Here is a 288,358-nt window from a genome sequence, read left to right as displayed (position 1 = left end):
ATTTTATTAGAAGTCATGCTGAGGTTGAGGATTTAATCTATCTTTGTGCACTGGAAAAGAAGTGAGAAGGCAAGCCTTCTCACAAAGATGGAGACCTGAACTTGAGCATATGGGCATTAGACGGAGTTCTTGGTGTCTGCCTATTCACATCTGTCCTTTTAGAAAGAGCGAGTGGTAAACCAGGAGGCTTGTATCTTCTGCAGCCCATTGGACTAAGGATAACCTCTAACCCAGAGGCGCCCCATCCATAAACTAGTCAGTGACCTAGCATTGTGTATCCTGGCTTGAAAAGATGAGTTGGGTAAATCAGATTCTCTCTCAGAATTTGAACTGAGATATAGAACAAGAAGGTGTCAATTGCAGGGGGCATGCTAAAGGTAAAACCTTTTATAGGGATATGGCTGCCGTGTACTAGATGAGACAGCTTTCCATCAGAAAAAAAAGGAGTACAGCAACCAGGTAGGGGATGCTATGTGTGAGAGAGAGAGAGAGAGAGAGAGAGAGAGAGACAGAGAGAGAAGGTGTTCTTGGGAGCATCCCTAACTCTGGCCCCTAGAAGCACAGTTGTGCGGTTTTGCTAGAGCCCCATGAAACCTCTCTGAAAATGCAGGTCTCCTCCTTTGTTTGAAACTTGTTTGAATGAACTTCTATTTCTTGGATTCAAAAAACAGAATAAGATGTATTTCATGTTGTGGACAAGTCAGAGCTAACCTCTCAAGTTTGGGGATACTGTGCCATTTGTTTCATGCCTGACTGATGTGCTTCTTTGAAGATCAGTGCATACTGGAGTGTGGTTTTGGTGCATGTGTTTGTACCTCTTGTCCTCTAATAGGAGAGACAAATTGTTCAGGCACAAACAATAGAAAAATGCCTGGCAAAATGAATAAGATGTGCTGAAACAGGCTACGGATTATACTAATAACCTAAAAAACTAATTGGCAGCACCAAATATCCTACTGATAGAAGTACCTGATGTATTTTGGGGACATGAGTATGACACAGCCAAAAGGAACAAGCATTTTGGGTGGATTCTAGAAAGAGAAACCTTTGTTCTTTTAGGCAAAAATCATAGAGTGGAGCCAACAAAATCTAGGTTTGAATTTTGACTCTGCCATGTCCTGGCTGTGTGACCTTAAATAAGTTACTTGATGTCTCTGAGTCTTAATTGTATTTGTAAAATTGCATTGATTATAACTTTGCTTATAGAGTAATGAGGATTAAATAAAATGATGTATGCAAAAAAGGGCGTTGAATAAATAATGGTTTTTGTTTTTGTCTGACACTTAAGGAGAGGGCTTAGTGTCTTTATCATGGCAGCTTATTTTTCTGTCAAGAATCTATCGAGAAGCTGATCACATGTGCTATTTAAATAGTGTTTTTTTGTTTTTGTTTTTGTTTTTTTAATGCAGGGAAACTCAAGGAATTTAGTAAGAATTCTCTCTGGCTCGTTTCTGAAAGTTAGTTTGGTGGCAAATGTTAATGCATCCATTTTACTGATGAGGAAGCAGTTTCTCGAGATAAATGAAACCCAAAACCAGATAGCGATGGCATACTTGAAAATGAAACTATAGAAAATTTGGGAGAAATATGCCAGACTTTCTCGAGCTTACTCGGGGGACCTGTGATTGTTGTAAATCAGAACCACTGATAGACTATTTAATGGTGTGACTGTGGGTCCTGATAAAGTATTTGTTGTTCTTGTCTTAGGCAGTAAGTTCAAATGTTTAAGCAACAAACTTCCTATGAGGATATCCATAAATGGTCTTTGTTATGCGATTTCAAAACTGCATTTGTGCTTCTCCACTTTAAAAAGACATTAGGCTATGATCATTAATAATACTTTAAGCTTATCACAACCATTTCTGATATTAATCTATGTATGTGCTAATTCCTCATCTGCCACTCTTAGGAGTTGAATCCCCTGTTAAATCCTCACCCACTTCATTTGCGAAGACAGGTGGGAGATAATTGCTGAATGCGTATTTCTTTGTCCTCTCTCTCCTAAATTTCATTGTCATGCTTAAAGATGCCAATTGCCCTTGACATTTGTCTCTGTGCACATGAGAACATTTTTATTAGTGGCTGAAATAATATATATGAGGAAACGCTCACTATTTACTGTTCCTTCTGCCTTTCTAACTTGCTGCACCCTCTTTCTATAATCTGACTAATTTTTCCTGGGACAAAAAGTCATGGTGCATTAGTAAGAGCAAAATTCAAAGAAATACATAGTAAAGAAGGACATAAAGGAGGGCACCCAGCGAGAATGCACTTACTGTTGCCATATGGGTTTGGATTTGTGGCAGTTACGTGGAAAACCTTAAGAACATTTCCCCAAAACATGAAGACAATGTGACGTTGTAAAGCATCAGCATATAACGAATGTGATCAGCTGTGCATGGAGATAATCCACCCTACAAAATAATCGGAAAATAACTGGAGGACAAAGAATCAAGTTTAGTCAGAGGGACGTATGTTAATCTCAAGATGGCCAGATTAGAATGTGATTGAATAAAGAAAGGTGGAATGAGATCCGCTGAACGTTACTGGTCTGAAGAAAAGAATGTGTGGGTCAAAGGAAGATAGCTCATCTGCATGTAGGGAAGAGAGAAGAACCCAGAGCTGGAGGTCCTGTAGCATGCTTTCAGCATGGCACCCTGGCCAAAGAGTGCTTTGAGTGGAATCCCTTTGTAAATTCATTCAGCAAAAGTTATTGAACTTTACTCTGGACCATGCACTGTGCTAGGTCCAGAGCAAGTATGGAAGAAGAGGGATGAGCTCCCTGCTTAGTCTAGTTCCTTGGTTTATACAAGCAAAATCTTTTTCTCCTGGTCATCTGACATTATCTAACATATCATTCAGTTTATATTAATATATTCTTTCTGTATTTTCTGTTCTCCCCTGCAACGAATTGCAAGTGTCATGAAGGTAGAGATTTTTATCAGTGTTATCAGTTTATTGCTGTATCTCAAGTGTCTAGATCAGTATCTGGGACATGGTAGGTGCTCAGTAAACTTGGTGAATAAAAAAACCAGAAGTAAACATACAAGTAAGGAACTAAACCTACATAATAAAGAAAGCTACAAAGAAGAGAAAGAAAACACCCAGAGAAGCCCTTCCCTTTGCCCATATAAGCCACTTATGACTATTCTCATTTTAGTGTGTATCTTTCCACCCACAAAAATTTATAAATGTGCTATCCAATGCCTTCTATTTCAGAAGCAGCTTTTTCTTTTTACTTAACAATATATTGCATATCTATTCTAAAATATAGCTTTATTTTGGTTGCATAGTATTCTATTGTTTGGCTTATGCCATAAATTATTTAAGCAATTCTCTATTGATAAACTTTTAAGTTGTTTGCATTGTTTTCTATTACAGACAGTGCTATGTGGAGCCTCTGTATACAAGTATCTTAACACACTTATCTGATCTTATCCTGACAATTAATTCCTAAAGGTAAATTCACTATGTTAAAGAGTATGTACATTTATATTTTGATACATAATATTAAATAAGCTCCAAGAATATATAGTGTGTATTCCTAACACCAGAGAAAGAAAAATATCCATTTCTCTCCACACCTTCCACCTCTTAGTATTATTATTTTTTTATGTTATGTTTGCCAATACAATAAGCAAAATTTGCCCTTCATCATTGTCTTTTTTTTTTTTTTATTTCATCTTGTTATGGGGGATACAGAATTGCAGGTTACATACGTTGCTCCTGTACCGCCTTTCCCCCCAAGTCAGAGCTCCAGGCGTCTCTATTCCCCAGGTCGTGCGCATTGCACCCATCATGTAGGTATATATCCCTCCCTTCCCCACCCCCCCTTCCCGAGTCAGCACCTTCAAGTGTTACCACTCCCCAAACGGTGCGCAATGCACTCATTGTGTAGGCATACCCCCATCCCCTCCCTCACCCCCCACCTCAGTCTGATATCCAATTGGTGTCGTTCCCAGATGTGTATTTAGGTGATGATCAGGGAAACCAATTTTCTGGTGAGTACATGTGATGCTTGTTTTTCCATTCTTGGGATACTTCACTTAATATAATGGGTTCCAACTCTCTCCAGGAGAACCATAGAGATGTCGTATCTTCATCATTCCTTATAGCTGAGTAATATTCCATGGTATACATATACCACAGCTTACTAATCCAATCATGTATTGATGGGCATTTGGGTTGTTTCCACATCTTTGCTATTGTGAATTGTGCTGCTATAAACATTCGGGTACATGTGTCTTTGTTAAAGAATGACCTTTTTTCCTTTGGGTATATGCCCAGTAATGGGATTGCTGGGTCAAATGGCAGGTCTACTTGAATCTGTTTAAGATACCTCCATAATGCTTTCCACAGGGGTTGCACTAGTTTGCAGTCCCACCAGCAGTGTATGAGTGTTCCTGTCTCTCCACACCCATGCCAACATGTGTTGTTTTGGGTTTTTTTGATAAAGGCCATTCTCATTGGAGTTAAGTGATATCTCATTGTGGTTTTGATTTGCATTTCTCTGATGATTAGGGATGTTGAGCATTTTTTCATATGTTTGTTAGCCATTCTTATATCTTCTTTCAAGAAGTTTCTATTCATGTCATTTGCCCACTTTTTGATAGGGTTGCTTGATTTTTTCTTGCTGATTTTCCTGAGTTCTAAATAGATTCTTGTTATCAGTCCTTTATCTGATGTGTAGTATGCAAAAATTTTTTCCCATTCTGTAGGTGGTCTGTTTATTCTCGTGACTGTTTCTCTGGCTGTGCCGAAGCTTTTTAATTTAATCCTGTCCCATTCATTTATTTTTGTTGCTGCTGTGATTGCCTTGGGGGTCTTCTTCATAAATTCTTTGCCTAGGCCAATGTCTCTAAGAGTCTTTCCTACATTTTCTTCTAGAATTCTGATTGTATCACGCCTAAGGTTTAAGTCTGTTATCCACCGTGATTTGATTTTTGTGAGAGGTGAAAGCTGTGGGTCCTGTTTCAGTCTTCTACAAGTGGCTAACCAATTTTCCCAGCACCATTTATTGAATAGGGATTCTTGTCCCCAGAGTATATTCTTTCCCGCTTTGTCACAAATTAGGTGACTATATGAGGATGGTTCTATATTTGGATTTTCTGTTGTGTTCCACTGGTCTGCGTCCCTGTACTTGTGCCAGTACCAGGCTGTTTTAAGAACCACGGCCTTGTAGTATAGTTTGAGGTCTGGCAAATTAATACCTCCCATTTTGTTTTTGTTGCTTAAAATTGCTTTTGCTATACAGGGTCTTCTCTGGTTCCATACAAAGTGTATAATTATTTTCTCTACATCTGTGAAGAATGATGTTGGTAATTTAATAGGGATTGCATTGAATCTGTAGATCACTTTGGGTAGTATAGACATTTTAACAATGTCTTCATCATTGTCTTGATACACATTTCTTTGATGTCTATGAAAGTTAAACATCACTGTGTATATTATAATACCTGTCAGCCATTTGCACTTTGTGTGTGTGTGCATTGCTTGTTCTTGTCTTTTGCTCATTTTCCTACTGTAAGTGGAACAATATTTCTAAACATTTGTTATGAAATCTACAGTTTTTGCATATTGGTCCATATTGAAAAATTCAATATAGAAGACCTAAAAATGTAAGGTACTCATTTCCAGAAGAAACAAAAAGTACACATTTATGCAGTAAAGCAGCATGACATTAGTGATTTGATAGTAGCAATATATTTCCTAAGAATTATTGTATTCTGACTTCAAATACCTACTTCAATTCAGCCTTTTATGTTTGGCACAATATCCACTATTGTAAGCCTTGATGGCAGGCTCATAGCGACACTGAAATAGCAGGGAGATGACCCCAGTGCTGTCTGGAGTAAGATTAAAGAATACTTCATGTAAATGGGAGCAGCTGGGATACCATTTCTCCAATGCTGTACTCACGACACTGAGCATCATAGTGCCCAAGCGTTCCGGACACACTTGGGAGTTTGTGCGTTGCCAGATATGCCTATCAACTGCCAGGGCAGAAAGGCCCAATTTCTCTCAAACTGAGCTTTTTGCCAACTTGGGAGCAGTGGCAGGGAAACTCATTTATGCTAGTCCCACGTGGGTCTGTGTCTGGTATAGATTGTTCAAATCTCTCGGTCCCACCAGAAAACCTATAAGCCTGATGCTAAGTTGTCTCCTGTGTGTCATTTTGGCTCATATGGCTTTGCTCAGCCTGTCATCCTTTCTTTTCTGTCCTTAGAGAAACATGAAAAGGCCCTCCTGAAGGACAAACACAATCCCTAAATATCCCAGGAACATCAAAATCCTGCCATAAAAACCACTGTCCTATATCCATGCACCTCCTCTCCAGCTAAAGAGCTACGCAAAAAACCATGCCTGGAAGCTCACAAGTTTCTATTTTGTCAAAACCATAGGAGAAGAAAACTTTGGAGTTGAAATCATCCCCTTTTATTCTCCTACTACTGTGTTTCTTCCCTTCCATGTGTGTTTCATCCATCTTAGGCTCGGAGTCCTGTCACTAAGTGGGCACTTGCCTCTCATCTGTGCCACTAACATCCCCTGGGATGTGGGCCAAAGAGTCACATCCCACACAATTCCATGCCAGAATTTAAAATGCAAAAGAATGTTTGTACATTTTTTCATATATGCATTAAAAGTTCAAACATTCTTGATGAACATTATAAATGTGACCAATTTTTTCCAAAATAATACACATAGATTATACACAAAATATATATAAGAAATCCATATATTGGAATAAAAAGTAGACACACATGTGCTTATTTAATGTTAAAGAACTAACAAATTCTTCTTCTTTAAGGTTCATCCTCCCCAATTTGACTCTATTCCCTGAGACAGAAAAGCTTTTCAGGGTTTCACTTGTCATCATTTCAAGACCATACAGGCATCTGTTCCAAAGTTATTATTAAAATTGCTGAAGATGTCGTCTAGCATCCTCTCGCAGATTCAGAGACTCACTTCCCTTTCTGTAGACTCTGTTCCTTATTTGGAAGCACTCAACAGTAAAGCAGGAAGCGGCAAACACTGGCCCCTCTGAAATGGCTGAGCAGTATTCCATCTGGTGGCAGCAAAATAAATACAATTATGCTGGCGATGAAACATCATTTACATGGACACTCAGGAAGCAGAGAAAGGCCATCCACTCTGGGACTTTTATAACAAGGCACATATTAACGTTTCTTTCTGTCTCAAATGAAGGGTTAACTCCACTTAACAAGCAGCCGCACGATAGGGTGGCAGGTCTGAAGAGCTTCATTTGCGGTTCCAACAGGAAGGTCGGATGCCTTCCAGGTGGCTGAGGCAGTGGGGCGAGGCCCAGAAGATTCTTCCTGAGACCGACAGCCAGTGTCTATGTGCCTTGCACGTGGGTCTCATCCACCTTAGGCCAGAAGTCCTGTCACCAAATTGGCACTTTCTTCTTGACATTCCCTGAGATATGGCAGGAGAGGTTATTCTCACCTTCTAGAAATGACACTCATACTTGCCTTCAAAATGCACATTTCCAGACATGACTAGATTCGTCTGTAGATTTTCCAAATAGAAACTCACTTAAGTGCACTGAAAGTTTTAAAATACCACTGACAGCAGATGACTAATAGCATTTTTTTTAATGCCCTCTTCTCATCTCTGCCACTGGGTGTGAACTCACTCTCTCCCCTTCCCAAAACGTCCTCTTGTTTTCTCTTTGACATTTCTGGCCCAGTTTAAGTCCTACCTCCTTCAGAGAGTCCCCCTTGAAAGAGTATGGGATTTAGAGTCAGAGGGAATGCCATTTCTTCTGCCAGGGACTAGCTCTGTGGCCATCAGCAAGTAACCTAAAGTCCTTGAACCTGTACAACAAGGCAAAAATAGTACCTGCATCTCAGGGTTGTTTTTACAGATGATAAGGTAATATTGAATGGTAATTGTTACAGATGAATAATGAGTAATGAAGATCCTTGTACTAGTCTCTCTGCTTTTGTGTATGTTTGAGCATTTCTACAATAAAAATCTTTTCATGAAAGATATTGTATATAAAGCACCTAGCACATAGTAACAATTCCTACTTCCCCTTGCCTTCCCAGGGTTTGAATCTTCACTCTCTTCCTCTTTCTCAGAGCTTTCATGGTACTCATTTATACCCATCAGCGACCTGTGTATCTCAGGTAGCGAATATTCTAAGGACAGCTGGGAGCCCAGGGCCCCTGCCTCCATCCTCAGCTGCTCTGTGCTTCTCGGTGGGGATGTCAAGGAACATCTAGCAAGGTGGATGCCATCAGGCAAAGGAGGCCTTGTCGTGCCCTGCAGCTCTGCATCCAAACCCCAGTACAGGCACCGTGTGAGCCCAGCCCCACTACGTCAGCAAAAAGGAGCAAAAGAGGGAACTCTTCATGGGATTTATCCCTCCTTTCCTCATTCCTCCTCACTGTGGCCTGGGGAATGTTCTCTTTCTTGATACCCTTTTCCTGAGAAGAGGCAGAATGTAAAGTGGGGATGGGAGCAGAAGGAGCCTTGCATTTTTCCCAGAAGAAACCAAAGCTTGGGTTAAACCACTTACGTGCTTTCTGTCAGAAACCAGGGAGAAAACATATTGGGTAGATAAAAGACCAGTGAGATAGGAAATGTGGTATTGTAGTAAGGAGTGTGACTCCATGTTTTGATGTTTGAGGGCTACGCACGGTTAAGCCTCACCCCTCTCTCTGCCCCTTCTGCCCCACCCGCTCCCTCCTCCAGCAACAATGGCAGATTCAAACCGCAGAAGCCCTGCCCTCCTGCAGGAATCCTCACTGGACCCCACCCCTAACCTCATGACAGCCCCAGGGTCTCCCCTCCCTGCTCTCTCAAGCATTTTCAGGTCAGTTTGGAAGGCTTTTCCTGCTCTTCCAAGAGAAAACTCGACTATGTAAGCACTAATTTTATATTCTGTTGGTGTGTGTGTAGCATCACAATTCTCAGCATCTGAACCAAATTTTGGGTGAGGGTCCCATTTCTAAAGAGTGGCTTCCATAGGAACAAAAGGGAGGAATGGATAATATCAGCATTAGTGATTTCTGAGCAATGAGGTTATGAGAGATTCATCTTTCTTTTTACTTATCAGTTTAGTCTAATGCAGATGTCAGCAAACTTTTTCTGTAGAGGGCCACATAGTAAATATTTTAGGTTTTCTAGGCCATATGGTTATAACTATTCAACTCTACTCAACACTCAACTTGTAGCTTGAAAACAGCCGTAGACAACACATAAACAAATGGGCTTATTCTGATAACATTTTGTTTACAAAAATAGGCAGCGGGCCAGATTTGGCTTGCAGGTAATAGTTCTCCAACTCTGGCTCTAATGTTTATATACTTACAGTATACTACTTGCATGATTAAGAAATATAAACATTTATAAAAGTTAAAAATTGGGACATATTGTAATCTTAGTTAAGACTTAACGGTTGGCTCTTCGGGGGAAGATGAAAGGAGATGATTAGAGCTAGAGCTGTCCTTGTCCTTTGCTCTGGTTTCTGACCCATGGCTGGCTTACTTCTAGAGGGAAGTGGATAGAGTCCTAGATTGTCCTGCCCTTCCACCATGAGAGCTGCCACCTTGGCTCTCCGATCCTGCCAAAACTAATAAGTGCTGCAGTATTATAATCTATAATCCAGAATTCAATTGATTCTAAAAGAAATCAACTGATCCCAGCTCTCTAGTAGCCATAGAATAACTCAGAATATCTTGGAGAAATATCTTCTGATAAATTCAATATGGTATTGAATGACCAGGACTTGGTTTTCCTTTTCTCTGGATTTAGGCTTTCCTGATTTGCTTCTGCTGACAGGGCTGGGACCTTTCAGGACAATGAGATGGGGCTGAGCAGCTCCAGAAGAGTCTACCCTTTGCCCAGCCACTCTGGGGAATTCCCGCCACCGTTCATATTTCATCAGGGGAAAATGCCGACCAGCCTTCCAAAATGCTGCTTTGGCCCTGGCCACATTCACAGGCCTCAATCGTCTCTTCTAAAGTGTATTTCTCTAATCAGCAGGTTTGCTGTGAAGAAAACACCAAGAGTGGCAGAAATTGTCTTCCTACAGGGAGTACAGTGGTAGAGCAGGTGCTTGAATGTGGGAATGTCAGGGCTTAGAGTGAAGGCAATTATTCTCCCCCATGTAGCTCAGCAGGGAAGAGAAATTAGCAAGGAAAAGGCAGGCAGCTGCTCTTCCCCGGGTGTCACAGCAGCTGCGATGAGAGGGCACCAAACACACCTGGGCACAGGCAGCCTGTGCTGGCCCTGGCAGGCTTTGTGGACCAGTGCCCAGGATTCTGAGATGTGCTGCAGAGCCCTGTGCCAGGAAGGAGCTGGAGAAAGACTGATCCCTTCTGGACTCTGTGCAGGAGTTGTAGGCGAAACCAGGAAGGAGATGCTTAGGCATCTTCCCCAGTAGCGACATTTTTCAAAATAAATGCAGAAGCATTAGATCCCCTCCTCCTCTAGATGCTCATCCATCCAGGCTCAATTTTTATCCAAATCAAGTGACAAAACAAATGGTGCTCTCTTCCACTTCCTATTATATAAGCCAAGAGATAGGAACCCCAAACTGCTTATCTAGTGGGAATGGGAGGCATTTCAACAGGATGGCCTCCACGCGGGTTTCTCTCAGTGAGGGCAATCAGTTCAGGGTTCTCGGAAGCACACACTGTCAATCCCAGCAGCAGCCTGGTGGTCAGGAAGGTTCAAGTTGCTCTTAGAGCTTTCCTGTGTGAGGACACCTGGTCCTCCCTGCCCTCTGTGCTGTGCAGCATGGGAGGGGTTAAAAGATTTTCACAGGGGCCTGAGAGAAGGGGAACTGTATTGGCCCAGAGGAAATGGGAATTCCTAATGTGGGCACCTGCCATTTCTTTGTGGCTAGGCAATCCTGTGCTGGATTTTAAGTTTCCAGAACCCTTTTGTTTCTAAGTCAAAAATGAGAACTCCATTGGTTCCTGCAAGGATTCAGTTCCTAAGTACATCGGTGATTGCATTAGCTCAGTGTTGTGACACACAAACCTCCAAGTGTCAGTGACATAGTACAGTATAATTTTTTTCTCATCCATGTGAAAATCCAATGCAGATGTTCCTGGCTGGTGGGTGACTTCCCTCCACATGGTCACGCAGGGATCCTGTCTCCTGCTACTCTGTGCTTCCTGCCTCATCTGGGGTCTCAGAGTCCCCTGCAGTCACTGACAGACAGGGAACAAAGTAAGGAGAAGGGACATCCGCTTATTATCCACTCACACCTGGAAGGGACACAGATCACTTCTGGTGGTGTCCCATTCATGAAAATTAGTCTGTATGGCCACACCTAGATTCCAGTGACAGTGACATGCAATCCCTGGCTAGGCAACCGCTTCCCAGTAACAAAATGCCACTATAAGGAGGGAGCATGGAGCCGGAGGGTCAGGGGCTGTCAGCACACTCCCAAATGTGGGTAAAATGACTTTGTAATCTCTTTTGTGGAGAGGGGGGTGTGTGTGTTTTAATTGGATTAGGGATAGCTGCATCATGTCAGGTGTAAACAAGATCTTACTTTGGTCTTTATTTGGAAGTTAGGTATGGTTAAAAGAAGTGCATATGAAAGCCAAATTGACAAGGGGTGGACTGCGTCGGCTTTGTATTTTGTCACCTTTGCTGAGCTGGAACTATGTTTCCTACAATTTCCTTTCCTGTATAATTCTGGATTAAGTTTGGCCCCAAGAGATATTTATGTAAGACTGGGGAAATGGACATTAAGCAGCAGCCTTTTCGTGTTCTGAAGGTGGCCGCAGGGCACTGTGGCAGCAGGTGCATTTTGTTGCTGATCTGCCGACTTACCTTGCTGGTGCAGGGCAGCACCCAGGCCTGGGGTTCCTCTAGCTCCCACTGAATCTTCTTCACCTGCCTGGGCCAGGCATGAGTGCAGTCCCGTGGATACAGGTGTCAGCTTCTACTTGTCACCCATATCATGAAGATAACAATAATCGAGAGACAGGATTCTAATGTCCCTTGGTCTCTCTCACTTTGTGTCCAGTCTTCTTTTGCAACGGCTATCACAGCTGACCCAGAGTGACTTCAGCCCAATGCCAGGTTCAGCAGCCTTGTAGGGACTTCTGCATTACTTCCCACAAGTCTAGTCTCTATTAATAATTCCTTGTTCTATACCAATAAGAGTGGTTCTGCTTCTCTGACCAAAATCTGACTAATGCACCATGATTTTGCTTTTGGTTTAAAATCACATTCCAATTAATAGCATGATGGGAACTATGCTTTTCACAAGCTTTGGAGCTGGAAGAGACTTGAGACAATACCCACTTCAATGGGTTTCAAACTTTGCTCAGGTTCCTCGGAGACTCTTCTGGGCTCAGAGATGGGGCCGCAGGTCTCAGCAGGTGAGGCTCCTTCACTCTGTTCAATCAGAGAAACTTCGTGTTTACCTGTTTCATGTTGGGTTTCTGTTTAGCTTTCTTTGCTGTCAAAGAAGAACCTTGTCTAACCCACTTATTTCCCAGTTAAGGAACGTCAGGGACAAGGAGTCCCAAAGTTAACTAGCTACTGAGTGAGATGCTGTGAGATCTCAGGACTCCAGACTTCTATCCAAGAGTTCAGCCCACACATCCACTGCGTTAAGAGGTTCTGCTAAGAGAACTCAGGTTCTACAAGACCAGTGGGATGTGGGAAGACCAGCTTCATACACAACCCTGAAGGGGCTTCCTAGGATGCTGCTCGTTCCCTCCCAGATATGCAGGGGACTCTTAAAACCCTCATTAGTCCTTCCAGGTTTCTGTAGCGGAACCTGAATGAAAAAGAAATAGAGAAACATTCAGAAGTTATTTATTTCCCTATTTAACCAAGGTAGTTTATTTTCTTTCTTGAAGAAGAGGCATCTTGTTCCCTTTAAATCCACTTAGACGAAAACTAGATGTTATTGACAGAAGGCTTGTGATATGCATCTCAGGTTTTATGTGGGGATTTTCATTTTGTCACATCCAGTTTAAGCCACCAGCCTAATTTAATTACAATTAATGAATCACCATTTACCCAGAGGCAAAACCAGGTTTTCTTGCTGAAGAGGTCTTCAGTGCACAGCATTCAAATTCATGACCTAGACCTCAAATTAACGGGCTGTCCATTAAGAATGGATGAGTGGCTTTGAAGACTGCGTTTATCGGTCGTCAACAGTGGTCTCTTGCAGTCCCCAGTGGTCCCTTTGGAAGAGACTGTGAGAATGGGAAGATACAGCAAAGGAAATGTCTGGGGCCACCTAGTGCCAAATGGGGTTTCATTAAAAACAGCTTTGCCCTTGTGGGGGTGGATTGTATGAAGTGGCATTTAGTTTTGCCTGTCCTGGTTATAAGAGGAGGCTCTGTCTCAGCTGCAGGATTTTCTGTACCCAGAAAGAAATCAGCCTGCTGAGAAATTGGATCCTTCCCACAGCAGGGGGCACTTCCATCCTGCATCCAACCTCTAGGGTCTTATTGTTGGAAAAAAGCTAGCGGGATGTGAGACAGAGTGCAATGGACGACAAGGTCACCTTTTGTGATCAATGGAACCCTGGGAAACTGAACTGCTGGTCACAAAGACGTCCCTGGCTTTTAAATCAAGACAAAAGGGTAACTCCTTTACTCTCAATTTATTCAATAAGGATTTGGTGAGCACCTACTTTGTGCCTGAACCTCAAGATATTTAGAAAACAATGCCAAGGAGTGTAGTATTAAGTGTAAACATGAGGGCTATAGACACGCCTGGGGTGGGGTGGGAAGGAGGTTCTTCCTGGAGAGTTGTTAGTTGTGCTGCTGACTTTTCACCTGGTCTAATTGGCTGGGGTGGTGGCTCTTTCTTCCTTCAATTGCTCCATTGGCCAAAGAGGGCCCTATTCCATGAAAGAAAAGGGGCGTTCTTAGGTAGAGGCTGTGGGAGCTGTGCTTCCCTGCTGGAACTCTGACAGAGCAGGACTCAGATCCCTGAGACGGGCTGGCTTGGCACGTGGGGAGGAAGTATAAGCCTGACCCTGAAAGATGACAAGATAGGCATTCCTGGTACTGACTCCAGAAAGCACAAAGGTGGCCTGCAGCTGAGCCCGCAGAGAAGCAGGGCACTGCTCTGCCTGGAGAGATGAGATCCTGCGGGCAGTGGGCAGGGAGGATTGCTGGGCAAGTCTCCCATCTGCAGTGTTTGATGAGTGCATGGGTGGCCGTGGTTGCTTTCAGTGGAGCATCGCTCTCCCACAATCCATCTTGACTTGGCTGCAGCTTGTTTTCCGCTTTCATCCTTGTTCAGTGTGGCGATGACTCCCCACAGCCTGTGCCCATAAGTCCCCAGTCACAGGCTCTACACTGCCCGGCCCCAGACCCCTGATAATCTCATCGTTCCTGGATCTCTGGCCCATCCCCGTGTCTCCCACAAAGCTCAAAATGGACTTGCAACATGTCCATGTTCCCTTCCAGTATCTACCTCTGCCATGTTCCTGCAGTCACTCCCTGATGTGAACAACGTCCCTCTTCTGGTTGACAAATTACCCTGCTGCCTTTTTTCAAATTCTCTGTAGAAGTCCAAGCTGGCACATGAGGGTGAGAGTGGGAATGATGTTCTGTATAGCCGGGGGAGATGCGCTCAGTCTAAGAAACAGAATTCGGGAAGATTTAGCTCAGCCTCCTCCCCGAAAGCCTCCTTGAATACCTCTGACCAGCATCTCTCTCTTCTCTTTCTAGCATCCCATGGCACATCAGGAGCCAAGTCTGAATGTCATATTTTAACATCTGATACATACTCATTCATTTCACAGGACAGAGCAGGGCCTGCAGGGTCATACAAACGTAAATAACCTGGTTCTTACCTTCAAAGAGCTTATGGTCTTATTAAGGAGACATCATTGTCATCACCAACAATGGTACTACCATACGCATGCACACAATTAAGCAGTGACACAATGATGCAAGAGTTGTTATGGGACCATATAGAACAGATGCCAAATGAGTGCTCTAAGCCGTAAATGTGGTATGAACTAGGTGGAGTCAGAGGTTCTCCCGGCTGGATGGGCAGGACACACTTTACAAGAGTGATTTTAGCTTGTTTTAAAAAGACAGTGAGAATTAGACAAGCAAGATTCAACTTTGCCATGGTACAATAACACCACATTCTGCTTATTGGAGGTTGTCTCCTCAGCTAGACTGCAAACTTTTGAATGGAGGAGACTTGACCCACGTTCTTTCTGGATCTTTCTCTCCTACATCAGCTTCACAATGAAGAATATCACGTCTTCTTGAGGTATAGGCCAGAGACACGCACTGAACTGATTTGAGGTGAATCAAATTAAGTCACATCCTGAGGCATTTGTGCTGGGTTTGTCCACACACAGGAGACAACTTGAGGTCTGAGGTCAGCTTTAGTAAAATGGGCTCTTCAGGCAGGGAAAGTCAGGCAGCCTCTCACAGGAAATGCAAACGCTCCTTGCTCAGAGCAACGCTGGTGAAATTCTCCCTTCTAGCCCCCACCTTTCTAGCAAGACCCAAAGGGTCTGTGCTAATAACTCTAACAATAATAATTGAGTGTCACTTTCCCTAAGGTAGAATTGCCATGAAGCTTAAGATTCATGAACTCTCACTTGTACAGACACCTTCTAAGACCTTGTGCCTAATAACTTTAAAGTCTTTTTCTTAAATAGGGCCCTCCAAATTGTATCGGCTTCAGTCCCAAGGATATTTGAATCTTCCCCTGCAATTTATCATTCATTTACTAAATGTTTTTTTTATGGAAGCATCACAATAGCATCATGAGGTAAATTCTATATAATCTGGACTTTACCCAGGGAGTTCCAGAGAGGTTAGCTGACTTGGTCAAGGTCCCACAGCAAGTTAATAAAGATACAACTTCTATAAATGAGTTTCAGAGCAGAGATGAGATATTCTTATAAATTATCCAAGATTGTACACTGGGGACTTTTCATTTCCTCTCCCAGACAGTGAAAATGAGAACACAGCTCTGAGTAGCATCATGTCCTTTCAAAGCTACCTTTTTGCCTGTAAGGTGAGAAGCCTGGGGTTGCGGTCCTAAGTTAGCAGGGATGGGAGTAGCAGGGCAGATATCGCATGGAATCATGTGATGATTTATTCTGTTGGTGCTTAAAATCTACCACATTCTCCACATTATACTGCAGCAGCAAAGTGTTGGAGAAACTGACTTAATTCAAAGACATGTCTGGGGCATCCAAACTTATCGTTTCTGAGTTTCCTTTTGTTTTCTGTCTTTTTTGTTCTAGGGAAGTCAATCATGTCTCATGGGAGACATGTTTTGAACAGGAAAGCAGTATGTCAGCATGTAGTCACTTGTGAATAATTATCCACCCACTCATCAAACATTTAGTGAACATCTACGGTGAGATCCACCCCATGCTAAAGTCTGACACGCAGAGCCTCCGGCTATTTAGGCAACTATACCTCTTTCTGCAAACCCTCAGGCATTAGATCCCTTTAACTGAGACCCCATCAGAGGGCCAGGGCTGGGGGTGCAAGGACTGCACGTGGAGGAGGCCATGTGGCCAAGGCCCTCAAATGTAGAGTTCTGACCTTATCGTAAAATAAGATTTTAGAGCTATCATCATAGTAAAGATGAGCAAAGACAATCATAATACATCTTGAAACATGCATCCCAATACCAGATCATGCCACCTATAGTGCACAATGCATTAATCACTTTTTAAAAATAAATCTTTCTGTTATTTTGTAAATAACACCTTTATATATAATTGAAATTTTTGGCAACTGAAGTGTTAATTTGTTAAGTGTAAATATGTGCACCTTAGCATGTCTTATAGCACTATTCTGACATTTCATCATTGTTAAATGTCCTAGGAGCCCAGGCCTCTATAGGTCTCTGAGAACTCCTGCCCTTAGAGGCCATTTGTCAGAAATCCCTGCCCATCTTCTTCCATATCACACTCCCCTGTGCTCGCCACATTCCCACTCTGGTCTCTGCAATTCTAACACAGCTCATCCCTTCCAGCCCCAGCTTTAGTCCATGCTACTCCTGCTGCCTGGTAGGCTTCTGTGGAGCTGGCTCTGTCTCATCCTTCACATCATAATTTAAGTGTCACCTTCTCAGAAGTTTTCCTTCACTGCTTGCTATTTTAGGTGCTCCATTATGCCCCTGTCAGCTCTCTGTTCTCCTCTTTGGTAACACTGATCACCATTGTATTTAAATAATTACTGGCATGGAACCCATTTATGTGGTTTAGATCCATTTTACCTTGGGAAGACCTGGTTAAACTTGGCCCAACCACTAACAGCACACTTCTTCCACTGTCTCCATGTTCCCATGCTGGGGTGTGCAGCCAGGATTCTATGTCCTATTCCCCAGCATCTCATAACCTAGACGTAGAGATGTAAACCACTTCTTCACTGGTTTCCATCAAAAGAAAATTCACTTACCCTCAAATAGTTCCTATGTTTAGAACCTGATTCAAGATTTGGAACGTCTTAGGGAAGGATCGTGGAGTATGCAACCGATCAATGACTAATGACTCTCTGGTGCCATCCTATCATCTCTCTTTCTCCCTCCTCACCACTCGAGTTTAGAGTTAATGTCTTTCCTTTTGAGGGGCAAAAGAGATTGCAAATGGTTCTACCAACATTCAGATCCATTTATATATACTCTCTGCCTCTAGCAAGTAGGCATGTTATTGACTCTTGAAAAATCAGAGCATTGTCTTAAAGGGCTTTGTGATAGGCAGTTACTGCCATCTATTTCATGGTGAGCTAATGCCTGTCTCCCCTACTTTCAGGTGAGCTCCAGAAGAGCGGGCACTGGGGCTGTTTTGTTCACTGCTAAACCCCTAGTGCTTGTCTGACATAATTCATAATCGCTCATGAAAGTATCTGTCAAATGAATGAATGAATGAAATTTAATCCCTAAGGGTGAATAACATGCAGCATGATGACCATGCACCATGTAGTACATTAAATGCTGTATTAATTATATCTATTACTTTATTTCTTAACAACTCTATGATTTAGATGGATAGGTCTATTGTTATCCTCATTTTACAGAAGAGAAAATTGAGGCTTAGTGATTGTTTCAATATTGCATTGTCTGTCTGTGCTGGAAACAGCATGCGGATCCATGACTGTTGACCCTCTAGCCTGGGATTTAACCACTTTACTCTTTTGCTTTATTATCTCTACATAGATAACAATAACAATGATAGTAAAAATAATGGCTATTCTTATTGAATCCTCTACTCATTACTGTAATAAGCACTTGTTAAAATTACCTTATTTCTACCGAAAACCTGTGAAATGGGTATTATTGTTTCTGTTTTACCGATGGGGAAACTGAGGCTTGGAGGGCCTCAACTAACCATTCATGAGCTATTTAGATAACATTGAATATAAACCAATAAACAATTACACAAAATCCATGTATTAAGAACTTAATTTTCCTTTGTCAGATTTAAATTATAAAGAACAACAGATTTTTCTAATACCATTCAGAAAAGCAATTTCATACCAGAAGCTCTCTCAGAGGCTAGTCTCACAAATGACAGCCCCTCTGTTTCTGGAGGCTTTTGTGTTATTTTCAACAATTATTTTTCATTTTCCTCTGCTGAGCAAGCCAATAATTGGTGACTTCTCATCTGGTCACTTCCCTGGATGACAAATCACGTTACTCTGAATTCCCCCATAGCTTTCTAACTCTCTCCAAGGTCGTTGGTCGAAAGCAACAAATAAAACTTTGATCACCTGTGTTCATGACAGGGCGACTGGGCTGCCAGGGCCTCTGGTTGCTTGGTGACAAGGCCCTATGGCCTCTGGAGGCTTTAGTTCCTTGGAGCTGCTGTGGGGACTTAGATCAGGCAGGAACTATATTGGGGCTGTATTAGTTTTTCTGTGGCTGTCGTAACAAATTGCCACAAATTCAGTGGCTGAAAGCAATAGAAGTTTATTCTTTATACCTGGCACATGGTCATTCATGTTGGCATGTTATTCACCCTTAGGGATTGAGTTTCATTCGTTTATTCATTCAACAAATATTTTAATGAGTGCTTATGCTTTATGTCAGTTCTGGAGGCTAGAAGTCCGAAATCAAGGTGTCAGCCGGGCTGCCCTGCCTGGGGAGGCTCTAGGGGAGAACCTTCCTTGCCTCTTCCGACTTTTGGCAGCTCCATGTCTTCCTTGGTTTGTGACTGCATAACTCCAATCTCTGCCTCTGTCTTCACAAGGACTTTTCCTCTTCTGTCTTTTATAAGAACAGTTGGCATTGGATTTAGAGCCCACCCAGTTAATCCTGGATGATCTTATCTTGCGATTCTTAATTACACTCACAAAGATTCTTTTGCCAAATAAGATTACATTCATAGGTTCTTGGATAAGGACTTGGACGTATCTTTTGGGGGCACTACCATTTGGACCACTGCAGTGTGTATGTGAAGTTCTCTCTGCTGATTCCCATTTTTTAGCATGGGGATGGCAAGAGATTAAGGGGTATCATTAAAGTTGCACAGAGGCTCCTGTGGTCTAAATGTTTGTATTTCCCTAAAATCTGCATGTTAAAATCTAAGCCCCAAGGTGATGGTATTAGGAGGGGCTTTGGGAGGTGATTAGGCCATGAGGGCAGAGCTCCCATGATTGGGATTAGACCCTTTATAAAAGAGGCTCCGCAAGCTAGCTCACCTCGGCCATCATGTGAGAACACAATGAGACAGCACCCTCTTTGAACCAGGAAGCAGGTCCTCTTCACCAGACACTGAATCCCTGGGGCCTTGATCTTGGACTTCTCAGTCTCTAGAACTGTGAGAAATAAATTTCTGTCGTTTATAAGCAGCCTAGTTTATGGTGCTGTGGTATAGCAGCCAAATGGGCTAAGACAGATACTCAGCTTTGAAATAACTCAGCCATTGCTTCCCCGACAATTCTTGAGCACCTACTGTGGTAGGCACAGGTAGTTCAGACCTTCCCTGCGCTCTATATTCTCAGAGTTTAATCAGACAGACTGACAAGGGCACAAGTCCTTACGATGCAATGTGGCACGTTCTCTAAAAGAGGTGTGTGCAGAGGCCGTGTAATGTGCACAGTGAACATGTGAAGAAGGCAGGGCTGGCAGTGTAGATTCTCTTTACTGTGGAGGAAGCTGAGGGCCAGAGAGCCTGAGTGGTCCAAGACCCCACAGCTTAGACTTTACAGAACTAATGCTGGAACCCAGAATTTCTGACTATTATTCAGAGGCCTCATGCTTCTCTCAGCTGAAAACAAACAAACAAACAAACAAACAAACAAAAATCCCAAAACAAAGAGTCTGGGTCCTCTAAGAAGGTAGATCCTGATGTTCTTAGTGACTTTCTTTTGAATTCTAGAAATTTTTATTACATTTTAGGGTAACTGGTGGACAAGGTCATACAGACTGGTAGTTAACCTAACATTCTTGCTTTGTGTCCCCTCAGTCTTCTTCTTTTTCGTTCCTTCTTCTTTTTCTTTTTTGCATTAGGAGATGCTGAATATAAAAACCCAAGATATAATATCTTTTGACAAGATATTTTCAAACAGAAATGAGACAGGAAAACAAGGTCTTGGGCCAAGAAATACTTTAAGTTGTAAATTTACTATAAATATGCTACAAATTGACATCTTCTCAACTTTAAAGGCAGAGGAAGTCTTTGAGGGGAGCATAGCTCCAGTCTGCCCCCCCAACCTCTCCCACATAGGCTACTCCCTCACTCAGACCCTCCATCTGGGCAGTGGGCCAGGGCCAGACGCACGAGAATTGCCTGGGCTCACAGAGTTCCTCAGGATTGGGCTCACCCCGGATAGCTCCATTCATTCAACAGGCATTTACTGGGCACCTACCAAGAGTCAGTAATTGTGCTTGTCACTAGGCTGCAGAGACAACCAAGATACAGGCTCTGGCTTTAAGGAGTTCTGTGTCTAATGGACTCACAGGTAGAGCACTGGTGGCTGAGCAGAAGGAACAAATACTTTGGAGGAAAACCCTGGCCAAGGTCATTACCAGTAGGCCTAAGGGCAGGGGTGGGTCAGTCATCGCAGAGAGGAGGCTGGAGATGGGTCACACTTGCAGTGAGCCATGGAGCCTGGGGGAGAGCACATTTTTATATTTCTCATAGAATAATGGGTCAGAGTGGACCTGCACGTGGAGAGGAAGGAGCGGTAGCAAAACAGTTCCTGGTTTACGCATTCTTTACCAATCGAGAAAGTATAGGCCAATTTTTCTGCCTCAGAGAATTTTGACATTGAAAATAATCACTCACACTTCCTTTAATAGAAGAGTGTTATAAAAATAAAAAAAGATAGTAAACTATTACTAACACATGTTATACTGCCAATTAAACTGGAAGTGTTTTCTAGTCCAGGCCTTACTGCTGGGCTCTCTCAGCCCTGAGACACATGGCAAAGTGATCCTGTCATGTAGTTTCTCTAGTCCCCAGTTGGCTTTTGGGGGTGCAAATTTGATTGCTGGGGAACTCTGCTTGAAAAAATGCACTCATTTGTTTAGCAATTCCACAAGAAGCTATTGTTGAGGCCAGTTTCTGTAAGTTCTGAGCTGCAGCTTCTTCTTTGTCAAAAGCTATTGTGGCATTTTTTTAGAGCCCATAGAGAAGGTCACAGATAGAAGAGCATTTGCTTTTTGTTGTTCCCACACTTTCATTGTTCCAAAGAGAGCAGTAAAATGGGAGAATGTGTTACAGAAGGGAGAAGGGTTAGATGCACGTGTCGCCGTTAGATAGGAATTGTTTAAAGCCCGTTGAAGACACAACAGGAGCTCAGCATGGCACAGCCCACTTACAGCTGTAGGCCCTGACAGAAATGATTACATCTTCCTTGCATCATGGGCTTCCCCGAACCCATTCTAATTTCTGGTATAGTCCAGAATAATTTCTTAAATACAGGGTGACTTTTTTGTTCAGTGGTGATGAAGGTCATTGGCCTTTCAACAGACAGCCACGGAAGAGACGGCATGTTTACCCTGGGATGAGTAATTGTTCTGAAGTCTCCTTATGCACTTCGGGTCCTCTTAGCCTCACCTGTCTCTTATGCCAGCCACCGCTGCAGTGACCAGTTGTGTGCCAGCTCCCACCGGCTTTGCATAGGTGCGACCTGGAGCCTCATGCCCAAGCTTGGCACTGTGTGTCTTGTCTCTTGCCCTGGGTCTGCTGCCTTGTGGGTCACCACAGGAAGCTGTTCCATTGACTTCCCATGTGCAACCTGGAAGTGGGGGGCGTTAACACCCCCTGAGTGAAACTTTGGTCAATAGGAGATAATTGCTGATAAATAAACACTTCCCCCTTTCTTCCCTATGGAGGCACTTCTAAGATGCATTTCTTGTGACTTTTCAGAGGGTCTTTTGGGATGGAGCAGCCTGTAGGGGGTGGCCATGCCATCCTACAACCTTGTGTGGGAGCCTGCTCCCTCCCTGCTTCCCTTTTCATCTGTCTCTCCTGCTCTCTGGGCTCACATGCCCAATAACAAGCTCTCCAGAAACATTTTTAGAGAACACAGGTAAGACCTTAGTCATAACAGAAATGCTCTTTTTGGACAGTCTCTAGATCTGCATGAAAATAAGCAGTAGTCTATTATTGCCACCTTGGGACCCTCAGGATCTGTGGATTTAATGTTCTCATTTTCATGAGAGGGGACTCCCAAGGACACTGACGTGTGGTCATTTGTAAATGATGCTGAGAAGTCCTGGGAGTCTCATCCTGGCAGGGTCATTTGGTCAGTGAGAGTGACCCCCCAGCTAAATATCTTCTTGTAAATGCTATTCTCAAGTTTGGGAGTTTAGGAAAGTGACAAGATTTATCTCAGTCAAATGACAGGATGTTCTGCACAGATGCTAAAGACACTGCACCCCATCTCGCTATTTTTCTGCATTGCTGCTTCTTCCTCTTGCCCCTGTTATTTGCTGACCACAGCCGAGAGCCAATGGTGTAGGCCGAAGATGGCAATGTGATTTCTTTGCAGCTTGTGGCAAGTGGACCCTGGGCAGCATTTCCCACTACATCCCCTTTTCTACAGCATTACTGACGCAGGGGTAACCTGTGCCCACTTAGGTAGGAATCCTTGAGTGAATCTCTGAAGAGAGTTGGCATCTACATGTCCAATCTAGTTTAGAGAAAATTTAGCTGAACTCAATCCAAATAAGTTAAACTTCAATTTAAAAAATTACTAAAAATTGAAAATGGCTGTTTGTTTCTATCTTTAAAAAAGTTTTCTGTTAACATCTGAAATCTGTCCCACTGGTTTGTGCAGCCGCTCATGTGTAACATGGCAAGTCCAGATTTCGTCTCTGACTGTGTAGGTGCTGTCCCCACAGCATTATTTTAATACCATGAAATCAGGTGTTGAGGCCGCTCTAAGCCTACTATCATTTATCCCAGCCCTTCACGTGCTTCACGGCCAGGGATTTTGGCCACACAGTCCTTCAACGCTGTGTTTTCAATGCTTGCTCCTCAGCCGGGTTTGGCTCTAACACTTCTGTGAAAATCTCTAACAGGTGTCTCCTGATCTGGGAATCAGTTTTGTTGGGAAACTGAGGAATGTTCTCAGTTTGGTCTAGGTGGGGCTCTTTTCGTATTTGCATGAATTTTATCAGGGCTTGCCCTTGACAAAGTTGCGAAATATTGGTGAAGTCTTTCATTCATTCATACATTTATTCATTTGTTCCTCCCTTTGTGCGGTCCTCAAAATAGTGCTGAATGTGCCAAGCACTGTGCTGGGTTCGGAAACTGCACAAATTAATCGTTTAGAGACTTTGGCCTCATGGAGAATTTGATCTAGAGCACTGTTTCCTAAATTGTGCTCTTCACAACCTCGTCTCATATAGGTTTCTTTAGAAAATATGCTGGGAAGTGAAGTGCTACATATTAATTGTTCCTCTTAAAGATTCTCACTGTGCATTAGTCATAAAGGTTCCCAAAAGTCTGGCCTATAGAAATATTTAACTTTGTTTAACTCAGTGTTTCTGAAACGTATTCAGTCAAGAAACGGCCGCCCCCCCAGCCCCCTTTTGTAGCTCCTATTAAAATCCTTTAGACTGAAGTTCTGGGGAAAAATTAAGAATACTGATATGATGAGTGATTTTCCTTTGAAGCCCTTTCTGGCGGGACCCCCAGGGATTCGTGATCTCTGGGCACTTTCTCCCTATTCAACCATGGATCCCACCACTGGCCCAGACAGAGCTTCATTTCCTGTCCTTATTCCAATAATAAAAGTGATCGTTAAAAAATGACATGATGACCACCCGTCTAGGCCTTTTCATGCGGCAGGCAGTGTGGCAAGTGCCTTACATACATCATCTCCTTTGACCTTCAGTCAATCTTCTGGGATAGATTTGAGCATTCCCATTTTACAGGTGAGAAAAACCAGGGATTGCAACTGTTAAGTCACTTTCTAAATATACTCGACTAATAAATTGCAGAGATGAATATTAAACTCAGTCCTGTCTGATTCCGAAGCCCAAGCTTCATTGCCAATAAACCAGTGTTTTCCCAAGTGAGTTACTTAGGCTGCCTTTAATAGAATAATGAATAATTTTAGATATATATTCATTATAATAAATATTAGAAAAATGCAACTAGTACAGTAAACTTGTAATATGATATTTTCTTTTGAAACTAATTTTTTCCATAATAAAAAATAAGTAGATTTAAAGAAATATAATATATTAATAATAATCATGATATGTTGATACGGCAAAAACTGTGAAGCTCACAGAAGTTTGGGAAGCACTGAACAAAGTCTGTTTTCTTCCTGTTGTTCTTATTATTTCTGATATAGCCCTGGGAGTCGACAGACTCAGTCCCTCTGCTGACTTCTTTTCTGGGTAGTTCTCCTTGAACTGAGGGTAAAGTTCCCCTGGAGTCCATGTACACGATTCCTCTCACACTGGGGTACGTATGGTCCCTTGGGGGTCCACAGATGAGGTCCCTCAGGGTCAGGCAGTTTTTCTCATACTGTAAGGTAAGGCCCACCGGGAGTCATGGACACAATCCAGGATTTCCATAAAATTTTCTTAATCTTGTATATTTATTTTCAATACAATATTTAAAAGTATTATCTATTACAAATAAAAATCTGTCTTTTGCAGTGAAAATCAGCATTTGAAAGATTTTTTTAAAAAATTGCTTTCATTTTTAAAGTTAGTTTCTCTTAAATGGAGTCTCTCCTTATTAAATTTTTTAAATGGAGATAACATAATGTACTATAAATAGATAACCATGTTATTATGAATTATTATTCGTTAAATTATAAAGATGGCATCTATCCCTCCAAGGATAGAGATTCATGAAAGAATAACTATAATGCAAGTTCCATTTAGGTGAGGACTTCAAGAGATGCAAAATGGTATGTAAGTAAAGAGGGGGGAGAGAAAACTCAAATAAGAGGCATTTGAGAAGGCTCTGTGGAGTAGGCACACTCCAACTTCTATTCGTTCCCTAAAATGCAGTGTGAGGGAATTCCCTAGTGTGATCAACTCCAGTGGAGAGTGGAGAGGAGCCCTGAGATGGGAATCAGCCTAGGTGCCCAAAAGGTCAATTGGTCCCCTTGACCCATGGGAGCTCACAGAAGCTCATGGAGGTGGCCCAACCTGCCTTCCTGTCTTGTAAACAGAGACCACAGGGGTGAAGGTGGAGATGGAGGTGTTGAGAGGATACACACCCAGGAATGAAGACAGAACTCATCACTGAGTTCCAGACTTGACTATCTCACTGTCAAACTGATGACTCTGTTTGGATATTTAATAAGCACCTTTGTAGGATCAACAGCACAAAGGCAAAAAACACCCATAAAGCGGAGGCACAGTGAGTAGATCAGTGTAATTCTAGCCACAATAAAATAAGAAAGAGTTGATCATTTGTAAGACAAGCTATAGTGGAAGCAAGAAACAAACCTGGATAAAATGAGAGCCAGAGACCAAATGAATATGCTTAACGTGGAAATTTACAGCAGGGGGGAAACTCAAACTCCAAGGTAGGCAGGAAAGCAGTTATTTAAGTATTCAAACAGCACAGCCCCCTTTTCATTAGCTCTCCTGTTGCTCTGGCCATTTTCTCCTAGTCAGGAAGCCTTGAGGACAACTTTCACCTTCAGTACCTGTTGAGGAACAACAGAAAGAGATGCACAGCTAAAGCACAGGCCAGCTCCCCTTTTTTAACATCACTTACTAGCTAAAGAGCAAAGCAATAATTTAATAAAAAGACTGGACTCTAGCTAGAGCTTTGACATGATTTAATCTGGGAATTCAGGTGGAGGCATGTTTGTGAACTTCTGACACCTTCCTACAGGTCAAATCATACTATTAAAATATTCTATTGCAATTAATGCATGGGGAACAAAACTATATTTACAAGGCAAAACAAGGTTACAAATACTTGCTTTTGTATTTTTTTTCCTTGTTAAATCCTACCTTCTCCTAAAAGGATTTATGGAAGCTTTCTTCTCCAAAGCTTGGCCCTCTGTCATCTTCTCTATCTACAAAGATATACAAATGACTAGCAGGTATATGAAAAATGTTCAACATCACTAACCAAATGCAAATTAAAACCACAATGAGATATCATCTTATACCAGTCAGAATGGCTATTACTAAAAAGACAAAAAACAACAGGTGTTGGCGAGGATATGGAGAAAAGGGAACTTTTCTACATTGTTGATGGGAATGCAAACTAGTACAACTTCTATGGAAAACAGTATGGAGATTTCTCAAAGAACTAAAAATAGAATGGCCTTTCCTCATTGCTCTAAATACCATCTATATGCCAATGACCCGTACATTTATATCCCCAGCCCAGACAATCCCATTAAGCTCTAGACTTGTATATTGGATAGCCTAATTGATTTCTCCACTTGGATATTCAACAAACATTTCCAATCTTAAAATTGCCAAATAGAAGTCTCAACTTTCCCTCCCAAGCCTGCTCTGCTGTTCTTCCTGGAATCTTCCCATCTCCATTCACGGTACCACCATACACCCACCTTTTCAGGTCAAAAACCTTCATTCATCTTTTCTCCTCACTCACTACATCTAATTTATCAGCAAATCCAATCCACCTGCAAACTATATCTCAAGTCTGTCCCAATTTCTTCATTTTCACTGACACTACCCTTGTCCAAGACCTTGCCATCTCTCACCCGGGTGACCGCAATGGCCTCTGAACTCTGGTCTCTCTGGTTCCCCGTCTTGTTCTCCTTCAATGCTTTCTCCATACAGCAGCCAGAGGGATCTTTTAAAACTGTAAATCAGGTCGTGTCACACTTAAAATCTTCCAGTGGTTCCCCATTGCACATAAGCCAGTCTGAAAAGGCTACACTCTATATGTTTCCACATCTATGACATTCTGGAAAAGGCAAAACTATAGAGACAGTAGAAAGATTGGTGGTTTCCAGGGGCTGGGGGAAGGGAAGGAGAGATGAACATGTAGAGCACGGAGAATTTTTTCTGGACAGTGAAACTATTCTGTATGATACTATAATGGTGGATACATGTCATTATATATTTGTCAAAACCCACAGAATGTACAACACACAGAGTGAACCCTCGTGTAAACTATCAACTTTAGTTGATAATAATGTATCAATATTGGTTCATCAATTGTAAAAAATGTATCACACTAATGCAAGCTGTTAATAACAGGGGGAAAAAGTATTTTGTTTATTTATGTTTGCTTCATTCCTGGAATAAATTCTGGCATATCGTAGGTCCTCAATACACATTTGCTGAACTTGTGGCACTGGATATAAAACAAAATTTTAGATAAGATTTCCCCTAGGTAAACATTCAGAAAATGGCCCAGGTGCATGTTATATTTATGTCTATATCCTTGTCACATGAAACGACTCTGACCTGTAATATCGCTTGAGGCCAGAGACCACATTGGTGTCATTTCATTCACAATATATTCCCAGGCTCCAGCATTATGCTTGGTGCATTGTAAGTGCTCAGTAATTATCTGATGAAAGAGTGAATACATGAAAAAAATGAATGAATGAAAAGCATACAAAAAAATAATATCTGTGCTCACCGATGATTTCAATGAAGTCAGTTTTTTAATGCCAAATTTCAAAAAAGGTGAAGGCAACTCAGTTGTATTTTTCAACGTTTATTTGATTCAATAGAGGCACACTCAAAAATGTTCTAATTAATAGCATAGACACTTTTCTCTCCGTCGTACTCTCAGTGCAGTCATTGGCAGAGTCTGGCGGTTTCTGCCCCTTCATATCCCTGCACACCACTCTCTACCTCCTAAATCTCTGCCTCAGCGCAGACGTTACTTCTTGTTGGGCTGACTGGCCTCTCCGCTCCCCCTCTTGCGGCTCTCTGATCCTTCCCCTGCTGGCTGCGAAGTCACTGTTCCTATCACAGATTGATCTGTCTCTCTTCTGATGAAAAAGCTCCGGTGACTCCCCTTCACTTCTAGGATGAGCTCCAACTGCTTGATCTCCTTTAGCCGGGCTTCTGCCACACCTCCAGGCACGGCAGAGGACATGCAGCTACCCCACAGCACACGAGTTCATGCCTCTGTGAAACACTGCTACAGTTTCTTCAGTGGAGAATTCCTTTCTTCTCCTGTGCAGTCTTCAAAATTCTCAGTTCAAACCTCCCTTCCTCCCAGAAGTCCTCCCTACTGTTCCCTGGTCCCCTAGCCTTACTGAGACCCTCACTTCTGTTATGCATACTGCCTTGCACATAGCAATTTACTAATTCAGTGACCTGGGGCAACGTACTTAATCTTACTCTGCCGCAGTTCCCTTACGGGTAAAATGGGGATAATAAAAGAGTTATTGTGAATTAGACTTGGGACATTTTAAAAAATACCTGGGACATGTACAAGTAGCAATTTTCCTATTGTATGTAATCATACATTCCCTTCTGTGGAGTCACTCTTTTTATCCTCTGCCTACCCAGCTTCGAGTGGCTCTGTCTTGAAGGTGAGGGTCTTTTCTCGGCTCCGGTTAGGGTCTTCTCTTTCCAAGTACAGATTTGCTTTGGAAAGTCGTAGTTTATAGGGGAAATAAAGCTGTAGTTTTCAGGGGAGGTAGACAACGTCTCTAAGAGTGGGAAGAAGACAGGGGACATGACATATTTCTATAAAGTGGGGGTAGGGCTGTCCTCATTCCCACCCTCAACACAGAGGGGACTGAACTGGGCGTGGTGCCTGGCTGGCTGCTATAAGGTGGCAGCCACAGTGAAAGAGCCTCCAGCCTACTATTGCTGCTGTGCTGTTGCCATGGCTAAGTGACAGGACCCAAGACCAGGGGCCCTTCTCCCATAGTCCCACCACGATATGGCTCCCCTTCCCAGATTCTCACACAAACAGAGGAAGATGAGAAGGTCTCCCAATATATGACTCTCAACTGAAATTTGAGATTAAAACATCACAACTCTGGGTGTAGAAGCTCAGAGCCATATATGACTTCATTTGGAGCATATGTATATGTTGAATTTAAAGTTATTTTTTCTCTCTGAATTGTGTGAAACAAACATACACCTATTCCATTCATGTGTTTGTGTAACTGTGTGTGTGCATGTGTGTATTTGTTAATTTGTATGTGAGAGCATGTGTGATATGAGAAGAAAGGGCAGGTATTATTAGAGTTATCAGACTGAGTAAATAAAAATACAGGAGGCCCAGTTGTATTTAAATTTCAGATGAACAATGCATAATTTTTAGGATAAGAATGACCCACATAATATTTGGGACTTATACAAAAAGTTATTCATTGTTTATCTGAATTAAAATTGAGCTGGGCTTCTGTATTTTACCTGGTAATCCTAGCAGGTATGCATGTCTATACACGTGTGCACGTGTGTGTGTGTGTGTGTGTGCACATTCAGGCATGGGGGTAGGGGGTCTGCTTGCATTACAAGATCAAAACTTTAATTTACTTTTTCTCTTACTTAACATGGCCAAAAATTTCAGGGAGTCCTGGAATGAGGATAAAGAGATACATTCTAAAAGTCTGCTGGGTTTTCAAAATTCAGAGACCTCAGCCCAATAGCCGGAAAGACAAAACTGAAGTTCTTACCTTCAATGAAACGGACCAGCATCCAGCTATGCTTCCACAGTGAAGAAAGGCCTGGAGGTGTAGGGAATCTATCAATCTGTTTTAGTGAGGTATGGTGGAAACCACGTGAGCCAGAACCAAGCCTTATATTTGCTGTGTGAGCCTAAATGAGTTGCTCAGCCTCACTGAGCTTTAATTTCATTATATGTGAAATGAAACTTATGATATAAGACCTTGTGGAAATATACATGGGGAATAGTACCAGGCATATTATCATAATGATGGATTTCAATTTCCTAAGGCATCTTAAGACATACTGAGCCAGAGTCAAGTATATAGAAGCATATTTAGCCAGCTTCCGGGTTCCATCTCCTGCCTACATTTCCCTTCTTCTCAGTGGGCTCAACCTTACTTTGATTCATGATTTCCAGAGGACAGCAGCACATGGCCATGATGTCTATTGTTTGTATTACCAAGAATACCATTTGGTAATAATGAGGCTTATACTGGGGCAATAGGTGCAAGCTAAAACTGCTCTGTGTAAACTAGAATGTTCCAGCCTACCAGGACTTCAGTTTTAAGACCTTCCTTGGGGTCTGCTTATATTCCTGAACTTTGCAGGTTGAATCTCCTAGTCCCTCTCATGTCCCATGGACACCTTTGATAGACACGAAGGTGCACTGGCAGGAAAAGGGTAGCCTGCTTCCTTGCATAACTATGATGCTCATGGCTTCTGTATAAAGAAGACCATTCCTCCAATCTAGGCCTAGGATGTGGGTGGCCTTGCACACATCCAAATGCCTCCTCCTCCGGAGCAATCTGACAGCATTCTAGGGATGGCAGCTTGTGTGCCCGACCTGTTCCAGTTTAAATATTTCAATCTGTATCTCTGGCCCTGCTTTTGTGGTAGGACAAGGCTCGCACCTTGGCATTTAGCAAAATTTCTTCCACTGACTTGGGTTGATAATTGCTTTGTTAACATGCTACATTCCTGCAGGGGAATGAAAGACCATTCTCTCTCTTGACTACCATGCCACCAGAAGATTATTAAATGCCCACAAATTTAATTAGTTCATTCCTAGTAACCCAATCATTGAATGCTTTTGAGTGTGTATTTGCAAAAGCTAGAGCTCTCTTTTGCTTGAATCTCTGTGCTCAGGCCTCTTCTTGTGTCCATAATCCCTCTAGGCCAGTTGCTGCTTCAAAGGGCCAATCATCTTGGATGATTCCACAGCAAAGACTTAAAGTTTGTCTACAAGGCCAAACTGAAAGAGCTCTTTTCCAGCTGACTTGGTTTTATCAGCCACAATAACAGTCAGTCAATGAGCTATCTATGGACGCATGCATGGTTGATCCAATTCAGTTGTTAAGGTGCCTGAAATAACATCAATCCCATTGATTGCTTTTCCATTAATGGCAATCAGCCCTTATGATGACTGACCAAAAAAAACCTATTTGATAGGGAAATTATCAATGGAGTCATAATCGTGCTTTGTAGATATGGCCTGGGTAGGTCTCAGGGGACTTTTACTTTCTTTAACTCCAAAAGCTGAGTCTTCCTGATTGGAATTATAATCAGAAAATGGCACATGTGTGAAGGGGAAGTGGAGGCAGAAGGTGCTGCAACTTTAGGACCAACGATCTTTTTGTCAATGAGCACACGTGAGGCTCCTCCTTTGATCATAGCCAAGAGGCCATCTCTAGTTTTAATCCTAGTAATTGCTGAAAAATACTAGAGTCACCTCATTCCTTGCAGAAACCCATTTGTTCTCTGAAATCCAGAGATGTCGGCAATGGCATCTGGGCTATTCCGTAATTTTAACAACTACATTGAATTGGTGGTCATATATGAGCTGAGTTAATGCAAAGTGATTGCCTACAGTCTTCTTTTTGTTTTTTTCATTTTTCTTCAAGTGGGAATTTTGTTTCTATTAATATCTGTCTAAACATTCATCTATCCACATATATGCATATATATACATACACGTCTTCAAAATACATATATGTGTGTGTGTGTATATATATATTCTTTGTATTTATCAGATTGTGTTCATTTATTTCTTGTTTGAACAAAAATGAGCAAACCTGGTCCACTACCCATTCAGAGGGGAAAAAAGTATTTTACAGCAAAAGTTCAAAGTACTCTTCATATTATTTTTGGAAATAAATGGGAATTAAATTATACATTTTTTAAGAATAAAAAAGTTCCAAAGTCTGAAATTACATTGAAACATTAAATTTATAGAAAATATAGGAGAAATATCATAAAAGCCATTTTGTATGAAAAAAGAAAATTTTTATGAAAAAATAATGCAGAATAAATACAGAAAGCATGAAAATGGAAACATGCAAAGTAAAAACATTTAAAAGCATTGAAGTGCAAATGCATAAATAATTTCTCCATCTGGAAAACAGAAACTAATTTGTTATATCAGTAATATACATATTTTCAGATAAAAACATACTTTTCCAATTTGGGCTTTTGAGTTGTATAGAAGTTTAATCAGATTATACAGGGTGGAGAAACAGAAGCAAAGGAACCAAGGTAATCTGTAGTTAGTCTTTCTCATTAGAGGACATGTCACTGGTAAATCCAGGTTCAGAGCATAGCTTTTCCCATCCCTGGTGGCCTCTGTGCATTTCTCGTGACCCTCTGCAAGGAAAATTCTTTTCTGTTAGGAGGGTTTTGATTTTTTCTTAACTAGCAGTGGTACAGGACTTCATTCCATTGATAGCTGTTCAAATGTGCTTCATCTTTTGCCTAGGTCTGGGAAAGGTTTGTTTTTTGTTGTTGTTTTTTTTTTTTTTAATTCTGTACTATTGTATTTTCTAGGACTAGATCATACAGTATCAAATAGACTCAACAAAACAGAGCAACAACTGTGATTTCATCATGCACATGATCTGATAAAACTTTATGATTGAAATTACATGGCCAAATTACCTTCCACTTCTAATGAACCTATTGAGTTAAACTTGGCAACAGAAGTCAGATTCAGATACTTGATGAAATGCTAAATATCTTATGTCACCATGGAGGTGACAGATGCCAGTGTTGTCATCAGATAATAATTCTCTAGGGGAAAAAAATAACTGTTTTGCTTGATTAGATAACAAATTTTCTTTTGAAAATTCAAATTATATTTAAGTGGCAACTGATATTTACAGTCTTTAGAGTATAGAATATTTGTTAAATAGAAGAAGGGCTCTTTTGTGCTCTGTGATTTTGCATAACAACAGGCTCTGGGACAGTTTATCCTGTTCAGGGAATGCTTGGGCTTCTAGTAACTAATCCTTATGCAGAACAAGCAGTGACTCAAAGAGGCAGAATTCAAGATGGCCATGCTGTTGTTCTAGTAGCTATGCTAAAACCAACATCCCAACTCTTCTATTTCTTCCTTTCTTTCTGTTGAGTCCTAACTTTTTTACTCACTGTCTCTATGATCCTTCAGGGAGCCATTTACTTCCTCTGGGACTCAGTTTTCCCAATTGGATAATGAGAATTTGAGACTCACTCAGTGGTTCACATCATCATTCTGGTGGCGTACCCTTAATGGTTGCCAATCATGCAAGCACTTCCTTGATGTACCCAGATTTAACAAAGCTCAGAGGACTATAACAACTTATCAATTATTCTCTGACGGTGAATCAATGACAGTCATGCATTGTTGGCTGTGGGAAAGGTAAGGAACCAGCTAGAAAGCCCACTATTTTCCCATTCAATAAAACTGTCACTGTGCAAATGACTGAGAATGAAGTTCTTTTAGGTACAACTTTGAATGATCTCTAATTTAAATACATTTTTAAAGTAAATAATACCCAATGTTGGTACTTTATTTTAATTAATGAATTCTTACATTCCTTATAACTGTTTAAGAAGTGTTTTGTGGGTCTACAATAAGGAAATGCAGTATCTCGACAATGAGAATTAATAACTGCTGTTACAACATGTAATGCATTTTATAAACATAGTACTGCAAAAAAGAAACCAGGTGCAAAAGAACAAATATGGCATGATTCCATTTACATAAAGTTGAAAACATTAACAGACCGTGACAGAAATTTGACTAGCGGTTACATTTGTTGGGGTGATTTTAAATTGGATGTGCAAGAGAAGGGTTTCTGGAGTTCTGGTAAAGTTCTGTTTCTTTATCTGGGTGGGGGCCATGTGGTTGTGCTCGCCTTGTGAAAATTTATCACACTGTACACCTATGATTTGACCACCTTCCTGTACGGATGAGTTTACTTGAAGTAAATACATAAATAAAAGTAGGCAGGGCTAGATGCTGTGCCAAGGGAAGGCAGCACAGATTAACAACAACATTGTCTGTTGAGTGTTTACCTTGTGCCAGGCTCTGGTGAAAGGCTTGTGGATACATTATCTCATTTAATTCTCACAACACGATTAGAATACGATTATTATCCCCAGTTTATGGACGAGAAAAGTGCAGGGCAGAGAGATAAATTAACTTGTCCAAGGGCCATGCAAGTAGTAAGTGATAAAGACAGGTCACAAAATGCAGACTTCTGAGTGCAGAGCACGTGCTCTGAAGCCCGGAGCTATAGGAAGCAGGTGCTCTGTCTGGACCCGTGTATGGGGGGGTGAGTCCTTCACCGTCCTGGAGCCTCAGTTTCCTCCCTGTCTCTTTTAGTGCTCACATTCTAGTTCAATCTGAAGCAGCTAATGGATTCACGGAGTATCTTTCCACTTGTCCCTGTCCTCCTCGCCTCAAAATAATCTGGTACAGCCCAATGAGATATTAGCATACAAATCAAACTTTAGTCTGAAGGACAGTTACAGAACTTTTTTTTCCTTTTCAGGTAGGTGGAGTGCTATTTACGCAAGGACTGTCTGAATCTCTTCCAGGGGATGTTGCTGTTGCTATTGTTTAATACAGTTCTACCAACCTTGAAATCCTCACTGCTGCAGGCCCCGCCCATACAGGGGCTGGTTTCCCCTAGCAGGGCCCTGCTATGCCGCAGTCCTATTCATTCGAATGGGATTTTACCTGGATGATGCAAAAGGCATTTTGAGAAATGCATCCCAGCATTTGAGGCAACTCCCAGCAGAACAACCTGCCATTTGTGATGCCTCCTTCAGGTTAAACATTTTAGATTAATCGATAAGTAAATGGCAAATAAATGGCATGAGCCCCATGTCCAATATAAATGAGATCAACTGGAGAAGCAGAAAAGGGCATTTTTGGCACTGTCCAACACGCCTTACGAAGTGCTGCCTTCCGCTCTGTCTACCTGGGGTGAAATATGTAAGATGAAAAGCATACAGTGGAGTGCACCATCCAGATGTTCTAGGACATCAGGATGTCTCGTGTCTTTTGCCTTAACACACGAACTTCATTGTGAGGTGCCAAAGGTGCTATTGTTCCAAATCTCTGTCACCCAGAAAGAAAGGTCATGACTCTGGTGAGACGTTCTCACTCCTACCATATAAATCTAACAAACCAGGCCCAGAATACAGTGGGCTAAAAATGCCGAGGCCAGAGCAGAAGTATCACACCGGCTTTGAGAATTTGCCAAACTCTACCCCAAATGGCCTTCTCATAAGGAATTCCATTCATTCCTCCCAATTCTTTCTGCTAATTTACTTCACTTCCACTTTTCAGATGTGTAATATCTCATTTTTGAGGAAAAATATGTTGCAGCCAAAAGAGCTGACCTTCGTGCGTTTTCAGACTCTCTGCTGTGCACCTGACAAATGAGGCGCCCAGGCCCTTCCATATTCTATTTGGGGGTCTATTGGCTGAGGAATCCTTGGTCATCCCACCTGCCTGGCGTCTAGGATCATGATGAATTGTCTCCAACTCTAGCCTCAGATTGTTTTTTAACATTTAATTTAGTTTCTTCCTGTGCTTGGATGAACATGGCCATGTTATGGATTTCTGCTCTAATGTACACCAGCAGGCTGGAAGAACAAGCCTCAGCAAGCTGTGGAAATTAGAGAGACTGGATCAATAGGCAAGGTCATGACCCCCTGGCTCCGATTCTGTACACTGTCCTGAAATTCTCTCCCCTGAAAATCTTCCTGCTGCTTCTAATGTGAATCCATGTGTATTCCCAGGGAGGAATTCATGTAAACAAGCCTTCCCCAACCCCTCTCATCTCGGAGAGGGACACTCATAATCACAAACACTAAAAAATTTGTGTAAACAGCAACCTAGGAATATAAGCATCCAGGCGTTTGCTTTATGTGCATTTTGTTAACTCCATTGTCCAAAGACCCTTCCTTTCAGAGGGAGGACAAATAGATGTGGACAAAGAGATAGACGACCTGCCAATTCCGCAGCACACCTCTAAGAAATGATTCTGTATCATACACATATCTCAAACAAAGGGATAGAATCTTCTGTGTCTATGCCTTAAAATTTTTATGAGACACAGAATTGTAAAAATCAACCTGATTTAAACTCTCAGAGGTATCTCTGGGCTCCATAAGATGGTCAAAGAGAAAACACATAGACATATTTTTAAAGTCAGCAGGTGCTGTCTTTCCAAACACAAAACAATATTCTTAACAAACCAGTTTTCCATCTGGAGATTTAGAAGTTGATGTTGTTCAGAGTTATAATTTTCCTGGGTGGAAATAACTAATGCATCAAAACTTCAAACTGGCAAAAGCAAATCCACTACTGGTAATTTATCATATTCACTAATCACTGGTTCTAAAATGACCTGACATAAAAATGATCAATTTTGGAAAAAAAAAATCTTAAAGATTTGTCTTTTGGGGAGAAGGTTAAGGGTGTGCAAAAAATGGAAGAAAATGAAAAGAGGTTTGGGTCAGGAGAAGGGGGAGGAAACATTAAGAGCCCCTTTTCATCTGGAATTTGGGTGCCATGTTCACTTCGTAAATCTGAAACCACAAAGCCCAAGGAAGCAGGACTGCTTTTACTTGGAGACTAAGTTCAGTATGTGTGATAAGGCACGTCTTTATCTAAATCCCTTATTTCAGGAAAAACAGTGGGAGCACTTTCTACAGCCTAGTATTTCTACAGTGTTTGATGGTTTTGCTTCGTAATTTAGATAATTAGATTATATTCAGGGATGTGGGGGTGTGACCCTCTGTTTCATTTTTGACAAACCACTTAGCCTATCTCCTGTCTTTCTGTTACTGTATATCAGGGATTTTAAGTGAAACAACATCGCACTTCAAATCTCCAGATGGAAAATTAGTTTGTTGAGAATATTGCTTTGTGCTTTGTGCTGGGAAATGTAGGTCTTGGCTGGCAAAGGATATTATTTGCAAGAACTCTGGAAAATTAGGATGTTTTCTTTGTCAGCCAAGGGACCAATTGCAAAAAGAAGAGTAGATCTTGCGCTTTGCCAGTACTTTATTTTGACAGAAAGATACTCTCACGATCCCCTATTTTTTTGTAGGTACTGAAAGAATCACAATTGCTCTTATCCTACAGAAATAGCCTCAGCGAATGATCTACTTATGAGCAGGGTGTGGGTGAAGATTGGTGAGGGAGTAGTTTAGAAGACACAGAAAGCCAAGTGATTAGGATTTTTCTCCGACTCATGGAGGCTTTCTGTTTGGAAATATACCCCACTTTTGATCAGAATGGCAAGTCACAGTGAGTACTTGGATGAATTAAATGGCAATTTAGAATCATAAAGTCCAGAGTAGGATCTAACCTAATCTCCAGACTGCCTTTAGATGAATATAGTTATGACCTCAGTGTTTCAGGGGAAGCACCCAAGATCCTGAGCCATTTAGACAGTTTGGTCAAGGTCTACCAGCTGGGGGTACACCACCGACTGGAACTCTGCACTTCTGTCTCCTGATAAAGGGCTTCACCTTTGTGTAGGGCTACATGCCCATTACAGGGCTCTGACCTGATACAGGCTTCCACCTGCTAATGCAGGGCTCCATCCCAACACAGGGCTCTATTCCTAACGTAGGGCTCTGCTCCCCTATACAGTAATTTACTTCTGTTCTGGTGATTTAGTGCTGCATAATGAGTTACCCTCCAAATTAGTGGCTCAAAACAGTAGCAGCATGTATTTGTTCATAGATCTACAATTTGGACTAAGCTTGAGGTAGACAGCTCAGCACTGCTCCATGTGGCATCAGCAGGGATTGAATCAAAGGTCTGGTGGCTGATGCAGAACATTGGCTGGGGCCTCAGTTCCTCTCCAAGGGGTCTCTCCACACATTCTCTCCACCTGGTAATTCAATTCAGTTTCCTCACAGCATGACATCGGGCTTTCTCGGAGTGGAGATTTAGCCTTGGAAGTCACATAATATCCCTTCTGCCTTATTCTGGCAGTTGAAGCAATCATAAACCTCTGCCCAGATTCAAGGGGAGAGAACATAGACCTCACCTCTCAGTGGGAAGACCTTCTCTATATCACATTTTAAGAGGAGCAAATAGAAAAGGAGATCTTGTTGTATTTAGGAAAATACAATCTTTTATAATCTGCCTTCTGGCCACAGCAAGTTAAATCCCTCGCACATGCTAACTATGCTCATGCACTCCCTCCAAGACCTTAAGTCTCATCCAGTGAGGCATCAGCTTGAAGTCCAGGATCTCATCATCTAAATCAGGTCCGGATGAGAAGGAGGCTTCTCTAGTGCAGATCTTCAGTTTCAGCTCTGGGAGCACTAGTCTTCTTGATATGAAGCCCTGTGAACTAAAGAGACAGGGGTTCACGTGGATAGCTCATCTCTGCTCCACTTGGCCTCAGATAGAATGGCTCCAAGGCTGGGGGCTGGAAGCATCTGAAGTGTCATTCACTCACACGTCTGAAAGCTGATGCAGAATCTTGGCTAGAAGCCCCAGTTTCTAAGTAGACCTTTCCATGTGGTCTCTTTGTATGGTGAGTTTGGGCTTCCTGGCAACATGATGGATGGATGGCTTTCCTAGAACAAACATTCTAAAGAGCAAGTCAGGCGGAAGCTATAGTCTTTTTGCGAACTGGCCTCTGAAGTCACATAGCATCACTCTGATGGACTCCATTGGTTGGAGCCATCCCAAGCTCTTTCCAAATTCAAGTGGAGGAGCCCTAGCCTTTATTCTCAGTGGGAAAAGGCTCAAAGAGCAGGTGGCATGGGAAATATTGTTGTGGTTATTTAGAAAAATGCAATCTGCTTAAATGGGCTGCCTTGCAAAACAGTGAACTCCTTTTCACTGCAGTCATTCACACTGAGGTTGAATGACCAGCAGTCCGCAGTGCTGTAGAGAGGATTCCAACTATGGATAGAGATTTTGACTAAGCGACCTCTGAGTTCTGTTCCAACTCTCAGATTCCATGAAGCTATAAAAGGGTCAATTAAACCCAGGTAATCTGAAGATTTCAGGGAGATGAATTGTATAGCTCTGTGGCATATAAGAAAGTGGGCAGGGAAAAAGGGATACATGGGTAAATTGAAAGTGCTAAGGATGCAGCACTAGGATAGCCTGTGTCCAAATGCTATGACCCTGTCTGCTAACAAGAGCCGAGGGCCATGACCTCAGCCAGAGTACAGAGGTACACTCTCCAGGCTCGTGAGAAAGGTGGTAGATCATATAGGGGTTTATATTGACTTAAAACTAGAGTGAACCTGCAGCACAAGAAGGATATAGGGTTGTTTCCTCTGCTGGCCCAGAATGTCGACACATACAAAAAGGTATGAACTTTTGGACCAATAAGAGGGAAATATGATTGTGTGTGCATGTTAAGGGCTTTATAAATTGCAAAGTGATATGTCAATGTTGTTTATTGTGTTGAAACTTCCATTCATGCAGCAGAGACTTTTTTTTTTTGTTTAAACAAATCTGTACCCTGTCTTGTGCTCTAGCCCATAAATGGATTGCTTACATTTGGTCAAATCATCTTTCCGTGAAGTGGTTTGTCTGTGTGCATTTCCTGTGAGACCCTTTCTTAACATTCTTCATCAGTAAATCAGTTTGGTTACAATACTGGCTCTTGACCAGTGGCAGGGCTGTGTTAGTGGACACAGCCTCAGAGTGTACTGCTTGGAGCCTGCTGCCTGTCTCTTATTGTGTCCTCTTCTTATCCGTTTTTCAAAACCAGACACTTTTTCTGCTGCCCTCCACTGGGCTGGCTTCCAACAGTACCTTGTTCTGGGGCAGAATTGTACTGGCAAATGCATAATTCAGTGGTTTGTACTTTGCATCTATTAACCATGGCACCAAATGCAGGAATGACACAATGGTGAGCCTTTTGCTTAGATAGTGTTTTTCCTGAGCGAAGCTTAACATTCAAACCAATTTATAGTTCCTTTGCATAGTAGATAAGTATCCTAATAGTCTTTTAATAGATGACTCGACGGAAACACATACATTATAAGGTCAATGTCACTGAAAATTATTACAAGAGGTACAATTCAAGGGTCCTAACTCTCCATATCTAACATTTACTACGAGATTATGCATAGTACATAGTAGGTATTTAAAAATATCCATTGAACTTTATTATATTATCAATAGTCAATTAAATAAAATGCAACTTCGAGGTTTTCGTTTTTTTTTTTTTTTTTTTATCCAAGACTGACTTCAGACAGGCATATTCAACTGGTTTGAAAATCCCTGGTACGGCAATAGCCATTTTGCTTTTACCAGGTAAATGATGGCAGCCAGATAAGGTCTCAACTAACTAAATAGCATATTTTACTTGCCTTTCTGCTAGTTTGGAAAGTGAAAATAGAGCTGTGGGGGTACATTTTAATTTCTTTTCTGTATTTTACACTTATATGTCCTTTACAAAGTGAAAATATTCATAATTCTATTCATTCACAGAATAAGCCTAGGGGAATCTGTCGGTATAGATGTTTATGGTTCCTAGTTTAAAGATAGGATTCAAAAGGTTAGAAGTGATTCATTTGGAAGTAGGGCTTAGTAGGCCCACCCATTATCTCATTCAACTTTCTTTCTATTGCATTTTGATATTGGCTAATAAAATAATAATTACTATCATTTATTAAGTATTGTATTTCAGGCCCTATACTTAATACCTACATTATCTCATTTAACCTTCACAATAACTCTTGAAGTAGATACTATTAATATTATTAGTGCCATCTGATAGATCAGTGAACTCAGGCTCAGAGAATTTGAGTAACTTGTGTCAATGTTATAAAGCTAAATAGTAAAAATGGTGGATTTTGAAACTGTGCAAAACGTTTAACCACAGTGCTGTATTTCTTATGCCAGATACCATGGAGAAAACTGAAGATGATGTGAAAGAGAGTGGGCAAAAGAAAGGAGGATGTAGGGATTCTTTTTTTTTTTTTCTGAAATAACAATTTACGTTTCTAAAATTAGGATTCAGCCATTGTGTGAAGGAAACCCTTGCTCCTGTAAAATTAAAGCTTCTCCCTCCTCCCCATTTCATTGTTACAGACCAATGGATGTTCAAGTAGGAAGGAATGTGCCCTGGAGTGAATTTATATTTTATGAGATGGAATAAGCCATTTTCATGCCCTATTCACTCAGTCCTGTTCTCTCTCTGTATCCTGGTAACACCTGAGTGTTTGTCCATTCAAGGATATCATCCCACTTGGCCAGGCCGGCCTGTGTACACCACACTTTGATACATTATAATGTATCAAAATCCTTTCTGAGAACTTCTGTGCATCTTTCCACCCAGTAAGCCACAATTTTTCATATTCGATATCTTGAATATCTTTCTAGACAGCTAGAAATCAGGCTCCTCTGTTACTGTGAGCGTTTTCCTATTAGTCCTTCAAGGCCTTCACTGCAGGCGTCGTATCAGCCCCTCTCACTGATGCCAAAGGCAGGGATGGGGACTTTTGATTCAGAAAATTTCCTTAAGAGTTTCTTCCTCTTTATCTTCTTTAATAGGCAAAAAAAAAAAAAAAAAAAAAAAAATTGGGAAACATCAAATGAGTCCAGGAACTGAACTCCGTCTGATCCTTACATGTTGAGTTAGATGTAAGATTTCTTGATCCAGGTGTTAAATTGAGCAGAGCAAAACCGGGTTTCTGAGTTCCGTCATTATGAGACTCTGCCCACCTTGACATCCTGTCACAGTGTTGGGGATCACGTGATGACTGATTTCCTAAGCAGAGGCTAAATATTATGTTGGGATCAGCATTGCTGCTGGTTTGCATGACAAACCTATGGCCAAAATATCCTTCTGCTTTTCCTCTCTGAACCTAAAACCATAAGCGGGGTCCAGATGCTTACATTCATTTTCTTCTCTTTTTATTGTTAAAATATATCCTCTCTTCAAGTCATCAGTCTTTCTGACCAATGGGAAGATAGGTTGAAAATTCCCCTTAATGGCTTCTTACCTAAATCGACGGTCTTATGGCTCCCAGCCACTTGCTATTCCATGTCATGTGTAATCATGTCACGCAAATAACTTCAACAGTATGGACTGTGGTAGACTAATATCATTGTCTTCAAGGAAACTAAAGTTTTATGTTGCCTGTGATCCTTAATTATCTAACATAGTAATTTTCTTCAAGGTTTCTCAAGACTTCCTGGTCATTAGAAAGTCCAGGGATGTCATAGCCTGTAGTCTGTCTCCTTTCGTTGTGGCTCTAGCTCTGGTGAGCATTCATTGGAATCTTTTGATGGAACTTTCCCCAACAAATCATGTCCCCATCCTTCTACCTCCTGCTTGTCTCATATTTCTCTAATTCTTTTTCCCTGTATAGAGACCTCAGTCCTTGACCACCAGTTCTCATTTCTCCAAAATCTCCCCTGAAGAGTGTTTACTCCACCTTGGGTTTCAGTACTATCACTGCGTGGATGACTTTCAAATCTGCCTCTCTGGCTCAGCCCTGTATCCCTTATTCTGCCATTATTTTTTAGGATCAGTGTATACCAAACCTAACACATCATTTCTCCCCAAAATATTTTTGTCTTGATTTTTTAAGATATACGGTTTAGGTGGATGTGGACTAAAGTAGAAGCAGGCAAAATAAGAAGAAAGGAACGTACTTGCAAGAACTTTCCGAGGAATAAATATAGAATTTAATGGCTGGTGAGATGTAAGAGATGATTCAAAGATAAGCTGTTATTAGCCTAAGCATCTCTTCAGTGTCTCTGCGACAGGCTCCAGGTCACTTCCAACTCCGTTCTTTGTTCAAGCGCTGCCCTCTTTCCCCAAGTAGCCAAAGTATTTTATTCAACCACTCTCATTTTCACCCTCTACCAAGGCCTCCATAGCTATAGGCTAAACACTCATTCTTTTTATTAAAGGGGTAAATAAGTGCAGTGAATGAACCCCATTTTTACCCTTTCCTAAGGAGACTGCTGTGACCTCTCAGTGGCTGCCAGCAGCTTTGCATCCTCATCCTCTCAATTCAGGCCTCTCCTGACACTGTTGGAGGCCATCATTGTTTCTAATGGGTGGTGAGAATATAAAAATCCACATTCCTCTGTCATCTGACTGCGTCATAACTCTAGGAAGCACGATCATTTCAGGACTTGGTCAGTCCTGCTGAGAGACCTGCGCCTTTCCTGCCACTTCCAGCTCTACTCTCTTCCCCTCTACAAGGACATTTTGTGACCCCTGTGGTAGACAGATACATGGCCCCCCAATGATACCCCTGTCCTCATCCTGTAACCTGTGAATGTGTTAGGTTACGTGGCAAAAGGACTTTGTAGATATAAGTTAAAAGTGTTGAGATGGGAGAATACCCTGGGTTGACTGGGTGGACCCAATGTAAGCACAGGTATCTTTATGAGGGAAAGAGGGAGGCAAGAAGGTCAGAGGAGGAAATGTGATGATGGAAACAGAGGTCGGAGTGATCCATTGTGGGAAGAGGCTATGCAAACCCAGAAATGAGGGCAGGCAGCCTCTAGAATCTGGGAAAAGCAAGGAACAGACTCTCCCCTAAGCTTCCAGGAAAAAATACAGCCCTGTCGACACACTGATTATAGCCTCGTAAGTCCCGGTTTTGGACTTCTGACCTCTAGAACTGAACGATAATAAATTTGTGTTGTTTTAAGCCTGTAAGTTTGTGTTAAATTTGTTATAGCAGGCATAAGAATCCTTTAAACCAACTATTTCTCACCACCCTATTATCCCTGGTATCACCTAAGGCTCATTTTCCATTCATCTGTCTTTCCCCAGCCTTTCATCCTCTACTGCTCTGTGGCTCCTCTGATGAGCAAGCTGAACTCCTACTGAACCTCTCCTCTCCAAAATTTTCCACTGAGTTCTCTAGGCATTAAGTTGCACAAACTCCCCTCTGTTCTCAGACTCCACCAAACGCTTCCCCTAACTGCCAGCTTTAACTATAAAATAAATGCTCTTTCCTGAGGACACCAATGTCTTTGGAAGTCCCTCAAGAAGATGCCTTTATTTTTCTTACATACCAAGTATTTCACTCACAAAAACATACTGCTTCCAAAACATTGCATAACTACACCTGTGTAAAAGCCCTTGGCCCTCACAGACTACTCATGATACTTGGCCATATCACTCTTGACTTCTTGTCACTCTCATCTTACAGCCTCATGGCAACCTATTTATTGAGGATTTTAAACCTGGATCACTTCATTGGATCTCTGCACCAAGCCCTGCTGTTATTTTGGGAGAATGTTATTTGAGAACTCTTGAGAACACGCTCTTCTAGCCAATGTGCTTCTTGATTTCTTCTACTTCAATGCCCTTGACCTACACTCCACTTCAGCCATTAGTGCCCAAGGGCATACTCTGGGCCTTGTTGCCACTAAAACTTTCTCTGCCTCTGAGATCCTATATTCAAATATCCTATAAATGATTGGACTAAAACATTAAAGACAAAAAAATTAAAGACAAAAGTATCCAGAAGGTATGATGTAACCTCACCACAGCCCATCCCAAAGAAGGCACCTGCTCTTCCTCTCATGATATCTAGCTCAGTAAATGGCGGCTCAGTAAATGGCAGTACTATCCACACATGTGCCCAAGGCAGAGACCTGGGCACTGTCTTTAACTCTTACCTCTGCCTCCTAATGTCCACATCCAGCCAATTGCTATGTCCTCTTGAGTTTACTTTCTAACTTTCTTTGAAACCTGCCCATTTCTGCCCATCCCTACCACCACTACACTAAACAATCTTTCCTCTGAATTACTACTGACCTCTAATTGTTCTCTTTCCAACTGGTTCCCTCATACCCACCAAACCCAGTTCTCGTCAGGTTCAGGTTGATCATTTGAAAATACATTATGATCATGTTACTTCTCTGCTTAAAATCCTTCCAGAGTTTCCCATTGCCATTGCACCAAAGTTAATGTTGACATTTCCTTAATGACTGGCTGGTGCTTACCCAGGTAGCTTCACCGGGTATACCTGCCATACACTGTCCCTTCCCCCTGCACCACTCAAAATATCCACATCCTAAAGTTGTCTTGAACTACTTTTCATTTTCCAGATTAAATTTGCTCTGTGTCATTCACTTCCATTCACTTTTTCTACTCTGTCTCACACGTTTTTTACATATCTGATGATACCACATATCCTTCAGATCTTAGCTAACCTATTACTTCTTCTGCAAAGCCTTGCTTTATTTCCAACCCTGCCACCTCATCTCATCATTGAGAAAGGCTCCTCTTCCATGGGGCGACCTGTACTTACATCTATTCTAGCACTTGCCACACTCTACTGCAAATGTCTCTTTAGTTATCTGTTTCTCCAACCCATTTGTAAACTGCTGGAGGAAGAACTGTGTCTATTTTACTCTTGAAACCACACTGCATGACACCATCAGTAATTTTTACTGAAGCAACAAATTCACGAGGTATAGATTTGTATTCCTAAGTATACTCTCTCCCTTTTCATCATCTTTCCTAACTTGGGGCATGGAATTGCAATAATTGTGATATTTCCCAGGCTTGAGAATTGCCTGCAATTTGAGAACAATTTAGATACAAAACCATTAAGACCATTCCATCTAACATTTTCTGACTCCATCAGTTTAGATAACTCGGACTCACTAGTTGGATGGAAGCATCTTACTCCCTGATTGCCTAAAGGCTTAATTCAGCATTTCCTAAGTTTTGTACCATGGAAATCTAGTTGTTGATTGAAAGAAGTGTTTCTGGTAAAATAATTTTGGGCAATGCACATAACAGATCCACTCTTAGAGATGCTTCATGAGTATAACCATATCAAAGGCTCTGAGAAATAGTACAGTAGTTTGTTTGATATTATTTAACTGAGCATTTCCCAAGCTTATTTGTCTATGGAGCAGATTTTTTTCCCCATGGAACACCTGTTAACCTATTATGAGCACTGATTTGAGGAAACACAGGTCAATTTGTTAACACTTTGCTAGTGAGTGAAGTGCTATCAGCCAAAGGAACAGGAGATCCAGGAGCACCACCTCCCACTGGCTATTGCAGGCACTATGTATTCATCCTCAAAGGGGAACTAAGATTGAGTAGACGTGCATGATAGTCTGAACAATTTTGATCTGGAGATGTGGCCACCCATGCAAATCACATTCTCACTGAACCAAATTCAGGACACTATAGTAATCCTGAAAACTCCATTTGGCCTCCCAAATTATAGTTTAGTTGTAAATCTTTCGGTCTTAGAGACATAACCATGCTGTGTAATTTTTCAGATGCGGACCCTTGAGATTTGCAATTCACACAAGCAGCCTGATCCAACACCCGCAGAGTAGCACTGCTATTCTAAGGATGGGTTTTTTCAGTGTGGCAGGATGCGTTTCCTGGACAAACACCTGCATCCTCCTTGGTATTCCAGCATGCACTAACGCACTGCATTTGCCAGAATAAATGCAAAGGGACTCAGTTACGTTCCTGGTTCAGCATAGACATGCTCAGTATCCAAGGCAGGCTAGAGATGAAATGAGGAAACTCTTCTGGGTGTAGCCGTAGGTCAACAAATTGGCAAAAGCCACAATTCACCCTTGGGAAGGATTAAATACTCTGACATCCTCCAAATTGATTTACCTAGATCAGACCACATGTTAATGAGGCAGGCAAGTTACTCTAATTCATCCTTACTATTCTAAACGCAGGGACCATTTCACATTAAAGAGGCAGGACCATGGATTCAAATCAAGCCGCTTACTTATGGCTTGTCACTCACCCTGCTTAGTCCAGTGTCCTCAGAACTATTTATGATTGCTATCACCTAAACTGCACCAAAAAGAACTATACATTCAAAGAGCACAGCTCCCAAGAAATGAAGTGAGTTTTCTTTCCCTATTACCTGCACCTCTGAATAGATGCACATAAATGCTCTTAGCCGGCAAAATGTAAGCACTTAGATTTCTTGTGGGTGCAGACATTTTTCTAAGTGCTTCAAGAATTTCTATTATTTGAAGGGTCTCCTTGAAAATGTTTCACTCACTTTTCGAGACTTACTCCTCAGTGATGCTGAAACATTATTTGTACCACAGGTGTAAGATCTGCAGATCTTAACTTTGTTCAAATTGTGAGTTGGAAAGGAAAGATATGATGGCTTCACACCTATCAAACTTTGTCTGTCACAGAAGGAAAATTTACAAAAGTGAAATTTATGAGTATGTTTATATGATAACTCATACACACCCAGTGATTTGGAATAATCAGCCAGTAAGCTTTTCCTATAGGTTAAGGACCAGATTGTAAATACTTTAGGCTTTGTGAGCCACGGGGTGTGTTGCCACTACTCAATTTTGCCATTATTGTGTGTAGGCAGCCATGGACAATATGTAAATGAACGTGCAACTGTATTCCAGTCAATTTTTATTTATCGATTACACTGAAATTTGATATTCATATAGTTTTTACATGTCACAAAATGTTATTCTTCTTTTAATATTTTTGAACAATTAAAAAATGTAAAAACCATTCTTTGCTGTCAGGGCCATACTGAAACAGGTGGCGAGCTGGATTTGGCCCACAGCCCATAATTTACTGACCTCTGCTTTAACCCATAGTTTTAAAAATAAGACATATAACCTCTTTGCTTACATTTCATTTTCAAGTACTTTATTGACATGAACTCATTCCACCTGATTTGAAAACATATAATAACAACCATTGTAGTGTGTAAATATGAGTAATTTCAGATTTTACTTTTGCAGAGTTAGAAGAAGAATATTCAAGAAGAAAAAAATCAAGCGACATCAAGACTATTTTCTTTACAATATGTACTTTGAGAAAGATTGCTGTGTTTTTTCTTATACTTTTATTACTCATTGAGTTAAATTTTTCCCAGGATCAAGTACTTCCAGATTTCCAATGGATTGTGAATTTTGTTCTCTAACAAATGAATATTCATTCATATTCATTAAAAAAACCCTAATAAAATTACTTTTTCTGATTATAAAAGTTGTATTTGTTTATTTTAGACTGCATGAAAAATGCATAAGATCACAGATTACTTTTAGTTCAGGAAAGATTACCACTTAAAACCAAAAGATCTTTTTATCTTCTCTCATGTGTCTCTAGTTGCAACTATAGCCATTATATAAAAATTTTTCTGTTGGCAAATCAAATTTTGGATAAAATTCTTGGCTATTTGGCTAGAAAGTTTACAGTTTAACCGTGCATGTAGATTTGGGGTGAAGCAAAGTTCTCTAATTCTAAATATTTGTTGGTAAATGTTGCTCCATCAACTGCTTGGAAATCAGTTTCCATCAGATTGGGTAAGGGTTGCTAACTAAACAACGCAGCAATTAGGATTCCAGTTGGAAAACAGCCTCTGTTCTTGTTCCTGGCCTCCATCCCCCTACCCTCCTCCTTCTTTGGTATAAAACGTCTTTGGCTTGCAAAGCAACATCTGTGAGTTTATCAATACATTTTGTGGCAGGCTTGCCATCAACTGAGGGTCGGCACAGGTGTTCATTCTTTGAGAAGCCCAGATCTATGTTATGTGACTGTGGTTCCTTTTAGTCCTCTTGCTTGTTAGCAGGTGAGCTCAAAGCAGCACCCCTGTAGCTTCCTTTTTATGTGAATATGAACACTCAGAGCGAAGCTGCTTTCTTCAAACAAATTCAGCTCTTTAAAGAAAAATAACAACAATTCTTTGCCTTCAAACCTCTCTCCCCTGCCCCCAACCCACACCCTCAAATCAGACAGGCCAGATGTTTGTAAAAACTGCCGTTTCCGCAATCAAAAGTACAACGTTTACCATAGTTTTTATCAAAGATTTCAATTCCCCTCATCTTAAGGAAAATGACCCTTTTATTTTGTTGTGGACATAAAATTATGGCCCTGGGAAAATTGGAAGCATTTCTGTTGAGGGAAATCAATTTTCTCACTGCTATATATGATCAACATGTCACAGCCATCACCCAGATAATAATAGTAAAGCACAAGTAAAATGGCTGGTAATACTGGCTTTAAAGGTAGAAAAAGATAGAAGCAAGATAACATCCCCCCCCCCCATCAAAGCATGTTTGCAAAAAGAAAAAAAAAAAGAAAGAAAAAGAAAAAACTCTAAGGGTTATTTTTGTTCTTTAATTTTCTTCCTTCCCACCCTACTTTCTCCCCTTTGCTAGTGCTTTCTAGAGTGTGAGTATTTTATTTTTTGTGTGTACTACTCGGCCCAAGCATTAATGAAACTGTAGAGATATGTGTTCTTCCTGGAAAAGAGTAAGCACTTTATGTGTAAACCACTCTGGCTCCTTTTCAATCATCCTGTTAATGGGTGGCTAATTGTCAAAAGATGTGACCAGACTGAGATGACCCAAGAGTGTGTTTAGGTGGGAGGCAACAGGGAAAGTACAGAAGCAGCTTCTTAATTTGGATCCTGCAAACAAAAGGAAACATCAAATCTGACCTCTCTGCTGGAGTGTTAATGGCTTTCTCCCCATCTCCCCCTGCCACTTAGCATCTTTTGTGCCCCACCCTGGGAAGCTTCCCGGCAGAAGTGTGCATTAGCAGAACTCTACAGTTACAAAATGCTGCTTGCTACAGACAAGGGAAAAAAAAAAAACCTTCAGAGTGATTAAATGTTTTTTGGACAAACACATCCATAGCCATAAAAGTGCCATTTTTATTTCAGGCAGGCCTCTCAGTGATGTCCTTGCTGTGACCACCAGCACAAAGGAGTGTTGTACCTAGAATGTCACGGAAGCCCTTCAAAGAAGAGCTAAACACTATCTTTCTCCTTATAGGAACATTGGCCCCACACATGAATGTGGGAAACTAAAACTGCATTCATTTAGGCCAAGGTCATAACTGAGCAGAGAGCAGACAGGATTTTGGCAAACCGTCAAATATTTTAAATAATTCAACCATTTGAAAAAAAAGATGGTGCTTATTTTGGAATAAAAATGAGAAGGGGAAGTGGGAATGAGAGGAGAAGCTAACCAAAGAAATCTTGGCTAAGTGACTCCCATAGGGATGATAAATGTGTCATGCACAAAGATGTCCATAGAAGTATTATTTAGAATTAGAACTCATCTAAGTAGCAATAAAGGATTTAAAAAGATAAACTATGGTGCATACATTGAATAACATTATGTAGCTATTAAAAATAATAGTTTTGGAAAAAAGGAGTAACGCTAAAGAAATAAAATATATATTGTAAATTTAAGTAAAATAATAATAACAATAAAGTTATAGCTATGGAAAAACACATGCTCAGGAAAATATACCAAAAGGCAATACACCAGAATGTTATGGTGTGTTAGGACAGCAGTATGTTGGGTGAAATATGTTTTCTCTTTTATTCCAATTGGTAGGGAACTAGATATCGTATTGATTTATAAACAAAGTAGGCAGAAATAAACCCTGAGAAGCCCTTTTTTCGTGGGTGAGAATATGCTTCAAAGAGAAGGGTGTTTTTTTCCCCTAGATTTTTATTTGAATTTAATAACACATTTCTCCAATGTTTAGGTAGTACATTGGGAATAAAAAGACCCAGTGGGCTCCTCCTAGCCCGGAGGAGGTGATTTCACTCTGCTCCTAAAAGCAATGCCCCTGAGCCTCCCCTCAACCGGCCTTCAAAACATTATGTGTCTCTGTGTGGCGATTTCCATGGCGAAAGTGACGTGGAATTTGGAGCTCCTAGACATTGCCTGATGCTCAATGACATCTAAGCAGATGACATCTGGACTCAAAAGGACAAAAAAGCTGATTTTCCCCATTTCTTTTGTAACCTTTTTTCCCCAAACCTGTTCTTCCTCGTACACTGGATGTGTGCACAATTCATCTGCAGGTTTATTTCTAGCTAAATCTCTCTTTTTATAAAAGATCAACGGTTGTCTGAAGTATCCATATCTCATCCCATAGTCCCAAAATGAGGGGTCATAGCAGTCAGGGCACAAGCTCCGCACCAGGAAAAGGCTGCATTTGGATGAGGGAGACCTGGGTGGTGGCGGTCGCCCCACTTAGCCCCATGGCTGGCGAGGCTCCCAGCTCTTCAGACAGCAGCGTTGACCATGTGTTGGAAATTATAAAACTCAGTGGCTTATTGGAGTGGAATGGTTGGGAGAGAGGTGTTCAAAGAACACTTCCTGTCAGTTAGTAAAAGCACATCAATAAAAATAAATCAATGCCCACTTGTTTTCTAGGAATCTGCTTCATATTCAGCAAAGGATCCCATTATGCTGCATTTCTGATAGACCAGCCTAGAAAAGATGTGGTTTCAGCTAGAGTAAAATGTCTTGAAGAAAAACATTAATTCTGAAATGTTGAATCTTCCACTATGGACCAAAATGTCAAGCACAGATAAACTCAGGCATAAAATTAAAAAAAAATGAAAATAAAAAGTAAAAAATACCACATATCACAGACATTTGCAAAACAAATGAAGAGTGATACATAGGTATGGGGGCTATCTTGGAATAAAATGAAATAATTTGAACTGAAAAGCTTAGTTAACATGTGGGTTTTGAAGGAAGAGAAAGGTGTTCCTTAATAAATGCCATACATAAAAATATTCTGCAACTTATTGAGAAGTTGATTGTGAACAAATTGCATTGGATTGGAGAATCTGAGTTTGATTTTTGACTTATTCATTGACCTTCTGTGTGGGTTTAAGTTTTCCACTGTTAGAGCTTTAGCTTCAGCAATCGTAAAATCAAAGGGTTGAACTAGATCAGAGCTCATACCTGGCACGCCTCCCACCTCTCAGCTATGCCGCTCTTGTAACAGACATTGCTAATCAATGGTGGCCCTTACCTGCTAAGCCTGGCTGAGACCTCAGAACCCTGCATTTGACAGTGCTCCTGGCAGCCATTATTAATTGATAAGTTTAGATGTAATGGAAAAAACTTTCCTATTACAGGCCAGAATAAGTTCCTAAGTTTCTGATCCTCCATGACCCTATAAGCTCTTTCCTAACCCTCGACAGAACAGAATTGAGATGTTTTCTATTAGGTATGTGAATACCCAACTCCACTGACACTGTATGCTCCAAATTTACATCCACATAATTCTGTATTTCAAGAATTACTGTGCTGAAAGCATCAGCTTATCTAAGCACTGCTTCCCTTTTTAGTAGCCAACTGATACAAATAGCAGGTAGTAAATGTTTCTTTGGCTGGCACGAGTGACCTGGCAATATGCACCACAACCATCTATACATTATAGTAAGAGGGCATGCACTATCAATTCTTCACTGATTTCATTAATTCATAATTTTAGTAGTTGACATACAATTATATACATAATTTTATCTTTTCCCCAAACCCATAATAAAATAGAGCATGATCTACAGACCCAGCTGGCATGTGTTCCAGAATCCCATCTAACTGCTGAGTTCTATGCTCAAACTATGAAAACACAGTGGACGTCCCTTCTCCAAAACCTCCACTGTCTCAGCAGCTCCAGACTCCTTGCTTTGTGCTTCCTAGCCCACTATTCATTGGATTTGTCACTGTGCCTCATGTCTCATTACTTACCTTCACATTGTGACTCCATTCAGAGACCTGCTTGCTGTCTTTGTCCCTGGTCTGGGGTGAGGGTGGGCCAAGTGCGGAGATGAGGGTCCAGATCTAATGAGGCATACTCTCAGGGTCATGTGCAGGGGCTCCTTAAACTTTGCGCCCTAAGCAATCACTTGGCCTTGCCTTGTACCATCAAATAAATGTAACCATTTATATTTCTTTTTTGCTTTTCAGCTCTTCAAAGCCAATAAATATGTATGATCTAATTTTATCCTCTCAGCCCTCCGAAAGGCCAATGTTATTATTTTTCCCATTCTACAGAATGAGAAAAGCTGAGTTTCATAAAAATTAAAGTTAGGGGCATCAGAGTTAGAACTTGATATCAGGGCTTCTGAATCTGAGCAGAATTTCCAGTACAATGAGTCTATAACCCCCTTTCATGTACTCTGTGACAAGGCATGCCTTTCCCTTCCTTTAAAATCCACATTTTAACTAATCTTTTCAGTTCTAATCATTTCATTCATTCCCAGATTTTCCCTATACCCATATATTACTTCTCATCTGTTTTGCAGATGTCTATCATGTGTTACTATCGCTTACCGTTTCTTTTTGTGGTCCAGTTTCCTTAACAGATTGGATACTCTTTGAGATGAGATATAAATTAAATACAATTTTATATTTTCATGGAGCCTGAACTTGTCAGTGGACTTTGTGAAAGATAGGGAGGTTTGCATTGTAGCCAAGTTTTATAGATGAGGAAATTGAGTGACAAGGAATAATCATGACAGCTGCATTTACTGAGGACTTAATGTTGCAAGCATTGTGCTAAGCAGTTAACATGCAACATCTCCATGAATTTCATAACAACCTAATCAGGTAGCTGTTGTTATTCACATATTAAAGATAAGAAAACTGAAGCTTTAGGAAATACGGCAAACCGCATAAGGTCACAGCACTTGTGAACATAAGCGCCAGAATTCAAACCCAGGTCTGACCCCAAAACCCATGGCTTTGAGTGATCAGTCCAGAGCTGCAGAACCAGTTGAGGGGTCGAGTTGGAACCTGAGCCTGATAGTCCCGACTCCAATCTAGTTCCTATTCATTATAGTGTGCTTCCCATTTCCAGAAAATGGTGTAGGCACTTAATAAATGTTTTTATTCTAAGTGAACTGATTAAGGATAAATTTAGTCCATGTTTGATTTAGTGATTTAAATGTCTCCTTACTTAAAATTAAAGCCTAAGTAGAAATACTACGAACCTCCGTACCAGCTACTTGGTGACAGAATGGATATGTCTTTGGAGCAGGCAACTACTAAGATGACTTAGTAGAGTGTGGTCTTCATGTCTGAGCCTTGCCTGTTGGCAAGCACAAGACTTGTGAGAATTCAGTCCTGGGGATGCACAGGAGTAGAGGGAAGTGGGTTTCAGGATGAGCACAGCACAGAGTTGGCAAATAAGCCATATGGCTAATCTGTCCCAGCTTTCTTTCCTGTGGGGCTCTGGAGTGGCTCACAGGCCACTCCAGCACAGAACTCCAGATGGTCACTGCCCGTTGACCAGGGCTGGCTCTAGAGAAGAGAGCTGTTTGGCATCCTCAGTAGAGTGAGACGTGCATAGGTTAGAAAGCAGAAGGGACGTTAGCTCCCATCCTGGGAGGTGCTGCTTATTAGCTGAGGAGCCTTAGGCAAGTTACTTAACCTTATAGATCTTCAGTTCAGTTGCATTATTGTCATCCAGGAAAAAAAAAATATATAGAAGTTTCCCATATCTCTCCCCCCAACTTTCTCTTTTAGAGTTCTGAACTTAGTCAGAATAATTCTGAGTTTTCATAGATTTTGTTTTTCTTTTGAAATATGTGATGCCCTCAGTTCCTGGAATTTGGAATCAGCCAGACAGATGTAGGTTTGAGCTGCAATTCTGTCATCTACTTGGTGACCAAGAAGAAATTGCTTAACTTCTCAAGCTTCAGTCTCCTCATCTATAAAAAGAGAATAATATTGCCTCTATCACAGAGGTATTGTGAGATTAAAACAAAACAAAGCAAAACAAAGCATATGCAAAGCACATAAACCATAAATATCCCTTGTAATCCTTCTTGCAAGGCAGGTCTCTAAGGAGCACCTATGTCCAATCCAGTGGAAGGAGACGTTTGGCCATGACACTGCACTTTGAGCTTGTCCTATTTAGCATAGCCATTGTGCTAGCTGCTGTTTACCTAACTGGGATGAAGTTGCTCAGTTCTTGTCCTTGGCTACTGCCTGGCCCTTGTGCAATAGCTCCTGATTTGAGGCTGGATCCCTGCAGATCATGTAACCTGGTCACAGCAGAAGTGGTTATGCTCTACCCCCATTTTGTACTCAGTGTTACGAACTATCAAGTAGAAAGAAACTGAAGGGATCGAGGGGTCAGAGTTGGGGAATATCGGGAATACTGCACTACCTGATCTTTTGCATGTGATTCAATAATTATTGATTGCCTGCCATATGCCAGGCTCCTAGGGCATAAACATGACGTGACCCCTGCCATAGGGAGCTCGGGGCCTGGTGCTGCAGTGAGAGCAAGGTCTCACTTATATGAACTGTTACACCAAAACTAAGGTGGATATAATAAGAAATTCCCTCAAGAAATGTGTGGAAGTGTTCACATGTTAACTTCAAGGAAAATATAAGTATGTTCACTCAAAAGATCCCTTTGAACTTGAAAGAAAGAAAATATATATATATTTAAAGGAGAGTGGGACTAAACAAAGACATTTGCAGATTAATATGTGTGTATAACCCCTATTAAATATATATGAAAATTGAAAATGAAACTTTTTGTCAAGTATATAGATGTATACACACACATATAAACATATCATAACTGTAGAGTTCAATGACCCTTCACAAACTGCACACACTTATGTAATCAGTACACGGACTGAGAAACAGACCATTACAAACACCCCCAAAATCCCTCCACCTTGTCCCTTTTAGCCACCGCCTCTCAGGATAACAAATATCTTACATTTTAATAGCATGAAATAAATATTTTTTGCCTTTGCATCTTATATAAATGGAAAAATAGAGTATAGTGTGTGGATTTAAAAACATTTCTCCCATCAAATTTCAATGTATTATTTGATGCTTTATTCATTAAACTAAACCATCAAAAGTTATTTCACTGTGAAGCACGAACTTGGAATGAAGTACTCTCGGGCTTGCGTAAAAATCGCTGACTCTTTCTGCACAGGATAGTGCCTTTGTACCTGTATGTCCTGATCTTGGTGGGTGCACCTCGGAATGTGAACTCATTCATTAGAAAATGCTTTATTTGATTGAAGGCCAGGTCCTTGCTTCCCAGCAACACAGCTTAAGTAAATGCCCAACTCAGACAGTCAACATTACTGTCTCAAAAATCTTTCATTCTGACATATTATCACACATTTGTCATCAGGGACCTGCATACTCACATATGTCCATAAATATTTGGTCTTGGTAGACCCAGGTTGACCTGCTTGAGAAACAGCAGGAAAAAAAATTATCTTATCTCTGTCCTTGGAAAATGTACAATTAAATGAAGGGAAAGTTTGAATGTGACCACTGAGGGACTTTGTTTCCCTGAAAACAAAATCATTTTGCTCTCGTCAATCAATAACTCTACATGGTAAATGTGAATACTAGGCTCAGAAAGAGGTTATCAGCCATAACGTTTCTTAACACTTTCATAATGTTATCAGGAATTAAAAAGTAACATTTATCAAATATTTACAAGTTGCGTGAGACACAGCACAGTGTAAACATATGAATCTGATAATATCCAAGCTGCATTTTAACACGGACCCAAAAAAATCTCAAAAATGTTTGCTTTTCAATGATGCATTCTCCATCATGTAAAAATTTAACTATTGAGATGCTCTAGTGACACGTGGGATGGGTCACACAAGGAGGAATGTATCTCGGGTGAAAGGTCAATATCAACACAGATGAAAGAGATTGCATTAGGCAGGTTATGCCACTCAGGAAGGACACACATTTTCTAAATGAGCATAGGAAAAAAAACTATTATATAATGGAAAATGTGAGACAAATGTTATTTACTTCAGTTGATTACATATGAAGGGTGTGTGCTAAAACACACATAAAACCATCTTCTTGCAGTCAACTCCATTGTCTTCCTGTTGTCAGTGGTGGCATTTCTCCAGGTTCTATGTGGGCAGAGACTCATTTGTCTTTCTCTCTCCGCAGTCTTCTGGGCATTTTGCCTCTGTATAGGGCTTGTCCCATCAAGAGCCTCCATAGCCACCTTCTCATAGTGGATCCTCTATTTTGTTAATTACAGATGGTCCACAAGACGGAGGAGGAGGGGGAGGAAAAGTGGGAGGAGGGAGAGAGGAGGAGGAAGAGGAGAAGGGGGTAAGAAGGGGGGGGAGAGGAAAGAGGAGAAGGGGGAGGAAGAAGTGGAGAAGGCGGAGGAGGGAAACATAAAGTGAGAGACTACAACCTTAAAGAAGAAAAAAAGAAAGCCACTAGCTGGAACAGGGGAATCACACAGCCCTAACACCCCAATCCCCACACTCCTCCTCTGTCTGGTGAATTTAACAGCCCAGGAGACTGCTGCTAAGTTCTAGCTTGCATCCTGCATGCTGCTGTCTCCCCAGTCCTTCCCTTCTGGGCCAGGTGCAAGGGTCAGGGCTTAGGCAGAACTGGGGTGGGTTTAGCCAGAGAGTAAGGTGTAGCCAGAGTGGTCTGAAGGGTTTCGAACAATGAAATAGCACTTTCCAAAAGAGAAAATGCTTGAAAATAGCTTTTGTTGATAGAGCATTTATTTCTTTGTTTCCAGAGTAGAAAGTGTTTACACTGCTAATTTGTTAGCTCTTAAATCTGAGAACTGTATTTATTTAATAATTCTACAGTGATGCTGGACGGCAGCTGGAAATTCAAGGTTGCAAGGGTAATTGGAAATAAGGCCCAGATGGCCTTACAGAAATAGAACCCAAAAAAACTTCTTCCTAAAATATAATATGTGAAGATTTTTATCATGTATGAGAAGAAGAATGGAGCGGTAAAGTGAACTAGAATTTGAATATCATAAAACTTCGGGCTTCTCTAGAACAGGTGTATGTACACGCTTAAACATTTTTAGCATTCTGTTGTGTTAAACACTGCAAGTTGTAAAATGTAATTTTTTAAAATTTACATGCATGACAAATTAATGAAATACAGACCATCATAAGCTTTTAAAATTAGGCAATAAAATATAAGTCAGTTACCACTTCATTAAATTGGAGCTTTAATGGCTACTCACCCTGTAGAAATATGGGTGAGAAAAAGGAGAGCCGTATAACTAATTGACTTCCTGCCTCAGGCACCCAAACATCTCTCTGCAACTCTGGATTTGTCCCTCCAGGATACTACTGCCAAAATGATCAACGCGAGCTCCCAAAATAACAATTTATTCTGCCCAAAGGACATCGTGCCCTCAGTCTCCTGGCCAGATGAATTGGCACAATTACATCCTTCTCTCTTGCCGTCCCCCTCAGGATATCCTGGGTGTCAGGGCTTTACATGTTGTGATGATTCAGAGCAAAAAATCCGCGAAGAGAGAAGAGAGCGCTACAAGCGTCTTCTTAGATTCTTAGGTCCAAACTGATGGAGCGAAACACAAATCCTCCATTGGTTTGTCTCCTTCGAAACTTCGCTGCCCCTCAGGCACATCCAGAGATCAAGTGAAGGGCTAAATCCTTCCCTGACTCCTGACACAAACATATCAGCGTTAACCAACAATGACCTCAAATTAGCCAATTTCGAGTCTTCTTTTCCACCTGCCCCGCTTTCCCTCACCAAGAATCAGTGACTTCAAGACCCTGGCGCAAATGCCAGCTTAATCTGCTGAGCTGCGTTTCTGTCCCTGAAGCGCGGACACAGAGGGAAGCAGACATTCATTTCTGCTTCAGGAAATAAACCTGTTCAACGTGGTTTTTTGAGGATTATTTCTTATTTGTTTTGCCTCTTTTGTCTTAAAACCTTCTTCTCTCAATACTTGTCTTTTCACAGAGCTGGTTTTAAGAGAAGTTCTTTCGACTCATTTTTCTCTCTGAGTCAGGCACGCTGAGCTCTGTGTGAACAAACCCTTTCATCAGGAAGCCCCGCAGCTCACCCCGGGGATGTGCGGGAACAGGTGTGCATCTGCTTCCAAAGCTGTGCTCAGTGTAAATCAGCTCAAGGTGGGGCTCTTGGCAAAGGGCTGGGAAGGTGAAAGAGGAAGTGGCCATTTCCTGAGACAGAGGCTCAGCATCCTGTCCCCTGTGAGGGACAGCACCCATGTGTTAAGATGAGTGACTCCCGCCCACACACCGTAAGCACTTCATGAGGGCTTCTAACCATCGTGAGCTCCCTGCTAGGGAATTACTCACCACTGCACTGAACTGCCATTTAAAAAAGACAGTGCTACTATTTAGTGGGGGAGGGGTGGGGAGGAGGGAAGAGCAGAGAAGATCATTCCCAATGAAAAGGAAAAGAAGTATTTACATAAGAACTCCTCAATAGTTCTTTAAGATTGAAATTTCCCCCACAAAATTTTGCAACAAAATACATGTTAAATAAAATTTATGAAAGGCCATTGATTTAGACTGAGCTCCTGCACTGGGCCCCAACAGACCAACCCAAAATGGAGTCACTCATGCTAAGTTTCCATATCACCAAACTGAAACTTAAGCTGTTCACTTGTAAGCTCTGACCTTCTGAAAAATAAGGGGAATAGCCAAATCCCCCAACAGGCCAGTTTTCCAAAAAGCTGTTGATTCACAACACTCAATCAAAAGGTGCCCAGTCAACCTGAGCTGGTGTGATAAGGAAGTTCCTGTTACTCTGACCCATACGAAGAAAGTAACCTGAGGCTAATCAATTTGTTTTCTGCACTATGCTGTTTCCTTGTTCCCGCTCAAACTGCCTCACAAAAACCTACTGTTTTGCCATGTGTGGTGCAGCTCCTGTCTATTTTGTAGACTGGATGATGCCCTGTTCATAAATTGCCAATAAAAGCCAATTAGATCTTTAAAACTCAATTTGTTAAAATTTTGTTCTTTGACACATAGAAACGGGTCACATCCACTCACTGCTCATTTCTTCTTTGGGACACTTGCCAAGAGGGACATAGCTTTCCACCGAACTTTAAATATTAATGAGGATTAATTAGTTTGCAGAATCACCTTCATTTTCCATTTGCTCATTTGTTCATTCAGTCGATACTAATTATTGAGTGCCAACCATACTCCAGGTGTGGTGATAGGTATTGGGGATACAATAGTGTGTTGAACCAGGCACCTCTATCTCTCTGGGTAGATGATGAAAGAGACATTAATCAACCAACCATACAAATAAACATAAAATTACTAAGCCCTCCAGGCAGAGAGGCATGGGACTATGCAAATAACATGGTTGTTCTGCCTAGTCAGGAAGATCAGAGATCAGGGAACACTTACCTGAAGAAGTATTGATTGAGTTTGGGGGCAAAGGAGGAGAAGCAAGAACATTCAAGCAGTGGGAACACAGTGGACAATGGCCCTGCAGGTAGGTGTGACACACTCAAGGAACTGAAGGTATGGCTGGATTGGAGAGAGTGAGAATGACTGGGAGATAAGATAAGGCAGAATCAGATCTTTAGGGACCAGGTCATGGAAACCCTCATTAAGAATCATGCAAAGCCTTGGACTTTGTCTAAGACCAATGGAAAGCCCTTGAAGAATTTTACTTAGGAGGATAATAAGATATGATATGATATGATATATGATATGCCAGGATCAGGTTGGATTTCTCTGGCTGCAGTGTGCTGCTGATGGCAAGAACAGAAGTATAGGGAAGCTATCAAGAGACTGAAAGAGACCAGGTTATACCATTCAGGAGTTATTGTACATTAATTAAACAAGCCTGATATTGATGAGATAAATCAGATCCTGGGTTTTGTCGGACACAACACATGACTCTTCCTAGTGGGGCCTCTCTACTTACCTTCTCCCACTCCCCTTCTAATAGCCCCTTCCCTCCATTTATTCAACAGAGGATTTGGTTCTGTCACTTACAAGGCAAAATTATTTAGCCAACCTGAGAATCTTTATTTGTAAAATGGCTAATTATAATCTTCCAGCTCTCCATGTGGGGTTCGTTATTATGAGTATAATCTGAAGTAATAGATGTGAAAGTGCCTTGTACACTAGAATGCATGAGATCAATGTAGTTTGCTGTTATCGCAATGTTTCTAATTATGCTCGATGTTCACCTTCTCTGGGAATTAACAGAGTACTGATAGGAATATTTTCGTAGGGATAAAAGTTCAGATGCTTTAATTAGGATACTCATCAAATTGCTAGCCAAGACAATTATCAGTGCAGAAATAGCAGGGCAAACAGAGGCAGGGCTGGAGAGGGATTTGGGGTGGCTTTTTAGCCATAGACTCAGCTCTCTGATGCCATGAGGCTGCACTCCAACCCCCTGGCTGTGATAAAAAGGCGGGTATAACACTCACAGATGATGAGGGTGCTTCTGAAAACTTCCTTCTTTCCAGCAGTAGCAGGTGGGATTCATGCCCACAAAGTGAATCCACTTGTGGTTGTGTGGAGCTAGAAAGACTCCAGGAGCTGGGAGATGGCACCTTGGCTCTCCTCCTTGGGGAATACTAGCAGGGAAGAACTTCTTTCTAGTCTCTCCAGAAAAAATGAACACAGCAGCACTTACCCTCCAACTCATTTGTGCAAGTACATTCAGGATTTGATCAAACAAACCTACTTTTATAGGGAGGGGCCCACTTTAGGAATAGAGGGTAGACAGCAGAAGAGAAAGTAAGGAGAGAGGAGCAAATGGAACTACATGAAACTAGTAAACTGTCTTTCTATCCAAATTCTGTGGGAGACTAAGTTACTGCAGGGATCCGAGCCTCTCACATATCTGTTCTCTGACCTCTTACCCCTTCCTCACCAAGTTTTGATATTGTCTCTGATGACTTCAGGGATAGAAAAGTTCTACTTATTTTCCAGGGAGGGGGAAGGCAGCTGTGAACTTGTTTGCACAGAGGAGCGTGGAGAAAAGAAAGAAGTTTTCAGGAACACCCTCGTCACCTGTGAGCGTTACCTCCAATGCGCTGAGAATCAGTCCTGACTTGACAACACTCCAGCAGATGTCTCCTCTGGTCATTTCAAAGGGTATTGGAAAAGTTCTCCCCAAACTGAAGTAGAGTAAATCCCAACTGAGGCACACAGAGGTTAAGCATATTGCTAAATGTCACGCATTTAGTTGTCTAGAGTTGCTCTTAACCACTGCATTCCACTAGTGGCAAGAGCTGAAGTAGGAGAATTTCAAGGTGTGTGTTTTTGGTAAAGGGAGTTGGTGAGGAGTAATTTCAAGATCAGGTGTCCTAGTCAACTCGAGCTGCCATGACAGAATGCCATAGACTGGGTGCCTTAAACAACAGACATTTATTTCTCATAGCTCTGGAGCCTGAAAGTATGGGGTCAGAGTGTGAGCATGGTCTGGTTCTGGTGAGGACTCTCTTCCTGGCTTGCTGCTGGTCACCTTGCTGTGTGCTCTCATGGCCTTTCTTGCATATTTCCTTTTCTTATAAGGCCACTATTCCTATCTGATTAGGACCCTATCCTATGACCTCATTTAACCTTAATTACCTTCTAAATGCTCTATCTCCATATACAGTCACATTGGGGGTTAGGGTTTCAACATATGAATTTTGGGGAGAAACAATTCAGCCCATAGCACCAGTCAATATATTTTAAAGTTCTCTAGCAATTGTCTAAGCTTGCTACCTACATGTGTTTTCTCATTTAATCCTGTCTGTAGCCTTAGGAGGCAGGCAATATTCTCCCCATTTTACAGACTGTGGAAAAGGGAGCTGCAAGAATTTAAAGAAGTTTTTAAAGTACTCCTACATATGTTGGTGACCCCAAAACTAAAGCCCCAGGTCCACCTTCTCTGTCCTGCACTGTACTGCCCCACTGCTGTTGGCGCCTCACCTTTGGTGGCTGACGAACGCCTGAAGGCTCTGCGACCCTTGTGGGGCCAGGGGCAGTCTCAGCCTGCAGAGGGCTTGGCAGAGCTTCTTGGGTTCTGGGAAACAACCCCTGCCCCAGGGAACCCAGTCTGAAGAAGAGATGTGGAGAAGGAAGGTTGGGGTGGAGAATTTATCTAAGTCAGTTTAAGAAAGATAATTTTTTAAAGTTTTTTTAAAAGTCTTTTTTTAAAAAAGTGGTAGTCAACTTCCCAGGATAGAATTACTTAGTTATTTAGGAAAATTGAAGTGTATTGTCTACCTGGGGAAATCTGAACCTCCTCTCTTCACAGCTACCTTTCCTAGACTCAATGCCTTTCCTCTCTCATTCATTTCTTCATGGTGTGCTATGATCATGGCTCTGTGTAGACACAGCGAGTGCTGAGGAAAATGTGTTTGAATTGCTGTGACAGGCTTCTGGAAAGTGTCATGAAAAAGGAGACTGGTTAACATTATGAGAATGCATCGGTTGAATGGTTCATTAATTTAAGTACACTTTCGTTTTTCCACCCCATTGATCTGGTCTTTTAGATGGAGCCACACAGAGTTTGAATGCTTAGAAACTAACTTGCCCCTCAGGTGACAAGAGGAAGTGAACATTAGCAGCATTCTGTCACTTGGATCTTGTGTACCAACAGCTGGGTGGGAAACGTAAATTAAAGTGGGAGCTAAGTTCAACAGCTTATATTTGAACTAGTTAACGTGTGTTATCTTAAACTTATACTAAGTAACATGGAAACATGGGTTTGATACTGTAGATGTCCACTGGGGAGCTAATATTTATCTGGCAACACTCTAATAGCTCATCTTTGCTTCCAAGAACTCTCAGAGCCTACATGTGAGTATTCCTTTGCACTTGGAGAATCACATACATTATACAATTTGATCTTCATAATGACCTCCGAAGGTATGGTCATTTCCATGTTACAGAGGAGGAAACTGATGCTCAGAGAAATGAATGATGAGTGAGTTCTACCTCCTATAAATTTATTGGGGTCTATGTCTACATATGTTCATCATATCCCCAGCACTCAGTGAAATACCAATTATTATACTACAGATGCACAGTGTTATTTGTGAATTTACTGAAAAGTAACAGAGTCAGATCTCAAACTCAGATTTTTGTCTTTTTGGCTATACTTTTCTTAGCACATCAGGATGACTTCTCATTCAGTAATCCTAACCTCAGTGGAAAGAACAAGTTTAGGTGATTTGATACCAACCAGCAGTGTACCCTTTCTCTGCCTCAGTTAATTCACCATAAACGTGGAGGGGCTCACACCGCTGGTGACTAGGGTTCCTTCCAGTCTAAGAATGCTGTCTCAGTCTAAGAAGTTAAAAAAGGCAACACACATGAGAGAGAGAAACTCACCTGCCAGTTTCCACCAGGACTGAGGAGAATTGGAGGTGAGGCCTGGGTATAGTTAGGTGTATAAACAACCCCCACTCCCATCGCTAACTGCCTTATGAACTCAAAACCAGAGGGTGAGTTTCAGGTCACTCATGATGAGACCCAGAGCTGTAACAGTCATCCTATCTTCCAGGTCCTGGCTGGTGACCTATCTCCAAGAACAGACCATTTAGTTTTCCAAGTTCTCTTTTCTCCTGCAACCTAGGAGTTAGACATGCTACATTATAAATCACTTGATCAAAATACGTTCTTGTTTCTCTGACTTCATTTGATAGAAATGATAACTAAAAGGTCAATTTGATTGGTAAGAGATATTAAGGAAAAAGCTGCCTACTCCAGTAAAATCCATTAAGTACTGTAAAATAGTAATCTACCCCTTTTTTGTTTTTCTCTCAACTCTTACCTCTCTGTGGCTCCCTAAAGACCCTGTGACAACATGCTTAGGCTAAATGTGTCCCCTGCCCCTCTTTCCTAGTAGCCATGGGTGGATAGCTCTTCGGGGTGGGGGGTAGTTCTTTTATCACCATCACCTTCACTCCCCAAAAGCCTTCATTTGTTAGCTATTATTTTACTATTATTTTAAAGAGCTGTGGCTTGATTTTTGTTAGAGAGGTGGGGGAAGACTGCCAAATTGAGAGGAGAGAGAAAAGAGTAACATAATATTACCTGCTGTAGAAAAATGTGTTTTGGGTGTCAGGAAGTGACAGGGGAAAAACACACAGACATTCATGGCAAAAGACTTGATGGAAGCTTAGGGGACTAATCCTGATGCTTACTTTATTTTCTTTTTAATGGGATGTCAGTTCTGAAGAATAAACAGTCTTTCCTGAATCCAGAGTTATAAGCACTTATTTGTCTAGATAAAGTACAGAAAAGAAATATTGTGTGCTGCGGTCCATAAGTCATCTTCATGGCCTTTCAGGTAAACTACCAAGGATTTTTACTGTTCAACTCAGTGGAACACAAATTGGTAAACTGAGAGCTAACTGATCATGGCCATTGAAGCAATCCAAAGCTGACACCCCAAATTTCATCTTAATCTGAAATGCCAGCATCAATTACCCACAACAGGGGATGCCCACAGAAAGGGCAGCACACACCAGATGCTTCAAGGAAAGCAGCATTTCAGGGAATTGGTCTAAATCATTCAAAGAGTTTTCCTCTTTAAAAATTGTACCTGCCATTAAAATTGAAAGCAGAGATTAAGGTGGCTTCGAGTTCTAGTCCAAACAGAAAATCTGAAGAATGATGGTCAGAACCAAGCATATGAATGGCTATGAGCATATATTTTTCAGCTATTTCATCAGCATCATCTGGAAAGGAGAACCATACCTTGGCTAGACTCTTAAATGTTTCTGGGCTCTATCTGATCCAATTGATTTCTTTATGAATTTTGTTTTTCTTTTTTAGTGACTAGCATGTGCCAAGCATCCTGTCCAAGGGCTAAGGCCACAGAGATGATGCAGACAATCTTTCCCTGCCTGGAGCCCACAGTCTAGTGGGAAGATAACACATGTATAACTGTAACACAATAGACTAAGGGACATGTGAGTAATTTGGTTACAATCTCCATTTCATTGGAGTCCTGAGAGGTAGGTCATTAATTCTGCATATGGAGAGATGGGGAAGGTTCTTGGACTTTGTGACATCACCCAAATCTTCTACCTTCTCAAACATTTTCTCACCCCACATGCCCTGACAACAGTAGAAATAGAGGCCCATGTAGCATACTCTATATATTTGAAAATTATAAATCAAGCTAAGAGGCTGATAAATAAATTATGTTTTATCTCCATGCATTGACAAATAGAACTTCATCACTACCTGGAAGGCCAAGTTTGAATTTAAACTTTTAGAAGTTCGTGTGGTATTATGGGGTGAGCAGGCCCAAGATCCTGGCTCCTGGCTTAAAGCCAATGCATCTTCCAGTCCTGCCCTGGCTCCAGCCTGCATTATTAGGGGTCTCTGTGTTCCCTTGCAACCTGGCAGATTGTTCAGTCCTTAGGAGGGTGGACCAGGGAAGAGTACACACAGGCCCAGAGATCTGGCTCAGGAATGTTTGGGCAGGAAGTTCTGGGGTCCTGGTGCCCAAAACATGGTCTAGAAGGGGTACACCACCTCCAAGTGGGTACAACTCCATGGTCCCACACACCCATCACTCCATGTGCAGGGGCGCAGGTCCTCTGCTGTGTGGCCTGCGACAGGAGCCTTACTTGGACAGGATGAGAGCAATGCCCTCTCTTCCCTTCCTGATCTTGCTTTAACTAAAACCTAGCTCTTCCTTGAGGAAGTTGCTGCTCTGAAGCCCTCTCTAGAGGTGCTTGTTTTCTATCCAGCTCATCTTGAAGATGGGCTGAGTGTCCTGCTCCTCATTGCCACTTTTAGACCATTCTCCCACCCTCTGCCATCTTCTAAGATTAAGGCCTGGGTCTCCATTCTGTGCTGCCTCTCTTTGTGACTCTTATCTACAAACCTACAGTTCACTTGCCCTCATTTCTTAAGGACTTGTTAGCATCTGCATCACTGCCACTCTCTCCAACATAGTCTGTGTGAAATTTTTGGTGATTTCAATTTCCACCTCGGTGATCCCACTCCATTCCTTAACCTTATCTTTCAACAAGCTTGTCCTTCACCTTACCTCAGTCAATCATTCTCATGGTTACACTCGGGTCTTGTCATTTTCAATAACTGCACCCCTTCCATAATGGCAATTTCAAGCAGTTCCCCTACTTTTTCAAGTAATTCTCTCTAATACTCTTATTCCCACAAATCTTCAACCACATCAGGACTTCCAATCCATTGATCATATCACTTCTACTTTCACTCTGTCCTGTACCCATCTCAGCCCCTCACTTCTATCCTTACCCAACTTAAATTCCATGGCCAATCCTTAATGCTATCTCTTACCATCACCCCAATCTCCCTTGTTCAACTCTCCCTTTCTCACAGCCCTTAGAAATGCCTAGCTCTGGTTAACTCCAATCCTTTTACTCTGTGGCAGTATGCATAAAATTGAAAGTTTTGGGAAACACAGATTCAAACTGCTTGATTTCCCTTTAAAGTCATGGCCTCTAACTTTATGTAGACCCTTAGGGCTCCCCAGCAATCTTTCTCTGCTTTCCTCATACATTCTTTCTTTCCTACATAACTGCTTCATACCTTTTCCTTTTTCCTAAAGCTTCAGGCATCTCCCCCTCTGCACTCTCTGCTGATAACCTGGCTTCCTGTTCTGACTGAGGAGGCAGAAACAATCAGAATGGAACATCCGCATATTACCACTCCACATCTACTCACCTGCTTGCCTTTGAATCCATATTCTCCACGTTCTTGCCTGTTACTCCATTTGAACTATCTTTGCTCCTTGCTGGGGCAAAATCCTCCACTTGTGCATGGCACTTCATCTTCTCCTGTCTACATACAGAGCTCATTCCAAGAATTATTCCCTATTCTGCTATATCACCAATATTTTCCAACCTATTGAATTATTCCCATGAGCATATAAATGCTATTTCTCTCATCTTTTTAAAAAAGAAGAAAAAAAAAGAAACTCTCTTGTCACAAACTCTCTCTACTATTACATAGTTTCTCCACTGCCCTTACTTAATGTTTTGATCTTTTTCCTCTCATGATTTCTTGAACACACTCCATTCAAGCTTTTGACTAAACTACTTGACTAAAAATACTGTAGACAGGATCACTTAGAACCTCCATGTGGCTAAATCCAGTGGTCAGTTCTGCACCATATTAACTTGATCTATCGGTAGCTCTCATAGATTTTTCGGCAAAGATGGCCACCAACAATTCTTCCCAACCCAGAACACTTATGCCACTCCTCCCATCGAAAGGTGAAGACTATTTCCCTGGTGGAGCCTGTGACTTGCTTTGACCAATGGAATGCACAGGAAGCGATGCCGTGCCAATTCCAAGCCTAGGACTGTGCTATCTCAATCTCTCTCTATATAGATACATAGATACAGATAATATAGATTAGATAGGTAGATAGACAATTTTTGAAATGCCTAGTGCCTTGCACTTAATACATTACAGTGTATGCTCAATAAGTAACAGCTAATAAATCACAGATTGTAGAATTTTGAGAGGGCCTTGAAAAACAAATAAGAATTCAGGGGGAACGAAGAAGGGATGAAAAGCAAAGGCAGAGAGGCATTAAAATTCATGGAATGTTTGAGATGCCAAGTGGCCCTTTGTGTCTCAAATATTAGGATAGGAAGAAAGCAATGATGAAGGTTGAGCCAGATTATGAACAGTCATGAATTCCATGTTATCCATTCAAGTTTGGATTTTATCCTCTGTAGATTAAACAGCTTATATGAGCATATAGCTTCCAGATGGAACTTTTTAAGTGCAGATCTTATGTCACATTATTGCACCAGGACCTACAGTGCTTCGTCCTTATTTTCCACCCCTTTTAGTCCTGATCTTCCCTTTCTGACTTTCTACATTTTACTTCCCAACTTTCAGCTTGTCATCTAGCTGGGTGGTACTGTTCATTGGACTGTGAACATACTGCGTTCCTGCTAGGCACTCTTTATTGGTTCTGTTCTTCCATTCTTACTACTTTCGCCCTCTTACACATTCCATTTATTCTTCAAGATCTTGCATTGCTCCCAGAGGCTCCAAGAATCCTTTCCAATCATTTTAACCCACAGAATTTTCTCCATTCTCTGAACCACTCTTTTAATTCTCGTTAATACACCATGGTATAGCACCCGATCATCCTCTGTACATGTTATATATGTTTACTCTTAAAAATCCAAGTGTGGAATAAACCTCTTGTAGTAAAGATCTACATCTTATGATACATTTCGGTATTCTTTGCAGTTTTCATGTAATTGGGAGGACAGTGGTTGTGAGCTAGTTATGTAGGACAAACATAAACTATCTGCTGTCAGAGATTTGGGTGGGGATGGGTGTTAGAGGAGAATCCTGGTGGTGTCAATGGTGCCCATGACTTATACACAAGGAAGTATTTATTTTATTCTTATACCTCTTCTAACTGTCCCCTATCAAAGCAGAGTATGGTCTTCCCCCACCCCCTGGCCAACATAGGGTGGCAAATATACAGAAATGTAGGTCACAAAGTGCAAAGAAGGAAAATGGGATTGTAGCACTGGAAAAACAGAGAAAAAAGGTTACTGAAGTGGGCATTTTAAAAAGCCTTTGCTTCTCTTCTGATATCATGTATTGTGGAAATAGAAACACCAGCAGTCAGAGCTGTGGAAGAGCTAAAAATCAATTTAAAATCTGAACCATGCACAATTGCGGGAGGAAAAGCTGTGAATTCTTTGCAATTGGTATGAAAAAACAGTGATAAGAGGAAGGTGTGAGTATAGTGCAGAATGGCATGAAACTAAATCAAAGAACACCGAACAAGCACACAATGTAAAACTTAATGACAAAAGAATATTTTAAATTGTTCTACCAATTTCTTGGTAGGGAAAGTTAGAAAGCTAATACTAGAACCAAACTATCCATCATAACATTATAATAAATATAATTCCAATGAAAGTTCTTTTCCTGCAAAATGATTCAGATATTGCTCAAGTTTGAATAACACTGGTGTGATATTTCCAAAGTCAGGGAACTTGGCTTCAGACCTATCTATGTCTACTGCTATCTGCTCATTTCTTCATTTATGCACAACAAAAATATTTGAAAACTTATGTATGTTCCAGTTTATCGGTGAGCTTTAGCAAATGTCTTATACTTCTGGAACTCAGATTACTCAACTGTAAAATGGGGATAACAATTCCTATACTGACAATCATATAAGGTCTAGGAAGAATCCGATGAGACTGTGTGAAAAGGAATTAAACTACAAATATAACTTACATAAGTTTGTTTAATTTATTTAAACCTGCTCTAAGTAATGTGGTAATTATCTTGGCGCTACAACTGCAGAAACCATCTTTTGATCTTCTACGCCACTGAAACCATGATGAGCGCTCAATCATCCATTCCAAGTGCTTTCAGCACTCCATATGTGGGTCAATTTTACTTGAAAACTGTCAAATAGCAATTGGGATTAGTCTGATTCCATTGATCTTTTCACTCAGTTAAATGGAAAATATTAGATTCAGAATTTATCACATGAAAAAAGAAAGAAGAAAAAGCCTCTGTTGCTCATAAACAGATCCAGATGAGAGGAGAGAAGACTGCAGGGAACTGCTCGTTTGCATAGACACCACCTCTTGTCTTCTGAAAGCCCTGCCTCCTCAGTTAGCATCCAGGTGGATTCAGAGCGCACCCTTCCCAGACGCCAACGTTCAACATGCTTTATAAAGATGGTTCCCTGTTCCTTCCCTTCATGCACAGGAGCCTGTCTTTAAGAAAACTGCTGAGTCATTGTACACTCAATTGTTAGCATAGCCAGAATATTAACATATGCATCTTTCTAGCTCAGGGATGGAAGAGGTGGGTTCTCTTGCTTTCCTATTTGGTGGTTTCTCAAAGAATGAAAGAATGGAAGATGTATAACCACTTTTTCTGGCTTAGCTTCTCACCCTAACCAAGCTCCTTCTTGCACAAAAATGGACCATTTTAGAGGCAGGAAAAGAAATCCCATAATTATGTGGAATAATTTTTAACTCCATTACAGTAAGTCCTCATTTAACGTCATAGATAGGTTCTTGGAAACTGTGACTTTAAGTGGAACGATGTATAATGAAAACAATTTTTTTTGTTTTGTTCAATGTTATTAATGAACTACATTATTCAAGGACCTGCTGTATGCCCTTTCACTTAAAGTCCAAGTTTCCAAGAACCTAGGGACAAGTGAGGACTTGCTGTAGTAGGGTTTAGTATATACATAAAGTCAGAGGAAAACACACAGCTCTCAGGACCTGGTCGAGGGAATGGCCAGTAACATCACCCAATAAATAAAGAACTTCTCCCCTGACCCAGTGCCTGTAAAAGCTCTGCTGCAGTTGTCCCTGCTCTCCCCTCACATGTGACACACTTGTGTGTATTGAGGTTTAGGCTTTACCAAGCATTGTCCCTGGCACTCCCTCGTTTCATAATCACGCAACTCCATGAGGTTGTGATTTGTAGAGGATAATTCCAAAGGATGAATTGATCCTCAGGGACTCAGTCAGCTCGACTGGAATTCAGGTCTTCTGACTCTCAGGATTTTGCTGGGGACTTTCTGAACCATCTCGTATGTAGCAAGGGGGACCTAGCACTGGGCATAGGCAAATTGTCACAGCACCTTGGTGCTCTATGTGAGTCACTTTACCACCAATGTCATTTGTGGAAATTCACAAAGAAAGCCCAAAACTTCACAACTTATTTATTCCTGTCCTTATCATTTAAGCACTTTGTTTACCTCGACAGGGTGCACTACATGGCTTGATATATCATGAAAATTCATCTAAGTTCCCTTAACCCATTATATTAAAAACCATGGCTTCCCATGTGTGGGCATTGAACAGTGTTACAGGGCTGTTCAATGACGAATGCACTCTGAGGTCGCATTGCTGATAATGCGGTGTTTGGAATGCAGAGGAGGATACTGCCACTCCATGCTGGTGAGATCACACCTCAAACACAACTTTCAGTTCAGGACATTGATAAAATAAAATATCATCTGTGTTCAGAGGATTGTGCCTCCACCACCAGGACCTAGGGATTTGGGTTTAGGAGTGAAAAAATGGAGGGAAAACACGATTGCTGTCTTCACATTAGGAAAGGCTGTCAGTGGGAAGACAGATTAGAGTCACTCTATGCTGCCCTCCAGAACCAAAGTAGGGTCAGCGGGTGGAAGTCACAGGGAGGTGGATTGGGGCTCCATGGAAGGAAGAGCTTTCTAAATTATGAGATCGGTTCACATTGGAGAGAGTTGCCCCTGGAGGCAGGGAGCTCCCAGGTAGCAGAAATGTGCAAGCAAAGAGCCGTGCTTTGCCAGAGCTGTCACTGCAAGTGTTCAGGCACTAGAAGGAAATTTAAGGGAATAACGTCCCAGATCTCTTTTATTCCAGATATTCTCGAGTCCTAGGATCCATGGCCAAACATCCTGCTCTGAGGCTTCTCTCTTATTTTCAGATCCTCTAAACCAGCTTTCTAGAACACCACCACCCACAGGCAAGCAGGAATTTATTGTTTTTGGATATCTCTTTGAGTTTGTACTCTCTCACTCCTTCTTTTTTTTCCCTCTCATTTAGGCAGAATGAATTTATTCCACAGTGGAAATATAGCCATCCTTGAATTTTTTATAAACTGTCCTGGAATTTAAGGTAAATTTTCAGTTTTCCTTTTTATAGAACACATTGTATCACCCTCGTGGGAGATACTGATAATGGAAAAGGCCATGAATGTGTAGGCGGAGGAGCTATATGGGGAATCCCTGTATCTTTTTTTCAATTTTGCTGTGAACCTAAAAACTTCTCTAAAAATATAAAATCTATGACAGAAACAAACATAGTTTGTGCAAAAGGACCCTGACCCTGCCACATTTCTGAGAAAGGCATAGTGCGGCTCTTTCACGAGCTCTTCGGTATTTTTACTGGCAGGAGAGAAATGGCACATGAAACTTCAGGATTGAGCTGAGTGTAATATAGGGAGTGTTTTCAAAGATATGCACAGGGTTTAGGAAAGTGCATTGTGCAGAACCCAGGGTCCAATGGTAGTAGATGAAGTTATCACCCTATTCCTGAAAAGCAAAAGGAATAGTTTCCCAAACCCACTGGGTATCCCTGCATGGAAAGAGGGATTGTGTGGGCCTGGGCCTTTGGTGGAGGGCCCCAGCCAGCCCACAACCTGGTGGGGATGGAGCCGAGGAAAACCTTCCTTATCTTCACTTTCCTCCCAGGCTCTGTCACCTACTCTTGCTTCCTACGGGCAGAACCAGCTGGAAGCCAGTGGGCAAGGGCAGCTGTGGATGCTGTCCACGTGCCATGATGCTCACAGAGCCCAGGACAGGGTGGAGAGTAGACGTGGAGAGGCAAGTGGAAAGTGTCCAGCACTGTCCTTTCCCAGATCAGCAATCTAGGTGGCCATGTACCATCTGCTGTCCTTGTAGCCCGGAAAGTGCCTTTCTGCAGAGCCTGCATAATTGACTAAGACTTGTAACTGGCCCTAAAACAGGATTAAAAGTGGTCATTGTTTTAAAAGTAGTTCTATTTTCTGACTATGGCAACTAAAAAATTTTTCAACAATAAATATTTTGGTGGCAGTCATATTTGGGTCCACTTAAGAAAGAAAGGATTTTATAATGGGGAATTTTCTGAATCTCCTGTTTTCCAAAAAGTCCAGAATTGAATGGCTCCTTCTCTCAAAGATGCCACAAGAGTCTTCTTGTCCCTTTCTCCCCCAGCCATGTTGTACTCTCTTCGTGGTGTGAAATCTCTGAAATACTTTCTAATTTCATTCCACATGCTTCTTAATAAAACATTGCATCATCTTTCTTAGATAATGAAGATATTTCATTTTATTAGATGGAGTTAAATGTAAGGAAAATAGTTTTCATATTTGTTGCCAATAGAAAACGTGTACTCTGTTTACGGGACATGAAATCCCATGATGTTGGGGGAATCAATGTGGTTATGACTGGAGATGGGGGATGGGCTGGATGGCTATCCCAGATTCTGTGTACCTATTTCCTCCTCCTCACCCAGGGGAATTATCAGAAAACTAGTGAGTCTGATATTTAAACATAAATTCTCCCGTAATTTGGTGCTCTTCAATGGAGGTTTTCAGAGCTCAATTTCAGTTTCATCTCAAAGTGGAATTTCAGAGTTACTTGACAATAACAGGTTTGCTCTTGAAAAATGAAAGTGGAAAGTGAAGTCTGGATCCCCCACCCGACCCCACTTACCCTGCTGTAGACTTTCAGTCTCTTGCAGAGTAAAGAGCAAGCTCACTGTTGACGGAAACACAGTGAGCTACCTTGTGGGAACTACTTTGGTGCAGTTAAATGTTTACTGTAACAGAAATGTCCAAAGCTCCCTGAGAAATTCATAGCACTAAAAGCGAAAACCTTACATAGCCTTGTGTATTCATGTATTTAACCTCCTGTAAGGTTTAACATGCATTTGAACTCAAATGTGATATATACAGATAGGCCCTGATGGTGTCCTGTGTGGGTTTCTCTAGTATTGCATATAGGAAGGTTTTCTTTGTCATTCATCCGACTAGAGGACCTAGATAAGATAATCAGGAAAAAAGATGTGTTGTGATGTTTCAAAAAACAGATTCAGACAGTCTCTCAAAAAGAAATGCCCTGCAAACAATTACCATAAGACCCCTAGTTTGGGAGCCAGGTTGGAAGAAATTGGTAGAGTTGGGACTGTTTAGATTCTGATAAGGAAGGTAATGGTATTACAGGTATCTAAGATATAAAATCTGTTTGTAGCTAATAAAATCTAAAGATCAAATCTTCTGTTGCATACTTTGAAATTAAATTCTATTTAAATGTGATAGGAAATGAAACTATTAGTAGGATTCTTAAAAAATGTAGGGTAAAAGTTGGACAGGAAAAAATATAATTCATTGCCAGGAATTAGATATACAGGTGGTAGAATATTTGTTGTCTCGTTGTCTTAGTTTAAAGAAGTGGTTTTTTAGATAGCACTTCCCAATTACTCTATACTAGTTACATTTCAAGGATAGAAAGGAACTCAGTTTAGGTTTTGATATATGACTCTCTTGGGATTTACTTTTTTGATAAATATTGCTTAGTGGAAAGATTTTTTTCAGATTCAACATATTTCTTTTCCCAGAAAATAGTCAAAGCAAATGTCTTTAGTACGTAAAGCTAAACCTTGTGCAAATTCATCAAAAGGACTTTTTCAGTTCAAATAATGAAAAGCTACCCATCAGTCAAATAATGGGGGGTTGGGCAGAGGAAGAATCCAGAATATATTGCTTGTTATACCAGTCCTTGTGCAAATATATCTTGGGAGACAGCCTACTTGGTTCTTTTGCAATACAGTCGGTTTGGAAAGCGACATAAAACCTTCACTATACCATGTGCATTTTGTACACTTTACAGTGTTTTGGTAATAAAAATATGGAAAGGGTTTGTCAGAGTGTGAAAATGACAAATGATTACATATAATTTTTTATGTTTCAGGTGGGAATGGAAGGCACAAAATGGTGTACAATGGTCATATTTTCACTTAAATTCTTGTCACCATTTAACAAATAAGATCAGAAATTGCCTTGTTTAGTCCCTTTTTCCAAAGTTATCGCTCAGTGGAAGAAAAATAAAAACAATAATATATTTAGCAATTTGCAAGGAACAGGAAGTGGTTTCTGTATTTAGGCCAATGGTAAAATGTAGCATTTCCTTTCAGAACCCTGCAGAAGTACACAGGGCTGGGATTGGACAATCAACGGGCATTCCTAGTTCCCAAGGTCATATTTATCACATGGGTGACCTTGGACAAAACACAAAAATTTCATTATGTGTCATGACACTAACTGCTTTAAAATTCTTCAACAGTTCCCCGTCTTTTGAAGATGACGTTCTCATCACTCTGAGTGGCATGCAAGATATTATATTTCACAACCTGGCCCTTACCTACCTCTTTAGTCTTGTATCCCGATACCCACACATCCACCCATCACCACAGTTGTAGCACAATTAATTATTGTAGCGCCTAAGTGAATTGTGTCCCCAAGCCCCCCTGCCTTTCTTTAACTCATTCATTACATATTTCTTGGGTACCTACTATGTGCTAGATAAGAATAAATGACGCATAAGTCAACATGATCCAAAGTCTTCCACAATTTATGGTCCAGTGGGGAGAACAAAGAAAAATAACAACCCCCACTTCTGCCAAAAAATTAAATAAACATAAATATAATGAAATTACAAATTGTGATTGGTTTGGGGAAGGAAAAAAACCTAAGTGTTGATATAAAGACTAAAAAGGGCCAAGGGGGCAGTGGTGACATTTAGAATATGCCAAGTGAAGACCCAGGGCAAAGGCTACCAGACAGAGGAAATAGCATATGCAAGTTCGAAAGTAGGAAAGACTTTCTCAGGTTCAAGAAATTGAATAAGGCCAGTGCAGCTGGAGTGTGGTAAGTGTGGGGGACACAGTGCAAGGCGAAGATGAAGGGGGAGCCAGGTGTCAGATCACACAGGTCCTTATAGCTCATGGCAAGGGGTTTTATTCCAAGTGCAATTAGAAGCCATCAATTGGGTTTAAGCAAAGGGGTAATGTGATTCAATTTGTGTTTTTAAAAGATTGCTCTAGCATGTACGTGGTGAACAAATTAAGCGAAAAACAAGAGAGAAAGTGGGTGGGCCATTACTTAGGAGGTTATTCTGGAAGACAAGAAAACAGATGATAGTGAATGGATTCAAGACATATATAGAGGTAGAATTAACAATGCAGTTGAGGTTTTGTCTTTCTGACTAATTCTTACTGCCTTAAGGGCTTGGCCTAACCACTACCTCCCCTACAAAACTACTTTGAAGGCCCCTCAATCCCCACAGGGTTAGAGACCCCTCCTGTTCTCCAAGTAGCCTATATATATCCTGCCTCCACCAAATGACATACCATGATATTGTCTTGCTTGTCTGCCTTCTATAAGACTGTGACCTCTTTAGGACAGAGGCTGTATCTCACCCATGTCTATATCCTCAGCCCGAGCACAGAGCCCAGTGCATAAGAGGTACCCAAACGATGGCAGCTGTGTGGATGAATTGTGCCCTCTGGACTGTTAGAGAGCTCTTCACACGACATGAGCCCCTGAGTAGGAGCCAGACCCAGGGGTTCGGTATTGATTCTGATATTGAAAGAGCTGTGGAAGAGCTACTGCATACCAAGGACACCTACCGCCGTTAGAAGTGACCAAGAAATCTCAGACAGGAAGCCAAATTGATTTTTCCAAGGCCATTTCAGAGGAAGGAGTTCTTGACTGAGGTGGACTCTCTCAAAAGTACTTGGAAGTTCCATTTCTAAACCCTGCTGCGACAATTACAGTTCAGAAACACTTGCTGGCAACATATAGCTTAGTAGACACTGTCATTTTTGACAAGGGGTTTGCATTTGTCAGTTGTGTGTCTGGGAACTGTTGGACAGAAATCATAACCAAGCTGTCACCACAGCCTCCCATTACCTTCAAGCAGATTCATTTTAATTCACCTCCATAAAGATTTAAGCACATAACATGCTCCAGGTGTTGTACCTGCCTATTAGGGTAGGGATGGACGTCAGGATATTTCTAAAGGGTCTCTGTTTCTGAGGAACTCACAGTACTGTAGGGGAAACAACTAAATAAGCAGTGACAATTGAGGATGTCTATATGTATGTATGTATGTACCATCGTGTACCACATAATGACATTTCCGTCAATGAAGGACTGCACATACCACAGTGGTCACGTAAGATATACTGGAGCTGAAAATTTTTTATCACCTAGTGACATGATAGCTGTTGCAATGTTGTAGCTCAACACATTACCTTTCCTATGTGTAGATATGTTTATATACACAAATACTTACCATTGTGTTGCAATTGCTACAGTATTCAGCACAGCAACACGTACTGTACAGGTTTGTGGCCTAGGAGCAATCACTACATCACGTAGCCTAGGTTGGTAGTAGGCTATAGCATCTGGGTTTGTGTAAGTACACTCTACGGTGTTCTCACAAAGATGAAATCGCCTAATGACACGTTTTTCAGAGCCTATACCCCTCATTAAGCAATGTGTGACTGTGTGTGTATCTATATGCCCACACGTACCCACATATGTATGTATGTATGTATGTATAAGATTATATGTCTATACCTGGTGGGAGAAAATGTAATAAGATAATTTATATTCCATTCAAAAGAAAAGAGTGTGTATTTGGTCAGAAAGAAGCTTAGCTTGAGCTAGAGTGGTAGGAGTTTGTTATCAGTCTCTGTCTATCAACCTCCCAGAGGCAATGAAGCCTAAGGTTTAAGGTCATCGGCTCCACAGCTAGACTGTCAGGTTCAAATCAATTACTTTACGACCCGTGCAGCCTCTGCCAAGTTATTTAACAACTCTTCACTTCAGTGTACTCGACTGTAAAATGGGATAATAATAGTACACGCCCTGCAGTGCTGCTGTGAGAATTAAATGAGTTCGTACAGACGAATATGGAAGCGTTCTTCCAGCCAGCCGGAGCAGCGCGAGCAAAGGGGATGGATGTGCACGGAAGGTCAAAGAAGAGCAAACCTCTGATGTGGACAGAGTACAGGGTGTGTTTGGAGAAGGAGCTTGGAGGGGAGATTAGAAACACAATCTGTGGCCTAGAACCTGAAGAGTTTTGTAAGCCATGTAAGAAATTTGCATTCTATGCTATAAGCAATAAGAACTATTAATGACTTCAAATTAGAGAGGGGTGTGATCAGGTCTAAGTCTTAGAAAAATTCTTCTAGCAAAAATAAAGAGGTTGGATGAGAGGAAGAAAGAAATGAGAGGCAGAGAAGTCCAAGCAGGTAGCTACAACCGAAATCCATGAGATATGATTTAAAACCTGGAATAGGATTGCAGCAGTGGGGAAAGCTAACCTGCTAAATTTAAGGTTTCCCAAACATTTTGATCATGGGAATCTTCTTTCCTTATATAATGTTCCAAGAATTCTTCAGGACTCACTTTGGGAACCTACTCATTTTTTGGATGTTTTGTCTCCTTACATCCTTCTGTATCTTAGATTATCTATTCCTATAACCCACTAGGAAATCATGATCATAAACAGAGGTACTTGTAAATTATCCGATGATGGACTGTTTAGCAGATCAATAAATGAGCAAGTGCTCCATAGAAACCGAGTTTATGCTGAGCTCTCTGCACAGCAGCCAGTCCCCTGCCGTGATGCTCTCTCCTCTTGGCTGCCAGAGATGCTTCGTGGAGAGAGCAGTGTGATAAAAGTTGTATTTGGAGAATACTAATCTGTTGTTGTTACATATTTTAGATTGGAGAGAGGAAAAATGGTGCTCTGGAGGCTTAGCATTTCCTTCCAGTGCATTTGGCCCAGTTCTCTCTGAAGACAAAATAACAACAAATCCTTAGACTGTGCCAGGCATAATTCTAAGTGCTTCTCTCTCTCACACACACACAAACACACACACACACACACACACACACACACACGCACACACACACACTTTAATCTTAGCACTAATGCTATAAGGCAGACACTATTTCTATCCCTACTTTGTGGATAAGCAAACTTTTTCTGTCACAGAAAAAGCCAAAGTCACATAGCTAGTAAAGAATAAAATCCGGAGAGTCAATGGCAATAGCTGGTGTTTAGTAAATGCTGGATGAATGTGTGAGTATAAGAGTAAGGGAGGGAACAGAATGAATGAACAAGAGATTGCAGTAAGAGCTTAAAAAGTAAGAGGAGACTACATGTTCAGGTTAAAGACAGCATTGGGAGCCAAAATGGGAGACGAGACCCCTCGTTAACCTGGATAGTATCCAAAGAAATTACTCTCCAAATGGAAAGTCTGAAGTAGAGCTAGTAAAGCAAGAGTGAAATTTACCCAAGATTACAGAAAATATGGCACATTGGGAACGTTAACACATTTCTCTGCTGTCAAGATCAAGCCCTTGTAGTATTATTGGCTTTCATAAGTGGCATTTGAAACAGATACCATTTCAGCTGCAAAGAGTTTGCTGAGTGAGGTCCAAGAAATGTTTTCAATTTGCTGTATTTCGTGACCTTGAGAATAGGAATGACATCTGTATATCTAGAAAAAGGTGCAGAATGTGTCTGGCAAAAGACTTCGTGACAGTTCTAAACAAGACATAAGACCTTATCTGAGCCTAGGTTCTGACTTAGCTACTAGGTACCTAGCCCTCTGTGTTAGGTGTTAATGCACCAATACCATCAAGCAATAAACAGTCCTGGAGTATATACCAGAGCTAAATATTAGGAACCCAAAATGGATAAGATATAATCCCTAATCTCAAAGAGCTCCTAACCAACTTGGAGGAAGATAATACAAACTTAACTTATACCGAGCAAGGTATAGTATGATAATACTGTATGTGAATTCTATAATAAAAAGCAACATACATTTTTTGTAAAAATGTACAACAAAAATTTCAGTGAGAATAGCTCAGCAGGAATTTAGGACTGGAGAAGGAATTTTAGGTGGGTCTAGATTATTAAAGCAGTGCATGAGGAGCACGAGAGCATTTCAAAAACAGAGGGAAGCAACAATATCAAATGCTGACACAAGATGAAAGACACTATGAAATGGGGGAAAAAGCCTTTGGGCTTCCCCATTAAAAAATTTTACTGACCTTGAATTATGAAACTGATTATTCAGAGTATAATGCTAATTACAAACCTATTTCTTCTGAAAGCAGAGTCTACTCTTAGATCTTCATGATTAACTCCTCTAGCCTTTATACTCTGGGATTCTTTTGTCTTCAGAGCCTAAGAAATGTTCTTAGGTTTCTAATTCTGTCATTCCCAAGGTTGGCTTTAAGAGGTGTCCTGGGTCATTTGTTCACACAACATAGAAACTCTGCCTCCTTACTAGTTTAGAAGACTGTCCTTCTCTGACCTGTTCATGACCCTAAATGAGGCACAGGTGACTGTCTATCCAATTAGGCTCATCCCTATGCTAAAGAGGTAGGCCCAGGCCATTGTGTCTTCTTTGTGCTGTATGCTTGTATAAGCGCATAGCCCTTGTATCACAGCAAGCACCCTGGTGCTGACATAGAGCAAGCCCTGATTGCCATCAATCTGCTCCCAGAACCATCTACCCCATCATCACAAGATATCACTGTGGGGATGACATCTTCGGGGCAAGAATGACATTCTGATCAAAATGCATGATGGATAGGGCCTAACCACCATCCCATCACTCATGAGCAAGGAGGCAAAAATTGTCAAGGTAGGAGTGTCAGTTGTGGGGAAGGTAATTTCTGACAGGTGATTAATGCCAAGGAGCCAGCAATCATCCAGGCACTGCCAAGAGAAATGGGCAGTTAGATACATTTTTTCAGTGACAGTGCCTCCCTTCCCCCACTCTGGACCTCTGGTTTTGCAGTATGTTATAGAAAGGCCTCACAGATGATTATTTCTTTCCCACATTCTTAATATTTATGTCCCTCAAAATCTAGACCTCTACATTCTATACACACACACACACACACACACACACGGACACAAAATGTAATTCTAGTAAGACCCCATCGCCCCATCATTTTTTGCAAACTATTCTGCAGTCACTATTACACTGATGGTCCTTACGGAAGCAATAGGTCAATCTGGCTGGGGTCAAATCTAGGCTTTATCCATGATCCTGAGCAAATGATCATACCTCTCTCTCTGTGTCTAAGTTTCCTCATCTATAAAATGAGATTGTTCTGAGGATTAAAAGAGGATCTCACTTTCGTGGTTTATGGTCAATGCTTAATAAGTGCTAGGTAATATTATTATCGTACTTCTGCTATGCTTGTTAAACATGAGAGAAAATTTTCAAAACTGCACAGATTTTGTGGAACAAAGGGTACTTGAAGGAGGCAGGTACAATGGACTAGAGCAAAGGGTACTTTGAACACCTGCATTATAGCAAAAAGGGCCTGGGTCCTTTGAGATGGGACGGGGAGCAAAACAGCAGAAAGCAGGAAGCCAAAGCCATACTTAAAACTACAGAAAGCTGGTCCTCCCTTCCAGCTAGGCCCACACAGAAAGACCCTGTCAGCTTGTTCAAGACATGGAGGACTTAGCAAAAGTAGCACAGAAACCCGAGGGATGATCCCAGAGCTGAGTTGTGTAGCCAACAGTTAGCAGAAATGCAGTCCTAGGTGTGGGCTCCCAGTGGGCGCAGGTGTGGATATGCTCAGGGCGGGGCACACAGTGGCACATCTCAAGCTCCAGGCAAGAGACAGAGCCACACTGGTTATTTTAAAAGAGAGAATTTAGTACAAAGAATTGTTAACCAGGCTTTGAAGAATTGAAAAGGCAAAAAAGACTTCTAAGGTACTACAGAGGCAGCAACTACCAGAAACAACTTTAAGCCCATGGTTGAGGGAATAAAGGGAAGAGGTTACAAGGATTCCAGTTTGGGAACTTGGAGGAAAAGCCCCTTGGAACGGAAAGTCAGGCCTTTGGGGAGGGCACTGCTCAACTGGTGCTCAAATGTTGGAAAAACTGACTGAGAACAAGATTGAGTTGCTGCTGCTGGAACACTTGAACACTCGCTGGGGTGGAGAAATGAGGTGGGGGTGCCACTGGCAAGCGGAAATCCACAGGAAGGAAGGGGCAAGTCCCTTCTCCCTCCCCGGGAGGCTTGCAGTCTCTCTCTGGAGCTTCCTAGGAAGGAACCCCTCTGGACACACCTAGGGAGGAGCCAGAGGAGCCGCTGGCAAAGCAGAAATGTAGTTTGCACAGTCTCAGCCCCCAGGTCACACCAGGCAGGGTGTAGAGGGGAGTGTGGAGCTGAAGGCAGTAGCAGAGTAACAGTCACACTGTCTCATCCACCCGCTCGCCTGCCCAACAAACACCAGCTACCTACTGTGTGCCAGGCATTGAGGGCTAAGATGCATTACATTGGGCTCCAGGGACTCAGGCAAGGGGAAGGAGAGAAAAAGAAACAGAAACATGGGCTGTGACAGAAATGTCGGACCTAAAGCAGAGCGCCTCATCCAGCATGCAGGAGGGAGGAGAGATGGGAGAGAAACCACCCCAAGCCGAACATTAAAAATGAGTAGGGATCCGCTTGAAGGAGAGGAGGAAAGTACTGATATACAGAAGAATAAATCAGGAAGGGCCTTATATGCAATATATGGAGTTGAGATTTATTCTCCTGAAGGCAATGAGAAAATACCAAGAATTTTAATCTGACATAATCAGATTGATGGTTTGAGAAAGACATTTTGAAAGTGGTTAGAATGGCATCAGAATGGCCATCAGGAAAACATTGCGACAGTCTAGAATTTTAAAATTTAGTTTGCGTAATTAACCCATGTACAAAATAAAGATGATAAGAAAAGGTGGACAATGAGAAATCTCACTCTCTCCTGCCTCCTATGGATAATAAACCTTATTTTGTTCATGCTTTCATTGTTGCTTTATTTAAACACAAGTAAATGTGAACATTTGTTTTTATTTATTTATTTATTTTTTTGCAGTCTTTTCTTACCTAAAACAACACTAGAGTGAATAGGCTCCAAAGTGGGATTTCTGGGTCAGTGGATAAAGGCTTCAGCACTCTTGGTGGGCGTTGCCAGATGTGGCGGCTGTTTTCCCTTTCTAGATGTCGAGCTATTTTATGCTCACACCAGCATTACAGGTCAGTGCCTCCGTCTGGCCAACAAAGTGCACTGGAAAAACTTTGGGAATTTTTACCACTTGATTGTTGAGGAAAATGGAATGTCAATGTAGTCTTTAATTTGGAGTGAAATTGTGCTTTTATTTCAGACGTTTAAGGGCCATTTGTATTTCTTTTTCTGTGGTCTATTAATGTCTTTTAACCATTTTTCTATTGGGCTGTTACTCATTTTTTTTTTCTAATTTCTAAGAGTTATAAACATTTTTTTCCCCAATTTGTCATTTCTTTTTAAAGTTTGCTTTTGCTTTTTGTTTTGTTTGCCATAAGAGTCATAGTTTATTACACTCAGGTTGTTAAAGAATTCACTCATGCTTTCTATACATTTATGATTTCATTTTTACATTTAAAACGGATGCATTTGGAGTTGGCACTGGCATGCAATGGGAGGCACAGATTCAGTGTGACCCTTGCTGGATGGCCACCCAGTGGTCTGAACATCCTTTATTAAAATGCCCATTTTTACCTCACTGATTTGTGGTAGCATTATTATCATATTTTAAATTTACCTATATACTTTGATGTCCTTTAGGAAATGTGTTCATTCTATTAATCTGTTCATCTATTCCTGAGGCAATATCACAATCTTTTAATTATTGATGATTTAAAATATACTTTAATATCAAATATTAATTGTACTACTAATTGTTCTTTTTTTTTTTTTTTTTCAGAATTTCAGGTATGACTTGTTCTCAATGAGCCAATTTCTTCTGTAGGCTCTGGCCTTGTAAATGTCAAAATGCCTCTTTTGCTTATTTTTCTAAAATATATAACACCCTAGTTTTTTAATAGAAATTACCAGATAACATTTAAGCCTTCCTTAATGACTCGGGATCTTTATTCTGAACATTAATGAATTCACAATTCATGAAATAAAATAAGACCTTTAGGCATAAAGTTCTATTCGCCTCTATATTAAGTTGCCCCAGATTGCAAATATTGCAGAAGCTGTGTACAGCTTGTCCCTTCCCTTGCTCCTGGTTGCTAGCAGCAGGCCAGCCAGGAGCCTCTCTGCCCTCCTCTAACCAGGCGTTAATGGATGGCTGAAGGATTCTCAGATGCAGAAAGTTCACGGTTCAGTTCGTTCATACTCTGTTGGGGTTCTAGCTCCGTAGCAACACTCAACAAACCCTGCCCTGACGTTATCTTCTCTTTAGGTAGATTGAATCAGGATAATTGACAAAATTGTCCAGGCTTAGATACCTTTATGCTATACTGATACTATTTCTTTTTTCTGAATTTTCTTTTTCCCAGGTTCCAGTTTGTGAATTCAGGCTCCATTCATGTTCTACTCCTAACTTGTTAAAATGCTTAGACTAAGCTATTACCAAAAATAGATTTGCTTGAGAATATTATATAGGAGGATAAAGGATTAGTTCAAATGTTACCTCCTCTGTGAAATTTTCACAATTCCCTTAATCATATTTAACTTTTCTTCTTCCTTTGGACTCAGAGCATCTTACTTGTATTTAAAATATTTATTTTATTGTAACTTGTAATTTAATAGGATTCTTCCCTATCTCTCCCTTTGCCATACTTGATGCCTCCCCAACACTTTCGCCCACCCCACTGCACCCCTGACTCCAATCTCCCTAAATGCTGAGAGCTGTGTCAGCTCACAGCAGAGGCTCAATAGTTGCTACATTTGAGCATTTTTATGAAATGTACATATGAAAACTAATTATAATCAAACCTGCTAATTCTGACTACCAATTATTCCAAAAGCACAGAGAGCGGGTAAAAAGTCTCCACACTCGAATGTTTTGAAAAATGTCTTAGTCCTGCTGTCTCAGACAATTAGCATGATCCTTCCTCTTCTGTGTGGATTGTAACTGCACTTAGGAGTTCTCTCGACATGTCTTCAGTGCCCACGTATTATATTACTAGGGTTCTGGGCCCGGGCTACAAAGGGCCTTCTAAGATAATCACTTTCCCTTCTGCCAGCACTTCTTACCTTAGCTGATTCCTTTTCTCTTCTGCAACTTTCTTTGCTGCAGATAAATAAAACAGAGTCCACTGATGCTGTCCCCTCCCCGCGCAGTCACTCCTTTCCAGCCTAGACTCCACCAGGCTCGCGCTGGCTCCCGGCTGCTTCCCTGGGGCTGCCTGCCCTCCTAAGACCAGACACTTGCCTACCAGCCTGCTCACCGCCTCTGTACCCACCATCTGCCCCGTGGGAGACTGATCGTATTGTAACATCTTTCTCTTTCTCACTTTCTATATCATAAGAGAGTTATTTACTTGAACAGAAGGCCCATTCCCCCAGGAGAAAGACCAGAAATTCTTTCTAAGGTACTTCAAGTTTTCTCATTTTTCCTCTAGTAAAGCAGCGGTATCCTGAGGCTGGATTTTAAACATGTTACTCTCCAGATGAGTTTCATTGGCCTCAGTGGCCTCTGTGTTGACTGCTTTCCTTTTTTTTTTTTTCTTTAGTTCTTTCTTCAGTGACAGAGTAGCAAGTATCACTAAATTGTTGTACTTTCCAAAAGCCATGGCCTGGTTTCTATGTTTAATGCCTTAATAATAATGGACTTCAATTTTTGATCAGCAATAGTACCAAGATTTTTTCTCATCTTCTAGGTTTCACACCTGCTCTGAACTTCCCTCTAGAGACATAGTTTGCTTTTTTAATTCTCAACCAAGCTAACTGCAATTAAATCAAAACAAATTTTGGTTGATAGATGGATGGATGGATGTTAGATAGATAGACCAACAGATAGACACTTTTCTCTAACTGCAGGGGTTCTCAACCTTAGGTCTATTGAGATTTTGAACTGGAAAATTCTTTGTTGTGGGAGGCTGTCCTGCTTGTCGTAGGATGTTTAACAGTGTCCCTGACCTTTTTCTATCCACTAGTAGCATTCCTCCCAAGTTTGGCAGCCAAATACATCTTCAGGTATCATTAAATGTTCCTGGATAGTAAGATTGCCCCCAGTTGAGAATCACTGCTTTAAATCCACTATAATCCCAATTATTAGTAAACAGTCATGGCAAAAATACGAATATTTTTAAAGCTAATATAATTGAGTGAGTACTGTAGGCCAGGCTCTTGAAAGTACTTTCACACATAAACTTATTCTATGCTTAAAACAACTCTACTAAGTATGAGGAAACAAAGAATTTAGAGAAAGTCACACAGTTAGTAAATGATGGAGCAGTTTTCTTTAAACAATTAGCCAGTTCCAAAGCTTATGCTTTTTACAGTTATGCCCCATATTTTACATCTATTCTTCTATGACTTGGCTTTATCTATCTATATGCACCTTTAGCTTGGAAGATGAAGTTTTCATCTTTCTAGCTCATGAGTACTGAGACTGAGCATGGTGCTTTGCCTATACTAGTCGTCAAGGAATGCTTGTTGAACTGAATATCTTTTAATTAGATCTGAGAATGAAATATTCCTATTGCCATGTTTTGCACATAGTAGGTTCCTAATAACTATTTGCTAAATGAATATACTATAATCCAGAAAAACCAGGTGGCTTACCCTGTATTTTCTTTTTACATCCTATGAGCTTTTATTACAAGGGGTAGGGGAGTAACGGGGGTCACTTTCAGATAGCATTTGTGTCTAAATGCTTCTGTGCACTTTAATATGTCCTTTCTGAATCTTTTCATTTTATTCATTATTTTCTTTCTAATCCGGCTTTAGTCAAGGATCATAACCAGAGTAATGTTACATTATCTTTACACAGCACCATTTTCTGAGGAAGTAGAGCCATATTATAAATGCTACTTAATTTATCCTCTAAGTCTTTATGAGGAGAGTAGGAGATATTATTTTTTCCTTTTAGTAGACAGGGTTAATTGGAGGCATCAAATAACTGATACACCCAAAGATTATTAAATCAAATCCCTGACTCCTAATCCATAGCATTACCATTACTGAAGTAAACTTCTCTTTTAAGGAATAATAGAACCCCACTCTTAACCCTCTCCCCCCAATTTAATCAATGAACACAGACTATTACCTACAGACATACCCCGTGGAAGTGAAGGAAAACACATTTCTTTTGTGCCTATACGACGCTGACTGCTCTGCTAGTCACATCAAGTTTATAAGCTAACTTGGGAGTAGGTATTAGTATCTCCATTTTAAAAGACGAGGCTAAAGAAATTAAGAAATCTGCCTCAAATGTACAGCTAGAAAGTAGCAGAACCAGGTATCAAAAATGGTCTGGCTTCAAAGGCATTTCTACTATTGTTATTTTTAAATTTAACTCTCACAAACTCCTCTAAGTAAGGGGCAGTCAGGATAAATTAGTGCTTAAATAAGGTTTCTCAAGTCCCCACTGTTGTTCAAGAATCAGCCCTCCCACTGAAGCAGAAAGGGAAGAAGTAAAAGAGCTTATCTTTGGGGTCCACAGGTTGTATAGCTGAAAGTAGAGCATAAACCAGGTAGGCTTTGAAGGGCTGGGAGAGAGGCACCTAGTTCCTCTTGCTTTCTCTCCAAGGATACCAAGAATTGTGGATGATTACCTGTATGGAAGGGCGCCACTTTGCACTCCAGAGGCCGTTTTATTTCTTCAGTAGATGAAGTGATCCCAGGATACTACACATGGCACTTTGGGATTCTTACAGATGAAAAGTGATATATACATGTCAGATATTATTATACAGCACTTATAAAAAATGTTTCCACTTATTGGTGTGGACTCACTGTTGAACAGTTTAGAGATGATAGTTATTGCTGGTAATAGCCGTCAGAATAGCAGTGTAAATGGCCGTTTTTGCTATACTTTTCTCCATTTTACTGTTTATTTTTTGCTCTACAATCCAGGGTGGCCTAGAACAAGAGGGAAAAATATTTGCTGACAGGGCTTAAATATAGAAAAGTGACTATTTTTCTTTTTGTGGTCAAGGTCAACAGCAAGAAAGATATTTGCATGAGTATATCGTAAGCCAACTTAGGCCACAAGAAGTTTTTAAAAATTACTAAATGTGACATTTTTGCTTTTAAAATTCATATTATAATGTAAATGTTCTTCTGACAGTGCAACCTTTGTAGTTGGAAATGTGCACATTTTATAGGTAGAAAATGAAATAATAGAATGCCTTTGTGTTTTCAGTATAACTTTGAAATCTTTTAGGACAATCATCTGCTCCTTAAATTATTTGGCTTGGCCAGTTGTGCTACCCACCTGTGTCTACTTGCTTCCTATCTATTCTTCAAGCTTTTGGAAGAAGCCCATGAGAGACACAGCTATCACCTTACCTCATGTCATTGAACTCTTCACAATCAGCTACTGCTCAGCAAACCAAATAATAGTACCTTGGGAAGCAAAATATCCCTGTTCTTCTTATTCCATTTGGCTACAACTTGGATTTTTGCTCTAGTGTTAGGCACACCACAATATGGCAGAAAAATGAGATTTTCCTCTTTTCTCTGAGACTCAACAAAAATTATTCTTTCTACTTATATGCACTGGCTAACACTTTTCAATTATAAGCCACTGTCACCTACATAAGCTTATATAAGTCTCAAATTTTCTTGAACTAGGCATGATTCCTACTTTCCAGAGAAGCAAATTGAATTCAGAGAAGTTAAATAACATGCTCAAGAGTATACAACTATTAAATCAAGTCAGAACTCAATTTTAAAGTCAGGCCTCTTTATTTCAAATTCTAGGAGGTTTCTTTTATATGAGGGATTGGAATTCTTTCTGTAAAGGGCTAGATGGTAAATATTTTCAGCTTTGTGAGCCATAGGGTTTCTGTTACAACTACTCAACTCTGCCCTTGTAAAGAAAGAGCAGCCATAAACAATATATAAACAAATGGCTGTGTTCCAATAAAAACTTATTTACAAACCAGGCAGTGGCTGGGCTATAGTTTGGCAACTTCTGCTTCACACTATGCTTTCTCTGTAATTCTACTCCATTTGGGATTCTGCTTAAACTTTTACAAAGTTTATTTATAAAGATTAGAAGAAAAAGTAACTGTGCACTGCTTTTTAAGCTACTAGGCTAACAACATTTTCTAGTATAATGGTCGATTTATGGAGTAGAAATAGCACTGGACTTAAGAGTCAAAAATTAGGATTTGAAATTGGGATCTAAATAACCTCAGAGCTGTGTGAGTTTGAGGAAATCATTAGATTTCTCAGATTCTCTGAGACCCAGACTACATGGAAATGATTTTAATAGTTATTTCATAGGTGGTTCTAAGGATCAAATGTGGTCTATATGGCAGGACTGAAGCAGTACCGGCTATAGAGTAGGCCCTTGTTTTAGTCAGTTAAGGTTGCTATAACAAAAATACCACTAACTGGGTAGCTTATAAACAACAAAAATTTATTTCTCACAGTTCTGGAGGCTGGGAAGTCCAAGATCAAGGCATCCACAAGATCAGTGTCTGATAAGGGTGCTTTTCCTGGTTTATAGATGGCTGTCTTCTCTCGGAGTCGCCACATAGCAGAATGGGCATATGATCTCTTTGGGGTCTCTTTTGTAAAAGTACTAATCTCATGAGTGAGGTCTCTGCCCTCATAAACTAATCACCTCACAAAGGCCCTACTTACAAGTACTCTCACACTGGGGATTAGGTTTCAACATATGAATTTTTGGGGGGACAAAAACATTTAGTCTATAGCAGCCCTTGATAAAAGACTGAGCTTTCTGTCTTATGATTTTGGGGTTCAGGTCAAGAAATATGAGCGTGATATCAGCGAGGTCATTTCACGCATGTTTGTCGAGTCATTAGTTTATTAAATGCAAAGGGAGTGTGGGGCTAATAAAATACAGCAGTTTATAGACTTCTGGGCTTATGGATATCACTATCTTTCCACTACAAATGGTTTTTCAGCTATTGATTTTACTCAGAGGTGTGGTAGCCTTTGTGGTTGGTTCCCCCAACATCCATTCTACTCTCAAGTGATTAACCTAAAAGAATCCCTGTAATCCCATTTGTCTTGCTGGTGATTGGTTTAAGGATAAGCAGGACTCCCAGTTCTGGTTATTAATATGAGAGAAGGATTTTGCTGTTGGGATTTCAGGGAAAAATTTCCCCCTCCTAAGAAGGAGGCATGAACAGAGACTGCTCAAAAAAAAAAAAAAAAAATAGAGAAAGAAAAGAAAAGAGAGTGCTCCTTTCTTGCCCTGTACATCATTCTTCTTGCTGGAGGTTTTGTCTGGAACAGAAACAGCCGCCTTGCAACCATGAGGAGGGCAACTGAGGGCAAACCTGGCACATAGGAGATGGCAGAGCAGAAGTATGGAAAGAACTGGGACTTTTGGTGATCCTGATAAGCCTCTGAAACAACCAACCTAGGAATCTTATGTTAGTTAACAAGATCATCTAAGGTGTTGTTTAAACTCATTTGACTGGATGTTTGATTCCTTGCAATCCTGATACTCTAGTTTGGCCTAATAAATTGCTCTTTGTAATTTTTTTCTGACTTTATTTAATGGCTAAGGCTGAAAATAAGAAATGTTGCCTTGTTGTCTTGATTCTGCCACTGTGATTAACTGAATGATTTTCAGGGACTCATCTAAATTTTCTGGACTTTACTGTTTCTATTCATATAATGAAGGAGTCAGATAGAAGGATTAAACCTCAAATATATTTCCCTGCTTTGATAATCTATAGATTTATGATAATGCACAGAAATGTCTCTTTACTTCTTTCTCATAACACATTTTAATCTAGATCTGTGCTGTCCAGTGACTTGGGCCATTAGTCACACATAGCTAGTCCAGAGTGAGATGTGCTATAAGAGTAAAATACGCATAGGGTTCTGAAGAATTAGAATGAATGAAAGTAACTTAAAACATTTCATGAATTATTTTTATATTGCTCACCTATTGAAATGATAATATCTTGGTTACATAAGGTTAAGTAAAATATATTATTTAGTTAATTTCAGTCATTTCTTTTAACTTTTTTAATGTGACTATTAGAAGACTTATAATTACATGTGGGTTCACATTACTATATTTCAGTTGGGCAGTGCTGGTCTAGACTGTATGCTGTGTACTACAGCTCAGCCAAAGCACATATTACAGAGGTAAAACTGGAATAAATCCTAGCAAAGAATTTATTCATACAAAGGCTTATGGAATTTGCTCCTGCACCTCACTTCAAGAATGAGAGCTATCCCTTTTTGTTTTATTGCAGCTAATTTTCTCATTCTAACAAAAGAGATTTCTGAGTTCTCAACCTAGAAGCAGGTTGAATATGGTCTCTGGCATGAATAGAACAGAAACTTGAAAGAAAATTCTCTTAAATGTTGAAATATCAAGAAAAGAGCAGGTAGGTATAAGGTTGTTTTGTCTTCTCATCAATGGAAGATATGCAGGTCCTAATGATAAGGAAGCTCTCTCAATACAAAGAAACAAATGGCAGAAAAGCAGTTTTCATGGCATGTCCAACAGTAAGCTATGGTCAGGCCAAGCACTCTTAGCTTTGCATCCTGGTCCCACCATACTCTTGAATGAACTACTTGAATTGAATAACTACTTTATTGACCATATTTATTTAAAAAATTACTTCATGCTATCAACTGAACACTCAGTCTAGCTTTGACTGCATTTTGCAAGTTTTTATATGTAGTATTCTTATTGCTTTCTAAATATGCTATATTGCAGCTCTTTTTTTGACCCAAGAGTTATTTATGAGTGTTTTAATATTGCCAAAAAAATATTTATTATTTGCAAACCTGTTTTATCACATGCACAGTGGTGACAGCTGACTATTGTGTATTTGTTTCTGATTTCAATGGGAGGCCATAAGTGTCTATGGTTAAGATGAAATTTGCCATATGTTTCTAAGTTTTATTTATCATATTGAGAAATTATCCTTCTTTCTAATTAGAAAATATTTAGTTTATTATTATTTTTTGTTATAGTTTTTAAATTTTGAATCAGAAGTGGATGTTGTATTTTATTAGGTGCCTTTCTGTCATCTCTAATAGGAGCAATCACTTGGATTCTGTTTTTTAAACTATTAGTAAGGTAAATAATTTCCCTGCTTTATTAATGTCATGAAATTCTCATTACATGTCTTTAGAGTAAGGAAGAATCTAGGCCCTTTTATATCACAGTGTTGGGGGGAAATTCCTTCTTTGAGAAATCTCCCTCTTTGCTCTCAAGGCCTTTAAATGACTGGATGACGTTTACCCACATTATGGAGAGTAATCAATTTTACCCAAAGTCTACTGATTTAAATGTTAATCACATCTAAAAATAGCTTCACAGCAACCTCTAGACTGGTTTTGGGCACCATAGCCTAGCCAAGTTGGCATACAAAATTAACCATTGCTATTCACATACTCATTCTTTCTACTCTAGCATACGTTGCCTTCAGTACATGAAAAAATTTAATATGTTGTTATGCTTACCAAGGATTTGGCTTGTACTACTCTGTGTAGTTTCCTATACCTTTTAATTCTCCTCCTTAGTGTCATAGCATTCATTGCCTTGAGAGAACAAGATATACAAGCAACGAAACACCTTTGAATTTCTGTAAGAGTTTTTTTTTTTTTCATTTTAAAACCTATAATACTTGGGTATAATGTTTATGTCACAAATAACATATCTGAGAGAAAAGAAAAGGCAGGCTATCTCACTACAAAAGAGGTGAAGATTACATGGGGAAGGCAAAGGGAAGAAGACAAATAACTTAGATGTGAGTAGATTTCTGAACAGCAATCCTGTGTCTCAGCCAAAGTCTATTTCCTAGTTAGGTGTGGGGTATGGAATAGAAACCGGGAAGAGAGTTCAGAATCTAAATGCAGTGACAAACTCTATTTGGACTTTTGGGGAGAGGTTAAGAGGATTGCAAGCCCCACGGAATGTCCCTGCGTCTAGTATGACACAAAAATGGTTCCGTAGAGATTCCTGAGATGCCATGTTCCACCTCAGTAAAGTGCAGCAGATTCAAATTTTTTCTGTCCACTTCGATGGGGCTTGGAGGGGCTGGACAGCAAGCCAGACCAGAGATGCCTATTGCTGGAGGTGAGGGATGAAGCCCCTGAGACATATATGGACTGATGTCCAAAGACCAGATAAGAATGAGTCAGAACATATTATCGGTCCATCTAGAACAGACAGACTGATGACTAAATATCCTCAGAGACCAACACCCTTGTACTACTGGATTGATATATGTCTCTATTTTTCTGGGATAGTCCTGATTTATGTCAGTTGCCTCATGCCTAATTGTTAAACAGCAATCCCTCTCACTTCAGAAAGTGCCCTAGTTTGCACTAAAAACTATATGGTAACCTACCTAAGCCCTCAGAAATTAGATGCAACAAAAGGGGAAAGTGAGAAGCAAGAACCACTTGAGATTAAGTGTTTTCTACTTCAACAAATGAGGAGGGAAATCTAAGATTTAAATTAAATTCACTAATGGGGAAAGTAAGGTTGAGTTTTTGGCATACCAGCGAATGTGTACTGAGACTTTACATCTTTCCTCGATTAAAAAGCACCTAAACCACAGGAGTTTACATGTTCGAGTCTATATGCTGAAACCATTACTTGAATATAATGAAATATATAAAGTTTTAATATTTTATGTACTTAATTTCTACACCAAATTTTTATAGTGCTTTTATTCTTGCAGCAAACATAATCCTTACTAGTTTATTATTATAGTATGATACAAAGCAGGGTACTACCCCCTCTGCTAAGGGGGTTTGGACTGCATTCAAGGGAGTGGAACAGTGGGTTTGTGTTGTAGAGAGTGAGTCTGAGCAGCAGAGGGGAGGACGACTGGAGGTGGTCAGGAGGCTCCTGTGGAAACTGGATGGGAAATAAGAGTGAACTGAGCAAATGATCATGGGGCTGCCACGAAGACAGATTTGAGGACCATTTAGCAAATCAAATAAAAAATATTTGGCTAACAATTTCACGCTGGGAGTGAGGAAAGAAGAGATTTGTTGGGGCAGAGAATGAGTTCAGCGTGGGACACAGGGTTGCGGCTCCTGCAGGATGCTCAGGAGGAGATGAGAGTTATACAGGTGAGTATGTACTTTTGCAGCGTGACATGAAGATGTGCATGAGGGTCCTGTGTTTTGGAGGCACCAGATTATGAATTAAAGAAAGTAGTAAGCATTTAATAAAAAAGAGGAAAAAATATAGTGATTATTGTACTTTTTCTTCATTTTTCAGCAAATGTAAATATAGCCTGAATAAGCTTTACGTTGAAGTCGGGCTACAGGGTGTTATTCTGGAATAAATAAAACTCTATATAACACTTTATGAACTTTTGCTTGCAAATTTCTGTTGGAGGAATTTTACCTTAGATCAATGTTTCTCAACACTTTTGTCCCCCAGGGGACATTTGACAATGTCTGGAGACATTTTGGTTGTCCTAGCTGCAGGGGATCACCGGGGACTGTTACTGGCATCTAGTGGTGGAGGCCAGGGATGCTCTGAATATCCTGCAACTCAGGACGGCCCCCGCCAAACAAAGAATTATCCAGCCCAAGATGTCAATAGTGCCGAGGTCGAGAAACCCCTGCCTTAGACAAGTGAGCTAATAATTTTGTTGAAAGAGCTCAAATCATCTTTAAATTATTTTTCTGATCAAGAAACAGAACAGAAGGACTTTCATGTAATGCACAAAAGAACCTTGATATTCTGGCTGGGCAATCCATTCCAGTTTGCTTTTCAACTCAAAAGGCCACTTGCCTGGTTAAAAGCCCTTGCATGCACAGGAGCACTCCGGGAGCACACAACTTTGAGGAATCCAAGAAAGTATGGCATTTTTACCATACTTTCCCATACCCCATACCATACCCCGGGGTAGGTTAGCAGTCAATGTAAAGATATTAATAACAAGTTCAATACCATGGGAAAAGATGGGAAAGCATGGACCACCAAGGACATCTAAAACATGAAGGCTTGAAAATGATCATTAAATCTGGCTAGTGCCTTGTGAAATATGAGGACAGAAGGTGTAGGTGGTCAGGCATATAACATAGTGGGAAGAGCACAGCTTGCTGAGTCCAGCTGAGCTTGGAAGACTCCTGATCTTATGACTCAATGGCTGGTGACCTTCAGCAAATTACTTATCCTCTCATGTGCTCCACGTTTTTCATCTGTAAAACTACCCTATAATATTTAAATCCCTTTTCACTGCTTACTAGCTGTGTGGTCTTCGGCAAATTACTTAGCCTGTCTGTGTTTCTGTTTCCTTATCTGTATCATGAGGATAGAATCTACCTCATAAAATGGCTATGAAGATTAACTAAGAGACTCTATGTAACGTACTAGGCACAGCACACCCAGAAGATGTTTAGTAAATGATAGCTACAGAATTTTATATATTTATCAAATACAAACTCATTATGCATGCAAAATTTAAATGAATTTTTAAAGATAAACTACAAGATGACAGAGAAATTTCACATTTTCAGTGTGTTAGTTTGGGGCTACTTTTGTGTACTACTTTGCTTTTTGCCTGAGAACACTTTGGTATAATTGTTTGAGAAGCACAGAAGTAGGTGGCCTCTTAGCCCACTGGACAGCTGTGCAGGCATAGAACATTTTTGACCAATACTCTAAGCTGTTATTCAAAAAAGACCTCATAAAGAGCCAGATACTCAATATCAAATTCAGCTCTTTAAAGTTCCACCATCTCATACTCATTAATCACACATAACACTCATTAATCATGTTACAAAGGAGGATCATTAACAACCATGGCCAGATGTGCAGGAAAATCCCCTGCCTGGAAACCACGCCTGTAGGATTATTCCACAGACTGGGTGATGGCCAACTGGGGTAGCAACAGCATCAAATGGGTGACATCTTTGTGGAGTTCAGAGGAACCACAAGACCTGGGTGGTTTCTTGCTATGGTCCTAAATAGCCAGAGAAACGCAAAGATGGGAGCATATACAGGGCAAGTAGAGGTGAGACACTAAAAGATTCCAGGTAGCTCTTTTTGTAAATAAATTCAATACACCAACACTTGCTGTAACAAAATTCGTAAAGTGGGAATTTACCCACTATTTCAGATTAATTGAAGTTCTCAATGTTTCTTTAACTGTTTCTTGCCCTATTTTATCTCCATTTTTCTAAATAGCATGTATATGCTGAAATTGCTTGATTTTTTATATATATTATTGACTTACAGAGAATGAGGATTTAACTTTCCTTTTCCCCATTTTCCGTTCCCTTTGTCCAATTTCCTCATCCTCTTTATAGTTTTATTATGTTTTTGTTACAGTAATAATTACTTGGTAATAATTATTATTAGTATTATTACAGTTGGACCATGTAATACACTATGAGTACATGTCTTCTGTCTCTTTTTCATTTGTTTAGTTTTCTGTCATAGATAATATCTGTCACTAATTCATCACCAAGCCCATTGATGGAACTCTAAAATCACTCTCAGTACAGTCAGACTTAGTGAGACATCCATCAGTTTTGTTGTTCCAAAGGCATCCCTGTTGGAATCCTCTACTTTCTGCTACAGTCAGGCCCAGTTGCTTTCTAGGCCTGTGCTTAGCAGCAGACGTGCAATCTACCTTTACTGTCTTCTGAAAAACTTTCTTCATTCTTATGTTGTATGTTCTGCTTTATTTGGTTTACTCCTTTTCGTAGGTGGATGATATCCTCCTTTCATGAGAAAGGGCATGGAATAAAGAGATTGGCTATGTACAGAATTTAAGGATGGAAATATTTTTATCAGGCCATTTAAATCATTGCCCCATTTTCTTCTGGCTCCAGAATTACAATTAGGAAGTCTAATGTCATTCTGATTCCTTCTCACTCATATTGGACAAAAGTTTTCTTCCCTTTTCTAAAGTTAAGAACATTTCTTTGTCTCTAATATTCTGAACTTTTACTAGAGTGTGCCTTGATATAGGTCTTTTCTATTAATTTTCTTGAGCACACAATGAGTTCTTTAAATCTGGAGTTTGGTTTCATCATTTTGGGAAATTTTGCTTGATTTTATTTTGTATAATTTCTTCCCTCTGACTATCCTCTTTAGGAGCTCTCATTAACATTATTTTTTAACATTGGACTTTCTTTAATTGAAGTAATCTTCAAACTTTCTTACTGTCTCTCCTAATTTTTCTATTTTCTGAGATAGCATCAATTATATCTTCTAAACTATTTTTTGGAGAAAGTATTGCTAGCCTTTGAATGTGTTTGTTTTGTTTACTGCTGTATTCTCAGTGGCTAGAATAGTGCCTGGCATGAAGTAGAAACTAAAAAGAAAAATTGTTGAACTGAATGCTATCATATATTTTTACCTTTCTTAATGTCTTCTTCCATCCAGCAAAACTGAAACTCAATAGCCATTAAATAATGACTCTCCACTCTTCCCTTTTTGCTGCCCCTGGCCAGCTGCATTCTATGCTCTCTCTATATAAATTTGACTACTTTAGGGTCCTCATACAAGTGGGATCATATAGTATTTGTCTTTTTGTAACTGGCTTATTTCACTTAGCACAATGTCCTCAAAGTTTATTCATATTGTAGGAAGTGTCAGAATTTCTTTCCTCATTAAGGCTGAATAACATTCCATTATATGTGCATACCATATTTTGTTTATCTATTCATCCACCAATGGGCGCTGGGGTTGTTTTCACCTTTTGGCTATTATGAATAATGCTGCTGTGAACATCAACATATGATATCTATTTGAGACCTTGCTTACAATTCTTTTGGATTTATACCCAGAAATGGAATTGCTGAATCATATGGTAATTCTATTTTTCATTTTTTTGAGGAACCTCTATACTATTTTCCATAGCAGCTCCATTACACCATTTTACATTCCCACCAACCAGTACACAATGGTTCCAATTTCCACATCCTCATCAACACTTGTTATTTTCTATTTGTTTGATAACAGCTATCCTAATGTGTGTGGGATGGTATCTCATTGTGGTTTTGATTTGCATTTCCCTGATGATTAGTGATGTGGAGCATCTTTTCATGTGCTTTTCATGTGCTTGTTGGCCTCAGGCTGGTTGTTTTATCAGAAAAAAATCACCTGGTGTTTTCACCAGGGTTAACATAACAGTTATCAGCATTTTTAGAGCAAAGCAGAGGAAGCTCAGGTAGGGGTGGAGCCATGAGTGTGCACTTTTCCACCCATCTTTCCTCCTTCTCGATGATGCCCCTGCCCTCGGCTAGTCATGTCCCTAAGTCCAGAATCCCTCCTGTTCAACCTGTCCAGAGAGGGAATCTCCAGGTATCAGCTGGGGGAGGGGAAGAGGATGAGGAAGAACAATTGCTTGCATTTCTATGAGTGGGGATCATAGAAATTATTCGTGTTTCTTTCAATTTTCCTGTTTCAGCCACACCTGTGGCTGAGCCTTTATGGAATTCTGCAACACGATCCAACTCATTTCTTGGCATTGTCCTCTATGGCACTTATCTGCTTTCCGGTGTTTAAAATTTTGCTGTTGTTATTCCTTTTCCTATTCTTTATTTTTCTTCTAGGCTTCTGTCTTTTGCCCTAGTATTTCAATGTGGCTTCATGAAAGCGTGGAGATGAATGTGTGTCTTTAATTTACCATTTTAATTGAAAATTCCCATAGTCATTTTATTATTATTATTACTAACCAATAAGTTTATTTTCACTTAAAGGGAGGGGGAAAGAAGAGGACAAAAGCAGGCAGAGTTCTGATGAGACATTTCCTCAAGATTCATTAAGGTAGAAATAAGGATGATCTTCCCTCTCCAGGCACTTTCTGGTGGTATTTGATGTCCTGGACAGCAGAGTCAGGTCTTCATTTTAACTTTTTGTTGACTCATGTTTTTTGCTCAGTTAGAATTTGATATACACTCTTTTGCTTTACATGAAATCTTTCAGGAACTCACTGACTTTCTAATTTTGGGATACCGCTTTAGAAGTATTTATGTGTTTTGGTTTGGTCTCTTTCATCACCCTCATCATAGAGAGCTACAGAAACATTCTTTTTCATGTCATTTGATTATATGCATTCTGACAGACGTCAAGAGGAAGGCTGCTTGCCATTTTGTACAACCTTAGATGGACGATGGCCTGTCCTACTCTGACATAAAACATCCCCAGAAGATTATCTTTCAGGACTCAGAAGAATAACTATTTGCTAGTTATTATTACCCGCTGTGCTGAGGAAATCCTTGACCTTTAAATAAATTATTAAAAGCTTTGAAAACAGCCCTTGATTTCTGGGCTACTCAGTTAACATGAAATGTTTTAAAAGAAGAAACTTTTATTAAAATAACCTATTTAGCTTGTTTATTCCACACTGCTCTCTCCAGTCTGAGTGAATGGCTTGCTCAAGCACTGGAGTGCCATCATGGTTGGCCATAATTAAGATTCTAACCAGGTATTTTTGGTGCATATTTCAGAACTTGTAATACTATATTTAATAATAATAGTACATGTATATGGTGCTTGAGAAATTGGAGTTATCAGTTCCACTGTATAGATGAGGAAATTTAGGTTCAGAATAGTATATGAAACTACTTTTCTAATAGCAAACAGCTAGTATGAAAGTGAAAGAACTGGGACATGATGTCAGTACTCTTGACTCCACATTGAGTGCCTGCTACAATGCATGGATTTATTTCTCAAAATGTGCATTAAGCTAGCCAGATGTGGGAAGGGAGATCAAGTATGTGGGAAGACAAAAGAAGTGAGGAGGGATATTAACTAGATTGAAAGATAGTAGATACAGAATCTTCTTCTCAACTTCCCAAAACCATTCAATGGGCTCTTCATAGCCTGAGTATTTGATTGCTATCTGTGTGTGTCACCCAGGCCTGGAATTGTGTATGTTTTCTTGGAGTTTCAGACACGTTGGATTGACCCTATGTAACAAGAACACTCTGATGATGTTTTCAGAAAGGCTGCCTATGTTGGCTATAACAAGTCATAGCTCTAGCAAAATGTCAGGAACTGGAGAAAAGCCTACTGCTCATCAGTTTCTAATACTAAGGAAGAGCAAACTTATTTCTGTAAAGGTGGGCATCCTGGTTTCATTTTAATGTGGGTATAAGAGTAAATAGCTTTCTTAGCCCACGTGTCCTGTGTTGAGGAGAACCCTGCTTGGATGCGGTCTTCATTTGCTTTGCACACAGAAGGAACTAAGTTAAATGCAGTCACCTTTAGTTAGGACAATCAGAGAACATGGCTTAATCTTGAAGACTAAGGGAAATCTCTCCACATGTACTCAATCCCCTGATTCTTAGATATTTACAAAGAAAAAAGGAACAGCCTTGTACTGTTTCCCACAAAAAGGTGGTAGTGGACTAAAGCAGTTTTTTTTTTTTTTTTTTTTTTTCCCTTCAAAGAAAGGATTTAGCCTGAGAGAAGGTGAACAAGTAAGCTCCTAGTAAGTAAAGAAACAGAAACCAGCTGCTACTAACATGTGTGGGAGCAGACTATGACTTCTGTATTAAGGGAAATGATGAATGTTTTCACATTATGGGAACCGTTTTAAACACAACCTTAAAATAGTGCTTTAGAGATAGGTGAGGACATAGAAAAATCTGTCTCTACATTTTAAATCTTTTCTCTTCCACAAGGATTTTTTTAGTAAGAATGTATTTTGGACTAGAGCTAAGACAATGTGAAAGAAAATTTCTAGCCTTGAGTGTTGCTGCCACCTACATGGCATGAAGACTGAAAACAAAACTCAACACCTTCTCAGACAGGCATCGGCTGCAGTATACATTCTATGAAAAGTTGATGACTTCCCAGCTAATTGCAATTAAAATGATTGCTAAGTGAATAAATGATGGGTTTTGGAAGCATGTGCCAACTAATTACTGCTATTTCATAGTGTTAAGAATATTAGTGTTTTGCTGGCATTTGGCACTTTGCAGATTTACACACAGAGTTTTACTAAACATGAACTACTTATCTTTGGTGTTAAAACCTTGTATCTCCGGCCGGGCGTGGTGGCTCACGCCTGTAATCCTAGCACTCTGGGAGGCCGAGGCGGGTGGATCGCTCGAGGTCAGGAGTTCGAGACCAGCCTGAGCAAAAGCGAGACCCCGTCTCTACTAAAAATAGAAATTATATGGACAACTAAAATATATATACACAAAAAATTAGCCGGGCATGGTGGCGCATGCCTGTAGTCCCAGCTACTCGGGAGGCTGAGGCAGTAGGATCGCTTAAGCCCAGGAGTTTGAGGTTGCTGTGAGCTAGGCTGAAGCCACGGCACTCACTCTAGCCCGGGCAACAGAGTGAGACTCTGTCTCAAAAAAAAAAAAAAACAAAAAACCTTGTATCTCCAAATTAAAATCATCACTACTTTTCCTATTAGAAGGCTGTTGAAGACAGAAAAGGATCCCTAAAATTAAAAGTATATATTAGAGATCTCCAAATTTGTTTCTTTACTTGACTATCCCAATGATATGATAGTATCTTCACCTCATTTTCTATCTTGAATTCTTGTATACATTGGACTAAATAGTTTTGCTTGGACTGGTGAGAATATACTGATTATTTGAATTAAAAGCTCATCCAAGGAATTCTTCCTTACCATAAAAACAATCCCAAGTTCAACTTGATCCCCATGGCTACGTCTCAGGGAAAGAATGAAGGTTCTTAATCTCACTGTGCTACAGGTTTTTTTTTTTTTTTTTTTTCCTTAGCAGGCTCTACAATACAAAAGGGAAAATGAAATGAAACAATGTTTCTTCAATTGATTATACAGTAACTATAAATTCATGCAAATGGAAATAACATAGATGTCAGAATTATTTGGATACAGATCAGAGAGGTTATTTCTAATAGAAAATATAGTTGACACTGCAGAATTAACAGGAATCTCCTTTAAAAGTCTACAGGAAACTTGTGATATGTCAAAAACACATCATAGACTGTCTTTTTATCTTAGAAGGCTTCATCTGAGGCCACGATGCTCAGTTACAGAGGCTGTGTGAAAACACCTTCTCCCTAGAAAATACATACGCAATATCGAAAACCCAGTTGATGACTTTACAGATAATTGCAATTAAAATGATTGCTAAGTGAATAAACGATGGGTTTTGGAAGCATGTGCCAACTAATTACTGCTATTACATAATGTTGTGAATATTGGCATTTTGCTGGCATTTGGCACTTTGCAAATTTACGCACAGAGTTTTACTAAACATGGATGTTTAGTATCTTTGATGTTAAAAACCTGTGTCACTGAATTAAAATCCCCATCACTACTTTTCCTATTAGAAGGCTGTTGAAGACAAAAAAGGATCCCTAAAATTGATGTTAGGAAAATACGCTCTGTGCAATGAAAAAAAGGCATTTGGAGAAACAATGTCAAAGGAAGAACCATATATACTCAACATTTCCCCAGGTACACCACTAGGAGTAAGCCATTTCAAACATTTGCAATGGTCTTACCATTTGTATCATTATAATCATTCTCGTAACAATGCAATTTGTCACAGTCCATTTATCCGCAATATGCTTTCTGGGGTAAAGGTGAATTTATCTTAGACTTAATAAACAGGGTCCAAGTCTTAAGTCTAAGACTAGGGGGTGACAAAAAATTCAGTAATCAAGATAAATATATTTTAATATAATATTTATAAATATCAAATTACTGCAAGAAATCCATGATGTCAAAATTTTAGATAAAGATAGGACCTGAGAAAGTTGGGATGAGGGTGAAAAGAATGGAGTTGGGCCTGGGCAGGTCTCACCTTGGTCCCTGCTCCCACTAATAAGATGAAATGACACATGCTTTCTTCCATGGGGCCCCGTGGTGGATGGGGGTTTCCAGTGACACGCTTATACTGAGAGACCTTTTAATTTCCAGTTTACACTTTCCTACATGCCATCTGTAGGATCCTTGTTGACCAAATTACATTGCAAAGTGATCCGGGGACCACTGTACAAGAAGCCACGTAACTTGATCCAAAAGACACCTATTCAAGAAAGTTTTAACTTTGCAACTCTTTTGGTTGCAGCTAATTTTTAAAATTCTTAAAAAACACTAAGTATTATGTAAATGTTTACAAAGCAGTGACTTTCTTATGAAATTAAATACAACTTAGGACATTTCACATATAAGACAACATTTTGTTGAGAATAAGAGTTTATAACACTGCTTTTAAGTAACTGAATAGTCAAAATGTATGCCATATAAAATTTTAAAAATTACTTGAATGAGTCCATTTTGTAAAAGTAAGACTTTAAAATCAATTCGAATTAATGGAACCTGAGCCTTCATTTTAAACACATGGCATGAGACTTAATTTTTAAAAACTCAATTATTATAATGTGCCCTCTAAAGATTGAAGAGAACCAAGATCTTTTCTAAAGTATTCATTTGAATAATTATAAAAGGATTTTTAAGATACAGAACACTGGAGGAAAATATATAAGGAAAGAAAGAAAAATCAACCCAAATGCTCCCATCTAAAGATAGACTATTAATATTTAACAAACAGTTTTCCTATCATTTTTCTAATACTGACATGTTCAAAGTAGTCTTAACCTAGTTTCTAAAATAGTAACAGATTGTTTGAGACCTGAGGCCCCCACTCTAATTGTGTGTTTATAGTACTATCCATTTTACCTTATATTTGAAGGGTTTTACCGTGTTTAGATTGCTCTTCTAATGCCCTTGGGGGAGCCCTGTGAGGAAGCTCTCCGACACAGATGAGAAAATGAAGCTCTGAGCAGCACAGCAAGCCCGTGCCTCTGCTCTTAACCCTAGATGTTTAGATGTTTCCAGATTCTTTCCTCTGCAAAATACAATATAGACAATTTGTGACTCTACAATAAATAAATGAATCCAGGCTTGCAAATTTGAAAATATGATATTCCTCTGGGGTGTGTGTATATGTGTGTGTGTGTATGTGTGTATGTATATTCATAAATATCACCAAGATGATTACCAAAAAGAAACAAAAGATAAATTTTTAAATGAATTATTTATTATAATAACAGGAAGAGTCTGGATACAAACATGTTTGCTAATAAAATCACTCTACTGGTTACCTAAGACTAGACATACAAAAGAACAACCACCTAATCAAAAGAAAGTCAGTTTTGAGTTTCTAGCTATGGTACCAAGTAGTTAGGCTCAACACATGGTCCAACACATGGTCCAGCACATGGTCTGATTAATTGCGTGGCCACTTGCTATTTAAAGTCTCCCTCATAACAGAAATTACTGAAACATGTCGAATATAAGTCAATATAAAAAAATCATTTTTAAACAGACCAGTAGATCTGCGTCATAAACACACTTGCACATGGATACTAGAGTAGCATTATTTAAACATATATCTCTAAAATTCTCATTTTTAAAGAATTAAAAGTTCTGATGGTGATGTTGGCCTCCAGAATTCATACTGATAAAAGCAACTTTTAATTAGTCATTTAACATGAATTTTTAAATGTTAGTGACTCTAACATGTGATGCCGAAAATTCTTAAAACTCCCATTTATTACTGTAATATCATGGTTGTGCCACTTCTAATTTCCTATAGCTAGTGACATCATAAAATATTTATCAGGGATTCTATATTAGTTTCTAGAGACCTGAAAAATACTAAGTATGGCAACTGTTAAAACCTATTATTATTTTTCTTTGAAAAATATAATAATACGACGTAGCTATAAAGATAATGAAGCTTATTTTAAATAAACACATCATAACTTGAACATCCACATAAGTTTTAACTATTGAAATTGTCCCTTTGAGAGGGCATATACTTATTTGATATTGTCATGATTCAAAATGGTTTTGGGAGTCCTTCTTGTAATGACCTTAAGAGCCAATACACAACATGCAAGGAAATATATTCCATTGCCTTGCTATCTTCCTTTATTTGACACTTGTTCCAAGTGGCTTTTGGCTATTTCCAAAGGGGGATGGAGAGTACATGTATCAGTTTTCAAAGGATAATAATTTTCTAAGATTATTTGTATTAATAATATGTTACAGTTTCTGAAGTACAACTCAAAAGCAATTTCAAGCAGTGGCATTATATTTTAGGAAACAAGCAACACATACTCTAAACTGATTACAAGGAGCCATACTCATTTGATGTCTATATTCTGGTATATTCATTCAGGCCAATCATTAATTACAAGCTCCTTAAGGGTAGAAGTGCTGCCATTTCAATTTTATACATCTATTCTCTAATAATCTCCCTCTCCCCTGCCTACTGCATCCTAGGATAGAACCTGAAGCTGGTGCTCAAAAATATGTTTGTTGAATTGCGGTGACTTGAACTTCCCTATTAGATAGCTAGATATAGCTATATATCATATATTTAATATTAATACTTTATTTCCATTTTTCATGGATTAGGAAATATTTGTATTCATAATATATGCACATTAATAATCTTTTTGATGATTCTCTATAAATCAAGGAATTGTACAATATATATCATAGCAAATAAGTCAGATAACTAAAGGCCTTAATAGCTGAGCATTTTATGTATGTTCTTATTTATATTGTTTTGCAAATTTTAGTTTCGGAATTCCTGCTAGTCAAGCTTCTTTCTGGGAAAAGAACTACGAGAGTTTATACTTCAGAAGAATCAATTGTGAAATTCTGTAAGTGGATTCCCTTTCCCTATTTCACAGCTAAATGGCCAAAAAGATCGACCTTTAGCCAAAGACATTAGCCTCAATGTCATTAGAAGTCCAAATTAACCGAACAGAACAAGATTGGTCACTGTTGTACTGTGTATCACTTATTGGGGCTAATTGATGACAAAGGGAAGTGGTTATTTGTTGACAACATTTCATGCTTAGGGATGAGATTTGCAGCAGTAATTGATGTGAATTAAAGCATCCACTAAAACAAGATGCCCTAACCTAACAAATCAAATATGGTAAAGTTTTAGATTAAGCATATTGAAGTAACGTTAAATTTAAAAGTATTACATGTTACATTGGTTTTAATGTTGTTTATTATATAATTCAGGGACTAAAAAGATGGAAGAAAATCCAAAGCATATTAAATTTGTATCTGTGGGCTGGCATTCCTTGTTGGAAATACTAACTTAAAAGTAAGAAGTAGGAATATAGAATTATTTAGACAATGATTTTCTAAAATTAGGTGAATTGGGGTATTTTTAATCAGTATTACACTTTCAATACACTCTGGCTAAAGTATTAACAAATCCATTACAGCCCGATAATTTGACCAATAATATGATTGCTTTTATATAATACTAAACAAAGGCAGTTTGGGGTTTTGTAATTTGTCCAAATCCAATTCTTACAGATGAGATTCCAGTTAGCACACCTTGCAGGGGCACACCTTTGCTAGCCATAAACGATGTCTTGGCTCACCTAGAAAGAAAACAAATTTTTTAGGTTATATCATGAAATACAGAAAGAGGAAAATAGAAAGAGAAGGTGGAAGGGAGGAAGACGGGAAAAGAGGAAAAGAAGTAAGGAGGAAGGAGGGAGGGAATGAAGAAGGAAATAAAGAGAGGAATACAAGTGTTGCCTGGAATTTCTACATGTCTTTTCTACCCTGAAATAAAATATGTTAATATAATAAAAAATTCTTGTAACCAGGTAAATACATTTTAGTTGCACACATTAATAGGTTGTTTTTTTTAATTGCCAAGGAATGAATGTTTTCAACCAGATGAATCTGGTTTGAAATTAGTAAATTCCCATACATTTCAAGCAGCTTACTTGTGCTTAAGAGAAACCCACAACTATAGGTTTAGGGTCAAACTTTATAAAAATTTGTTGAAATATTTTTTGAGTTATAGAATCAAAACAGCATTTATTTCTCAGACTACTGGGATAATTATCTTTGTAGGCTAAAAAAATATTACTTGATTTAAATCAATTTGACTATCAAACGAATTGGAGCATTCCACCTTAATTAACTATTTTTAAACACATTTCTATTAATGACATAACCGTGAATAGTAACTCTCATTCCTACTGGCAAAAAGCAAAAAGCTGATTCTTTGGTTTAGTTAAACCAGTGTTGTATGCTAAATGTTTGTGTGTGTGTGTGTGTGTGTATTAGCCTACGATTTTATATTCTTTTAAAAATTATTATGCTGATGTTTAAATTTTCCCTTTGGATAAATTTTTTAAAATGTTGATATTGTTAACCACAACTAGAAGGAAGCTTATATCTTCCTACTGAAATTGTTTGTATTTTTTCTAGAACTTTTTTTAGCACTAACCACAGAAGTGTGTTCTGGATGGCTGTGACTGATGGGCTGCTCACACACGCCACATTTTTCCTGCTCCATGTATCATCATCAGCCATCTCCAGCACTCCAGCCCTGAATCTGTCCTACTTTCTGCTACCTGATTTTTGCTGGTGATTCATGAGTCAGAGTAGTAAAAGAAAAAAAAAAATCCACCTTGGCTTTTTACAATGTAGTATCCCCTGAAAACTGTGTGGGAAATCTAGTTTTGGTCATCAGATTCATGCAAATGTAATATTGATCGACAATGATGTATATAGATCTACGTGCATAACACGCTAGAGAAAAACCACTAAGATGTTCTATTAATGGTAGAATGATTATAAACTACTTCGAAATGATATGAAAACACTATGTAAATGCATTTTGTTAGACTTCTAAGCGCTCTCTTGTCACTATTGCTTTCAGCTGAAGCTACTTTTAAACACTGTCCCTAGTGCACTAAAAAATAAAATTTTTAATTTTCCAGGCCAATAAGGTGATAAAGGCTCAAGGTCTCTTATTAACACTTTCAAAAAAAATTGTGAATGTCCCATTATATTTTCTATCACCATGAGCATAAAGATGAAGGGCAAGAAATCCTTTCTCTTATTATTCTAGAGAATAGAGATTGAGCTTTACTCATAGTATAAGAAAGAGTTAACAAGAAGTTCACCAGCAAAAGGCTCAACTGAACTGTTTTTGTGATAATGTCTTTCAGATTCAGAAGCAACCAGGCCTTAAAGAACCAAAGAAAGAAAGCCTAATGGCCCTAAAATCTCAAAAAAAAAAAAAAAAAAAAAAAAAGGGGGCTGCAAGTTCACGATGTTGTCTCAGTGCTTCTATTACTAGACATCAAAGTTATTCCCACGGGTTTCAGGAACGTATAAATGCCAGTGAAGGAGCAAGTAGACTTTACAGGGTCTAAGCCAGAAACTTCAATCTGGGATTCACCTGTGAGTCAAAACTCTTTGCTAATGAATTATTCCAAAAAAAAAAGATACTGCTGAGAGATACTTTCCCCTATCAGACAAGACGTCCAGGTTCACTAGCAGGGTCAAAGTAACAGGAACGCTCTGGTCTAAAGGTGCTTTGCCTACCTTAATGGACTCCAGGTACTCACCTGGGTATACAGCTTGAACCAACAAAGAGATCACAATGGCATGATGAATAAGGTAAAGCACTCCAGAGACCAGGTGAACAACCACTCCACAAGGCATATAAATTATGACCTATATGCAGACTGCAGCCCATTTACAAATGGGTCATCCTAGTCAATCCAGTGCTTGAGAAGGAGTGATGTCAATGTAAAAATAAACAATCTACGTACTGAGTTCAAACCCATTGTATTCAAAGATGATTCACAAAGTCAATTTTACTCTTTTATGTAAATTCTAACAATTTGATTTTACTAATGATATTTTAAAACTCTCTACCGACATTTAAAATATCAACTTCACTTTTTTTTTCCCCAAAATTTAGTTTTTCTGTGCTTTGATGTCCCTCTTGCATTCTGCATATGAAAATGAGTTGGTATTAGCAATATGAAAGCGTAAGAGCTAAAGTGATGTTCAGAGGATTTGCAAAGAGGAGGCTTTATCTGAAAAGAACAATATGCGAAGCAATATTTTTGAACTGTGCTTGGATGGAAAAATGATTTTTTGTTTTCCATATGCTTTTCAAACAATTGTTCTATTCATTTAAAATGATGGAATAAATATATTAGTCATTTAGCATCACACAGGAAAAACTATGTAAGGTCAATATTCATTAAAGTTAGAAGACTGATCACATTCAACTTTGTAACTGGGGAATTTTGCATGTGCATAAAAATGTTAAAAGGAATTTTAAGTGGTGATAATATTCAGCTGGAAAATGGGTAAGAATGCGCATTCAGATTTAAATGCTCTCCTTTCCATACAACAAATAATATACTAATGCGATTAAAAGCTTAGTTACTGAAGCAACTCTACTGTTGATTTGAAGACATCTTCCCCAACTTCACCATTTAAAAATCCCAAATTTTGTTTCTTCTTCTAACGAATGTGGTTAATATTTTCCAGAGAAACACCACTCAGCATGGTAAATAGAGCTAACTAAACCACCAGAGTGATGCTTATAGTTTTGGAGCCATTACATTTTGAATGATTTGATATTTTGAAGTTAATTTTTGGACTTCAAAAAGTGGACAGTCATATTTTTTATAGTTCAAGTCTGTCCCTCTCTGCCACCAATTTCACACAAGAAATACACAACTTATTTTCCTCCATGTTCGGTTTTAAGAATTTTGCCTACTGGATGCTCATATTTCAAGGAAATACACTCTCTCATCAAAATCTTTCCTACTAAACAAGCACCTCTGTCAGAAGTGTCTTAATTTCTTATCACAGAATTTTATCCACACAAGGAGCAATAAATAATTCATGTCACTGCCTCTTTGTTGTGTGTCCCTGAACTGCGCAGAGCTGGAAGGCTGACAGCTGTGTCAGGACAAGCACCAAAGATCTGACATGACAAGTGACTAACAAGTTTCTTTCAGTTCATAGTGAAAGAAGACAATGGCCCAAAGTGCAGAAAGAAATCCTGAAACAAAATAAAACTGCTTCTTTCTTTTTACCTAAGTGTTTGCTATGAGCTTATTTCCAACCCACAAGCCCTGGTCATTTTATAGGACTGCCCAGCCCCCTTTATTCCTCACGCTCGCTTGGCCATTTACTCCTGGCCACGGATCAATATGAGCAATTCTTGGAGAAATACGATGTCTCCATGACAACCAAGCCACAAATTCTCAGTGGAAGGCAGTGAGACCAGTAGTGAACTCTCCAGAGGTTTCTAGGACTATAAGGCAAGATGTCTTAAAATGCAGGATGGACAGAGGAAAAAGCCAGAGCAATTCATTCTTTATTACCAACATAATCATGTCCAATGTATGGAACAGTACTCACTTTTTAAGTTGAGATTCTTTATCAGCGCCTGTGTTTTTAAATGATCTTTCTTTCTTGATATATCCTTTTGTTTATATCAACCAGAGAGAGTATGTTATATTTGAATCTCACCACAATTCTACTCATATTTAAGGGATGACAGAAATTTATTCTACTTTTAAAATGGTATAAAGCTGATCTATTCTTATCAGAAACAATGAGCACTTAGATAAAAACTTGATTCATGGATTTAACTGCCTGACAAGATGATTGATAGAAAACTGTTTATGAAGACGCTTTAAAAACCTAGTCGAAATTTGGCAGAATTAGTCAAAATTAAAAGTAATTTATAAATAATTTTTATTATGGAAATTTAACATTGACCATTACCCTCTCTCCCTTTTAGAGTGAGACTAGTCTATACTTTTCTTTTAGATACTACGGCAGAGGGTGGGGTTAATTTGCACATTAAGAATTTCTGTCATTGCTAAAGATGCCACTTCTCAGCTCCCTGGGATGCTAAAGCAGAAGTGTGGCTGGGGATGGGCACATAGCAGTAGTTCCTGTTTTGAGGAATCTTGGAGGAGTGGAGAGGACTGATATACAATGCCATCGCCACTGGGTCTATTGGGGTTCTGAGATGACTTAGGGGACCTGACATAGATTGCAGGCTGCACCTTTCACTGAAAATTAAATCTCAGTAGCTCTCCTCAGGGAAGGATCAGGGGACTGTTTGCAGCTGCCCCTTGTCAGCAAAGGCTACAAGATTTGGAAATCTCTTAACTAAGCTGACAGGCCACAGAGAGGATGAATCAAAAATATGATACATGGATCAGCACACAAAGATGTGAGAGGGGAGAGGGTACACAGTAGCCAGATAAAACAGGAAAGAAAAATATTAAGTGTGGGGAGAGATTTAACTCTTTCATTCATGATGATAAGATACTTTCTAGCACCTTATAGCTTTGTAGTTATCCAGGAACGTCATTCAACTTATACAAGGTTTTTTGTTTTGTTTTTTTTCTTTTAATTAATTAGTTGTTAAGACTAGGCATGCCTCAAAACAAAACAAAACAAAAACAGAAACAGAAATCCATGCTTAAGTGTTTCTGGCTATATCCTTCCAGTACATTTCTATTTTTTTTCTACAAAGAAAGTATAAAAATAAGTAACTTTGACATAGAGTACATTTCATTGCATGAGGAAGGGTTACCATTTTCTTTTCTTTTGTTCTAAACAGTTGACAATACCCATTACTGTCATGCTAAAATCCTCTGGTCCCATTAGAATCCTGTTTGTTTTTGGAAAGGTAGACAGAATTGTAATGATGACAATTAGCTTCTCTTTTCACTCCACCTCTCCACTTCCATTTGGCTCCTGTTAGATCCCATTATTTGAAATATTTAAAATGTTGGCATTTCTCTAGTTTCCAATCTCTGTTTCTATTAACCAGTTTAGCCTAAAATTGATGATAATGAACTAATAGTGTCAGCTTCCCTTCTCAGTCATAAAGCCTTTGTACTTCCTCCAACTGAATTCTTGATGAAAGAGGAAAAGATAACAGCTCCACACTGTGACCCCTGGAGGTGACCATTAATTTGACAGTGCAGCTGCTAAGAGAAAACAGCATTACAATGTCCTCTCCCCCCAGCCCCTTCCAAGGACCCCAAAGCTGTGTCAAATTTATCATTTTATACTTGACTATTTTTAAATGGCTTTCACCTGGACTCTCAGACTCTTCCAAGACACATCTGTCAGGCATGTCCTCAGCATCTTGGAAGTTTGCCGAGTTTGAGTTGCTGTCATGGTTGACCGGACTGACTGGAGCTATTAAGAAACAGAAAGAGAGAGAGAGAGAGAGAGAGAGAGAGAGAGAAAAGAAAGGGAGAGCGATGAAAAGTAGTAGCAAGCACCATTAAAACATTTCCTTTTAGTTCCACAGATATTTCCAGGGACACACTATGTAAACACAAATAATAAATTGAAATAAAATGTATCCTCTAAGTATTTATTGGCAGACATGTAATTAGTTGAAAAATCTATAGATGTGACTTTATCTTAGAAGAAAAATAAGTTCATGGCATCAAGCTTAAAAGCTACAAAGTAACAAAGTGATCTCTTCGAAGTAGAAATCGTATTTTTAATGCATAAATCTAAAACAATATAGTCAATTAACGGCAACAGGACACAGAGAGAGAACATCAGGCTAGTCAATTAGAAAGACCAGCTCTATACTGGTGGCAATGGTTCCTTTTGTCCCACAAATCACAGCTAATGAACACCATGTACGCATCTTCATTCTTTCATTAAATTAAAAACTATGATACCAAACACCAAAAAATTACTCCTATAAAAAGTAAATTTAAAAATATCAAATGAATGCACTGAAACTGATAATAAGAAGGGCTGGTGTTTTGAAGGGAAGGTCTCAAGACAACTTATCATGAGACATTGTTTCAGAAACCGAAGCTAGCAGAGGAGTCTAAAATTTCCTATAAATACATTATATCCACTAATTCTGTTAGAGAAAGAGACTCAAGTTTCCACATTCTTCCACAAGTTATAATACTTGGTCTAAATTATCTCCATAAGTAACACATTTCCATAGTACATTTGTTCTAGGAATCATTTGTCAGAAAAAGTAGACCCTGTCTTCATGAAAAAACTCAGTGAAAAAACAAAATAAGACTTCAGTAACATCAATTATATCACACTTAAGCCAAATGCTATAAATATATATACACAGACACACACACACACAACTGAGTACAATGGAATTTTATCTATCATAAGTTGCTGTATACACTACCATTGTGTCTTCAGATCTTGATAACACACACAACATATTTACAGGCCATAAATGCAATAAACAAAATACATATTTATAAATCATACATGAGATATGTTTCTTGGCACAGGGGAGTTGTCCTGGCCGTTGTGTCTACACCCCCATTAGGAGAATAGACAGCGATGCAGAGGCTAGAGACTGTGTTATCTCACACATTTGATAAGTAACCCAAAGGTGTCCCACCCCAGATCCCAGCAGCACTAGCAGTGTTCATACCTGCCACACTCCTCCACTTATTTTAATGGAATGTGCATAGCATTGGTGATCATAACCTGAGGACCACATAGACACACTTCAAAGGAGACTAGGAACATAATTCTGGTTCAAATATTCCCTCCATACAGTTTCACTAACCCTGTCAGGACATAGCTAGAATTTCTTTGTCCTGTGGAAGTATGAGCATAGTTAGAATTCACTTCTTCTCCAAAACCTTTTGTTTGGGAACGAAATATGGGAAAAGTATAAAATTATTATTTTAAATAAATAAACACAATTTTTTCATTTTGTGCATTTGAAATTTTTGGAAAAAATATAGAAATAGGGACCTGTCTAGTTCATTTACACATTTCTGTGTGCCACATATATAACAGTGTCTGAGCCATAGAAAGTACTCTTAATGGATTTGTGAACTAATGCATGAATGAATGAAGCAAAGGTACAAGCTAGGTGTCCTCCTGGTCCAAGAGGATATGTGCTTTCAATTATCTTCCCAATAGATCTGCTCAGTTTCTTGTTGAGGCCTACTTAAGATCAAGGATGCATGTTTGCAACATGGTGATGTGGGTTAGTGTGACTTGAAACGAGAGGATATATGGCTTAAGTGGTTATTGATGTAGCTATGTTTAATTTAATTTTCTTCAGTTTAAGTCATACTTACAGATTATTTTTGAATCCATAGATTTTTATGAAATGTTTAAGTGGGATAGTTAAATGCATCAAAGTTTCAGAATACTATTATATTGGCCTGTTTTAATGATTTTTTATCTCTATATATCTTAATTGCTAATTTTCTGAAATATTTACATTGGTATTTATAATAGGGAATAAATCATATATCTAAATCTATTACTAAAAGCCAATGAGGTAGCACCTCTATTGATTTGGGCAAATGCATTGCACTTGTCTTCCAATACATTGTTCTTTCATAATTTAAAACTTTCTTCCATTCATTCATTTATTCATTCCTCCAACAAATAATTATCAATCGCCAAATATTTAGAAGGTGTTGTTCTATATCAGGACCTCAAAAAGGAAGAGGACATGGTATTTGATCAAAAAAGTACATGCCTGCAAGCATTTTTAGTGCCGTGAAGTGGTCCCAGGATGAACTGACATCTCAAATCACTCAAGAAAGCCAGAAATTAGGTGTAGTTTTAGTTGCATGATTATCGCTAAACTCCTACTGGTAGGTAACATGCAACTATTTTGCTTCCAAATCTGATTTTGGAGGGTGTGGCTTGTGTGGTGGTAAGGGAGTAGAGAGAGTTATTCTTCAGATATTTTGCTTAGTTACACATTAGTCTCCAAATTTGAAATTGTACAAGATGTGTTGTTTTTACTAGGTAGTTCCTACAGCATCCAATTAAACCTACTGTAGAAGAAATACCTACATTCTCCCAGTTGGGAACAGCAGACATCAGAGGTTAATTACTGCCATTCTACCTTTTGTTTGTTTGTTTGATAGGCTAATCCTTGCAATTGTTCTTTTGGGTGTTTCCTGTGATGTTTCATCATTAAACTCTGACATGATGTGTGACCAAGTCTTCTCTAATGAATCATTTCAACAAGGATAAAATCAACCAATATTGATCTAGTGCTTATTATGGGTAGAGCTCCATGCTAGACTGTGAGGGGTAAAGAAATGGAGGCACTTTTAATATGCCCTCATACAACTTGTGATCTAGTTGAAGTATGATAAAAAGTAACTAGTCGGAGCATTAAAGACCACATTCTAAGGACGACGTGGTTTCTAGTAGTGCAGAGAATTCCTCTACAATAGGGTAGTCTGGAGGTAAAATTTAAATTAGAACTCTTTGAGTGGGAATGTGGGAATTCCAAAGGGACATAATTCAAAGCAAAAGAAAAAGATCTAAAACTAGGCATGACCAAAAAAATACATTAGCCCAGTCCCACAAATGTATCTGTTATTGTTGCTGCCTACTTTGGTATGTATTTTTAATGAATTCTCCTTACACGTCTCTTTGAGGTTTTCCTGAATTGCTGTTGTTAGCTAATTCTTCTCACCTGTAGAAGTTAGCTATAGACAGGTTTTTCCTTGCCCTAGATAGTCAATAATTTGATCTTTACTGATGGTGGGCCCATTTATCACAGTAAGTTGTCCTTTCACTATACATATTGACTTTTATTTATCAATACCAAAGTCCATTTGTAGCTCATCACTAAAGTTCTTGGATATTTTCAGTAGTTTTTGAAGGTGCATTTTAGAGCTTGGCAGAGAGATACTTTTGACATCAATATACTGCAAATGATTGCTAGGCTCATCTTTAGCTGAAAATCAGCTGTTTATTTCCTCTGTAATGGATTCTGAAATAGTCCACATTTGGGTGGTAAGGGACAAGAAAGACAGACTCTCCTTGACAGTTCTACCACTGAAAGATGTAAGGCTGCTCTACTCACTCATCATACACCTTGAAATATCGACAGCTAAAAGGCCAGTGTTCTAAATATCTTTGTAATATCTTTGGTAGCTAGATAGAGGGAGGAGTCCATGTATTTCGTGCAGATGTGTTTTGACTAGGGGGCATTTGACTATGAGTATAATTCTTCTAGATCCTAAAGGAAATGAATGGTTCGGCCAAAGACAACACAAAATCAGTAGCTTTTAAACCACGTTCCAGAACACCTTGAGAGGAAACCCAAAAGATTGTATGAGGATGACTCTATAGAAGAATTTATTGTTAAAAATTAAAAATGTGGTGGCAGGGTCATCAGTGGTAATGCTCCTCCACCTCCTCTGTTCTCTATTTTGGTTTCAGTTATCCTCTAAAAATTCCATGCTTCCTTTTCTCATCATTTTCTGAAAGATGACATTGGCTGTTAAAGTTGCCTAGGCCTAGGCAGCAAACAACTTCAAGAAACATCTTCCCATCCCCAGCAAGAGAGGGGCCACTGGAAAAAAGTCACCATCTAGTTCCACAAACAGCAGCTGGTTCTTCCAAGCTAGGCCACCACGGTCATACAAATAGAGTCCTTGTTAAAAATCCATATCATTTACAGTGCGAATAAAATCTGCAGCTCCAAATAACATTTTCAATACAATGACTTATGAATGATTTAAAAATAGATCCCATTCATCATACATATAGGCTTCTTGAAAGTAATGGGGATATTTATAGGAAAATCATTAATAAAAAGATAGAACAGTTTGAAATGTTGGGCAACTGAATAGAATAAACCACTGTAGTACCCGAGAAAACCCAAACAAAAATCTGAATCACATATTAATCAAGGGCATGAAAATAATGTACAGATTGCAGAGGTCAGAAAAGACTAAATGACAGCTCAGATCTGTGGAATAAGCAGTGGAAAAGAAGTCGGAGAGCTGAGTTCAAATCTACTAGCTCAATATGGTAGCCAAGAGTTGATTACTTCCCTGCTTGATAATTTGGGTTTCTTCCCAATCTTAAGAAGTCACTATGAAATAAACTAAAAAAAAAAAAAAAAGAAAGAAAGAAAGAAAGAAAGAAATGCTACTAATAAAGAAAAATTACACCACATTCAGGAAAAAGAAAATGCTAATGCAATGCAATACTAGCAGATCACAAAGACTGTAATATATTTTAAATTAGAGGGAGGCATAATCCATGAAAAGGCTTTAAATGATGACACGAAATTTGTAAACAAAGAGGATGTCATTGGAACAGACCTTCTGCTTACAAAGTGGCTTCTCTCTGGACAGATGTCTTATCAGGAAAACACATCTAGCTAAAGAGCTGTGTACATATTAGCCCTACTTTACGAGTATCTATTGAGATAATCAAGTGATAGGGCCTCTTGATTATATTTGAATAGTAACAGCTACGTCCTGCATCAGCCTTCAAGCTTACTTTGTCATCAGTGTGGACTGGAAACCAGGGGAAAAATACAGAAATGTCCCCAATTAAATTAGGTATCTAATACTTCTTTATAACTAAGTAATGTTTTATGGACAAGTTTAACAAGATAACATTAGACTTATATGTTTTTGCCATCTTCCTGCAATCGTAATCTGACACAGAATAATATTTGGTGGGTGGCATTTACTCAAATGAATTGCTTTAAGGATGACTTATTTTTCAACTGGTAGGGAAACAAATTTTCCAAAATGCTGTGAAGAGTAACTATTAATTTTTTATCCTCACCTGGATGTATAGAATTTATTATTTTATTTAAATACACCATCACACATGCACACACACACACACACACACACAGGATCAAATTTTTGACTGCTTAGGCTAAGGGAAAAAGAACTTGTCTATAGCTAACTTCCACAGGTGAGAAATGTGGCTAGACCACCCAACTAATATGGGGAAGACAAATATGAATAAGAAAGAGGTACCAATTGCTTACTGAATCTTTTTAATCATTGCCATATTCCTATCAACTACAGCAATTCCTCTGTTACCCAGGATGTCTGAGCAATGGGCTGCTCTGGTAAAGCTGATAGGCAAGCACATGCTACACCTCTAGCCTAATGCAGGGCACAGGCAGGTACTCAGGAGCGCTAACCAAATGACTAAGTGAAACTACTAACAAGGATCCTTAAGAATTAAAAAAAAAAAAATCAATGATTAATTTCACTTGCAGTTTAAGGGGAAAATCTTAAGGTCTAGCTAGGGTTTATAGCTCAAACTTACTCAAAAATTCCCAAAATCTATTATTAATGCCAACGTGTTTCTGCATAAAGAAAGAGACACTATCTGACTTATTTTGGAACGGAAAATAAAATTCCTAGAAAGCACGCTGTAGTTGAGAAGTATAGGAGCAACAGCCTGCCTCAAATCTTTACCTCCCCGACCTACAGATTTCTGTATGCCTTGAGCCCTGCCTGGAATGCACTGTAGAAGCAAGAAAAGAAGCATCCTGGTTCCCCTGGCTGCTGTCTGGGCATTGCTGTCTGGGCACACTTACCTGCAGACTTGTCGAATGGCAGCCACACATCTGTATGATATATTTGCTCTGCCTGTGCCCAGGAGAGGATCACAGAGGTATAAACTTCCCCTCTGGGTTGCAGAACTCAGTAACCTTTGGGGACGTGGCCATGGACTTCACCAAGGAGGAGGGGACATTGCTGAGCCCTTCTCAGAGAAAACCGTACACAGATGTGATGCTGAAGAACTATGGAAATTTGGATTCATTGGGATATCAACTCAGCAAGCTCACCCTGATCCCCCAGATGGAGCAAGAACATGAACTGAAGACAGTAGAGACAAGAATTCACGAAGATCCCTGCTCAGATGGGATGATCCTCCTTAAAACCACATAATCACAACATAAGCAAGATAGTTTGGAGAAAGAAAGAACCAAGGGCAAAAAGAAGAGACAGGGTCTCTCTGTGTTGCCCAGTCTGGTCTCAAACTCCTGGCCTCAAGTGATCTTCTCACCTTGGGCTCCCAGAGCGCTGGGATTATAGGCATGTACCTGGCCCACATACAGCTTATTAAAACTGATAAACTCAAACAAGTCATAAACTACATATTCACTAAGAAAATGTTAAGTAAACTCTAACCTAATAAAGTACTTCTTTGATGTATCAGAGAAAAAAAAAAGTCCCCACTGCTTAGCACCCAAATGTATACATTAATTGAAAGAGAAAAGAATATAAACAATTTCATTATGGAGGTGAACTCATGAATTCCTGGGGACGGAATGTGTTGTATTGTAAAAATGTTCAAATACAGGACCCAGAAGATTTGGTTTTCAATCTTACCTCTGCTCCTAATAGTGTAGTCTTGGGCATGTCATCTCACTTTCCCAAACTCAGGTTCTTTTCTTTCTCAAATGAGGGAGCTGGACTAGACAGCCTCTTTGATCCCCTCCAGCTCTGAGACTCATGTATTCTGCCAAGACCAACAAATTACTCAGGATATCACTGGACAGGATACCTAGAGGGTCAGTGGCCACTACACCGGCCTTGGAAATAATGAGGACTTCTGAGCCCCTTTCCTAATTACGCCCGTGACAGGGTGGGCTCCTTCTTGGTTTCATTTCCCCAGGCACGAAGAGCCCTCAGGGATTGCTTGTCACATGAATGGACAATGTTATGAAGAGCTGGCGTTTCTGTGGAATTGTACTTGCCTCAATTCAAATCTCTTCCAGAGAGAATCAGGAGAGCCCCCACCCGTTCTATTCCTTTTATACGTAATGATGGGGCCCATGAAATCATTTTGTCTTAGTCAAGCTGGGCACCAATACCAATTCTAATCAAATTATCTCAACTCCCAGACTGAACCAGACCATGGGGATATGGGATGAAGAGAGCACGAAGAAGAGAAAATGAGGAAGCTGGGAAGTAGGCAAGGAGAATAACAGGAAACGCTGCAACTGCCCCCCTGCTTCCTGCCACATTTCCGGCTCCCAGCCAGGCCAATCCTCAGAGCTCCCGGTGGGAGGTTTGCCTGGATTTCTTCATATGCTCCTTCAGAGTACTGTCTTCTTGGCAAGCAGTGTTCCGGGGAGAGAGGTGGCGAGGAGATAAGCATTTTTTTTTTTTTTGACATAAAATCAAAATAATTTCCATGACTTTGGTCTCTGAACATTACTGAGTAAATTCAGAGTGGAAAGAAGTCAGGTAAATATTACCTCTTAATATTTTTATATTTATCTACGGTTTGATAAAGAAGAGAATTTCTAGATGCAAGAAGTTAACTTGTCAAATCTGCAAGCTCAATCCCAGCTTTCCATACCACACAAATAATTAAGAAAAAAAAAAGATTCAGGAATATCTTATCTGACAGGACCTGTTCATCTTTAAAAGGAAGTATAAGTGATGAATGAGTTCTAAGGATGTATCGAAATTAACTCTTGCACTTTTAATGCAATTTAGGTTCTATAAAAGTCATTTGACTGTTCTCAGAAGGACCAAATCCTCGGGTAAATATAGAAATGCATTCATTTTACTTACTGTTCAGAAGTTCAAGAAAATACTAAGTTGAAAGCTAGAATAAATTCCCAAGAAGAAGACAAATAGGTCTCCACATATTGATAAATTAAAGAACAGTCTGTAAAGGGAGACCTCTAAGAAGAATTTATAGTAAACTTCCCAGCTTGTATTTGAAAATTTAGAAGGTCAGGAAAACAAAAGAGACCCTTCAATCAAAAGAGCACTGAGCTAGCATTTGAGACTAGAGATAAACATGATTTATATATAAACTTAAGATAAGGATTCACATCAGAGGGCAATTTAAACCACAGCAATGTCTACAGTTATCCATAAGGAAAAGTACCAAAAAAACGTTCTCTTGAATCAGTGGGAGAAGAAACTGTCAAATGGCACTAGCACTGGAATTCGTAAGAGCAACAACCTTCCCAGAGGCCAAACCTAAGACAACACCATCAGTGTGGGGAGAAGGGTTGGCAGGCAGTCTCAAATTCCCAGCTGATAGCCATCTCTGTCTCAGGGGAAAACGTTTGTCTCAGACGGTTAGTCAAGTGTCAGAGCTCTTTCATCTCCCAGATAGGAAATGGAAAATAAGGAAATCAAATTATCTAGACTATGCCTTCATTTTCTAGTTCTTTGTTAACATTAAGAAAGATGCATGGAAGAACATGTCTAAGTTACCATATTTTGTATCATTAGGCTTAGTTACTTTGAATGTGATTTATTTTTATTTGAGTGGCATCAAAATGGTATGTTAGTGTACTCGAGAATGTACTGAAATCGAACGGACGATATGCTTGGATGCTAATAATGTGCTTTACCACTATATTATAATGTCATCAGTAGCAAGCATCACTTTCGCACACTGCACACAAACACATGCATTCGCTCAAGACATGCAAAGCACGGGTGGTCGACCGGCATCAATTCCTTCTTATGGTCGCACATACCAAGCGTAGTCACTCATTTAGAAATATTAATTTTGTTGTGAGATAAACAATAGAAAGATGCCTTCTCAAATCCTCAATCTGTGTCACTGCATAATATTCAGTATTTGGACTAATATCTCTAAGAGATGGTTGTCAAAAACATAGAAATGACCTTGATAGGAAGTAGAGAGTCTCATTTTGATATTAGACAAATCAGTGACATCTATAAATAAAAGTTAAGAGAAACACTCCTAAAGAAAGCAAAGTTTTAAAGAGCAAACATGTGGCCGGGCGCGGTGGCTCACGCCTGTAATCCTAGCACTCTGGGAGGCCGAGGCAGGTGGATCGCTCGAGGTCAGGAGTTCGAGACCAGCCTGAGCAAGAGTGAGACCCCGTCTCTACTAAAAATAGAAAGAAATTATATGGACAACTAAAATATATATATACAAAAAATTAGCCGGGCATGGTGGCGCATGCCTGTAGTCCCAGCTACTCGGGAGGCTGAGGCAGTAGGATCGCTTAAGCCCAGGAGTTTGAGGTTGCTGTGAGCTAGGCTGACGCCACAGCACTCACTCTAGCCCGGGCAACAGAGTGAGACTCTGTCTCAAAAAAAAAACAAAAAAAAAAAACAAAACAAAACAGAGCAAACATGCATGCGAATAAAGGGAAATGGTAACTATAATGATACTTAGAGAAAGCGAGGTTCAATACAAAAGAGATGTTATCATAATTGGAGATCTAAGAAATAGGAAAAAAAGTAAAAGACTAATAAATATTTCTAGATAAGACAGTTTCCCAGATTAGTGTAAAATACTCTCTTACTATATTCTTATGAATTGTTTGGCAGAATGTATGGTAAAATCTCCAGAACACTAAGGGTCGCTGGGCTGTAAAATGTTAGACTGATTACATAAGCTATAGAAAACAATTGTAAGGCAGAATCCTTTGGAATCAATGTTGTGCACGCATTTCAGTATAGTTAAGTTTCAGGAAGCATTTAAAGAAAACACGATCCAAAGCAAGAACACGGCATTGACCTATCATCTGTTATTAATCAGGGACACTGTGACAATATAAAATAGGCAAACAACTAACAGAAGGGTGGTGCTTTAGGAAGGGGAAGAACAACACAATAAACCAACCACAAGAGAACCAAGCCCACAAGGCCTCTGCACTTGGAACACTGCTTGTGTCTCCAGTCACTGTAGCCCATACAGAGTACAATGAATTTAAGAGGCCAACCAAAGTTCTTGGAGAAAGCAAAGGGGAGGAGAGTTCATTCATATAAGACTATCTGAAGACAAAATTAGGAAGATCAAGACTTCAGTCTAAAGTAAATCTGAAGAAGAGTGCGACTGATGTTTGTAAAATTGCTAAGAAGTTCTATCCACCTGTGACTGTCATTTGCTTCCCTTCATTCCTCCAACCCCTCAAGAGGATTATACTCTCCCCTACATTCCATTACCAGAGTCACTCTTCTGTTCTAATAGCCTGATAATAGGTGTCTCTCCCTCCGGCCAGTCTTTAAACAGAGACAAGTCACATCCCTAAAACCAAGGTCTGCTCCCATAGCTCCCGTGTAGAAAAACCCACATGGGTCTCTATTGAGTCAGCAATGGGGAGTTCTGGAGCCATGGATTTCGAGGCCTTGGACAATGCAGCCTCAATTTCCATTCAGTGGCTTCTGACGGATGCTCCCCCCATCCCCACCCTTCCCATTTCATTTATAAAAACTCACTTCCCTACTCTTCATATAACTTTATAAAATAAGAGTCACACATTGCAAAAGATTACACCTGCTCCCTACAACAGAAGGGAAAAATTCACTGATTTTCACTCTCTTTTCCGTATCCTCATAAATCATAAAGTTAAATTTACCCTAGGGATTTCATTTCTCTGAACTCAATGTACAGGCATAAAACAAATTTTGTCCTCACAGGACATCCCATTTTTGTTTCATTAGTTCAAGGAAAGGGTCACTCAATTTTTAAAGCATTTGGTTTGATCTTGCTATGATTCATGCTACCTAACATCCACAGACATACTTTATATACTGAAATGTATCTTATACATAAAGTGTGTCTCCATGGACCCCATAATGGTGGTACTTTCACATAAAGTACTCAAAAGCTACATTATAGATACACAGGTCTAGGCAAGGTGACGAGGAATAGAAAATAAACTTATTTTGTTGAATATTTAAACAATTTTGTTTTGTCCAAGTTGCTATTGCAAGATTGATTTCTTTTTCCTCCTATGAAAGACAAAATATTTCCCTGGGGCTAGGTGAGAAAATGCTTTTAAACATTTTTTCCCAAATATAAGGCCTAAATTTATACTCATTCTATTTTACACATTTTTATTCTATGTTCAACGATTTCATTGATATTTCATTCTACAAAGAGGGAGGTGATAAAAATTTTTATTAATGTAATAAAGGAAAAAAGAAATAAAGATGATTTGTCATAATTTTGCCAGATAAAAAGAATTCTTGTGATCTTAATGTAAGAACAGACTATGATCTCTAAAGGAATACTGAATTATGGAAACATGATTTTTACATAATAGAGCCATTTATACTTACCATTTAATCATATTAAATAATAATTCTTATAGCTCTATTGGCTCATATGCTTTTTTTGTCTCTAAATTCTTTCCAGGACACAGTTAAGTTATTTTAAAAGGTCTTCTCGTTCTATTGCTACCGAGGGGATTCCCCTCCCCCTCCATGGCCAAAATTCTATTTTCCACGCTGGGTATCTATGGGAACCACATCAACCTTTGCATAGAACCTCCTTCTCTTCATGAATTAAAGATCACACAGATTTATTCCTCAAAAACAAATAGGGAGAGGAGATTTAGATTAATCTTGGTTTGCCAAATTATGGTCATTATTTTGTTTTAAAACCCTAGAGATCTTAGATAGGAAGGTCAAATCGAGCACAGCACCATTGGAGCCTGCAAAGTGGCAGCTCAGCCAAGGAGGAAGCAGTGATTTCCAGGCATTTCTCTCCTATTTCCCACATTAAAGAAGTTGTCCAATTATAGAGCCACTCAGTATAGAGTAAGGAGGTAAACAAAAATACTTTAGAATTCTATTTCATTGACAAATCTAAAACACAGATGAAATCGGCCTCCCTCCAAGACTAAACAGCCCCCCAAATCCCCTCATCCTGTAGAACAGAATCTCAGAGCTTCCCACCCACCTATGGCACAAGACCCAGGCCTCCGGTCAGCCAGCTAGTTATCCATGGCGGTGGCTCAAGGCTGACACTCAGATTGACTGGTTCACACTAATTTACTTCACACAGATTCCATTTATCTCCTGGAAGATCCCCTGGCAGCAGCTTATAATGGCATATCCTAGGATGCCTGCCTGCACGTGTTTTTAAAGCAGCAGCGCTTGATGAATCTGAGTCTAGAAACAGTTCCCGGATTGGGGAGTAGGTGCAATCAGAAAACATCAAGAGGCAGAGCTGAGACTTGGTAGCTTGCTTGACTGGTCAGAGCAGCTGAGCATTAAGTGTGCTTGCTCTTCTGCGGGCTGCTCACCATCACTGGGACAAATCAGAGAGCCACCCCTCTTTCCTTTACCACTCGCCCTCCACAGGGAAAGAGAAAAGAAAGTGCGTCACCATTCAAGTAGTACGTGCAGCTGGAGAGAAAGCTAATCTGACCCTTCAACCTTTCCTCTTACTATGATATTGCCGAACTCGGTAAAGCTACGGCTGATAGTTCAAAGGTTGAGATGCTGGATGGCCAGACTAGGCAAAATGTAGACAGAAAAAAAAAGTAAAAGAAAAGCCATATTTATTTTATTTACTTTCAACAATGAGGTCCAAAGAGCTGGCTGGGATGCTATGACTATGGGGCTCGTCGGCGGAAGGGAGTCGAGATCTTCTAATGGTACTGAAGCTAAAGGCATTAAACAGTAACATTCAGTGGCAAATCTACCAAAGCAGTGACAAAGCACATTTAGTACTTACAAGGTTAAACACAGGGCTGCAGTAGCTGGTTTATGGAAAAAAGTAGGATTAAGGATTTTTCATGAGCCTTGACATGATCGTGTTGTCTGCCTGCTGCCTTAAGCTTTGAAAAACAGCTGGGATCATCTTCTTATAAGCTCCAACTCAAAGATGTTTAAGCAGTCCCTGATCCAATTAAACAGAGGTAAATGGAAGGAAGAATTTTACTGAGCACCATCATCACATTTTTTTCTTAATTAAAAACAGCATAATTGCAGGTTACATAGCTCCTTAATCTCGCATTAAATCTAACAGATTGCTGACTTATACTGAGCATGACAGTCCCAGCTTTCTATATCGGTGTGCTTAATTTTAGGTCATTATCCTTTATTATGTGTCTTGTAATCCTTAAAGCCCATGATTGTGTCTGGATATTTGGCAAGGATTGTACTTGGTAATGCAGGGATTCTGCTTCTAAGAGTGATGGTTTAATTGAATGACATGGTATGATTATTAGAAGTTCAAAGAATTACATATATTGCTTTCCTTTTTTAATTGGCTAGTTTCTTGTAAGTGTTTCCTTCAACAAACACCATTTAAGATCACTGTTCAGTTTTAGGGATTCTTCTGAAAAGGATAGTTTTCACCAACGAAAAACAAGTAGCTTATTGTTATGGAAATTTATCTATATGCTATTAAAATGCCCAATTCAAATAAAATCCTGGCTCATCTACAAACTGGGTGATCATGGTCAACTTACTTAATCGTTCTGTGTCTCAGTCTCTCTCTCGACAAAATAGCAATAATGATAGTGTCCATCAGATACAAAGAATTGTTGTCACAATTAAATGAGTTAAAACATATAATGGCTTGAACATAGAAGGTCTAAATAAATCCTATATTAATACTGTTTCTATATATGTCTTTGTCTAGAAATGTGTGTAAATCGCAATAGGATGTCCAGCCTTCATGTCAAGGTACTTTATTTTACGAGCAATATAGTAACATCTAAAATTTCTCTGACCTACTAACATAATACATATTTTAAATAGTTCTATTACCTTGATCTTCACTGAAGATTGTAGAAAGGTACAAGCTATTGCTAGTGGCCACCTTTTGTTTTAGCAGTTTAAAAAGGCATGTGGACTTGTATCCATTTAATGATACCAAATAAATCCTGCCCAAAGTCACCTGTAATTCTTTTTCTTATCAAGAGTGCTGAATATGGAAAGAAGTAATAATGATTTCTGACAATGCTGACCAGATAACATAGTACGTCACTGGAAAGTTATTCTAAATAGCTTTTTTTTTTTTGGCTGATAAATGGAAATTAAATTGAATGGAAATAACATATTGATCTCCTTTAGGAATATTTATATAACCCTTATAGAGAAACTGATTTGGGTTTGGATATTTAAATTATTGTATGTGCACAATAGAATTTCAGATTATAAATACAATTAGAGCATAACCTTTTAAATGAGCAGCTATTATCTTTTATATTTAAAAGTAAGAACAGATCTTGCACCATCACTTATGTATGGTCTTTGATAACTGACCTTTTTACTGATTTCTATTCACATGTTAGGTTTTTAAACAATACTAGTATTGAAGCTGAAAGTCTTATCCAACTCAGCTCCATCAAAGGCAAAAGCATTACTGGAGGGTGGTCATTTGGTGGAGTATGCAACTAACACAGAAATAATGGCTTACTTGTTACTGATATCCTTCTTTTACATTTCTAGGTAGAAAGCATCATAAAACATCATATCAAATTATAACATCAAAAAATTCTTTTTCTTAAACACCAGGTTAAACCTTGGAGTGGGAGAAAGCATGCTTATATCCATTAAAAAAAATGTTTACTTTGGTGCATTATTGTGAAAAGTTTTTGGTTGTAAAGGAGAGATGGGAAGAGTTAAAATTATTTTTATATCCACCTCTGGCCATAGTTAAGCACGTCTTGTTTGATCCAGACATTTCTATTGCTGCCCCCCTCTCCCCTATTCACACAGCAGATCAAAAATTGATCAGATCACTGCATGGTTCTGATCCTCTATAAAGGAAGCTGAAATAACTAGATCAGAGACTTGGTAATTGGCAAGGTCTTAGCAAGTACATTTAGATATTAAGTAGTGCCTCGCTTTTGGCCTTTACAACACAAACTCTATAAAAACCAATTACTATGAACTTGCTGACAATAGCAATATTATATATTCAAACAAATTTCAAAATAGTAATAGAATAAGAAGTGGGTCAAGTTACTCACAAGGGAAAGAAAAGTGTCATAAGATTCTGATGACAACACTTGACCCCAGAAAAATGAAGGAATAGCATACTTAAAAAAATTCAGGGAAAGAAAAGTTTGAGCTAAGAAAAATTGACCTTTAGCTATAAGGGCTGCAAGCTGATATAAGCATGCAATGACTTAGGGAATATTATTTGAATAAGCCTTTTCTGAGTGATCTACTAGAAAATGAGCTTTGGACGAAAATAATTGAAAAGACACCAAGATGAGGAGAGGAGGTAAGCACTCAAAATACATATACCTATAGGACTAAGACTAAATGGTTATAGAAATATGGCTATTACAAGAAAAAGAAAATAAGATTGGCTAACAAAGTAAAATCTAACACTGTGTTGTATGAAAAGAAGAGCTATATCAAAAACAAAGAGTTAAGAAAGATCAAAAATAAAAGGATAGATAGGATTTAAATAAATTTTTAAAAAGCAGCAGTCACAATATTATTGAACATGGTGGAATGAAAACCAAAGAGCATTAAATACAGACACAGAGAAGAGTATTTTATGACACTAAATAAAGGCTATCCCTCACAATGAAGGCATTTCAATGACTAATATATGTGTACATTATAGCACAGTTATTTAATAAAGCAGAGACTACAAGACATACATGCTAACAGCAGATACCTTTAGCGCATATCTCTGTATATAAGACAGATGGTGGATACAAAATATTGATAAGCATATAGAAAATCTCCACAACTAAATCAATGCAATAGATCTAATAATCAAACTCTGACTGCCAATAATAGACAGCACACCTTGTTTTTAAGAGCACATGAAACATTTGCCAAGATTGGCCACCCCTCCAAGATTCTGGGAATAGAACTAGCACAGACAACATTCTCTGATCACAATGTAGTACAATTAGAAATTAATAAGAATATTAAAAAACAAAAAGATTTTTTTCACCTGGAAATTTCAAACACATACTAAATAACTCTTGGCTCAAAGGGGAAATTCAATGCAAAATTACAGAACTTTTTAAAAATTACAATCATGAAAATATAACAGAACCCATAAAATACAATTAATCCAGTTATGAAAGATAATCTTATAGCATTAAAAGCCTAATTAGTAAAAGTGCAAATGAATTAAATAGCCAACTCAAATAGGTAGATAAAGAACAATCAAGTAAACAAACAAAAAAAAGAGGAAAGAATTAATAAAGACAATGATTTAGAAAACAGTAAAACAGAAGAACCAAGAAAGAAATACTACAAAAGGTCCTTTTAGCAAAATAATCAATAAAACCAACAAACCACTAACAAATCTAATCAAGAAGTAAAGGGAAAGTTCACAAATATACAAAATCAAAGACGAAAGGGAGAGGGGAATAACTACCAACAGAAAAATTTAAAAAGTCATAAGATATTATAGTGCTTGTCTCTATACAAATTAATTTAAAAATCTAGATTAAATAATTTTCTGAAAAAATTGAAAGTGATCAAAGGGTAAATGTTCAATTACCAGAGTAGAACTAGGGAAAGAAAAGTCCTTTGACAAAATTCAACACTCATTTATGTAAAAATACTTAAGAAAATAAGATTGCTAAATATTTCTTTGATATGATAAAATATATATACCTCAGCTCCAAAGCCAATGTCCTACTCCATTTAGAAACACCAGTGACTTTCCCAACAAAATAAACAAAACAAGGACGCCCATTATTTCCAACTACAATTTAGCATTGAGTTGGGAGTATTCACCAACGCAATGAAGCCAAATGAAAACAATTAGAGTCAATGTAACTAAAAAGAAAGAAATAAAGTGTTTTTTAATTGGAAAATATAATTATATACCCAGAGAATCTGAAAGATCAATGGAAAAACCACTGTAAGCAAAAAGATAATTTAGTGAAGTAGCATGGTATGTAAATCAATAGTATTCAAAAATATAAACAAAAAACAGTTAAAATATATAATGACAAAGAAGCCTCTATTTATAATATTTTTTTAAAAAATAAGAAATGTCCAAAATCTATATAAACAAAACTCTAAAGCACTCTTAAAAGACACAAAAGCACATTGAACAAATGGCAAGATGTACCTTATTCTTGTAAAAAACAACTCTGAGTAAGTAATTGAATTATTTAACTCTCTGAATCTACTGCTATGGCATAATGACATTAAATAAACAAACTAATGAACAAAAACCAAGTTCAGAGATGTTAAGTCATGGAGATTCTGTTTTGGAGAAAGAGCATGGCCTTAGACCCGAACTCATGATTTAGTGTTCAACAGACTACACTCAGTTTCCCAAGAATTATAACAATCACATGAGAAAATAGATAACACTAAAAAAAGCATGTGTGTGTATATATATAGACACATGTTACACGTGTACATATGTAAAGTTTTTAAACATAAAGTTTAAACAAGTCAAATGGGTATTTTCATCAAGAATTCTAGAAATGATTTCTATTGGAAATGAGTTACATGAATATTTCATGCCTTAATGTTGCAGAATAACCGAAGTGTTAGTATTATAATATTATTTATTTCATAAACAATGAGTGCTACTGGGTGACAGGCCCTGTTCATAGTGCTGGGTATTTAGTGGTGATCAATAATCTTTGTATTCATCAGTTTCAGTGGTTTAAAGAACTAAAGAACTAGTTCTTAAAGAACTAAACATTGACCATTTACACAAAGGATGGACACCACAGGGTGACAAGGACAGGGAATCTCTAAAATTTCTTTGTAGCAAGAACTGCACCAGCGTCTTTTGGTTGACGCACCTGGAATAAGTGAATTTCATACATTTGTTCTGCCCTTGCTTCACTCAGTTTTAAGTTCTGGGCCTCAGCAGAGACTAATTGATTGGTTGAGCTAACGGTACCTGGCCACCCGTTGGCCATAGCCTGGTAATGATAGAGGAATTGATCTGGTGGTAGGTGCCTCAGGCATGCTTATGGCATCTGAAGGCGGAGGACAAATTAATGTATTGTTTCTGTGGGAATTTGCAAAAGAAAACTGGGGTGCTCTCATGGCAGCAGTGGATGTTGGGCAGCAAAAAAAAAAGTCTCTGATTTCCAAAGGTTGATATGATAAGCTGTATGACTTCTTTGTAATGGACCACTTGGATTTGTTTGCTGTGCAAGTCTATACTGTATGTGAGACCACCTTATCCAATAAAAAATAACAAGTATAAAATTGATCTTAGAGTGGTCATCAACTCTGCTTACTCCCTTTAATAATTTAGATCTATGCTCTGATCATCTTCTACTGAAATCTTTTCTTTCAAAAAAGTAGTGTATGGTAGCATTGAATCACATTACTGTTTTCCTTCTACATGCACCTGTAATACTAAGGTATTTTTCATAGGGAAGACTTTCTAAATAGGAGAGAAATCGCCAGTGCCCCCTTCTCCTATGGAATAAGCAGGGCAGGCTGGACAGGAGGACTTGCGCTCTAAGATGTGCATGGTTAGTTCTCGTGACACGCCGGCATTGGAATTCCTGTTGTGCCTCTGGACCACGTACAGAATTTCAGCTGACTTCAAAGAAAGTAATTTTGAGAAGAGAGAGTTAGCTGCCAAAAGGAGAAAGCAACGCATTAATCTTTAATAGGCTCCATTTACTAATTTATAAAGGCAACAGGAATTGGGGTGAGTTTAAAAGTAAAACAGAGGGCACTATCTGGAGCGCATGCTAATGATTTTCTGACCATGTCATGCACTGCGCTTTTTTGGGGGAAAAAACCCTATAACTTGATTATAAAACATTACATATTGTTTGGTAGTTTGTAAGTGATTATAAGATTTTAAAAACTAGTTCTGGCCACTTAGAAATGGAAGAGCCATTTGCTAGAAGGGACTGGGAAGTCCTAAGTAGTTACAGGAGAAGACATGTTTAGAATTCAGAGTTGACAGAGATTAGCACAGACATTATGCAAACAGCGCTTACATTTTTTTGTTCATCTTCTTGATACCAACACAGAGGAGATTGGGAATGAGAGGCAGGAAGCTCAGAGAATTGGGGAAATTTAGAGAAGAAAGAGAACCAACATCTGTGCCCCGAGTATAGAAAACACAAACATCTACGAAGGAACCATTTGAAGCAGTGAAGTATGGACAATGTTTATTTATTCTTAGGGACTTTTATTTCTTTTAATGTTTTATTCCTTCAACAATATGCACATTTTGGGGACCCAGTACTTCGGGTACTATCCAAGATGCTGGGAGAGGAAACAACTATAAAAGGCATAGTTGATGCCTTCACAGATCTTATGGTCTAACAGACAAGAGATACTGCACAAGTAATTACAATCACGTGTGATGCCTGTCAAGCTAGGTTGGTACAGAGTGATTTTGGAAAATGCAGCTAGGTGATATTAGAATATTTTGTTTCTGCCTAGAACTAGGATGTAGCCTATAGACTCTGTTTAAAAACTGGTTAGTAAATTTTCACGTTTGGTTGCTAACATGTATATGCTTTACATATATTACATCCTTTAATTCTTAAACAATTCTGCCAAGTAGTTGTGTGTTTTGCCATTTATTGATGAGGAAATTTAAACTCAAAGTAGTTAAAGTAACACACCCTCCTCATACACATAATAAACGTTGAGGCCGTAAAAAGGGGCTAGCTTCAAAAACAAGCTGATTTGATGAATTTTTTCAGAATATGAAGAACATAGACTGACAGAGGGAGGTAATTTTTAGTAGAAGCATATCAATGGTGAATTAAACCAATATAAAGATGAAGTCTTACACCTAAGGTAAATTAGGCTTTGATAGATCAAAGGTGATCTACCAACCAGACTTTTGCCTTATTTTGTGCCCAACTCTCTAGTATATATCCAAATTCAAGTGCCTAAACCCTAGGTCCCAAGGCTGCCAGAGTTATCTTGCCTATCTGTGGTTATTTGCTTTCCTTTTCATTCATGCAGATACTTTCCTGGGTGAACTGCTTGTAACCTCTTTAGTAATATGAGTTCGACAAATCAGAAGTTCATCTAAACCAGAAAAATCTAAGTTTAATTGAATGCAATCATGGTTTATTGAACCCTGCTTGGTGGCAAGCCCTGTGATAAGTGCTGAGGAAACAGGCATGATGAGACATGATCTGTGCCCTATGTTTGCTTCCCCCTCTCATTGGTCTTAACCAGGTATTGACAAACCTTTTCTGAAAGGTCCAGAGAGAGAGTATTTTAGATTTGTAGGCCATAAGGTCTCTGCAGTTGGGCCACGAAAGCAACCACAAAAAGTACACGAATGGATGGGTGTGGTTGTGTTCTAACAAAACTTTATTTACAAAAGCAGACAGCAGTCTGTGTTTTGCCTGTAGGCTGTGGCTTGCAGACCCTTGCTCTTACCATTTCTGGGTGGTGCATCAAGGCACAAGCTGGACCCCAGTTTGCACAACACAGTGATGGTCATGATGTTAACTGAGAGTCCATCAGCACCCGTGAGCCTGAGACTATAACGTAGAAATCTCTCCATCCTTTTAGTCAGTAAGCACTAAATTAAACATACAATTTTCTTTACTTTCCCCTTCAAAGCCCCATTCAACCAACCACCCTGCTCCAGCAGAGAAAAGGATGTGTGTTTTGGCTTCCTCCCTAGGGAATCGTTAGGAAAATAGAGACTTTCTGTATAGCACTGTCTTCTCAGATAAACAAGACTCCATTTTAGAAGTGCCATAAATGAAGGGGAAAAAGAGAATGACAGCACCATTAATTTGAAAAATTAATTGAGCACCTGCTATGTGACAGGTCCTGGAAGATAGGTCTTAAGGAAGCAGCGGCAAACAAAACACAGGATCTGCATCACTTATAAAGCTTAGAATATCACTAGGAGATGTACAATCAGTAGATGAACATAAAAAGCATAAATGATTACTAATTATATGTGGAAATTAATAATCTGAAAGAAAATCACAGGATGTTATGAGAATAAATAATTGGATGAACCTTATGAAGCTGGGGGTCAAGGAGGCCTCTTTAAGGAAGAGACCTTTAAAGTAAGAACTGAAAGATGGGTAGAAATTAGGTGAGGAGTAGGTGATGGGAAAGACCACAGGTTGGAGGGGCATCACTTGCCAAGGTGTGTGAAAGTTCTGAGGCAAGGAGCTTGGCTTGGTCTGGGGATTGGAGGAAGGCCAATGAGACTGCAGCATAGAATATGAGGAGGTGACTAAAAAAAATGAAGCTGGAGAATTGTAAGGATCAGACCACAAGCCTAATATAACTCCTTCAGTGTTCTGTGTTGTATCCCAAATGCAATGAGAATACATTGAAATAATTTACGGAGGGAGTGGCATGTTTACATTGACATTCTTAAAAGATCATTCTGAGTATTCTATAAAATGTGACTTCAAAGGGAAATTTGATTAAACCCATTCTTCACCTTCCTCCTTCCAGCACCTTCTCTGGGCAAAGTACCTTTAGCAACTGCATCCAGAGCAAGGTGATAGATAAAGGGAGAAAGTCCCATCTCCCTTCCTGTGGTTTACTAGGTGTCCATACACAAACTGGGATACATTTATCACTGTAAATTGGCTTCCCTGTGCAAAAACACAATACTAGTGCTATGTACAAATTAAATACAAAAATCAGAGTACCATTAATGAATCATAGAATCACTACATGAAACAATTACTTTAAGATTCAAAGATAAGATGGTCTAGATCAGGGAACCAGAGGTGGAAACTCCCTTGAAGAGGATCCTACTAACCCAATGAAATGCATCAGTGAAGAGGGTGGTAAAAAGAGAGGTAGGGTAACAATTCAGATATGGAAGACGACTTAGAACACATGCACATGCACGCACACACACAAATACAGGCATGCACACACAATCTTCTGGGCAAAAAGCTTCTCATCCTATCTGCAATAGGTCTCCATTTAGTATAACCGTCCTGCAAGATCAGGGTGGGAAAAGGAGGAAATTGACAAAACCATTCGGCATCTGCTGCTGAGCATATCCAGAGAAAGGACAGAGTGTGGTTGTTTGGAATGCCTTGCAAGTGTCACCTGACACTTTTAGACTATCCCCAAATGAATCGTTCTACATCTACCTCTCTGCACTCACGCACGCATGTGTGTGTGCGTGTGTGTATTAGTATGTATAAATACACAAAGACACACAGTCAATATCAGGTAATTTCATAGTGGTGACAGAGCCATATATCCAGGTTTAGAGCTGTAGCTTCAGCTATATAGTGCATGAATGCCTCATTGGGCTCATGAATGCCACATACTCTCCACTATTTATTTACCAGCTTGTCAGAGTTATTCATCATATGCAGTGTCACAAAGCACATGGCCACATCTCATATGTCTGCTTCAAGGGCAGGACCAGTGTGACCTTTGACTTTTTGTTTTACAAAGGATAAAATCATTCTTTAGGAACATTGTCTATTTGCCCAGCTACCCAATCTGCTATTGAAAGAGTCTCAATTTTCTGCAATATTGCTTGTTAAATGTTTATAGCTAATTTTACAGTACAGGGCTAGGTGTCTGAATATTTTCAAATCCATTCTCTATTGGAACAGGTTTTAAACTGCTTCTCTTCTCATTATGTTTTATGAGATGAGACACAGAAAATAATGAAGTGGCTTAGAAAATTCTTTTTCTTGGCTGATTAAAAACTCCTGTAATACAGAAGAATAGAAAAATGGTCCCAAACATCCTCTGAGTTGGAAGACATGTTACACATTTGTCTGTCATTTATTTCTCTTCCTGAAGCAAATATTAACCAGTAAAAATTGAATGCCATTTGACTTCACTCCCTTTTGCTTTGGAAACCTATGGCCAACCGCATTCAAGGGGAGTCAGCATGGAGAGTTTCCGTGTAGTACACAAGCTCTAAAGGAAGTGGTGGAATCCCAAATGTGGGTTGAAAGGTTCAAATCATAGCCAAGAAAATAACTTCACCCACTGTCAATAGTCAATATCATTTAAATCTCTAGAAATCTCATGAAAAAAATAAAAATTAAAAATAATGGCTTTCTTTAGAGGTCTTATCCACAGTCCTTTCTGCAGCCAATGATACAGAATACTACATTTGTAGATAAGGAAGGAGAAAATCATAATGCCCAGTAGAAGGGAGAAGTAATTTTATTATGTGGCAAGATAGTGGCTTCATCATTAAAAAATTCAACCAACTAGAATACAACGTCCTTTGACCTAGCAGATAAAAGGTCAGACAGCAATTTTGAATAATAAATGAGACCTGTTGACCTCATGACCCAAATCTGGCAGGGTGAGTGTTTCCTCTTTCAGCAGATGCTGATGGCAGACACACACACACAGACAGCTCAGCTAATGAGCTGCAGCAACCCAGGTTGTAGGTGCTGCAGCATTTTAGTGTTATGTAGCACACGAGAGATAGGTTTCTAAAGATGTTGTGTCATGGAAAGTAATATTTATAGAAATATTGCTATTGTTGCTTTTAAGGAGACTCCTTTGCAGGTTCCTCATATTTTAATTTAGCTGTTAAGTTTAGTAGAAATCTAAGCATTGGTCAAAGCTTTTCTTCTATGATTTCCTTTATTATTTTAGCACCGGCAAAAACTAAAAGTTCCTGTTACTACATGTATTTTGCTTATATTATCAGCAAGGTGATTTTATGAGAATTTTCTGACCATAGCAATGAACCTACTTATCTTTTAAAGATGTGACTCTTGCCCTTCATTATACAGCAAATAAATAAGGAATTTAGATGTACATTAAATTATATGCATATGTATGATATAGTAATTAGTTTAAATGTTTAGGTTGATTTGTATAACAGTGATATAATCCGGAACTTTTGAAATTTTCAACAAAAAATGAAAACAATAATATGCCTTTAAACTAATCTATCCTTTTAATTTTAATCTTTATAATTTTCATTACTGCTTTTAGGAAAAATCAGCCGTTACAAAGTGAACTTGGTAAATGTTTACATTCTTTTAATAAATATCCTATAATATATCTAATTTTGATAGCTTTGATTAATGACTTGTATAGTGCATTTAGTTTGTGTTTACTTGGTGTTGTTTTAAATTAAAAATATAAGGAACCCGGCCAAATTCTAGTTTAGCTAATTACATTTATCTTGCTAGGTCTCCTTCCCAATTTCAACTGAATATGATATTCTTCTTCACTCTTCATATTAAACTCTTGCCAATTTCTGAATTGCAGAAGCGATATTTAGTAAAATAATATTATATACATCTCCACTTGCAATAATATAATACAGATGAGTAGGGAATATTTGGACAAATTTTCTGTTGTTTATCATAAACTGGAAAAAAAAAGGCTGGGCATGGTACCTCACATCTGTCATCCTAGAACTTTGGGAGGCCAAGGCAGGAGATCACTTGAGGCAGGAGTTTGAGACCAACCTGAGCAACATAACCAGACTCTATCTCTACGAAAAAATAGAAAAGTTAGACGGGCATGGTGGTGAACACCTGTAGCCCCAGCTACTCTGGAGGCTGAGGCAAGAGGATCACCTGAGCCCAGGAGTTTGAGGTTGCAGTGAGCTATGATGACAACACTGGACTCTAGCCCAGGCAACAGAGCAAGACCCAGTCTTAAAAAAAAGAAAGAAAGAAAGAAAGAAAGAAAGAAAGAAAGAAAGAAAGAAAAGAAAAGAAAAATCTTAACAATGGAGGATTTGGAGAAACCCTCCGCACATGTTCATCACAATTCCCCATACCTTTCAAAACTAGAAAGACAAAATGGCAGCCAAAGCTGGTAGTTATTCTATTGCCTTTAAGCTTATTCAACTTGGTTTAACTGAATAAATGTACATAGAACACTTTTGGTGTGCAGGGTCCTGATAAGCACTGTTGTGTTATATGAAAACATTTTGCTTTCTGTATATTGAACTTTTCCACGAAGTCACGACTTTTCCAAAGTAAAAGCATTTGACCTAGATTTATGGTGAAGTCACACATTAATTAGTAATATGGAATACCACTGCTACATATACATACACCGCTGCACTGTGATACAGGAGAAGAAAGGAACTGAGTTTGCAGGGAGTGAGGAGAATGAAATGACACATTACGGGTATTGTGGAGCACTGTTTTCCCATGAAAGTGCTTCACATTTCTTTTCATTTTAGCCTCCTAACGCACATGGAATATATGCAATTTTGTGCTGGTAAATGTTTAACAATTTTCTCTTAGAAAAATACAAATCTGAAAAAGCATACAAACAAAAACCCTAATTTGTACCATTTGCCGATTTTTATGATGTGAATACTCCCACTAGAACCAATTTCAAGCTCCCAAAGTGATGTCACTAAACACGGAGCCGGGAAGAGATGCCCACATTTGGCTCTCGTGAGCTGGTGCTGGCTGGCTCCACCGCACCAGTGGGTACAGAGCGGGCATCAGTGTCCTCGTTTTGGAGTTGAGGTCACCGATGTGGAGATATTAAGGGTTCTCGTCTGAGATGGAGAGGTGAAGAATAGCAGGGCTGGTACTAGACACCTTTTGTTACCAGGTTCTGAGTTTTTCTCCTCTTTCTACACTGTGAAGCCATTTAGGACAACAAGGACAGAAGAGTGAGTGCCGGAAGAGTAAAGACACTGTGCACCCACTCAGGAAAGCACATAAGCCTTCCACAGAGGACAGAGGCAGCGCATGCCTGGACCTCAGGGTAGAGGCAGACACAAAGGACAGGAATATCGGGAAACAAAGATGCAGACAGAGAGGAAAGAGGAATACAGGGAGCTGGGAAGGAATGGGAAATGTGTAGAGGATCGGAGGAGAGAGAGAGAGGAGAGAGACAAAAGAGAGAGTGAAAGAGAGAACACCTGTAAGTCCTACAAGAACAAAACCTGCTACTTCAGATTCCACTTGTCCCAAATCCCTTTGACTAGATTTTCCTCCTTTTCCTGAGTAAGGACAGTTTTGCCCTTATCTAATTTAAGCAAGTAATCATAAGAATGAATATACTGAATGCACACAGGTGTCTCTCTGACCTTGTGAAGTAGTTTTACATTCCTGGCCATGCAGTAGTATATGACTGCCAGTAACAGGTACATCCTTGAATAACGTCTGTCTTCCCTGGAGTCCTTCTTTCTCCTATGATGCTCATTGGAGGTTGTAAACCAAATGAACCAGTTTTTGAGGCGTGGAGGTGGGAAGGCAAATGGTCCAATATACTTATTCAAAAATAAAACTAAACAAAACCAGTTTAACAAGACAATAATTAAAATTGTTTGCATCTGGCAGAACTAGAAGACAAATCTGGTCAAATGGCTGAATATCGTATAAACACAGTTTCCTTTAGTAGATTTTGAAAACCAGTTGAAAAATTCCACATTAAATGTCTAGAGCAAGCATGAAGGATCTCTCACCTTTGACTTAATTTCATCTAGGCAATAAGGCAGACTAAAGATAATATCCTGATTTATTCCTATATTTAGTAGAAGGCAATGTGTAGCAATGATATATCAATATGTCATAAATTGGGGTAATAATTCTATAACTTTCTCTCTCTTTTTTTTTGGATGTACAGGTCGAGGATACTTAATCCAAAAATCTGAACTCTGAAAGGCTCCAGGTTCTGAAACTTTTGAGTGCCCACATGACACTACAAGTTACTCTGAACACATTATTTTTTCACTATATTAATGGTATGTCATATTTTTTACTGTTAAGTAATACCAAACAACCACAGATTATTCACAGGGGAGGCTGAGACAGTGACAACTTTGCTTTCTAATGATTCAATGTACACAAACTTTGTTTCATGTGTAAAATCAATAAAAATATTATATAAAATTACCTTCAGGCTATGTGTATAAGGTACATATGAAACATACATAAAATTCATGCTTAGATTAGGGTTCCATTCCCAAGATATTTCATTAGGTATATGAAAATATTCCAAATTCCAAAAAAAAAAAAAAAAAAAAATCCAAAATCTGAAACACTTCTAGTCCCAAACATTTTGGACAAGGGATACTTAACCTGTGTATCAGTTTTCTCTTTTTGGATCGTTTTCCTCTTTCCCACTCTTACCCCTCCTCCTTCATGTTGTAATAAATGTATTTCTTATTTGTGGTATTCTTTGTAGCTTCCTGATCCCTGTTAATATAAAAAATCTATCCTATGGTTTATGTTTTTCTCAACTCTTCTACTCTTCCACTCTATCACCCACAATGCAATTAAACTAAAATGAAATATGATTTATTTGTTTTACATTCAGACCACTCACTTAATTATTTTGCTAGGTCTATAGTTCACAATTTTTTAAAAAAATGTTTCCCAGCCCTTCAATGTAGTACTTTGCAAAGAAGACAAAGGTTTTCATACTCATTACCTAAAAAGTCCTATAGTATTCCTTCAGAAGAAGGGGCTATTATTTTCATTTTACAAAATAAACAAAAGGAATGAGGTGATTTTTAAAATAAATAGCAAAATGAACTGAGGCTTGAATCTATATTTCTATATTATTATTCTATGCTATGTAGCTATACTACACTGTTTCAAAATCAAAATGTACACCATAAATTTTAAACACATTTTCTTTGAAGATAAATATTTGGGTGAGAATGTATTTCATCATTTCTCTATGAAGAAAACAAATAATAATGCTCTATTTTCCAATGTAAATGTTTCATTGAGGTACAATGAAGAGGAAAATATATAAATGAGGCACATACAATATCTATTCCTTGGAGAAAACATTTTACCAGCAGTCAGATAATGAGATTTAGTAACTGAGTATCAGGATATGGATTATAATGATGAAAATCATTAGCATAAGAAAAAAACATAAGTGGGAGTATTGTTTTTACAACTAGAGACTCATGTTCCCTTCCTCATTTTAGATTTCATTATGTTGCAAAGAAATCACTTTTTCCCCCAATCTGTTACTTCACAGAATTCAAGTAAGTGTTTCTAGAAGATTGCCTATAGTTGGGTCAGGAAATCAGCAGGGTGACATTCAGCAGTGTTCGTGTACATGGATGGATGGAACTGACTTATCAACTGTCACCATATCACCCAAATCATCCATGTGAAGAAGGCTGACTTGGCACCAAGCTGGCAATTATCTGGTGAACCCAGCCTAGTCAACTGCCTAGACTGATAAAAGTTCAAAGAATAAATATAATTGCATTGGAAAATCACAGAGAATCCTGTGTGATGATTCAAAATGTAATATCTTAATGGATTCAATCCACAATAGCAGGCTCATCAAGTCATCTGAGACAAAAAATACACACTGCTATTACAGGCATTCTTTAACTTGGTTCAGAACATAGCATAAATCTGGCTTTTAAAAAAATGTGAATTATTGGTATAAAGCATGCCGAGTACATGTAGAAAAGTTACACCCTCACTAATGTCACACAATACGCATTACACATACAGTACACGTACATATACGTACATTACACACACACATACAATAACCTGAATAAAGAATTCAGGTTATTAGAGCAACAACGAAAAGGAATTTCACTCTGAATAGATAAAAAAGAAAAGAGAAATAAAAGGTTTATTGACAGTAGGAATTTGACTTCAGCAATTAAACAGTGAATGTTGCCAAGGTTGACTTGGCCAGAATAAGAAACTGCACTTTAAAAGGTAATTTACTTTATTAGTTCTTAGTCTATCAGGCTTTCCAGAGGGCTCAGACGCCAAGAGGCAGTGCCACAGCAGTCAGAGCAAAATGAACAATTACAATGTCATTACCCTTAGCTTTCTAAGGTTAGGAAGTTCGTGCCTGTTTTCTACGCGGAAGGAGCAGCGTTGTGTTCAGCATTTATTATATTTTCCTGAACTTTCAGATTATCTTAGAGAAACAAGTGGATTGCTGCTTTTAGTATGATAATAAAAATATCTAAAGTAGGGAGCACTATACGTTGACTTATTTTGCGTGAGCTGAAGGGTCCCTCAGACATTAAGATGGCTAAGAGTTCCGTCTCACGCGCCACATCCAAAATGATTATAGTGACTGCACGGAAGGGACATGGTCCCTAGTTCTAAAAACAATACTCCAACTTATGTTTTTTTCTTATGCTGATGGTTTTCATCATTATAACCCATATCCTGATACTCAGTCACTAAATCCTGTTATTTGACTGCTGGTAAATGTTTTTTTTTTTTTTTCCCAAAGGATGGATATTCTATGTCCAGAAGATTCTAATGTTGTATCTGGATGCAGCAAGAAACAATGCCTTGATTTATGAGCCATGTCTGCCAAAAGCTAGGACTGGAGAAGCAGCAGCTCACATGGCACCTTTTGTGTTCTTGTGTAATGAGATCTGGGCCGAGGTCAAGAGAGATGAGCCCTACGAACCTGGGGAAGTGACCATCAACCGTCCTGAGGCTCGGTTAAATGAAGGGGGTGTTACTAGATAATCTCCAAGGCTCTCATTAGCCCAGAGATAATTTAATAGCACCTAATGTTTTCATAGAGATATTAAAGTTCAAAAATGATTTTTATATGTTAATTTCTTATATCATTATTACTCAGTTTTAGATAAAGAAACCAACACTTAAAGTGGCTCACCACACTGCCTTATACAATTGTACATTTCTGCAGACATGCCAAATACATTCCTTACATTAGTGCCTACCAAGTTGTCAGGTGCCAGTCCCCTGCATCTTCCCCCGGGGCCCCCCACCTCTTGCCCCATGGCAGGGATCACTAATGTATCACAGTAGCCTTTCTTGCTGAGCCCAGACATCCTGTGAGATTTTGCAACACATCATTGGTGGAGGGGTTACCAGCTGATGGAACACTCACTCGGGAGAAACCAGTCTCCTGGACTTACAAATGAAAAAGGCCCCCACCCAGAGCCAAAGCTTGAAGCCCAGAAGAGAGTAAACAAGCAGATGCTCTTCCTCCTTTAGACCTTGCTGTCCTGTTTTGTGAGTTATGAAAACAAATGAGCCAAGCCACAATGTTGTCAACTGAAAGCATTCAAGGAACAGTTTATTGCCTTTGCTGTGACTGGCTTGAACAAAATAGACAACCCTAGCATATGAAGCTGAAGAAAAAGAATGGTTCCAGTATCTTCAGTGTTATATTTGGATTGTAGTGAATAGTGGGTCGAAATGACTTCTTCATTTTTGTTGAAACAGTGGCAAGGGTGGAACCATGGGGAAAGCAGGAGAGAGCTCAGAGCAAGGGCCCAATCCACTATCTTTCCGCAGAACACTGACACCACTTCTCTACTGTAAATGTGTCCTAGAATCTACTGTTCATTCTATAATGAAAATTCATGGATTCCAATATTAGTTTTAATGTTTTATCCAATCTACATGGCAAACCGTTATCCTATATCTTTAATTGTCCACATTTAAAACATTTCCCATGACATATTTAATTCCAGACTGTCTTTTCCTATCACCTAGCAGTTTGGGGGGATTGATCCAGCAGACCCCAACTGCTCAAGCCAAACAAAATCAGAAGTATAGCATAAGGTCGCCCTGATATTTTAAAGCAAAAACAAATTCTGAAAAATGTGCTCTAAAGTAAATACCATGTATCAAATTTCATTAGATAATGGAAACTTCATTAAATATTATTCCATAGATACTACCCCCTATCTTTGATCTTTAGGGAAATGGCTTAGAGGTGCAGTGAAGGAGGAGCAAGATTATTTGATTATGTTTCAAAATGATGATTTAGCAATTCACCATTCCATTAAAGTATGTTTAATGCAATGTTGAATTGATTTCCTAATTTAAAATTTCAAAAAGTTAAAGTCCACTCACTAGGTTGCTATACAAGACAGGACCCTGTAATGTATTCCAAAACCTCATGTAGATGATTTCTTGATTTTATGTGCAACTTTTTCCTTCCAATAGAACCAAGGACTGAAGCTGGCTTATTCTGACTCACAGCAGTAAATGACAGCTGCCTTTTGATTTCATTTGTTTGACAGGATTTTTAGTGAAGCCAGAAATGGCTTCAGAATAAAAGTCTCTTAGTGAAAGTTTATTTTTTCTGAACTTTAAAAAAATGAGATTCTGTTTCTTGACTCACTCCATTTGCATACTTAAAATGTGTATGATTTTTACTAAAATCCACATTTTTGGTGAGTTGAATAATCTCAGGCATGCAGACAAGCAGTAATCTCTACAGTCATCAATGTATGAATCAAACCTAAGCATTTAGTCCATAGAAATATAACCAAAAGGCAGTATCAACCTTAAATGGTTATTTACTTATAACTTGCTAATGTACTTTTCTCCTTGAGTGTTAGCACTTTCTTTAGGATGGAAAAACATGGATTTTGCTATTTCCATAGTATTCCCTTTTCCTTTTAGCCATGGGCTAGAAAGAAGAGTCTTCCTTCCCAATATGAACAATCTTTAATGATGATAAATGCATGGATTTTTTTTTTCAAAAGTACAATGAAAGTTTAAGAAAAAACATGCAGGTTTTCATTTTTTTAAAAATATGTTGTTAACGATTAGGTAAAGACCAGCCTCCCCACTAGACTCTTGTTTTTCCTTACAGTATCTGTAGGCAAAGCTCATTTGCAGACAGCTGCAATATGAGCTTCCTTTCCTCGCCCTGTCATTGACCTCCAACCTGATCTGAAAGAGCCACCTTCTTTCAAAGTGAGAAGTTATTCATTTACCATAATAGCTCTATTCTAGGCCTCCTTAGCAGAAACTAGCAATTGTGCCCAAATAAGAAGGTTTTGTGATCCTGACTACTGTTCTTACACAAGAAGACAAAACCACTAGGAAATTTCCGTTCCGATGGCCACAGTAGGCAGCCGTAAAGTTGGTGTTTAAAACTATGGCTCTGTGTGGTGATCACAAAAAGAGAAAGGAAAATCATTAGGAGTTTGCACTTGCTCTGGTTATGTACTAGGGTTTGCCAGTTATGCTCTCTTAACTCGACAGCTTGTTCATTGAGCAAGAGCTGCTACATTAGAAGTCAGCTGACAGTCTGCTGTGTGCGACTTTAAAATAAACCACTTTATGAAAGAAGTGAGAAATAGAAATGATAAGCCTATTGGATAATCATTAGAAATAAATAAAAAGCCTTTGATACACGCAATTAGTCACAAGCATTACAAGTTGAAATGCAGTCCAGTGTTAAAGAGACAGTTTAGAAGCACATGGCACATTTATCACAGCTCCACAGACAAGTTATTGAGCTGTCTGTGAAAAAACAGAGCCAAACAGGAAAGCTTTCAGCAGTGAGCAGCGGTTGAGGTCCTTGATTGATAGAGCTAGATGATGCAAAGCTGTCCGATGGCTTTCTGCAAAATAAAGTGAAGGTAACTCAAGGTCTTTCACGGCGCTCTCTGACCACAGATGAACAGCTACTTTATTATGGTCCAGATTGAGGTTGTGCCTTATTCCATATTCTGCTACTTTCTGATGCACACGGTTGAGTTAACCAGCCAGCCACTGTGTTTAACATAAGGGTCTGCCACCTTCATATTGAAAAACAACGACACAACAAAACAGGCTCACTAAGGACCGGCTACTGCAGTGGTTAAAAGCTCAGATTCTTCACTTGTCCTTACCAGTAACTCTCTCAACTGCGGGGCCGCAAAGGAAGAGCACTATCCTAGGCTTTCCACGCTGACCCACTGCTTTCTTCATGTGTGTGTTCTGATTTCAAAGACTCACAAGCCAGGATGTTCAGTGCCATGACCCCAATATACACGGCAAATTTTTTTCAAGAATCAAGATGCTGTACTTATGCTTATTTTCATTTTGTGCTCTAAAACAGGGATGAGTTTTAAATAGGCTACCACTACCTTTAGTAGTCTTGTTTAAGCTCTTTGGTTGCTTCTAGTAGGTTTCAGTGAATGACAGTTGTTTTGCTAAGGAGTGTAACAGAAAACAGTATAATATTTGACCTTCTTTTTAGTTTAATTCTTGTCAACTAAATTTAACCTCAAAATAACCACTCTGCATTCTTCTAGAATTATGTCCTCCAAAAAGAGGGAGAGAGAGAGGGAATGAAAGAGGACAAAGAAGTCTTACTCTAGAATCATTTTAAAAGATTATATTCTTCTACTCTCTCTCTTTATACATCATTCCCAGAGTTCACTCTCTCTAAAGATATTAGATATTACCTTAGTCTTCTGAGATAAGAATACCATAAATCTTCAAGTTATAGTCCTTTATTGGCATTTTAGAGTTGTATTATTTGATTTTGAGTATCATAAACTGCATTATTCAGAACACTTGGAATTTTACCTTTAATAAATAAAGCAATTGGTATAGCACATTCAACAAAAAAGACTTCATCTGAAATTAATTCTGTTGAAGATATATTTATTTGTTAAACATAAATGTGCCACCAGGATCTAACATTAGATCTTCTTCCCCTCCAAAAAATAAGAAATTACACTCTATTTTTAAATTTCCTAAGAAAGAAAACAAAGTTATTGAAAGCTTTTATTCTGTCCAGAACCCAAATCCATATCCCAAATATAACAATGTAAAACAAATTAATTATTAAAAAATTAAAACATAACATAGTTTTACTTTGCTTAAAGCTACCAACAATGAAGATACTCCTCTACATATAACAAGTACATGCTTTGCTGAATTCTGGTTCTATTTCCTCTTACAACTAAATAAGGGGAAAGGATTCATTTCTCCCTAGAAACTCACATATTTCCCAAACTTGAATTCCTTGTTATCCAAAGTACCTGCCGCCTGGGAAATTCTTAGATTATCTCAGACCTCACCCTGCAAGAGTACGAGCTGGCATTTTAACAAGTTCCCTGGGTGATTTGTCTGCACATTCAAGTTCTAAAAGCCCTACTTCAATGCAGTACTTCTAAACCCTGTCTGCATTTTAGGTTCACCTGAGGACCTCTTAAAATATACAGATGCCAGCACCCCACTATAGACCAATTAAATCAGAATTTCTGACAGTAGGGCTCAAACACTTGCATTTTTAAAAGCTCCCCAGGTAATTCATGTGTGCTTCCAAGAATGGGGACTACCACTTTAATCAAAGCTACGTAACCTGTTTTGTTTACCTTTTTACAGTAGCCACTAGGAAGCTCAAGTAGTTAACATGAATCTTTTTAGGTAAATTATAATATTAATTATTTTATATTAAGAACAACAAAGTTAAAATGAATACATACATATCTCATGCTAGTCACTGCATGAAACTCTTTCTTACAAATTTTCTCATTGAATGCTCAAAACAATGTTATTCTTCCCATTTTACATATGGGCAAACTGAAACTAGGAGGGGCTAAATAAATTGAGCAAGGTCAGATAGTTCATTAGTAGCAGAGTATCCAGGGATTAAAGCCAGCTGTGTTGGACTACAGTGCTTACACCCTTAAATCTTTGTTACACTTTGTGTATTCAATTTTGCAGCTTTTCCAACCTATAGATTAGTTTTCTCTTAATTACCTCCCCTCCCCAATTATTTCTTAGTTCCTAGCTTTGGTTTGGACTCTGGAATGATCAGTGGGTCTCCACCTTTGGTGTGAATTAGAATCAACTGGAGAGTTTGTTTAAACACAGGTTGCTGATTTAGTAGGCCTTGGATGCAGACTCAAGAATTTGTCTTTCTAAAAAGTTCCCAGGTGATGCTGATGTTGCTGGTCAGAGACCAAAACCAAGCTTTAAGAATTGGTGGGCTAGATTAATGGTAATGGATTTATTATGTTACCTGTCTCAGTCATAAGTTTCCTCAAGTCGTTTATGTAAACAGAAAAGTTATGTATAAATAAAAGCAGGAAAGAGGAGAAAGAGGGATGATGATATATAAACTATGTTAATTAGAATTGATAACAAAACTTCAAGTAAGAAGTGATTTCCTATTCCTCTGCTACAAGCCTTTCCCAAGAGATAAATGGACTTCAGCATTCTTTTCTCCAAAAAGCTATAATTAGACGTGGTGTGTGATGGCAGGCAATGCAAGTATTCTAAAAGTCAAAGAAACTTACATTATGACATTGTTTAGAAAATAAATGAGCAATGATGAACAATTTTAAGGTCTTCTATGCTTTGTGTTTCCTAAGTTACTTAAATCATATCAAGATATATTTAATTATTCCATGAAATGTTTTGCTTGAAGTTATAAATTACAATGTCTAAAACAATAAAAGCAAGGGAATTTCATTAAATTTATCTCAGTGATTTATGCTCTTAGTGCAAAATTGACAATTTAAGATATACACTTGGTTTTTCCTCATGACTTTTGTAAAAAAAAAAAAAAATTCCCATATAACAAAATAATAGCTAGGAAGATGGCCCTAATTGTGCTGGATATTGGTCAGCTGTGATTCAGAGAGTAATATTTATATGACTCAGTTTCAGCAAAGATAGATCTTTGGAACTTTATGATTTTTAAGTTAACAAGCAGACTAATTTCTTAAATTAAACATTAGGCACAAAATGTGCAATTACTTTAACAATCTCTCTTCCTGCCTGAGCAAAATTTAAAAGAAACAAATTTCATCTTTCACTTATAACTTCAATGACATATACTTTATTTGAGCTGCTAAAATAAAGAAAAACAAGATGTGCCTGTTATAAGAAAGGTATTTTAAAAATGTTCATTAAAACTCCCCCATCTAAGTTTGAAGTGAAGCTGTTTGCTGAATGATTAATCTCATAATAGGAATGTCAGCGCGAACACAATTCTTAAGATTTTTTTTTTTTTTAAACCTGTGAAATACTGTTCTTGCAGAAAGTTGGTTGGATGACATAAAGAACATGGGCTTGCCTATCACCCTGATTACTTGATGTAATAGTAAGCAAGCTTAAGTGAACTGTGTGTCTTCAATCTTTCCAATCACTTAGGGACGGGCATCAGAGCTCCCCATCCATCATCCCTGGCCTGAAACATACGGTGCATCAGCAATCTTGGGCTGACCTAAATGATAGTAAAAGCCGCTATGCTGTTCACAATAAGAAATTGTTGTCCACTGAATTACAGGTTTGTGATTAGATTGCTAACATGGCCAACTTGATGTATAAGTGAAGTGACCAGGGAAGATATTCTTTAGGATCTTCTGAAGATTAATTTATACCCTTGAAACGTAGACCAATCACACAGTCAAAAAATATGTCAAGGTATTTTTCTTACAACCAAGAAAGCCCAGCTGTTATAACAGACATTAATTTATTTCTGGCATCTTTATCTGCAACAGAATTTAATAAACAAGAGATCTAATGCCTATCATCTCGGCATGACTAAAATTGCCCAATATGATGATTAATTTTTTGGAGCAAAATTCATATGAGCAATAGTTATATACTGTTAGGAATATAAACCTTAAATGTCAACTGTCTCTCATAACTTAAATTTTTACATTTAAAAAAATTTAAATCTGCCAACATGTCTTATCGAAAATTTCCAGTTGTGTATTATGCTCTCTTAGAACAGTGTCTAAAAATATCATGCAAATTAGCTGATGAACATGCCATGTATTATTTCTTTTGTTTCCTTTCCTGAGATTAAAAGAACTTGACTTTAAAATTCAAATTTGAAGAAACTATCTCCAGGTCAACTACATAGCCCTGAAAGAACATTGGCACAGGGAACTAGGACACTTGCTTTCGACTCCAGGTTCTGTGTCTAAATTTGTTGTACGGCCTTAGGCCACTTGGCTGCTCTAACTATTAGTATCCACATTTGGTATCATAGGCATGATATTTGCTAGTCTATCTAAAGTCTTATTCAGGAGGATGACATTCATTCCTTTCATTCCTTCAACACTTACTGAACACCCCTATTTTCCAGTAATATTGGTAAGTGTGTAAAATGATGAAGACACTAGTTCTGATGACGGCCTAGTGGAAGGAGGCAGACAGAAAAGTGCAATAGTAAGCTCAGTGTGCAGAAAAACTACCCCAAAATGAAAATTCTGGGGGCTGCAAGTGCAAATTCTGAGTCAACAGATCTAGCACTAGGCTTAGATAAATACCCATCTAACGGATAATTCAGATGATCCTACTGCAGGTATGGTCTAAAAGAGAACTTCCTAAGTGCGAGGAATTGGTGCTGGGTGCTTTGGGGTATATAGGAAAAACATTTGACTCGATTCTAAAACCCTGGAAAAAATTTTGGGAAAAGGTGCAAAAAAAAAAAAAAACCTTCAGGAGCATATTCTGGGCACAAAGGTGGGAAGATTGGGGAAAGTGTTCCCAGCAACGGAAATGCATGGAGAAAGAGAGCTCTGGAGGACCTCAGGCAGCTTAGTTTAGAAAGCTCAAGAGGCAGAGACAAAAAATGCATTTTAAGAAGTTGGAAGGAACCTATCAAAAAGGACACTTGTTTCTCTTTTCCGTAAATTATTTTTGAACACATGTGCATGGTAAACAATGTGTAAAGAGGATACACAATGAAAAGTTCTCCTTCCGTCCTTTCCCCAGCTTCCCATTTCTCTTTTGGAAGGAAAACACCATTAACAGTTTCTTGTGCGTCTTTCCATAGATATTAAATGCACATATAAGAATGTACTAATATCTATTCTAAACACCTCTGTTCCAATAAATAAAAGACTAAGGTACAATATGCAGAGTCCTGTACCTTGATTTTTTGATTTAATATATTTTGGATATTGAGCACATCTTCTAATTCTTTGTAAACACTGTATGGTACTTGATTATATACACACACTATGGTTTATTTTACAAGTTGTCTCTTAACAGACAATTAGTTTATTTGCAATCTTTGGCACTTACAAACAATACTGCAGAGAATAAGCTTGTACCTGATTCATCTCAAACACGTATGTTAACACATATGTTAAATTCCAAAACTAAAATTTTTGAGTCAAGGGGTATTAGCAATTAACGTGTTGGTAGATTTTGCCAAAATGCTCTCCACTGAGGCTGTACTAATTTGCAGTCTCATTTGCAAAGTATAAGAGCTGTTTCCTTACTCTCAAAAAATGAGTTTGACTTTTGAGAACACTAGAGAGTGAATCAAGAGTCTTAAGAGTAGGAAAGCCCTGATTAGGCTTACATTTTAGAAAGCTATGCCCCACAGCAATGTTGAGAACAGATGGATTAGAGATAACCTGGTATGGATTATGTGGAAGAACAAGGATTTTTATTGAGTAGGTATTACATCCCAGACTCCCTGCTGAGCACTTACCTTGCATTACTTCATTTATTTAACTTATAAAAGCATTAACAAGAAGCTATTTTTAGTGCTGATTTTAGACAAGAACAAAAACAAAACAAAACTGGGCTCATAAGCTAATTACGTGTCCAAGTTCATGCAGGTAGCACATGGTAAAACTGGGGTTCAAATCCAGGGAAATATTAGTGCGAAGATAGTGCTTTTAACCACTACAATACCCCATTTCGGATGGAGAGAGGCTGATGCATTTGAGATTTAGCAGAGAGAATTGACAGGATCCGGTAACTGACGGCATGCAGAGAACATAAAGACAAGGAACAGATCAGCCTTTTTTGTCGAGACTGGCAATCCAAGAAGATTTACAGTTGGAAAGCAAGGGATGGAGGTAGGGGCCAGTTTGATTTTCAGTTTGAGGTGCCAGTGGGAAGTAGAGTGGAGGATGTGTCTACTGCCTGGGAGTCAGGAGAGCAGTCTGGTCTGGAGACACATAGGGGCATCCTCAGCATATAGCCACTGTGCTAGGGAAGTCACCAGCATGCATGGGCTCACCTAGGGAGCAACATTTCAGGAACAGGCCAAGGATGAAGAGAATATGAAAGAGATGAAGAGTGAACCAAGAGATAAGAAGAAAGGAAGGAAAACCAGAAGCAAATGATATCCTCAAACCAAATTTTTTAAGAAAATCACTTTGAACTACTTCACAAATCTATTATTAATATCCCCCTCTTTTTTGTTATTTCTAAGAACTCTCATATATCGTGCAAGTAATGGTCATGAAATATTCCCCAAACACGGGAAAGAAGATGTTCCTGAAACATTCCCACCGACACTGTCTCGCAGCGGTGATAGTTCAGGGGAAAATCGCTTTCCCTAAGCTGGCTGAGCGTCCTGATACATTTCTTTAAAGCTCTAATAACCATACAGAAAAGTGTCAAATTGAGGATTTAAAGGCAACAGCCGCAGTCCCGGGAGAGCGTCTGGGAGTGATTCCTACGTACCTGACATAACTCAGAAGCAGGAGGGCCCGACTCAACGGCAAGGAGAATTCTCCCGCACCACCTCGTATAAATCTACAGAGAGCTACCAGGAGGTTTATGTGAGCTGTGTGTCCAACACGTGTTGGAAAATCAGTCTTGTTATATTTTCCCTGTAAATCCTTCCAGGAGTCCTCTAGGTTTAAGGGGGACCTTCACATTTGGAATCGAGAAATGAGTATAGATTTTCTGAGACTGCCTATTCTGTGCAATATGCGGTTCATACCATATATTTGGGGGGAAAAATATGTAGGCGCTGTCAGTCAATTGATAGTTTCAGTCTCAAGAAGTTCCAACAGGCCCAGGCTCCCCAATTTACCCCTAAGGAAAAAAAAAAACAACTTGTTTTTCAAAGGGACTAAATTCTTGAAACATGGCTGGGGCTGCGCGATCTGTGTAGCACATCCAGTGTATGCTGTAACCTGGAAAGATGGGACTGACTTTCTCGTTTAGTTTATGGAATCAGTTTTGTAAATGACAAACAATACCTTCCATGTTAGCAAACCAAACTCCACTTCTGAATACACAAAAGCTGAAAATTATGATTGGACCAAAATATAGAATCTAAACACTATTTTATGTGTTTAAACAGGTATCTATAGGAACAGAAGCTCTAAAAATTACATAAATAAAATTGTAATATTATTAAAATATTCTGAAAAGCAATTAAAAGTTTAGTGTATACTAGTAATATTTAAGTCAAATTAATATTTAATTTCTTAATAAAGTTTTAATTATTAAACCAAATTTTATATTATATAAATAGATAAAAACAAATAATCATTTCTAAGCTTTATTAGAAATGTCTTAAATTCAACATTCTTCCATTCTATCAAGTTTTATATGGGACATTGATTGCTCCTTATCCTGAACATAATAAACATAGTTGCCTTAAACAAAAAAAAATATTGATTTTCTAGGATGTTCCAAATCAGGATTTGATTCTACCCCCAAGTTTATTTTTGTTAAGTAAACTCTGCTCAATTTCTAAATATTACTCAATGAATATCTGATTTTAAAAAATAGATGGTGATTTAAAAAAAATTATATCAAATGCAAGAGGATTTTTTACCATTTAATATGTGAATCACATACGTGGGGATCACATACATGTACCAGCATCATCCACAGTAGAGCTTTAAAGAACAGCTCCTTTTTAAGCACACGAGCCTTTGTTTTTAAGGACCCTTAAGAGGTTCAGAATAGTGAAATTCATTTCTATGGAGTGGAAAATAGGGATTTTTCTAACCAATCTAATACCCCAAAACAGTGACTTTGGCTTAGTGACAGACACTACTTGAACAACAATGACAGGGCGCTCACTACTTAATGAGGCAGGCTGTTCCATCACTCAACAGATTTAGGAATGTGAATATTTTTCTGTAGATACTACACAAAAATCTGTTTCCCTGTATGTTTAGTAATGTTCTTTTATGGCTTCTGGAACAACTCCAATAGTCTTCCTCATTTTCACTAGGGTGGTCACTAATCACATCTCCTATGCCAAGATTTTATTTTTTGAGGCAACATATTCCCATTTCCTCCAGTCACTTTCCATATCATGGTTTAGAAAGTTCCTCATCAATTCCTGCTCTAAAAGCACTACTGATCATCTCTAACAGGACTCTGGACCATTTCATTCACCTATCACATAACTCTATGTGTAGGGTTTTATTTCCTATGAGTGAAACACTCAGCTTCTATCAATATAAACATACATTACAAGCATATATAACTTGAATACACTATTGATACATACAAATCTCTGTTGTCTTTTGGAGTTTACCATAAAGAGTAGGGGAAAATTTTAATTATGATACATTTAAATTGTGAAATAATGTTTAATTGAACCATTTGCCTTAGAGTAATTGGGAGAAATGGAAGAACTCAAGAGTATTTAGGTATAGTGGGAAGTTTTATTGAAAACATAATACAAACCCAAGGTTTTCTTTCCTTTTTATAGGAGTTATGGTCTGTTCCTTTCTGCACATTGAGTCATTCTCTTTCTCTGCAGACCAGGCTTCAGTGCTTTAAATCACAGGTAGCCAGCCCATCCTTGTATTGACATAGTCATTCTGGTCTACATCAAATAGAAACCATATTAGGCCTCCACATTCTTAGCTTCCAATACCTGGGACAGAATATTTCATTTTATCCCAGGTCTCTACCCACCACTGGCAATATCAGAGAGGACCAGGGTCACAGGGTTACATGACCAGCAACTCCTTGTGGGTACCAGCTTTCCAAAAGGTTGTGGACAAGGTTGTGGAAGAAGGAAACATTAGCCAGACAGACACTCTGAGAGATGTAATATTTGTGAAGCACACGTCTATTGGCTAAAACACAGTACTAAATATAGAGACAAGGTTGATACCATCATAGAATAGCCATTCTATTCTGCCATTCTGAATCACCCATTCAAGTCAAGAGAATTCCATATGGAGGAATTCCATCTAATGTCCATTCATCAGCGTATATTTATTTGTGTTCCCAAGACCAAATGTTGAATGCAGTACCAGAAGCTACGAAGCACCTGGGTATCTTTAAAGAGGTACAGTTGCTGGACCTCTAATTGAGGCTTCTTCTCAGAACACCCAAGTTTGTTCTCACAAGATTAATGATCTCATTTGTCACGTCCCCCCAGGATGTCATTATGAGAGTAAGAAAATATGATTTGCATTATTTCATATGCTATTATGTTTTTTTGTGTGTGTGTTATTTGTTTATCTTTTCATAGCCAGTGAATCACAAAAACAATTAACTATGAAAACAATAAACATTTAAAGTATTAATAGGTGGACTTTGTGGCCTTCAGTGGAAGGTGTGTAAAAGTCATTCACACACAACAATGCAGTAGGAGTGAGGTCATATTCCATCAAAGACAATATGCTTTTGTAGGCACCATGTAGTACAATAGATACCTTGAATTTATTCCTCCTATCTAGCTGAAATTTTGTATCCTTTGATTAACATCTCTTCACCACCCCCACTCACTCCCAGTTGGATATCCAAATAAAGGAAAACACTATTATGTTTCTATTTTGAATACCAGTGTCCTTAGAGTGGGGGTTGGGCGAAGGTAGAGGTGGCAAAATTTCAATCAGGAGTCTCCATTTCATGTCATGGATTCCAGCCTTCTATGATTTAAAGAAGGTGCCATTCAACGCTGATAGCAAATGTTGTATTAAAAAACTGTTTATCTGACTTCTGTCACATTCAAACATCTACTGATTTAACTTTGTTCCCCTAAGTTAAGGATCTCATTTGGTCCAAATAATACCCCCTGAATGTGTATGTGACTGTGTGTGTGTATTTCCTTCAGTCCAAAATATTAATTCTAAGATGTTATCAATTTTCAATTCCACATCAGTTCACACTTTACATCACTTCATAATGACATTCACTTATTCATACAATATCCAATAGGATTTTCCAATATCCTAATAATGTTAGAGTCTAATTCTGCATGATTTCAGAGGCTAGGATTTTTCTGACTCATTTTGGCCATTGCCTTTCTATAAATATCATTTGATGAATCGCTTTACATGGTTCATGTAATTTTAACTCCTTTATCAATTTTAACATCAACTGTTTCATTTGCATTTTCTGTTTGTTAATTTCCTGGTTTTGTATTTGTTTTTATTTCTTTCATTGATTGACATATACCAGGATATTAAATAGATCCTTTTGAAAGACAACTGGAAACTTCTTAGCCCTTTATAATGCATAAATAGGTTATAGGGATACCCCCACCTTGAAAATTTGATGATCTCATAAAAGATTTGCCCATTTCTGTTGTCTTTATTTGCATCTCTTGATGTGTGAAGGCAATCTTCTCTTGTTTCAGTTCTGTGTCACAATATGATCCTTTCTAAGACATTTGAAATGACAATGAAAAACTCAAACTTAATTTAAAATTTAGCAATAAGCAGTGCTACTAACGCAAATAATTTCAACTGAGGTAATAACTGAATGAAGAGATTCCTTCTATACATGGCTAAGTTTAATGCACAGGCAATGACAACCACTCTTTGGATGACTGGCAACTATCTTCTCACTTAGATTCATGCATTAATTCAACAAATATCAGTTTACAGCCTAATATGGACGGGCATTGACCTTAGCACTGAGACTATAGTATGAATAAAATAGATTAAATTTTTGCTGTCATTGAGCTTCTGTTCTTCAATTATAAGAGGCACCCAGATTGCAGAAATGATAAAATATGAAGAAATATGTAAAATATGTATCTCAGAAGAGAGGAAAAAAATGACGGAATTAAGGTCCTTTCAGAGTTTCTAATTCAACTGTTTCTAATGCATTTAATTTTATTAAACCTTTTTCTAAAAAGGATATTTTTGTATTCACATAATGCTTCTTGAAATGATGTTTATTTCATTATATAATTTCTAAAGCAAGGAAATACTGCAGTTTTATAAAACAAATGACATAAAACCCAGACCTTCTTCTTTCCTTTCCCCTTTTTTCTTTCATCTATTAAAAAAATTAACAGAGTATTTCCATAGGATATATTCTATTTATCTTCTCTACACTCATACATGGAGAAGCATATATGGGTGTGGGGCAGGAGTACATAGGTATTCAGGATCATAGCACTGGGTAGGATTAAAACAACTCACATACCCAGCCCTCATTAAAGTGAGGAAATCTTCCAAAAAACACTGTCCTAGAATGCATTTACACAGGCTGCTAAAAATTAAACACAATACATACATATACATATATATTTAAAATGCATGTGTACAAATGTGTACGCATAATTTATATATCATATATTTTGATACATATATATTTCAAAAAGTAACATAGAGATATTAGTAGTAGGGTTTTTTTTTTTATGTGAGTACTAACATATCATAGGTTCCAAATGCAACAGGGGAATCACTACTAATTGTATTTGAAAACTGCCAAGTGAGCATGTACTTTCATGTGTAAATATGGATTTGATCTTTGATGTTCATGGAAAGTGATTCATGGCCAGTTTCTACAATATGCCAAGGAGATGTTTTATATCTGGGCACTGACACTTTATGTGTTAGGCTATAATCAATACTATTTGCTACATGCTCTGTCACTAAAATAAAACCATGATTGTTCTGCAAATAAAGGTTTAATTACTAACACAAACATTCCTGTTTTGAAATGTAGTAACCCTGTAGGTCCCTTAACAACTTTATTACCAGGTATAAAAACTAACTGAGGGTTTAAAAGTCTTAAAATGTTGATATCTGAAAGCTATTACCTGAGCCTGCATATTGGTTTTTTATGGAAAAAGGTCATATATTGTAGGAAGGAGACTGAACTCAGTTTTCTTATCTGTAAAATGGAAATAATAGTTCCTAGCTCACAAAGTCATTAACAAAATTAAATTAGATAATGTGTGTAAACTACATAGAATTTTTGGACTGCTACTAAAGTTGGAAAATGGTAAAATAATTTGAAGTTGTGTACTGTCATCCATAATTGGATAAGTGTTAACCTTTGAATTTTAACAGTTGCTGTGAATGCCCATAACATAAAGAGATATTTAATTGCTAATCTTAAACTTATGGAATCACTTAGCTCATTCCACTATCATTTGGCTAGAAGTGACAGCCAAAAATTCTGCAGGGTTGAAAGAAGACATCGCTGGAACTCACTGAGACAACTGGTCTCCCTGCTTTAGCCCGTTTGATCTTTGATCCATCTACCGTACTGAGAAATACCTAAATCATAAATCTGAAAACTTCCTAGTGCCTACAATATGACATACAAAACCATTCACAAACTGACCCACCCCAACTTTCAGCCTGCTCCACCCCCTCACCCATGAGATTGTACTTTAATTACACCCCTAAAATAGCCCTTATGACATAGTATTATAGTTAATCAGGTGAGTAACCCGCATCTGGATTGTGCATAAAGGGCCGTACCTCAAAGTGTAAGTGTCTGGCTGGGGACAAGTCAATCAGTGTATGCCTTTCCACATCTTCCAAGATAATCAAACTGGAAAGGAGTTTCAGCTGTTAATATCTTCCATAGAGCCCTTGGGTTATTGGTAAGATGAACATTTTAAAATTAAATTTTAAGGATGTTCAGCAAAGAGAAATAAGGTATAGTGCCCCTGGCTCCTCCAAAGCTCTCCATAACCAGGTATGTCCTGGGCAGCCACTCCCACTGTGCCAAGCAAAGGACACACCTTATTGTACTCCTTGTGTCCTATTCCTTTTTGTATACATGGTAACTTGTACAGTGTCTTATTAGGGGACATTTCGATGCCTGTTAAAGAATTCCTTACTTTCTCCCTTCCTCCCCCATCCCTACAAATACATATACATACAGAATTTTTCAAGCGAAAGCTACCTCTCTGTGATGTTGGCCAAGTTAAAAACTCAGATTCCTATAGAAATCTGGTGAAAATTGACTAAAACAGGCTTGGTGGGTACCGAGAGAACATGGAGAACACATACTCCAAAAGAGTTATTATAACAACTGCTACTCATCTCCAGTCTACTGTTGTTGCATGAAAATGGCAATTCAGCATATCCTCTCTTCCTGTTTTTCATGAGAAGTCAGAAATCCAGAATACTTTGTGAAATATTCTGGTTTTCAAATGTTGGCAATTAAGTTTTTTTTTTTGTTTGTTTTTTGGCCTTTGTTTTCTATAAAGTACTGTGCAAGTCAAACAATATACCTAGAGGAAAGCAGTTTGAATCTTTGCTATAGAGCGCCAAGGCTTGGCAGCATCTAGAAATCATGACTGTACATTGAACTTGAAAAGATCCGTTGCTGCTTCCAAAAGACTAGGAAGCTATTTGGAAGCATCCAGGCTGTTAGTGGTGTGCTGTCCTTCCTTATGAAAGAAGTTTGGTCAGTGCCTGCCTTATAAAATTATGGTTTTCTTTTTAATCAGCAAGAAAGAATTTCTGCACTGTAAAAACTTATTAAGGGAATTTGATTGCAAATTGAATGTGGTCCAGCACCTCTCCAAAGCTCATTTAAGATATTTGATATTTGAGAGAAAAAGCCTAAATGGGCATGTTAACTGTCCATTTACCTACACTGTTCCAAATTCTATGCCTGCACTTTCAGATCATCAGAAAATAATGGCTTCGACCACATTATCTTAGACAATCAAAGACGTGGCTTCTGAGCTATGACTCAATACCATGTCCTTTGATCTTCCAGAAGGATAACATAAAAAATTATCATGTGTAAGAACATATTTTGTACCTTTTAGAAAACTGGCTGGAGGTGCATTCTGCTGTGTGACTTAGCCCTGCTTTATATTGGAACTCATGTGATGAATTCCAGGAAAAATAGTTCCAGGAAAGAATGTTTATCCTCACAGATGCATCTATAGATGATGCCTTAATGGGAAACAATTTCTTTTCTTAGTTGCCAGACCAAATTTTTAAAAAATGACATCAAGTGAAGATAGGAATGTCAGGTTTATTTCAGAGTTTTTGAAGTCCTTACTGATCCCCCCCCCATTATTTGTTTACTAAGGTTAACACTGGCTTTAGGTTTTGGATAACTGGGAATAATCCAGTTGTAATAGTTTGTTTTTATTCTAGTGATATGATTCTGAGTGATCACCATTTTTTTAATTTATTCAATTCTCTACAATATTGGTTTTTGCTTTTATATTTATAAATACCATTTTCAAAAAATAAAGAGAACTCTGTCAATATTATAGATTTGGGTAAGCATTTGCTCCCAAAGTATCTTCCTCATCGCTTATAACAGGACTTGAAGTTTTAACTTTAGATGTAAATTATTTGTGCTTTAAATGCATACTGCAATTCTAGAATTCCCTGTCTTCTATGTATTTATTTAACAAATGTTTGTCGAGTATCTGCTGGGTACCTGGCATGGACTTAGGCACAGGAGATATAGTGGTGAGTAAGTTAGACATATTCCCTTCCCTTCAGGAGCTCACAATCTCATGGGGGGTAGACAAGAAACCAGGGTGGTCAGTGTTGTGACAGGAGTACAGGATAGGCCACCTAACCTGTATTGGAGAACAAAGGGGCTTGTCAGAAAATGCCCAAGACATGAAGGTCTCAGGCAGCAGCAGGAGAGGGAAAAGGCTTTCAGGCAGGGGTCTGTAGATCCCATAGGGCTGTCTATTTCACTGTTGTTTCCCCAGAACCTTGCTCAGTGCTTGGCTCATGGAAGGCACTCAAAACTTTTTAAATAAAAAAATGGAAAAGCATGTGCAAAGGCTGAAAGTCAAGCAGAGATAATAGACCCTTTGAAGGAACAGAAAAGGGTTTAGTTTGGCTGCTTTGCAGAGTAAAAGGTGGGTTGGAGGGGGCAAGATGAGACTAGAGAGGCATCCAAAGGCGAGTTGTAAATGATCCTGTGTATCATTTAACTAACTTGCACTTTACCCTAAGAGAAAAGGGGAGCCATATGTGCTTAAAGAAATAAAATTAAAAAAAAAAAAAAAACCCAAACCCCTTTTCTCTTTATGCATAAGAACTTGACCTTTGGTTAGCTAGATTCCCTTGGTAACTTGATAAAGATAGAATAAGAAGTCTCAAGGTGACATTACTGATCACAAAAATGATCCTTCATTGGTAAATTGCATCTGGACCAGGAAGGACTATAAATGAACCATAAAACCCTGATTTCATAGCTTTGGGCTTCCCTGTGAGCAGCCGTGGCAAGCCATGCCTGTGAAATTGTTGTAAGAGATACAAGGCTGTCAGGTGGGTGACTTCCACAACTGGACTGCTGGACTGTAGTCAGCAGCCCTGAGGAGGAAGGCCTGCTGCTGCGGCAGGCTGTGGTTCCTAACTGCTGTCCTTTGGAGTAGACAGGTACTCGGGGCGGGGGAGGGGGGTGCGGGACACAGTCTGAATGTTCAGTTGAGCCCAAGGAGAACCTCTAACGGACATCACGTCACTGAAGGGTTTTAAGTGGATGAGTTAATGTGAACAGATTTGTTTTCACAGGATCTCTTTAGCTGTTGAAGGCCATTGCCTACAGGGCGGGTTACTCAAATGATACATTAACCAGAATTAGTAGTAGCCTTGCTGGAAAAAGAGAGAAGTCTACAAAGAAGAGAAGAAAGAAAAGCATCCTTCTTTTAAGTTTTACCTAAACCTGGAGGCTCTAAGCTCATCAAGTGGGACTTACAGGAAAGCAAACCACTTTCCATATCTTTGGGTGTGTGGTTCATCCATTACGTAATAGACCAAACATTAAACTGGCAAGCAAGAACCACCCGAGGGACAGGGAGAAAGACTAAATGAGGACCACCAAGCCACTTTTTAAAAATCAGAAAATAATGAAATGGGCCAGGTGTAAATACTCTCTCACCTCCTTAGCTAGCTGTGTGACCTTAAGCAAGCTTCCAGTGCTCTCTGAGCCTCAGGTTCCTGGGCAGGAAAAACAAAGGGCTTAGGCTCAACGACCTCCAAATGATCCTGACTCAAAGATCTGAGTCCTGTTATCTGAGTTCTACATGAAGCTCTAACATGCCTCCCTCCCTACCCCAACAGATGTTCAAAGTCAAGTAAATATTAAATGTCTATACAGAAAAATCTAGGGCAGGGGGTGAACAGCTGGAGTCAGTCTTTAGTCCAAGGTGGAACTGAGGACTCCATTATTTCTCTACACCCAAACTTCACCCTGTGTAACATGATAATCACATCTAACTCAAACTTTATCATGTGCTTTAAACCCCTCAAATGGCTGGTGTGACGATAGGCTCTGTTGGGCCAATTTCATTTGAAATCACCCAAGATAGCCGCCCACATGTCTAGAGTACTCACTGCAACATCTACCCACCATAAACTCTCAGCAACTGCTGCTGATGGACAGAGTTAATAGAGATAATTAATAATTGAGCACTCCTGTGCTCTTCAACCATCTTGAAGTAAGACATAAATAATCAGTATAATTTAAGCCTAAAATCTAAAACAAAATAATGCAAAGTAAAAATAATAGTTTCATTTAAAAAAGCATATCTCCAAGAAATTTAGGCATTTTCATACCTTGAGAGGACACTAAAATGTATTAACGTATGGTTATATGACATTAAGAATGAAGGAGAAAAACCTCCGTTTTTACAAAAAGTTTTGAAGTAGAAAATTTTAGTGAAAAGAATTGTGTGTACTTCTAGGAAATCTCATCATGATCTCAGTGTAATAGCCATTTGCAAAAAGAGCCCTGAACTGAGTCCATGCCAGGGAGCATTATTGGAAAGTGGCCCGCTCCAACGACTTCCTGGAATTCCTCCCCGTGCGTCAGCAGCTTACTTGGCACAAGCTGGGCACTAAACTGAGGCACAGCGTCTTCCAGAGCACTGGGAAATGGAAGGGCTCATTCTGAGGTGACAAGATTTGTGAGTTACGACTTGAACCTTGAAACAGGAAGAAGACAACTGTTTACATTATCCAAATCACAAGACAAACCTTTTTATTTTTTAATGTACAACTAAAAGCGGCCATTTAAAAAATGAAAGTTAGGTCATTAGACAAGTATTTGTTCCAGTGCCACAACTGTGTTCAGGGAGCTCAGGTGTGCACACAAGAAATGATACTGCCTCTGCCCCCACTACCCTGTCCAGCGATTTCCAACCTGCATTGCATGGAATCTCCTCAGCGTTTCTCACAGGGAATTACATAATTGTCTGATTGAAATTTTTTAAAAATATTGTTTTAATTAATTGCTTTAATTATTTTAAACAATTGTTTAGCTATTGTTAATGAACTGTGATTTTAAAATTATACTAATAAACTTGGAGATCATACACACATCGATTTGTGGTGCCAAATAACTTTTTGTGGCGATCTCTGTGTTTATTTTTAAATGTATAAATATATCAGTGATTAGAGAGGGGGTGTGTGTGTTTAATGTTATTACTAAGCAATTTTGCTCATGTAAAATTCTACAAGCTAGTACTATTAAAGTACTCTTCTGTTTACCAGGGTGAATCAGAATTTTTCCACTATAATGTATCCAAATCAGTATACCCAAATGAATTGGATGTTGAGACCAAACGTTCATATGACTATCATCCATATGTTTTAATTTCAAATCTCATAATTCATCAGAATATCCTTGATCCTTGATTACTTTATAATACGTAAGTTATTGGAAATGTAAAAATTAAATAAGATAAAGTTTTGTATATTTGTTATTTCATTTTTACAAAAAAATGTTTATGAAAGTTTTAAAACACTAATTTAGATCATTTCTTAAATAACAAAAGGAAGCTAGTCATTAGTAGAAATTAGAAACTCCTGTGCTTTACATGCATGATGGAAGTTATTGATATACCTTAACATTTAAAAAAATATTTTGCAAATTCTCAATTATGGCTATGTAGGAGATCCCATACAAAGGTGAAAACAACCTAACACACTTCACAGAGTAGAAATCATTTTGCAATAACTTTCTGCTATTTAAGCAATTATGTGTATAGGGATAGCACACAGCTCTTACATCTAGGAATCAGAAATGGAAAATTTCGAATTTGTGATCTAAAGTTGTCCTTCATACTAGAAAAATTCTAGTTGACTTTTTCCATATATCTGAGAAAAGGAATTAATAATTTGGGGTTACTGCTACACATTAATAAAATAGATTAAAAATTTTTTACATTTATAATTATGGCTTATGCAATTGAGAAAATGAAGATTGGGCAAGGAGAGAACAGGGAAAGTGAGACTATATTCAATGCAAGTAGGAAGGGAAACCTGCCAATTGTAATATATAAAATGACTTATGATGCCTTCACCATCTTCATATAGTTGTTATAACTGGAGCATCTAAGTGCTTTGTACCATTAGTCACCACTGTATTGCAGCTTCATTCTTACATTTTTTAATACCCTTTATATTTGTGATTTATGCCTACAGAATAACTAGAAAAACCATATATGTTTTTCATAGATTCCAGAAGGAGACAGAACTCAGCTAAGTAAACTTATTTTTTTAAAGCCAGTTCTGTAATGGTGTTATGGGACACGTGGTTTTCCAGTAAAACCTGCTCCTGTAACTACACTTTCCACGCATGGACTTCTTCCAGGACTGTGCTGCTTTCTTAAGCTATATCATGGTGGAATTGTATCCTTTATAATGTTTTGGAGAAAGCTGAGGGTGGCGCCTGCACAATTTGATTTGGTGTAAAAATACACACCAAATCTGATTTCTGTTACATTAAGGTATTCTCTGACAAAATATACAGAACAAGAAATGAAGTGAATTGTGTTTTAGAAAAATCTTATGAGCTTGTTTCCCCAAATACCTGACCACTAATTTTAAAAAATGGATCAAAACTCACATTAATCGAATATTTAATAGATGATTTAATAGTCAAGTTAAGATACATTTTAACTGCTAAATATAAAAATGATTTGTGTTTGCTTACTGGAAATATTTGTAATACCAGCCAACATATATAATAAACTAATATTTAAAGCAAATTTACTATGGAAGAAATGAAATGACTATTTTCAATTTCTAAACATACTTCATTCGTCAAACTATATTTTTGACTAATAGTTGGCTTTTATAATATGAATATCATAACAGTGGATTGCCATTAAAACTAGAAACAGTTTAACTCATTTTTTAAATGTATAATATATTTTCCTTTAAAATGAACCACTGGAAATATAAAAATGGTAATACTCTCCTAGGGAAAGGCCCAAATTTAGTTAGAGTAAAATATGTCATTTTTCATAAATAAATGAGCTTACTCTCTTGTAAATTCCATCCTCTACATAATGCTCACACAATAGTGGGATTTACAGAAAAGAATCTGGGGTTGGTAAATAGAAGCATTTAATTTATTTGAACGCCATTTTCTAAAAAGTCATATCACCATGTTGAAGCTATACAAGTGTCATGTGCCCTAGTTTTCCCTTCAATGAAATGGGCAAAGAATCACTTCATTAGGAATCTGTAAAGAGATTAAAAAAAAATGCTAAAGACTTTTGGAAAGTAAAGTATTGTGTAAGTACCAGAAAAGACATGCTAATCATTTGAAAAAAATCCACCTAATTTTTTTTTTCATATCTGAAAATAATGTTAAAATTGATATTTTGGGGTCATGAAAATGCCACAGTAACTTCAGCTAATTTGGAAAGCTCAAAATATGAGATCTCTAGAAAACTCTCAAAACTCCTTTGCATCCCTTAGCATTATACACAAACACAGTATGCTGTCTGAGTGGTACTACCACCTGGAGATTCCCTGACATTTTTACCACAGGGCCAGGGGTGGGGGGATGGGGAGGAAGGACATGTTAAAACCTTTCATTATCTTCCAGTAAAATCCTAGAGGCGTGGTAATGTGTATCACAGGTGAGTTGGCAACTCTGTCCTGTGTTACAGGTACTTTGCCATTACCTTATGAAACACTGTTTCATAGTTTAGGGCATGTCATATAAAAAATAAATGATACTGCCCAATCTCAGCAGTTCGAAAGAAACATAAATCGATGGCATAAGGGAAGCAGGTGATGTAATGATTCTAGAATAGATGGCTTGAAGAGATGGATCATGATGTTTAACCTTTGAAATTATTCATTGGATATTAATATAAACACATGGAAAAGCACATTTCAAAGTTGCCTTGCCTTGCTAAAATTCTATTCATTAAATCAAGAGTTTTTCAAAATGGTAAAGAGAAATATCTTATTCCTGGAAAATGTCTAACGGCAAACACTTAATAAGCCTGGTTTTATTTAATGTTTCAGTTAAGGATGTTTGTAAAGAAGGAGGTCAATAATGTCTACATAAATTTGCCAAAAACAAAAAAAAAAGAAAATGAAAAAGAAATGGATCGTGAACCCAAACTTGTCAGTAAGTGGTAAATGATACAAATGTATCCAAAGGAAATGAGAAATACCAGATATGAGTGTATACAAGTTGGAAAAAATTTAAGAATAGATTCAAAGAGGATGAGCAATTGAAATAATGACCAAATATAGACGAAGAGAAATAACCTCAAATTGGCATGTAGAACCACAGCAACTCAGAAGATGTTATTGGTAAGATCTGAACTCTGATGATCCTAAAAGGTATTCAGTGTTGTTTGGCCTAAAAGCAGGGAGGCAAAATTCCCCCTTCCCCCTTTTTTGTAATATGAACAACATTTCTTTCTCCACACGGGACAGGAAACACTAATGTTCCATCTAAATGACCTAGATTCATACAGGTAGAAAAAATTCGTGAGGCAATAAAAATTTAGGAAAATAAAAACAGCCTTACAAAAACTAAATGGAAAGATACTCTGACAAAATTTGGACACATGGTTTCTTTATATTTCCCACTTTAATCATGTCCTGCTTTGCACTAAAATTGCCTCACTTCTCTAAAAATAACTTTTAATGGCTTTCTTTATCTTTGAGGAAAAAGCTCTGCACCAGAACCTTTTCATTTGAAGTGTCTCACCTTCTGGACCCAGCTGGAAGCATCCTCATTTCCTATGCCCTGCCCACAGCAAACTCATCCCCATTGCCTGAGCAGGCCACGCTTGCCTGCCTGTGTCTGTCCCCATCTTACTCCCTTTGCCTGAAATGCCCTTCTTGGATCAAGCTCCTTCCCATTTGTGTCAGTGGGTCCTTCCAGAAGCAGATGGTAGATGAAGTTAGAAATATTAAAAAGCTCATTGGGAAGCAACACCTGTGAAAGAAAAGGGGCAAAAGCAGGATTGGGTAAAAGGAACTCTTGATTCACTAAGCAGATATGACAAGGTCTTGTTGGGGCTCAGGAAACAATACCCCAGAGAACAGTACTTAGACCTGCTGAGTACTTTGAACTAAAGAATCAGCCTCTGGACCAAAGTCTCTCTGACCTTTTCCTGGCCCCCAGTCTCTCATCACCCCGACTCTCTGGAAACACAGGATAGGGCTTTCTCTGAAGTTCTGTCTGACTAAAGGAAGTTCCTCCAGAAAGATCGCAATTGTGTTGGGCCCCCTCCCTATAATCTCATCAAACAGGGAAGATTAACTCTCAGGAACAAAGACTAAGGTTGACACCATACTCAGAGCCCAGACTGGCTTTGTCCCAGGCTATTGCTGGTCCTCTTGCCCATTCACCCTTACTAAGAATCATTTACTGTTCCTCTAAAAGTGCCTACTGGCCCCACTTCCCTCTCTCCTATAAAGAAGAGTATATAAATTTCCGAATCTCATTAGGTCATTGGATACTCACTTTCCTGTGATGCCCCTGCATGTGCACGTAATAAACTTGTATGCTTTTTCTCCTGTTAATCTGTCTATTGTCAATTTATTTCATCAGACTCGATTATAAAACCTCCAGAGGGGAGATAAAAGATGCCCTTGCCCTTACAACCTCTGTCAGCCTAATGGAAACTCTAGAGCAAGACTCCTATTAAAGGAGGTCTGCACTGGCAGTAAGTGGCTAGGCCCTTGTATCGCCACCATGCTCAGTCATTGTCCCAAGAAGAGTGTGCCCCTGCTCCGATGTTTGGACAGATCCCGAATGCACTAACAATTAGAGGCTGTCAGCTAGCCACACTCGTCACAGCGGGGCAAGCAGTCCTTTCCTGAAGAGGATCTAAGCAGTGCATCTCTCCATGTCTGCCGCAGTACTATTCTCCAGAGCACATGACAATGTCTACTTCTGGATGAAACCTCTAAAAATCAACCCCAGACCATCGGTGGCTCTCTATGCCTCCACAGCAATGTGAGCTGTAATATTTCATACCACACTGTGTCATTATTTTCACAGCTCTCTCTGCCTTTTGGAAGGCAGAAACCACACCACAGTCTTCTCAGATTTCTAGTACACAGCTTGGGAAACAGAGCACCTAACATATAATATGCTCAAAAGAGGGAGAGTGACTCTATGGACGGATGGATGGATTTACTACAGATGACCAATCAGAAGATTCTCCAGTCTGGTACAGAGATACCAGGGGATATATCTCATATATGCCAATGGGTACTATGAAGTCCTCAAAAAATAATTTTAATACACTTTAAAACTAATGGGCTATTAGACTTGAAGGATAAAATATATTTAAAAATAGGATGTTCTAAGCTAAAGCATAAGAATTATGTTCCCAGTTCCCAGCTTTTTGTTCTTTGTTTCTATTTTCCTCATCCTTTTTCTGCCTGTGAAGCCAACCACCTCTGTTCAGCTCATCGGAATATTCATTTTATTTTATACAGTGAGGTGTTGCCTGATTCTAGAATCGCAAATAAAAGCCAACTAGATCTTTAAGCTAAATTTGTTGTAGTTAGTTTTGTCTCTTTTTTTAAGGAGAGACATGGGGTCTGACTTTGTTGCCCAGGGTGGAGTGCAGTGGCTATTCACAGGCATGATCCTAGCACACAATAGCCTTTAGCTCGTGAGCTCAAGGGATCCTCCTGCCTCAGTCTCCACACACACAGTTGGGACTATGGGCGTGAGCCACCACACCCAGCCAATTTTGTCTTTTGACACGATACATGTGTTAAAATTCATTGAACAATTTTATTATATATTAACTGAAAAATCAAATTAAGAAAAGAATTATGTTTCCAAATATAAATCCAACCACAATCATGAACAGATTACGTGAACCTATCTATATATCTCTTTCCATCCATTATTCTCATTTCCAGTTTTCTCTTTCAATTTACAGATTGGAAAATAGCCCATCTAATTTTTAAATGCCAAAGTGTACTGTGTTTATTCTGTATTATAAAATGATAGTTCAAGTTGTAAATGTTGGAATTTTCTTTTATGACCATTTTGGGAAGGGCTCAGTGGTTTGGTAACATCCACTCTTCATTTAATCAGCCCAGGACATTTCCTCCCTGCCAGGCCTGACGCTAGGCTTCAAGGACATAAAGGTGAAAGTGAATGGCTAGGACAAGACGCTCTTTTTCTAATGGAGGAGACAGAACTGCAATCAGATGATTTACTACACAGCCCAGGAAGTACTTTGTTTGACTAAAAGGTAGAGCACAAAGAAAGGAGCAAACGTGGGGAATCTAAGAAAAGGACTTTCTGAGTTAGTTGGAGGTTACTCTTTTGGTTTCATTTCCCTATGCACCTTTAAAAGGGGAGAGAGACAGAAACGGAGAGATCTCAGAATGTCTAGAATCTCTTTTCCTGAGCAGCGGTTCTTGGAAGGGTTGGTACTGACCCCTAGGGGGAGACTTTAGAAACTGCTGAGGTGAGGAACGTTTGGGTTTCCCAGTGATTCTGGAGACCCTTATTGGCATTTAGTGGACAGGCACCAGAGTTGGCACGTGTCCTGCAATGCTCAGGAAAGTCCTTCACGATGAATAATTGTCCTGTTATTTCAGTTCCACTGGACAGTCATGAAAGGGAATGCCCTGCTTATAATTTCCCAAACCAAGAACCTAACTTTGTTTGACACATAAAAACATAGGAATCTTTCAAGGCTTTTAAAATACCTTGAATTTTCTAGGAAGGTCTGTATATCAAGGAAGGGACATATTTTGCTGCTGTTGTCTAGAACCTTATCAATAAAATCCATTTCAGATACCCAAGCCACTGACGTCACCATCACACATGCACAAGAGTTTGCATTAGTAGCCGTTGTCTTCTCAGCAATGGGATGTGTCTGTCAGCATTTTATTATATATTTTAGTATAGTCCTTCCCAGGTTTTTACGCATAATATTTTATTATAAATCACTTACTGTTTATTTTTTCCTTTAAATGATATATAAATGGTGTGAGTAGATAAGTTATATTGCTTAGGAATTTCATTTTAGGATTATAAAAGGGGCATTACAAACTATTGGCTAGGGCTGAGGAAACTGAGAACCACTACAATTAAATTTTCTAAAATTTCAAGACTGACCTCATTCTGATTAGAAACAACCTAAGAGACTGGAAGAGTGTCCTCACGGACCATGTTCTTACGTATAGTCAGCTACCAGGGGCACTTCAACATTGTCCCCAGATCGGCAGGGCTGCCTGGTGGTAGGACAGGTGTTTCCGCACAGGTATAAATAAAGGGCTCAGGTTTATCTGTATCAGGTGAAAGAAAAAAGTAACAACTTTTCTTTGAACTAACCGTCTTCATTTCTTGTAGCTTATTCTCAGGGTGTTGAAAATGAAGTACTCTTTCTTGTTTTTTTGCCTTCAAATACCTATCAGCATTAATTATTCCTGGAGGCTCTCTAGACAGATAAATTGCTCTTGAACTAAACAGATAAATTTGAAGAAATGCCCCTGGATTAACACATTAGAAGAAAGCCAACATCCCTATAATGACTGTTTCCATTCTCTTCCTAGCTACAGACTGTTAACATATGACTTAGCATTTCTTCCACTCTTCCTTGGACCAGAGTTCTTTGATACATGTATGTCACTGTCATTATTACTCATCCGTTTACTCAGGCAACAAACATTTAACGAGCACCCATCATGCACTATGTGGTACATTTGCTGCTAGGAGCACAAGATATTAATAAGTTCCAACTGTTGCCCTCCAAGAGTTCAGAGAGGTGGGAAAGAAAGACAAATAAATAAGAGTGCCAAGTTAATATACAGATATGGTATTTTAGAAGGATATACAAAGAGTGTAGAAAGTGATATAATTGAAAATGTCAGTACCTAACACTGAACCTTAGACATAGTAAATGCTTAATAAGAGATCTTTCAAAGTTATTCAAATTGTTCCAAGGCTGAAAATTGGGCAGATAAATCGAATAGTTAAAATGGAAAGATAAGGCTCCAGCCAGCATGATGACTGACATTCTGATGGGAATGGGATATTCCAAGGGCACAGGGACAAATGGATAATTTTTCCTTCCTCTACCATTTCTATAGCAATTGCCTTGTGCTAGACAGTGTGCTATCTGCTGAGAATACAAAGCTCTCTAAATCCCTGATTTTTCTCTCAAGCGATTTCATCCCTCATTTTACCAAAATTGTTTTCAGAACTAGGAACACACATCCATATTGGCTGATAGAGTTGCATTTAATGGAGGAACTAATGTCACACAAAGTCCCAGGCTCAGATGCAGGAGTGAGGCAGATAGGGACCAGGCTGACCCAGGTCTGCCAGGTGGTAAAGCAGCACAAGGGCTACCAGTTACAGGAGATCAGGAACGAGCCAGAAGTCCATAGTGAGGCCAGTGAGTCAGAACACAGGAGGGGAATCCAAACACTGAGGGAGCAGTGTGAGCGGCAGCAGCTCCTTAAATACTTCTGTGGAGAAAGTGTAGCTGTATAAGGAACAAGAGGAGTTTCAGGCAAGAGTGGTATTATTCTAAAAGTATCAACTTGAAAGCAAATTATGACAAAGTGAGTAGTGAAGAGCAAAATAATTCACCGTCAGGAGAGAGAGCCTTCTGGAGGGTTACAAACTAGATTTATTCACGTCTATTTTTAATTTTTTTTTGAGTCTTATAGTTCTAGGGTGATGACTCCTTGGACAACACAAATATCAGTGTGTATTCAAGACTGTGTCTAGCTGCTAAAGAACAGCCATCAGCTGATGTTCCCTGTTGCTTCCTTAATGAGGAATTGGCTGAATCTTCAGTACAAACTATCCCGCTGTCCATCCATTCATCCATCCACTCAATAAACTCTTATTACCAGCTTCCAGGTAAAGGACCAGCCTAGGTGATGGGAGGAAAAAAGATAAATAGATCCGATCCCTGTCCTTGAGGGGTCAGTGTCTGGAGGGCAGTCTCAGCTTGGGAGAACAATAGTGCAAAACATTGATTTCAGCGACAGAATCTAGATCACTTTTTCTTTGTCAATAAATTTAAATGGGTATGCAGACAATAATCAATGAAGTGGTGCCTGCACAACTGTTGCCAAGGAAATATTTAACTCAATTCGTTGATCCCACCAAATCTGGGCAGAGCCACGTTGGCATTCTGATTGCTCATGAGGAAAAAAAAACCAGTATGAAATACTCTAGTTTTTCATATGCCAAGAAGAAAATCATCAATCTCAATCTCTGTGAAAGACAAAACTACTTTTGGAAAAGAGCAGTGAACTCTATCAGTCATTCTGTTGCAATCTTTACGATGATACAGGGCAGAAACAGTAGAAGAGTTCAGAAAAATTTATATGGGTAAAAGGGAAATGGTGAAATTTCTCCATCAATTTTATAAGGAGCTAAAAATAAGACATATATTAAACCCAAATGACTACAGTATTTTTTGAAAAGTATGTAATTATGTATTTTAGGTGCTAAATAATTTATTAGCTTATAATCTATAAATGCATCTTCATCTAACATATGAATACCTTGATATTTAAATAAGATTATCTATGAGAAATCTCAAATTAATCCATAAAAACGAAGTTTTAAACTTCTTCCTCTCTTCCTGTAGCACCCCCAACCCTTACCCTTTTCAACTAATATGTATGTGCCGAATCTTTTACATTCCTAGCATTTACCAGCTGGCATTTCCAGTTCCCAGAAATCAAACTTTTTATTTTTTAACCACGAAAACTTATATTTATATAAATTTATATTCCAAATAGAACTCTTTATATTAATTACATCTTTAGTGGAATAGCTTATAATGCTACTCCCTCTAAGCTTTACAGAGATTAGGTATTCAATATTTGTTGATTGATTTCCTCTGGAGGATGTTTTTTTCTGTTGTCTTGCCAAACATCTAAGGTTTGTTACCTTGTAATCCCCAACCTGGGTAATACATATCTCTGTAACTGTCAAATAGCAGGCACTTGCTAAATATTTGATGAATTAAAAAACAGTGAAGGAGAATTATAGGTAATTGGGAAGCAATGTCATAGAGTGCTGAATAACCAAGAATCTGAAGCCAGATTGCCTGGGTTTCATTCCTGGCTCTGTCGCTTGCTGGCAATAAGACCTTGAACAAGTTACTTAACTTCTTTGTATCTGTTTTCTCATCAATAAAATGGGTATGACAATGCTACCTATTGTTGCCCAGCTTAAATAATTTGAGGTATAGGAGGCACTTAGAACACAAGCCATATCAGTGTTAGCTCTTATTATGGTCATCATTATTTTTAGCCAACTTCTTGGTGGGCTAAATCCCATTCATCCTTTAGGTTGTAGTTTAGGGATCTTCTCATCCAAGAAGGCTTTTTGAGCCCCAAAGACAGGGTTAGGTCCCTCTTTGATGTGTTTCCACAGTCTCTGCTGTGGCATCTGGCACACTTTCATGGGCAACTTGATGCTAGTTTGTTTCCCCAGCTAGACAGTTCCAGTTTCTTCTCTGCACTACCCTCAACTCTTGGGTCACTGCATAGAGGTGGAGAGTGATTCATAAAGACTTATTTAAAGTTTTGGAGATAGGACACTACACAATATAGAGTATTGAGTCACCAACCCTGCATACCCAAAAATCTATGCTATCTGCTTAATCTTAGCTACCTTGCTCAATCCACCCAAAAGCTGTGGTTGAGATATTTAAGTACAGAAGATAACAAAGAAGCACTCTGAAACGTTCACCACCAATATTTGTATTTTTGTTTATAAATGACACACATGCTCTTAGTATATCAATATTATGTCTATTATAAAATATACACAAAATAGAACTATCAAATGAAGAAATTAATACACATATATCTATATACCTCCTGATGTAGCATAAGTTTGGCAATGCCATTTACATTTTTTTTTTTTTTGCTTAAGCTTGCATTATTAGTATTATCTTCAATCTATAATTTCTTGGAAGGGAACTTTAAGCCTCCTGTCCATTTTCTGGGGATTAGTTTAGTTAAAATTAGAAAATAAAATTGGTAGATCATCTAAGCAGGTACACGTGAAACTGAGTGCACCGGCAGCAGCCTTTTGTGGAGTGGATCTTCCACTCTTGCCTCAGCACACCTGGAATATTGTATGCAACATCACACCACCCAACATAGGAGTCAAGTCAGGACAATGGCCAATCACATATCACTGTCCTCGGCCCCTAAACCACAGGTAATGTGATCCCATTAAAATGTGTGCCACTTCTCTGCTCAAATGATTTCCCATCTCACTTAGAGAGAAAGTCCTAGACCTCACTGTGACACGCAAGGCCTTCCATGAATTGTCCCCCATGACGTCTCTGCTCCTTGCTCACTTATATCACACAGACCTTTCACAAATGACTTCAGTGGCCATAAAGAAGAACTCACTTAGGCCTGGAAACCTTAAAGTAGACGGAAAAAGATGCATTTACTATAAATAATTATAGTCAAGGAAGAGTTTCCCTGTGGGGTGGTCAACTATGTTTCAAAGCCTTTCCACAACTAGACAGATTTCCTTCTGGGAAGCTCACAGGCTGAGGAAGCCTGCTCTGAGCCCATACTTCTGCAGGGAAGGACAATCAAAACTGTTCTGTTGAATGTATATTTCTTTCCTTGATTTACAACAAATGCATGGTTTTATTTAAACAAAAAGCACATTTTCATTATTTAATTTTCTAGATAAGTCTTTGAAAATGATGCATGTAATAAAGATTATTTGCAGTACCCATATTTGATACATCATTTTCACAACCACACAGTTTAACGTGAAATTTAAATTCAGCCAATAATTCCAAGGTGACAGTTTTATCTATAAAGCCTCCATTTCTATTTCAACCAATTTATTTAATGGAACAATTTAGAGCACTCGCTTAAACTGATCCAAATAACATTCAAGAAAAAAAAAAGTAAAGAGAAATAACTTTCAAATGCATTTTAATAATAGGAACCATTGCTGTTTTTAAAGCAATGAATCTTAGTCTCAACTATGAATGTTAATTGTACAATTTCTTATCAAAGAGATTCAAGGAAGATAGCTATGTAATCGTTATAAAAACATAAACTCAGATAAAATCCAACACTGTCCCATAAAACACTGAAACACAAATATTAAGACCTCAAATAAAATGCATGCTGTGGAGTGTAATAAGTGAAAACACTGAAAAATAAATAAGATTCAGAATTATAGAGTTCAAATACACATTATTCTCCAACTCTTACTTCGTTTGATTTCTATTTCTTTCTAGACTCATCTTGTACAAATAGTTCCAGAAACCTGGTGATTTTCTTCATTATGAGGGCTGAGAAGGCAATGATTTAACACTCTGCATTTTCTTTGGTAACAGAAACTATGATTTATGTGAGAAGAATAAAAATCCAAGAAAACCACTCAATAAATTATTCAATTTTTAGATCAAGTTGATCTAGGGCAAATTTCCTTCATGCAATTGGTGTGGAGAGTGTAGCTTACTAGATAAGATCACAGTGTTTAAGAGACTATCTGGGTTTGCTCCTTTGCTGCTAGTACTTTTGTGATTGTAGGCAAGGCATATAACCTCTGTTAAGTCTTAGTTTATTCATTTTTTAAAAAATGGGATAATAATAGGAAGTATTAGATCATCTCTAAGGTCAAGATGTACACCACTGGTGGCATTCAAGATAGCTACTGTCATTATGGACTTATCTTTTAAACTTATTTTAACATTATTTTGATGTGTATAAGAAAGATATAAAATTAGTACGTCAAATAAAAAATTTACAGAGGTAATTTCTCAGGAAAAACCTGGATGGCACCACAGGAATTGCTCTTTCTCAGAGAATAAATAATTCTTTTCAGCTGTACTTTGAAACTTCATTTCCATGAACATGAATATTTAAAAACTGTGAGGTTGTTTACACAAAGGACTCAATTGCTGGAAACTGAATATTAGGGTTCATGTAGATCATGTAACAATTAAAGTACTCAGCATAGTGTTAGAGTGTATTAGGAGCTCAATACTTCTTATTTTTTCCTATGACCTATTATTGTTATATTACCATAATATAAGCCAGATACACTCTATCCCAGCATAAAAGAAGTTTATGAGTACCTATGCATACCAAAACCATCATCTTTGACCTTCCAAATGATTTACAAATAAGATGCATGACCAAGAAACCAAGAAAGAACAAAAGAAATTGGGGGAAAAAAGTGAGGGGAAGGCAAGCTCAGAGGACAAATAAGCAAGGAGGGTATAAAATTAAACCACACATACAATTTGCCATAAGAATATTTGGTAAAATAGTATATGATGCAATGATACTTGGGCTAAGTAAAACTGCCTATGAAATTTGAGAAATTATCACACCCAGTGAATAGCATCTACACTATCTCCTTAAACATTGTCTCAGGACATTAGAAACACAGAAAATAGCTTTTTGTTTTTGTTTGGTAATGTAATGAAAGTCTAAAAACTTTTCTTGTAATTTTACTAAGTTCTTCTAGATAGTTTCAAAAATAAGTCTTTTCCCAAAGGGAAAAAAGAGGCAATATTAATATTGAATATAATCTTGCTTAGATATTTCACTCTTCATTATATATTATGTGTCTCCTATCTAATTGCAATTGGAGTTAATATATTCCTGCAGGTAGTATTTCTGAAGATAATATGCACTCAGTATTTTGTGACTTTTTTATTGTTCTTCTTAAGAAAATATTCTAAATTTCACCCACCAACATAGCTTTAATATTTTGGTGTTCCAATTCTTTTCACAAATTAACTCCAAATTTTCTTTTACCATAGGCAAAGAAAGGATTATTCAATAATTAAATAAAACGTAAGTAACTTCAAACTTTAAATCTGAATATCTTTAGTCATATTAAGGCTAAACTCTCTATCGTAAATAGTTTTTTCTTTTTTTTTTAAGAGACACGGTGTTGCCCAGGCTGTACTTGAACTCCTGGCTATCCTCTTCCTCAGCCTCCCAACTAGCTGGGACTACAGGTGTTGCCCAGGCTGTACTTGAACTCCTGGCTATCCTCTTCCTCAGCCTCCCAACTAGCTGGGACTACAGGTGTTGCCCAGGCTGTACTTGAACTCCTGGCTATCCTCTTCCTCAGCCTCCCAACTATCTGGGACTACAGGCACGTGGCTAGTATCAACAGTTCTTGTGCCTGAGAATGAACTGGAGACACAACTGGGTCAATCTTGTGAAACTTGAAATGTGGGTAAGCCATGTGATAGCAAAACTCATCTGAAGTTTCACTTTGAGAGCTGACCAAGAATTTCTTACCCAGAAAAGAGAGCTCTGGACCAATGAATAAGAGAGACTCTCAAGGTTAAGGAGGAGACTCAGAAATGCCACCTAATAAGAGTTAACACAGGAATGACGCTAGCTGTCCTGGGAGAGTTGGAAGAAACCTATCAATGACATTATGGGTGGCTCTCCATATGAATCAAGAACTCAAAGGTAGTTGCTGAAAATTAATTAAAAAGGATTCTTTCTACTTCTTGCTTGAAAGGTGTAATACAACTGCAATTAGGTGAGACAATGGAACTCCTTCAAAGAAGTGAATTTACCAGATAATTAAAGCTAATTTCTGGAAAACAAACAAACAAATAAACCAATGACATAAAATAGCCATCTAGCTTTACCAAATTATTTACGAAATTTGCCATCATCAGTGACTGTCCTGGCTGGCATTAAGAAATGTTCTACCTATTTTGATCTTTGGCCTTCATTGAATATGTCTTTTCATCCCTCATTACATAACACTCTCCAATCAGTAATCTTATAAAATTAAAGAGAAGAAATCGTTATAGTACATTTCTAAGAATTATACCTGTTCTAAGATTTAACATTTTAAATATAGTAATATTTCTCTGAGTCTCAAATACATAAAAAGAAAATATCTCCGTGAGAGCTTAAAAAAGCACCTAACAATTTAACAACTTGCAATGTGTAAATTTGTTTCCCTGACAAAAACACACAATTAACCATATCATAATTTATTCATCAAAAGTTTACTAATAAAGTTGAAAATTAAATTTATACTTAATTTTTTTACTGTTTTTTATTTCTTTTTTAAGTCACAGCTAATGAGCTGAAAATATCAGATACTGTTTTATAGCATAAATTTAGAATCACTTGCTAGCTTTAAACCATAAGCATTATCATTAGGAAGTTATGATGTTGAAGTTTGTTATGAAATCAAATGGTCCAACTATAAAACCAGTTTAATTTTCTGTACGATATTTTTTATGCTCAGAAAAAAATTGGCACATGGCTATTAACAAGGTGCAAAGTGAAAACAAATGTACCCATTATTATTAGGATATCCTTGTATTAATAATATATATCCTATTAATTTACATTTAATCCTGTTTTCATTTTTAATCACTTAACTTCAAAACCTTGTTATAAATAATATAAGCTGTTCTCCTAGCAAATAGTTATGATTATAATAGAATCCAGAAGTTCCCTAAAAACTTGACAATTATAAGAGGAAATTGATAGAACATGTCAGAAACAGGGCAGTTAATTGGCTTGGGTCTTGCAGAAATGATATATTGGGAACAAATATTCTCAACACTTTCTAAGTACAGATGCTCCTCAACTTATGATGGGGTTACGTCTGGATAAACCTATTGCAAACTGAAAATATTTTAAGTCAATTGATGATAATTTTAACTTACAACAGTTTTATCTGGACAAAACCCCATCATAAGTCAAGGAGTGTATTGAATGCCTGGTACTTTCACACCACGTAAAGTTGAAGAATTATTAAATTGAACCATCGTGAGTCAGGGACTTTCTATAGGAGAAAAGTTATGTTGAAAGAGCATGCCAGTAAATTTTGTACTTACTTTGAGGAGGCAAGGTGCTTCTAATACACTGTAACTCTAGCTCCTCTGCCCATTCCATCTCTGGCACATTCCGCATCATCTCACAGTGACCATTCTCTGCTATGGGTACTGGTTGACTGTTTATTGGTGTCTTTCTCAAAGTCTTCATGTGCTGTTGAACTTCTGCCAAGAGAACGGCTTGTATTGCTTCAGTTACCTGTAAAGTTTTTTTTTTTTTATGAATTATTTTTGGTATTATTAGAAATGTCTGGGTCTCTTACAAAAAAATCCTAAGCCCAGAATTTTGATTTCAACAGGTTTTCCATAAATAACTCTCAATTCTGCTGAATTAGTACGTAAAACATTTGAAAAGTGGGTAGTGAGAACTGGCACCCAAATTCTCATGTCATTTTTTTTTGCAAATGTATGAGATTCTAAGAGGATACTTGAGAGGAGTTTTCAAAGTCCAGCATGCTAACCGTTATACTATGGGCCAAGAGTTGTTTTCAATTCTTCTCCTAAGTTATTTTCATTTTCACCAGAAGATATATGAATATATCATCTCATTCTTAAAAACAAGGTTAGATCCCCAAACTATGTCTAGCTTCAAAGCACGATTTAGCTAAAAACACTGGATTTAAACTATGTTTAATACAGAAGGTGAAAGGACTTTAATAATAAATGTCACTAAACTGTGTGTATGCATACGTTGTTTTACATGGATTAAAGTACTGCAAGGCCTGTCTTCTAGTGGTTGTGCATACCTAGTCAAGGACCTCTAGTTTGGTGGAGGAGAGGGAGACGTTTATCAGAGAGCATATAATCAAATATCTTCATTTTTAAAATGAAGAATCTGGGACATGACATCCTAAGGTTACACAGACTTGGTGGACAGATCTCCTCATCCCTGATTCTGTGTCCTTTGTAGTACATGTCCAGCTATGACTCTGTATCTTCACCCCTCAATGCAAAGCTAGGGACAGTTTTCCTAGGCCTCTTCCTGGCAAGAGAGGAGGCAAGGTTCAGGAGTCAGGTAGAGCCCAAGGAAAGCTAGGAGCTGATCAGGGAAAGAAAAGGAAGGACATCTCTGATACAGGCAAATTTGGAACACCTTCCTGTGATCCTTCTTTGGCCAAAAGTTAAGCATTTCATGTAGCCACATCCCATGACTGTTTGTTTTTCCCTCAGAAGCCTGCCCTCTGTCAAGCTATGTTCCACGATTGCCAGCCTACTGATAGGAATGCCTTGAGCTAGGCATTTGGGACAACACCAACTGAGAGTAGTGATCTAGACATGCTGTGGCCCAAAACTGAACATGTATTCATATAAACATTTATTCAGTCTCTTTCTGTGTCATGGTAGCAAGTTAGGCCTTCAGGTTTCAGCGACACCCAGAGAGCTTATGCTGAGGATAGATGTCCACCAAACTACTCGGGCAGAAGGAGCTGGGCTCCTGACTTTTAAATATAGGAACCCTTTCCAAGAATACTGGAGCAGCTTCCTGATTGCTGATTATCCCCTTGTCCTTGTCCAGCTCATACTCAAATGCTTGATTAGAGAGTGAAAAAATGCTAGTGAATGGTATGATTTTACCATTGCATACCATGTATACTCACATATAGTACTGCCTATCATGATACAAGTGAATGATGCCTACTCATGAGTATCATGTGATGAAATAGTCAACATTGTAATATCAGTTATATACCATGAATCTAACATATAGTTCTACATATCATGATGCTCATGAATCATGTCTATTAATATCTACTAATGATGAGACATATGATAATATTGTATATGGTATTGACTAACACATACTATTACATCACGATATGGCTAAACCATGCTGATTTATGTGTATCACATGATGGGGTATATTTTATTAATTATTCATCATGAACAATTTTATATTATTGAATTTATGCCATTTTAACTTTGCCACACATGTTATTTGACAGCATTGATTCCAAGATGTGGATGATATGGTAGAAAGAACTAGAGATCAGAAGTGAGAAGGTTTGAGTTTCTGATCTAACTACAGTAGGTACTACAAATGCAACCACAAACTTCTCTGAATCTTTATGTCCTCACTTATGAAACAAAGTCTGTAATACTGAGAGAGGTTAGATTGAGACTGTTCAATAACAGAATAGTGTGAGGAACATGATCTTTCAATATCGATCAATCAAGGAAGATAGTGGAAGATATTCTTAGACCATCTATGTGTCCAGACTATGGTTTAACCCTCAGAATGGGCAGTTCGGCCATATGCCCGCATTGGGTTTACGGCTGCCTTCTCACACTGGGATGATAACCACCTCCAAGGTACGCCCATAATTGTGATACACAATGTCATCTCTCCCACTGGATATAATATCCTATATCATTCTTTCTTAGAAATATACAGGAATTTATGTAATTTCATTTAACATTTCTAATTATTTAATTTACATGTTCTGACTTCACATTTTTTTACCTGTTAAATTTTTTACATAGTTGTCACTACAAATGCATATTACAAGAATAATGGTGTATCATCAAAAAACAAGAACAGAAATAACAATGGAGTAAAATATATTAATCATGATGAGTAGGGTACTCAGAGCTACGAGAGTTAAAAGGAATACCGAATAGTACACATCCAATTGGAAACAAACTCAAAATACACACTTTGAGCTTAGTATGAAAGCAATATTCAGTATCATTCCCATTCGGAGAGAGAGGGTATATCTTATAAGCATGTAATAATGATATCACAGTATCTGGTATTCAGTGAGCACTAAATAAATGCTAGTGGAATTGAAATAGATTCTGCATACTTTGAAATATAAACTGTGGAAAGTATAATTTATTGATAGTTTATAACTATCAATACTTGAGTCTCTAGTATAGAAATATAGTAGATAAATTTTGCAGATAGTCAATAGGGATAGAATTTTCTCCAACAAAATATAAAATTTTATACAGTATTTTATATAACTTTGTGATTTTAACGATGAGCTAGAATTAAGCACTATGGCTATAAAGCTGTCGTTTAAATGCATATAAATAATTTTCTCTGAAAAGGTAGATATGCAAAGCATTGTACTCTTTCATGAGGGAATGTGCAGAGATTCAAAATAAGGTTTACAACCCATTGCCTGGAAAGAGTCAGCCACAAATCTGGGCTATATACTTATTGGTAGAGGTATAACTGAGCCATAGGCAAGCTACAAATTTCAGCGGTATTCCACTAACACCCTGGAACAGCAGAGTACTGCAAAATAGCATAAAGCATCATGGAGACTCATAAGAACCCCTGCATCCGGTTTGTTGTTCCAATGTTCAGAATTTCTGTTATAAAAGCATTTTCCTAACATTCTGGCTCACGCTGGCCTTTCATGTCCTTGCATTGTCTCCTGGAAAAGCAATATTTCTCCCTGGAGGCCTAATTTTGTACCCACTGGAATATAAAATCCAAAGAACTTCAGTGCAGTGCCAGAAACATGTAAACTATCAACCCCCCAACTTTTCTGTTTGTTTTTCAGCATTTATTTTATGTTGGGAGTTTAGTGTATGAGAAGCAAAAGAAACTATCTCTGGAGAAACTCACTCAACTGCAAAATTAACTCATTCCTACCCCCTACCTTAAAGGTAAACACTCAATTCCTGAAGTGGATTTTGTTCTGTTTTACAAAAGTATTCTATTACCACCTAGTGATCCTAAAATACATAAAGAGAAAAATAAAGCTAACATGATTCAACTAACTGCTTAAATGAATGGCTTTATAAAGAATGAGGATTGGTTATTGAAGCAGTTAATGGATACTTGGAAGAGTCTCTGTTGTTCCTGAAGTGCCCAGGAATTCTCATTCCCATTTTATATGTGAGGAAGATAAATAATCAACAAGCTAATCCCATCCTCCAGAGTTGTGCATTAGGCTAGTAGCAGAGATGAGAGGAGAACTTTGGGCAAGGCATGGTGGCTTACGTCTGTAACCCTAGCACTTTGGAAGGCCCAGGTGGGAGGATCACTTGAGGCCAGGAGTTCAAGACCAGCTTGAGCAACATAATGAGAGTCTGTCTCTACAAAAAAAAAAAAAAAAAAAAATTAGCCAAGTGTGATGGTGTGATGGCACATGCCTGTAGTCCCAGCTACTCAGGAGGCTGAGGCAGAAGGATCATGTGAGCCCAGGAGTTAAGGTTACAGTGAGCTATGATTACTCCACTGCACTCCAGCCTGGGCAACAGGGTGAGACCCTGTCTCTTAAAAAAAAAAAAAAGAAGTGAAAACTTTGAAGCTTAGACTTCCTGCAAACAGTAAATGCTCTGGTAATATTTGTCCTATTGCCAGCATTTCATATAAGGTCACAGAATTATAGAACCTTAAAGGTCCGTTAGTCCAAACACGTCCAAACCACATTAAAATTTATTTGAAGGTCAAACGAACAACTACAAAAGATCTTTAGATTAGAGCAATTCGGGATAAACGTTTTGTTGAATCCTTTTCCTTAAGGATTTTTCCCCCACTGAGGAATTTTTTGGCTAATGGGGGAAAAAAAATTCTCACTTTTAATAGATAAACTTGTTTGAGGCAACTGCAAATGTGCGGATGTGTCAGCGTGTACTAGTGTTTATTCTGATTATTGTAGAGGCTGTTTGCATAGCTATTCGTGCATTCATTAAATGTTTATTGACTGGCTACTGTCACTACTGCTTTTCTGGGCAGTGGTGAGAGAAGGGTGAGTGAGACAAACAAGGTCACTGCTCTCAGCAAGTTTATATAACAGTGAGAAGACAAAAAATAAGCAAGCAAAAAGCAAATGATATAATTTCCACTAAGAGCAATCACAACAATAAAATAAAACTGGGTAATGTGATGGTCACCAAAGGTGCGGGGCAGAGGAGGGGGTGGTGGCAATATTAGCTGAAGTGATCAGGAAAGAGTTTTCCAAAGAGGTAGATTTTCAGCAAAGACCTGGATGATTAATGGAGAATTCCATCCTGAGAGAATAGTAAGATCCTGACGTGTAAATGAGTTTTGTGTGTTCTGAAAATACAAAGAAAGTCAGCGTGACTACATCAGGGTAAAACGGGAATGGGGAAATGACGAGAGATGCGATTAGGCTGGGGGTAAATCATGCAGAAACTTGTAGGCCACAATAAGTTCCCACAGCCATTCCAACTGTGTACACATAGTGTCAATCCCTAGAGTTTGTTCTGTTTCCCCTTTAACTAAGAACAACCATTTGTAATTGGAGTTATTGCTATTCTCATCTTGAAAATTCAATATTCATCAAGTTTGTGACAATGAATAAAGTTCCAATAAACATTCATCTGATCAATGCACTGATATTTATTGCACAATGTACAAAGCTACTGGTAAGATTCTGAGACCCAAAGAAGTCTTAAAAGAAGAAGAAGGACTTATTGGACGTTGAAGAAACTAGCTCTCTAAACCAACTCGCAGATAAGGTACTCTTGGAATTTAAAAAAAAATGATTTCTAATTTTACATCATCAAATTCCCACATGTAGGTCATGGGGCATTTTGAATTCAAATGATAGACAAGGAACTCCTCCCCAAACTGAAACCCTAACAGGCAAGAAATTACCTATGGCAGCATGAGCCTCCCTCCCTCAGCCTGTCCATTCACGCTCCTCAGTGAATGGTGCACCCTTGCTTATGCTGTCTTCTGTGTTTTCCCTCATCTCTGGCTCTGCATTAGGCCTGTCCTGGGAGGGCCATCTTCTGAGGACAAGTAACTACTTACTTGTACTTTCAGGTAAAAAGGGGTACCGATGAACCAGAGCAGCCAGGATCTTGTCCAGTAACTCCAAGAATATGCACTATGTCATACCTGCACAGATTGGTCTCTCCAACAGGAAATTAGCTTCAAAAGTGAAAGGTCAGCCTCCGGTACATGGGATCCATTCTTGCCTAGAAATAGACAGAACACATTCATATCTTGATAATATCAAAAATAGATGCAACCCAATGGTCCTTAACTCTGGCTATACATTACAATCACCTGGGTTTTTTTTTTTTTTTTTTACAAACACCAGTGCCGACCAGGTTCAATCTTCTAGAGATTCTAATTTAATAGATCCTGGGGTGAGGCAGGCCTTATACTTTGTAGAAGCACCTCAGATTATTTACATGTACAGCCAGGGTCAGGAACCATTTATATATATATATGTACATGTATTTCTAACTACTAACACATATTCACATCAAATCAAATTGATTTTTATGCCTTAAACCTACCTTTGCATCTTTTTGCCAACCCAAGACAAATCACCAAATTTTACAATTCCTTCCTTATAGAAATACAATTCCTTCCTTATAGAAATGCAACCCTGCCATGAATCAGTATCTATCACATGTAAAATCAAATAAAAGACTTCTTTTGATTTGTCCTTCCCCAGCTAGACCACTCTGATCAATAGGTATAGCACTAATGCTTTAATTTGACTCATTTTGTTATGCATTGTTTCTTTTAAGTTTTCCCTCTTGAGTGTCCTTTTTATCTATTTGCCCTAATATTCAGTGTGAATTTTTAAGAATGAGCTAGGCCTTGGTCTATTTCAATTTATCCATGGAATGTCCAACAGTTCCCTCCATAAAAAAGCACTTAATAAGTGTCTTTTCATTAAATGAAAATGTCCATAGAATCATCCAAATGAAAAATCGATGAATTAAGACTTTCTGATGGCTAAAGTATATTATCTAGGTGCTGGATCCTGGGAGTGAGATAGGAAAGAATGATAAAGCTTATGCTAGCGGGAAAATTGTTACTATTATTGTCTATTTAAATTACTATATTAATAAATGTTTGACATCCCAGTATCAACTATTTAAATTATCGTTTGTCCAATATGTTTTTCACTGAATCACCATTTTACATATTAATATATGCCATATATATTTATTGCATTAGTAGTCAAGGAAAATGTGATGGAAGATATCTGATAAAGTGCACATTGAGAACATGAAAGAAATATAGAAGAAACTTCTGACCGATTATTAATATTATTTTTTCCTTATGAAGCATATCATATAAACTTGAAATGACCAAGAGTAGCGCATAAAACATGTAATTATGACAGAGTACTATGATTTTGAAATCATATTTTCCATTTTTTCATGAACACAGCAGGCAAAAGAAAATTTTCTTTTGATCTCTCTCCTTTCTCCCTCTCTGATTTTGATGACCTTGTGACTCAACCATCAAAGCTAAGTATTGGTCTCAACTGTTAGTACTTACTGGCATCATGGGGTACTTCACAGCATACTTTAATGTGATATTAAAATTTTAATACGTGATAGAAAGGAGAGCCAACTCATCTTGGCAATGGCAGTGCACGAAAGAATTAATTGCAACTTCAGGGGGAAAGATAAAAAGAAAACATCCCAGCCTTACCAACATTACTCAGCCACATTCCTGCTGCCAGAAGTGAGTGTTGGTTCCTGTCAACCCTTTAGAATGAGGACCTCAGAGTATTATTTTATTCTTCAGGATTGGGCTTTATAACAGTATCATGAAGCAAATCCTTTCCTTTTTCTTATCTCACATCATTCTATTGTTTTAAAAAGCTCCATATTTCGTTAGTTCTTAACTGAATTTTAAATGCCATGAATGCCACACTAAACGTCATGGAGATTATTCAGCGATAACACTCAGGCTGCCGTGGTTGGGGCTGCCATTGGAAAAGCAGGGGCCTCCGAAGCTCTGGTTAGCAATTCCCTGTTCCCTTAACTTATGTTAAGCCTTAAATTATAACCCCTTTCACAGTGTTATAAAAAATGGAAACCAGATAGCTAACCCTAACAAGGGCTACTACCTAAGGAGAAAGCAGGCAACACAGACTGGGCCATATAGAAGGAACACTATTTACAATCATAAATGTGAGAAGTGGCCTGATACCGTGGACAGGAAAAGGGGTTAGGAACCAGATTTGGATTGGAATGCAGGCCCTTCTGCTTAATAGCCGTTGGACCATGAGTAAGTCCTCTAACTCTGCTGAGCCTCAACTTTTTTTAAGAGTAAGACAGAAATAGTTCCTCCTACTATGCAGGGTTGTTTATATATTAAATGCAATAATATATTTAAATCCATCAGTGTAATTCTTGGAACATACTAGGCACTAGATAATTGGAAGCTATTAATAAACTCTCACTTGAAAATATTCTTTTTAATAGTCCTGTGAGGGCCGCCGTGTACTGCTACTTAGGTCATCTCATTTATAGATCGCATACTGCATAGCTTTGGAGGCAACATGCACATTAAGCCTGCAATCACATCCCCATTTTGCAAATGTAGTAAATAGGGCTTTTAAAGGAGTAAAAGACATGCCCAAAGGAACATAAGTAGTAAGGAGCAGGGCTAGATCTTGACTCTCAGCCATCTATCTCATTTATCTCCAAAACCATTGCTCTATTCACTGTTCATCCCTTAATTTTGTTCATCTATTAACTTTCATCCACTAATTCAAGAGTTATTTGCTTAATTCCTTTTAGGTATTGTTTTAGGAACTGGGAACATAGCAGCAAATAAAATAGTCATAAAAATGTAACCCCCATGGAGCTTACATTTTGGCAGCAGGAGGCAGATGACAAATGGAAAAAGTGATATATGTCAGATAGGCAAGAGGATAATGGAGAACAGCGCAACAGGGAAAGGGGTGGGGAGTGCTGGAAAGGAAGTAGGGCACCTTCATTGATAAAGTGGCATTTGAGCAAGACTTAAGGGATGGGGCGGGTGGAGGGAGAGCAGGTCGAGCCATATGAGTACCTGAGGAAAGAACATTCCAGACAATGGTACGGCCGATGCAAAGGTCCTAAGCCTGCCTGTCATGCTTGACTAAGAGTAAAAAGGCCAGGGTAGCTAGGATGAGTTAAGCAGGGGGTGAGTACTAAGAGATGAGGTCAGATGGGGGCTGAGTGTGTGATGACATGGGTAGAGAAACCAGATCACAAAGGGTGTTGTGAGCTACAGTAAGGACTGTGGCTTTTATTTTGAGTGACACAGAGGCCACTCGAAGGTTATAAGTAGAAGAGTGAGGTTCTGACTTAGTTCCAAATAGATCACTCTGGCTGCGCGGTTGAGAATAGAATGTAGGAACCAAGCATAGGAGCAGACAGGTGGTTAGGATCCTACCGTGGGCATCCAGCTAGACAGGATTAAGGCCCCACTGCAGGACTGGGGGAAGTTGGTCATGTAGGTGGTCAGAAATGGTCAGGTCCTGGGATATATTCTGAAGGTAGAACTGACATGATTACTGAAAGATTGGATATGGGATTTGAGAAAAAAGGAACATAAAAAATGATATCAAAGTTCTTGGCCTGAGTAACTGGAAGGGTAGCATTGTCATTTACAGAGATACCCAAGATTTGGAAAAGCAGGTTTGGGAGATGAATTAGCCATTTGGTATCAAAAGAAAATCTAAACACTGAGCTTATTACTCAGAAGAATTCAAGATTGTTACTCAGAAGGATATAGTCTTCTGAAATAGCAATGAAATTATCTAATAGAATGATCATTTATTTGGTAATAAAGATATTGATGCAATAAGCTTTCTAATAAATCATGTTACCTTAATTTAATATCTAAGTATTTCCTTTGCTGAAAAGTTTCAGATGTTCAGGCATTTCAAAGATCATTTGACAAAATCTATGTTTTATACAATGTTATTTATTTTAACATTGCTATCCAGTTTTAGAAGGACTCACTATTTATTTTATTTCATAGGAAAAAATAGATCATATCTATGTATGTAACTCCCTTACCATTTCTTAAGTAACCATAGAAGCTTGAGACATGCAAAATATCACTCCCAGGACTTTTCGCCTTATTATGTACAGATTCCATTTTGAAGGAACTGTTGAAAAGAAAAGATTTAAAGGATATTACTAAAGTATGAAAAATACTTTTAGAAAATAAATTGAAGATGGGGTGCATGATCACCTTAGCAAATTTATAAATCAAATACAGATTATTTTTAGCAACACCTTTCACATTAATTTCTTTTGTGAATCTTATTTCCCCACTTTGCTCCCACCTAAAATTTTAGTCCCACTTGAATTACAAATCTTAGTTTACCAGAATTATCTGTGATCCACTTTTATAGGAGGAGCCTTGCTACTTTAGGTCACATGACTTCTGGCCAATGCAACAAATTTTTAAAGCCCAATATGTTGACATCTGCCAAAGAATTCTCCGCAGGTACCACTGGTGCCTCAGGAAAGCAGACTTTAGCCTAGGCCAGTGTTTCAATCATAGGAATCTTCAGACACTGCCAGGGATGTTCTCATTGTCAGATAGTCATTTCCTTAAAGTTCAGTTAAGTCATGCACACAGTGTTAAGCATACAGTGATTTTTCAACCTTAACAACCACAACAAAATGTTTATGAAATGGTCAAATCTTTTAGAAGGATTTGGTGTGACAAATCCAATACACATTATTTTGATTTCTCAAAAAATGATATCCGGGCTTTTACAGAAGATCAAGCCTGGATTAGAGAAGCAGGCTCTCATCCTGATACCTCTGTTCTATAATTCATTTCAATGAAGAACTCTTTACAGCATCAACTAATGTGTGATAACAATTTAAAGGGCATTTAATGGAAGGCATGCTGATAACCCATAAGCTCCCAGAAAGGGCAGCAGACATTCTGTGTCAGGAACAAACTCAGAATGAAAACCTCTCGCAACCATCTGCTGTGTGGGATCATAATTAGACAAATAAATAAAGTTCATTAGCAGCCTAAGTTTTTAAGAATTTGAAGATCACCTATCCTACCCACCTCATTTTGTAAAAGAGGAAAATAAGACCCAGAAAGGCTAAGCCATTAGCCCAAAGTCACATAGCTAGTGTGACAACAACACCAGGATTCAATCCTAAGTCTTCAGACTCCAGGCAGACTGTGTTTTTTTCACCAAACTTTGGTGCTATGTAATTTTCTTAGTAATTAAAAAAGCAAAAAGTAAAAGCTATCTGAAATATTTTAAAAAAGATTTAGTTATTTAAAATGAACAAATGAAAAGAAAAAAATAAAGAAAAGTTACATATGTGAATCACTGAAATTTACCAGTCCCTGTTTTCTCATTATTAGGATCACCAAACTGAAAACTTTATAACACAATGGTGTTATAATGCAAAGAAGCATAACACTGAACACTATATAATCCATTTGGACTTCCACCAGACTATAGGTTCACTAAGGGCAGGAAAGCTATCCATTATACTGTGCCTGGCACAGATATTTGTTGAACTGAGCTCTTATCAAAGGGCAGAAATATCAGGGACTATCTACCACCTACCATGTAATGGGAAGTTCAAACAATGTCTCTTCTAACAAGGCTTTCTGATGGTTTAATCTCACACTGATTATTTTCTTTATTCTGACCAGCTATATTACCTATTTATGCTACAAATGTTTTCCCTCCTTCCTTTAGTTTTCAGTGTTTTCTACTTGTTTAATGTTCATTATCTTTATCATTTGAATGAGTTCCTATCTAAATCATAAATTTATTTTATATTTCTTCTGTAGGCCAGTAGTAAAGACATAGGAGAAAATTAGTAAGTAAATGTTTGGTGAATTGAATTCAATCCTGACACATCACACTATGAAAAACTATGCTGAATTTTGGCAGTGGAAGAAGGTAAACATACAGAGTTGAGATTAGTAACTAATCAGGCGACAGAATTAGACTGATGCTTAGTCCTGTATCAGCCTCTCAGGAGCTGAATTAACCTTCAGTTTGATACTTTGTCTCCATAAGCTTTAATACCCTCATCTATACAATAAGCAATATAATAGTACCTATATCCCAGCTTTGCTGAGCATATTAAATGAAATTGTGAATGTAAAGGGATTACACAGTGACTAGCAGATATTAAACACTCAAAAAACAATAGCTATCATTATTATTAAACTGTAATTTCTATAAATGACTTATGGGATAGCCTCTTCTATTTTAATAGGCAAAAATATGAACTAAAGGATATTACTTGACACATGAAATTTCCAAACTTTTCCTTTCCTGATATCTATTAATAAAATATATCACCTTAAAGATTTACTTAAATTTTTTTCATACTTAATTCACATCACGTGTAACAGATGTATATGTTTCTATGCGTGTATGTATGTATCTATCTATTGATTCATTCAGCATCTAGCACTATGTCTTTCCCAGCACACGTAATGAAAACAATGAATATTTGTTGAATGAATGAATTTTAAAACATACAAATTTATTGCCACATTATCCTCCAATCCTAACGAATTAAAAGAAAGATTTTTTTGAAATGTGTTTTGAACAAAGAAGTTGTTGCATATTTATCCCCCATTGGAAGGAAAAAAGGAAAATGAAAGAGCTGAATATAGCAAATAATGATCATTTCTTTTAATGTCCAAAATTAGAATAGTCAAAATCACTAGCCATGTCTTACCTGTCAGTTCCACAGGCCAATTCTAAAGGCATGTTAACTAATTTATTAACTAAAAATAGTCTGCTTAATAAATACACTATAGTATTTGACTCCTGCAAAGAATCACAATTATTTTCCAGGTCTCTTGGAATGACAAGCTGATTTGAAAGAGTGGCTATGTACTTATTGGACAAGTCCAAAACTTTTCCAGAAAATAAGTTTACTCTTGAATCATCTCTTTTCATTTCAGTATTGCATAAATTCCAACCTGGCAACATCAATGAGAAGTGATCTTCATTGGAAGCAAGTCCTAAAGAAACAGGACCCTGAAGCTTTAAAATATTGAGATGCTTAATGCAAAGATGATCTAATTCTTTATCCACCCCCCACGGCAAAAGGCAAGACAAAAACAGTTTAGCTGCGTCTATGGTGAGGCTGGCATCAACTTTTCTGGATGGCTTAGGGTGTGCCTTTTTGGAGCTCTTCATTTTCTTCTGCCTTTTAATGCCATCGTTTTCTTCTGAGAATTTGCTGGTATTATCTCCTGGGGCCAGGCTTTCACTAATGGGCTTGGCTTGTGCCTCTGCTGAGAGAGGACCACAGGCAGTTTTATTTTTCTTCAGTGTCATTGTCTTCTTCTCTACAGTGCTCTTGGCTCTTCTCAGGATCTCGCTACCATAGAATGAATTGGAAGAGTCACCATCACTGAGCGGAGTCGGCAGCAGAAGTTCAACAAGGTTTTCCAGATCAAATAGAAGAATGTGAAAGCTGACATTGCTCCATTTTGTCTTCACAGGCAAGACATTAAAAGGCCTTGGGAAAGACTTGGCATCGGCAGCCTAAGGGGGACAAAAAATATTTATATGTCAAAGTTCTTGTTCTTTAAGTTACTTTATTAAAGATTCCATGATGTTGAAGTGACATGGGAAAAAAAGTAATAAATAGCAGTATAGCTAAAGGCAAATCATTTCCATTTTTTTGGTCTTAGCTATAAAAATTCCTTTCTAAGTTAAATCTTCTACATTCTAAAATTATTTAAAAACTTTTCTTCTTCCTACAAGTTTTATTTTTCCTCTAAATAAATATGAATTAGGTCTCTGGAGTAAGATGGCACCAGATTAACATCCTTTGACATACGCTCTCACATCTTCTTATTATTGTAGTAATGAAGACACACATAGAAAAAGTGGGTTTGAAAATTAAGAACAAAAGTACTCACATGCACAAATTTAGGAAGTATTTTTATAAGCATGCTTCTTTCAAATTTGTTAAAATTTTTAAATAAGTGTAAGTAACCTAAATGTTAACCAATATCAGATTGCTTTGAAAAACAAAATCTTGTCTTGTAGACTTGCATTTGATTTTGCCCCAAGGATTGGCACAGTGGGTTCCCATACTTCAATCAAGTTCATGTTCATTTATGAGATCATCCTTGAGTACCCTATGGCCTCAGGCTAGCCCATTACTTTCTACGCTCTACCTTGCTTTCTTTATTCTTCCTAATACTTATGATTACCATATAGTATATAAAAACTTCGTTTGTTGTATGTTTTATCCACTAGCATTTAAGCCCCACCTTTGCAAAAATTTTGTACGTTGCTTGCTCCCAGTGACTGCAAAATGATGCTGGTAAATGGCATTTTATTAAAAGACTCAATAAGTATTTGTTGAATTAATGATTAGCAAATTTATACAATAGAACACCATTTAAATATTTTAAAATAATGGTGTAAACTATATCGATTGGTGAAAAGAAAAAGGTGTCCTATTAGGCAGAAAAACCAATTCCCCTTTTGTAAAACTATGTATGTGTATAAGCCAGGTGTGGTGGTTCATGCCTGTAGTCCCAACACCTTGGGAGGCCAAGGCAGGAGGATTGTTTGAGCCCAGGAGTTCGAGACCAGCCTGGGCAAACAGCAAAACCTAGTCTCTACAAAAAGTAAGAAAAATTAGCTGGGCGTGGTGGCGTGCACTTGTAGCCCTAGCTACTCGGGAGACTGAGCCAGGGGGATCACTTGAGCCCAGGGAATCCGAGGTTGCAGTGAGCTGTGATCATGCCCCTGCACTCTAGCCTGGGTAACAGAGTGAGATCCTGTCTTTAAGACAAAAAGAAAAAAAAAAGAAGAAGAACAAAAATTACCATGTATGTGTATGAATATATGGCTATGATATATATGGAAATATACATACACATAGACATAAATCTACATATAGAGAGAATATATAAAGAGAGAAAGAAATAAAGTCACAAAATATTTGTACCAAAATGTTAACAATGGTTGAGAAGAGGGAATTAAAATAATCTTTATTTATACTTTAGGGTTTTTGTTTTTTGATTTGGTTTTCTGAAATTTTTTACAGTGCGATACAATTTACAATCACAAACAAAGAAAATTTAAAAAGCAAATCATAAAAAATTACATGGCAAAAAACAAAACGGGGAATTAACTGTAAAAACATATTTTTTTCACCAGTAAGATAGTACAAGAGTTAATATAATTATTCATAAATAATATTTGAAAGAGCAAGACCCTGTCTCTACTAAAAATAGAAAGACATTATCTGGATAGCTAAAAATATATATAGGAAAAAAAAAAAAAATTAGCCAGGCATGGTGGCGCATGCCTGTAGTCCCAGCTACTCAGGAGGCTGAGGCAGAAGGATTGCTTAAGCCCAGGAGTTTGAGGTTGCTGTGAGCTAGGCTGACACCATGGCACTCTAGCCTGGGCAACAGAGTGAGACTCTGTCTCAAAAAAAATAAAAATAAATAAATAAATAAATAATATTTGCAAATCAATAAAAAGTATCATACAAATGAAAAATTGAGCAAAGAGCATCAATAACAACTCACAAAGAACAATATTCAACTTAAAATATTTTTTAAAAAGTTTACCACAAGTAGTAATCAAAGAAGTGAAATTAAAATAATAATACCATTCCTTGCCTATTAATTTAGCAGAGAGAATTTCCTACATTATTTTATTATGTAGTGTTTAATACATAATAAAATAATATATAAACCATTTAGTTAGTTTTTTTAGGATTAAACAAGAGAAATTTACAAGAGAAATGTTTTATACCAAGAAACATGGACAAAACTATATAGCATTGTTATTCGTAATTATCTCAAACTAGAAAAAATCTAAATGTCCATCAACAGTAGAATAGATAGCAATTTGTGATATATCCATTCAATGGAAATTATACAACAATGAAAATGAAAGAACCACAGCTATATTCAACAACATGTATAATAGGTATGAATCTCATCAACACAACATTGATCAAAGAAGCCAGACACAAAAATTAATTCTGTATGATTTCTTTCCTATTTGTTTCAAAAAGCAGAAGAGAACAAAACAACAGGGTTTAGGGACACATGCATAGATAATAAACCTACAAAGACAGTGGCTATCTTTGGAGGATAAGTAGAGTGTTTTCTCTAATAGTGTTTTCACATGAACATTAAATTCTTATTTTAATACTCTCAAATTTGGAAACATTTACTCTTAAAGATTATACTTTTTGTGTTCTCCTTTAAAAAAAAAAGGAAAACTTTTGCTATTTGGAGGAAATTAAATTTTTTTTTCAAAATTTAAAAGTTTTACACAACTTTTAAAATCTTTAATAGTTTTATTTTTCCTTTTTTGTTTGATTTGCAATTGAGAACAATTTTCATGTTTATTTATTTTGATATCTAACTGCTCTACCATCATAGGTGAACTTGCCCTTTTCTCACTGATCTCTATTACCTGGGGTGTTAATCAATTTATCTAACACTACACAATACTACATTGTATAATAGCATTAGAAAAAGACAATGTCTTCTTAGGTAGATTCTTCAACTTTGGTCTTTCAGTGTTTCCTATAAATTTGAGAACAAGTTTACCAAGTTCCAGATTATATCTCCCACTTATTTAGACCATGTTTAATTTTTTGAATAGTTTTATAATTGCTCAAAAAGATGTTTGTATTATTTGCTTATTAATTTAACTCTCTGTAATATCTATAACTATGGACCCCTTTTTCTTTCTTTATTATTTTCGTTGCCTCTTTATTTCTTGCTAGAAATTTGTCAGTTTTGATATTCTTTTCACAGAATCAACTTTGACTTTGTTTATCCTCTCTATGGAATAATGTTTCTCCTGAAAGATAGTTTTGCTGAGTATACAATGTTAGCAGGACTTATTTTCTTGCAGCATTGTTGAAGGTTTTATTCTGCAATCCCGTGGCTTCCTCTGATGCAGTGGAGACGTCAGCTGCTGGGCTGCCACACCATCTGTCTTTACTCTCTGCTGTTTTTTTAGATCCTTTTGTCTTTAATATTCCACACATTCACTGTGATTCTTCTAAATGTGGATGGTTTTCCCCAATCCTACATTGTATCAAGAATTACTACTAATATCTTTCATTAATTTTGTGAAGTTGTCAGACTTGTCTTGTTGAATATTTTCTCTTCCCCTCCATTATTCCCTTATGGAACTCAGATTAGGTATTTGTTAAAGGCTCTCTCTCCTTTCATACTTTTTCTCTTTGTCTCTCTGTACCTCATACTGGGCAATCTCTTCAGAATTTTTCTTTTACTTTGCCAATTTTATTCTCACCTGTCTCTGATATGCCGCTTAACTTATCCATTGAGTTTCTAATTTTGATTTTTTACAGTTTACATTTTCAGAAGTTCTGGTCCTTTTAAAAGAACAGATTGGTCATTTTATAACATTATTTTTTTTACTTATTTTTTAAAACCATTCTGAAGCTCTGCCTCGGAGGAGGGGCAAGGGCAATATACGTAACCTAAACATTTGTACCCCCATAATATGTTGAAATAAAAAAAAAAAAAAGAAAAAAATTCTTTTAATTTTTTAAACATGCTTATTTTATATCTATAATTTTAATTTCTAAAATCTTTGTGGGTACGACTCTGCTTTTTGATTTTGCTGATGCTTTCCTGTTTTCTTGGATGTTTTAGAATTTTTGTGTGTGTGCGTGTGAGAGAGAGAGAGAGAGAGACAGAGAGACAGAGAGAGAGAAATGCAGCGAGAACCCTTTGAGACATGGGTGAAGGTGTATTCTTCCAGATCGGATTTTGGTTTGTGACTGCCAGGTGCTCAGGGGTATACCAACAGGACCCTCTTTAAACCAAAATTTTCAGCTTAAAAGTTTTTCATTCCTTGAAAATGCCTGGATTATGTTATTGATTCTCAGGCAAAACTATTTCCCCCAATATCTAAGGCTAAGAGCAACAAAGGCAAATATTTTTATTATCTCCTTTTGTTGAACATATCCCTCGCCTTGGTTCACTTTTTCAGTGAATGTGCAGCTCTTAGGGCATAATGGATTTATGCAGTGACCTCCCATCCACCTTCCCATCACTGCCTTGGACCCAGATATTCTCTCTAATCACCTGTGTAGTGGATAAAACTAAAGCTAGAAGTACCCAGGGATTAGCAAATGCTCTTTCAGCTTTCTGCGTGTGACCTGTCTGGAATTGTGCTCCCAGTTTATTTTTTACTTCTAAGAATTTCCTTAAGTTTCTTTTTAACTCAGATAACGTATTGTTTTTAAAGACAATTTTTAAAATAGCATATTAATTATTTTTAAAGAATTGAGAGAACTGATGTTCAGACTATTAACACACAAATAGAACCTGAGTTTGCAAAGAGCATTAAAAATCAAAATATTCAGTTTTGATAACAGAGAGAGAAATGGCCACTCTCATATACTGCAGGATGAGTGTAAGTCAGTATTTATTTTGAAAGGCAATTTGGCAAGGTGCGCTAATAACTGTAAAATATTATATGCCCTTCAACACAGAAATTCTTTTTAAAATAATTTATCCTAAAGGTATAAGTACAAAGATCCACAAAAATCATATGAAAAGGAATGTTTACTGCAGATTTTAGCTATATCAATAAGCTAAAAATAACTTCAATAGTCCATATAGATTTAGCTAAATTTGTTACTGTATATGCACACAATAAAATACTATGTTATTACTAAAAAGGGGTCTGTGTAAAACATATAAAGTCATGGCAAGAAATTTACATATATTGTTGATGGGAAATATCTAGATTTTTAAAAGTATAATCCATTTTCTATAAAATTGCAGGTTTCTTAATATTTCCTTTTGCTTATATCTATTTTTAAAATTTCTACAAAAACCTATATTTTACTGTACTAAACAAAAAGCTGTTTTAAAAGAAGTAATCAAAATTGCCAAAGAAAATGTCAATAATAGCTATGGCTAGCTAAATGTTTTTAACATATATCTCCAAAAGAAAATGCATTAATCAGATTAAAGTTAAAAAGCATCAGAATAATATTTGCAAGATCAATAATCAGAAGCTAAGATTTTACGCATATGAAGAACTCACAGAAATTAATTACTAAAATACCCATATCTCAATAAACAAAGGAGATAAAAATATTTCCAAGGGAAATAGGTTTTAAACTATTTGTCTCAATAAAAAGAAACACGTGTAAAATTTTATAAATTAATACTGTACTGATTTTGATCTCTTAAATTAACTAACATTTTAACCAACTTACAAACAGACAAAAAGCAGAGCACTCTATGCTGTTGAGTGTTCATTTCAACCAGGACTCTAATGGGATCTAGATGAACATAACTCTTTTCAAAAACATTGTGGTACTTCGTATTAAGGGTCTTGAAACGTTCAGTACTATCTTCTCTAAGGCAGATGCTACTTCCTACTTCATGTTCTTGGAGGTCACCATTCCCAGCTCCACCCTTTGGGTCCGTCCCTGGTTTTCATTCATCCAGCATTCATTCAAGCAGTCGTTGCAGAGTATCTGCTAGGTAGAACGTGAGGTGGGTGGCTTCCACACAATAAGCAACAAGGCCCAGTACCTGCATGGTTGCAGCTCAACCTGTACACTCGAGACGGGAGAGAGACAAGTTCTAAGCAATTACCGCACAGCTTGATAAGAGACGCGAAGGGAAAATATAGAAAACTATGAAGGTGTGAAACAGGCACACTACATTCAGCCTTAAGGATAAAAGAAGTTTAAACAGAACTGAAAACAGACTGAGGCTTGAAAGATTAAGGAGAAATAAACTAAAGAAAAGTGGGAGGCAAAGTATTCCAGGCAAAGAAAAGAGCATGAGAGACCCCTAGGGTGATGGCTGGAGGAAGGGTGAGAAGGTATGTATGTAGCATTAACTGTGAAAATTTCAGGATGGCTGGAGGATAGAACATGGGAATGTAGAGAATGAGCTGGACACAGGGATAGGAGCCAGATTATATAAATCCTTATAAACGCTATGAAACTTCAAATTTATTCTAATAGTAGTTATGACCTTTGAAGGGTATTTAAACAAGGAAGTCAGCTATTCACAACCTAGAGCTGTGGTTTCTTCTGGATTACTGGTTAATCAAGCAGGCTGAAGGCAAGGTTCCACCCTCCTAAGCACTTTCACTTCCCGAAAGCTATAATCTTCTCTGGCCACAGCATCTAGACCTCCCCAATCACTGGGCCAATCAAAATCATAGCAACGATTCAAGCAATATGACACATTCCCTGCTCTCTTCTTATTTTGTGATACACATAGCTACAATAGGCCCATTGCATTGCCATAAACAAAAATCCTAAATTCCTGCTTCTAAATATAGTCACCTTATCTCAGAGGCAACTGTACATTTTACATTATTTTAAAATCATAAATGTTATTCCAAATTTATTAACATACAGCAAAGTTGGTTTCCATTTGAAAACAAGTCTATTAGACCTGTGGTGCCCAACAACCCTCCCCAGCCATGACCTCTTAGGACCTGGGCCACAGAGCAGGAGGTAAGCAGTGGCTGGGGAACTAGTAGTGAAACTTCATCTATATTTGCAGCCACTCCCCATCACTTCCATCACTGCCCGAGCTCCGCCTCCTGACAGATCAGCAGTGGCATTAGATTCTGCATTACGGTGAGTTGTATAATTATTTCATTATATATTACAATGTAACAATAATAGAAATAAAGTGCACAATAACATAATGCCCTTGAATCATCCAGAAACCGAACCCACTCCCCGTGCCGCCCTCCCTCTGTGTAAAAATTGTCCTCCATGAAACCAGTCCCTCATGCCAAAAAGGTTGACTGCTATATTAGATTATAACTATAAACCATTTCTATGTTTTAATGTACTAAAATGATTAAGTATTGTTGTAGCCTGTCATCACTGGTTGAAATTTTAGGAAGCATATTTTCAAAGTCTTATTAAAAAAGAGCTTTGAAAACATAATTACCATTATTTTGGACATAAGTAATGTAGAAAAAGGATAATAAATGCCTTCAATAGTAATTTCTAAGTTTTGTTTAGCAAAAGCCATAGTAAATCTTAACCTTATTTGTAAGTTACTTACATATGATATACTTCTCAAACAAAAATTCTACTAAAAGTAGTATGTTGAACTAAAATAAAATCTTAAGGCTCCCCTCACCCCACCGGCCTACTGAATGGATACCCCTCTTGGCCAAGGGGATATCTTAAAACCAAATTGCCTGCCACGAGGAGGGAGGTTAGACATGCCTCATCATGCCCCTCTCCCTTCTTGGAGATATCCTTTGCAACTTACCAACAGGCCTAAGCCTACACAAAACAAACCTGCAGGTCCTCAATTTACACAACAAATATATGTCCAGTGGCTTGTCTCTGATTTACAGGCTTACTTATCTTAACATTTCAAGGCTTTAGATAAAAGCTTCATGTCTTTAACCAATTACAAGACAAAGAGTCTTTAAACCCACCTACTACCTGTAAGACACCCCCCCCACCCCCCCCCCCGCTTTGAAATGGCTCACCTTTTTGAGCCAAAACCAATGTATGCCTTCCACGTATTGATTTATGACTTTCCCTGTAACCCCTGCCTGTCTCCCTGAACTGTATAAAACCAAACTGTAACCTAACCACAGCCAGTCCACTTGCTCAAGGCTTCTTGGGTGTGGCTCCGGGTCATGGTCTTCAAATTTGGCTCAGAATAAATCTCTTTAAAATTATTTTACAGAGTTTGGCTTCTTTTCATGACTGAATAATGTTGTGCAAAAACATAAGTATAATTATATTAATTTTAGAATGATAACATATATCTAAAACATCAGTCTAACAAAAGTATTTTATAAACATTCATGAATCTGGTTGCAATAAAAAAGTCTAGAACAAGTCATTACATGAAAAGTGGTTCATTCAATCTATGCTACCGCAAAAGTGTGAGGGCTAAATATAAATTTTAAGTCATTGGTTCACATGTTGTTCATGCTGATTGCCTGACAGATAATTCCCCAACACGTGCTTTCCAGACTTTGCATACATAGAGAAGGTGCTGGTATTTTCCCCAATATAACACCACTTTTGCTCCAACTTTCTGAAGTTCCAGGGTGAGGAAAGAGAGGAGGTATTGTTTATAATCGAAACAGCAAGAGGGTAACACTGAAGGACAATCCATTGCAACCTCTGAACTTTTGAGAATCTGAGGGTAAAATAATGCTGATACATCTACATGTGAATGCTATAAACAGCAGGTGGGGACTAGGAAGAGGCACACAGGGCTGAATTCTTTGTCTGAGTACACAGACTTTGGGAAAAGCTACTGAGTCAGAAAGTCTGCGAGTAGAATCCCAGATGGCCAGCGGGCAGAAATTACCCTTTTACTATCCTCAAGAACCCAGAATAAATGAGAAGTAAAACTACGATCAACAACACAAAATTCAAACTCAAAACAACTCAATATACATATAAAAAGAAAAAACAAAAAGTTCCAAAAATTCAGAGAAAAAAAATGTAACAGGTGTGAAGGCACAAGTCTAATGTTTTTATTTTTAAAAAGTCTATTGATTTATTTTCTGTTTCCCTTATCTGACTACATTCAGTTTGTGCTTTCTTCTCCCTTGTCTACCTGATTCACAGAGACAAAACAGTTAAACAAGGCTGGTTTCACTCTGTGCTTTTGAAGGTAGAAATGCACTTTCTAATAACATGTTCTAATAATTTCTCTCTCAAAACATATTAGCTCCCCCACTGAGTTTGTTACAAAAGGATTTGATCTGTCCAACCCACCATAGTCACCAAATACATTGGGTAAAACTGATGCTAAAAATTACCCTTCGCTTCTCACATTTGTAACTTTGTACAATAATACTTAATACAAATATATAAATGCTAAGTGAGAAAACATACAGACAGTAAGTTCTAAAACATTTTAGATATTTAGTTATGTTAGAGAATAAAGAACTTAGAAATTGTCTAATCTGACTCTTTGTCCTTAAACTAAGGAAAAGTGAGAAACAAAGAAGTGAAATAACTTGTTCAAAGTTACCCATTTGGCAAAGAGTCAGGCCAGGATTCCCAAGTCTATGTTTTTCCTAACTATTCTACAGATGACATTATCCACTTAAATTCTTTAGAGAATGGAATATTTATTTATCCCCATTTATTATTTCTAAAATATACAAGGGTCCTCATTGGCTAAGCATTCATTTTATGAGACACCATAGTCATTGAGCTATAAAAGGAAGAAAAAGTCATGAAAATGACTTTTGTTACATGAAAATGTTCATGAACGAACTAATCACTTATAAAATTAGTACCTACACACTCCTAACCTTAAAACATAAAGGCCCAGCCCCATCTATTAGTCAGTCTTTGCCTGGTCATCAGCTGATGTGATTCAAAGGCAAAGTAGATAGCAAATACTGTTAAAGATGCAGGATTACACTAAATCTGTGACAGTGACAGCAGCATCCCTCAGTCATACCCAATGCCATGGACAAATAAGGAAGTAGCAGAGGAAACCCGATAACTGAGAAAATGAGGTCAGATGCTTCAAATGAAAAATGTTTTCATGTAAAGTGATGTAAGTGAGACCTGAGGAAAACTTGATTATCCTTCAAATACTTTTGTCCACTAACTTCTTATTATTCTTCATGAAATTTAAACATGAAGCAAAAAATGGCACCCTGTGCACCATGCAGTTTAATTTGAAAAAATTCACCCACTTGGTTCATTCTATAGTCATTTAGAGAATTAGTGCATAATTACAATCATACCCTAAGTTTTATTACATACGAAATAAGCTATATTATTTTACTAATTTTGATTCCATTTTTAAGTCAAAAAGAAAATTGTTTTTTTAATCCCCTTAAATGTCCCCTCAGCTAACTCATCAGATTAATTGGCGCTCCCCTGAGCACTGGTGGACTGCTTTCGACTTTCTGCACTCTACTCCCACAGCTGAGGTATTTACTTTCCAGTAATTTCACCTCTTTTTGTTCTTAACCTTCTTTTCCCAGTTGTGCTTATCGCTTTAAAGACACATTTTAATAAGATAAAAATTGAGGAACTCTGATGTAAAATTTAGTTCCTAGAAAAAATAAAGTCTAGTAATTTGAAAGAGGACTAAAGTGATGAGTCACTCTTAGGTAGGGACAATGAGCCTATAACACACTGGAAAATCATCATAAAAATATATACACATTTTGCCCTCTAGTTTCACGGCCAATTCCTAAATGCTTTCCATACATTAAATAAAAACTGTAAGTCACAGCTGAAGTATTACTAGTATCATTTATGCAAGGGAAAAAGAGAAGGAATTCTAAAGTGTGTATCTATCCTCCAGGGAAAGTACCACATCAAAAGATTTACGGCAATGGAAGTTTTTCAAGTGAGGGATAGCATAGATGCTAGAAAAAAAAAAACATGATGTCTATGTATTGAACACTATCACTGAGAAATTGTTTGATGATTAACATACACCATAAGTTTTACAGAAAAGATAACATCACTTCTTGAAGTATAAAATTTTTTGAGAAACAAGTCTACAATGCAGATGAATTTATAACCTAACTTATAAGAAGTTATCTTCAAAATTTATGCCACAAAAGAAGATAATATGGTACCTAGATACAAAAAGAAATTACAGCAGCTGCCCACCTTTGTTGCTAAAAAACTACTTTTGTGTTATGACAAATTCACAAATCTTAGGAGGTTTGGAAAATAAGAGTTGATTTCTAATTAAGATGGAAAAGTTTAGACTTTGAAGCAAACCATCTTTCAAATTCATACCAATAATAGATAAAATATTTTTTAAAGAAACTAAAAAACGATTAGCCAAGTTAAAAATAAAATGAACATCTCAGAGGACCAAAAATAGAGCAGAAAAAGAATCACAAAGTGCTAGTGAAGCTGAAGTCCTGCTTAGCAACAGGTGTATAAGCAGGTAATTCGGCTTTGGAATTCAACCCCTGAGGTTAAATGTCAGTAGGCTGAAAAACCTAGAAAAATCCTAATGTAACTTGTAACTGCATCAACTCACAAGCTAGTCCACTGACTAAACAGATATATACCCACTATTAGTACAGTCCAGGCATCATTCCAGACTAAAGGCATTGAGAAGGCATAGAAAAGCAATAATAAAACAAACCAACAGAGAATATCAGCTGAGTGGGAGGGGGGAGGGGAGGGAGAGAGAGAGAGAGAGGGAGGGAGAGAAATACACAAAAAGAAATAACACAAGAGAAAAAAACTTCGTCTCTAAAAATGAGCTTGCAAACCAAAATTTCAAAACATAGGAAATCTAATGCTCAGAAAGATAACTAAAACAATAAAAAATGAAATACGTATTTACTCCAGATGAAATCAATGCTATGGAATGAACTGAAAAAATATATACATTTATGATCATCAAAGAGAAATTGAAGGAATGACATTCATACAAATGAGCAAAAATTTATGAAAGAAAAGAAAAAATGAATATATGAAAAAATGTATTAGAAATATCAGGAAAAGTATACTAGTTATATAAAAAATGTAGTAGGCACAGAACTTCTGGATTGGTTGAGTAAAGATCACTGAAACTATGCTCCTTACGAAAAGCAAAAATTATCAAGATAAGCTTTTTCAGAACTCCAGAAATAACCAAAAGTTTGTGATAACCCAAGGATCTTTTTTTCCTCAGAAAAATGGCTGGCTGCCAGTAAGAACAGCGAGCCTCCTGGCATTTCAATTTTCCTTATTCTAATCGCCCCTCCCTAGTTCCATAGTAGCTTTGAAAACCAGTAGCCCACCTGCCACTGGAGGAGCTATATCATGACTGGACAGCCTCAAAAATCCTTGTCCCCAGAGAACTGTCAACATTTGGCCAACCTCTCAGCTCCTTGAAAAGTCCCACTCAGTGAGCTTGTCATCATTTGGGAAATTTGCAAGTAAGTGCCTGTGGAATTAAGTCTAAATTCACGGGGTTGGCATACCCAGATTTCCAGCCTAGTCCTTTTTTCCTTTTCCTGTCTCACTTTGCACCTCTTTTCCTTCATTTGGTCAGATTTCTGAGACTGATTCCTTCCACGCTTAACATTTCCACCTGTGTGCTTTTGCCTGTGCCTGTCACCTCAACAGCAATCCTTCCCATCTTCTCAGGTTCTATCCTAAATGCTTCCTCCTAACGTGCTTCATCCTTGTCTTTCCCTGCCCTGTCTTCTCTCTCTCTCCTTTCAACTCTCTAGCGATGACTCTCTGTATCACATTTTTAGCCTTAGGAAGCCACAGAATTGTTTATGCATGAAAGTTTAATCTTCCCCAAGGAGTGAAACTCCTTCAATCCAGGAACTACCTCTACTGGTGTGAGCTACTTGAGTGCAAGATTCACATCTGATTCCTTTTTTAGGGGGAGGGGGGCAGGGGGCTACTTCCCAAGTCAATATTTTGGAAATAGTAGTATTCAAGAAAATTCATTGAGTGAAAAATTTTGATACCTCTTACACAACCAGCAAAACGAATGCACAAAATAGTACTGACTAATGAAAGCAGTTTGTTTCTTTTTAACTGTAAGAAAGGAAGTGAACAAACATAAGCTTCAACTTTACTCTCACCACTTCAACAACAAAAGAGCTAACAATAATTCCGAAGAAATGTGTGTCCAGCCTCTTAGCAAAAACATTAAACAAAGCCTTTTTTCAAGGGTGAGATGAAAAAAGTTCAGCACCTTAGTGGGCGCTATCTAATGCAGCTCTATCACTGCCCAATATCCACAGTGCCTTAGCAAAGTAAATCATGCTCAGGTCTAATTTCCAATAAAGCAGGGCTTTCATTTCCTTCGAATCATAAAACAGCTACCCTGAAATAAAAACATGACACCAGAAAGAACAATGACAGAGTTCTAATCCATTGCAACATGCCAAAGTGTTGTTTAAACATGGTCCTAGAAGTCAAGAAAAGTGACATTTAGTCATTGGTACTTTAACAAATAAAATATCTTTCTAGGTTTATAATCAGAATTTTATGCTTCCTCCTAATCACATTCTTTTCTTGGTACACAGTGGCCTTTCACCAAATTATAGGAACATGTCCTGAAACATCAGAAAAATTTTCTAACTTTAAAATATCAAGAAGGTATTATTACACATTTGTGCTCTAAGACATGCTTAAGTTATGGTTACTGTAATATCAAGCTTCTCACTAAGAAAATCCACTCCATTCCCTGACATCCCAGTTTCTTTTCTTTTTTCCTTTTTCTTTTTCTTTCCTTTTCTTTTCTTTTCTTTCTTTTTTTTTTTTTTTTGAGATAGGGTCTTACTCTGTTGCCTGGGCTAGAGTGCAGTAACATCATCATAGCTCACAGCAACCTCAAACTTCAGGGATTAAGCAATCCTCTTGCCTCAGCCTCCCAAGTAGCTGGGATTACAGATGCACACCACCTCACCTGGCTATTTTTTTTCTTTTTTTTTTAGAGATGCGGTCTTCCTATGTTGCCCAGGCTGGTCTCAAACTCCTGGCCTCAAGCAATCCTGCTACCTCAGCCTCCCAAAGTGCTGGGATTACAGGTGTAAACCACCATGACTGGCAAAATTTATTTATTTATTTATCTATCTATCTATTTATTTTTAGAGACAGGGTCTGACACTATCACCCTGGCTGAAGTGCAGTGGCCCCATCATAGCTGACCACAGCCTCAAACTCCTGGGCTCAAGTGATCCTCCTGCCTCAGCCTCCCAAAGTGCTGAGATTACAGGCATGAGCCACTACACCTGGCCTCCCTGTTTCTTGTAATGGCAACAATATTCTCCCAGGCCACCAGGCTCATATCTGGATATTATCTTTTCCCTCTCTTCACTTCAGTCCTCTTTTTCTTCAATGCCTCTCAAACCACGTCTCCTCCTTTACAATTTATTAACCATACACTCATCCATCTATCCATCAAATGTTCACTAAGCATCTACCATGTGCTGGGTGATGTGCTGTGACACAATGGTGAGCAGAACAGGCACAGTCCCTGAAGCCTGCAGCCTGCAGCCTGCAGCCTCATTCATCTCATTTGAATTCTTCCCCCACCTCCTCTCCTAATTGCAGTCTGTGCTTGACACTGCTGCCTGATTCTTCTGCTATTAACAGTTGGTCTTGGCCTTATGGCCTTTTCTGATTTCTCTGCCTCTATGTCTCTTCTCATGCTAAGAATGTCCTAACACCCATCTACAAAAATTGTACTCCTAAAGAAAGCTCATTTCCTCCAAGCGACCTCTCTCCATAAACCTTTCCTAATCTCCCCTCTCAGTTGTAATCTGGCCTTCCTTGGACTTTCCATGACGATTTTATTTCTTTTCCAACCTTTACCGTTTGTCACCATCACACGCACAAGTGTCATCATTCTTCACCCACTCCAATCTCTTAAAAGCTGAGCATGCCCCAACCTCCGTTTATTATATTAGCAGGAATTCATTCTGTTAAGAATTGCTAAAACATGAAATCTTTATAGAAGACTTCATTGAGCCTGAAACTGCCAGATAAACTTGGATCACATAATCATGGAGGGCAAACATACTGATTTCATTATAGTTTCCTCCTAGTAACTATTTAATACTGAAACACAATATTAATAGTTGAAGATGTTATTCTAGGTCTTTGTAAAAAATAACAAAAGCCAGCATTTATTATTAGGTATGCTTTTTTCTTATGGTAACTTGGGATTCAGCCTTTGGACATTAGTCCTCTACATTTCAGTAAGCCTGTCTCTAACCTCTGTGTGACCAGAGAAATTCACTTAAGAAACTGTCGCCTAAGTGAAAAATAAATGTCTCACAACACTAGCTCATTTAAGCACCTAATTACAGGGTCAGTCAAAAGTCAACCTGTACTATAACAGATTGCCTACACCAGTGGGTTCCTGTCCACCGACAGCTTCAGCTAGGATGTCCCTACTCCTGGGTCCTGGTATACTTGGATGCCATTGCCCTGATGTTGGACTATGTCGCCTCAAAATCTTATTGCTATAGAATTTGAGATAATTAGGAAAAGAACAGAAGTTTTTCTTTCATAAGCCATTTCTTCACAGATTAGAAACGGAAACCGATGTTTGCTATTTCTTTTCTGAAAATATGTGTGCCTAAAATTATTGAACACTTCTCTGGTTCTTTTAAAAATTCTTTGAAATAAAATTTTAGGGTGAAAAGATATGTACCTTTAAAGTGTTCATTAAATTATTAGACTACACCAGCAAGCCTGTTTCCAAACACACTTCAACAAATATGAGTCTATACAAATTACTATTTTGTTATACCATTAAAGAATTTAGTACTTCTTTTAATATTTATTAATCTGATAATAGGAATTTTGTATTTCTGGTTTTTAGTGAGAAATGCTTAATAAATATTTGTATTTTTTTGTGATTCAAATGTTAATCTTTACCCAATTTCCTATTTTACTATTTATCTTTTCCTTATCAACTTGTAAGAGTCCCTTTATATATAAAGATATTAATCCTCTATGGAATACACTGCAAAGATTTTTTTACGTCTGTCATTAGGTTTTTAAATTGCATTAGAGGTTTTTAGGGTTTTTGCAAAACAATTTTTAAAAATTTTTAAGTAGTAAAAAAATCATTTTTTTATGTATCTTTTTGAAATTTTGCCACTCTAAGGCCCTTCCTAAGTCAATTACTAAAAACATTATTAAATATTTTCTTCTACTAAATCTATCTTCCTTTATTTAAAACTTATTAATCTGAAGTTTATTTATATCCAGAGAGTAATTATATCCTTACTCTCTGAAAGGTAGAGAGCAAGGATATAATTAAGTATTTTATACCAAAATTACACTAAATTATACAAAAGCCACGTACTAAGTTTCCTCTATGATTTTAAGTGCCATCTTTTCCAAAGAGCAAGTTATGATTTATACACATACTCCCTCCTGGACTCTTTTTTTCCCCATTACCTATTTACTTGTTCTTGAACTAGTTCCAAATGCTACTGCTTTACTGTGTGTGTGTATGTGTGCATGTGTGTACACCAACAGATGATATATGTGACATCTGAGAAGGATGTCTCTTGCATATCACTTACCTATTTTCTAAGTTTTCTTAGCTCAATTTATACATTTATTTTTTCCAGAAGAATTTTACAAGCAACTCATCAAATTCCCAGAAACACACCAAAAAGATTTTGAAATTTACTATTATTAAATGCATAGAGTTGTAAGTATGGACATCTTTGAAATAGTGTACTTTCCCTCTGGGACTACATCATTTATTAAATCAAGATATTTTTCATGTATTTTAGTAAGTTTTAAAACATGGTTTCATATGGGTCTTGCACATTTCTATTTAAATTTAGTCCTATTTATTTTCTATTTTTATTGCCATTATAAATAGAATTCTAATTTCATTATATTTTCTAATTGGTGTTATTTGTATATGAGTTTTGTTTTTAGCCAATTCCATGTTTGACATTATTTTTTGTTTTATTAAGTTTTCTGATCTGTTAATATTTTTATGCAAAATATCCATTTGAATAAAAGTAATTTGTTTTACTTTTTCCATTTTTTTTAATATTTTGGCATTTGCTAAAACTGTCAGAAAAAATGTTAAGGAATAGTAGGGATGATAGATTATTGTAATTTTAATTGGGACAATTATTGCTGCTTTTTAAAAATCATTTGATTCATATGTTTTCTTAATATTAGGTAAGTTGGAATCATTTTCCTAGTTCCACTTATGTAAGCAACCACTCCTCTTTAATCTCTGTCATTTGAAGTTGATACATGCAGTAATATTAGGTAAACGAAAGAACACTGTGTCCATTTTAATAGCATAAACTAGTAATGATTGTATATTAACATAGAGTCCTAAATAGCTTCCCAATCAAAGATTTTCCAAAAGAGAAAACTAAAGTATTATTTATTGGAAGCTTGGTTAAAAATCTAACCAGAATAGATCTGTAGGTGCTGATATAGAAGGATGTCTGCCAAATATTTTTGACTCAACAAAGCAACTTATAAAACAGCATTTAAAATATTTCATTTCTAAGTAAAAAATAAACTTATACATGCACACACAAATCTACACAAATGTTTTTATTTTATGTTCTAAAAAGGAGTACCTCGACAGCATCAACATAATAGAGGCTAACACAAGGGCTGTGGTTTGAACAGTGAGGAGTTTTCTTTACCATCCATAAATGTCAGGGTCCTCTGTGCACTGTCAAGCACTCACTTCCTAAAATTCAGCCTTGATCCATTAGTGATACATGAAAACCAATACTGCTACATTGTATTTGGGAAAGTCTTAAATTACAACATAAACTGTACCTGAAAAGTCAACTTACTCTGTATATTACTGACATGATATCCAGGAAAACAAAATGCTTTTATATTTTCCCCCCTCAAATACATCAAGGCATGCCATCTACTTTAACTGATTTAATACACATAACCACATAAAAATTTCATGGAAGGTACAATTTAAATGCTATTTTCCCTATCTACCTTCTCGTCTCTGAGGGCTGTTTACCATTGGGATCCAACTTACTCTGGGAACTCTGCTACTTCCCTTGAAATACGTATCTCCATTAGCTGATGGTCAGTCCCATATTGGTTTACTTTTTCTTTACCCTCTTTCCTAAGATTAGTCATTTTCCTAACAAGATACAGGTTCCTAATGTACAAGCTCCTCCTCTGCCTGCTGCTTTGCCCTTGTGAAGATTCTAAGGTAGAAAACACAAGTTAAAAAAAAAAGTGAAAGATTTCTTAATAAATGTAATGATAAATACAATATTTATATTTTATCCAATGCTAAAATACTTTCATACAATATTTAATTTAGAATTATTTGCTCTAAAAAATAGAACTGGGAACTATTTGTATCAATAACTGGGAACTATCTGTATCAATAACTGATACAGATATTGACTTAAGAATTCCTTGGTTTATGAAGATTTATGACGTGGGGCATAATGAGTGCCTAGTCTCCATCCCAGCAGCAAATTAATTAATAAATTACTGAATTAATACAATAATAATTAAATGTTTATTGGGTAGAAGACTTTTATTAAGCAAGTCTAACAATCCCTCACAGTGTGCAAACAGGTTATGAGGGATTTTGTTTTTCTTTCTGAAATGCCTTCCTCTCTCTGTCCTGGAAAAGATGGTAAAGTTCCAATCTGGCCTACAAACCAACAGTGCCCAATGGTTTTGAAGCCCAGAGCATTATGGTTTCTAAAACAGATGGGAGCTGGCTTGGGACATGCTCCTCATCAAACTTTCTTTGGGGTAACCAAATACAAAGCTGAGAACCTGCCCACAATAAAAGCAGCTGGTTGAGGAGAGGCTGAATCTGGTCTTCTCTATACCCTAGATGTCCAGATCTAGTCTCAGAATAATCCTAGATTATTTGCTTAATTTAAAAGCTGAGTGTGTATGCGTGTGTGTGTGTGTGTGTGTGTGGAAAGAAAATAACACCTTTTCCAACAATTTACCATTTCCATGGTGTAACTTAAAGTATCTAAACTTTAATTGAAAATATATATTCATGGAGAATCACGATATCATTTAATCTTACATATGCAAACTAAATGTATGAAAGACTGCTGTATCCATGAAAATGTACACAGCAACAAACTTTTTATACACTACTGAAACCCTCAGTTATAAAATCAAAATCAAATTTAAGTTTTGTGTTTAATTGTAAATGCTAAGTTAATATTGTACTCTACTATAATTATTTTAGGAACACATTTCTATTATGATTTGAGGAAACAGAGCATGTATTGGTCATTGAGTAAAGCGACCCTTGAAGTATTAAAGTATTTGAGGAAGGTAAGGATATCCATATTTTAAAGTACACACAAACATAAACCCAAAATGCAATGTGTACCTCCCCATAATACAATTGGAAATGTGAAATTATTTTACCATGTCTGTGCTTGCAATTAGAGAAGTTTCTGCTTTAATCTATCTTTTCTTAGTGTCACATAGTTTGTCTTAAGATATTTTTATGGAAAAAAGATCTAGACATTCAAAAGAGCTCATTTATATGTATCCATGGGAATTTTATCTTCATTGACAGAAAACAGTAACTATTGTTAAAAGGAATGTTTAAAATTGATGAACTAAATGTAAAAGATCTGCAAAGGGCTGTGCTCACACTGCACCAAATATATTTCAAATCATAATAACAATCTGATTTCACAGGGAACCATAAGCAGGTAGGGATATACCAGTTATTAAAGGTGTGTATCTTACAAAGATACGAACAATTTGGAAACAATTGGTGGAATGACAGGCCCGAACAAATATCCCAACAATGTGTAAATCAAACAACAAGGTATAAATGAAAGTGCCGACCATTTGTTTTTAGATTCTTTGAGCCCTAGGTTGCTGAAGATAGTTGTTGGCAGTAAAACTGTCTCCCTCCTTCGGGTCAGTGGAAAGCCACATGATTGGCAGTGCAAATAGGAGACAAAGGAGAAAGCCTTCAATCTGCAGCTGATGCACTGGAAGAACATGGGGAGCTGAGTTTACAATAGAGACATTACCAAGCTAATGGCATGGGCAATCACGGGGCCACTACGCATCTTGGGTATCAGCAGGGCATCCATTTTCAGCTAAGTGTTAGAGTACCTTTTTGCTTTCTCTCACCACTGCAGGGGTAAAACAACCTAGTGCGTGAAACCCACTGACTGGTAATAAATTACTATATTGGATACTTTTTGTTTTCTTTCAGCAATGACTTTACTGTGTATTCTTGCTATCATTACCAATTAAAGCAGAGCCTGCTTTAGCGAACTGTATCTAACTATATATCAACCCTGATGCTCCAATTGCTTTGGCAAGTATCACAGGGTCAAGAGGCTCCTTTGACCTTTGTCATCTAAGTCTTTCTGACCACTCACTATTTGAAGCAATCTCAGCTGAACAGATGGACACTTTCTGCAACACTATAAAGCTTAGAATATAAAGATAAATGAAATTGTGTTTCAGGCTTCAAACTGGTTTATGAGTGTAAAATATTATTAGTGTGTTCTATAAAATCCCCAGGTTTAAAGTGCATAATCTGATTCTGGCTAATGGACAAAATTGCGTGTTTCTTTTTAATTGTAGGTTTTGTTTTAAGTCTGAGGAATAGCAGAATTTTGTAAAGTGGGTGTAAGGGTTTCCTGGTTACATTTCTAATTCTAATTCTAATTCCTGGTTAAATTTCTAATTTATATATCACTAAACCATTTTAAAATTCAGGCTGTCATTTACTGTGCAATGAACCTATTGCATGTTGTTGTTGTTTTTTTTTTTTATCAATGATGCACTAAGAAACTTATGCTATACACAGAAAAACTAAGATTGTAAGTGTTGGATGAAGTAAAAATTAGACTTTTAATTGCCTTAGGCATAACTTTTTCTTAAACCATATCATTTAACTGCTAGGAGATCCTAGTATTTTTGCATATCTAGATGTAAAAGGAAAATGATTAAGCATCAACTTTATATTTTATTAATCTACTTGTGTTAGTATATCATTATGGTTATTTGAATATTTTGAAATTGTTAGTTTAACCTTAAGTAGGATATGTATATATTTTTATTCACTTACATTAAAGGCTGATCTCCTTTAAATAAAGTACCCATGTAATCTATTGTTCAAACTAGGCCATGTTTCAGAGTGAAATAGTGCACTATTAATAATTACATAGGAACAGCAGGCATGAGTCAAAACTGTCCCAGTGAACCTGGATGTACTGTCACCTTTCTTAAAAGAATAAGGTGATTAGTTTGCATATTTAAAAACATGAATATTTTTGTAACACCCTATTGTTTAAATCACAATTATAACTCTGTAAATCTATTTTCTAAATAACTAAAAAGATTAAGTTCTTTTTTTTAATTTTCAGATTCAACTTGTTTAGCTGCAATTCTCAAAAACTTCTGATTTATAGAAAAAATAAGCAAAGCCCTGATCATAAAAATATTACTAGATTGTTCAAAACCTTTTATTTCTATATTTGATGCTTATAAAATCCATGCAACTAATATCCTGTTATGGTATTTCTAAAATAATTTCTCAGCAACCAACTAAATCTCTGTAACACAAACAGATTCAGTTGCAGGTAAGTAAGACATAACACATATAATGGATCTAGAGGTAAACAAACCACTCATCACTTCGGAAGAACTTTTGAAGATCAAGGTAAGGGAGTGAGTGGGGGATAGAGGAAGAGAAGAAAGAAGGTAAACAAAATGATCAGGGGTCAGAAGGAATGTTTCAAGCCAACTTGAATTGGGAACTGGCTAACAGACCAGAGGCGAAAGTTGAGGACAAATGCATTCTCCTTAACAAAAAGAACCACCAGCACATGTATATTCCCAGCTTCTGGAAAGGGTTTGAAACCAAGCACCAGCCTTAAAGTTCCAAGGTTTTATCAATAATTCTGAAAAGCAAATACACAACAAAATCTCCCTTCTAGGCAATGAAATACTGGAGTGATAGAAGTCAACTTCAAAGAAAAGCTCTGAGAGAGTTCAGGAAAAAAAAAAAAAAAATGACAAGCAAGGTGAGTTATGGCCAAATAGGAATTATTGAAAAGCAATTCTCATAAACAAAAAAATAATAATAATGAATGGTCTTTCCTGATAAATGCATCTAATATTCTACTAAATCCAAAAAATTCTTCCAAATTCTAGGGCATCACCAATATTAGAGACAATACAGAAAGACTATCCTATCTTGGTACAATGGTAAGGAGAGGATGCCATTAGTCCTACAATAAGGACTCCATTAGGATGCTGAATACATCTGGCCAGATCCCAGGAACAAAATGTGAAGGGTCAGAATTATTTTTATACACAAACAGACCAAAAAATAGTATGTCTCAGTCTGGAAAATTGAAAATATTATTATAAAATCACAATAATACAGAGTATGAAATATTAATCCAGACACCAAATTCTGAATCATAGAACAGACTAAAGATATTTGTATATCATTAATTTAAAAAAATAGTAAGATAAACAAAAGACATTTGAAAGAGATTCTTGACTTAAAATAGCTTTGCTATTAATACATTATTTTTGCTTTTAATAAAAAGCAAATACTGGTACAGAATTAAAAATAAACAAAAGAAAATTAAATCATTCATAATCATAATACCTAGGGAGATTCTTAACTTTTTAAAGTAAAAATCTGGAAAGAAACCATGATTTCCCCCCAAATTTCATAGACTTTTACAGATAAAAAGAGTCTTAGAAATTATTATCTGTGGAGTCATTAGTATGTTTATCAAATGCTTCCAGTTCTCCATGTTTTCCCCGAACAGGTGGGAAACAGCTTCTGCTTCATCAACTTTGCTTCTGTATGACTATGAAGAGCAGAGACCTCTTCTGACCCCAGATCGGTACATGGAGTGAACAAGAAATAAACTTAGGTTGTTTTAGCCAATGAGATCTGAGGTATTGTTTATTACCGGAGTATAATATAACCTGTTCTGATCTAGACATTATCCATCTTCATACCAATCGATGGATGAATAAACAGAGAGCTAGCCAAGAGAGGCTTGGTGACAGATTCAAGGCCATACATTCAACCCAGATACTAGAAGGCCCAAAGTAGAAATTAAAACACAAATTGTCTACTCCTAGTCCAGTGCTCTTTCCTCTGAAATGGAAATGCAATCACTAATGTGCTTTATGTTTTCCCTAGAAACTACTAGAAGACACAGAAACAACTTTACCCCTTACATATACTTTTGGTAGGTGGTCATAAGTGTTTGAATAGACACTTCGTAATTCAACTTTGCTCTACTTTGCATCCTATAAATATAGTCAATGACACTAACAGGAAAACAGTACTCAATATCAAACTCAAACACAATTTCATTAAAAAGCCGTATTATATGTGGCAAGAAAGATACCTATCTCATATGCATTCTTTAAATAACAATTGTTTCCTTCAATTTGTCTGCCTCTTTCTCTGTATTTAATTGTCAATTAAAATAATAACCATGTATTTCTAAATTACTCTGTACTCACCTCTAGAGATGAAAACTAATTAAAAGAGATGTGCTATGGATATGTAATTTGACTTATTCCAAACACCTTTGCTTCCCAACTATGACACTTAAAACAGTGGTTCCATGCTGATGATTTATAAACATCATACTAATAAGCTTATAATTGGTCAAAAGTTCAGGAAAGGTATAGGTCTGGGGAAAAAAAAACAAAACAAAACACAACTTGGCCAGAATTGGTTTACCACTAAGAAGACCAAAGGACAAAATTTTTTTTTAAAAGTGCTTCTCCTCTTTTGAATGATTCTTATTTGTATTTATGTAAACAAAAACCATCCACCACACTCATTTTGAGTATATGTCTCTGTGTGGCCACCAGATATTTTGGTCGATTCAATTCAACACATACTTATTAAACTGAAATCAATACACAGAAAGTATGCTCACCTAAAAAAACAAGTATATAATTTTAAGTTTATGAAATGTCTGACTGAGGATATGAGTTCTTTCAAACTATACTATATGTGTGAACAAATAAGTTCTCACATATCTAGCAATTGATTGACAAGATCAAGTTTGTAGACTACCTTAAAAAAGAAGCAAAGCAAATTAGACAAAAACCTCTAAAAAGTCAAACGAGCTTTCACAAACCAAGGCTCCCAAATTGAGCAAAAACGGTTGTAATTTTTAGCAAAGAGGAAATATTACAAGAAAAGCTGTTCATGACAATAACAAAATACAGTTCTTTCCAGTGGAAAGCTTCCATGCCTCTCCCTGTGGCCAATCACTCTCAACTATAATGCAACCTTGTCACAGCACCGCCTACTGCAGAGGTCAGGAAACAATGGCCTTCTGGCCAAACCCTGCCTGCCTCCTCTTTTTGTAAATAAAATATTACTGGAACACAGAAATGCTCTTCTGTTTATATATTACTGATGATTGTTTTGCATTACAAAGGCGGAGTTGAGTAGTTGTAACAGAGACTGCATGGCCCACAAAGCCAAAAATATTTACTATCTGGTCCTTTAGAGAAAAAAATTGCCAACCTCTGGCTTATTCTAAATTAACAACAATTTTAAATATATACAAAAATATTTTTTTCCTAGGCAAAACCACAATATAAATAGAAGGAATACAATTTTAGGTGTCAAATCCCCGTAATTCAGGTGTTGTATTTTAACAGAGGACTCTATCTTCAAGCTGTATTGGTTGTTTTTATGTCACTTGTGGGATTTTCCACCACAAATATAAATTGCTCTTAGAAGTCCAAGTCCGGGAACTCTTACAACTCGAGAGCAAAAACCCTAATAATATGATAAAAAAAAATAAGCTAAGGATTTGAATAAGCATTTCTCCAAAGAAGATATACAAATGGTCAACAGGTATATAAAAAAAATGTTCCATGTTATTATCAGGGAAATATAAATCAAACCAAAATGAAATATCACCTTATATCTGTCAGGATGGCAATCATAAAACAAAAACAAAACAAAACAAAAGACAAGTGTTGGTGAGGACGTAGAGAAATTGGAATCGTAGCACACTACTGTTGGGAATGCAAAATGGTGTTGCTGCTATGGAAAACAGCATAAGGTGTCTCAAAAATTAAAAGTGGGGCTAGGCATGGTGGCTCATGCCTGTAATCCCAGCACTTTGGGAGGCTGAAGTGGAAAGGCTATTTGAGGGCAGGAGTTGGAGACTAGTCTGGGCAACATGGCTAGACCTGGTCTTTACAAAAAATTTAGCTGGGTGTGGTGGCATGGGTCTATAGTTCCAGCTACTTAGGAGGCTGAGGCAGGAGGATTGCTTGAGCCCAGGAATTCAAGGTTGCAGTGAGCTAGGCTGACACCACTGCACTCCAGCGAGGGCAGCAGAGTGAGACCCTGTCTCTTCAAAAAAAAAAAAAAAAAAAAAAAAAATTAAAGGTTGAACTACCAAATAGTCCAGCATTCCCACTATCCCACTTCTGGGTATTTATTCAAAAGAGTTGAAATTACGATCTCAAAGAGGTATTAGCACTTCTACATTCACTATGTTGAAGCAAGAGAAGGAAAATTAATAGGAAAATGAATAGCAACACTATTCACAATAACAAATATGTGGAAATAACCTAAATGTCCATTGGCAGATGAATGAATAGAGAAAATGCAATATATACATACAATGGAATATAATAATAGCCTTCAAAAAGAAGGAAATTCTGCAATATGGGGCAACATGGTGAGCCTTGAGGACATAGCGTAAGTGAAATAAGCCAGTCACAGAAAGACAAATACATCACGATTCTACTCATAACCATTCTAAAATAGTCAAATCTACAGAATCAAAGAGTGAAACGTGGTTACCAAGGGCTGGGGGCAGGGTAACATGGGGTGATAATAATCAACAGGCATAAAGTTTCAGTCCAACAAGATGAGTAAGTTCTAGAGATCTGTTATATAACATTGTACCTAGAGTTGCCAATAACGTAGTATACACTTAAAATTTTAAGAGGGAAGATCTCATATTAAGTGTTCTTTCTAAAATAAAATAAAACAAAACAAAATAAATAAAAGTTCCAGTCCAGGTTCAAGGACCTTTTTTTTCTGAGGGAGTACAGGTCATAGTTGTCTTCCACTACTCTTCACTACGTACTCTATCTCCAGTCATGTAAACTTCTCACTAATCTCCTACACATTACTCATCTTTATGTTCTGAGCTTTTGGACCTGCTGTTCCCCACTGCAAAATCTTATTCATCCATCAAGTTTAGACCTAACATGACTTCCTGCATGCTCAAGACAGAGGCGGCCTCACCATCTTCAGTAGCACTTTGGGATGTGGGTCTACTAGAGCACATATATCACATCATGGCTTTTCCCAACGTGCCAACCTCTGGCTTATCCTAAATTAAAAAACTCAACACCAGCTAACAATTTCCTTCTCTTGCTTCAACTATGCAATAGACTTTCTTCCTACACCCTCTATCCTCTAACCCAGTTTTCTACATAGCAAACAAAGTGATCTTTTCAAACCATAAATGAGAGCACATCACTCCTTTTGAGTAAGATCATGAAAAGACTTTCCTTTAACTTTATAACATAGAACTCAAGCTCTTCACTTTGGATTATCACATTCAACATAGTTTCACCCTACCTTTTTCTCCAATATCATCTCCTAATTCTTGCCCCCAGACACTTCTCTCGAGTCACACTAGCCTTTTTGACTTCATCGCCTACATCAAGCTCATTTCTACTGTAGGCCTTTTGCAGTAGCTGTCTGCACTGCCTAGAATATTCTCCCCTCTGATAGACACATGGCTGTCTCTCTCTTGCCATTCAAACTTAGTAAAAATGCTGCCTCCTTCTCTAACCTTCTCTGACCACTCAGCCTACACCAATCCCTAGGACTGCCATCACACTGCTCAACAATAATTCCCTGCAGAGCCTTTACCACTATCTGACAATCTTGTTTTGATTTTAAAGAATTATTATGCATCCCTTCTCACTGGAAATGTAAGTGCCATGAATTTCAGGATCTTGTTGAAATTCCTAGTTCTCTATTAAAAATAGAAAAAAAAATTAGCCAGGTGTCATGGCGTGCACCTGTAGTCCCAGCTACTCAGGAGGCTGAGGCAAGAAGATTGCTTGAGCCCAGGAGTTTGAGGTTGCAGTGAGCTATAATGACACCACTGCACCCTACCCAGGGTGACAGAGCAAGACTCTGTCCAAAAAAAGAGTGTCTCACACACAGTAGGTGTTCAATGTACATTTTCTTAATGAATAAAGTATTCTGTTTTGCATTTCATGCTCCAAAACTTACATAACATGCAGACATAGGAGTTCTTTGTTTTTAAGGAGCTTAAGAACTAAGTAAGAAAATAAATAGAGGTAAAATAATTAGGCAATCCACAGTTAATTTATAAGTTTTTTATCGAGCACATGCATGTTAAGTTGTGTATGAAGATGCTGTAGTATGGGTAGGATTTACCAGGTGAAGAGAATATCTCCTGCACGTGATTTTGGGCAGGAAAAAAACACATGGAGAGTGGAGTCAGAAGTGCCAGCCACAAGGAAGAGCACTGGCCTCCCAGAAATGACTGAAGAGCTTCCTCACTGGGACCTAAATGGGGTATTAAGAGCATAGAAGAACAAATCCTGTGAGGCTCGGTGTCCCCTGGGGCTGCTAATCCAGTTTGCCACCCTATAGTCCCACAATGAGCTACCTAAAAGCATTTAATGTCATACATGTTGAAATGTAATCAACCCTCTTTTCCCCATCCTCTGATGAGAGGGGGAGTTGAGCAATTTTCAAATGATGTACAGAAGCAGGAAGCAATGTTTGCTATTTGGGGGATGCAGAATTGTACCAGTCTTTGCATCTGGGAAATGAAACATAAATCAGGCCTCTTCATATTTATTACACTTACATTTCTAAAAGTTATTACAAACCTGTTGATTAGATTGTTGCTGGCTTCAGGGGTTTTATATTGAGGGGAGGGCTTAGTAAAGTAATTATTCCAGGGAAATAGAGGCTCATGATATACAATACAATCCTCAGGCTACTTTTGAGTGCTTATTTGAGATAACTTTGTTATTAGAAAAAGGACTCCAAGATTTAAGGGCAAGAAAATGGAGTAATAATATAAACTTTGCTGGTATAAGAAGCCATTTTAACCACATTGCCTTTTAATCTTTCTTTCTGAGTCTTTATCAGCTCACTGTTAGGCCCAACTTGCCTAAAGTGAATCATTCCTCTCTAATATGCTGAACATCCTAAATTTTATTGCCACTGTTTAATAAACTTTTCCTTAAAAACTTTTGAATTTATTGAGACTGGGGTCTAAATATGGGTAGGGTAGCTGCTGTGCCTCTTTGTGGGGTAGCCTCTTTGCTATCGTTGGCTATTTTTTGCTAGGTCACACTTCTCTGTGAGATCAACTCATATGTAAACCCAATTTGGACATAAAGCAATTGACTGGCAAAATAAATACACTTTTTTTTTTTTATTTTTCTAGCAGTCATTTTTAATTTTTGCCCATACAATTCAAAAAAGGAAGTATCCTTCACTTTCATAGCATCTATTTCTTGTGTTCAGACTTTAGTAGTCTTCAGTTCATGAGTTTTTTAACAAATATTTCTGAATGCCTACCATGTGCCAGGCATGTGCTAGGTGATGCGCATCCTGTGATAAACTGGCAGAGCAGGTCACTGTGCCTTTTGGGCTTAGACTGTAGTGGAGGGTAGGGAAGATAAAAACATGAAATAAAAAGGATACTGAGAAAGAGAATAAGGGGAAGTGGGCTGCTACTTACATTATGGGGAAATGACATTGAAGCTTAGACTTGAAGATGAAGAATTGGGGAACGAAGGATATTCTGGCAGAAGATAGGCAGTAGGGGAAATATGAATTTATTTAATGAGGCCAACTAGATTAAACATCTGGGTCATGGGCCCAAACCAACAGTTGACATTTTCCAATATCTTTTTCATGCACGCTTTACAATTTTGTTTTTTATTCCAAGGAGGAATGCAACTCAGATTAATAATAATTGAATGCTCATTTCCTAGTCTCTTTTCTTCCCATCTAGGTCATGCTGATGGATGTTGAAAAGAGTATTTCATAAATGGTAATGTAAGCTGAATAGACTGGAAATTCTTATGGCTGAAGAATATGTGTAATCCTTACAGAATATTTCCCTACCCTCATAAGTGTCAAAATCAAATTTATAACTCAGAAGGTATTCTTGCTAAGAAAAGAGTAAAGTTCCTAGTTTAATAGATAACAATAAAAATTACATAATAATATACTGAAATATCAAAGGGGATATTTCCTAGGTTTTGATTATGTTTCACCATGTTGAGAGTTTAGAAACAAACAAAAAGTTACCAGTGGACAGTGTAAATCAATTAGAATTATTTTCCCAAGTATCACTCATGAACTACTGACAATACCTGCTTTAATTCTCAACGAGGAAACTCTTAATTATAACATGGTGTTACATGTTTACTCTGAATGAAATTCAGCATATCCTGAAAATAGGAATTAAAAGCAACCATATTAAATGGTTTATCGAGAAGACATCAGGTACCCACAAGAGGGCTGCAAAAGCTTTAAGAGATATGATGCATTGTTGGTATGTAACGAGACACTTGTAGATTATCTTGCTTGGTCCTATTATACTTCATGATTTCTCTGTGAATTAAATACCCATTTATTATGCTTTTTATCACAGATAGATAAATTAGGGGCCCAAATCCTTAGATTTTATTCATTAGTGATGGATAAACAAATTTTGGTAATTATTTCTTGTTACAAACTGAATTCTGCTAACGTATAATAATATAATGTTTTAAAATACAAGAACTTGATCCAAGAATTAACGGACACAGAATATTAGGTGAAGGCAAAAAACATCAAGCTGAGGCCCCATAGCTGAGCCTTTTGTCGTAGGTCCACAAGAACAGTGAGACAAACCATCATCAAGGCACTGTGCATCATCTGGGTACCTACATGGTGCAACCCATTGAATTGTCTATATCTGACCCCAATTGCTATCTTGATTAAGATGGAAGGGCGGGCCGGGCGCAGTGGCTCACGCCTGTAATCCTAGCACTCTGGGAGGCCGAGGTGGGCGGATCGTTTGAGCTCAGGAGTTCGAGACCAGCCTGAGCAAGAGCGAGACCCCATCTCTACTAAAAATAGAAAGAAATTATATGGACAGCTAAAAATATATATAGAAAAAATTAGCCGGGCATGGTGGCGCATGCCTGTAATCCCAGCTACTCGGGAGGCTGAGACAGGAGGATCCCTTGAGCTCAGGAGTTTGAGGTTGCTGTGAGCTAGGCTAACGCCACGGCACTCACTCTAGCCTGGGCAACAGAGTGAGACTCTGTCTCAAAAAAAAAAAAAAAAAAGATGGAAGGGTAGATCATTTAAGTCAGATGTATATCTCAGGGTATTTTATTATGATTAATGCAATTATCATAAAAAGTCAAATAAATGTTTTAAAAAAATACACTCAAAACTAGTAGTTTTCTGCTACTATCATGCTAATTTAATCTTTGATAACACCAGAAATTTCATGACTAAAATAAAAGCATGTTCTAAGGATCATTTAAGCTGATCATTAGCATATATAAACATCAAAGACATAAAGAAAAGATATGCTTAAGAGACCTTCAAGACAAACAGTTTGTTACTATCTATAACCTTGACTTTCACTATAATTGACTTGGTTGAATAAAAAATAGGTCCTTGGCAATTAAAAATGTTGGACTGGCAATTGTATGAATTGTATGATAACAAACTTTACGAAAGTTTTAGATCCAGGTAACCTCTTAGATTTGGGGAGCCATTTCAACTGTCAAATAATTTTCTCATTAAAGCCTCATAATAATCATATAGAAAGAGACAGGACCCATGCTATTCTTTCCATATTCTACCATACAACCACATGGTCCATGATGTCACACAATGGCTGTTGTAAAACAGAGATTGGCTGGAGAGACAAGAAAAAGGAAAGCAAAACATTTGCTACCAGAGGGTAATGGAGGAAGCCATGTTTTGTATAATGACAAGAGACCTCTAGTGGGAGCTGGGGAGAAAGTAATGCAGATGAGGAGGACTTTGTGTTTTGTAAGCTTTCCTAATGGCTTTCTAAAAACCACCAGGTCCTGGACAATATGTGAAGACATAAAACAACTACAGTTTTCAGCCCTATTTGTGCACGGAGTTACATTTGTGCACAAGAAAGCCCCTGCTGCTCACAGCAGCCTCTTAAGATCATTTTGATATCTGATAAGAATAATCATACTTGGACCAAAAGGTGATGCAAGATATTTTAAAATTGGGATTAAAACAGCTGTTTTCAGAGTCATATGAGCTATATAAAATAAAGGCAACTACAAATAAGTGAATGTCATTTGGGGCTGCAGGGAACTGGTGGCGCCTTCAGGATATCACCATTAAAACCTGATTCAGAAAAATGGACGGGAGTATTAGCTGGATATGTTTTTTAATAAGCTCATGCTCTTAGTTCAGTGAATAAAGCTAAAGCCTTAATATATTTTGTTTTTAATAGTATAGGGGAAATATTCCATAAGAATAAATGCTTTCTTTTTGGAGAATTGCTTCCTGTTAGTTTTTTGCATTTGCAGCTCTCTTAGGGCCAGTTTCAACATAAGTCATTGGTACAGAAGTAGTGCTCCTGTTGGGATTCCTCTAAATGGGTCCAGATGGTACTCTCAGTCAATAAGTGATATTACCAGCTTTCAAGAAGAAAGATTTTATTTCCCTCCTTTTCTTTCCTGTTATAAGCAACTAACCCTTTGAGTTAACTCAACATCTGAATCTCTACAAACTTCTCTTTTTACTCCTAAAAATCCAATGTGTTAGTCATAAAAAATAGGATATAAACACAAGATTATTCCTAACATAAGACAATGATTTTATTACTAAGAAAACTCCAAATTTCTTTAAAGGGGTAACATTGAGCATCACCTTTTAATCAGAACCATCGGCAGGCAAGTTGCTCGATAACAGAACATCCAAATCCACTGGAGTGAATTTGTACACCAACAGACATAGATCTCTTTACAGTCGAATAGGTCTATCTTTTGGGTCTTACAAGAAGCAGAATCTTAATAAATGTTTGTAAAAAGGAAAATGAATTTCCAACTGAGAAGAACAAATGAAAGGAAAGGAAAAATGAGGAAAGAAAAAAGTCCTTAAAAGGCTACGGGTGGGTAATATGATGTGGACACGATTATAGAATTCATAGGTTGTAAAATATCTATAAAGTTATTAGTATAAATAAAGGCAAATGTAAAGATGTGCTTTCATAAATTATGCTAACACTGTCCTTATTAAGCTAAATACAAAATGAGAATGCCTAACATGTTTAGCTTTTATCCATGCTTCTATGTTAGAACTACTTCTCCAAAGTTAATTGATAAACATAAATAAAATATGTAACTTAAGAAGAAAATTATAATCTTAGATCTCCATGTCTCTTATAGGACTAGTGAAATACTGAGGAAGGATGGGAACTGAAGTAAATCTAAGCTAAATTTAGTACTAAAGAAATGACATAAACATTTATTCAGTGAAAACTCTTACTTCAGAATTAACAGAGGAGACAACATTTTTTGAAACCAGCTAAACCCTAAACAGAACAAACTCTGGTAGAGATCACGATTGCCTATCAGCAATTATAAAAACAATAACGCTGACCTTGAATCAGCCTTAAAGGTCTTTGTTCCCAATTATATTATCACCTTTATGAATTTTCAATTGCTATCTCAGCCATAAATTCAATAAATGCAGAGTTGGCCAATAATAGGAAGATAGCTATTTTAACAGCCTTCACTGAAAAAGGCATTTGAGAAAGTACACATTAGATGCATTTTCCGTGTTAAAAATGATAGCTTTTTCAAATCTTGCCCAGCATACCTTAGTCAAAGCCTTATGACATCTCAGGTGAACAACAATAAAAATTCCAAATCAAATTTAGTCAAAACTAGAAATGATTTAAATAAATCCTATCTGCGATCATGGGAAATCAACAATAGTCAGCTAAAAGGTTTTTAAACCTGGCAATTTTTTTATGTTTCGAGACTTTACCTTGAAATATTTTTTTTTTCATCTTGGGTATATAATTTCACTTCCTCTTCTGTATCTTAAACATAACAGCTAGCAACAGTAGAGGAACCCAATCAAAAAAGAGCCCTTGTGTGTAGTTATCATAATTAACAGATTCAATATCTGTTACTGCCAGTCAGGTATCATAGCAACGTTGTAGCGCTGAAAACTGCTTAAAAAACTCTTCAAACCCAGCAAGACTCTGTTTGGGAAAACAATGCTGGGGACATTACTGGCTGTCAACATCTGTGGGTGTTGCTATGGGCACAGTCACAAAGAACTCTGCCATCTATACAAAAACATGTACACACAGAGAAGATGGGAGGGACACAGAAGATAAGTTGATAAGAAAAATAAAAAGAAGAAGTCATTGGGCTGGCAACATACACTAGACACACGATTCTGAGTTCATGTTTTATATTAATTCTGTTCTATTACAACTAGAGAATCCAAATTCAACTTAACTGTAATTGTGACTAAACATAAACCAGGGTTTGGAAAAAAAGAAAAAATACCTAAAACTCCACATTTGTACCATTTATCACAAGTCTTAATTTGAAACTCAAAGTGAATTACCTTTAAAATAATATTTAAACTTCCACTTATAAACCCTTGATAGTCATTTATAAATCTACAGAAGGGAAAAGAACAGGTTACTATGAACAAGAACCCAATATTGATTTTTCGGCAGCGCAGTAAGGCATCTCCATTCTATTTGGCTGCTGTCAAAGCCACTCTTTAACAGCTGGAGTCAAATTGCACTATTTACAGCAAGGGCCCTTGTCAAGTGGACCATAAGTATCCTAACAATACACTATTCAAATGGCACTTTGCCACACAAATTGCTGACTTGATGAATAACCTATGTCAATGACTAAGGCCAATATAAAAGTTTCATTTTTATGAGAGGTTTTACATTCACACATTAAGTAAGCTTTCTTTGAAGAACTATTAGGCTATATATTTCAGGCCTTGAGACGCTGAAAATAATTATAATCTGTTTAAATACATCAAGGGAACTCGACAACATTAATATGGATCTGGTGTTAACTGCATTTGTCACACGAGGCAGAACAGAGTCCTTCTGCTGCTGACACACCCCACCGGCACGTGCTGCACAATGCCGGCCCCAAACCAGCCGCTCACCGTGAAATGGGAGCACTGTCCTTTTGTGCCTCTGATTTACATGGCCAACGAGCTCTCCACACAAGCCGGGCTTTGAAGTCCTGTGAGGAAATTCGGAGCTGTGTGCCAGGTGGACAGCTGGAGTCATTTAATGGTGCATTTCCTACTTTTCATAGTGTCTCGGACCTCCTAAATGAGTTTTGAAACAAAGCTATGTTATGCCCCTCGGAGTTTTCCTCATGATTGAGCGAACTTTTTCATCAAAAAAAAAAAGTTTAAATTCATGCCACAAAGTGAGAAAAGGAACATTCTTCATAAAACAGTTACTGAAAAAAGTATAAAGCATTACAGGAATTTTTATTTCACTTACAGGAATTAAAATGATTATCTAAAATGCTTAGCATAAATGGTTGTCAAAAATCTGCGTCACCACACATGCATTCAAAAAAGCAAATTGCCTTGTATATTTTTCTCCTATTGTATATTTCTCTATTCTATCTTACTAGAAAGGATGTTATCATTTAAGCACTAAAGTTTTAAGTTGGGATTCATTCACTAAATCAAAAATACTTCAGACAAATCTTAATCAAAAGTTTACAGAGGGAAATCACTACATTTTCATCAAGTGCTTGCATTTTTAGTAATAATAATCTATTTTCTTTTAAAATTATGTAAATTTGATATAAAATATTTTCCACTTCAGAAAAATACTTATATGCTGTGTATTATATTAAAAAGAATAGACTAAAAATTTACTGATCAAAAAAGTTAAAATGTTCGTTCCCTATGTAATACAATTAATTGTTTTCTAATAAGTATTTGTTCTTTTTCATAGTAATGCGATTTTGTTAATAAAATATAGTTTATTTAAAAATTTAGCCAATTTACAGCATGTACTGTTGCTACCATTGAATTATTATTTAATATTTTGACAGATGAAATTTTCAAATCCCGTAACTTAGAAGCTGCACTAGTTCTATTTTGGTTATTTTTGTGTGTCATAAAATATAAAAGAACTAACTTTTCATTCTGACAAGGTGATAGGTAGTAGTGGGATACAATAGTCTACCAATGTACCACGTGTGTTTTATGAGAAGTAGGAGGATAAAGTTCTAATAAGAATTTTCAGCAAATGGCACCAAACAGACATCACCCTAAGGTCAACTAAAGGTAAAAAAAAATACAACTATATTTCTAGAAAGATGAACTGGAATGTAAATAAATGCAAATGCATTCTTTATTTATAATCAATTTCTTGTGTTCAAATAAAGATGCGCATACAAGTGCATTAGTTAAAGAAAATTCCATTTAAAAAAATCTCAATTAAATCAGAAGCCAAAACTTGCACATTTGTTTTTCTACAAAAGATGGTTTTCCAAACACATATGAGTTCCTGGTTTTTGTCAGAGAACAGACTTGATACAGGTCGTTTGGATTACATTCTATATAGTGAAGAAGAGGTTGGGGTAAATTGCTTTATTAAAAATTCAGAGATGAAGGGAAAAGGGAGGTGTTGAGTATTTTGCCAGTTCCTCTCAACATGTCATGATCTTCACGTCCAATGAAGATTGTCTAGATCATAAATTGGCAAACTACAGCCAGTGCATCAATTCTAATCTGCTTGTGTTTATAAATAAAGTTTTACTGGAACACAAGCATCCTTGTTGAACCTTGTTGAAGAATTGTCTGTAGTTGCCTCTGTGCTCCAATAGTAGAGTTGAATAGGTACAATAGCAAAGATCTTGCCCAGCAAACCTAAAATATTTACCATCTGGTCCTGTCCTGTCACAGTTCAATTTTGTGTTGCTATAAAGGAATACCTGAGGCTGGGTAATTTATAAAGAAAAGAGGTTTATGTGGCTCATAATTCTGCTGCAGTTTCTAAGTTATGAGATTTAAAAATTTCACCTGTAAAAATATTAAATAATAATTCAATGGCAGCAACATTACATGTTGTAAATTGGTGAAATTTTTATTAAACTATATTTTATTATCAAAATTGCATTACTGTGGAAAAGAATAAATACTAGGAAACAATTAATTGCAGAATTAACTGCTGTCTGACTCAGAATCTCATGAAAGCCTCATGTTTCTTCCACTTTTGGGGGAACATGAAATGGAGCCAACGTGTGCAGAGATCACATGGCAAGAAAGGAAGCAGGAGAGAGAGGGGGGAGGGAGGTGCCAGGTTCTTTAAGCAACCAGCTCTCTTGAGAACTAATTGAGGAAGAACTCACTCACCTCTCCTAGGGCACTAATCTATTCATGAGGGATCCACCCCCATAACCCAAACACCTCCCATTAGGCCCCACCTCCAACACTAGGGATCAAATTTCAACATGAAGTTTGGAGGAGTAAAATATCCAAACCATAACAGGTTCTTTACAAAAAAGTTTACTTATCCCTTGTCTATGTCACCATATAAATAAAATGCAAACCACATTTGTAATATTAAATTGTCTAGTAACCATATTAAAAAACATAAAAAGAAACAAGTGAAATTAACTTTAATAACATATTTTACTTAATCCTATATATCCAAAATATATTTTAACATTTGGTACTACCCACATTTTAAATGCACAATAGCTACAAATGTTTCATGGCTACCATATTAGACAGTGAGGGCTCTAAATGAACCACTAGGGGGAGCTGTTGGGAGACCCATTCTACAGAAAAATCTGTTTTAGTTTTTTTTTTCCCCAAAAAAAGGCATTCCCGTGACACAACAGGACCTAAACTCAGGCAGTTAAAATAATCCTGTTTAATCCTGTTTATCCTTTTATTCATTTTACAGACAAGAAATGCAGAAAAAGAATTTAAAACCAATCAACGGACCAACAGACAAAATAGGTCTTTTCACCTTAAAATATGATGAAGCTACAAAGATATCTGCCATGTAGAGAGGATGTTAGTAAGGTTGTTTATTCCCTACTTTGAAGCTAAATTCCTCTCACTGCAATTTAAATAGGTTCTATCTTGTTTTATCCTCAGATGAATCTAAGAGAAGCAGTTGCCCATCACTAATATGATATTGTATTCCTTTAAATCCTTTATGACTCTGGCCCTTCTATCCTATCCCAAAGATTTTTCTTTGTCTAGCTGCACAAATTCAACTGTTCTAGAATTTCCAATTGGACTCATTTTCAAAATGTTTTATTGTACTTGTTCTCTTCTAAACCTTTTCCCATATCTATATGCACTCTTCAAACGCAGGAAGAAAAAACGAATACAGCATTCTAATAAAGACCAAATATTGCCAAACACAAAGAGTTCCCCACACAGAGCTCACATGCTATTCTTCTGTTTAAACAGTTCACTCCATTATTGGAGAATATTTTCACTTGTGTCTCACTAAAATTCACACACACACACACACACACAAAAAATCCTGAAATACAAAGTAACCTTAGATAGGTCTAAATTTTACAGGCTTACCATCCCTCACTTTTTTCCACACATAAAATGAGCATGATTCAAATTCTCTTCCTTAAAACAGATTTTTTCCTTATGAAAACTCATGAAGCATTTTGCTATATTAATAATGAGAATGTAGAACTTAAAGCCTCATTAAAATTTAATGCTTATCAAATTTGTAAATTAAAGATGATTATGATAAAACAATCTCAACAGCCTATCCCTATGAGGGTGAAATGCTAAAAGATAAAAATATATGATAGGCAATGAAGATATCTAGTACATAACTGGAGAAGATATAACTTAGGAGAAACACAAATAAAAATAACTCTAATTAACACTAAATTCAATAATAACAGAAGTATAGTATGTAGGACAAAGGAGGTGATAGTCCTGTCTAATTTAGTTCTTCTCCAACTGTAAAGCATGACGGTTGGAAAGTGTAGTCATCTAAGGTAAAGGGCAACAGCTAGAAAATAAAGTTGAAATCAGCCTACGAGTAGGAAATCAAGACCCTGGCATTTTATTGCTTCCTGAAGTCAAGGAAGAAACAAAATTATATAAGGAAAATGAAATCTATATATACTATTACCAGTACTGAAAGGGTAGTTCTGAAGTTCTCCAAGAAACTGAAAACAATAACAGTTTATCTTCTGGGAATTAAACCAGTAAATGCAGCACTTGATGAATGAGATTTGCTCTTGCAGACCCTAGGCATCCAAAATGCATAGGTCATCTACTATCTAGCATATAATTTCCACTAGATGATGCACATTCTATTATGAAAAGAGAGCAACAAAGACACAGCAAGATGGGAATGCTTGGCTGTTGGCTGGGCTCACTCAATGAGCTTTATTTGCCCTATCTTATCGTACATAATACTATAAATGTGATTCAATTTCCTGGCTTATGTTCAGTTCTGAATGTTGAAGTTTCATCATATCTGTATGATTATCCTTAAAAAACATCACCTTTTTCAAGTGAAGAATATGAAAAACAGGTTTTGGAAACCTAAAAACAATTGAATAAATGAGAAAAGAAAAAAAAAAAAAAAAAGAACCCAATCCATATCAGCTTTGGCCAAAGGAGATGGTACCCTAATGGGCTGGAAGAGCTGACTGCATTCAACTCTCAGAGCTCAGTGAATACCCTCTGGCTCCGACTTCATGCCCATCAAGGAACTCTCTGCAATAATTGCTCTCCCTGGCCCACTGTAGATTTGCTACAGTGAGGATGTGCTCAGCAATGGCCAGAATCCCAGTTATGTTTATCATTGTAAGTTAAATAATTCTAGTTTATATGTTTATTGTTTAGGTGTTTGGTTAGTGTGACTCAGTTCTCAAAAGGTTGACATATCCTAGACTCACTGACAAAATCTAAATTACGTCTCCAAACCTAAAATGCTAAAGATTATATGCTGGCACCTGCCCCCAAATCTGCTGCTTCCAGGCATGGCTTGAGCAGCCAATTGGCTTTTCTTGATGATGACACATTCTTTTGTCTAAATATATATGTACACATGAGATAAAGTCTTATTTAAAGTCCTTATTAATAGTATCTTAACAGTCTTCATAATACCATTAAAATAATGAAAAGCCTTAACAATATGCAATTAAAAATCAGCTAAACTTTGACTTAGAAATCCTACTTCCAAAAATATATCTTTTAAATAATCTTGATGAAAAAAATCTTTAGGTTTATAGATATGTTATTCATAAAAGTGAAACATAAAGTACAACTCATCTATCAAGCTATAGGAAAATAATTTGCATTAGCAATAGACAAATCACAATATAGAGCATAATACAGTCTTTAAAAAATAAAATTTATACATATTAGATAAAATGAAAATATGTTTATATGAAAATATACATTAGAGACATGCATATAAATGGCATAGTTACACGTTGAGGTAATAATTTGGAAGTGTAAAGACAAAAAGATGGAAAAGAATCCCTTAAAGAAATAAGATTAAATTACTATATCACCTTGAGAAGTGAAAAATAATAAAGCTAGTTCAAATTTCTACTAAGCCAATTGACTTGGTTCATGAGAATAAATGTGAACTCTACTGTTATGTGTTAACTGAAGCTTCAAATCCTAAAGAGTAATGATCCTACAGATGCTGAGTATATGAAAAGAAATTGTCCATACAATGATCTAGTTTTTCTGATACCTTTTTGTTTATTTGCAAGAAGCATTTTTTAAAAGAAGTCAAACATTCTCAACTGAAAAATAAAAATAGATCCAAACTACAGAACATAGTTTTTTCCATTTCCTGTGGAAAACCACATAGCATTAAGAGTTAACATAAAATGGACTCAATTTTGATAAGCCAGAACCTATCTCATCAAAAATAATGGCATAACAAGTATAATGTCATTCAGAAAGTTATCCTGATTCACCTAAGATCACTAAGTAGATGCAGTTGTCTCTGAGTTCTTGTTTTTGTGCTGTTACTTAAGTGCCACATATTTATGAAGGCAGATCTCTTCTTATTTGGTTGATAACGTTCTTTGTGAACAGCAGCTTGATTTGAACTTACCTTGCATGAAGACTCCACCTGCAGACCAGGGCAAGGTATTGGCCCAAGCTGGTAGGAGCTGGAAGATCTCTGTTCTATACTTTTGTGCTTATGTGTCTCTGAGGCAACTGGAAGTACAGATTCAGGCTTTAGAAGCTGTGAATCATCACAACAATTAAGAATAATTCGAGCTCTTTCTCCTGTCTCATGTCTTTCTAAAGTGCCTGGAAAACAAGATCAGAAATAAAAAATTCAGCAAAATATTTACTCCAACAGAATAAAAAGAACAAAACACGAACAGAAGAATCACAATTCTTTAAGTTATCATGCCTTACTGTCTTCTTACTGTTTTGTTGCCTTACTGCAACCAAAAAATAGTCTGTAAGCTTTTCCTCAATTATTTAAAACACTCTCACATAGAGGCTGAAATTATGGATTTGAAAGGCTCATCTTCCTCTTTGTGCTTTTTCATCCACTGAAATCAACAGGGCATTCAATAGTCTTTAACAGTAAAATCTCTTACTTATTATACAGTATGCAAGTGATCAATAACACACAACTATGGAATATTTTAGTGCTGTCCCCTAGTGTTCCAACTCACAAACAACAGAGAATCCACAGTGTTTTGCTCAGGTGCCCAGGCTTAGAATGTTTCTATCAGTAATATATAATTTAAACGAATGGGGCAAGTAAGAACATGGATACTTTGTGTACTACTTTCCTCACCCAAATGCCCCCACAGGCTTTTTTGGTTGGTGTTGTTTTATTGTTGGTATTGTTGCAGTTATATTCTTTAGCTTTTATTTCTTGTGTTATTAGAAGATGAAAAAAATCCTTTGCCTAGTTTCAGAATGTAGGAGTTCTGGCAAGTTCAATTTAAAGTTAAAAAGAGCAAGAATAAGTGCGAAAGTATCAGAAAGCAATTCACAAACAGTTAAGTGTTTTTGTAAAATACAATGCCATACACTCAGTGAAATCTCAATAAATATGAATTAATCATGACCTTTGTCTCTTATATCAGTTTGGAGTTCATTTGCATTATTTATACTGTATTAAATATATGACTTATATCCTACTGAATAAAGACGCTAAGCAAAATTAACTTGACAAACAATACCTAAATACAAATTTAGTTTCATAGTGTTCTTTTCCTACCAATGAAAAAAAAGTAGTTGTACAATTTGTTAGGAAGAAGAAAGATAATTCTTATTAATAAAATATCTATTTAAAATAATCACAATAAGAAAACAGAAATAATAATTATAGACCACTATGTCTTAAGATAAGTAGATAGATATATTTGAGGATAATGGCCATTCTATCCCTTCTCATTTCTCCTCCTCTCTTCCATATCCTTCTTTCATGACAACTGAACTACCAAATGTTGGTACTTTGGATTCCAAACCAGTTGACAGCTGCTGTGCTAACATAGCAGGTAGAACTTTAGTCTGAGTCCCTTAACAGCAATATTTTTTCATTATAACATTTCTACATTCATAAATAATCATCTTTAACATATAAAACTTACAAACATGTTATTCTTCTAAGCTTTCCTTTTCCATCAAGATTGATGTATCTTAAACAAATGAAGCCGGCAGCAACACCAAAAATCGCTTTCTCTCAAGACTGACGGTTTAGCAAACCAAAGATAATAGTCATTACTACTTCCTGAAAAGGACTGCATTTGAGAACTTCTAACTGTGTCACCTGGTCAAACTCACTGTCTTTCTGAGAAATCTCTCTTTGAATATGATATCACCATAGATATTTTCTTCTCACTGGTTTTCTGTGGCTCTTCCAACTCCAGTATTTTAAAAACATTTTGAGAATACTTGGGAAAGAATTTATTGTACTTTAATATATATGGTATGTGCCTTATACTATATATTTTATGTATCCATATTGTTTTATTCTATACCCAAGGTCTTATACAAACACAACTATTTCTTATATTTCTTGCATTTTTTAGTGAGGAAAACAGTTTATCTACAAATGTTGGTAGTTGTAACCTATTTTCATTCACACACAGATAACTAATCTGCCTGACCACCTACTATGTGCCATTCACTGTGCCAGATGATAACAATGCATAGTAAACAAGAATGACTCAGTTCTGCTCCCCCAGGAGCCTCCTTAAAATCTAATGGTAGCCCAAAGGGAAGAAACATCTGAAGGTTAATTAGCTACAATATTTAAAATAACACCTAAGCTATTTCCACCCAAAAGTAAAAATCTCCCATTCTAACAAAATGTGTGAAACGTGGTTCTGTGAACAATAGTTTCTATCACGATTAATTATAGAACATTTGAAAAATAATAGATAATTATTTTGTTCCAAAGAACTGGCTGAAGCACACACATGACATAAGAAGTGGTTAGAGTCAATCAATTTCTTTAAAAGTTATTATAGAAAGATAAGTAAACTACATATTCAAAACAATAAGTTGATTTCGTAATAAGTTCAGGACAAAAGCTTTTGAAAACCCTTGGCCAAAACTCTGGCAGCAGATAGGGAGAGATTCCCATGTGAGCTAGTTACTCATTTATAACCTCTTAGTTTCAAACTCACCCTTCACTGCCTGCTGTGTGAAAAGAGTATTATAGGCTCCACAAATATTTTTTACTTTATCAGCTGGTGAAATGTTAACCTTTGTGGACAGAGAGTACAGGGAAGACCTAGTAGAAGAGTTTCTTCTTTTTGGTTCTGGCATGATTTCCTGCACTAGTGTGAGTGGTTTCCCCAGCACCAGGCTCTTGTAGTGCCTGATGGCCAGCAGCACCTAGCACCCAGCATCCACCACCCAGCATCCACCACCCAGCACTCAGAACAGAGAAGCTTCTTTTCACACACTCTTTTTGATCAGTTTTGTATCAGAGTGCCCCCAGAGAGATCCTTCCCTGCAGACAGCTTTCTCTGGTACCCTTGAGGGCATATTTCTGGAAAGTTCCTCTAGCACCACGTCATAGCAGCTTCTCTGCCATCCGGTAACTGTAAGTGTGCCCTCTCCAGCAAGGACACAAACTTAGCCCAGGGTGGGGGGACTCTTCCTCGGTAAAGCTTTCTCAGTTCTAGGAGTGAGAATGTCCTTTATATCTGCTTACTCCTATCTTCTTTAGAGTTCTCTTTACTTCTTTTTTTTTTTTTTTTTTTTTTTTTTTTTGAGACAGAGTCTCACTCTGTTGCCCAGGCTAGAGTGAGTGCCGTGGCGTCAGCCTAGCTCACAGCAACCTCAAACTCCTGAGCTCAAGCGATCCTCCTGTCTCAGCCTCCCGAGTAGCTGGGACTACAGGCATGCACCACCATGCCCGGCTAATTTTTTCTATATATATTTTTAGCTGTCCATATAATTTCTTTCTATTTTTTTTTTTTTTTAGTAGAGGTGGGGTCTCGCTCTTGCTCAGGCTGGTCTCGAACTCCTGAGCTCAAACGATCCGCCCACCTCGGCCTCCCAGAGTGCTAGGATTACAGGCGTGAGCCACCGCGCCCAGCGGAGTTCTCTTTACTTCTTTCCAGCCAATCCCTCATATGCAAATTCTTTGTGAGAGTTAACAGTTCTTCACGTTAAATTTTCTCTGTTCAAATTACTGTGTCATTTCTCTCTCCTGATCAGATGCTGATTAACACACCATGATAAGTCACTTCTGACACAGACTGTTTCTTTAAACATATTCCCAAAGTTATGGAATTTACACCACTTCAGGGGTATTGTTAGAGGGGATCTACAGTAAAAACAGTAACCAAAGAGGGAGGGCAGGACTGCAAGGACGATTTCCAACAAAGGGTGCCTTTGCAACGCTAATAAACTGCCTTGGGCAAGAAACAGAATAGTCACAGTTTCCTGATCTTAAAGAAATATGAGAAACTGAAGGTTTACAAAATTGCTTAATTCAACTTCCAATTTCAGGTGAACTTTTGCTTTCCAAAGGGAACTCAAGGATAATTAGAATTTTTTTTTTCATTATACTACATCAAGAAAATGAGTTAACTCACATTTATTCTTCATTTCAATCAATCTGAACGTGACAAGGAAAGATGTAGAGTCATATGTGATTTCAGCGTTATTAAAAGTGACAAAACCGTCTCTTCCTTCAAAGTGGATATGCAAAAAAATCCCATAAAATCTAAGTAAAATGTTTATTGTATGACATGCTCTCTAATAAATATTCTATATTTTTTCTATTATTTTATTAATATGAATTTTGATACAATTTGTTTTAATCCTAAACTATATAATAGTGCATTAAAGATTAAAGCCAATCATAAGAAAAGAGAGCTTAGAACAATTAACACCCTGATAGAAAGTGAAGGAAAGATCAGTTTTCACTGGTCCCAAGTTACCTATTTTCTACCGAGTCAGTGCACAGAAACACACAGAGCAGCCAAGATGCTCTTTGCAGCTCCCTAGACCCATCCTGACAACATTTTCACTTGTATACCCTGCTTTTACCATCAACTCAACACACCCCATAGCATACCTAATTAAATATTTTTAAAACCAGAGCTTTCTCTATGCCCCCGTGTCTAGCTGACGTCCTCCCTATCTGTCTGGGCTTACAGGAAGGAGACCTCACTGCACGGTGGTTACAGGCAGCCTCTGGCACTAGGCTGCCTTGCACTCAAATCCTTGTTGTTCTTTTAATGGTCATGTGGCCTTCCGTAAGTTATTTTACATCTTTGTGTCTCAGTTTCCGCATCTGTACGATGGGGATAACAGTAATTCCTACATCACAGGGTTACTGCGAGGATTAAATTGAATAGGTATTTGAAAAGTGCTTAGAGGTTCTGGCACACAGTGAGTGCTGTGCTATATGACAGCCCCCTTTGTCACAGGACAGAGGTTCTCATTCAGCCCCTTGTGAGCTGATGAAGAATCTTTCTTGGCTCTCTGGCTCTGGAAGCTGCCTGACACTTGGGCCCAAGGTCACTGGGCATATGGCCAGCTTGTGCCCCCATGGCCTTCTTCCTGAGACTTGAACCTCCTCTTAGGCGAGGTTATAATCCAAATCAGAGTAGGATTATATATTTGACTTATTTTTTAATCTTCCTCGGTACACCAGAGTAGAGTCTGGCATAAATTAAAGGCTGGATAATACTTCTTAATGGATTATATGGCATCAGCAACCTGGCTAATGATTTTTTTTCCATGTGGCTACACTTGGGATTAAATCCAAACTCCCTGACCTACAAGTCATCTTCTTACCGCTGCTTTCTCCCATGTCATCCTCCCCTTGCTTACAAGTTAGATTTTCTTTTTCTTTCCTTGAAAACAAACAAATCCTTTCCTGCTAGCTCCATCTCATCCTTTAGGTATACGCTTAAAATCTCACCTCCTCAGAGAGGCCTTCTAAAACAGATTCCTCTCCTATCTTGAATTGTTTTCTATGTCAGCTTCTTTACTTCATAGCATTTACAACATTTGTAATTGGTGTATTTTATTTGCTTGCTTAGATTTCGGGCTGTGTCCTCACTAGATGCTAAACTCTTCCTGGCAAGCATGCATTCTATGAGCTTGGTACAAAACAGGTCTCTATAAATATTCACTGAATGAATAAATTACATTTTACCCTTTCCCTGTAGGCAGTGAAAAGAAGTAGCTAGAAAGCATGAGAGCATACCAAGGGCTCAGTGTGACAGGAGTTAACACTAAACTATAGTCACTACAAACTTAGATCCTGGAGCTCAGGAGAGACCAACACTGAGGAAAATGACATTCACGTGCCTGATGTCTGCCCAGCTCTCAGCTATGTTGCCAGGCTGTTTCTTATGGCCCAAGAATTTGGAATTGGAGACAGCAAGTCAGTCTGTAAATGTGACATCCTAACTTGACCTGTGGACTAGCCATTTTCTTCCCTCATGAACTGAGGAGCAGAAGAAGATGCTAGTCTAAAGAGAAAAAAAATTTAAAAATGTGCAGAGAGAGGCAGAAATGGAGAGGGAAGAAGAGGAAAGGAAAAAGAAGAGAAAGTGAATCAGGGAAGGAGGAAGGGTAAGAGAGACAGAGAGAGAGAAAGAGACATTGCAACTTTCTAGATTAGTTTCTAGTTCCTTCCTAAGGAATAGTGTCCCTGAAGTGTCTGCAATACAGCCTTGAATCTTTACCATAAATACCTCTTTCTGATAAAACTGACATTACTTGGCTTCTACTGCTTGCTACCCAATAAGGGCCCTAATAAAGACAGGATGGAGATGTTTCTATCGTGGTAAAGGCCAAGTTTGAGGACACCCAAACAGACAGAGAGCATGCAGAGTTCCAGGTAGAGATCAGAGCAGAGAGAAGGCTTAGGCATTATCATCAGATAGGTGAGGATTAAGTTCCAATGAAAGAATGCCCTCTCCAAGGGAATTTGGAGTGCTATGTTTCAGGAGATCAGCATAGACCCTTTAACAGTTTCTACACATGAATAGGATAGGAAAGGAGAAAGATTTAGAAACTGTTGTAAATCAGTATGTTGTTAAAATACCCCCATATTGTAGATGCATTAGGATTGTCAATATTTATAGGCACCTACAGTTTTTTTTTAATAGAGCAAATAGTCACTTTGTGATGTACCTGATTTTGAAGTATCAGGCTATCTTAAAGCAAAGTATGTGTATCACAAACGATGCTGCCTTCAATTGTGGTAGAAGAGCAAGGCAGAGAGAGAGCACACTTACACAATATGCCTTAAAGATGTAACAGAACTAAATATCTACATAAAGAAAGAGAAAAAGGCCGTTCCCTTCCAGACAGCCAGAAGTTGTTTCCTTGATTTAGATTTTCCTGTGATTTGCCCATATTTTTAATATTTGCTATCTTCGCATCAAACTTTTTTCCAACACCCAATGATTTTTGTTTTCCAAAATCAACAAAGATATCATAGCTTGCTATCAATTAACAAATAGCTTTAAATTCTGTGTTTAAAATCCTGAGCCAGACAAACTCCCTCCTACAAATTAACAACTAGGTCCACCAAGTCTATGAATAAAGGAATAGCTACTATCCTCAAAGCAAAAGAAATGATTAAAAAAAGAAATCACTGTCTCCATCTGCAAATGATCAAGAGTAAATTAAGACTCAAAAACATCACTCAGATGGATTAACATTTTATCATGTTGCACAGAAACATTTTATTTACTTTAAAATTATACATAAATAAATTTGAGACAGTAATTGACTTACTATAACTCATGTTGCTTTTCCTCAGAACATTGTATAAATAGCATTACTACAGGAACATAAAATTCTCCCAGTCCACCAAAAGCACATGGATTGTAAACCAACAAACTGTAAACATTTTTTTTCACAAAAAGGGAAATATTTTAAGTTAAATATTCTGCTTATTATTGGACTGTGGGGAAAAAAGAGAATTTGCTAAATAATTTACATTAAGTGATTAGTGGTGAATATATGTTGTATTTAAATGAACAAAGCTTAAGAGCAAGAACATGTGAGTGGCTACATTACGGAGTTAGGTCTCTTCCATATCAGTTCAGGCAGGCAGGCATTCTCTAACTGAACCCACCATGCTATTGGGCAGTGATTAAGCTCATAGTTATATTTCAAAGTGACTTTCTCTAAAACAGAGTAAGTTAAAAAATGGCCTCATTACCAAACTTGATAGTCGAATTCATAAAATCAGGTTTCAACAAAATAGCTGACTGACAGTTGTAATCAAATTCCACAAATCAAGGAATTTGGCCATTGGGTCTGTGGTAAGATTGATCATTTATCTTCAGTTGCTCACAAAGTTCATTGTCTTGCTCACAGAAGTGTATGGAGATGAATCTAGTGGCCCCTTCTGAACAAAACCATATCACAGTTACTGCATCTTACTCCAGAGAATATGTAAGTGATGGAGGTTCTGACCAGGGACAGGGGCCTTAGAGGTATCAAACTTAGCTAACTAGAAAATAATGAAAGGGTGGGGAAAGGGAATAGATCTAAAAATATTAAGTTAGGCACAAAGGGACTTACCTTCATTCCTAAGTATATTTGAATATAATACATTTGGATGTAAAATGCATTGTCAAAGACTTGGCTCATTTTATACTATTTAAAGGCCCTAATATGATAACAAACTCAGATTGGCTTCACATCACCCTTCTATACCTTAAGGGTATATAGAATACATTTTTTAAAAGTCCCTGACCACCACGACCTTAACCCCAGCTCTGCTACAGCCTCCAGCACATTCAGAGCAATACTGGAAGTTATCAGCTGGGCCACATTCAACCCTTACGTCTAATTCTGACCACTGACCTCAAAAAAAACAAAGTAAATGGGCGGGGGTGGGAGTTGAAAGGAAAAAAAAAAAGATTGAAATACATGGAAGTTTAAAGTTGCTGGAATGTATAAGGATTACACATAATGCATTAATTTTAAATAAATTTTAAACTAGAGGTTTCTTGATAAGTCATTTATTTATTAAATACTCCGTCTTAAATATGTTCTAACAGCACAGACTCTACTATTACTAAATTTTAATTTTTAACCCCACTCTAAAACTGAATACAATTTACAACCAATTTAAGAATTAAGGTGGATGCTTATAGACAAGTGTTTCTGTAGTATGATATAAAACATACATTTTATTAATTTTATAATTATCTATTATATACAAAACATTAAAATGGTACTGCTTCTAAGTATTGTAAAATGTCCATTCATGCTGCATTGTTTGAATTTTTATACCAGGCATGCTTGTTTTTTTTAATTTTAAAATATTTCAAAAGTAGATATTATCCCTCATTCTCTTAATTAAAGGTTAAGTTGCGTATTGGATATGATATCCTTGAAGAGATTTGAGTCTGTTGTTTATTTATTTCTAGTGTCAATTGATTTAATTAGGTCAATGTCTTGCTGAGTTGATCTGGAATTTTTCCTAGAAAGAGGAAAATTATTGGGAAAGGAAAAATTGGAATACAGTCTCCTGAATAAGGTGCTGAGTGAGGGGCGAAGCCATATGGACAGTCTTGTATATTTAGGTATTCTGGAAGGAAAGGATATGGTGGAGATGGGAGGACAAAAGCATTTTAACTGCAATCAGTTTTCCCTTGGGACATGGCAGTGGTTTGCCTTAGGCAAATAATGGTTGACCAAAGCTCCAGCAGGCATATCGGGGCTTGTTCTGAAAGCACCAAGGCCAGTGTACCTGGCTCCCCAACACCACCTGTAAAATTCGAGACCATATTTCTGCACTCAATGACCCCAAAAGGCTCTCCCATCTCTTCACTCTTTCATGGACTCACGCACCACTGAGGACTTCCAGAAAGTGCCCTACCTGACCACCAATGTAATAGGCCAAATTCTACGGAGAATCCCCAGTGACCCTCATACTTATGATTCCCTCCCCTGTGAACATGATGGGATAGCACTCCAGGGATTGTTAGCATACATAGCAAAATGGACTGTGCAGATATAATTAAGGTTTCTACTCATTCGACCTTAAAATAAAGAGACTATTCAAGTAGGCCAGGACTAATTGGTTGAGCCCTTGGAAAGCAGAGCATTTTCTCCAACTGCTGGAAGAAGGGGAAGGAGGGGAAGTCAGGGAGATTTAAAGCATAAGAAGGATTGGATGTGCCTTGCTGGCTTTGAAGAGGGAAGAGGCCATGGATAAGGACCTGAGAGTGGCCTCTAGGAGCTGACAGCAACACCAGGCCACAGCCAGCAAGGGCCTCAGACCTGCAACTGTAAGAAAGTAAATTCTGCCAAGGACCTAAGTGAGTTTGGAGCTAAATTCTTCCCCAGAGCCTCCAGATAAGAGCCCCATTGGCTGACACCTGTATTTTGCCTTGTAAGGTGCTAAGCAGAGAACCTAACTGAGCTCGCCTGAGCTTCTAATTGACAGAACCGTGAGACAATAAATGACTATTGTTTTAAGCTACTAAATTTGTGGCAATTTGTCACACAGCAATAGAAAAGTAATACAACCAGGACTTGGGGCAATATTTTTACTCTGGACCACAGATTTAGACCTCAAATGTTTTATTCTTTTTCCACTATTTTCTATGTGAAAGTCTTGTATTTTAGATAAAATAAATAACCAAATGCATAAAAGGCATAAAAACAACTAAATGTGAAGGTTAGTTATTAATAGACATTTCACACTTTTTGATAACTCCTCCTCCCACTCTTACACTGGGTATAATAAGCCATGCAGATATTCACTAAATAGCTGGTGATTGAACAATCATATCCCACATCAAAAAATTCCTTTTAAAATATTCTATTTCCAAAGGAATGATTTGTAAGAGATAAACTATTGCTTTATCTTTCTCCTAGGTAGTTATCATCATTATCAAAATTGCCATTATCTACCACTAATTAAGTACTTTTAAGTGCCATTTAATTCTTAAAACAATCCAGTAAAGTAAAAAAAAAATCCCTGAGGTTCAGGAAGAATAAGGAACAGGTTATTTGCGTGTCCTGTGGTTGGGAGGGTGGTGAGGGAAGGTATTTTGATTAAAAAGCTAGAAAAGGGTCATAATGCTGTGCGGTAAAGTTAGATTTCCACCACAGACCAGGGGGACTGGCATGTTCAGGGCTCGGTTTGAAGTAGGTAATGTTTTGTTGGCAATGTGGAGAAGGGAATTGAGGAAAGAACTTGACCGGCAAGGTAATCAAGAAATTTTGCAACAGTTCAACAGTAACAGATGATGAAGATCCCAATCCACCTGACTCTAAAGCATTTTACTTATTTAAATGTTTTTAGCACCTCTGAAAATACATAATTCTATATTTTACTGGAGGCTTACCAAATAAACGAAGCAAGAGTTTATCTTTCAAATGATCCAAGTTCATCACTAGACATTATTGATAGTATTGGGGAAAGAAACAGTATTGCCCTCTAGAATTACTGTACTTTCATGAAATGGTTACATAGGTTCCCCCTGGTGGGGTCTTAATTCTATAGAACCACTCCTTTTTCTTCTTTGCCTAGAGCATTCTACCCTATCCTTTCTCACTGCTGTCGTTGTTTCTGTGGTTTATAATCTCCACTTCCACTTTCTCTAGGTGGTTCGTATGTAGTTGCATACACTCTATGTATATCTTGGAAAGAGTCTTGCATACATAGATAGGTTTTCTGGCATCAGCCATTGCCCTATCCAGTGCTGAATTAAAGAACAACCTGCTCTTCCTCCCTTCCCTGGTCCCCTGTCTGGTAAAGGTCCCAGTGTGTGCTGATCCTATGCCACAGTGTGCCACACTCTACCTCTCAGGATGTGTAGAAGGTGGTTAAAAGCGCCTGTGTTGACTTCTGGGTACATACCCAAAATAATCAAAAGCACGGGTATGAAAAGATATTTATACACTCATGTTCATAGCCACATTATTCACAATAGCCGAAAGGTGGAAACAACCCAGTTTCCATCAAGGGATGAATGGATAAACAAAATATGGTATATACCTAAAATGGAATATTATTCAGCCTTAAAAGGAGGGAAATTCTGACACATGCTACAAAATAGATGAAGCTTTCAGACATTATGCTAAGTGAAATAAGCCAGTCACAAAAGGAAAAAACACTGTATGATTCCACTTATATAAGATACCCAGAATAGTTAAATTCATAGAGACAGAAAGTAGAGGGGCAGTTGCCAGGGACAGGGGGAGAGAGGAATGGGGAGTTACTGTTTTGTTTTGGGGTTTGCTTTTTTTTTTTTTTTTTTTGGTTTTTGAGACAGGGTCCCCTTCTTTTGCCCAGGCTAGAATACAGAAGCACCATCATAGCTCACTGCAACCCTCCAGTGCCTGAGCCTAACAGATTCTCCTGCCTCAGCCTCCCAAGCAGCTGGGACTACAGGCATGTGCCACCTTGCCTGGTTAATTTATTTTTATTTTTATTTTTATTTTTATTTTTATTTTTATTTTTATAGAGACGGGATCTCACTACGTTGCTCAGGCTGGTCTTGAACACCTGGCTTCAAGCAATCCTCCTACCTTGGCCTCCCAAAGTGCTAGGATTACAGGCATGAGCCACCGAGCCCAGCCAGGAGTTACTATTTAATGTATATAGAGTTTCATTTTGAGAAGATGAAAAAGTTCTGGAAATGGATGGTGGTGATGGTTGCACAACAATGTGAATGTGCTTAATGCCAACAAACGGTACACTTAAAAATGGTTAAAATGGTAAATTCTATGTTATATAAAGATCCCACATTTTTGTTTATATTTTACCACAATCACAATAATTTAAGGTAGCCCAAGGAAAATACAAAGAAAAAAAGAAATACACTGAGAATAAACCCACGAAACAATACAAAGAGAGCATGCAGAAGTAGGGAGATCTGAGAAAGAGGGGCCACTGGCAGTGAGGAGCAGGCAGTACCACATGAGGCTGAGGGCGGAGAGAGAGAAAAAAGCAGGACATCAGTGGCAGAGTGACTGCAGCCAAGTCAAGTACCTGAGACCCAGAAAACGGCAACTGAACTTGGCCATGAGGAAACCTCAGGAAGTACAGTTCCATTGGAACAGTTTTGGCAGAAGCCAGGCTACATGGTGTTAAGGGCTGTGGGGAGTTAGCTACACTCCCCACAAAAAGGTTTTTTTCTCTTTCTTCCGATCAGGTCTCTAAGTTGTCTATGCCTGTTTGCAGGGAGTTAGCTACGCTCCCCGCAAAGAGGTTTTTTCTTCCGATCAGGTCTCTCAGGCAAGGGTCATCATAAAGGATGAAAAAATAGTAGGAAACAGAAATAAAAATAAAATAATGATAATAATACACAGAGCCAATGATATAGTTTATAAAGTAAAGGTTTATGAAAATAGATAAAAGGAGGGTGTCCGGAGGAATATATTTCTCTCCCGCAAAGAAATGTATCCAAGACTGAAACTCCACACAGGTATTTTATAGGGTAGATACAGGCTCCCGTTGCCCTTACATACTAACAGGCAGTTTGCTTTAGGGTCAAAGTCTTCTAAAAGGCTACTACAGATCCTTTAACTAACTCTAACTAGGGGAACAATGAGTTATAAAATCTTCTTGGGACAAACTTAAAGTTTTATGATAAGAATATTACTTTACCAAAAAACAGAGACATCTTGGCTCTGGTGATTGTGTTCTTAGAGACAGAGATGATCTCAGAAGTCAACATGAGCTGTGCTTTGTGTTAATGACTTTAACTGCATGGTTCCGTCTGGGCCCGGCTTGGGCATTAGTATATCTATCTGATCAGTTCTCATCTCTGGGGGTCTTTGTCTGTCAGCTCCGGCAACCTTTTGGTTCTAGGAGAGGCCTGTCTTGTCTTTCAAAACAGGTGAGAACCATAGGCCCAGTTTACAGCTGTCTCTTTGAAGTGCAGCTATTACTGACCAATGAGATGCCCTCCTGAGACGAGGCAGCTTTTGAACTAACACATTTATTTTTTCTTTACGGCAAAGCTTTATTTGACTTCTGAAATCAAATCTTGTCTCCAAAAATACAGGGGGCATTTCTATAACTCAGTATTCTTAGGCTCAACAAAGTGCATGGGAGGCAAAAATATATAGACACAGACTACAGATGGCATTTTTCAGAAAACTGTTAATTATTTTGGGGAGAATAACAGAGAAAAATAATAAAAGCCCACAATCCCTTATCCAAAACATTTGGGACCAGAGAGTTTTAGAATTAAAGATTTTTCAGATTTTGGAGAGAGAAAAATAATGCACATTTTATAACACCTCAAGCAGGGTCTAAGAGAGCAGAGAGAAATCAAACATGTTATAATATATACCTTCAGCAAAACAAAAAAGAAAAAAAAGGAAGAATATTTACACTTAAAGGAATAAGTAACCTAATGTGAGTTAAGGTTTGGTTTTGTTGCTTTACCACAAATTAATAAGAACTTTTATTTTCAGCTATTTTTAGATTCGTAAATTTTGGCTAAGAGAATGTGGGCCTATATTCAAAAATATTAACAATTCACAGCTAGGTGACCAGAGCTAACCAAAGAGATATTCTCTAAGATAAGATGAATTAGGAAGATGCTCAGTTCTCTATAATATGGGATGTTAGATCACGCATCTAACTTTTCCTTATTTCTATACAGGTATGCTTAGTCATCCAATTTCAACCCCCTGTTTGGTTGATTATTTTGTCCATGCCATCTATGATTAGATCTCAGTGTACTAAAGATACTTGTAAATCCAGTGTTTAAAACAAGCACAATTTCCTTTACAAAATCATTGATGGGGGATGGCTTTGCTAACAGACCAGTCATAGGAAAACTATCATGGTTGGAAGAAATAGAGATAAGAACTTTCTTTTTTAAATGATAGACACATAACAAGGAACACATAATGATTTCCAAACTTGACTTATGGTTGATGCTTCTGGAGGTAATAAAAACGTGGTGACCAAAGAAAGTTAATCTGCAGTGCAAATCATGAGTTAAAAGTAAATTATTTTATACAATCTTTTTATTCCAGTGCTCTTCTTGGAACCTCAACCCCATAAATGTTCTCAATTTTGATCTATAAGCATCAGTATAATTCATTTACTAAATTGACAAAAATATCTTACTATTTGCTCAAATAATGAACTATAAGATGACTCCTTCCAGTGGAAGTGCATCCAATATTCTTTATCTCTCAGCCAAATCAGAGAACCTACTTTCCCAGAGAATAACAATCATTACAGTCCACTGAGTCTTGCTTTCCAATCGTTTCTGTGGCAGCTGGCTACTGGGAAGTTGCTAGGGAATTGAAAGGAGGCAGAGTGGGGAGGGCAGATGGCTCCTTTGGGTTTATTTCCACTAAATGTTGCAGCTGTGAAACCCGCTAACGTTCCAAGTGTCTATATAAAATGCTTGCAGAAAGAGCCTAACCAAGGAGGAGCCATAGAGCAGCCATCCTGATGTGTTCTTTCTACTGCTATAGAATATGCCCTCATAAACATTAAATGCAGACACATAACAAATTATCCAGCCAGAACTCAATCCAAAAGTGTAATCAGACCACAGGAATTGCTAAAACTGATTACAGCTAGTATTTTCTTTACTAAAGGAAAACCCAGGAAGATAGAAACTGCCAAAGGAAACAATAAAGGCAGTGAAGGGTAGGGCTTAATTGTGAAAGAAAGCAGACAATATTTATTTTTATCATTACAAAGAGATTGTATTGATTTTCCTATTTGTTTCAGAGCATACAAAATGTTCTAAAGACATCCTGTAAATACCACAATAATATGCCTAATGTATATTAAGATGCCAGGAGAATCAAAAAAAGGTGGAGTTTAATAATACTTCAATTAAAATGCACTCACACACAAATATCTGTGTATGTGTTTTACTAGAAAATAGTTAATCATATAATATAGAATTTTAAAAAGAACTCACTGATACCTAAAGACAATAATAGAACAATGTTTAAAGTATAATTCTGTAATAAAATATAGATAGTTCTTCAAATGTTTGTAACTAGTAAAGACTGACAAAAAAACAAATCCAAGTTTGGCAAAAGAAAATTACACGTGCATGTTTTGCTGACAGCCTTTCAACGTGACATCTGGATTTTTAAAGCACAGCAGAAGCCACCCTATGCAGATCATTTTACTACTTCAGCCTTGGGTTTTCCTCACTTTGAAAAGTTTGTGAAATTATAAAGTCAAATTTACATTTATGTAATTTCATCCAAGTAGAGGTCCATATTCACCAGATGGAATTACAGAAGACTACTGGGATAGGTAGTATTGTGAGGTGGGAGTGTGCACACACGCTAACACACATACTCTCACACACATCAGTTTCAATGCACATGCATCTGAAGACGTCCACCCAGGCTTTGTGTTGAAGTTAAAAATATGTGTATACTGAGATTTATATGCCTGTCTTCACTGACGCAATGTTAATTATTGGATTTAATTTGGTTGAAAATAGTATTAGTATTATATCATTGCTCTGATATTTTAAAAAAGTAGAGAGAGGGCAAATGCAGACAGATGGCCAAGTAAAAAAGCAGATGTTGACTTAAACTCCCCAAATGTAGTGCTACCATTGAGTTATTCTGATATATCCCATTGAAAAGATCTTTTAGACTAACAGGAGTTCTTAAACTTTTCCATACCATGAACCCCTTAATTGGTCTTGGGAAGCCAATGAACCGATTTTTGCAATAGCTTAAAATTTATAAAGAAAATACATAGCATTATAAAGGATATTAATTATATTGAAATATCATCAGAATATAAAAATAAATATATATGTCTCTGTTTATGTCAAAAAACATAAAAAGTATAATACACCAATGAAATTGCTCCAGTTATTAAAATAATGGTGAAACAATGATGGAATAATACTTAAAAGAATGGTTTATTCAAAGGCTCTAGAAACAAATATTGGAAATACCAAGTTAGCTGTGCCTCAGCATAGTTTGGTCTGTGAAAACGATCTTAGGCTCAAGGATGCAGAGACCAACCTTATCATAATTATGGTGAAAAGTGCTATAAAAAATGGCCAATAATTCTCAACATCGTGGTTATTTCAAAAGTTCTCCTGCATACTTCTTGGAAAAATCCAGTTACCTGGGCCTACACATAGGTTGGTCTAGAGAACGATCCTGGAATCCCAGCTGATGAATCAAATGATTCTTAAAATAACGGTGAAAGGTGCAGATCCTGTTTCAGTCTAAAGACTGAAACAGGATCTGCACCTTTCACCTCCCACACAAATGCGCACTTCTCATCTCTGTGGAGAATCAAATCAAAGACAGGACTGACAGAGGCCCTGCACTGGCCACCCCACACAAAAATGTCCACTGCAACGAAGGATTCCTATACAAACAGGTGAAAAATGCTCTGGTTCTTCAAATAATGGTGAAATGATGGTGGAATAATACTGAAAAGCCTGGTTTCCTCAAAGGTTCTAGTACCAAGTATTGGAGATACCAAGTTATCTGGGCCTCAGCATAGTTTGGTCTGCGAAAACAATCTTAGGCCTAAGGATGAAGAGACCAACCTTATCACAATTATGGTGAAATGTGCTATAAGAAATGGCAAACAATTATCAACATAGTGGTTTTTTCACTCTTTCACCCTAAAGACCGAAGGAGGATCCGCACTTTTCACCACTCACAAAAAAGCACACTCCTAACCTCCGTCAATAATCAAATCAAACATAGGACTGACAGAGGCCCTGTACTTGCCACCCTACACAAAAATCTCAACTCCAACGAAGGATTCTTATACTAACGGGTTAAAAGTGCTCCATTTCTTAAAATAATGGTGGACCAATGGTGGAATAATACTTAAAAGAATAGTTTCTTCAAAGGCTCTAGAAACAAGTATTGGAAATACCAAGTTAGCTGGGCCTCAGCATCGTTTGGTCTGTGAAAATTATCTTAGGCTCAAGGATGCAGAGACCAACCTTATCACAATTATGGTGAAATGTGCTATAAAAAATAGCAAACAATGGTCAACATAGTGTTTTTTTCAAAATTTCACTCTAAAGACCGAAGAAGGATCCCCACTTTTCACCTCTCACAGGAAAGCGCACTTCTCATCTCTGTCAATAATCAAATCAAACACAGGACTGACAGAGGCCCTGCACTTGCCACCCCACACAAAAATCTCAACTCCAACGAAGGATTCTTATACTAACGGGTTAAAAGTGCTCTGGTTCTTAAAATAATGGTGAAATGATGGTGGAATAATACTTAAAAGAATGGTTTCTTCAAAGGCTCTAGAAACAAGTATTTGAAATACCAAGTTAGCTGGGCCTTAGCATAGTTTGGCCTGTGAAAACTATCTTAGGCTCAAGGATACAGAGACCAACCTTATCACAATTATGGTGAAATGTGCTATAAAAAATAGCAAACAATGGTCAACATAGTGTTTTTTTCAAAATTTCACTCTAAAGACCGAAGAAGGATCCCCACTTTTCACCTCTCACAGGAAAGCGCACTTCTCATCTCTGTCAATAATCAAATCAAACACAGGACTGACAGAGGCCCTGCACTTGCCACCCCACACAAAAATCTCAACTCCAACGAAGGATTCTTATACTAACGGGTTAAAAGTGCTCTGGTTCTTAAAATAATGGTGAAATGATGGTGGAATAATACTTAAAAGAATGGTTTCTTCAAAGGCTCTAGAAACAAGTATTTGAAATACCAAATTAGCTGGGCCTTAGCATAGTTTGGCCTGTGAAAACTATCTTAGGCTCAAGGATACAGAGACCAACCTTATCACAATTATTGTCAAATGTGCTATAAAAAATGGCAAACAATTATCAACATAGTGGTTTTTTCAAAAGTTTCACTCTAAAGACTGAAGCAGGATCCCCACTTTTCACCTCTCACACAAAAGCACACTTCTAATCTCTGTCGATAATCAAATCAAACACAGGACTCACAGAGGCCCTACACTTGCCACCCCACACAAAAATCTCAACTCCAATGAAGGATTCTTATACTAATGGGTTAAAAATGCTCCAGTTCTTAAAATAATGGTGAAACGATGGTGCAATAATACTTAAAAGAATGGTTTCTTCAAAGGCTCTAGAAACAAGTATTGGAAATACCAAGTTAGCTGGGCCTCAGTATAGTTTGGTCTGTGAAAACGATCTTAGGCTCAAGGATGCAGAGACCAACCTTATCACAATTATGGTGAAAAGTGCTATAAAAAATGGCCAATAATTCTCAACATAGTGGTTATTTCAAAAGTTCTGCTGCATACTTCTTGGAAAAATTCAGTTACCTGGGCCTACACACAGACTGGTCTAGAGAACGATCCTGGATTCCCAGCTGATGAATCAAATGATTCCTAAAATAACGGTGAAAAGTGCGGATCCTGTTTCAGTCTTTAGATCCACCCCTTTCACCTCTCACACAAATGCACACTTCATTTTCAATTAAATTCAACAAATATTTGTTGACTTCTTCCTATGTGTCAGGTGCCGTATTAACTTCTAGGAATGGAGCAGTAAACAAGACAAGTACAATTGTTACCCTAGTGATGTTTTTAGGCAGCAAGAAGGACTGATATTAACCTCAAAAGTTTAAGTATGAGAGGGAAGTACATTGTGATTGTCCTATGAGAACAAATAATAAAAATCTCCCTCACATGAATACTTATCAGGGCATCTGAGCATTTTAGTATATTCCATATACCACTTGCTTATACATTGCCTTATTTTTTTTCAAATTGTTTCAAAGGTACAAATTTTCCCTGATTATACTAAAAGCTCTTTAAGGAAGAAGGCCAAATGTGATAACTCTAGTATGCTTCACAGTGGTATGCATTTCATCAGAACAAAACATAATTGTTGAACTCAACCATTAATAAAAGGGAGAGAGGGAGTGAAGGAGTCAAGGACGTTAAACCTTAATTACAAACTGGTATGATAACTTAGGAAGGAATTACAACAAATAAGTTAATATTTATTCAGTGGTAGCTGCTATTAAGAGATGGTGTCTTTGGGGAGTTAAAACTTGACTTATGGAATACAGAATGAAAAGGGTGGACCACAAATTCAACCCAGGAAGTCTGATTTCCAGTGCTCTTGTTCATAACTCCTCTGGACTTAAGAAATCAGTTTGACAATTATATAAATATTTAGTAGCTAAGCTGCAAAGTTTATATACACAAACATGGATATACACATGCACATGTGTGCATGTACATACACATACTATATGAATCAAAATCACAAATGATAGTGTAGCTGTGATAACTGGGGCCAAGGAGAAAGAAATAAAGATTCAAAAAATAGGCAGTAAACTGAAAATATACGTTGAGTAATAACATCAGTAATTATTATAATAAAGAAGAAAGGGGCTTGGAAAAGGTAATATAGGTAAAATCCTACCCTATACTTTAATGTATCCTATTTTTCTTTTCTAAAAACAATCATCCCAAGAGGGTTCCATCTCTAATCTACCACAACAAAATAATGTGGCTTTGAGAAAATGACATACTGGAGAGACTATTACCTACAGGATGTGGCGTCCCCAAACCTACCTTTAACACACACAGAATGAAAACTGTACGCCGGTTATGCTGACGAGGCAGCCAACACAACATAATTTTGCCCATATAGCTACTAAGTAGCGAACTTCATGAGATAACCAAGAAAGACTGTCCTTCAGAGTGGCATAGTTTGTTACTAGTATAATTTTAAAATTTTATTTTATTATGTATGGTAATCTTAGACATTGTATACTATAAAAGAAGAAGAGCAAGTAAAACCTGTGAACTAGAAAATTATTTCTCCATGTAGTAAACTTGTATGATCTTTTGGTGTGGCACATATTTCTAGTCTATTGGGGCAACTATCACTATATTTCTGGGAAACTGTGTCCTGCATGTATTCTATATATTCCTCACCCTAAACAATTAGAGCAAACTCAACTCTATAGTGGAAGATTAAACAGTGGATATTTTCTAAATATATCTCCTATTAGCTATTAGTTGCCAAAAAGCATCCTTCTTAATGTTTTAAAAATTTTCTTTTTAAGACTATGTACTATGAAACCATGGGAGAACAAATGGTTTATTTATATGACATCATTGCAGATCGAATAATTTTCTAGCTAACTGCTACTAATTCCAATAAGGAAAAGAAATTAACAGATGGGAAATTTAACACCTGTGGGGAATTTTCTAAATTCTGAAACCTGTTATCTTCTTCCTTACTTCCTTAATGCCCTATGAATAGGCTTTGCTCCAATAGTCTGCTGATAAAGTGTTGTTGGTTTTTTTTAATTTGCTGTGTCTTTTTTCCCCACAGAAACCATTTCATAATCAGAGACTAGGTCCTTAGGCCATGCTATAGTAGCGGGGCTTTCTGCTCAAGGTCACACAGCCCATGCTACCTGAGCAGGAAGTGGAAGAAATTAACAAAAAGAGACTCACATGGACTCTGAGTTCTATCCACTCATTGGCCAAAGACTTCAGTCTCTTTGACCTCCAAGCTCCAAGCTGCTTCTGAGATTTCCCTAGGTCTGAAATCCACTGTGGATATGATATTATAAATATTCCTCCTGGAGCCCAGCAGAACCCAGAAAGAAGAAAGCCCAGCTCTCCAACATGAATTGTGGGATGTGAACTCACAGCTGCCCGTGGTGTGTGCACAGATATGTAAGAGCTTCCTGAGCAGGGGAAAAATTTGAGCATTTTGTTTTTTGGTGACTGTCTTCCCGTGAGCTCAGGGAAGGCTGCCCTGAGCAGTGATACAGAGCTTTTTTCTCTCCTCCCTTCCCATCAGCTGTCGCTTCTGCTATCACAGTGCCTGCCACTAACAGTCTCCCCACTTGTAATTTGCTGTTTCTAATCTGTCATCTGAGAAATCAGATGACCAGAGCTGTTAGAAGTCTGTGTAAATTTAGAGCCAAGCTTGGAGAGATAGCCAGAGACCCTCTCCTGCAGGAGAGCTTGCAGCAGGTTTGCTGGCAGCCATTTCCTTTCTTTGCAGAGCTTTCCTTATCTGACTCCCTGCCTGACAGTCTCAAAAAGCTAACCCCCATCTGCAAGAGGTGCTGCTATTGTACCATACACGGAAGAAAGAGACATACGGTCCAGTGCCTGTGCCTCCCCTGGGGACCTTCAGACTCACCTTCTGTGTCCCATTTGCTCACTAGCAAAATGGGTATAACCATACCCATTCTGCTTACCACACAACTCAGGGAGCTATGATGGATTAGAAATTATAAACTGCTTTAAGGATGACTTATTATGAAAAAGAACAATCATCATTCTCAGAGGCCTATAAATTAGGGCTGTAGGACAAATGGAGCCTGCTGCCTGTTTTTGTAAATACAGCTTTATGGGAACATAGCCTCGCTGTTCCTTTTGTATTGTCTGTGGCTTCTCTTACACACACCAAAGGCAGAACTTCAGTAGTTGCAACAGACATCAGATGGCCCACAGAGCTGAAAATATTTACCAGCCAGCCCTCTATAGGAAAAAGTGTTACTGAACCATCATGGCAAGAAATGTTTTATTTTTAAGCAAACAAGGTTTCATTATCCCACACAAAAAAATATGCAGTCGCCTAACATGGTGTATTTCATAACATAGGCCACATGCTTAACAAAAGAACTAAAACATCAATACCAGTTTTATTAATCACACATAAATTCATTATACAAGTTTTCTGCTAGGTAAATTCATCACTGTGAACAGAATAGTCCTCACAATTATTTTAAAATCAATTCCTAAAAGAATAATTAGCTCAGAGCTGAGATTTATTTCTGATAAGTATTTTAGGGGGAAAAAATCAGTATTACATTATCCCTATTGTGTCTCACAGCAATGAGGGCGACCAAGCTGCCCAGAGTTGTCACTGCCAAATACACCGTGGGAGCTCAAATATTAATCAAAATGACATCTCCAATTTTTTCCCTTCCTAATCAGGTCTAAACATCATGAGACATCCGGCAAATCAATAAGCATAACTGGATGCCCTCATCACTCCCAACCTGGTAGCACTACGTTTTTAGTTAGAAGACAAGGGCTTTCAGCGTTACGTAAATACCTCTCTATTCCAGTTGTTTGCCTCTTCCACGAGATGAACGTGCTCAGCTGTGATTCCAAACTTTACCCTGGAATGCATCTGGCTGTGCCGCCTATCACAGAGACACCCCTTACCACTTCAAGATACAATCGGCATGGAGGTACATGACCCTAGAATATGCTTGGGTGCTCTACCAAAGGCACTCATGGGTAAATTGAGAATAGAGTGTTTATTTTGTGAATAACACATCCAATCCTCTACACCCGAGGGAGGGTGGCACAGGGACTGACCCCATACCCCACATCCCCCAAACTTCCACCCAGACAGACTTTTGGCAGGTTGAGAATTAATTACTTTGGGCTTCAAGCCCCATCCCCACCTGTTCTTTCTAGGCCCTTTTCCCTGAAACTCTTATTCCACTGACACCTCCTATTTTCTCTCTATGGGCTCTGGAGTCACTCTAGTGCTGAAAGATCTGATAAATACCTTCATGTCAATTTATTCCTCCCTCATGTACTTGGAGAAGGCAGAGTGCTGGAGAAATGAAACAGAATAGGTCTGTTCACACATGGAACTAAGTTTGCATCCTGTAGGGAGAAGAGCTGCAAGCAAAGCTAAATGGCCAAAGCCCAGGAAAAACTAACTGGAGTAGAAAATATGCAGACCTACACCTGAGGAGGTTCTCATGCCCTGTGAACTCCAGAAAGTCTAAGGGAGACTTGGAGCAGAAAGCCAAGGACCTGCTTGTAGTTGGGCAGCCATGATCTGAGTCCCTGCAATTTGCCAATGTTCAGGTTAACTCATTTGTACTCAATCTACTGAGGCCCAAGAACATTTGGGTTAATTTACTCATTAATTCACTCATTCGTCATTTATTCATTTATTTGTGTATCAGATACATCAGTGAAAAGGCACATTCCATACCCTCATAGAGCTCTTTTCAGTTAACTGCTTTGGTTTTAGCTAGTATTTTTTTCCTGCTAACTTTATGAAAATGAAAATGGAAAAGCTTCCTAACCCCAGAGTTTTTCACCTTTGTAAGAAAAGGATAAAATAGAAATCAAGTACAATAAACATGATGGAAGCATCTTAGCCAGTTGAATTTTCCAACTTAGAAAAGAAAAAGTAGTTCCTTAAATTTTAAGCAAAATGGGAATTGCAGAGGTTAAAGGCAACCCACACCAAAGCCAATACCACAAACAAGACTAAAAGGAACAACACAAACTCATTCAAAAGGCATGAGTGTGGTGGGAAAAGTGAGGCCATCCGCCACCTCCACGGGGTGTTGTGGGGCTCACATGAGGTGGTCAGTGGAACAATGCTTTGAAAGGGTAAAGGGACACGTCACAAATGTGAAGGCATTGATATAATTATTATTATAATAATCACGTTATCACCAATTATAAGCTCCATCTTAGGTTGAGTTGAGGTTGTCTGTAACTATTAATGTAGGTAACCAAGAGATTGCCAGAGTCTTTTGGAAAAAAAAAATTCTACAGGTTATTTTGGCACTAAACATCTGTGTATTATTTGATGGCAATTCTAAAACAAACTTGTTATAGGAAATAATATAAATTGGTTAACTATAGGAGATTCCTGAATTAAAGTATGGTGTGTCCATAATGGCCACTCCATCGATTACTGTTCATGTGACAACTCACTCCACCCTCTCCTACTCCTCTGTGTCCTGTTCTGTGTACAGGGAGGCTGATGCCTAGAACTGAACATCCTTCCCCTTTGACAGCCAGGTGGATTAAACCAATGGAGGTGACTGCAGGAGGAGAAAAAGAATTTCTTCCAACTCTCTCTCTGTTTCAGGCCCTCATTCCTGGAAGGAGCTATTTCTCCTTCATGACTTCAGGGAGGGACCATTCATCCCTGGCTTCAGGTCTCACGGGGTTCCAGTAACACTATTTTCTCCTCTTGTTGCTTGGTAAGAGCCTCCTGATGCTGCCAGTGTCTGGGTGCCGGGGGGCCTCACCATCCATCCCTAGTGTGTTCCCTAATCCCTGCCCACACTCCTATAAATAATCCTTTCATTAAAGTCTGTTAATTTCACACGTGTGGGTTGAATTCAGCTTCCTGCCACCACCATGACTGAAATACAGTATAGACATCCATTTATTGACATGAAAAGACGTCTGACAGAAAGTAGATAAAAATATTAATAACACTTATCTTTAGGTGGTAGGATAGGATTATTTGATTTTCTTTATGTTTATTTTTCAAATGTTCCACAACACTTGATTATGTACTTGGGGGTGTAAAAAGAGATACAATTAAAAAACAAAATAGGAATAAATATAATCTCAAAAAGTACTTATGGTTTGGCTTTCCTCCTTTACTTCCCACACATCAAAAAACTGTATGGAGGAGGGACACGCTTGTAGCCCTGGCTTGGGCGGGGCAAACAGCATTACATGTAACCAAAATGTTTGTACCCCCATAATATCCTGAATAAATGAAAAAAAAAACGTAAATAAAAAGTTGCATAGTCTGAAGATATCCTGATGGGGCAAGGGGATCATGAACACTTGTGAGTGCCCAGACATTTCTTTATTCTTGTTAGATTCTCTTAGCTATGAAAAATATGTTTGGTTACTAAGTGTTCACAACTGAAAATGCAATTGTACACATTTATAAGCACATGTCTTTTACAGAGTCAGATTTCACAAACAGAAGTCAAGATTTTGCTGCACTCTTTAACAATAACAGTAACAGTTAACTATCACTAAGAGCTTACCATCTACAGGTACTGTTTATAAGCAAAGTAGGTATTAGCTCATGTATTCCTGACAGGAAGTTACTATTATTATCCCATTTCACAGATAAGGAAATTGACAAGCAAAAAGGCCAAGTAATTTGCCCACGGTCATATAGCTCTTTATTCACAGATCTTGAAGGCAAGCCCAGGCTTTAGAGTCTATTTTATCCGTTATACTAAATTACCAATCAGATCAATAAATTACTTAAGAATTCTAAAACTCTCCTAATTTTGTGTATATTGTGCAAAGAACAACCAGAGCCCTCAAACTGGTTCATCACTTATTAGCTGAGCAATCTTGTCCATTTATGTATCAGATCTGCAAATTCTTCACCAATGAAATGGTGAATAACACCTACCCCAGAAGCTGTGAGAATCTAATGGGAAAATGAGCAGGAAAGCCCATCAAAGCTATAAAACAAGGTACAAATGTAACTCACTGTTATGTTGCGTGCTCTAAATGCTAGTACATTAGTCATCATCGTTAACACACGACAGTCAAATGTAAAGAAAATAGCAATTATTTTGGTGAAGTGTGGCCCTAAACTATAATATTATAAACTATCCAGTCTGTTAATAACACCCAACATAAAACCACCACTGATTAATCAATAAAAATCACGCAATAGTTTCAGTGAAATGTACTCTCAAGTGAACTCCCCTGACTCACATTCATTAATTACCTCACCTTATTTGATATGTTCCCAGCATTTTCTGAAATGTGTTACTCTCAATCTTTAGTCAGGTAGTAAAACTTTTTAAAAAATCTTGAAGTTCAAAATGTACATTCTCTATGCTATGATACTGAAAGTTCAATCTGAGCCACTCAGTTTTCAGTTTCCCTGACTCAACTTCTTGGAGTTTTATAATTAATTATATTCCATTATTACTGATCATCAATTAGCTCAAAATGTTGCTGAGATGGTGAGTATGCTGAAGAAGGCAGAATTTAATGATAATTTGAGACCAGCAGGACACTAAATTTCTCTCTTGTTAATAATTAAAGCAGATAACTTATGTTTTTATTTATAGCTTCCAGAAATATCCGGCTCATTCCTGTGCACTGCCCTGTCAGCTAATCATCAGTTGGTCAGGATCTGACTTATGGCATTGTGTTTTATTTTCCACACATGCCTATATCCAAAGTCTTAAATGTAACCTAACCAAAGGTTAAAGCAAGTGGAGTCGTCACTGTGTCTTCTGTGAAACTTTCCATCTGGCCAAATGCTTGTATATCATAAATATATAAAGGACAAAAAAGTAGTAAAATTTCAATTTACCTGTTTCAATTTCCCAGATATAGACAGAGTCATCCGCACATCCAACAATTAAAAAATTCTCAATCGGGTGCCATTTTATCATCCTCACAGGGAAAAGGTGCTTCCGGGCACGCAGGAGGCACCTCTTCCCCTCCAGGTGAAGGAGACCCACAGAATGGTCACTGCACACACAGCAAATTATCTGATCACCCCTTAGCTGTGGAAAAAACAACACGCTTGTGTAAGGAAACAATCAAATGCTTTCTTTATGATTAAATCAGATTTTCCCCCCAGTAACATAAAAAAATTTTGTTAAAGCCCCATTTCTGCTTTCTGCAGTACCTCACCGCACAACACTCTCTAGAGGAGCTTTAAACACCAAGTTTAAACTCAGCAAATTATCTGGAAGGTCAAGAGATACAAGTAAAAAGGAGAATTCCAGGGCAGATCTACTTATAAGATAAATGAAGGACTTGACCATCACTCAGCAGATTCAGGCAGGGAGGCAGACCTCGGAAATAATGCAGAATAAAATAAACCCCAGAACTAATTTGTTGCCACAAAAAGAAGCTATTTGTAGACACGAGCTTAGGCCCAAGGGTATCGTGAGCTGATATTTTCCACTTAAAGCCTCAGAATGTGATTTGGTGCTGTTCCCAGAACTGTACACGTTCTAATCCAAACAGGAAACTTGGTGTAGACGCAATCTAAAAGAGGTAAGCATTAGATAGTTCCCACTGAATGCACAGTCTCAAAGACACAAGGACCGAAAATAGGCTCACAGGACAATGGTCCTTGACACACTTTTTAAAAAGTCAGCATGTGGTTACCTTGAACACAGTTTAGGACAATGACCATCCATGCTGGCTGCTAATGATGTAGCCAGAAGTTCAGTTGTTGTGTTTAGAGCATAAGTTGAGATCCCTTGAGACTCTCGGTACTCATCATTATCCTCTGTGGGGGGCAGGGGGAGAGATGGGGTACATGTTTTCTCTCCCAATTATTTTTAAGTAGACTATAGAAGTCCTGGGGGGAAAGATCGCACAAGGGCAGGAGAGATAGACGTGGAGCCCAGACTTGTAGAATGGATCAGATGTCATTCCTCCTCGCTCATCCTACCTCTTGGAGAACCTGCCCATCCCATAGCTTGTAGAACAGGCAGCCCAATGTGCCTCAGGAAACTTCCATACATACACACACCCCCCACGCAAACACAGCTCTCATGGCCAGGAGCACACATACGCCAGTGACCCACACTAGCCCAATCACATTCTGTTTTCCAGGCCTTTGAAATTATGAAGCTAAAAGAATTCATAGGAAGAAGCAAGAGAAGGGAGTAATCACAGCCAAACAGACTCTTTTGAGCTAGGGGACCTTGGTTTCTGAATTTATGGTCAAGTTCCACTGAGCCCTTGCTGTAGTGCTGTCTTGCATGTCTGAAGAATTGCCTCTATACCCTTTCGATAAACTCCCTTTTTATTGGACTTGGTTTGAATGAGTCCTGATGCTTAGAGTTAAATCATCTATGACTGGCAGGAGTAAACAGGGTCAGGAGAGGAACTGACTTGGACTGCAGCCCTGGAGCTGGAAGAAAAAAAATAACTGGAAAAAGGAGGAGGAAAACCTCATGAATAAAAGGCACATCAAGGAAGCCCAAATCACCAAATGGAAGCTTTTTTAAAAAACTTGACTTTGTTTCACTGTTTTGTTTAATCATTTGTGTTGCTAAAATATTGCTTTCATTATGTCTTACTGTAAATTTTCTCCAAGTTTAATTTGAAGCTGATTTTGTATAATATTATTGAGAAATATTTTTATAAGACATAAACTAATTTACAAAATCATGTTACTTGTGTTACTATTACAGAAAAAGTTATAGAGGAAACTCAAAAGTTGGTTGTGTATTTGAAACATCAGCTCTACCAAAGCTGAATTTAAGTTGACATTTCATGAGAAAATTATACCTAAAGCTGTTTCATTTTGCTCAGGCTAAGTTAGATGCTCATAAAGTTGTTAAAACTCATTATTTGTTAAATACATAAATGATCAAATAAAAAATCCATTTAAGAAAAAGAAAATGTCACTATTTATCAATATGATTAGAAATAATTGAAGATAAAATTTAATTTCTAATTTATAGATTCCTGTATTGTTTTTCATTGAACATTTATACTTTTATTTTTAAAAACTCCATTAAAAATTAAGATATAGAACTAGGGGAAAAAGATAAAAGTATAAGTACTTGAAGTGAAATAATTACATGGCTTTTGTAAAGCTAAGAAATAATTAACTCTTCACTTTAGAGCCAAATTTTCTACATGTTATAATAATAACATAATTCATATAAAAATATTAAAAAGATATATTAATAAATTTAAATCTTCCAGTTGTATTATGGGTACATACAACATTTGATTTTCTTTTCTGTGTGAATATGGGTTATTTTTTCTTGTTTTATTAAGTGTTCTGTAATGTTATATAACTTTAAAATTTTTGTGTTATATTCTATTCTTTGTCTTCACTTACTCTGAACTTCTCTGGTGACATCAAAAGACTTGTTACTGGACCAGCTTCCAAAAAGAATTTATGCAGAATCTCTTCAGCAAAGATATCCCACCAGATGACACATGAGTCTCGATCCCCCGACACCATCCAACTTTGGTCTAATTTTGAAGAGAGACCATGTGGATAAAGTAATGAAGTAACACTTCGATGATGTCCTTTAAGAACTTTGTGAGGGGAGGAATCTGAAAAACAACCAAACCCCAAATACTACAAAAGTTATTTTTGTTCAGGAAATAGTTCTAAGATTTTCTTTCATAAATTTTTAACACACGGAAATTGCACATAATGCACCTAAGAAAATCAGTGAACAACCCTTAGACCATCTCAAAAGGCAAGTGCCTCATCAGAAGCCAGACTATGCTTTTGAGGAAGCACAGAAGTTGGTTGCTTATAGTCTATTAATTCTTTAAGGACATTAGTAAGTTGCCAATTCTGGTGCCATGAAATAATAAACACTATTCTAAAAGAAAGAATAATTCACACATTTTGCCTCCACAAATTACCTAGCTCTACCTCTTTGTTTACAGATAAAGTATCTGAGGCCCAGAGAGATTAAGTGACTTGCATCCAAGTGTGAAAAGGCAAAGTATAATGTTCAAGAGCATAGCTGCTTTTATTTTTTTCACTGAGTCTATCACTTACTAGATGTGTCACCATGGACAAGTTTCCTTTTCCCTCTAAACCACAGATGTTGCATCTCAAAATTTGGGATAATAATAGTCCTTACTTCAGCTACAACTACTGTGTGAAATAAATAAGAAACTGTCTGTACTTCTTAGCACTCTGCTTGGCATTTGGTAGGCATGTGCACGCCTCAGATCCCAGCTGTGCTAGCACACAGCACTACTGACACATGACTCTTCCCAGTCTCCACACTGCTTCTTCCTTCCCTATAAGCTATGCTCCCCCAAATAGGAGAGGACCATAAGCCACAAACTCTCTTTATTCAGATTGAAATTAAATCCCAAAGAATCATTATTATATTTTAGATACTTCTATTCCATCAGGCACATCCTTACTTTATCTCTCCTAACAAACCACGATGAATATTAACTCGGACGCTACATGTCAAATGTATTTTGCTTGTTTTGTGGATACCGGGAAAAATCAGCCTAGGTAAGAAAATGCTGTGTCTTAGCCTTTTCACTAACTTTTAACAGCAGCCATTTAGCTGTGTGCCAGCACATGACTTCTCCTCAGTTCATTGCTATTTACTCCCTACTTCAGTTAATCACTGAAGCACAAGTCAGTAACTTTTACTAAGTAGCCAAGTAAGCTGAGAACAATAGTAGGCAATGTACGATTTTTTTTTTAAATGAAATTTTAATCTTTACTCTTAAGGACCTTATACTCTAATAATAGTAGCATTCATATAATTTTTAAAAATGGTATGCAAATTTTTTTATACATCCTAAAACCTCAGTTACCTCTATTCCCTTACATAAGATGATTCACTGTGTAACAGTCTTTATTTAATAGCTATTTGTTGTTGCAATGCACACAGACATATGAGAACACATATCCATTTCAATAACAAATAAATAAAAATTAAAACAGGAAGGTATCATTTATCTCCTGGTTGGCAAAGATTTTAAAATAGCACACAAAGTTGGCAAAGTTTTGTGAGAAAAGGCATTTTCATAGGCTACTTAGGGGAAATGCATGTATATTGATGAAAGTTCTTTATAGAAGATTTTAGATATATTTTCAAAATTGAAAACATAAATGTTGATCCAGTAATTCTATCCCTGAAAATTAATACTACAGCTGTACCCACATATATGTACAAAGATAATCAATTCTGCATTGCCCATAGTAACTAAAGACTAAAAAACCTAAATAGCAATTAATAGTAGATATTTTAAAAATAAAATTTAATTATTATTAATAATTTAAAATGAGCTCATAAAGAATGATTTCCAAAATATCTTATTAAATGTTTAAGGACATTTTAGTAAAGTGTGCATAGTATGCTTCTATTTGTGCAATATAATTAAAAGAACGTACACTGCTATGCTGGTAAGTACTTGTACACAGAAAATTTCAAGAAGGGTATAAAGAAACTGTTACTAGTAGTCGACTTTGGTGAAGGTAACTGGAAGATCAAGTAAGGAGAGAAACTTACTTCTCATTGTATTAATAAAACCTTCTGCTTGAATTTTTAAAAAACCTATATGTATGTTTTACTTTAACATTAAAATATGTACAAATTTATCAGCAAAGGCCAGCAAAATATTTAGGCCTCTGAATCTTCTTTAGTGCAGCTTGTCAAAATTGCAGCTTAGAGAAATTAAATAAATAGGGTCAAATAAAATTCAATGACCTTTTAATAAAGAACCGCCTTCTAGAAGTCCTGCTCTGGCAGCATTCAAAGCCTGCATAATGATAATTGTCCCATCTTCGCAGCCACATATCAGTTTATCAAGACTTGGAACATACTCTGATGAAGTGACTACAGCAGTTCCGGCCTCATCTTTAAACCCAGAGAAATGGTCAATAATATTTTGTGGCATGGTATGATGCTTATCAAAATTATCTTGAAGAGTCCAGGTGGTAGTTATTGGTATTTCTAAAAGGAAAACACACAAAGAAGGAAAATTTGGTTTATCAACTCATCATAGATGTGAAAAATACTATCTATCAGGGCACCCTCCTCTGAAAATTATGCATATGGTGTAACAGCCTATCCTACACTCATATTGCCAACATTCATCCCTTATTATGTTTAATCGATGTTAATTTGAATTGCATTGATTGTATTGTTGTTTAAGATCTATAAGCTTCCTGTTTATACCTGCTTTTGCATTGGCACGTAATACATAGTGGTACAAGAGAAAATTTTCTTGTTTGTAGCCCCATGTTACTTAGAAAAACATGAGTCAATTACAGATTAGTTCTCAGAAGACATGTGATTGGATATGGAAACTGTCTTACCTCTAGGAGAACCATCAAACTTGGATACAGGAACATCAGGGATGTGCCACAAAGTAATTCTTCCTGAGACTTCTCCAGAGAAAAGTACCTTATAAAAAGGCTCTTTCCTTTCATTCATGTATCCCATCACAAAGGGACGGCTCTGCTCCAAAACAAAAAGTAAGCCTTTATGTAAAAAATATTCTAGCTATAGAAGACGGCCACTGTTTTTAAATGGAGGAACAAGACTGAAGAGCAGAATTAAATCTTTTCAACTGATTTCCCACTGTTGCAAAATGTTCAAGTAAATTAAATGAAGTAATCTAGGATTTAGGACAAAAAAGTCTTTATAAAACAATAAATAAAGTCATCAGCTAGACTTCACAGTGTTAATAAGAATATCTAACATTTATTGACCATGTTTTGTGTACATATAACACAAGGATGCAGACAGCAATAATTCTGACTCAGGAGCCCATGTCTTAAGGATAATATTGTCCACTAGGGAGGCCTGATTTCTTTACATTCTTTTCAATTCCAATTAGCAGTTCAAATAGCAAACACTAAAATTTGTGTGGTAACTTTGTGTTATTAATATGCTTTCTATTTTCTGTTAACCATTTTTTAGATTTAACATACTTGATTTCAAATTGCCCAAGTAGCTACAAAGAAAAATGACTCCTTAATTTACTATACATACATATATAAAATGTATTATACATTATACATACTACTATATATTTTATATACATATAATTTATGATTTAGCTGAAGCAGAGTATGAACATCGAGTACAGTGTCTTAAAGATATGCTTTCCCTAGTAAATGCATCTAGACTCTCCCTAGTACCTAGGGCAGGGTAGCTGTTCGTTAGGCAGGCTCAGGCTCGTATACAGAGATTATGCACAAGGGATCAGAATGATTGTGATTACAAAAATCCCTTTTGATATACAAATAAAAGACATCCAGAAAAGAAAGCCAACTTCTGGTGCTAGAATTAAGGAGTCTAGGAAAGTGACAGTTCCTAGTCAGAAAAATACATGTGTTAAGGTCCAGATTTAGATATATTAGTGGAAAAATTCTATAATATATTTTAGAGAATATTAAGGTCCAAAATATTGCTATACTTAATCCTTACAACAAAACTATGAAGTAAGTAAATACTGTTATTATCCCTTTTATAGAAATAAGGAAACTAAGACACAGAAAATAAGAAACAAATCCAAGATCATACAACCAAGACATTTACAATTTTCTATAGTCTCAAGAAATCAGAGCATCACAGAAAATGGTTGCAATGAAGTCAGTTATCTAAATAAATTTCTCTCTTTCTTTTCTTTTTTTTTTTTTTTTGACTCAGAGGATATTTTGGGGTCTTACAGATCTCAAAATCATGATTTTTGTATCTAGTAGAAATGATGTTGATAAAATCTGGTTAAATTGGCTACTCAAACTCTCCCAACCTTTTAGGAATCTTAGAACTGATTATTCCACCTTTCTCATTTTGATTTGAAAATGAAGCTCCAAGAGGCTGGTAATTTAGTCAAGTTGGTGATGGAACATCTCTCCCCAGCCCAGTGCTCTGCCCCTGTGGTTCCCTGTTGTCGTCATCCCCTCTGCCCTCACCTCCCATACTGCCACCCCTCTCTCGGCCACACCACCCCTTGAGGCTTCCCAATAATTCCCTCTTTAGTTCTGCTATTTACCTGAGAACCCCTCCTAACCCTTTACCATATGAATTCGAATTCCGATTTTCTATTACAGTATCCGGTACCCATCACAGGAAGTACCCATCCTCCAGGAGATAATAAAATACAGTCACGAAGAGTGAAATCTCTGGGGCTAACTGCTGGACTCCAGATCCTGGCTTTACCACATATTAGCTCTATTAAAAGAGCAAGTTACTTAATTTAGGCAATTTAGCTCACCTGCCTGTCTCATTTTCCCTAACTGTGAAAGAGGGCTCACTGTATGGGACTGTTATGCGGATTAATGAGCAGGTAAAAATAAGATGCTTAAAATGGCGCCTGGCATTTGGTCCCTATTCAATTAATATAACCATTTTTGTTATTCTTTTCTCAGAACAATTGAGCAACTCACTCTAAAAACCCATTTCCAGACTCTAGGGCTAAGCCACCAGGGTTCCAAGCCTGGGAATTAACGTCTCTGAACATCAGTTTCAACACGAGGTCTTGGTGGCAATTGAAGTAAAGGAGGCACTGCGTTTGTTTGCCAGTAATAAGCACTCAATAGAGGTTATTTATCTATCTATCTATCATCATTGTCATGACTCTTACTTCATGCACCCAAATTCCTTATTTACCACCTACAGACAGACTTTCACTCCCAGCTACTCCCACCTCAGCATGGCAGTCTTACTCCTCAGCTGGGGACCTGGGAAGACCAGTTCCTCATCTCAACAGCCAGAAGCCCTGCCACAGGCCTCGGCAATTACCAGCTGTGATTTGAGGCCAGGGAGATCCTCACATAGCTATGGGAAGGAAGGGCGAGTCCCCATTCTTATTCTTACAACTCCATCAGCAGATATGTTCACGGGTATTACAAATGGTCACTCCGAGAATGTGTTACTGTTAAACCTTGAGATTTAGCTCTATGGCATCACCCCCAAAAATGAGTCTAGCCACTCCTACATGTTTATAGGGCGCCCTTTCCTAAGCACACTGTATCTATCAAATTCATCTCCACACCCTACCACAATGTCTTCATTATCTCCTAACTTCAAGAGAGACTAAGAACTCTTACATTTGGTGAATGCTGGTGATGTTTGAAAAATGGGAAAAATGTCTGACTTCATTTTATTCCCTTGATAAAGAGTAAGTAAGGGTCTAAGGATGGGTTTCAGTTTCAGATTATTCTATTCATATTTCACTGGTTTCTAGGCACTTCCTACTTCTACGATACAGAAACAGCTGTGGTTGTCTAAATAAGAATTATTGGAAGAAGACCTATAAGTTTATGTCTTCATATTTTGAGAAACAAAGCAAGGAAACTTCCCATAAGATTAGTATTTTTTAAGTGTTTTTTTTTTTAAATTGTTACACTTTGTCCTCATGGTTATGTATAGCATTGGTATTTGCAGTAACTAGAAACTCCTAGTTACTTTTTTAGGGCAAGATTTATATTATATTAATATTTGGCTTTTAGGGCAAACTGTATTTTTTTAAAAATGCATTCTGAAGCTAACAGGAAGGAAAGAGCACATCCTTCAAAAAAAATAACTAAATATGCCTTTCTGAGTAAGCCACAATACTGCTTTTGTGATCAACAGCAAAACAAGGCCCTACTGCTACCCACAAATAATTTTAGAAACAGCCCTTCACACATGCCATAATTCTAAAGTTTGCCAATGCTCCGGGGCATTTGGGCTTCTAATTTTTGGCTGACAGCTTCTTAATCAAGTTTTTGCAATAAAATCTCACAGATATGTTACAGGGACAGTCACTGAACTATAGGATTTCCACCAGTTATGCTCTCTAATTAAGCGAACCATCATTCTATACAAAGTAGCATGCTTCCTTGGTGGATACATCAATAATTCAAAACTCTTCCACTCTCCATGAAACACATTTTTTGATAATTAACTGATGAATAAGTCCAAAGGTTAAAAAAAATAAAAAACCACTTTGAGTAACTACTGAAATAACTGCTTAAATTTCCAGGCTTCCTTACAGTGTCAAACGCATAATTTAGTCAAGTAACAAGCTCACAATTATATATTCAACTCTCTACCAGGAATAATTATATTTGTCTTAACAAGGAAATTTATTTATAAGAATAACTAAATACATGTGAAAATGATCTTAATATATAAGTAAAGAAAAAAAATCAGGATATAAACCATTTCATAAAGTTTAACAATTGGAGTAGATACATCAAAATGTTAATGTTTTGTCAAACCATCTATCAAAATGGTCAGTGAAAAATGTGCAGTATGTATGTATACATTTATATGTGTGTGTGTATATATATGTATATATATATGTACAGACAGAGAGAGAAAATAAATGTGGCAAAATGTTAACAATGGGTGAATTCAGGCAAAGTATGGATAAGTGATCATTGCACAATTCTTGCAACTTTTCCAAACGTATGAAAAATTTCCAATTAAAATTAGTAAATACATAAGACAAAGCAAAAAATATTCAGTGAATATTGATTGTGGTAAAATTAGGAATTTTAATTCTTCCTTTGTTTTTCTCAATATGTATAACTTCCCTACAATAAATATGTATTGTTTAGTTACAAACTTAAAGTACAGGCCTAAAAATAATACATTTTTAAAGACAAAGTTTTCTCCTCGGTAAGTAGCTGCTAACAATTAAACTTGATTTTCTCGTTAACAACTCGATGCGATGCTTCGATTCAATTTTTTCAAGCCTGCCTCTGTGACAGACAAAGCGACACTTATCTAAGAAACTGAGTGAAACAGCTTTGAGGCAGTCACTCTTTTCTTGCATTACCTTATTTTCCTGCACAGAAGTAGAGCACAGTAAATGAGGATAAATGGTCTCTTTAAGCACTCTTCCATCAGCAGGGTATATGCTTTTTGAAAGCCCACTGCGTGGCAAAAATAAAAAGCAAAGTTTAGAACTTTAGAGTTCTTTATTCGTTTTCCCCCCCTCCCACTTTCAAAAGCCGGATGGTACCATTCAAGTTTCTAAACTCTAGTTAGAAATTGTTGGGTTAATAATTACAAGTGACTTTTTGAAAACCCAGCACCAGCTGTACAAGTTATACATGGTTAATCTCATTCCTTCATCCCCTGCTGTTTTGTACAAAGGCTGAAGCCTACCAAGCCCAGAGTAAATCTTCTAGTGCCAAAGTTGTTTTGTTCTGGTTTTTGATCATGGGCAGCATGCAGGGATTTTTCCATAATAAACCTCCCAAAGTTCATTTTCTACCTGAATGTTTTGTATGCCGCTCCCATCTGAGCCCACCTGTTCAGCAGCTGATAGATATAACTGTGACCGTCTTCTGTCCAGATGAGGATTCTGTGAGCAGCAATCACCTCTCCACCGGCAAAGAACTGCCCATTTCTACTAACTTCAGTCAGCAGAAGGGAAAAATCACAGTAATCATAAACCTAAAACACAAAGTCGATGCACATTAACAAATGCTTACAGTCTAATCTCCCAGTGAAATAAAAGATAAATTATGTTTATCAAGACTGTTTGGATGATAGTAATAATGTAACAACATACTAAGTGTTAATAACAGACCATACTGCACTCAGACATCAAGATGATATTTTACTAGCACTGATTTTCTCACATTTATCCCAGGGTAGGTTCAGTGGATAAAGCTTATCTGGTTGTATCATTCCAGAATGTGCCCATTAAACATAGAAACCAAAAATCTCAAAATTTCTAAATAATTGTATTCTTTCCATATGGGTAGTCCATGTTTAACATTTGAAATTTTATTATAGACAAAAAATTATACAGCAGAAATCTTTTGTTAGACCATATACTTTAAATTTTGTTCAAAAATATATTATCATCATAAAGTGACAATAACATATATGGTTTTGTTAAATAAGTCAGTTATATGAAACACTAAAGAAGAAAAGGATGCTACAATATCAAATGATGATGGTAACTTAGCTTTTTGTTCTTCTAGGAGATGTCAGTGAATATATTTACAAGAAAAGAATGTATACTGCCTAGAAACAAGTGTAGTGACAAAGTAGAAAAACATCTAAAAATAAGATCAATCTAGGTAGACATAAAGTATTAGTTTTTTACTTAGTTCTACAGGCACCAATTTTTTAAAGTTATTTAGAGATAAGTGTTTATTATTATTATGGCTTGTTATTAATAAAATTAGGATATACTACTACACATATGATATCTTGAGATGCAAAACTACTGAATGTAGGGAGTTAAAAACTGATACGTCATAAAAGACACCTCCTTGCATGCTCTGGTAATATGATCACAGAGAGTTTGTATCATATTAAAATCATATTCTTATAATTGTTTCCCTGAGCAAGAAAAAAACAAATTACATTTTTACATCACTGGTGTTTATCATGTTATTTTATAATACCTTCCAACATTTAGAAAATACCACCAATAGAAGTCTCTCAGTATATGTGCAAAATCGTATTGTCTGGCAGTTCAAGGACTCGAGAAACTTGGATTCTTTTTCATACACATCTTGCTTTTCCTTCAAAAGGAAAGAAAATATTTTAGTGCCAGTTTTAGTTAATTTATATACAACCACGAGAAGGACTGCTCCCCATACACCTAAAGTAGATCACACGATTTAAAAAATGCAAAGTACCCAAGTTTCCTGTTGAGTGTTTTGAACTAAGAAGTTACTTTGCAATGGAATCTGTGAGCAGAAATCCACTTGGATTCAAGGACTCATTACATATAATCATTCAACAAACATTCTGTGGGGAGCTATGCTGGATGGTAAGAATATAAAGTTAAGAATAAGTCACTTTCAGACATGGCAGAAAGATTAAACAAAAAATGTAAAATCATGACTAAAAAAACTCCTGCATATTGTAATTGCTGAAAAAAAAATGAACAGAGTTTTGAAAAGATAGAATAGTAGACAACACAGAACACATAGAATACTATGTTCTCAATAAGTTTCTGATCATGCTGGTGTGTTTGTCTTGAGCTCAGCATGGCAACACAATTCCTAGGCTTCCTCAACCAAGAAGTTCCTAAAGAGACCCCAGAGCTCCTTGGGAAACCGAATAACTTTGTCATCAACACAAATACTGTGACTGTTCTTTTTTCTGTCACCTCAACTTGCAGCCTGATGCCAATGAGCAGGTGAATATACCAGCTTCCCAGGGAATGTGACCCCCAAGTGTTCATAGTCATCTCCATGCCACCCCTCACACATACGCAGAAGAAAGGGGATCTTCTGCTGTAAGGGACAGAGAGATATTCTGCTATGATTTTTTAAAATTAAAATGTAATCAATGTGTGTCTGTTTATGTGTGTGTGTGTGTGTGTGTGTGTGTGTGTGTATAGATAAAAACATTTGTATATGCATAGAGGAACGTCGAAGTATACAATCCAACTACACCAATGCTCACTTCTGGAAAGATGGATGGGGGAAGTATACGGAGGTAAAATTTATGCACTTCTATACTATTTGAACTTTTAACAATGAGCATGTAATATCCTTATCATTTTAAAAGTTCAATAAATATGCTTGAAATTAGAGAAAAAAACAGTAGAGTCTCCAAGCAAACCTGGATGCTGTTGATAGACGAGGAGAGATCCCATACTTTGAGCTCACCAGCTACTGATACCACCAAGAGAGAATCTTCTGTAAAAAAAGACAAAGGTCACATAAGCTCACCAGTGCTATAAGTGGTTGTTGTAAAAATCATTCATAGTCATGTAAGGATTATGCAGGGCTTTATGGTTGGAAAATATTCAGCTTTGGGTTTCTTTTTAAATAAAAATAATAAATATTTTTACATCATGTTCCAAATTTGTTTTAAAATTTCAAAGTGATTCCTCTGTATAAGAAGACCACAACAACAAGCAGAAACACATTGTAAATCATCATGTTGGTAACATTAAATCTTCCTATTTCAGAAATGAGTAAGGAGCCAGCTTCCACTTTTCTGTGTATTCACTCATCATAGAAACTAAATTCTCCTCGATACTACATCCAGAAGATACAACAGGGGAAAATTCCAAGAGTCCTGCTAATCCACAATAAAAACCAACTTGTAATATTTAAAATGCACCAAGCAGAACTGGGTCATAGAAACACAGATTCACTTCTTTCCACGTCATCGTAACCTCTTGCTGACTTACTAATGACTTGAACCACCGGTGTGGGTGTTCTCAGTTTTTCTTGATCTGACTTACAGAGCTATCCCCACTAATAGGTAAACATAAGGAAACATTCTTTATAAACTCTTGCTCAACAACTTCACAAATAATTCAAAGGTAAGTATTTTTATGTGCAATCTTTTAGTGTTATACAATCCCCCATTATTACCTTGAATTCTCATGGAGTGAACAATGCACATGCAGTTGACCCAATCGGGAGACTGAGATGATGTAAAAGTGTGAACAACAGCCAAAGTTTTGGCATCAATTATAAGGACATCTTGATATTCTCCACAACAAAGAAGCCAACCTTCTCCTGTCATCCGGAATGAGCAGTGGTAATACTATGTACATGGAATTCAAAGAAAAATTTAATTATAACCAGCAACTAACATAATTGTGGCTATGCTGAAGACTTCTCTAGATTTTAGTTTAGCATATGTTCAATTAAGGTACTGAACTGAATAGCAACTAAAATTTCTTTCAGTTCAGTTATTTCACACTCATAAAGTGTTGATTTTGCACTTTAGTCTTATTTGTAGCTCATGATTTTTCTGGAGAAAGGGAGATCTTTTGGAAGAAGGAATCTTACTCCAAATCATGGAAAGTTCACAATGTATTACTTCTGGAGAGCTACTTGCACTTAAACAAGGACAACAAAATTGCTACATGTTAAGAAGAAATAAAAATATTTGAAGAGAATTTGAGGATTTCTTGTGACAAATAAGTTTTGGAAATGACTTTTCTTAAAGTTCAAGTAGTACATTCTACCCTTAATAAGCTCTCTTACTGTGTAGAGTTTTGATCCCCGAAGAATACAAAGGAGTTTATGAATGTTGAGTCACAACACTCAAAGCAATGCATAAAATATATTTAAAAGAAAACCAATGCTGTCAGCACCATTGGAATCATGCAACTACCTTATATACGGAGTCCATCTACTAAAAGCCAAGATATTCTTTAAATATTGGGAAATGATTATAAAAGTTATGGCTATGCTTCTTGCTCTGTTTTCATTAAAAAAAAAATCAGAAATTAAGAAACTGTCCACCAAAAAAATAGGTTGAAATTGGAAATGAGGGGGAAAGATTTTATGCCTTATAAAATAGCCCATCATTAAAATGGAATCTTGTGTGTGTGTGTGTGTGTGTGTGTGTGTGTGTTTTGTGCCACTAAGGAAATATATAGAATTTGCCTTTCAAATTTATCTGTTATATACAAAAATGAAAGAATCAGAAAAAAACCTGGTTGCATAATACCTTTGGGGAAAGGAAAATGCCAAAATAGCAGATGATTACTGATGATATTCTATCCTCATGACAAAATAAAGATTGGAGACAAGAATATTCTTCAAAGGTATTTCTTTAAATGTGCATATAGCAAAGGCTCCACACAATTGCAGAAAGCAGAAATGTCCTGAAAGCAGTGAGCATACTTACACAGATTGCAGTGTGCCTGTAAGGAAGTGTGGCCTTCTCCACGCACTGTCCATTGGTGACATTCCAAACACACATCTCCCTAGCAGAGATAACTTTGTATTATTCTCTGTCATTTCCACTCAATTGGCTGGAATAATTTTTATGCCACCAAGTTTTTCTTTAGTGCTGCACTCAAGTGCAGCCTGATCATTTATGTGGCTTTTTGTTACAGATTACTGGGCAAGAAAATGTTGTGGTCATTAGCAGGGATGACATACTGTATCTGTATCTTTTTGTTTGAGTAATTACACCCTGCCGCCAGCCTGCAAACCTTACTTTAGGGCTAACTCAGCCTACGACAAATTGTGGGGATACAGCTATCACTGCCGGTTAGTGACAGTACAACAATCTTTCCGTGGAAACTGCATCCTCTTGAAAATGGTTTATTTCACTGAACTTAAACTACATATTTTGAAAAGCATAATGCATCGAGTGTTGCATCTTCTGGAGTCAAGGTATCGTTTTTTGTAAAACCAAACACTGCCACCAAGAGGCTACATTTGGTCTATCATTGCTACGGTTTATTTCTTTGCTTTTCCTGATTTGAAACCCTGAAATCATTCTTGCCACCTAATATTTAGAAAACTACCACTGTTTAGAAAACTCTTACTTGGTTACATAGGTGTTACAAAGACATAGATACAGTTATAAAATACAGGTACAAAATACACCCAGTGTAGGGTGGTTTAAATCTATATGATTTCTGTTCACAAAAATCAAAATGGCTGTTTCAGAGATGTGTGGTAATATTCTTCAGTTCATAGTTTCAATACATAAGCAAAATTTTCCACAAAAGAAAACTAAAGGTTTTATAGGTATTAAGGGAGATGCTGCCATTAGGAAGCAAAATATACAGATTAATAATGTTAAATACTATATGTATTTAGTGATTTGCAGGCTTTTTTGTTTTTCTAACCAAACACTGGAACTCAGTCTTCTAAACCAGTGATTCTTAAACTAGGGTCATTCTGCTCTCCCCTCTTCCCACACCTTTCAAGGACATTTGACAATGTTTGGTGATTTTTTTGGTTGTTACAACTAGAAACACACTACTGGCATCTAGTGGGGAGAGGCCAGGGATGCCGCTAAATAGGCTACAATGCATGGGACCATCCCCACAACAAAGAATTGTCCAGTTCAAAATGCCGTAGTACTGAAGTTGAGAAAGCATGTCCTATACACAGAAACAAAATATTTATGGTTTTCCCGCCTCTGTTTATATTCAACCTTATTCCAAAAAGGTTTTGAAGTACCTGAAAAGGTATTTAATTCTATGAAACAAGGGGAAAAAAATCTCTGTGTGTCTGTGTGTGTATACTAAAAAATAAGATTGGGAGAAAGGTAGAAATTGAAATAATATATCTCCAAGGTAAAGAAACTAATACTAAATCTAGAAGGTAAATAAATAGACCACAAAGGTAAAGTAACTGAACCTTAAGCAGCCAAAAATATAAAATTTTAGCCTTATGTGGAATATATTATTGTGGTTTTTTACTTTAGCTATGCATCAGCAATCACCTGTAAATAGTTCAAAAATTACCCTCAGAGATTCTAATTCCACGGCTCTATGTTGGGATCCTGGCGCATGTGGTTTTGAAAAGCTCCCAGTCAGTTGATCTGTTTTTTAGGTAAGTCCATCTCTAAACCGTAGCTCTAAACTCTGGCTCTAATTAGAATTATTAGATAACTCTAAAAAAAAAATACTGATGCCTGACCCAATCTAGACATCAAATCATGCTGATTAATTCACATTTTCTAGGGTTGAAGCCTGAGCATCAGTTAAAGCTCCCTCAGTGACACTAATATATTCAAACCATCTTGGATTCCAATGTTTTCCCTGTTTGCTTATCATCTTATTTTCTACCTTAAATCTGGAAAAAACAAAAACAAAAACAAAAATATAGCAAAGCAGAAGTTGACCCTTTGCCTATCAATTATATTTAATAAAAGAAAGCAAATTCATGGTGTATCAAAAACAGCATTTGTACTTGAGCAAGAATTGTACAAGTTACATAATTAACAGCAAGACATGAAATCTATCAAAATGCATATTCTTTTCATTTTTCAGATTCTTCCCCTAAAGTTTATACATAGCTAAAAATCCCCTTCAATTATAAAATATTAAATTTAATGGTTTCCAAAATTTTAAAAATTCTTAAATTTTTATTTTAATAAAAAGAAAAACACAGGGAGAAGTATCTATGACATATAAAATTAAAAAATTGTTATATTCTCATTAGAAGTGCCTTGAGAAAGGGTCTTTTTTGTTGTGCTCAACTCTACATCCCCACCTTAGCACCTCAATAAAAATTCATCCAATGAATAAATATGTCAACCATAATCATTCCACACACTTTTCATCTTCCAGGAATATACTATTTTCTCCTGGCTCCACTCCTATTTCTTATACTTCTAGGCTTATAACACATTGCTCTGCTCAAATTTTAATGAAGTGTCTGGAACAAGAGGAGAGAAACATGATTATTTGGTTTGTCATCTTGAATTTGAAGTCTATTCCATTCTTCAAACTCTCTTTTTCCTTGTCTTCCATTATGCTTTTGGTTTTCCTTGGCATTCTCAGCCTCCCCTTCTTCCTCAGCCTGATTCTTCAGTATTGGTTTTCCTTAGACTTTTTTGTGTTATACTTTCCCCGTTTCACTCTCTTCCTGGGTGAGTTATCTACTCCCACAGTTTCAGGCACTGTTATTATGCTCTTGGAAGCCCAGATGTCTTCACCTGAGCTCTAGATTTCCATATGCACCCAGCTATTTGATGTCTCCACCTGTATGACTTGTAGGAGTTCACACTCCTCTTGTTCAAAATGAAACATAGCACCATCCCTCTTTGGTTCATTATCTTAATGAATGATATTGTCACTAATGAATTCCCCAAGTTATTCTTGATGCCACACTTGCTCTCACTGCCCCAAATGTGGTGTCCTTGATACTCCAAATAAGATCTCTGGACCAACAGTATCAAGCACTGTAGGAAAATGTTTGATATCCAAGTTCTTAGGCCTCAGCCCGGACCTACTGAATCCCTCTCTCCAGGAGTGGGGCCCAGAAATCTGTATTTAAACAAACACTGCAGGTGATTCTGATGTATACTCAGGTTTTAGGAGCACTGTCCTAGAGGCCTCTGAGGCCTGGTGCCTGCCTCATTCTCTGGGCTTATCTCTTGCTGGGGACTAAAACTTCCGTTAATAACTAAAAACCCTCTCTATCAGTGCCAGGACTTTTTGCCTTAAATTTTATTAACAATATATTTATTATTATAAAATATTAATACAGCTATAGCAACCTAATTTTGAGTAGTATGCATCTGATAATATATAACTGAGATTACTATTTAGGTTTATTTCAACTACCTTATTTTATATTTTCTATTTGTCTCATTTTTTCTTTGATTTTTTTCTGTTTTCTTTAAATTAAACAATACTTTTTTTCTTTTTTAAATGGAAACATATATATTCTTTCTTTTATTTTTATTTCTTTTGTTTCTTTTTTTAGGGGCTACCCTGGAAATGTCAACATGTACATGTAGCTTAAAGTCTAACATCTTACCCTCCTCCAGAACACCAGAACATGTGGAATTCTGGTGGCTACACTATTATACGCCATTGTTGAGCAGGACGGTGTATATGTGTGGATAGGTGTATATAAACATCATTATGTCTAATAGTCTGCTTTTATTTTAATTTTCTAAAACTTTGCTGGTTTATGTTTAACCTTCCTTCTTCCATCTTAGATCTTCCTTCTGAAATCATTGATCTTCTTATTGAAGAATATCATTTAGAAATTTGTTACTTGTAGTGGGTCTTTTGGTAGTGAGCATTCTCAGTTGTTGTTTGTCTTAAGCTTTATGATTTTGCCCTAATTTGGTGAAGGTATTTTTGCTGGATATATAATTCTAAGTTGACAGATAATTTCTCTCCACTTTTTGAAGGGATTTCATTTCTGTCTAGTCTTCATTTTACTGTTGGGGAGTCAGCTCTCAGTTTAATTAACATTCCTTTGTAAATCTGGGATTTTTTTCACTGTCTACATTCAGAATTTTCTCTTTTTCTCTGGCATTCTGTTGTTTCGACATCAGGTCTCCAAGTGCTTATTTCTATTCATTGTCTTGGAATTAGCTGGGATTCCTACAAATGAAATAATACTTTGGGAAAAAAATGAAAAACTGAGCCATGAAGCAATTCTAGGTGCTGCCTGATCATCTTGGGGTAGAAATGCTAAACTTATGGCAACTTCCTTGCACTTTTCACAGCAAAAAATACAGTGTTGTTTACAATACAATAACTTCCAGCAGATTAAGTTAGGATTTGCTAAGTATATAGTAGCTGAAGTGTAGGGACTGCCTGAGAAATATATCATAGATACAGGATAAATTTTGGGGAAGCCCAAAAGAATAGAGTTCTAGAAAATTAAGATCATCTGGGCAAAGGAAGACAGCTAGTCAGAACAAAACCAGATTCCTCAGCTCCTTAACAGTCATCTTTACAGGGCTCATATAGCTGAATTCACCTATCATCAAAAACATATCCTTAACCCTGGTTTCTCTTTCCCTTTTGCAGCTAGGCCACTATGGACAAAAACCTCAAGCTAGAACTCAGTAACTTTTCAGATCTATTTCCCACTTAGCTATGATGTTTTTCTCAACTTTCCAAGTAGTTCCAGAAAAAGTTCACCATCCTCCAAATTCTCTAGTTTGGGAAAAAATATCTCAGCCTGTATAGGAGGCCTTGTGGGAGCCCTAGTGTATGAAAGCTACAGGCAAATGTTAAAAAACAACAAAAAAGAATGTACTAGGATATTTCACTTTAGACTTACCCAAAGTTCAATCTGTCTAAACCTAACAATTATTGCTTTACTATAAGCTATGAGAATAGGTACATCTTTGACATTTGTTCTGCTAGTCATTTTGTTAAACTATTCTGTTTATACAAAGCAGGCCTTAATTCCTTATTATGCTTTTGATTCTCAGAATTCAGAGACATGTAATTTCCCTTTGGGTTAAAAACAAAAGAGAAAGTTCTCTTGTTTCAACCAGCAACCTGATCCCTCATCCACAAACACATGTTGAATTGCTTCTGCATTCCTGAGTATACTTTGGCAAATAACTCATCAGCAGAGTCTAGTTCACAGTAGCCATCAGCAGAGCTTTTTCCTAGGTCCTATTTCATGAGAGCAAGGCTTGCTTCAAGGAAACTGCACCTAAATCACTGGCAATGTTCCTTCCCCTTCTCTCTCCCACCACCCTACTCACAATTGAGCCTTCTCGTCTGTTAGTTTTAAAATGGCATCAGACAAGGGTACAACATGAAGATTGTAACTATTGATTTGTTTTCTAAAACTATGAAGGCTTGGATGGGATTGCCTAAGAACTCAAAGTGAGTTAATACATTAAAAAGGACAAGCACCTCGACTTTTCTATTTCCAATTCTACAATACTAGACATTTGTCACTGTCTTTCACCCAGTAAGGGTGACACAAGTTCTGATACACAGGTTGAAATCTTTATCTTGGTCCCAATTTAGCGAAAGGAGTAATTAGTGGGAGTTATAATATTTATTACACTTTGTAAGACCACCACACAAGTTATTCAAACCTTCAAGATCTAAATTTTCCTATATGTAAAAGAAACATGTTGATCACAAAGGTCTCCTTCAGCCTTAAAATTGTCCCCCCTCACAGTTTTTCAAGAGCAAAGGGAACAGAGAAGGGGACAAAGTTCCACACATCTTACCCATTTTCAGCAGCACTAACAACATAGGGCTGTTTAGAGAAGTCTCTTGCTCTTGCCAAACAGGTTACTGAAGCCAAATGACCAAACAGGAGTTCTTTCGCTGAGATCTAAAAATGACAAGAAAAAGTTTTTAAATAACTGTAAAGTGTTTAAATAATTAAAATATTACACTATATAGTATTCATAATTCTGATTAGGAAATTCTGTTATGTTATGGTTTTACTGTACATAGTTTTAGGAAAACTGATATATGGCATATCAAAATCCACAGAATAAACTTCAATAAAGGCATTGTATTATATACATTTTTTGTGTGTTTTGGTTGGGTCTCTATCATGAAACCTACATGACTGCCAGACTTGTCTTACAACATCTAGGTTGTGAATACAAATAAGTCAGTGTTGATGCTTATTATGCACAAAATGGCCACCAAATGATAGTAGCATATTAATGTGCAGATTTCTGAATTCAAAATGAGTTTACAAAATAATACAAGAGAAAATGTTACTCTTTTTGAAATCATCATAATACATCATTTAGTAGTAGGAATGTAAATTGGTGCAGCCATTTTGAAAACACAGCATGGTAGTTAATCAAAAAATTAAAAATAGAACTACTATATGATCCAGCAACAGTCAAAGGAAATGAAATCAGTATCTCAAAGAGGAATCTGCACCCACATGTTCATTGCAGCATTATTTATAACAGCCAAAATGAGAAAAAAGCAAAGTGTCCATCAATGGATAAATGGATTAAGAAAATGTGGCATATACAGTTGTCCCTCGTATCCATGGGAGACCAGGTCCAGGACCCCCTGTGGATACCAAAATACAGAGATATTCAAGTTCATTATATAAAATTATGTGTATTTACATATAACCTATATGTAGCCTCTCATATACTTTAAATCATGTCTAGATTACTTATAATAACTAATACAATGTAAATGCTATGTAAATAGTTATCATACTATATTGTTTAGGGAATAATGACAAGGAAAAAGAGTCTGTACTGTTCAGTACAGACATAACCATCCTTTTTTCACCCAAATATTTTCAATCTGAGATTCATGAATACAGAATCCACAGATACAAAGGGCAGACTGTACATACAATGTAATATTATACAGCCATTAAAAAGGAAATTCTGCCATTTGTGACAACATGGATGAAACTGAAAAAAATTATGCTAAGTAAAATAAGCCAAACACAGAAAGACAAATACTGTATGATCTCACTTACATGTTGGATCTAAAAAGTCAAACTCACAGAAGCAGAGAGTAGGCCAGCCGGTTGGCAGGGATTAGGGGTGAGGAGATACTGGTCCAAGGGTACAAACTTTTGAGTTATAAGATGAATAAGGGCCAGGCACAGTGGCTTATGCCTATAATCCTAGCACTCTGGGAGGCTGAGGCGGGAGGATTGCCCGAGGTAAGGAGTTCAAGACCAGCCTGAGCAAGAGCAAGACCCCGTCTCTACTAAAAAATAGAAAGAAATGAACAGGACAACTAAAAACATATGGAAAAAATTAGCCAGGCATGGTGGCACAGGCCTGTAGTCCTAGCTACTCGGGAGGCTGAGGCAGGAGGATCGCTTGAGCCCAGGAGTTTGAGGTTGCTGTGAGCTAGGCTGACGCCACGGCACTCTAGATCAGATAACAGAGAAAGACTCTGTCTCAAAAAAAAAAAAAAAAAAAAAAATGAATAAGTTCAGGAGATCTAATGGATAACATGGTGACTATAGTTAATAATAACGTATACTTGAAATTTGCTAAGAGAGTAGACCTTAAATGTTATCACGATAAAAAAAAAAAAGTAACTGTAAGGTGGTAGATGTGTTACTAACTTGATTGTGGTAATCATTTCATGATGTTTATATATATGAAATCATCATATTGTATACCTTAAATCTATATAATTTTAATTTACAAATTATATATCCATAAAACCAAAATAAAAAGGACTGAAATTCCATTAGTCATAGACCAAATACCAGGCCAGCTACCATGGAGGACTTTTTGGGCATCAATTTTCACTTCTAAATTATCTATATTACCTAAAATTTCTAAAATAAAAAGATGTTTCTAATTTATACAAAAAACAGAGACAAGATCAAGAAAATAAGAAGATTAGACACAAACTGTGAGAAATATTTGCAAAAAACATATCTGATAAAGGACTATTATCCAAAGCATACAAAGAACACTTAAAACTCAACAATAAGAACATGAAAAACCTGATTAAAAAATAGTCAAAAGATCGGAGCAGATACCTCACCAAAGAAGTTATACTAACAGCAAGTGAGCATACAAAAAGATGCTCCACGACGTATGTCATAAGGGAAGTGTAAATTAAAACAACGAGATGTCACTACATACCTATTAGAATGGCCAAAACCTAGAACACTGACAACATCAAATGCTGGCAAGGATGTGGAGCAACAGGGACTCTCATTCATTGCTGGTAGCAATGCAAAATACTACGGCTACTTTGGAAGAGAGCAGTTTTTTATGAAACTAAACAGACTCTTACAGTAATTGAGCTCATTGATGTTTACCCAAATAAGTTGAAAAGGTGTGTCCACACAAATACCTGTACACATGTTTATAGCAGCTTTATTCATAATTGCCTAAATGTGGAAGCAACCAATATACCCTTCAGTAGGTGCATGGATATATAAATTGTGGTACATTCATACAATGAAATATCATTCAGCACTAAAAAGCAATGAGCTATCAAACCATGAAAAGATACAGAGAAATCTTAAATGCATATTGCTAAGTGAAAGAAGCCAATCTGAAAAGGCTATACGATTCCAACTGTATCCACTCTGGAAAAGGCAAAACTATAGAGACAATAAAAACATCAGTGGCTATAAAGGGCTGGGGGAAGCAGAAAACGAACAGGTGGAGCACAGAGGATTTTTAGAGCAGTAAAACTATTCTGCATGATATCATAATGGTGGATACATGTCATCATACACTTGTCAAAACTCATAGAATGTACAATACCAAGTAGAACGTACAACACCAAGAGTGAATCCTAATGTAAACTATAGATTTTGGTGATAACGATGCGTAGGTTCGTTAATTGTAACAAACACACCACTCTAGTGTGGGATGTTGATAGTGGGGGGAGGGTATGGGAACTCTCTGTACCTTCCACTCAATTTTGCTGTGAACCTAGAACTACTTTCTTTTTTTTAAAAAAAAAAAGTCTATTAAATTTTTTAAAAATACCTTATTTGGCTTCCTGCCTCAGAAATAGTAAAATTAACTTTCCTACATTAAAAACAAAATTTTAACTAAATGATTATTTAAAATATCAATGTTTCTCTTATAGGAGAATTTTAAAAATATGACACTAAGGGCTGCTACTATCTCATGTGTGAAAGAGTTATATTTCTCATTGTTTTGTACAATGTTTATGAAAATTAAACCAGAAAACATGTCAGATGTCTTTAGATGGGGAAGGAGCTGTCAATAATAGAACAAAAGTTTAATTTGAATAACTAGCAAATGTTTTGTGGGCAATAAAAATATATTTTTCAAATTAATCAATATCTATTGTGTCTTTTCTGAACTATGTAGACATATATAGAGATAACAATCCGGCCATATCAGTGAGGACAAATCATTTCATGACATAATTATTCTCTGCCTTCATATCATTTCTATCATAATCAGAAATATTTCTTTAAAGGATCTGTTGTCAGACTAAATTTTTAGTGCTGCAAAGAGGGTTTTGTGGTTGATTAGAATCACTTACAATCCAAGTTCTAACCCTTTACATTTTTCCTGGAACGTCCAGAAGGTTCTATCTTAGAGAGGAGCATACTACCTTTCCCTGCCATCACACTCAGGGACGTATACCACTATGCATTTAATCCCTTTCCAATCTTTCCAAAGCCAAATTAAGCAATAAATTAGGGCCTGTCAAGGATATTCCCTCCTCCAGAGAAAATTCACTATGGACAAAATATCAGAAAGGAACACCACTGCCTTTCATATGAAGTCCTCATTCTGCTTCTAAATCCCCACAAGTATTGAATAAGCTGCGACAATTCATTACAATTTTCTCATTGACTATACTCTAGAACTGTTGTGAAGAATAACAAAATAAAAAAAAATCTACAATCACACCTAGTCATCATCATGATCAAACCCAGGAAACCTTTACTGTTATTCACTGGTTCTAAAAACTGAAGCATTGGTTTCTTGCCGACCCCCACCCCCATCTCCCGGTACTTCTAATAGCACAAATGGGAAAACAAAAAGAACACACAACTTGATGAACATCTGCCGTATTCCAGGTGCCAGGTGCAAGCACGGTGTTCAAATCCCCATTTCACAGGTGACGAGATTGAAGCTCAAAGAATAAAGTCATTTGCCCAGGATCACACAGTGGGTAAATATCAGGGCTAGAACTTGACCCAGATTTCCATTCGTTTTCTCCATTGCTTTCCTTCATTTTGTTGTGTGTCCTTCTGAGTTTTAGGAGGAAAAACAGAACATAGCAATACTAAGGGAATCTATCTGAGAGGGTATTCACCTTCCCTCTCTCTATGCTTAAAGGTGTGATGGGTAACAGCAATCAATATCAGAAAACCCATTTGAGAATGTTCCTAAGAACATGAGACTTAGAGAAGCTCCTCATTGGTAGATCTCACAGAGTTCTGGGGAAACTGAAGGGATATGGGTGTCAGATCCTGAACCTGGAGGTGGCATTTGTAACCCACTTATGCAGTGAGAAGCTCAGGAAAGGGAGACACTTACTCTCTGGCCCCCCTGGGCCTTGCTATCCCACTGCGCATGGACAGGGAGAGACTGAGATGCGTACTCAATCACCTACTGAATACTCAGATACTCCAAGATGTTCAGAACTTAAATCACCTTCTTCCCTTCTCTACTCCTATTCTCTAATTCCCTTTATACTTTATGCAAATGAATGATACCATCATCCCATCAGTCCCACCCATCTCCCAAACCCCAGATCCAGAGGGGGTCCTTGCCTGTTTCCTCTTCTTTACTCCACATCCAATTGGTTTCTCAGTCCTGTCCATTCTCTCTTAACATCTTTCCAGTTTTCATCTCCTCTTCATTCCCACTGCCACTGGTTTGGTTCATGCTCTAAAACTTTCTTGACTAAGTTACTGTAGAAGTCTCGCCTGCTCACAGTCCCTGTCCCTGATTTCATCTCCCCTCACCCCAATATGCTCTTCTCACTGCTAGCAAGTGGTACTCTAAAACCCAAATATAATGGAATAATATTATGGACATCTGCTCACATAAAACATCCTCAAAAGCCCCTAATATCACCACTGCTTTTAATTAGCACATGTTGTTAGCTCTTGCTAATTTTTTTAAAAGGAACAAGAACAGCAACAAAAAAACACCCTAAATCCCTCAGCGTGTCAGATTCCATATTGGGCCTAGTCCAGCCTTTCTAGATGTGTCCATCACCTCTAATTTACTGTCTTGTGTACCAGGTCTACTCAACTATTTTAGCAGTTCCCTGAAGGCAAAATGCTCTCATATCTTTCGCATGCACTTGTCATCTTCCCCCACCTTCCACTCCTGTTCATCCTTTAGAACTCAGCTCAAGCAGCACCATCGGAAAGCCTTTCCCTTCAAAACTAGAACAAGTTACCACTTCACACCCATGAGAATGGCTATTATAAAAAACAAAAATACCCATGCAAAAAAATAGCAAGCGTTGGTGAGGATGTGGAGAAATTGGAACTCCTGTCCACTGCTGATGGGAATGTAAAGTGGTGTAGCCACTATAGGGGTTCCTCAAAAAATTAAAAATATAATAGAATTAATACCCCATAAATATGCATAATTACTATGTGTCAATTAAAAATGATTTTTAAAATAGTTACCATATGAGCCAGCAATTCCACTTTTGGGTATTGAAAAGAATTGAAAGCAGGGATGCAAATAGATATTTGCACACCCATGACATTAGCAGCATCATTAACAATAGCCAAAAGGTGGAAGCAACCCCAGTGCTCATCAATAGATTAAAAGATAAACAAAATGTGGTATATACATACAATGGAATATTATTCAACCTTTAAAGGAAGGAAATACTGTTATATGCTACAACATGGATGAACCTGGAAGACATTATGCTGACTGAAATAAGCCAGTTACAAAAACACAAGTCTCATATGACTCTTCTTACACGAGATATGTAGAGTAGGTAAAGTATCACATTGCTTTACAACTTCCTATTTACAAGTCTGTCTCCTATACTAGACTCTGAGAAACTTGAAAGAGAGATCTACACCTAGAATAAAGAACATCTATGTAATTTGCCTAGTGACTGCATGAGTAAGTGTCCCTGGATTTGCTTTTCCACTTTATATGGTGGAAAGTGAGTGTTGAAGACCACAGAACCTGATATTTTCTTTTACCTACATCTGTTTGGAAGGGGAAAAGGGCTTTTCAAATTTAGTACAAAGAGGAAATAAATGGCTCCCTGTTCACTTTATACACCAACCCCCAACAACTTCCTCTTCCCCTTCCTGCTGTCCTTTCCCTGAGACACCCATTGGCATCCAGCTGCCTTACAGTGGCTCAGTCACCCGTACAGTTAGTTATATCTTCTCTTACAGTCTCTCAGGTCCTCAAGGCCTCCCATTTTCTTCCCCTATCCAAATTATTTATATATATATTTTTTTAAACAAAAATAAAATTAAACTACTAACCATTAAGATAATTCACTCACTCAACTGCCTTACATATAACAAAGGAATTTGTTGAGAATTCAAAAATGCCCTTGATTTTGCATAGTCTGGGACTTTCCTTGCTAATAATTGATCAGTTGTGATGTAGGGGTAAGAGTCATGGGAAAATAAGAAAAGTTGTTCATTCACTCTGGCCCTATGGTTAGCCATAGAAAGTGTTAAGGAAAACCTTCACATGGAGTATCTCACATTCATACTCATCAATATCTCATTTGCCTAATTAACTTTTTCACAATGTACTCACAGTGAATTTCCAAAACACAAAGCTGATCCCATCCCCCACTGATATCTCCTCAACAGCTCTCCTTGCCTAGAGCACTCCATATAAACTCCTTCAGTTGTCAACTAAATTTCTCCATGCCCTATCCTCCCCACTGGCCTTACCTCTCTGTGATCCAGCAACAGAGAGCTCCTCACTTTTCTCTGAGCCCAGGCTGTTTCCTTAACATAGAATGCCCTTGTTTCTTCCACTCCTGTTCATCTGATTCCCATTCCCATCCCATATCCCTAATCTTGGATTTCTCAATATTGGAACTCTAGGCATTTTGGATGGAAAAATTATTTGTTGTAAGGAGCTGTCGTGGGCAGTATACAATGTTTACAGCATCCCTAGCCTCTACTCCCTAGATTCCAATAGCACCTCTCTTCCTTCCGTTGTGACAATTGAAATGTCTGCACATAGTAAGTAACAAATGTCTCTTGGGGACCAAAATTGCCCCCGGTTAAGAAATACTGCTCTAACTCCAAGTAGAAAATGTACTTCTAAGAGAAGCATGGCATAACTTCCCCACTGAATATGCAGTGCAGACCATTCTCTACTTAGAGCACTTTGTATTATAACACAATTGCACCACAGTAGCCTATGTTTCGTTTTTACTCCCTGTAGCCAGCACCAGGTGTTCTCATTCATGTTTGAACTTATGAATGAGTATCTAACCTATTGCCTAACTTACAGTATGCACTCAACAAATGTAGTCTGAACAAATGTGGAGTAAATACCAGGAACATATGAACAAAGATATAATTCTAGGATTCCAAATTTCTTAAACTTATCACGACCTACACATTGCTAGACAAATACTCTGGCCAGAAAATAACACTCTCCAACATTAAAAAGAGTAATGAGACATTTTAAGCCATCTAGGAGTCTGAGTTTAAACTATAATAGAAAATTAATGTGAGCACCACCACTTTCAAAACACAACTGTTGCAATAATACCTATTCCTTCTTTCAAGGATGTTCATAAACATTGAGCTGAGCTGGCCTGTTATGCACTTCTTGGCAGCTCTGTAGTAGGACTGTTCAGTGATGGGAGATGTTAATTAATTACACCATAAAATAGAATTACAATTAATTGTTAATTTAGGTTTTAAAGTGACAAACTTTAAAGGCTAAAAATAGTCTTTGATCTTTAAAAGGCTTCTTAATGAGGGCAATATACTTTAAGTACATCATTAGTTTAAATGTTCAAATTGGGTCTAGAGACTGCTAGAGTTAAGCAAATATCTATTCCAATATGTTAAATGTTTATAGCTCGGTACAGGGACAATTAATTGCTAATCAATGGGCCAAATCCTAGGTGAGGTCAGGTTCTGAAATAGGAGGACGAAAATAGTAAATTGGATTTAGAGCATTTTGATGTGATCTGTAAAAATCACAGACAAGCAGGGACTAAAAGAATAGCAAGAAGGCCAAACCAGCAGAAACACCCAGATAATTAAGATATTACTCATTTGGTTAATAGCGGTTTTCAAGGGTACCCTTTGTTTAGATTAATGAGCCATAATTTCTAGAATTATACTTACATGTCTGTAGTTCAGTTACTTAAACATATAATTCAGGATACAAAATAGTAAAACTCAGCATAGCTTAAAGGGTGATAACACTTAGTTGGTAGCTAAGATTAGCAATATTCATAATATAATTTTTAAATATGGTCTTGATCCATCATATAGTACTTTATTTTCTCAAAATTCAGGAGTAAAACTAATTTATTACTTTAGTAAGCATCTTTTTAACAATCATGCAAACCTTTCACTCTCATTGCAGGTAGAAGAAGCAAGTTGTGCTTATTTTGTGAATGTCATCTGTCTCAGTATCAATAGCTTTCACTAACCTTTAGTTCAGGTGAGAGATTCCAGAGACAGAGCTGACCCTCTTGACTTCCAGTCACAATCATTTGCTGGTCATCAGTGATCATGATGGCAGTGATGCTGTGGGGAGGGGCCTTCTTTCCCCAGAGTGCCACTGCCTGCAGGGAAGGCCTCATGCTGGGTGAATCCTGGACACACAGAGAAAGAAAGAAGTATACACAGTCACCATTCCTAAATTTGGAGAAACTGATACTATTACAAAGCAGATTTATAATGATGCAAACTTTAATGTTCGCCCAGGGCTATGGAAAAGGGTGCTTCCCCATCAATTAGAGGAGACAGCAGTCTTCAGACATCAAAATTACTGTGCCCACTACTAATTCATCAAAGAAGAATGACTTTTCTTCCAATTTCTGACTATTGATGCTGATAAGGAGAAAGATAGTGATAGTCTATCTACTGCACACCCAACTCTTCCTATGGCTTGATCCCATCCTGCTCCAAAGCCCTACTAGGCTTCTCAAGAAGAATAGTGCTATCTACATGGTATAATTTGAAGACAGCTGTGTAAACTCTCTCTCTCTCTACAATATCACCTCTTCTAGGTAACAAATACCTGAAATTGCTGAATTTGCTAATAAAAAGTAAATCTCTTCCATAAAAAAAGTGTTTCCTAGTTGTCAAAGATTCATATTTCTGCCATATTCTAGGTTAAGGTTAGGGTTAGGGTTTCAAAGGATAAATGCATAAAGAAATTGTGGTACATATACACAAGGGAATATTACAATATATAGGCACAAAAAAAGAATACATACAATCCTGCCATTTGCAACAACATGAAAGGACCTGGAGAATATTATGTTAAGTGAAATAAGCCAAGCACAGAAAGACAAATCTCACATGTTCTCACTCTCA

The 288,358-nt window shown here is 37.7% G+C and overlaps 1 protein-coding gene across 1 annotated transcript; it reads right to left on the bottom strand.

Annotated features, from left to right (window-relative positions):
* Positions 1 to 106,688: 106,688 nt before the first annotated feature.
* Positions 106,689 to 287,619, bottom strand: WDR72 (WD repeat domain 72). Its single transcript, XM_069459662.1, has 19 exons — positions 287,467 to 287,619; positions 278,598 to 278,704; positions 272,814 to 272,892; positions 271,544 to 271,718; positions 270,780 to 270,853; positions 269,609 to 269,728; positions 268,498 to 268,643; positions 268,021 to 268,117; positions 263,561 to 263,702; positions 262,950 to 263,195; positions 260,588 to 260,808; positions 258,083 to 258,278; positions 231,649 to 231,851; positions 190,694 to 191,511; positions 188,024 to 188,115; positions 184,095 to 184,174; positions 178,274 to 178,469; positions 112,260 to 112,364; positions 106,689 to 106,744 (listed from the first exon to the last, which is right to left on the bottom strand). The coding sequence occupies exons 1-19, from the start codon at positions 287,617 to 287,619 to the stop codon at positions 106,689 to 106,691; spliced, it is 3,306 nt and encodes a 1,101-aa protein (XP_069315763.1).
* Between the last annotated feature and the right edge of the window lie 739 nt (positions 287,620 to 288,358).

This window comes from Eulemur rufifrons, chromosome 2 (genome assembly GCF_041146395.1).
Source record: "Eulemur rufifrons isolate Redbay chromosome 2, OSU_ERuf_1, whole genome shotgun sequence".
NCBI classification, from domain to species: domain Eukaryota; kingdom Metazoa; phylum Chordata; class Mammalia; order Primates; family Lemuridae; genus Eulemur; species Eulemur rufifrons.
The sequence above is the reverse complement of the archived record's forward strand: the minus strand, read 5'-3'. Positions and strand labels throughout refer to the sequence as shown.

Excerpts from the sequence above, each read along its gene's own strand:
- WDR72 (XM_069459662.1), bottom strand. The coding sequence starts at position 287,619 with ATGAGGCCTTCCCTGCAGGCAGTGGCACTCTGGGGAAAGAAGGCCCCT. Across the intron at positions 258,279-260,587 it reads TGTCACCAGAGAAGTTCAGA|CTAAGGGGTGATCAGATAAT; the intron begins GTAAGTGAAGAC and ends TTTTTTCCACAG. Across the intron at positions 112,365-178,273 it reads AAGCACCTTGCCTCCTCAAA|CTCCAGTCAGTCCGGTCAAC; the intron begins GTAAGTACAAAA and ends GTTTCTTAATAG.